The sequence below is a fragment of the Hyperoodon ampullatus genome (assembly GCF_949752795.1).
Source record: "Hyperoodon ampullatus genome assembly, chromosome: 16".
NCBI classification, from domain to species: domain Eukaryota; kingdom Metazoa; phylum Chordata; class Mammalia; order Artiodactyla; family Ziphiidae; genus Hyperoodon; species Hyperoodon ampullatus.
In genome coordinates, this window is record NC_136929.1 from 69,273,769 (window position 1) to 69,533,396 (window position 259,628).

General features: G+C 36.5%; 1 protein-coding gene and 1 pseudogene across 5 annotated transcripts; one reads left to right on the top strand and one right to left on the bottom strand.

The window, feature by feature from the left end:
* Positions 1-29,616: 29,616 nt before the first annotated feature.
* Positions 29,617-151,316, bottom strand: PDS5B (PDS5 cohesin associated factor B; the record flags this gene model as incomplete). 4 transcript variants are annotated; one of them, XM_079721590.1, is made up of 34 exons in its annotated part: positions 29,617-29,652; positions 31,333-31,468; positions 34,022-34,132; positions 34,223-34,662; positions 39,823-39,928; positions 41,923-42,068; positions 42,648-42,710; positions 44,168-44,287; positions 44,629-44,761; positions 46,550-46,664; positions 48,998-49,202; positions 57,326-57,449; positions 66,467-66,603; positions 68,018-68,086; positions 78,492-78,650; positions 81,433-81,556; positions 95,380-95,540; positions 98,331-98,436; positions 104,554-104,669; positions 106,219-106,358; positions 108,631-108,679; positions 112,001-112,082; positions 118,102-118,215; positions 119,500-119,651; positions 122,120-122,265; positions 126,748-126,842; positions 129,856-129,971; positions 132,158-132,298; positions 136,794-136,874; positions 143,209-143,335; positions 144,736-144,833; positions 144,942-145,028; positions 147,979-148,182; positions 151,194-151,316. In XM_079721590.1, the coding sequence occupies 34 exons, from the start codon at positions 151,299-151,301 to the stop codon at positions 29,617-29,619; spliced, it is 4,347 nt and encodes a 1,448-aa protein (XP_079577716.1). The 4 variants fall into 4 exon arrangements, with proteins under 4 accessions (XP_079577716.1, XP_079577717.1, XP_079577715.1 ...); XM_079721591.1 differs by having other exon boundaries at positions 39,829-39,928; positions 151,194-151,304; XM_079721589.1 differs by having other exon boundaries at positions 34,022-34,129; positions 39,829-39,928; positions 151,194-151,301.
* A 46,252-nt stretch (positions 151,317-197,568) lies between these two features.
* On the top strand, positions 197,569-198,309 carry LOC307065063 (small ribosomal subunit protein eS6-like; annotated as a pseudogene). The gene has a single exon. The product of its transcript is annotated as a small ribosomal subunit protein eS6-like (transcript).
* Positions 198,310-259,628: the final 61,319 nt, after the last annotated feature.

Below are 259,628 nucleotides of genomic sequence, written 5' to 3' on the forward strand. Positions count from 1 at the left end.
ATACTATGTTCCAAGAAACAAAAATACAGCAGCTTATAAATCTCATTCTCTTAAAGAGAAAGATCATCCGGGTTGTGGATACAGATGAGGTCAGAGGAATAACCGTCACCAGGCAGGTATTGCAAGGCATTTCCAAGGCTCTCTTCTTGCTCTTGTGGACACACAGGTCTGTTCTCACGTGGGCTCCCGGGGCACCGAGCTTCCATTCACTGGCACCTTAAGGGTCCAAGGGGCACCGCCTCGTGGAAGAGGCACCAAGCCGCCTCCCCAGACCTGCGCCCTTCTGTCTGCCATCGCCTCGGAGCCCTCGCGGGGCACTCGGGGCTCTGCAAAGACGGGGAAATGGCTTCCTTCCCTTTCTAAGTGACATTCAGTCAGAGGTGTTCCTAATCAGGGCAGCTTTTCTCCCAGGGACTTGTAGGGTTTGGGTCACAGAGCCGTTGCTGTTTACTTTCCAGGCCTCTCTTTAGCACACAGACTTGGGCCAAGAGCTGATCAAGTGAGAGAAACTACAAGCCCTGCTTAGAAGGCCTCGCCTTCTGGAAACCAAGGCTCCAGGGAGAGAGGGGGCTGCTGCCTTCTTCTTCCCTGGGTTGAACGGCCTTGACTCCAACACACTGGGTTCTTGTACTGCCCCCCACCCCACCCCAATCCACCAGATACACACAGAGACATCAGAGTCCAGAATTAGGACAAGCATCTGTCGTGTGTTTCTCCTCTATATCTCATTTTAATGTCCTTACTGCATAAACAAGAATAGATGTAATGTGTCACACAGCATAATAATAAATGAAATGCCTGTTATAAAACCACCCGACTTAAGAAGTAGAATAGACCCACTACTACTGTGTGTGTTCCTTTCCTATCCCAGCCTTGTGCCCCCAGCAGGTGAAACCTTTCTTGAATGTCAGGTTTCTCATTTCCTTGCTTTTTTACATATACGTATATGGTTTTATCACATATGCATATGTGTCTTATTCCTAATTTTAAAGCAAAATGCTTCTAATAATTCCTTATGGAAAATCATATTTGTGATTGGTAGATATTCTTTATCAGATTAAGGGAGTTCTCTTCTGAGTTTTTATTTAGAATAAGTGTTTAGTTTTACCAAATGCTTTTTCTGAATCTATTGAAATGATCATGTTTTCTTTTTCTTTTAATCTATTAAAAAGAATTCCTGGAATAAACCCAGGAATTAAAGAAACCCCATTAGTTTTTTCTTCTTTTTTTTTTTTTTTTTTTTTGCGGTACGCGGGCCTCTCACTGTTGTGGCCTCTCCCGTTGCGGAGCACAGGCTCCGGATGCGCAGGCTCAGCGGCCATGGCTCACGGGCCCAGCCGCTCCGCGGCATATGGGATCCTCCCAGACCGGGGCACGAACCCGTATCCCCTGCATCGGCAGGCGGACTCTCAACCACTGCGCCACCAGGGAGGCCCAGTTTTTTCTTCTTTTTAAAAATATATGGCTAGATTCAGTTGTTAATGCTTACGATTTTTAATCTACGTTCATAAATGTAATTGGCCTGGGGTTTTTCCCATGCTATCTTTGTGTTGTTTTGATATCTAACTTATAACAGTGTCATAGCTTATGTCATGATTTAGGGAGTAAACTCTTTTTCTGTTCTCTACAGAGTCTCCTGAAACTTTGATAGAACTTGCCTATAAATAATCGGGGCCTAGAGAGCCGGAGGAAGATGGCGGAAGAGTAAGACGCGGAGATCACCTTCCTCCCCACAGATACATCAGAAATTCATCTACACGTGGAACAACTCCAACAGAACACCTACTGAACGCTGACAGAAGACCTCAGACCCCCCAAAAGGCAAGAAACTCCCCACATACCTGGGTAGGTCAAAAGAAAAAAAGAATAAACAGAGACAATAGGATATGGACGGGACCTGCACCAGTGGGAGGGAGCCGTGAAGGAGGGAAGGTTTCTACACACTACAAGCCCCTTCGAGGGCGGAGACTGCAGGTGGCGGAGGGGGAAAGCTTCGGAGTAGCGGAGGAGAGCACAGCAACAGGGGTGTGGAGGGCAAAGCAGAGAGATTTTGGCACAGAGGATCGGTGCCCTCAGGCACACACCAGCCCGAGAGACTTGTCTGCTCGGCCGCCAGGGCGGGCGGGGCTGGGAGCTGAGGCTCGGGTATCGGCTTTCAGTCGGAGCGCAGGGAGAGGTCTGGGGCTGGCGGCAGGAAGAGACCCTGAAGGGGTTAGTGCTAGCCCGGAGGGAGTCCGGGGAAAGGGTCTGGAGCTACCGGAGAGGCAAGAGACTTTTTTCCCTTTTGTTGCCTGGTGCGCGAGGAGAGGGCATTCCCCTCCCTCCCCTCTGCCTGAGTGAGCCAGAGCCCCCGAATCAGCGGCTCCTTTAAACCCGTCCTGTCTGAGCGAAGAACGGACGCCCTCCGGCGACCTACGCGCAGAGGCGGGGCCAGGTCCAAGGCTGAGACCCGGGAGCTGTGAGAGCAGAGACAGGGAAATCTCTCTGTGCAGCCTCCGAGGCAGCGGATTAAAGCTCCACGGTCCATTTGATGTGCCCTGCGTCTGTGGAGTGCATGAATGGACAGCGAATCATCCCAAATTGAGGAAGTGGACCTTGAGGACAAGATTTAAGACTTTCCCCCCCTTTTTTTCCCTCTTTTTACAACGAATTATCTCAAATTAAGGAGGTGGACTTAGCAAGATTTCAGACTTTTCGCCCTTTTCCTCTTTTTACAACGAATTATCCCAAATCGAGGAGGTGGACTTGGAGAGCAAGATTTTTGATTTTTCCCCCTGCTCTCTTTTTGTGAATGTGTATGTGTAATCTTCTGTGTAAGATTCTCTCTGTATAGCTTTGCTTCCACCATATGTCCCAGGGTTCTTTCGGTCCGTGTTTTTTTTCAATAATTACTTTTTAATTTTAATAACGCTACTATATTTCATACTGTATTCTATTTTACTTTACCTGCTCTTTCTTTTTTTCCTCCCTTCCCTTCCTCCCTCCCTCCCTCCGCTCCTCCTTTCCTTCTTTCTTTTTCTTTCCTCCATCCCTCCCTCCCTCCCACCCTTCTTCTTTCCACTTTCTTTTTCTTTCCTTCCTCCCTCCCTCCCTCCCTCCTTTCTTTCTTTCTTTCTTTCCTTCCTCCCTCCCTCCCTCTCTTCTTCCATTCACTCTTCCTTTTGCTTTCATTCCTCCCTCCCTCCCTCCTTTCTTTCCTTTCTTTCCATCCTTCCTCCCTCCCTCCTTTCTTTCTTTCTTCCTTCCTTCCTTCCTTACTTCCCTTCTTCCTTTCTTTCAATCTCTCTTTCTTTCTTCTACGAATTATTTCTTTCTACTTTTTCTCACTGTTATTCTGAGCCGGGTGGATGAAAGGCTCTTGGTGCTGCAGCCAGGAGTTAGTGCTGTGCCTCTGAAGTGGGAGAGCCAACTTCAGGACACGGGTCCACAAGAGACCTCCCAGCTCCACATAATATCAAGCAGCGAAAATCTCCCAGGGATCTCCATCTCAACACCAGCACCCAGCTTCAGTCAACGACCAGCAAGCTACAGTGCTGGTCACCCTATGCCAAGCAACTAGCAAGGCAGGAACACAACCCCACCCATTAGCAGAGAGGATACCTAAAAACATAATAAGGCCACAGGCACCCCAAAACACACCACCAGACGTGGACCTGTCCACCAGAAAGACAAGATCGAGCTTCAACCACCAGAACACAGGCATTAGTCCCCCCCACCAGGAAGCCTACACAACCTACTGTAACAACCTTAGCCACGGGGGACAGACACCAAAAACAACGGGAACTACGAATCTGCAGCCTGCAAAAAGGAGACCCCAAACACAGTAACATAAGCAAAATGAGAAAGCAGAAAAACACACAGCAGGGGAAGGAGCAAGATAAAAACCTACCAGACCTAACAAATGAAGAGGTAATAGGCAGTCTACCTGAAAAAGAATTCAGAATAATGATAGTAAAGCTGATCCAAGATTCTATTTCCCAGATCCAAAATCTTGGAAATAGAATAGACAATATGCAAGAAACAGTTAACAAGGACCTAGAAGAACTAAAGATGAATCAAGCATCGATTAAAAACACAATAAATGAAATGAAAAATACTCTAGATGGGATCAATAGCAGAATAACTGAGGCAGAAGAACGGATAAGTGAGGTGGAAGATAAAATAGTGGAAATAACTGATGCAGAGAAAAATAAAGAAAAAAGAATGAAAAGAACAGAGGACAGTCTCAGAGACCTCTGGGACAACATTAAACGCACCAACATTCGAATTATAGGGGTTCCAGAAGAAGAAGAGAAAAAGAAAGGGACTGAGAAAATATTTGAAGAGATTATAGTTGAAAACTTCCCTAATATGGGAAAGGAAATAGTTAATCAAGTCCAGGAGGCACAGAGAGTCCCATACAGAATAAATCCAAGAAGAAATACGCCAACACACATATTAATCAAACTGTCAAAAATTAAACACAAAGAAATCATATTAAAAGCAGCAAGGGAAAAACAACAAATAACACACAAGGGAATCCCCATCAGGTTAACAGCTGATCTCTCAGCAGAAACTCTACAAGCCAGAAGGGAGTGGCAGGACATAATTAAAGTGATGAAGGAGAGAAACCTGCAACCAAGATTACTCTACCCAGCAAGGATCTCATTCAGATTTGATGGAGAAATTAAAACCTTTACAGACAAGCAAAAGCTGAGAGAGTTCAGCACCACCAAACCAGCTTTACAACAAATGCTAAAGGAACTTCTCTAGGCAAGAAACACAACAGAAGGACTATACCTACAATAACGAACCCAAAGCCATTAAGGAAATGGGAATAGGAACATACATATCAATAATTACCTTAAATGTAAATGGACTAAATGCTCCCACCAAAAGACACAGAGTGGCTGAATGGATACAAAAACAAGACCCATATATATGCTGTCTACAAGAGACCCACTTCAGACCTAGAGACACATACAGATTGAAAGTAAGGGGATGGAAAAAGATATTCCATGCAAATGGAAATCAAAAGAAAGCTGGAGTAGCAATTCTTATATCAGACAAAATAGACTTTAAAATAAAGACTATTAGAAGAGACAAAGAAGGACACTACATAACGATAAAGGGATCGATCCAAGAAGAAGATATAACAATTGTAAATATTTATGCACCCAACATAGGAGCACCTCAATACATAAGGCAAATACTAACAGCCATAAAAGGGGAAATCGACAGTAACACAATCATAGTAGGGGACTTTAACACCCCACTTTCACCAATGGACAGATCATCCAAAATGAAAATAAATAAGGAAACACAAGCTTTAAATGATACATTAAACAAGATGGACTTAATTGATATTTATAGGACATTCCACCCAAAAACGACAGAATACACATTTTTCTCAAGTGCTCATGGAACATTCTCCAGGATAGATCATATCTTGGGTCACAAATCAAGCCTTGGTAAATTTAAGAAAATTGAAATTGTATCAAGTATCTTTTCCGACCACAATGCTATGAGACTAGACATCAATTACAGGAAAAGATCTGTAAAAAATACAAACACATGGAGGCTAAACAATACAGTACTCAATAATGAAGTGATCACTGAAGAAATCAAAGAGGAAATTAAGAAATACTTAGAAACAAATGACAATGGAGACACGACGACCCAAAACCTATGGGACGCAGCAAAAGCAGTTCTAAGGGGGAAGTTTATAGCAATACAATCCCACCTTAAGAAACAGGAAACATTTCGAGTAAACAACCTGACCCTGCACCTAAAGCAATTAGAGAAAGAAGAACAAAAAACCCCCAAAGTTAGCAGAAGGAAAGAAATCATAAAGATCAGATCAGAAATAAATGAAAAAGAAATGAAGGAAACGATAGCAAAGATCAACCAAACTAAAAGCTGGTTCTTTGAGAAGATAAACAAAATTGACAAACCATTAGCCAGACTCATCAAGAAAAGAAGGGAGAAGACTCAAATCAGTAGAATTAGAAATGAAAAAGGAGAAGTAACAACTGACACTGCAGAAATACAAAAGATCATGAGAGATTACTATAAGCAACTCTATGCCAATAAAATGGACAACCTGGAAGAAATGGACAAATTCTTAGAAATGCACAACCTACCAAGACTGACTCAGGAAGAAATAGAAAATATGAATAGACCAATCACAAGCACTGAAATTGAAACTGTGATTAAAAATCTTCCATCAAACAAAAGCCCAGGACCAGATGGCTTCACAGGCGAATTCTATCAAACATTTAGAGAAGAGCTAACACCCATCCTTCTCAAACTCTTCCAAACAATATCAGAGGAAGGAACACTCCCAAACTCATTCTACGAGGCCACCATCACCTTGATACCAAAACCAGGCAAGGATGTCACAAAGAAAGAAAACTACAGGCCAATATCACTGATGAACATAGATGCAAAAATCCTCAACAAAATACTAGCAAACAGAATCCAACAGCACATTAAAAGGATCATACACCATGATCAAGTGGGGTTTATTCCAGGAATGCAAGGATTCTTCAATATACGCAAATCAATCAATGTGATACACCATATTAACAAGTTGAAGGAGAAAAACCATATGATCATCTCAATAGATGCAGAGAAAGCTTTCGACAAAATTCAACACCCATTTATGATAAAAACCCTGCAGAAAGTAGGCATAGAGGGAACTTTCCTCAACATAATAAAGGCCATATATGACAAACCCACAGCCAACATTGTCCTCAATGGTGAAAAACTGAAACCATTTCCACTAAGATCAGGAACAAGACAAGGCTGCCCACTCTCACCACTCTTATTCAACATAGTTTTGGAAGTTTTAGCCACAGCAATCAGAGAAGAAAAGGAAATAAAAGGAATCCAAATTGGAAAAGAAGAAGTAAAGCTGTCACTGTTTGCAGATGACATGATACTATACATAGAGAATCCTAAAGATGCTACCGAAAAACTACTAGAGCTAATCAATGAATTTGGTAAAGTAGCAGGATACAAAATTAATGCACAGAAATCTCTGGCATTCCTGTACACTAATGATGAAAAATCTGAAAATGAAATCAAGAAAACACTCCCATTTACCATTGCAACAAAAAGAATAAAATATCTAGGAATAAACCTACCTAAGGAGACAAAAGACCTGTATGCAGAAAATTATAAGACACTGATGAAAGAAATTAAAGATGATACAAATAGATGGAGAGATATACCATGCTCCTGGATTGGAAGAATCAATATTGTGAAAATGACTCTACTACCCAAAGCAATCTACAGATTCAATGCAATCCCTATCAAACTACCACTGGCATTTTTCACAGAAGTAGAACAAAAAATTTCAAAATTTGTTTGGAAAAACAAAAGACCCCGAATAGCCAAAGCAATCTTGAGAACGAAAAACGGAGCTGGAGGAATCAGGCTCCCTGACTTCAGACTATACTACAAAGCTACAGTAATTAAGACAGTGTGGTACTGGCATAAAAACAGAAAGATAGATCAGTGGATCAGGATAGAAAGCCCAGAGATAAACCCACGCACATATGGCCAACTTATCTTTGATAAAGGAGGCAGGAATGTACAGTGGAGAAAGGACAGCCTCTTCAATAAGTGGTGCTGGGAAAACTGGACAGGGACATGTAAAAGTATGAGATTAGATCATTCCCTAACACCATACACAAAAATAAGCTCAAAATGGATTAAAGACCTAAATGTAAGGCCAGAAACTATCAAACTCTTAGAGGAAAACATAGGTAGAACACTCTATGACATAAATCACAGCAAGATCCTTTTGGACCCACCTCCTAGAGAAATGGAAATAAAAACAATGATAAACAAATGGGACCTAATGAAACTTCAAAGCTTTTGCACAGCAAAGGAAACCATAAACAAGACCAAAAGACAACCCTCAGAATGGGAGAAAATATTTGCAAATGAAGCAACTGACAAAGGATTAATCTCCAAAATTTATAAACAGCTCATGCAGCTCAATAGCAAAAAAACAAACAACCCAATCCAAAAATGGGCAGAAGACTTAAATAGGCATTTCTCCAAAGAAGATATACAGACTGCCAACAAACACATGAAAGCATGCTCAACATCATTAATCATTAGAGAAATGCAAATCAAAACTACAATGAGATATCATCTCACACCAGTCAGAATGGCCATCATCAAGAAATCTAGAAACAATAAATGCTGGAGAGGGTGTGGAGAAAAGGGAACCCTCTTGCACTGCTGGTGGGAATGTGAATTGGTACAGCCACTATGGAGAACAGTATGGAGGTTCCTTAAAAAACTAAAAATAGAACTACCATATGACCCAGCAATCCCACTACTAGGCATATACCCTGAGAAAACCATAATTCAAAAAGAGACATGTACCAAAATGTTCATTGCAGCTCTATTCACAATAGCCCGGAGCTGGAAACAACCTAAGTGTCCATCATCGGATGAATGGATAAAGAAGATGTGGCACATATATACAATGGAATATTACTCAGCCATAAAAAGAAACGAAACTGAGCTATTTGTAATGAGGTGGATAGACCTAGAGTCTGTCATACAGAGTGAAGTAAGTCAGAAAGAGAAAGACAAATACCGTATGCTAACACATATATATGGAATTTAAAAAAAAAAAAAATGTCATGAAGAACCTAGGGGTAAAACGGGAATAAAGACACAGACCTACTTGAGAATGGACTTGAGGATATGGGGAAGGGGAAGGGTAAGCTGTGACAAAGGGAAAGAGAGGCATGGACATATATACACTACCAAACGTAAGGTAGATAGATAGTGGGAAGCAGCCGCAGAGCACAGGGAGATCAGCTCGGTGCTTTGTGACCGCCTGGAGGGGTGGGATGGGGAGGGTGGGAGGGAGGGAGATGCATGAGGGAGGGGATGTGGGAACAGATGTATACGTATGACTGATTCACTTTGTTATAAAGCAGAAACTAATAAAAAAAAAAATAATAATAATCGGGGCCTGGTTGTCTCCTTTTAGGGATATCTTTACTGATTCTCTATAATTCAAACTTTACTTTCTTCTTTCCTCAGTTTTTTTTTTTAATTTGTCAATTTTATCTAGAATATCAATTTAACTGGCATAAAGTTGTGCATAGTATTCTTATCTTTAAATCTTTCTGTGTCTATACATATGTCCCCCTTTTCATTCCTAACCTTATTTGTGACTTTTCCATTACATGTATCTAATAAAATCAATAGATTCTTTATAAAGAATCAATTGTTGGCTTTGTTAAGTCTGTCATATGTTTGTTTTCTATTTCTTTGATTTCTGCTCTTCCTTCTACTTTTTTTTGTTTTAAGAAGACGTTGGGGGTAGGAGTTTATTAATTAATTTATTTTTGTTGTGTTGGGTCTTCGTTTCTGTGTGAGGGCTTTCTCTAGTTGTGGCAAGCGGGGGCCACTCTTCATCGCGGTGCGCGGGCCTCTCACTATCGCAGCCTCTCTTGTTGCGGAGAGACACACAGGCTCCAGACGCGCAGGCTCAGTAGTTGTGGCTCACGGGCCTAGCTGCTCCGCGGCATGTGGGATCCTCCCAGACCAGGGTACGAACCCGTGTCCCCTGCATTAGCAGGCAGATTCTCAACCACTGCGCCACCAGGGAAGCCCTCCTTCTACTTTTTAAAGAATTATTTTATTTTTATTTTCTAATATCTTAAGTTAGGTGTTTCACTTACCAATTTTCAGACTTCTTTTCTAATGTAACATTTAATGCTATAAATCTCTAAGTACTGCTTTTGCTCCATCTCATAATGGTTGATATGTATTATCATCATGGATGATACTAAAATTTTAAATTTCCCTTATGATATATTCTCTCGGTCTTCAGATGTATGGAAATTTTAATCTTTATGGAATTGCAGTCAGAAAACAAAATGTGGTTCACATAATATCAGTTCTTTGAAATTTGTTGAGAATTGCTTTATTGGCTAATACATGGTCAATCTTTGTAAAGTATCCATGTGCGCTTGAGAAAAATGTGTACTATCAAAGTTTATGGCCCATCACGCTAATTGACCAACATATTGTTTTGTTCAAGTATTCTGTATCTTTACTGATTTTTTGTTTAACTTAATAATTGAATGAACTGACCTATTAAAATGGATTTGTCCCTTAGTCTTTATATTTTTTATGCTATTTTATTAGTGCACAAATTTAGAATATATATTCCCAGTAAAATGATCCTTTTATTATTATGTAGTGATAATGCTTTTGTTTTTTTTTTTATGTAGTGATAATGCTTTTGTGTCTTAAGGTATCTCTTCCTCATACCTTTCTCAGCTTTCATTTTGTTATTATTTGCCGGGTATATTTTTCCACCCTTTAATTTTCAACGCAGTATTTTTTAAAGCATGGGTTTCACTCTGATATCAGGGAAGAAATGAACTTTTTTAGCATTTAAATCAATCAAAATTTTAGTTTGTGGGTTTTTTTTTTTAAGAAAACATTTCCAATTATTTTTTTCTTTATCTAACATAAAGGAGTTCCTTATGGTTTTACATGTCAAATGAAGTCAAAGCTACATGGAAATTGATCCAGGACAACAGGTCCATAGCTCACTCAGCATAACACTCTTGTCTGAAAACACCTGACACTGTCTTCCAAAGTCAGTTACTCCCATCATCTCCACCTTTGCTTTGATCATTTTCCACAGACTCTTCATGTATCAGTTTTATCAATTAAAAAACTTTGTGACTTTTCTGCTCAATTATTTTTAAAACCACCAATAGTAATATCTATCCCCCAAGGTTAAGATGTCGAATTTCCTTTTGACCTTTATTCCATGCATACACATATATGTACAGACAATATATGTATCTCTGTAGAAACAGAGAGAGACAGATCAGATTAGGGACCCAGACAGACCTAAATTTAGATCCAGCCTTGTCATTTTCTGTGTGGCACTTCCAAGATTAATGGGTTGTTAAATGCCTCTCTTACAGTTGTCCTGGAATTTTGTCTAGGGCTCCGCAAAAGAACAAAACAATCCGTGACACCCGCGCAGAGTACAAGATGAAAAGCACCCACTCAGGAGGCACCCAGACGGTGATTTCACCCGCGGTTCTGCGCGCGCCCCCTGCCGGGCGGGGAAGGAACACTCAGCTCTGCAAGTCAAGTGGGGAGAGGGAAGCAGGGAGGTCGGGGGACCATGGTGTGACCCGGCGGTACCTGGAATCCGGTATCCGGGGTCCAAGGCACGGGAACTGGGCCTGCAAGGTGAAAAGGAGCCTGTCTGTGATCACCCTTAAAGGGATCCTTCCCGAAGGGCCCTTGAGGGAGGAGTGAAGTCTGGAGCCCAGGGCGTCGGGTCACCTTCTTCTGTGGTCAGGGTCCCCCATGTCCCGGGGGGCCAACACCAGAGGCCATCTGAACCAGATTATAAATTTGGTACATTTGTTATCAGAATCTCTGAGTCTCGGTGGGTTACCTCATTTGTAAATGTTGATAATAATAGTAGCGATACCACAGTTTCCAGGAGGACTCAAGAGGTAATAATAAAGTACTCCTTCTGGGTGCTCTCCGGAGTCCCCTCCTCACCTCTGGCTCTTGGAATCCCCCAAAACTCTGACTGATGAGCAGGCCTTACCCTGGCAGGCCACTTTCTTGGACAAAATCTCTTTTTAAAAAATGACCCCAAGCTATTCCCTTACCCAAGTTCCACATCTGGTGCCCAGGATTCTGTGCTGTGGACCAGCCAGGCCAGCAGAGCAGAGGGTATCACTTCTCAGGCACTGCTCAGGCGCAGCCTCTGTCCAGCTGTCTTGGGCCTCTTCAGCTCCCTAGCCTGGGCTAGGACACCCAGCAAGCCCCTCACGACGGTGTGATGGGGTGGCGCTCGAAGCATGGCTTTTGATCCGAGAAAATCAATCCTCTCTCCCTCCCCACACAGCTATTTTACATCTTCCCTTATATGTAAGATCGCTTATATCTTTTCTGACCAATTCTCAAACCGCACGTTCTATTCACAGCAACACCACTTCTGGGCGGGGGCGGGGAGGGCGGGGAGTCTGTCTTTTATTTTGTCTTCCTCTGGTCGTGGCTCCACATCCTTGAGCTCTAAACAGCTCTGCACCTTACTCACTGATGTCTAAACACATCAATCTATGAAGGAAGCTCCACATTTTTTTTTTTGCGGTACGCGGGCCTCTCACTGTTGTGGCCTCTCCCGCTGCGGAGCACAGGCTCCGGACGTGCAGGCTCAGCGGCCATGGCTCACGGGCCCAGCTGCTCCGCGGCATGTGGGATCCTCCCGGACCGGGGCACGAACCCGTGTCCCCTGCATCGGCAGGCGGACTCTCAACCACTGTGCCACCAGGGAAGCCCGAATCTCCACATTTGAAATCCTTCTGCCAAGAAAATAAGCCCCTTCAAATGCAAAACATTTTCTTTTAAATTAGTCACTCTGCATTTGAATGCTCTAGCTTTAGTGAGTTTTGTTTTTGTTGTGCAGCAGAAAATTGTGTAGACTGGAGTGGAGAAGAGGGGAAATATAAAACTTTACAGGCAAAGAGGGATAATTACTTCTGTTGTATTTGGCTTTTGGATTGGATTACGGTAACTGCAAGCATTATTTCTCCTTCTTAAGCTCTACAGGCATATCAAAGTGTCAGGGATATGTGGACCAAAGGTAGCAGTGAAGTACAAAAAGAAAGCCAAGGGGAGGAAAACTGACACGCATGGAATAGGAGCTAAGGATCAGCGGTTGGAAAGGTCAACATTTCCAAAAGCTCTAGAGCTCACAGGAAAAATGGAACTGACAACCAATGCCAAGAAATGAAGGAGGAACCAGAAACTAAAAGAGGCAAGCACACCTGTTGCTAAGTCACTCACTGTGGCAAGTGGAATTTCCTGGAGAGCCACACCAATACATATCCCTTTCCCAGGCTCATCTTACAGTGCCACTGACACTTCTCCAACGAGAGGTGGGAGCTGTATTCAGAACAAATGACAAATGTGAATGTGGAATAAATATATTTTCAGACATTCAAATACTCACAAAGTTTCCTTCCCATAACCCTTTCTTTCTTAGGAGTTTACTTGAAGGTGAATTCCAGCAAAGTAAGGAAATAATCTAAGAGGATGACATGAGATCTAGGAAACAGATTCTAAGAGAAGGGAAGTCCAGAATGAGAGCTGCACAGAAAGACAAAGCTCCGAGAGAGAGGTTCAGGGGAAAGCACGGGGGTGGGGCTGGGGCTGGGATTCAGGAGATTTATTATTCTGAGAGTTTGGGACATTTTATTGAAGGCCACTCCATAACACTAGATTTTCCCAACTATGTACATTATTTATAAAAATTAAAAATTATTTTAATATAAAATAACACTGATATTCTTTGTAATTTGTGGTATACACTTATGGCTGCTTCTTTGCTTAACTCAATATGAGGTTTTCTTGTTTTCTACTTATTTTAATTCTTTTCTTTTCAATGGTTGCACTGGTATGGAAAGAAAAAAAAGTCTTCTGGTTTTAAACAGTGGGATAAATAAGATTCCATGAAGGTCTCAAGTTGGGCCATTTAAAAGGAAAAGCTAAAGTTTAACAAGTCATAAGCAGAAGGCACAGGGCTTAGTCTCAGATTCAGGTTTGGTTTGGATTACAGCAGAGATATAATAAATAGGAATCAAAACAGAATCAGTGGTGTGGAGAAACCAGAACCCTGTGCACTGTTGGGAATGTAAGATGGCACAGCCATTGTGGAAAACAGTATGCAGGCTCCTCAAAAAATTTTAAACAGAATTACTACATGACTCAGAGATTCCAGCTTCTGGGTATATACCCAAAAGAGCAGAAAGCAGGGTCTTGAAGAGATAATTGTAACACCCACGTTCACAGCAGCATTACTCACAATAGCTAAAATGTGGAAGCAACTCAAGTGTCCATTGATAGATGAATGGTGGTTGCCAGGGGCTGGGAGGAGGGGGAAATGGGGAATTGTTGTTTAATGGGTATAGAGTTTCCGTTTTTCAAAAAAAAATGTTTTGGAAATTGATGGTGGTGCTGGCTGCACACTATGAATGTAATTAATACCAGTGAACTATGCCCTTAAAAAATGGTTAAGATGGTAAATTTTGTTAAGTGAATTTTTCCACAATTTTTAAATATTGGAAAAAAAATCCAACAAGATCAGTGGGCAGTATGAACTATAATTTGGACAATGAGCAATGGTCAGGATTTGAGAAACCACCGAAGGTGGACAGAAGACGGCAACATAGTTTGTATATTCCCTACCTCTGTTCCAAAGCAGTAAATATAATATAGATACCCTAACATACACACACCCACCCACATGTAACTCTCAGTTCCCCATGACTGTATCTTGCTTTTTCAGTTAAACATATTTTCTTTAAGGACCAACAATTACCCTTGTGTCCAAAAGTGGGTAAAGATCCCAATAACTGAATTACTGATAACTGAGGACTTTATCATCCACAGATTTTTCTTTTTTACACACACTATTTTAAATAATTTGATTGACTACACTTTGAGGTTTTTTTTTTTTAAGCTATTTACTCCCGTTTTACAGATGAGGAAACTGCAGTGCAGACATGTAAGATAACTTGCCTAAGATCATACATCTGTTACATCTGCAGAGCCAGTAAAACGAAAGCTCTATTATAGCTATTTGTCTACACTTTCCTTTACACCTGGAGTATCACATGGAATGAACAGACCTACATCTACATAAAGTTTCAATAAATGTATTTTCCATATATGTAGTAATATCATTCAAATGTATGTAGATAGGGCTTCCCTGGTGGCGCGGTGGTTGAGAGTCCACCTGCCGATGCAGGGGACACGGGTTCGTGCACCGGTCCGGGAGGATCCCACGTGCCACGGGGCGGCTGGGCTCGTGAGCCATGGCCGCTGAGCTTGCGCGTCCGGAGCCTGTGCTCCGCAGCGGGAGAGGCCGCAGCGGTGAGAGGCCCGCGTGCCGCAAAGAAAAAATATTTCTTTTTAATTAAAATGTATGTAGATAGGAATAAAAACTTACTGACTGTGGCAAATCTAAAGTTGCCATATAAACTTGCGTATAGCTGAAAGTACCCTTAAAAATCACTTACATCTCCCATGATTTTATATACTTAACCCCAAGCAGTGATTTCCATGCACACTAAAATTTAAGAATCAATGCCCTAAACCTATGAAAGGCACAAAAGGATGTCAGGGTATCCAAAAACCTGTGCCTTTAAGATAGCTATGAAAACACTGGTGAATGGAAAATAGGTAGATATTGCTTCTTGCAATATTTACTTCATCTTATTTAAATATTTGCATTTTATACTCTTATTCAATCTTTTTTTTTGGCCACACCACTTGGCTTGTGGGATCTTAGCTCCCCGAACAGGGATTAAACCCGTGCCCTTGGCAGTGAAAGCGTGGAGTCCTAACCACTGGACCACCGGGGAATTCCACTTATTCAACCTTATTATATTATATGCTGCTGAGGAGATTAAAGAAGCTAGTAGAGTCATATCTTTCAGGGGGAGTATGTTTTAAAATTAGTGTGTAAGTTAAATATATTTGTGATATGGCTCTACTTATGACTTCATATAAATTTTCTCAATGGATACTAAAAGTACAATTTCTACTGTGCAGAATTCAGCAAAACTGTTTTTTGCCTTTAGAAAGAGGACAGAAAGTTCATAACTCTTACATTAAGTTACAATGCCAATTAAGGAGTGGGTGAAAAGAAAAACCACTAGTGAAAATAACAGACATTCAGAAGGGTAGGAAGAAAATCCTATTCTAACAGTGTCACAAGGGCCAGTCAAAAAGCAAGTGATATAGAGAAGTCCTGGAGAAAGAGGATTGAGAAGAAAGGACTGGATTTGGTCACTGGTGATCTACAATAACAATTCTGTAAAATTGGACAGCAGAAGCCCCCAAGGAACTCAAGTGATGCCAACTTACAGTGATAAGCAGCAGTAGCATAACCAGACTTGCTAAATTAAAGATAGTTTTTGTTCTGTTTTCTTTAAAGCAGCCCTGGAAGGCTCAGTCAGAGATGATGCATTAAGTATAAGCTTAAGAAACTTTCATTTCCCCAGCAAACAAAAAGAAAATGGGTAGGGACACAACATAAGTGCTGGAATGAAGATGGGATTCCACTGGATCCAGACAGAAGATTAAGTGCTGGCAACTATCTTCCCTCATAAAATGAAAGCGGATAAGAACACACACACACACACACACATGCACACACACTCCAGATAAAGTCACAAGAGAAAGATACATAAAATTTTGACAAATTCTGGAAAGAAAAACAAATCTTTTAAGAAGAACCATAGCCCAAAACACATGCTAGAGTATAGCGTTGCAAAGGTAAAGTTTAGATGTGGAAGACAATTCTAAAAACTCTAAATATCTAAAAAGAATTCCAGGAACAGAACAGAGAAAATGAAGGGGAAAAAAACAAACAGTAAATATAGCTATATGCTGTTTTAAAATCAAAATGACAGAGGGAAGCTTGAAAAAAGGGGTATCAAATATTTATATCAGTCACAGAACTTCTAAGACCCGAACTCTGAAACATAAGAAGTTAAAAAAAAAAAAAAAAACTACCTCCTAAACTAACAGGCTTGACAGATGATAAAACCAAGATATATAAATTTAAATAACCCAATAAACAAGCTCAATCTAAAACATACACACAAGCTGGTACACAAAACACCATGAATAAACCTAAATAAACCTTCTTTTCAGGCACATATGGAAACACACAACAAAAATCTCTCAATACAGACCAAGAAGTAAAATTACACAAGTGACATTCTTAGCCTACATTCAGTTAAATTAGAAATTAATCACAAAAAGATAACAAAATCACCACCACCATGCCCAACCCTATCTACCCAAAATTTTTTAAAAGTCTGCTGGGAGAAAAAGTCCCACTAAGCTTAAGACTCAAAAGAAAAATTATAAGCTATTTAGAAATTGAATAATATTGGGGAACACTACAAAACAAAACCTTTGGAATGTAATCAAGCTGTAGTAAGAAGAGAAATATATGTATTATTAAAGACAGACTACAGGTAAATGAACTGAGTATATACCCCAAGACACTAAAAGAAGAATTAATAAATTCAAATAAATTTGAAAAAATGAAGATTATTGCAGAAATTACAGAAATAACATGCAACAACAACAAAATGCTCAATCAGTAAAAACTAAAGCTGGTTCTTAGTCAAGGAAATTCAAGGATAGAGGGGAAAAAAAGATAAAAAAAATTTTTTTTGAACCAAGAAAATATAAATATGTAAGAGATGCTACAGAGGAGATTTACGAAATAAAGTAGCCTACTTGAACCTTTTACCAACAAATTTTTAAATCTAGACATGCACAACTGCTAGGGAAAACATGAGTTACCAAAATTTCACTTCAGGAAGACTGAAAAACTTGGATTAACTAACCATAAAGAAGCTAAAGAGATAATAAAAGTTTCAACTCCTAAAAAAGCTTTTAGGCCCCAAAGGAGTAAGGGAAAAGGAGTGAGGATAGACTGAGCCAGTGTTCCTTATCCAACAGCAACAATGAGAAAAAGTAATTTTAAAGAAAAATAGAGTTTGCAAGATTGTTGTGAAGTAAATTTTCACTTATGGATATAAAAGACACCAACCAACCCAATTCATGGATGGAAAGATTTCAATATCATAAAAATGACCATTCTCTCGAAAAAAAAATTTTCTTTAATTCAATGCCATTCTAGTAAAAATCCTAAGGACTTCTCCCAGAATTTGGCAACCTGATTTTAAAATTCTAGTTGCAGGAGTATATAAATAAACTAATGGAACACAAAAGAGAGCCTAGAAACATTATAAACATAAATATTATATTATTTTAAATATATTCTCAACATATAAAGGCACTTGGTATATGACAGCTATGGCATTTAAATCAAAGTAGAAAGAATGAACTATTTAATAAGTAATAGTGCTGAGGTGAATGGCTATGCATTGGAAAAAGATACAGTAAGACCCTAACTCACACCACACACGAAGTTAATTTCAAAGGGATTCAAATCTAAAAATTAGAAGCAAATAACAGCTCTTATACACTGCTGGTGGGAATATAAAGTAAGACAACCACTTTGGAATGTAATTTGGCAATACCTAGAAAGTAGAATACCCATATTCATTAAACTCAACATTCGCATTCAAAATAATCATTTATGAGACAGGAAGGATGCTCACTTTGGCCCTGGTTGTAATAATGAAAGTGTAAACAATCTGATAATAAGAATAAAAATAAAAATAGGAAAAATGATTAACTGCTATAAGAATGGATTAACTGTGGTACAGTCAAACAATAGAATACTTTACAAAAGCAATTAAGAGGAATTTACAGAACTTCATCAAATTTAATATGACATGATGATTTAAGAAGCATCCTAATTTCAGAGTTGTTAAATCGTGAAAATATAGAACAACATGTAACAAACATGGCTATACCTATACCTCAAAGACACAGTACTGAGTAAAAATAGGTTTCAAAATTATAGATACAATGGATATTTTCCCATAAAATTTAAAAATATACAAAATACTCCTATGCACTTTTAAAAATACACATATGTAAAAGAAGGATGAAAACATGCATGGGAATGATACACGTTAATATCAGGATATTTACCGCTTAGTGAGGAAGGGGGAAAGAATGAAAAAAGGTTATAAGTTTTAACTGTATCTTTTAGTATTTTATATCTTCTTAAAAAAAAAAACAGGAATGTAGTTTTTACATAAAGTGAGTTTCTCCTCCCCATGAAAGGACAGACACAAATGCAATCACTCCACATCATCTATGACACAATTATGGAACGCTTATCCTTAAAACACAATAAAGAAACACTGCCTCCTAAACATTCCTGAGAGATTTTACTGCTCACTGGCAGAGGGAGCAAAGTGTGTGTGTGTGCGCATGCGTGCTTGTGCACGCACGTGCATGTGTGTGCATGCATGTGTGCGTGTATACACGCATGTTGGGGGTGGGGGGAGTTATCGAGAATTTAAACAAATATGGTGAAGTATTAACACCTTTTTTTTTTTGTGGTACGTGGGCCTCTCACTGCTGTGGCCTTTCCCATCGCGGAGCACAGGCTCCGGACGCACAGGCTCAGCGGCCATGGCTCACGGGCCCAGCCGCTCTGCGGCATGCGGGATCCTCCTGGACCAGGGCACGAACCCGTGTCCCTTGCATTGGCAGGCGGACTCTCAACCACTGCGCCACCAGGGAAGCCCTTAACATCTTCTAAACTTGGAGAATGAGATCATGATGGTCTGCTACATTATTTCCCGGATGCTGGAAATATTTTTTACTTGAAAATTGAAAAAATAAAACTAAAAAAAAAGGCACCATGTATAATGTAAAATGTGAGCTCTATCAAGATTTCAGAAAGTAACTAATTCCTACATTATATAAACTGTTTCATAGACAAATAGAGAGACCTTTCCAACTTATCCTAAAGGCTGGAAAAACCCTTCATACCAATACTGGAGTAAAGAGAACACAACAAAGAAAATCACAAACCAATCTCAATACTCGACATGAATATAAGGATAATGAGTAAAATGTTACCACGCTGAATCTAATGGCATGACCAAGCTGGGTTAATCCTACCAAAGCAAGCAAGGATGATTCTATTTATGAAATCTATTTATATAATTAATTACACTGACAATTATATATTTTTTAAAACATAAACTGCCATGCAAACATGGAATTCAACACACATTCCAGATTTTATTTTTTAATAACTCTGATTAGACAGTCATAGAAATTTTCTTAAACTGAAAAAAGACAGGCTGCTTTCTATTTAACAATGCTCTGGAAGTGCCAACCAACACAATTAGACCAGAAAAACATGATAAATAAGTATCAGAACATCTGAAATACTGACAAAACTCTTTGCAGAGAGTGTTATCCATCTAACAAATCCAAGACAATTAAATGAAAAAGTCTTACAACTAATAAAAAGTTCAGCAAAGTGGCTGAAAACATAACACAGTAGGTATAACCAGTTAGAAAATAGAATAACAACGTTAGCAATAACAATAAAATTCATAAAATATATTTTTAAAGATGCAAAGCCTATTCTTATGAAGAAAATAGTAAAACTATATTGAAAGGAAGGACTTTAAAAAAAATCTCAGCGGGCAGGCTCAATATTGTAAAGATGTTGATATTTTGAGTAAGAGAAAATGACAAGAATAGCCAAGAACAACAAATAAGACATTGTTAAAATTAAAATTTAGGAAAATTTCTCAGGCCAAATATAAAAACTTATTATATAGGTATAGTACTTACATTATATATTGGTTATAGGCAGAGACAAAGAGATCAATGAAACATGAGTCCAAAACCAGGTCCAGGTAGATAAAGATATTTACATCATGATACCTGTAGCATTTCAAACCAGTGGAGATAAAAGAAACTACACAATAAACTGTGTTAAGAAAAGTAACTATACACTTAGGAGAAAATTAAGTTAGACCATAATTACACACAATATACAAAAGTAGTCCCCAGATAGAGTAAATGATTTAATGTTAAAAAAAAAGTGTACATATTAGAAAAGAGGAAAATAATTTCAAAATCTTGTAGTAAGCACAAAACTCAGAGGCCATAATGAAAAATACTGACAGATTTGAGCTCACAAAGAGGAAAAACTCTCACATTATATGACAGAAGACACCACTAAAAAAACCTTAAAGATGGGAATTCCCTGGTGGTCCAGTAGTTAGGACTTGGTGCTTTCACAGCCTTGGCCTGGGTTCAATCCCCTGTGGGGAACTAAGATCCCCCGCAAGCTGTGCGGTGTGTGGCCAAAAATAAAAAAAAAAAAGCTCACTGATAAGTGACTCACTAGAAGATATCTTCCACGGACTTAACAAGCAAGTGAATAATGTGAGAATATGTAAAGAGCTCATGGAAAGATCGTAAGCTCACTTTTAGCATATATGCTAGCCAAAAACTACAGTATATTTTTGTAACAAAATGTAACTTGGTGTGGCTAAAGTCCATAACCCATCCCTACCTCCTTCCTTTTTACCCAGAGATAAACAACAACAACGATAAAAAGACAAACAGCTAAATAGAAAAATGCACAAAGAATATGAACAAGGAAATCTGGCACTTCAGCACAAAGACATTAACAGGAAAGATCATTTACTGCATCATTTGTAACAGTGAAAAATGTAAATAACCCAAATGCCCATCAACAGAACAGTGATTAAATAAAGCATGGCATACGTATACAATGAACCTTATGCAGCTGTTAAAAGGGTGCAATAAACTCATAAGTGCTGATAGCTTTATAAAAACATTTAGTAGAGGAAAAAGTTGTAGAAGGATATAGTATGGTCCCACTTACATAAAAACAAGATATACAGGTATATATACGCAAGTGAGACTGAAATCCTGATCAGGTGAAACAAAGGGTGATTTTCATATTTTGCTCTGAATGCCTGTGTTGTTTCTACCTCCTTTCTATGGGAAAGGATTTAGGAAGTACCTGTGTAAGGTTTTAAATCAAAAAAGATGTTCAGCTGGCTGTTACTTACTGTGAACTTTGTCTGTTTATTTGAATAATGGAACTACAGAACTCAGGTCTAACAATTACTAGTTATGAACAGTTTGAGGCTTAAAGACAAGGTAATTGCTTCTTCAGAGCACACTACTAAGCTAATCTTACAGTGAACTAACTGGACTAGTTTAGTAGTCCCTTAAACTATATTATAGTCCCTTAAACTATATTACACACCCTTCTAAAGCTGTCATGTGAAAAGTCCTAATAATTTCCTAGCTTCCTTCTTTTGCTCTAAAAATCCATCGGTAGCTCCCTTAACTGGCTTTGTAACTCAAAGCCCTAAACTATGTTCTCCCAAAATACTTCTGCAAGAGCATCTCCCCACTACCCCACCACAACGCAGATAAAGTTCTCCCCTTCAGCCAAGTTGATCTCAACTCCCAAATGAACATGTGTGGTATGCACCCAAGCTCCAAATATCCACATACTATCTATAAGGGGCTAACAGTATTATCACCTCTCCAGGATTTTTTTTCATGATAACTAGGGGCATCCAAGGGGCATAACGCAGAAGACTACCTAGTGAACCAGTTAAACCCATCCACCAAAGAATGTAAATTATGTAAATAAATTTACATTTTTATCCATCACCATCTAAGATTTGTCTGAAGCATTTTATATGCTTTCAATAAATAGAAAGCAGTCTGGGTTTAAATAAGTTATTTAAATTCTAGTCCAAACCAATGGCATAAGTATTACTTCAGACCATCAACTCTGGCTCTACTCTGTGACCTTTGGGCAAGTCTAGGTTTCTTTGTAAAATGTTGATAATACACATTTCTCACAATGGGAGAAAATGTAGGGAAACAGGTAACAAGAGTATCCAATAAAATGTGGCCAATGCTATGTTATCACCTTGACTGGGAAATTCCAACATAATTTGAGAATTATGTCACTACTTCTTTAAGACTTATTAATATTTATTCAATCAATGTTGGTTTGATGATTAATATTTGAGGTAGTACCGAAAGGGCATAGCTTTGGAGTAAAACACATGTGATCGACCCCTCAGTCATCACTTTAGAGATGAGGAATCTTGAGTAAACCATTACAATCTCTGACCCTCAGTTCCCACATCTGTTAAAGGGCATACCATCAATGACCACAGAGCTACAGTGAGGACTACATGAGATGACAGTGTATGTAAAGCTTTTAATAAGGTTATCTGGCACAATAAATTAACAGACTTCTTTGTCTTAAATCGAACAATTTTTAATGTCTTATTTATCTACATTTTAATAAAGTAAAGTAAATTTATTCAACAAACGTTTTTTAGTACTATGTACACTAGGCACTGTGCTGTGTGCTAGAGATAAACTAGTAAAAACAAAAAAAAACCCACCACCTCTGTCTTCATGTAGTTTACAATGTTGGAGGCAGTAGGACAAGCGTTAATCAAACAATTCAAATGCCAACTGTGCTAATAAGCTCTATAAAGAGGTAAACTAAGGGGGCGGATAACAGTGGGGTTTGTCCTGATCACAGAAATCTAGAAAGGTTTCCTAGGGAAAATTCTTACTTGTAGTGTGAGTACGAAACAACTAGACGCAGCAGAAAAAGGAAGAGTGCTCCAGGCATAATGAATAGACTATATACCTTTATATGCACCCTAATAACTTGTACCTCTGGCAGCTAGGTATAAGGGGACTGAAAGAATAGCCTAGCTGACAGAGACTAAGAAGAAAAGACTGGCTAGATAGGACTGACCAAAGATGCAGAGCTTTGTAGGGCACATTATCCTAAATGCAATGGTGTAGTGTTATGGGATTGTAGGGTTTATACTGTAGGGTTTGTTGTTGTTGTTGCTGCTGCTGACGGGATCACTGTATTTCACAATATAGTCTGGCTACACTGTGAAAATAAATTTGAGGTCAGGCAAGAGCAAATGTGAGCAGACAAGTTTGGAGGCAAAGAAATGAGAACTACTTTTTTTAAATACACTGATGAAAAAAAGAAGAAAAATTCCAGGAATAATCAGAAGGTAAAATCAACAGGACTTGATGACAGACTGCATATGAGCATAAGGAAGAGGAGGAGTTGGGAGGTAATTTCTAGATTTCTGATCTGCATTGCTAGCTGAATGCTAGTTCTATTTTCAGATATATAAAGACGACCAGATCCAGGAAGGAAAGGTTATGCACTCAGTTTTAGACATGTTGAGTCCAAAGTATTTTTTTTTAATTAAAAAATAAGAAAGAAAAACAGGTCCAGATCTTGCCACTCTCCTACTCATCAAAGCCCTGCAGTGGGTTCCCATCAAACTCTGAACAAAAGTCCCAAGAGGCATACAGGTATGATCTGATTCTTTGCTATCTTCTGAATTTCTCTCCTACCCTTTTATCCCTTGGTCACTTTCACTCCAGAAACACTGCCTTCTTGAAATCCTTGATGTACTTTTCTTCCCTAAGGACTTTTGTACGTACTCTTCCCTCTGCCCGTAATACTTTTCCCCCCCATATGGCTTGATTCCCTCACTTAATGGAAGTCCATGATCAGATGTCACCTTCTCAAATAACCTTCTTTGCCTGTCCTATGTAAAACAGTCTTCCTGCTGAGAGGCTGGGCTGGAGAGAAAAACTGAATGAAATCTCTGGTAGTCTTGCAAGGCCTGTCACATAATACAAGTCTTACTCCCAAGACTTTTGAAACAAGTTTGAGTCTAACAAAAGCTGCAGCCCAAGCCCAACTCCATGGATTGAGGTAATCAAGCCCTAAAATGCCTAATAGAAAACAAGGCAAATTCTCTCCTGGTGGAAAATGACATCAACTTCAATCTTTCAGTTCTTTTATAAACATTCTCCTGCAGAAGGGGAAAAAATTAAAAGCCCTATAAAGTGAGAGAAGGAAGTGTGACCAGGAAAAATGTGACTGGTAATAAAGAAAAAAAAGAACTAGGCAATGGGATCAGATCCACAGATGATGCAGATGTTAGACTTAGTTATATAATTCAAATGTTTGCCAGCTGTATTCTTTTTAAATGGGAGGAAAGAGTAAAAAGACAGAGACATTGAAAAGAAAAATGAAATCTATAAAATATAACTGGACATTCTAAAACTAAAAAATACAATATATGAAGTCAACTAATTGGGTTGGTTAAATGGAAGACTGCACAGTGCAGAAGGCAGGCTTGATAAATCTGAAAGATGGGTCAACAGAAAACATCCAAACTGATGCACAGAGAGAAAAAAAAAAAGCAGAAAGATCAGGGAAGAAAATAAAAAGCACATGGGACACAAACAGTAAAGTATATTTATAACTGTAGTGCCAGAAAGAGAGAAGTGATAATAGAGTAGAAGCAATATGTGAATGGATAATTTTTCACAACTGATGGAATACATCAACCCACAGATTCAAGAGCTCAGTAAACCCCAAGCATGATAAATAAAATGAAAAACATAAGTATGCTCAGCACAGTCAAACTGCTAAAAACAAAGAGAAGATCCTAAAAGCAGCCAGAAAAAAAAACACACATTACCTACAGAGAGCAAAAAGGTTTTAAGCTGACTTACAAAAAAAATATGAAAATCAGAGGACAACAGAATGCTAACTTTTAAGTTGCCAAATAAATAAAACTGCCAATCTAGAATTCCATATCCAAGGAAAATACCCTTCAAAAATGAAGGTGTGATTAAGACCTTTCAAACAAACAAACACTGAATGAGTTAACTGCCCCCAGGCCTGAACCATAAGCAATATTAAAAGCTCTTCAGGCTTAAGAAAAATGAATTAAGATCGAAGCACAGAACTACCAAAAAAAAAAAATAAAAATGAAAAAAGTGCAAAGAAAAGAGAAAATGTATGTATAAACAAGTAAGAACACTGACTATTGAAAGCATAGATATTTCCAACATTTATAACCACAAAATATATAACTATAGCACAAAGAGTAGAGGCACAGCAAATGGAATTGAACTGTTTTCAAATCCTTGCATTGTTCAGAAGGTGGCAAAAACATTAATACAGCACAGACTATAATAAGTGAAATACAGATATTATAATCTGTAGGGTAACCACTGAAATAATAATACAATCGGGTGTAACTAAAAAGCTAATAAAAGAGATAAAACAGAATAGTAAGAAGTATTTTACCTAGCCAAAGGAAGGTAGGAAAAGGAGAAAATAAAGGAATAAAGAAAAAATTGGCAAAAAAAATAGCAATAAAAGCTACTGTATCAGTGATTATACCAAAAATAAATAGTCTAAACACTCTAATTAAAGAACAAAGATTCTAAGATTGGATAAAAGAATAAGACCAAAGTATAAAATGTTTACATGACATGCGCTTTTAAACATCAGGACATAAACAGGTTGAAAATAATGGAACAGAAGAAGTTTTGTCATGCGAACAATAGTTAAAACAAAAGTGGTATGGCTATATCAATTATCAGACAAAGTAGGCATGAAGTATTCATACAGCTAACAAATGATGTTTTATAATTATAAAAGTGTCACTTCATCATAAAGACATGAACAATCCTAAATTTTACTGAATAACGCAGCTTCAAAGTACATAAAATAGCTTCTCCTCCAATCATCTCTACTCTCTATCCTGCTTTCCTTTTCTAATCTCCATACTTTTCACAGTATGACATTATATATTACTTATTGTTTTCCTTAGTCCGCCACCTCTTTGTGGAGAATGTAAGCTCCACAAGGGCAGAGACTTATTCTATCCTGATCACACTATATCCCCTGTAACTAGCCTAGCACATGGTAGGTACTCAATAAATATTCATTGAACAAATTAATAAAACTGTCACTACAGTAACTTATTTTCTTAGTGTTTACTTTTAAAGTTTATATGATCCATTTCTTTTCTTCAGTTATGCAACCTTTTAACTTAAATAATACTTAGTAAGTCTCTGCCAGCCAAGATGTTGCATGAGAAGTTTAAATAAGAAGTCTGAAAAATGTTACTAGGAAATATATTTCCTCTTTATGAAACAAAGCCTCCAAAATTAAAAATCACTAAAATGTGCCTTCCTCCATTTAGTAAACATATTTAAATATATATAGATAGATTCACATAAATAAAATAATACAGTTATATATTAGCTTTCATGTTTATTCAACTTCACAGAAAATCCAAAACTGTGTCTGAAAATTGGTTATCTATCTAAATACCAACTGTTCATTACGGTGACATAATACTATGTGGTAGGGGAGATATGCCTAAGTTAAACAAATTCTTAAATTCCTGACATTCTTTAAGTGGGCAAAAGGAAAATCAAAAATCAAACTTACAAGTTATAAGAAAATACAGAAAGTAATGTAACCTTTAATACCTGGAACAAGTTTTACAGCCACATTTGTAATTTACATATACAGTGGAGATCACTGAAAAAGCTTCCTGTTGCACTGCAGCAAGAAATTTTATTATAGTCTAGATTAAACGGATTTGCTACAGAGTGCAGCAAAGACAACCTCACTGAAGAATCATAAGATCTTCATAATGGAACTTGTTACAGTGAGTTAAATATTTTCTTAATTTTTTTATACAGTATATATTTTCAAAATGAACATTATCACTGAAGAGTCTGCTAACCACTGTTAGCAATTAACGTTTTACACATACTTAATTTTACTTTAGTTACAGTATGTGGTTCTCCAAATGTTAGTACATGAAATGTTAAGTTTCAACATAATGAGATAATCCCCTAAGATGACTCAGGACATCAAAACTTTGATCATTATTGCACCTATTTTTTCTACAGAAAAATGGAAACTTTACATCATAATCCTCCCAAAAAGTGAACAGACAAGTTATAAAATCACAGACTCATTGTCATTGAACAAAATCTACAATGAACATTTTTTGTGAACTGATGTACAGAATTAAATGTGCAATGAAATTTGGTTAACTATGATCATGCAAATAAAAATCCTCCACAATCATTTTTTCACTGTTTTATAAAATGGTCTTAAAGATATACTCCCATAAACATTTCCGGTGCAATTTAGTCAACGACAAAAATACAAAGCTATCCCTTATTCTTTATTTTATAGATTTAAAAACATGCCTTTGTACTGCTGAAATAGAAATAGCGTGTTTGGGAGAACTGAGCTAATGACACATTTAAAAACCAACTGTATCTTGGTCCAACATTAGCTGCCTTGATATACAGCAGCCTCCCATAATCACTGGTGTCAGTACTGTTGTAGATGAAGAATTGTTAAATATTGAGAGATTAAGACACAATTCAAAACTTTTTTTTAAAAAATAAAAGGCCGTTTCATAAACATGAAGAAATCTTCAAAAGAAAAATAATCACATCAATTGTGATATACACTGGAAAATAGTAAAATGTCACTTTCCAAAATAGTAGTTTCTTTATTATATCCCCCATCTATTATAACCAACTTGGAAATATACCTTAAACATAATGGCATATTAAATGAAAATGCTCCATTATCCATTGTGATAAATTTAATAAGTTAGAATATGATTTTCTTTTCTGATGGTAACCATGAAAAAAATGAAAGAACAGCACCTGAAATACTAAAATGAATTTAGGAAAGCATTAAGTTGTAACCTATATGTTTTGGTTGAAAATACAGTTCATAAAACTGTATAAAGGATGCTGCCTTTGTTTCTATATTTTGTAGATTACAACAAAGAAAAGAAAAAAGATATGCTCTAAACCCAAATATATTTCCACTTCTCCCAATCTGGACAAAGTGGAATTCCATTCAAAGTTCATAAGATTGTGATACCTACAGTAGCTCATATAGTTGGATATATCACTCCCACCCTGTCCCTCCCCCGCTGAAACAATTTTTGGCTCCAAAATAAAGTACAATAATAAACTCTTGATGAAAAACTATGTTATGGGGCAATCTATCATATACTATGGCTAAATACGAATTTACAGAAAAGAGCACATCCCATTTTCAGCACTTTTTTTCATAAACATGCAACTCACTATAAAATACAAAACACTTGCTTTCAAGAACAGCTTTATAAAGACACACTGCATCAATAAAATTTTTTTCTTTCTGATTAACTTTACACTGTTATGGAGAACTGAAACACTTCTAATGTGTATATATCAGATTTTATATTATAGTGTAATAATTTGCATTTTCTGAACATAATGTTCAAGAGGAAATATCTATACACAATAACATTCTAGACTATTAAAAACTAATTCAAACTGCAGAATTTTATTGATACAGTAGATTAATAAAAACTGAAAAGGGATGATAAAATGGGATAAAGAATTCAGTACATTATTTTATAACACACTCTTTAAAATTATAATATTTTAAATCTCTTTTTAAAATTTTCCTTGCCATGAAAGGCCAGAAAATTCTGGGACCAATACTGAGGTGTAAAATAATCAAACAACTTCAGGACTATTCCACAGTTTGCGTGGTGTCCTCCCATCAGAGGCATTGTTCAGGTGTAATGGCAGACAGTTTAGCACCTCTGAAGATTAAGGGTGCCCAGGAGTAAACACTAGGTAAGATACACAAGGGAAAGAGATCATTTTAACTCTCCAACAAATTGTGACATCAAGAAACTGACACCATTTGTTGAAAAAAAAATTTCACAGTAAAACTGCAGAGAATACAAATACAAACACTGACAGATTACTGCTTAAGATCTATCCTAACAAACTCTTTTCAAATCAATAGATCCAATAAACAGCTGGGTACTGTCAGTTTAAAGCCGCAGATAAAAGCTATACAAGCACTTTAGAAGTCAGAAACATTAAAAAAAAAAAAAAAGAAGAAGAAGAAGAAGAAAAAATATATTTACAAGTTTCTTCTTTATGTCTACATAGCCATCACACATTAGACTTTTTCACAAGACTCCATAGGAAATGTTATCACCGTGCGCGTGGCTAAAGCATGTGACCACAAATACATGAGGTCATCAGAGTAAGGTCCAACTGTCCACTCTTCAGCAGTCCCATTTTGTGCATCAAAGGCTTTACTCAGCCTGAAGCTTGACAAAAAATTATTTTTTCAAAGCTTTCACATAGAAAGTTATTAATGACATTTGTTCATCGCCTTTCTCTTTTAGAACTTCGCCGCCGTACCTTGAAAGAAATATCACCAGATGCTTAATTAAAATGGGTACATATTAATTAGACACAGCAGTAATTATTATTATTTTTTAACCAATCATTATTCTTACATGTTCTTGATTTTCTTTGCTTTTCTTTCCTCAAAACCTTTCTCCTGTGTTAACTTTCTGCCTTGACATCACATATTTAGATGTACATAATACATGAATGCCCATAAACAGCCTTTCCCAGGATAGCAAAAGAGAGAACTATCTTACTTTTCTATTTAATAATTTTAAAGAGAAATGAACAGAAGTCAATGCCAACAGCAAGAAAAACAATTGCAAATATCACCTTTTTACTTATGTTTCTGTAGTAAAAGAAAACATTTGATATTTATGAATTTAGGCTTACAGCTGTCTTTCTCAGAAAACAGCTATTGAGTTTGGATCATAACAACTATCAAATACATATAAATCTGAAATTCAGACATATTACCACTTACTGGCAAGTACTAATGAAAACATAAAACTTTAGTTCAAAAAAGATCAGTATTAACAAGAGGAATACAAATAGAACAGGATTTTAATTTAATTAATTTACAGTATAGTATTTCTTTGATGAAGACATCAGTCACTATGTACAACTCTTCAGCCTTATTTTTACATCCCCCTAAAACCCTTTACAAACAAGCCCAACTAGTTTGAGACCATAATTCAACATATTTTTCTGTGGTCTTAATTCATTCACATAAATGCATCCTGATGCAGATAGAAGTGCTGATTATATTAAATAGAACAGAGGGGCAGGGATCAACCCTGGGACCTGATCAAAGAACACAGGTTTCTCAAACAAAGATGGCTGGCTGAGCTGACCCAAAGATTCAGCATTAATGTTAGGAAGATGACAGCTCTTACTTAAATGTGTTAATTATATTTCTTCCAAAGGGAAAAAATCTGAGATGTAACCAACAAAACCATTCATTTCTTTTAAAAAAAAGTATCTCAGGAAGCATCACATTCCTACTTCTGTAAAAGAAGTGTCTATTACCAATTTTATGAATTCCAAAAGCTAATTTTAGTTAAAGACATGATTTTATTCTATATGACTAACTACTAGTAGCTAGTGGGAAACTCCAACAAATACTTATGAAACATAAACAAGAGTATATATAACAGATACAGGGAGAACTTAAATGCGTAAGGTGTTGACATCAGACTGCCACTTGTTCCTCTCTGCATTCAGTTTTTTTTTTTTTTTGCGTTATGTGGGCCTCTCACTGTTGTGGCCTCTCCCGCCGCGGAGCACAGGCTCCGGACGCACAGGCCCAGCGGCCATGGCTCACGGGCCCAGCCGCTCCGCGGCACGTGGGATCCTCCCAGACCGGGGCACGAACCCGTGTCCCCTGCATCGGCAGGCGGACCCTCAACCACTGCGCCACCAGGGAAGCCCTGCATTCAGTTTTAAACTGGGCATTTACCCATTCACTAGGCTACATCTATTATTCTCACTTGGTTTCAGGTTTTCACAAAGGATATAGTCTCCACTATCTAAGCCAGTAGATGAAACAACACTATAAACTAATGAAGAAAAATATATAAATATTTAGAATTATTAAGTAACAGCAAGTGCTAAATGGATCTGACCAAATATTTACCAACTCTAAGTCTATATTCCATACTATTTACACATGGCACTTTCATAAACACATACATTTACTGCAGAAACTTCTTCTTCCTCTGTTTCTTCCTGTGGATTATCATCGACAGGAGAGCTACCCTGAAACACATCTACTTCTTCACTTGAATCATTTTCTTTAGTAGCAGCTTGTTTGGAGCGTCCTACACGGCTAGAGTAAAACACATGTAAAATAAAATGAACATTCTGATCCTTAAGTGGTAGGTTACTTCATAACAGGAAATGCTTTAAATATTTCACAGGCTTTCATTTATTATCATTCTTATTCTCAATTACCTTGTAAGCCAAGAAATATTTTTCTTACATTCTGAACCCTAAACAAGCACTTAATCCTAGAATCTTATAAAAAGATCTACCAAATAATAAGTCAGTGTGACTGAGACCAATACCATAAAGGATTTTAAAACATAACCCAAAGTCTACTCCTCCTTTTACCTTTCTCAACTCAGTAAAAGGTTGAGTTGCTCAAAGCAGAAATTTTAAGAGTCTTTCGTCATAGTCTACAACTCTTTATCTGGCCCTAAGATTCTACTTATAAAGAAATCTCAAATCCATTCACTTCTCTCCATCTTCATTGTTACTACGTATTTCTAAACCATTCTCATCTCTTGCCTCTTCTCTCTACAAGTAATCTTTCAAAAATGTAAAAACAGCTGATGCCACGCCCCCTAGAGAGCCCTCTATGTACTGAGAGTAACTGCATAAACCTCCTTAATACAGTATATAAAGCCCTGCAGACGGGCCTTGCCTACCTGTCCATTCTCATCTCTTTCCACTCCCCAGTTCCCCACAACTACAATTCAGCAATATCCTTGCCTTCCTTCAGCTCTCTGAATTTGCCAGGATTTTTCCCACTTCAGAACCTTCCAAAACAGTGTTCCCTCCACCTGAAATGTTCCTCTCCCTACTCTCTATCAGTCTAACTCCTACTACCCTCAAGGAATCAACTGGTCACCTTCCAAAGAGAAAACTTCCCCAATTCCCCAGCCCTGTCCTTACATTCTCTTACAGCACCCTAACTTTATCCTTCAGGGCACATATCACAATTTAGTATTCCATATTTATGTGTGATTATTTAATGACTACATGCCCATTTAGATGGTAACTCCTATAAGGATAAGAATCGTGCCCGTTTCGTGCCACTATATTCCCTAGCACCTAGTACTCTCTGAAACAGGAGACACTCAAAAATATGTAATAGATGCCACCATTTAATTAAATGTATCTCTCTTGATAAATATTTTTTTAATTAAGAACATAGCCTATCATTTCTATAAGCAATCGAAAATAGATATTGTTTAATCCATACTCAAACCAATTACTCAAACGTACTTGATTCAGTTTTTCAGAATTAATAGAAGAAAATACAAGGAAAATAACACAATCTTTCTCAATTCCACTGAGGTCAGAACAAGAAAACAGACAAATCATAACATATGTTATTACATTACCTCTAAAAAGGGGCTTCCCAGTGAAAGGAAGTTAGGCCGTTAAGACAGAATACAGAATCTCTTTCTGTATTGATTTTTTAACAGAAATGCTTGTTTGATTTAGAACACTCATGTGAGGAACTTGTGTAATTTTAGGAGGTAACATGATAATCATCTAAGCCCTTAATTTTATGAGGCCCAAACAGAAACAAATTAAAGTTACAAGCATGAAAGATATTCACCCCGTTATATTCTTGTTATAAAATTAACCATGGGAATTTAAGATGCCTTAAGAATATCTTTTTATCAGAAAAACAATGATTTTCCATGGTTGAATACAAACACATTTATGAAGCTGCCACAAAAATGTACTTACCTTACTTTTTATCTGAGGGAAAAATTATATGGAAAAAGGCAGGAAGTACTGGCTAGACACTCAGGTAACTTTTCCTCTTCCTATGGAATACACAGGAACAGGAAAAACTTTGAAGGTAACTGAGTATTTAACCAAGGTCTGTTGGCAACTCTGAAAAGTCAAGCTACTCAAGTATGGGATTACTTTCAGAAAAACTGCAAAATTTCTAGTAGAAGACACGCTATTCTATTTCCACTTTGAGGAGAAAAAAGTGCCAATTTACAGATTACAACACTGATGCCCCCATCAGTTTAATAAGTTTGGACACAGATTTGTTACTGTAACTCTCCTATAAACATGTACTTGTGTGAACATCCAAAACTATCTATAGATACAGATGTGTTAATGTGATTAGAAAACAAACAAAATCAAGACATCAAAAACTTGAGATCACCATGTGATCATTTCCACAGACGTAATTTAAGAAAAATGATGCCTGTTACTTTCCGACATGGTTCAAAGAATCAAAGCAAAAGTGTAAAAGCTATTTTTTAAAGCTGTTGAGGAAAGACATGAAGAAAAATTGTAGCATGGAATGACAAGGTAACGTGGTCTATACTGTAATTATTTAAAAATACTTCATCATCTCTTCAGGTACCATAAAGTATGTATTGGAAATAATAAACTATTTGGTATTCATTTACAAAGTTTTGTCTAAAACCTGTAAAAATGGACAAATGTCACCAAAGGTTGACTGGGTATCAATCACCTAGGTAAGTTTACAAAAATGTTATCTTACCTAGTGTAATGGGGCTAAATATATGGGATTTCAATGCAGCCCTACGTATATTTAGAAATTTATGAACCCCTGCAAAATAATTTGAAACTGGTTTGAAATTTAATATTATTTACAACTTACACATTTTTGGGGGGTTGTGATGGTGATGGCGTTTTTGATGGTCTTCCTCGTCCTTTCTGTGGTGTGGATTGTGTGGATTCAACTGCGCTAGTTTCAGGAGATTCTGCTCTGCTTTGGGGAAGACCCAAATGTGGATAGCATCAACTTGTGATTTATAATATAGTAACTAAATGCATGCAGTTTAGAGTTACACATACTTACCTCTGCTGTGCTCTCCTTGAAGTTCGGTGCTGTTTACTCTTTGACTTCTGCTCTGTGCTTCCGCTCTGTCTTTCTTCTTCTTCCTCTGCTTCTGCTGTTGAAGGTCCAGGTTTTTTTTTGCTTCCTTTTTTACAAGTTTTCATGGCTGGCTCTTCTTTGGGTGTACTTCCACCAGGAGGTTTTGGTGGTCGGCCTCTTTTACCTTTTTTTGGTGGACTATTCTGTTCATCCTCATTTTCTAATATATCTTCTTTGAGCCTCTTTTCCTCAGGCCACTGCTGTTCGTCTGATTCTGAAGCCGTATGGCCTCTCTTCCTTCCACGCTGACTGCCTTTAGGTTTCTGTTCCTGTACCAACTTAGTCAGGTCATCCATCCCTAATTTCTCCTCTGAATCTGTTACAGGTGTTTTTTTCCGGCTTCTAGGTTTGTCCAATTCAGACTAGGAATAAAAGCCACAATTTCAAATATAAAACTTAGTATGCATTGTTAGTATATGTATTTTTAAGAATCAAAAAAAAAATCTGTTATCCACTTCAGTCATAAAAATGTACCTAAATAAGGTATAGAGTTCTGAAGTACATCAGAACCATAACTACTTACTTGCTTTTATTAATAATTTTCTAATTTAAAACACTATCTGGGGGTAAGAGAGTAAGTTTTTATTCTTACTCAAGCTAGAGAGCCTCAAATGAAACCCCTCAAGATCAGTATTTGATTAGATTATAAATTTTGGGTGAAGAGCTATTTCATAAAAAAGAACATTCTAAATTGAATGCTTAAATAGTGGACAAGTATACTAAAGTATAATGGATCTGTTTTGATAGTCAATTTAAGTAATCCTAATTTTACCACACAATGTATAATAAGACATAAAATATCAACTATATTATATATATATCATGCATACACATCATAAAAGAACTATTTTTATTTTATAAAATGGAGGTTGCAAGATACAAAAGTTTAAACATATTCATCATTTATTAAAAATTCTGAAAACACTTCTGAATCAAAGATACCACTTCATCCCAGATGCAACTAACAAAAAAAATAATTTAAAAATCAGTGACTTTCAAATTTAAAATAAAATACCAGTCTACATTCACAGAATTTAATCACTGACCAGCAGATGGAGACTGAGGAAATTCTTCAAAGAAACCAAGAATAGTGGTATGAATTTATAATGCTCTCCACAGGTATACACATGTACATAAAACACATAATATTTATAGTACTAAGTTAATTTCCAAAAGGTTTGTTCCAGTTTACATTCTTAAAAAATCAGTGAAAAGAAAAATTATCTAATTACTTATAATTTTTTTAATATGTTTAATTAGTCATTTGTGTTTCCTGCCTGTGAACTGCCTAGTTATATCCTTGGTATTATGCCCTTTGTCCATCTGTTTATTAAAGTCTGAGTTTTAATCTAAATATTCTACACTTTTGTGTATATTTAAATTTTATTTCCTATTTGTTATGAACTGAATTGTGTCCCCCCAAAATTCATATGCTGAAGTGTTATGATACGATACTACTTGGAGATGTGGCCTTTGGGAGGTAATTCAGTTGAGATAAGGTCACGAGGGTGGGGCCTTCATGATGGGATTAGTGTCCTTATGAAAAGAGACATCAGAGAGATCTTGCTGTCTCTCTCTCCACCATGTTAAGAACACTGTAAGAAGGTGGCCATCTGCAAACCAGGAATAGAGCTCCCACCAGGAACTGGATTGGCCCACACTTGATCCCGGACTTCCCAACATCCAGAAATGTGAGAAAATTAATTTGTGTTGTTTAAGCCTCCCAGTCTATGATATTTTGTTATGGCAGACTGAGCAGACTAAGACATTATTGTATCTTGTTTTAGAATAGGATGCTGAGTTGAGGTTCTAAACTTTTTCCTACTTCCACTGCCAAACGGACATCTAATCAATTTCAAAATCACCGATTTGTAATGCTTCCTTTATTTTGCATTATTTTTCAAAAAATAATAATGTGGGCTTCCCTGGTGGTGCAGTGGTTGAGAGTCTGGGTTCGTGCCCCGGTCTGGGAATATCTCACATGCCGCAGAGCGGCTAGGCCCGTGAGCCATGGCCGCTGAGCCTGCGTGTCCGGAGCCTGCGCTCCGCAATGGGAGAGGCCACAATAGTGAGAGGCCCGCATACCGCAAAAAAAAATAATAAAAAGGGCTTCCCTGGTGGCGCAGTGGTTGGGGGTCCGCCTGCCGGTGCGGGGGGCGCGGGTTCGTGCCCCGGTCTGGGAGGATCCCGCGTGCCGCGGAGCGGCTGGGCCCGTGAGCCATGGCCGCTGGGCCTGCGCGTCCGGAGCCTGTGCTCCGCAATGGGAGAGGCCGCAGCAGTGAGAGGCCCGCGTACCGCAAAAAAAAAAAAAAAAAAAAAAAATAAAAAATAATAAAAAAAAATAATAATAATGTTTCTGGGCTAATGTAACAACAGCGCAATATTTGACTAATTATAACTAAGTATGTTTGTGTTTGGTTGGCCTGATCTTATTACTCTTCTTTTTTGCATCCATTTTATTCTTCCACATGGACTTAAAATCACACTGGAATTTTACAATGATATCTTCATTTAGAAAGAACTGTCATCTTTTTAACTCATTTTTTCCATGAAGGAATATGGCATGTCTTCTCTCCCTTCTGTTTCTCAGTTTTGGTATTTTCTCCACATAGGTTCCCCCCACCTCTTTTTAAGGTTATGTTTAGATCCATCTATCTCATTTCGTTGTTGTAATGGTCAGTGTTGTAAAGTAAATCCCCTTTCCCCCAGGTGTACATCTGATATAAAGTAAAATTACCAGAGTAAAATTATAGTTACATATATACATACATACATACGCCTACACTCTTAGTTTTTCAACTGCTTCCCTTATTTTTTTTAAGAGTACAAAAATAAAAATAAATTTGTCTCTTCTTTTTCATTGTCATACTTTTGGCTCCTATTTAATGTCTTTCAGAGCCGGTCAAATATTCTAGAACAATTTTAAATAACAGGTTGTTTTGTTCCTGATTTTTTTTTTTTTGCAGTACGTGGGCCTCTCACTGTTGTGGCCTCTCCCGTTGTGGAGCACGGGCTCCGGATGTGCAGGCTCAGCAGCCATGGCTCACGGGCCTAGCCGCTCTGCGGCATGTGGGATCCTCCCGGACCAGGGCATGAACCCGTGTCCCCTGCATCGGCAGGCAGACTCTCAACCACTGCGCCACCAGGGAAGCCCTGTTCCTGATTTTTAATAAGAATGTTTCAAGTATTTTGCCTTTAAGAATAATAATTTTGACTAAATCACTGACTACTGATTTAAACAGATAAAACTTTTAGCATGTTAATGAAGTATCTTTCTAGTATTAATTTACAAAGAGTTCATATTTGTCAAGAATGAATTCTAAATTTTATTTATGTCTGCTTGGCATGATCTGAGATTATCTTGTTAGTATTCTTATTTGGGATGTTGATTTGCTTTTTATTCTTTTTAGCGTTTAAATTATCCTTGAAATCTAGGGGAAAATAAAGCCCTATAAATAATTGGTTTTAATTTGTTAGTATTTATGTAGTTTTGTACACAAATTAAAAATTAACTGTCATTACTTACAGATGGGAAGAGAAATATTAAATTAAAACTAAACCCTCCAATTTTAAATGCTACAATTCATTCTGACATCCAAAGATCTGAAAAAGTGGCTGAATTCATTTATGCTCTGGAAAAGGTTGCTGGCAAACCCAAAATTCAATGCCTGTTTTCTTGAGAATATCATAAAATAATCTAAGCTTCCTAAAGCACTATATATTCTCTAATTTTTCATTTTGTACCGTATTGTTTTCAGAACAGAGGGGGTATAAAATTGAGGTTAGAAGCAGGAAATGGGGAAAGTATGTTATTTGTAAAACTAAATATTACCGTACAAATGTATATGAAGAATAATCCCTTTGCAGTGAAATTTCAATGTGAAGCTCGTAGTATATAAAAAAGACGATACTCTTTCACCATAATCTATTGGTCTTTAAATTGAACTTCTGTCTCATAATGCTCACCTCTTTGAGAATATTTCAGTTGAAACGAGCTTATTAATAAGGTTCTTCTGAAAATGGATGCAATGTTACACAAAAGACAGCCAAAGGCCTTCATTAATTATATAAATAAATCTCAAAAGCTCAGAAATTCAAAACTGTTCTATAAAAAATAGACTTCATTCTGCATTGCTCCAAAAGGTAGAACTAGATATGGAATTTATAGGCTAGCAAAATATTAACCATGCTTCCTAATTAAGGGGGTAGTGGGGAGGGAAAGGAGGCAGTATATGTAGGTATGGGTAGCCTAGTTGAGGTTTCCAACAAATGAGAGAAATTATAAGCTCTCCACTTAAGGCATTTTCAAGCACCAACTCTCATAAATGATAATGAAGGAATTTCTGCACTAAGTGAGAAGCAGGACTAGAAGACATAAATACCTTTTCCAACTCAAGGATTCTTCCATAAATCAGGATAACAGGATTCCTTTCTGGCTAAGCAATCAATTTTTAATTCTGTTTGGGTGAAAATTTTAAACAGCCAATAAAAATCCGAATTTATAGTATAGTTAGGATTTAGTAAGAATTTTAGAATTTTAATTTTTTTAAGTGGAAAGAGAAACAATCTGCTAAAATAAATTACTGGAGAAATCTGAAAAAAACTGAAAATAATTTAAACTTTTTGGGATATGTAAGCTTGGGCCAGTGGAAGGCAGGAGGGCAAGTTCTATGTCAGAGAAAGCAAATGTTTTTATTAATAACCTTTTGTCTCTATTAATCGAGTAGATTAAAACACATTAACTTTCATTATTATGATAATCATTAATCAAAAATATTAATCTTTATAACAAAACAGCAGCAATAACCATTCATTTGGGTTAATTCTTTAATCTGATAAACCTTACCAGCTAAGTATCCACACTTCAGTGATAAAGGAACTCATTCAGGGAACCTAATGGGTTATTCAAGAAATGTTTAGAGCTAACCTCGAAAGTCAAAATATGCTCAATTAATGCCATCAGGTTGTGTTGCAATACATAACTGTATTCTGTATCTGTACTAAAAGTACCAAATTTGTCTTCAAATGACATTTATAAATTATGCCTATCACACACACATCAATATCATTGCTATTAAGATTTTAAAACTAAACAAGGACTTTATGAAAACAGTAGCATTTCCTACATTTACTAGAAACTTATTTAGTAATTAAAGGCTCAAGAAATCAACTAAAATGAAGGAAACTTTAAGGACCCTCATTCTAGCCTCCTTCTCTAAGGCTAAGCCTAAATTTACTGTGTTTAAAAAAAACACAAAAGCCAAGCAGTTCTGAGTATGGAACTGGCATGTTTGATTCCAAAGCTCTAAAGAATAAAGATTGCTTACTATAATGACAAGAAACACAAGAGGTTCAATATACTTAAATTACATGGTAGAGGATAATTATGAACTCAAATTTGTGAGTAAAATCAGATGTCAAACTTGAGAGTAAAATTAACTGGTTTCAGTGTAAAAATGACTATTTACATAGTAAAAATTATTATTATTGTACTTATTATAAAATCAAACCAAATATCTCACCCTTACAAGATCAGAGTCGTCTCTCTTGTCACTTTTTTTCCCCGGCAAAGGTGAAGACATTGTGTAATCTTCATTTTCACTGTGATCCATTTCAGAACTATCAAGCCTTTTAATATAGACATTTGTAATTGTTATTACAATCAAATAACCTTAAAAGTTTTTCCTTTTCCCTAGTATAGCTTTATAACTTTATGAGGAGAAGTTTCATTCTTTTCAAAAGAAATCCGTTTTAGTATATTTAACACCATTTGGCTATTTTCCATCATCTTCCCTTTTCATCCCTTCCCTAGATTACTATTAGCTGACTCCAAAGTGGCATTCCCTACCTCAATTCTAGTGCCTCTATTCTCCACCAATAATCTGGGCAATCTTTTAAAAGCACAAATTAGACCACTAGACTCCAGAACATCTTCCAGTTTTACTTAAAATCAAACCCAAATTCCTTACATTACCCACAAAGTCCAAACATAATCTGGGTATCTCACACCTTCATCCCTGACCATTATTCTCTCATTCCTACTCTCCAACCAAATTGATCTCTCAAACACACCTAGCTCATTCCCTTAGAAAGAATCTTAGTGAACCGATGGGATTTGGAGAAAAAAAGCAACAAAGGCTGAAAGAAAGTTTAACTAAAAGTAAAGTAGGGAAACTACGAGTCATTTGTTGTGAATAACAATGGGAGATGAGGACTGGGTAAAACTATATAATGGTCTTGAAAACAAACAAGGGAAGCCAATTAAGATTTCCAAGCAATGGAATAACCTGAAAACGTAGCATTTAAAAAAGATTATCTAGCAGTGATATGATATACAATACATAGAGGAATAAGAAAGGGAAATAGCCAAATACTACAGTAATTAAAGAAAGGGAATGAATGATATGATGATAGCAGAAAAGAGGAGTATTAAATAAACACTGTAGAGAAAAATAACTGGCAAAACTTATTAGCACAGGGGAAAAATCAAAGACAATTTTGAGGTTCTTAGCCTAGATGGGTGAATTAGATCATCTTTGATTATAACCAGGAATTCAAGGAGAAAAGCCAGTAATTTAGGAAATGAGTTGGTGGAAATGTTTTTGGTCATGTTAAATATGAGGCCATCCAGTAGAAAAATGTCTAAATGACATAGGTGAAGAAGGGTCACTTAGGTATCAGCCACTAATATGCATTAAAACAGGAATCTAGAAAAAACAAGAACTTTAGATGTAATTTTTGTTTTAATTCGATTATACTATATATCATTTAATAATTTATTCATTACAAGGAAATTGATAAGACATTTTAGAATGTCTCCTCCCTTCTTTACTGATTGGTTATGAATAGTGCAAAAGACAACGTAATCTTTCATAATAACTTAGCAAAATGAATAAATGGTGGCAGTTTAGCCTTGTACAAGGCTCTGCTGCTGACAAAGGGTACGCTAAGTCCCATGCTAAAACCAGTTAAAGTGTGAATTATTTTCCTTTTTTCTTTCTTAAGAAGAAAAAAAAAATCTCCTGCAAAGCATAATTCAAAAGTACGTTTTTAAAATATTTTTTTAAACAGAAAGTTTATATGTGTACATGGTAAAAGAAATTCAAACCGTATCAGAAAATCATCTCCCTCCTACACTAGATTATTGTAAACACTATTAAGACGTTGTGTACTCTTTCCAAAATTTTCTATGCGTATACAAGCGAATGAAAATACAAACCCTTCTTAAAAATTCAAAAATACTTTACACTGTTCTATTCTTTGCCTTTTTCACTCAATAATATATTGTGGAAAGTCTTCATATGACCTCATACCTCATCATTTTTTTAATGACTATGTATTCCATTGTATGGATGAACTAGGCATTTAGTTTGGAAACTAGCTTATGTCTACCAACAATGATTGCCCCAACAACCTAAAATATGAAAGGCTGAGATGGAGTACATACCTAAGTGAGTAAGCAAATACATTTAACTTGTAAATGGCTACCAGTATTAAAATAGGAATGTTCAGATATGCACTGATTTTCATTCACTGACATTAAATGTAAATAATGTTATTTTAGGTCTCATAGCCTTGATGGAGTCCTTAAATGTTAAGTATGGTATTTCTTATGTACTTACCTTCCTTTTATTCTTCCAGGAGAGCTTGGATTTGAGCTGCTGCTTGCATTGCTTACAGTTTCCATTCGTGATGATTTTGTCTGAGATTGTTTGCCTGCTGATGAAAGCGGCTTATTAACAGCTCCTAGAACATTGGTTGTTTTAGGCTGAAATGAAAAATGCATATCTATTTGATTAAAACCATAAGAAGTTTAGATGTAAAGAATCATAAATAACACCTGTCAAAGTATTTACATATACAAATCATGAAAAACTTGCCTATCCTTAAGCAAAATAAGAATAAGAATTATAAATTGAATATCATTGAACAAATATAAAACTATATAAACAGAATAATAGTTAAGTTTCTTAGTTACCTGCAGTAAAAGGCTTACATAGGAAGTGAAAGCACATAAAATGTATAGTCAAAAATGAAAATTGATAATTAGACTCTTGCCAGGGAAGGACATAAGAAGACGTCTTTTTACTTTAATATTTTTATCTTAATATTACAAGACAAGATATTTGAAAGAAGGTCTCCAGGGTTTTACCATAAGCTAAAAAACAAGTTCTATATCTCAGCTTGCATCTATATAGTAAATATAACTATTCCTTACTAGTAAATGGAAGATATCTAATACTTTTGATGCATCAATTTTTGAAGAAATACTAAATAATATAATTATGCCAACAGTCACACTAAAATAAAGTACCACATAAAAATTAAAACAATTTTCAAAACATACTTTTCCAGGAGTGAAAAACGATTTCATTTCTGGAGGCAGATAATTTTTGGTGTTACTGAAGTTCTACAAGCAAGGGAAAAAAATAATAGTCAATGACTACTGAAGCACTGTATCTACAAGGTGATTCAAAAGCCAACAAAGCATAGAGCAGCTTTTGTTTTAAAGTACATTATAAAATACATATTTGTTTAAACTAAATAGTCAGTTGAAACACAAAATTTTAGTCACTGATCTTAAATGCTGTAATAAGCTTAAACTAACCTCGTACTAATTCTAGTACTAACACAACATATTTGAGCTCTAACATGCTAGAACTCTAAGAGCTCATCAGCAAACACATGCTTATGTAATAATACTCTCCAGGGAAGAGACCTCATATACTCCTATTATCTTTTTTTTTTTTTTTTTTGCGTTACGCGGGCCTCTCACTGTTGTGGCTCTCCCGTTGCGGAGCACAGGCTCCGGACGCGCAGGCTCAGCGGCCATGGCTCACGGGCCCAGCCGCTCCGCGGCATGTGGGATCTTCCCAGACCGGGGCACAAACCCGTGTTCCCTGCATCGGCAGGCGGACTCTCAACCACTGCACCACCAGGGAAGCCCACTCCTATTATCTTAATCACAAAAAGGTGAATGCTTAAAAGCAGACAGTCCCTTTTATTGGGTGAACTTACAGGACTGTTCTGATCTCTGTACACTGGGTAAGACGTTAACCGGTATTTTGCTTTAAAAAAAAAGAAAAAGGGGGCCTCCCTGGTGGCGCAGTGGTTGAGAGTCCGCCTGCCGATGCAGGGGACACGGGTTCGTGCCCCGGTCCGGGAAGATCCCACATGCCGCAGAGCGGCTGGGCCCGTGAGCCATGGCCGCTGAGCCTGCGCGTCCGGAGCCTGTGCTCCGCAACGGGAGAGGCCACGACAGTGAGAGGCCTGCATACCGCAAAAAAAAAAAAAAAAAAAAAGAAAAAGGTAGTGGCTGTTTCCCCTCAGTTACTTTAACAGGCTTAGATGCACTATAAAACTCCAAGAGAGATTCTAAAAAACACCTTTTTTAGTATCATACAATACTTGAGTTTTCTGAGAGTGGTTTGGGAACATCCCTGTAGTGTTCCCAGGGTCTTGGGCCTGTTTAGTGTCAGTTCTCTGCTTGTTTCCTCATACCAGTTAGAAACCTCAAGGGCTTATAACTTCAGACTATCTCTATCAGCATTCTCCTTCCCATTTTGGATCAATGGCCATTATCTCATAGATTTACAAGCTTTGATCACATTTTTGCCTGTGCTCTTAGACTAGCATAAAACTTGGAATACAAACTCTACATCATCCTAACTCATCTCGGAACCTATTTGTGTCCTCCAGTTTGGCCCATATTCTGGTCTTGAACCACACTGTTAAGACTCACGGCAACCTTTTCATGACATTAGTAGTGGGTCACTTCTTGATACTGATTCTTTGTGATCTTCCCACAACCTAGTGCTGAGAATATATTTTATTTCAACTTATACAAACAAATCCTAAAATAACTACCTTGTCAGGTTGGGTGAAAAAACGAGCTGGTAGTACTGGGTCTTTAGGAGATTCCAAACTATATGTGGTGCTTTTTGACATGATGATATTCATGGCAACATCACACACAGTATACAGTTTCTGCAATGGTATTAAAAGAAAATTAGGTACTTAAATCAGTATCCTAGACTCTGAGAATTAGGAGTAATTCTAGAGCATGCATTTAGTATGTAGTTTTCAGGACAAAGGTGTAAGTTAAAAGCCTTACTCTATTATTTTCATTAGTTTACTAGTAACAGCATTACTACTAATTCTATATTAATTCGATGTTAGTAAGTCTAATTACTACTAATATGAATACTACTAACTATTTATTATACTACTAACAGAAAAGACTGAGGTTGTCTACAGAAGTTTCATACCCTATATTCAAATGCTAGAAATCAACATGGAATCATAACTATTTACAAAGAATTACATACTTCATTCATTTTTGCATCATCTGGTCCTTGAGCATCTTTTGTTTGTTTAATATTTTCTACCATCTTTCTGATAAATGCATGACTGTTATTTTCATTTTTAGCCATTAATATTTCCAGAACAAACCAAAGACACCTAAAAAATACCAAGAAAAAAAGAAAAAATTCACTGTTAAATATAGATATAATTCTAAATATAAATACAATGAACTCCAGGAGCAGGAAAAATTAAAAAGAAACAGCTGTACATCAATAGAGAAAAAAAAATATGTCACATACATATCACAACTTATCGGCAACGTACGTGCGAGTTCGTAATACCCCATCTCAAAGTCTCACTAACTTTCCTAGGGAGGCAGGTTAAAAAGAAACAGAAATGGTGCAAAGAATGAAGTGATCTTAATCCCTGGCTATGACAGGAAGGGAAGACTGCCTAAAGGAATAACTGGGCCATAGATAAAGTGAAGCCTCAAATATTCAAGACTGACTGTAGTCCTGAATGGAAGTCTTCAAGAAAATCTAACCACCTTACTCAATGGTAAGAATCTTCATGAATAAATCTGAGGAAAAAGTCATGGCTGACAACTCTACATACTGTTTTTGCTTAAATAAAGAAAAAAATAAAAGAAAGTTTCAGTACCTCAGTTTTAAAGTTAACTACATTAAATTCTACTCAAGAAAAACCTGAAAGTACTTTGTCTCTGTGTTATGTAGACAGAATGGGACAGAGGGAGAGCACAGAGGAGAAAATGGGAGAAGAGAGAAATGTGAAACAAGGTATCATTCTAGAAGGGAAAAAAGTAACCTTTGAGACCTCAGGCACAGGATAAGTTCTTCTGGTGTGGCTCTCTGCTGGAATGGAGATCACTCATTGCTGTACTAGGGCAATTTACAAATACCGCCCAAAATGTTTAGTAAATTCCAAAGAATATTTTATCTATTTCAAAAACTAATGTGTTCTGAGAGGAGGAGTGGCTAAAAGTTGTCATTAGTTATATAATCACTCTAACACAGAATTCATTTTGGGAAAACTAACTGGTTATTTTTTAAAAATAGAAACTGTGGCAAAAAGAGGGTAAAATCTTTTTCTCTTGTCATGAGAAAATTATCAATAATTTAATTTTATTCTCTTGAAGCACCTCAAATATTTAACTATAAAATATTTCTATGAATCAAGAAACCAAGAGTTATTTTCTTTTAATAAGAAGCTAAAGGCATAAGAAATTAATTTATTCAAAACCACAAAGGTCATTCTTTATTGTAACAGAAACAGGGTCTCATCCATATTTTAAAGAACTCTGGTAGTCTTACAAAGACTTCTCTAAATACCGTTATATTCCCCTATCCCACACCCAGGCATATACAGTCTTCTGGCCTCTCAACAAGAATCTTTGAAAGAACTGTTAACTGTCATAAACTTTAATTAGAGAATCACCAATGAAGTAGTAAGTGGGATCAGTTGCCTGGTTATCAACTTGGCCCATTATTAAATTAGACTATTCTCTATTCCTTATAGAGGAAGATAGTAACTGCAAAGAAAATGTGCTTACTATGTGAATAAAAGAGAATATTAATTCTCCCCACATGAAAATCTATACAGTGTTTCAGATGAAAGTAGGAAAAGATAAGAACTGGAATGGAAACTCTTAATGGGTTGCTTCAATAAAAAAGAAATGCCAGACTGGTAGAGAAATATGTCAGTAATACAGTAATTATGCAAAGTTGTTTAGAGAAATTATATAAGAAATGAAACATGAAGAGATGGTATGAAAAAAGAAAAATAAGAGAACAAATAAGGTAAAGAACCTTAAACTCCTAAGAAATGAAATAAATTTAATATACTAATTATAACTGAGATTCCATTATCAGCAAGAAAGGGAAAAAACTTTCAGAAAATATGAAAATGGGATGGAAAAAGTCTTACTCTTTAACATCTTTAAGTTGTTCAATATCCTGTACTTTGACATAATCTGGGTCATGTGCCAAAAGGTGAATTGTATATGGAACAACATACTCGGGTAGAAGAGACAATAATTTTTCTGAAAAAGAAAAAGAAAAAGAAAAAACAAAACAAAACAAAACAAAAACAGCCAGGTTAGAAAACCAAATCTTACTCATTCTCTTTCTCTCTCTCTCTGATACTATGCTTCCTGCATCCCAATAGTTTACCACAATATGACTGGAAGAAAAATATACTGAAATGTCCAGTGTTGAGGTACATCATAAATTAAAGTTTATTCATTCATCCATCATGGCCAATATTGATTTGCCTACTAAATGCACCATGTGCTGAGGCTACAAAGACAAATATTTCAATTTTCAATAGATATGGGAAAAAGTGACCCAAACTATATTCAAGACAAAGGAACATACGATCTATTTTTCTTATTATTAGTAACTCTATGTTCAACACTCCCTTGTAAGCTGCATAGCAAAATGAAAAAAACTAGTAAATTTTTCAGTTAGTATGACACAAAAACAGGAAGTAACGGTTGATACTATTTGATATTATTTGTAACATAAGAACAGATATAAAGGAATAGACATTGTTTCTAGGGCATTTTAAATAACAAACATCTTTTTAGTTTAAATTCAAATATGTTAATATTTTGACTGAGATCAGCATATTCCATTAGAGGTAGAATGGAAGTCCTAACTAGTTTTAATAAAGGTTACTCAAAAGACCAGGATTCATACTCTGAACAATTCTTTTTATATTTCCTACTCTCAAAATTTTAAATCAGATGTTCAATCTAGAGTATAATAATGCATGTGTCAATAAGGCACCAAGTTTTCTTTATTTCTATTGCTGAACTCAAAGAGAATAAGTTTGTGTGTAATATCATTCATTTCAAGGTAGGTATAGAAGAAAAAAGTAACAAGGTTCAAAAGTCAGTGAAAAAGTCTGTCAAACATTTATTGAGTGCTTACTCTTTTCCAGGCCTTCTATTTTTATTGGGGCTTACTATTTTAAATATAAAGATGCATAAGACTAGATAAAAACCTCACACTAAAGCATGGACAGGACAGAAGCTATACTTCAATGTGGAGAGTGCCCTAAAATAAGAATAGCTAACTACTGAGTACTTCTTTGGACCATGCATTATGCCAGGTGCTTTATACACATAACTTTTTCATCATAATCATAACCACCATAAGCTATGAGTAAAACTATACCAGTCTTACAAGAAGGAAACTAAAGCTCAGATTGCGCAAGTAACCCGCCCAAACACAACCAGTAAACGGCAGTGGTGGGATTTGACTCCAGAGCCCTCATTTTTTCTAAGGTGAGGTAGGAACAGAAAGAAAGAGGGTCCTAGTGATGAGGCAACACCAAAACTGTATTTTAAAGGATTCAAAAGGGGCAAACCCCTCTCCTTGGTTTTGTTTGTTTATTTGTTTGGACAGAAGGGGGACGCAGTTTCCAGACAGAGTTGACAACAGAGAAAACAGATGGCTGTACAAATTTCAAATAATCCAGAGTACAATGAGCACAGAATTTATAGTCAGGAGTAGCTAGAGAGAAAGCGTAAAACTCAGGCTGAGAGTGAACTATAAAGGGCCATGCTAATGAGCTTCAACCTGATCCTATGAGCAGTAAGGAATCGACAAGGGTTTCAAGCAAGGAAGTGATGTGATCTGATCTGTTTTAGAAAGATAATTTTGACAGTGGTGTGGCACAGCTGGAGGTGGGTCAGAGGCAGGGGAACATTTACAACAGGGAGTTAGTTAGGAGTATATAAAATAATCCAAGTGAAATATAGCAGTGTAGGAGAGTTGAGGAGAAATATTCAAGATATCCAGAAGAAGAATTAAGAGGATTTAGTGACCAATGAGAGGAAAAAAGAAGGCGTGAAGAATGCCTCTGATTTCTGACTTGCATAACTGGATGGATTTTAATGCTGTTGATCAAGTCACAGAAGTCAGAGGGGCACAAAAACTAATAGTGTGGATGGGGTAAAGTAAGCAGATTTTAAAAAGGCACACAGGAACCTGCTATTAATGTCAGCTACAGGTGAGGGCAACCAATAAAGATCAAAGACCTGTACTTTCTTAAACTAAAAGATAGTGCTTAGACAATCTACATAAATGTACCGCTTACTGTTTTATTTACCTCCAAAGTCACTGATTTTTTTCCCTTGGCCTTTTAGTCAGTTGCATAAAGAGCTATGGGTTGATATTTAAATACCCATGCATTTATATTTTAAAATGACCTATGAAAAGGAAAAGCTGCTACTGAAAAACAGTAACAACTTCTTATTTAATGAGGGCAAATTAGAATATAATAAATAACAGTAACATCATTTTGTGTTCTATAAAACTGAAACTGGCAGGATGGGAATGTACACTTTTCATTTTCATATACGCTTACCACTAACAGCTGCATGCTGTTTCAGATACTCGCGTCTCACATTGATATTTTTTACCAGACACTGCCTGGCATGAGCTCTTCTTTCTTTTACAGGATCTTTTGCACAAAGTGCACAAATTGCCATATACTCAAGTGGAAGCCGTAATCGGGAAAGACCTTTGTGCAGTTTCTGAGCAAACACTTGTCTTACTTGATAGCATTCATCCTGAAAGACACAATTATTCAACGTATTATCCACATGGTACCAAAGAATAACAACTTTAGATATGAAATTCACTAGATCAAGTAACCAGAAGGGTAAACATAGCAAGTTTACCCACAATCACTGCTTCTGTTCACAAGACTGAGATGTGATAAGTTAATATCAAGGCTGGAGTGATCACCTGGACCCTAATAACTACCAGCTACCTGGTGTTAGAACATATTTGAATGTAATCTTAAAACAGATAACACTAGTAAATATTAATCCATCCTAACTTAAATAAATGAGATATGTAAAAAAAAAGTTTGAACACTATCTAATATTTAGCTTTTTCATTTGCTGAGCAAGATAAAACTGTCCAATTTATATATTTTAGTCCTATCATTTAAAAAACTATTCAGATTAAAATGGACAACTCTGAAGGCAGGAGTTACTAATTTCAGAAACATCACATTACTTTTAGTTCTATAAATGAACCAATCTGTTCATTGCCACTGTGCCGGCTTTCTTCACACTACTCACTCTCCTAGACCACCCACCTCCACTCTCCTAGTCCTCATCTTTAACGACAGCTCCTGTATCTTTCAGAAATCACTGTGGAATCTGTATCCTGCATCCACTTCTGGCTCCCTTAGCACTCTGCATATTTCCACCATAGCCTTTAGTATACAGTATGAAAACGACTGGTTTATCTGTCTTACCCAGTGCTGTTCCTTGAAGATGAGAACGACACCTTTATTTTTCTTTGTGCCTCTAAACCTAGCACAATATCTGGTACACAGATTATGGGAATTTTTTCTAAACTACAGGGAAAAGCTCATATGACTTTTGAGCCATATATGAGACATACAAAGACCTTCTATGACATAAAAAGACTTTCATTATTACACCTAACACTCCACCAATGAACATAACATGTAGTATGTTTCATATTATTGCAACTTTATGTTTATTTCTTCTATTGAGAATAGAAATTTTGTTTTTCTTTGAAACCTAGGTCATAACATCTTGCCCTTATCATTAAATCCCTATTTTGGGTATCTTCTTTCATTTAACTTAAACTTCAGTTTATTACAATACCAAATACCCACTTTTAAAAAAGTAGTCAAGTGCAGCCACTATGGAAAACAGTATAGAGGTTCCTCAAAAAAACTAAAAACATAGTTGCCATATGATCCAGCAATCCCACTCCTGGGAATATACCTGGACAAAACTATAATTCAAAAAGAACAGGCACTCCTTTATTCATAACAGCACTATACACAATAGCCAAGATATGGAAACAACTTAAATGTCCATCAACAGATGAATGGATAAAGATGTGGTACATATATACAATGGAATACTACTCAGCCATAAAAAGAATGATACAATAATAATTTCATTCTTTTTTATGGCTAATATTCCACTGTACATATATATATATAAAACATATCTTCTATCAGAGTTTTTATCTTTTCAGGACATATGCCCAGGAAAAAGTGGGGTGGGGGAGGGATGGAGTGGGAGCTTGGGGTTAGCAGACGTAAACTATTATATATATAATGGAAAAACAACAAGGTCCTACTGTAGAGCACAGGGAACTATATTCAACATCCTGTGATAAACCATCATGGAAAAGAATATAAAAAAGAACATACAGACAGACACACACACACCTGAATCACTTTGCTGTACAGCATACATTACCACAACACTGTAAATCAACTATACTTCAATTAGAAAAAAGAAGTAGTCAAGCTTTCACAGAAATATTGTCTATTATCTACCCTCATAATCCACAAAAGGAAGTTAAACTTATCTCATTACTTCCTCAGTATTACTCCTATAGGGAGAGGAATTTTCATTATTCAATTATTTATTATAAAAATACCCAATTACAAACTGTGTAAGTAAAAGTCAATATATCACAAATATATTCACAAATGAACAGACCATTCATTAAAATATTAAACAAGAGGGAGAGGAACAAATTAGGAGTATGGGATTAATAGATACAAAGTACTATACATAAAATAGAAAAGCAATAAGGATTTACTGTATAGCACAGGGAATTATACCTAATATCTTGTAATAATCTATATAGTGGAATATAATCTGCAAAAGTCAACCTGAATCACTAAGCTGGTTACACCTGAAACTAACACAATATTATAAATCAAATATACTTCAATAAAGCAAACAACAAAAACACTGAATAGCACTCAAACATCCCTCCCCCTATCCCTATCCCCTAGTTAGATACACTAGGGGGATAGACCATGTCATTCTCTCATTAATCATTGAGGATCCAACAGTACAATGCAAATTCATTACAAAGTCAATTGTGAATCATAGCAAAGGTAGGAGAGTTTCAAAAAGTGATGTTAGAAAAGAACTGTCAAATCATGCCAGGCAACTGACACATTTAACAACAAAAGATTAGAAAATTGACCACGATGATGATACAATATGTACATCAAAAAAGAATCATGTGAATAAAGATGAAAAGACGTGCTCCTGGGAACTGAGGAAGTCTTCCAATGTTTGTTTTTTGTTTTTTGCAAAGATTTACCCTTTTCGTTAGGTTATAAAAAAAATATGAAGGACAGATTTATCCTTTTGACTAGGTTATTTAAAAATGTGAAGTAAAGATTTACCCTTTTGACTAGGTTATAAAAGCATGTGAAGTAAAGGATAGAGTGATACAATTTTTATCAGGAAAAATACACTCTCAAAAAAGCACACTTCATACTATCATGGTTATACTTATAACCAATAATTGGTTCAACATAAAGAAGATGGTGTCTAAAGAAGATGGTGTCTAATACTACAAAATATTTTTTGCAAGGATAAAGTTCTGATCAAAGTTTTTATTCACTACTAAGAAATTAATTTTAGCCTGCATCTTAAATTAAATTTTAATGTCCTTTTTCAAACTGAAATATAGTTGATTTACAATGTTGCGTTAATTTCTGCTGTACAGCAAAGTGTACTTTTTAAGTATAAATTATCCTCAGAGCTACTTCTAGTATCTTGCAAATAGTTCAATTACTCTGTGTACTGCACTGTGTTATCAACGCTTATTTATATTTTCTGTTCTCCTAAGAGGTTATCTTCTTGAGGGCTGTAGCCATGACTCATCTTTGCATTTACAGAACCTAGAACAATGCATAGCACATAGCAGTACACAGCAAATTTTCATGAATTGCATTCAAATTCTAAAATACCTAAGTAATTATTAAATGATTTTATTATTATTGAATTTCTATTCCTCTTTATTTACTTTCTATTCAAATACATGACAAAGGTCACTGAGACACAATATTGCCTTTAAAGATCTCAACTCAAGCAAAGAGAAATAAACCATAGGTACATAACTAAGCACAATGCATGTATGTACCGGAGGACTATATATAAAATCTGTAGCTGTAAGAATAAGAGCAAGTTGTGTGGAGAAGGCTGTGCCTGAGCCTTGATTTGCAGAAAGGGTTGAATTTGGATGTGCAGAAATGAGAGGGTGAAAACAAAATTAGAGGCAGCAAACCACAGGTACATAAAAGAAAAAAATGTTCGGCTTCATTGAAATAAGCATGGGTAAAGGGCAGTGTGCTAAACAGAATTTTTAAATGTATATTTGGGTCCAAATATTAGAAGGGCTTGAATGGCAATGTAAAATATATGCAATTTTTTCTTTCTTACGAGTGTAAGCGCCTAAATATTTTTGACCAGGGGAATAACATGATCAGAACCGTGACAGGGAAATTTAACCAACTACAGAGAATAGCATAGTTGAGAGCTAATGATGGGTACAGCAGTAAGAATGGTTAAGAAGATATGAATGGGGGCTTCCCTGGTGGCGCAGTGGTTGAGAGTCCGCCTGCCGATGCAGGGGACGTGGGTTCATGCCCCGGTCTGGGAAGATCCCACATGCCTTGGAGCGGCTAGGCCCGTGAGCCATGGCCGCTGAGCAAGCGCATCCGGAGCCTGTGCTCCGCAATGGGAGAGGCCACAACAGCGAGAAGCCCGCGTACCGCAAAAAAAAAAAAAAAAAAAAAAAGATATGAATGAAAAGAGATATAATAGATATCAAAGGACAGAATTATCTGTACTTTTGCAACAAGGTGTAACTACAAGCAAATAGTCAAATATAAATCATGATTTTAGGTCTAAGAAATGCCAACCAGTTTTATTTAATGCTTATTGAGGCTCTCTGCATGTCAGGAAAGAATAGATTTGGGAAAGATTCAGGCTTACGTTCACAGACATGAAAGTTTGAAATTTCTGTTTAGCACTGGAAGTGGGACCAGAAACTTGAGAAGGGCCAGAAAACATAGTCGAAAAGCATGACAAAGATCAGGAGACAAAAAACAAAGAAGAGCGTTTCAAGAATAAAGGTGCAATGAGCTGTGTCAAATGATGCAAAAAGGACATGTATAATAAAAATTAAGATCATTGGGGCTTCCCTGGTGGCGCAGTGGTTGAGAGTCCGCCTGCCAATGCAGGGGACACGGGTTCGTGCCCCAGTCCGGGAAGATCCCACATGCCGCTGAGTGGCTGGGCCCGTGAGCCATGGCCACTGAGCCTGCACGTCTGGAGCCTGTGCTCCGCAACGGGAGAGGCCACAGCAGTGAGAGGCCCGCGTACAGGTAAAAAAAAAAAAAAATTACGATCATTGGATTGGGGGACTTAATTAGACCATTTTTGGAAAACAGTGAAGGCAAATGGCAAAATATGAGTAGTGAGGAGTGAGAGGATCAGAGAGACAAAGATACAGATTACTCTTTCTTGAGATTTGGAGGTTTAAAAAGAAGATACAAGCATGTGGTTTAAAGGAAAAGCAGAATTAGTTAAAAGTTTTGCATAGGATAGGGTAATTTCATGTTTGTAAGTTGTGAAAATGTGCTAATAATTAACTCTGAACCATTAACACATGTTCCACAGTCAGAATTTCAAAACAATCTTTATTTATTATTTTTTTCTTGCAGTAGCGGGCCTCTCACTGTTGTGGCCTCTCCCATTGTGGACCACAGGCTCTGGACGTGCAGGCTCAGCGGCCATGGCTCACGGGCCCAGCCGCTCCGCGGCATGTGGGATCCTCCCAGACCGTGGCACGAACCTGGGTCCCCTGCATTGGCAGGCGGACTCTCAACCACTGCGCCACCAGGGAAGCCCCAAAACAATCTTTAAACTTAGGTAATCTGAACTTTGACCTACTAGGAATCTGGTGATTGAGATAGTAACATAAAACAAATAGTGTGCTAGAAAAGAAAGTCTCTAGAAAGAAAGACGCAAGTGTGGATGCTTTTTGCACGTAGTAGACATTTAACTAATGATCTGCACATACTTACTACACACAGCGAGTTTCAAACAAAGCCCACTCTTTGAACATATTTTCATACATCCCTTTAAAAAAAAAAATTTCTACTTCACAACTGACAACACCAATACCCTAAGAAATACCAGACCAAGAATCCAACAACTCAATGGACTGCAAGTACTACCAATTTGAAAAAATAATTACATAGTTTGTTTTCTAAGTAATTTAATATATACTTTTAAACAATTTTCATTTTATTGAAAAATAAGATTATCTCCAAATTAAAGGGGGAAAACTAAACCAGGAAATTATGGGCTCCGCAAAATCTCATTTCTGCTATTGTTTAGTCTAATATCTGAATAACAACAGCAAAAACTAAAACAAATCATAACAAACAGAATTTGGAATAGCTGTTTTAAACACTGAAGTACTATAAAGTGATAAAATAATTACAATTAAAAAAACAGATGACTGTTTATGTCTAAGGGTTATACATAAGCAGCAATTTTTTAAAAAGCAGTAGAAGGAAGCAGAGAATGGAGAGAAAAATTGCAAGTATCCCTAAAAAGTACCAAATTCTTATACATAAGACTGCTTGGAAAAGAACAGGAAAATCAAGTGTAAAATAACCAAATTATGAAAAACTCATATTGGAATATCATATTTATTACTATAGAAGTCCTTTTTCTTTAATTTTCTCAATGATGCTGAAAACTTGTAAAGTTATAGAGTTCAAATATTATGGTACTCTAATATGAAATCTGCAAGACTGGAATATGAATTCATTAGTATCACTGTTAATAACTTGAAATTCTAATTCACTGAGTAATAAGAAATGCTTCTGCCCTAATATTAACCTCTACCACGTCTTCATAAAACTATACGTTTCTATATATTTTCCTTCCTTTTAAGAACTAAATCCATTCAATCCTTATTATTCACACATTACAAATTTGTGAATTCACCTACTCACTAAAATTTATTTGTAAACCCAAATCAATACTTGCAGCACTTTTTCTTTCTCAAGATTGCTTTGGCTATTCGGGGTCTTTTGTGTTTCCATACGAGAAATGGAAATAAACACAAAAATAAACAAATGGAACCTAATGAAACTTGAAAGCTTTTGCACAGCAAAAGAAACCATAAACAAGACGAGAAGACAACCCTCAGAATGGGAGAAAATATTTGCAAATGAAGCAACTGACAAAGGATTAATCTCCAAAATTTACAAGCAGCTCATGCAGTTCAATATCAAAAAAACAAACAGCCCAATCCAAAAATGGGCAGAAGACCTAAATAGATATTTCTCCAAAGAAGACATACAGATTGCCAACAAACACATGAAAGGATGCTCAACATCACTAATCATTAGAGAAATGCAAATCAAAACTACAATGAGGTATCACCTCATACCAGTCAGAACGGCCATCATTAAAAAATCTACAAACAATAAATGCTGGAGAGGGTGTGGAGAAAAGGGAACCCTCTTGCACTGTTGGTGGGAGTGTAAATTGATACAGCCACTATGGAGAACAGTATGGAGGTTCCTTAAAAAACTAAAAATAGAACTACCATACGACCCAGCAATCCCACTACTGGGCATATACCCTGAGAAAACCATAATACCAAGAGTCAGGTACCACAATGTTCATTGCAGCTCTATTTACAATAGCCGGGACATGGAAAAAACCTAATTGTCCACTGACAGATGAATGGATAAAGAAGATGTGGCACATATATACAATGGAATATTACTCAGCCATAAAAAGAAATGAAATTGAGTTATTTGTAGTAAGGTGGATGGACCTAGAGTCTGTAATACAAAAAAAAAAAAAAAAATGTCCTGAAGAACCTAGGGGCAGGACAGGAATAAAGACATAGACGTACTAGAGAATGGACTTGAGGACATGGGGAGGGGGAAGGGTAAGCTGGGACAAAGTGAGAGAGTGACATGTACATATATACACTACCAAATGTAAAACCAATAGCTAGTGGGAAGCAGCCGCATAGCACAGGGAGATCAGCTCGCATAGCACAGGGAGATCAGCTTGGTGCTTTGTGACCACCTAGTGGGGTGGGATAGGGAAGGTGGGAGGGAGGGAGACGCAAGAGGGAATTGATATGGGGATATATGTATATGTACAGCTGATTCACTTTGTTATAAAGCAGAAAATAACACATCATCGTAAAGCAATTATACTCCAATAAAGATGTTAAAAAAATAAAAAAGAGTAAATGAACAGAGATGCGAAAAGTTTGAGTCGCCTGACACACGTCCCAGCAGAAGTCAAACAAAGCAACGTTCTGCCTCCCTGCTTCAGCTCTCATTATCATAAACAAATGTCTGTTTGGTGGTCTCTGTAGTGCCACATTTTTTGCATTTTTATACTTTTTATTGGTGATTTTGTTTAAAATAGCTCCCATGCATACTGCTGAAGTGCTGTTTCGTGTTCCTAAGAGCAAGAAGGCTCTATGTGTCTTATGGAGAAAATCTGTGTCACATAAGCTTCACAAGCATGAGTTACAGTGCTGTTGGCCATGAGTTCAATGTTAATTAAACAACTATACACTAAAAAAGGTGCCATTAAGCAGAACCAGACAAAAAACAAAGTTGTGTTCTAGTGCAAATAACAAGAATCAACTGTACTATGTCAGCAACCCATAATTCAAATGACAGTTTTAGAACTCTGAAATGTTTCACATACATAAATTTTCCAAGAGGAGACACAAACATTCAAGATTTTTATCTCTTTATCATGGTGGACTTTCTCCTTCCTAAAAGTCAAAGACCATAGAAAGTCATGTTCTATATAGCCATTTTCCTTACATTGATAGCTAAAGCACATAGCTGATATTGTTCTAATGTGATAATTTCATGATAACAGGGTTCCTGTGCCAGCTTCACAATAGCACTCCCAGCAGCAAGTCTCAGACGTGACATATCTGGTTTACTGAAAAATAAGCAAGAAAGAATGTGAATTAGATTTCTAAATGTCTGCACAAAAACATTCCTACTTTGAATATTTAATTTTATAAAAATTCCTCTGGCCAAGAAAAAAAAAGGGCAGAAAACAATTTAGTGATACTGAACACCATATTATGTTTCCTTAACTTCTCTAAGATGGTGTGTAATGCCACAAAATTCTTCTCTTGAACATAAGTCTATGCTAGTCATTGAATTTTCTTATCCCACACAAAACAGCTTTCAGCCAAGCCTAGAACAAATATATTTGTATGTTTGGTTGTTAGGTCTTAAGTCTTCCATTACAGATTTTTTTTTAATATGTGTTTACTTATATATTAGGCATAAAATATCCTAACTTCCTAATCAGTCAACTAAAACGATGGAGCTAAGTACAAAAGAAGTGGAATGAAAGCAGGTGTAGTGGTAAAACATTACTACTTTTAGCTAGTATTCAATCTTTGAAATATCCCCAAGAGCCTATATTTAAGTTTAAGGAAAGAAAATTTTTGCTAAATGGGACATACTTAAACAATTAGGAAATTCCTGACTAGTAAATATATTTAAACAATCCTTCCTAATACAGTGACATGTTAGATGAATTACTAATGTAACTGGACTAATGTAAGGAGGGAAGCTGTAACTCCTTAATTAGGATCCCCTATGTAGTTCCATAGTAAAAGATTATTATTTAATATTCATACTGCTTTTCAGTTCATCAACAGCAATATTCCAAGTAGTTATTATAAGGTAAATCACCCAACCAGTGCTAAGAAAAGTCTGATTTTTCTTGTTGGAGTTTTTTTAGTATAAATAAAAAATAAATAATTACAATACTTTACAACTACGTTTTTGAAGACCCGGTTTAAAAACGGAGACCCGGTGAGTGCTCCCGCAGCGGGGACACATCAGGTCTTAGCAGCTGCAGGCTCTGTGGGCACGTACACACGGGGGCTGGGCCGGGCTAGGGTCTGAGCTGCCTCCATAGCTCCCACAGCGGGTCCAGGTGCATGACTACTTCAGTCCTGAGACCTGACTTCAGTGGATCTGCACTGGTGGCCTTGTGGAAAGAACTCCTGAGAGACACCAGGGATGACTGCTGGCATACCCACAGTTGAGGTGGGGCCAAGGGCAGTACCAACAACAGTGTATTTTGTGAGTCTGCACAACAGGTGAAAGGTGACACAAAAGAGCACACTCAGTTGAACAGCTCCAGTGGAAGAACACTCAGTGGCTCCTCTCCCAGTGGGAGCATTCCAATCCCGCCTACCTTGCACCACAGCTTTAGAAACATTATCTGGGGCTTCTACTCCAACAACTAGGGAGCAGACCCTGCCCCGACAAAGCAATGACAACCACAGAGCAAAGAGAAGGCCCTGGTCAATATCCTGTGCAGACTCTGGTCACTACAACATCAGTCACACCTCCTATCAAGGGGATAATGGCCAGCATACACTGAGGAAAGGGGTGGCAGGCATCCATACTAAAAACAGCCCTCACACCAAAAAATACTAAACCCACGCAGGCTACACAGGGACATTCCCACATAAAAATACCCTCCAAGTTTCTCCTAAACTCATAGAGCAAGAGAAATATACGTAAAATGAAGAAGCAGAGGAACCATTCCCAATTAAAAGATGGAGAGAATTCCCCTGAAAGAACAAACAATGAAACAGACTGCTTCAATCTAATAGACACCAAGTTCAAAAGGAGATAATGAAAATACTGAAGGAATCAAGAACGGCTATAGACAGAGATGCAGACTACTGTAAGAAGGACCTAGAAACTATAAGGAGGAGCCAAGAAAAAATAGAGAATTCATTGGAAGAGACGAAAACTGAACTAAAGGCTATGAAGAGCAAAATGAATACTGCAGAAGAAGGAATAAGTGATGTGGAAGATAGAATAATGGAAATCACCCAGTTAGAACAGCAGACAGAAACCCAAATGAAAAAAAATGAACAATATAAAGCGTGTCAATCTACGCATCATAGGGATTCCAGAACAAGAGGAAAGAGAAAAAGGGATTGAAAATGTATTTGAAGAACTTAAGGCTGAAAACTTCCCAAGCCTAAAGAAAGAAACAGATATCTAGATACAGGAAGCAAAGAGGGTCCCGAACAAGATAAACCCAAACAGACTTACACCAAGACATATTATAATAAAAATGGCAAATGTTAAAGATAAAGAGAGGACTCTACAGGCAGCAAGAGAAAAACAAAGTGTTAATTACAGGGAAACCCCCATAAGGCTATCAGCTGATTTCTCTACAGAAACGTTGCAGGCCGGAAGGGAATGGCAAGATATATTCAAAGTCCTGAAAGGGAAAAATCTGCAACCTAGGATACTCTACCCAGCAAGATTATCACTTAGAATAGAAGGAAAGATAAAGAATTTCTCAGACAAACAAAAACTAAAAGAATACAGCAATACTAAACCTATCCTAAAGGAAATACTGAAAGGTCTTCTCTAAGTAGAAAAGATGTAAAAATCTATAGGAAAGAGAAAGTCATAATTGGAAAGTAAATCACTTAAATAAGCAAGTACACAGATTAAAAAAACATCAAAAAATTTCTGTGAAAGCAATGATTACCACAATGAACAGCAAAAGTGTGAACATGAAGATGTAAGAGGACATCAAAATCATAAAATGTGGCAGAGGAGAGTAAGAAAACATACATTTTTTTTTTTAATTTGTTTGAGCCTGTATGACTACCAGTCTAAAGCAAGGAAATATAGGAAAAGTGTTAACGTATTTGAAAAACAGGGCAACCACAAATCAAAAACATACAATAGATTCACAAAAACAAAAAGGAAGAGAACATAAGAATAACACAAAAGAAAATCATCAAACCACAAAAGGAAAAAGGAAAAGAAAGGGACAAAGAAGAAATATAAAATCAATGGGAAAACAAGGTTTAAAATGGCAATAAATACATATCTATCAAAAATTACCTTAAATGTCGATGGACTAAATGCTCCAATCAAAAGACATAGAGTGGCAGATTGGATAAAAAAAAAAACAAACAAGAGCCTACAATATGCTGCCTACAAGAGACCTACTTTAGGGCAAAGGACACACACAGATTGAAGTGAGGGGACGGAAAAAGATATTTCATGCAAACAGAAATGACAAGAGACTGGGGGTCAAAATACTCATATCAGACAAAACAGACTTTAAAACAAAGGCTATAAAGAAAGATAAAAAAGGACACTATATAATGATAAAAGGATCAGTACAAGGAGAGAATATTACACTTGCCAACGTATATGCACCCAATATAGGAGCACCCAAACACATAAAACAAATACTAACACACATAAAGAGAGAAACTGACAGGAATACAATAATAGTAGGAGACTTTAACACCCCATTCACATCAATGGACAGATCTTCAAGACAGAAAATCAATAAGGCAAGAGAGATCCTAAATGATACAACAGAACAGTTAGACTTAATTGATATCTTCAGTATATTACATCCAAAAAAAGCAGAATACACATTCTTTTTAAGGGCACATGGAACATTCCCTAGGAGAGACCACATACTAGGGCACAAAACAAGCCTCAACAAATTTAAGAGTACAGAAATTATTTCAAGCATCTTTTCTGACCACAACGGCATGAGACTAGAAATCAACCACAGAAAAAGAATGAGAAAAAAACAATTACATGGAGACTAAACAATATGCTACTAAAAAACCAACGGGGCAACAATGAAATCAAAGAAGAAATTTAAAAACGCTTTGAGGCAAATGACAATGAAAACACAACCATAGAAAATCTACGGGATACAGCAAAAGCAGTTCTTAGAGGGAAGTTCATAGCAATACAGGTCTTCTTTAAGAAACAAGAAAAATCTCAAATAAACAACCTAACCCACCACCTAAAAGAATTAGAAAAAGAAGAACAAACAAAACCTAAAGTCAGCAGGCTGAAGGAGATAATAAAGATCAGAGAGGAAATAACTAAAATAGAGATTAAAAAAACAATAGAAAAAAAATCAATAAAACCAAGAGCTAGTTCTTTGAAAGGGTAAACAAAATTGACAAACCTCTGGCCAGGCTCACCAAGAAGAAAAGAGAGAAGACATAAATAAACAAAATAAGAAATGAAAGATGAGAAGTCCCAACTGATACCACATAAATACAAAAAATAAAAATAAAAAAAAGAGAATACTATGAACAATACTGTGAACCTAGAAGCAGCAGACAACTTTCGAGAAACATACAGTCCATCAAAACTGAATCAAGAAGAAACAGATAACTTGAACAGGCCAACCACTAGAATGATATAGAATCTGAGAAAAAAAACAAATTCCTACAAACAGAAGCCCAGGACCAGATGGCTTCACTGGGGAATTCTACGAAACATACAAAAAAGAACTTATACTGATCCTTCTCAAACTCTTACAAAAGACTAAAGAGGAAGGAACACTCCCAAAGACATTTTATGAAGCCACCATCACCCTGATACCAAAACCAGACAAACACACCACCATAAAGCAAATTATAGGCCAATATTTTTGATGAATAGACACAAAAATTATCAACAAAGTATCAGCAACCTGAACCCAACAACAAATAAAAAAGGTCATACACCATGATCAAGTTGGATTCATCCCAGGGTCACAAGGACGGTTCAACATACGCAAATCAATCAATGTGATACACCACATCAACAAAAGAAAGGACAAAAACCACATGATCATCTCAGTAGATGCAGAAAAAGCATTTGATAAAATTAAACATCCATTCATGATAAAAACCCTTATGAAAGTGAGTATAGAGGGAGCACAGCTCAACGTAATAAAAGCTATTTATGACAAACACACAGCCAATATAATACTCAACAGTGAAAAGCTGAAAGCCTTCCTGATAAAATCTGGAACAAGATAAGGATGCCCACTCTCACCACTTCTCTTCAACACAGTATTGGAAGTCCTAGCCAAAGCAATCAGAGAAGGAAAAGAAATTAAAGCTATTCAAATTGGTAGGGAAGAGGTAAAATTACTGTTATACACACATAATGATAATTATCAGAGAGCCCAGAAATAAATACACACACCTATGGACAATTAATCTTCAACAAAGGAGACATGATATTATTACATGTAGAAAACTCTAAGGACTCCACACAAGAAGTACTAGAACTGATACATGAATTCAGCAAAGTAGCAGGATACAACATTAACATACAGAAATCAGTTGCATTTCTTTACACTAACAATGAAATATTAGAAAGGAAATGTGAACAAACAATCCCTTTTAAAACTGTACCCCCCAAAATAAAATACTTAGAAATAAACCTGACCAAGGAGGTGAAAGACTTATATGCTGAGTACTACTAAACATTAACAAAGGAAACAGAAGATGATTCAAAGAAATGGAAAAACATCCCATGCTCTTGGATTGAAAAGAATTAATATTGTTAAAATGGCCATACCACCCAAGGCAGTCTACGGATTTAATGTGATCCCTATCAAATTACCCATGATATTTTTCACAGAACGAAAATAAATAATCCTAAAATGTATATGGAACCATAAAAGACCCAGAATTACCAACACAATCCTGAGGAAAAAGAACAAAGCAGGAAACCCTCCCAGGCTTCAGATAATACTACAAGGCTACAGTAATCAAAACAGCATGATACTGGCACAAAAAGAGACATATGGATCAATAGAACAGAACAAAGAGCCCAGAAATAAACCCACACACTTAATCTTCAAGAAAGGAGGCAAGACTATACAATGGGGAAAAAGCAGTCTCTTCAGCAAGTGGTGCTGGGAAAGCTGGACAGCTGCATGTGAATCAATGAAGTTAGAACACACCCTCACACCATACACAAAAATAAACTCAAAATGGCTTAAAGACTTAAAGACAAGATACCATAAAACTCCTAGAAGAGAACAAAGGTGAAACATTCTCTGACATAAATCGTACCAATGTTTTCTTAGGTCAGGCTCCCAAGGCAATAGAAACAAAAGCAAAAATAAACAAATAGGACTTAATTAAACTTAAAAGCTTTTGAACAGCAAAGGAAACCACAAACAAAATGAAAAGACAACCCAGAGGCTGGGAGAAAATATTTGCAAATAACGCAACTGACAAGGGCTTAATCTCCAAAATATACAAACAGCTCATAAAACTCCACAACAGAAAAACAAACAACCCAATCAAAAAATGTGCAGAGGACCTAAATACACATTTCTCCAAAGAAGACATACAGATGGCCAATAGGCACATGAAAAGATGCTCAACATTGCTAATTATTAGAGAAATGCAAATCAAAACTACAATGAGGTACCACCCCACACTGGTCAGAACGGCCATCATTAAAAAGTCTACAAATAACAAATGCTGGAGAGGTGTGGGGTGGTACCCTCTTATGCTATTGGTGGGAATGTAAATCGGTAAAGCCATTATGGAAAACAATATGGAGTTTCCTCAAAAAACTAAAAACAGAGTTGCCATATGATCCAGCAATCCCACTCCTGGGCATATACCCAGACAAAACTATAATTTGAAAAGATACATGCACCCCTATCTTCACAGCAGCACTATTTACAATAGCCAAGACATGGAAACAAGCTAAATGTCCACCGATAGATGAATGGATAAAGAAGATGTGGTGTATATAATGGAATATTAATGGAATATTACTTGGCCATCAAAAAGAATGAAATAATGCCATTTGCAGCAACACAAATGGACCTAGAGGTTATCATACTAAGCAAAGTAACTCAGAAAGAGAAAGACAAATACCATATGATATCACTTACATGTGGAATCTAAAATATGACATGAATCAACATTATGTATGAATCAAAAACAGACTCACAGATATAGAAAATAAACTTGTGGTTGCCAAAGGGGAGGAGGTGTAGGGGAGGGAAGGATTGGGAGTTTGGGATTAGTAGAGGCAAACTTTTATATACAGGATGGATAAACAAGGCCCTACTGTATAGCACAGGGAACTATATTCAATATCCTGTGACGAAATACAATGGAAAAGAATATGAAAAGATATATATATATATATATATATATATATAAATGTTTACCGGAGTCACTCTGCTGTACAGCAGAAATTGACACACCCCTGTAAATGAACTATACTTCAATAAAATTTAAAAAAAAGCAGACCCAATGTAATTCAAATACATGTGCAGAATTCAAGTACACACGTGATTTTATTTAAGAATACCATGGATAAAAACAGGTGAGGGACTTCCCTGGTGGCACAGTGGTTAAGAATCCACCTGCCAATGCAGGGGACATGGTTTCAAGCCCTAGTCCAGGAAGATATCACATGCCACACAGCAACTAAGCCTGTGCACCACAACTACTGAGCCTGCACCCTAGAACCCACGAGCCACGACTACTGAGCCCACGTGCCACAGCTACTGAAGCCCACGCACCTAGAGCCTGTGCTCCACAACAAGAGAAGCCATTGCAATGAGAAGCTCACGCACCGCAACGAAGAGTAGCCCCTGCTCGCCGCAACTAGAGAAAGCCCGCACGCAGCAACGAAGACCCAACGCAACCAAAAATAGATTAAAAGAAAAAAACAGGTGAGATCTAAATATGCACATAAACAATGTAATTAATAAATTTAAGACAAAACGTATTAATACTAAGGAAATTTTTCTCTAATTATTATGTAAATCTTGAACACTAGCATGTCATTATAAGAGTAGAAGGTGAAGACAACTAATTAGACTGAAGGAAGGTAAATAAATGAGTTATACATGTGGAATGTTTTACAGTTTTCTTATTATTTGATTTGTTTGAGAAGAATGTGCTACTGTTAATATTCTATGCAAAAAGTACAGCATGAGCAAAACATATAAGAAGAAAAGAAACAAAGATGGAAAAGTATTAAGCAGCTGGCAATCACCATTTATATTTTGTCCTAAAGACTTGAAGCTAGATACATATGTCAAGGTGGGGGAAATTATTCTCACATGCTTTATTACCAATAAGAGACAATAAATGGCACTTGTGCTTTCACAGAGGACAAACTTCTAAATTTTAGCTAACCTTGACATAATAACCACTACCACCATCAATACTTCTAATTACTATGTGCTGGGCAGTGTTTTTTTTTTGTTTTTTGTTTGTTTGTTTGTTTGTTTGTTTTTTGCGGTACGCGGGCCTCTCACTATTGTGGCCTCTCCCGTTGCGGAGCACAGGCTCCGGAAGCGCAGGCTCAGCGGCCATGGCTCACGGGCCCAGCCGCTCCACGGCATGCAGGATCCTCCCGGACCGGGGCACGAACCCGTGTCCCCTGCATCGGCAGGCGGACTCTCAACCACTGTGTCACCAGGGAAGCCCTGGGCAGTGTTTTAAATACATTAAATATACTAACTTATTTGATTATCATAACAGCTAGATGAGATAGGCGTAATCATTATCTCCGTTTTATAGATGAGGAAACTGAGGTACAGAGAGGTTAAAGTAACTTGCTGAAAGGCACCTCGCTGCTAAGAGGTGGTGCCAGGATTTGAATCTGGGCTCCAGAGCTCATGTTTTCCGTCTCTATACTATACATCTTTCAAACAAAACAAAATAAAACAAACAAAAGGGTATGCATATTTTTAAAAATTTGCATCAAGTGCATTTTTCACATTTGCATATATTTATACTTCTGGAAACAGATTCAGTAAGTTGCCTTCTATCCAGTCTGTTCTTTTAGCTTTAGACATTAACAAGAATGTAAAACATCAGTTATTGATTGGTACACTAACATTTTCACATTAGATATTCAAAAAAGTAAACATCTATTGTTTAAAATACTTAAGATTGTACAGCAGTACCTTGCACTAGACATGAGACTGTCATTTTGAAATAACCATTATAGAAAAGCCTATTACAATAAAAATATATGCATACCTACAAAGCAATATTAATTACCTTTTAAAAAAGAAACCATCATTCAACAATTACACCAGACATTAAAATAGTGTGTAATCCAAAGAACTCTGAAGTTGTAATTACATACCTAATTTTCCCCTGTTCCGTCAAGTCTCCATCACTATGCAGTATTGTTGTGAGCAATCTTAAAGTAGAAGTTCCTGATTTACTGTGATTATTTTTCATTCCAAGTAGCCATCGAACCATCATTTTAATAGCCTGAATCTATTTAAAATACAAGTTGACAAATAAAACATTGCTACCATTTAAAGAAATTCTAGATCAGCCCTGAAAAAGAATGAAGAAATGTTTTTAACAGATATTTTTTAAGAAAAGGAAAGAAAAAAATTATTTTTTTCTGCATGTGTGAAGATAACTTTGAATGTTTTAAATTAAAGATGTCTCACCCCCAGGTAGTTGACAGATGAATGATTTATCTAAAAACTGGTTCTTTTTGCTTTTTTAAAAATGTTTCCCCAACAAACACTTTACCCTTTAGAACCCACAGTAAAATCGTGCTAACTTCCCTAGTCCAGAAAGATCCCGACTGAAAATTATATTCGATCTTTTGTGTCTAAGAGTTGATACCACCTTACATTTGTACTGCATTTGACAATTATGAAGTACTTAGTACTTTAAAACCTGTTACTGCCTCTAAGGCTTGCAACAGTCCTTTCAAAGGGGTGCATATTATCTCTTTTGCACATATTATCTTAATTTTTACAGATCTGAGGCTCCGGAGCTAAATGGGTTTTGAACAGTGGCATGTGGCTAACAGTCTTAAGATCCTCTTCCTGGGCCACTCTGTAACCATGAACTTAAGCACAGGCAGCCCGCCTTCTAGTGCAGTGCTGCCCAATTATACAAAACTGCTGCTTGAGACCAATGCTGAGAAAACAGGTTTATACTGGAACTCAAAAGTTTCAAGCATCATTCAATGACGCTAAAGGAAAGACTGCCCTACAGGTCTGGAGAAATAGTATCAGAATCTGAAGCTGCAATAATGTGACAAAGTAGTTCACAATATGAAACATAAACAAATACACAATGAAATGATTTGCAAGAAATTATAATTAGAAAAACAATATTTAATATATTTGTTCCTGGCCTTTACACCTTGGGCAGTGGCTTGATATGAGGTCTACATTACAGAGTACAGACAGTTTTAGTAAAGCAATACTTTACAGCTGTGATGAGCAATCCTTTACCCATAACTCCTAATTCAAGAAATTACAGGTTGAATATTTTTTAGTAAAAATAAAAAAGTATATCAAATCCCATGGAAAAGATGAATAGTCTTAAAACCTGGACGACCATCTTTGCTGAATAGGAGAATGTACATAAGAAAACCAGCACTGCCTTTTCCCATTAAAAGGTGGATATCTAAGAAGCAGCAACATGGAGAAAGTTTTCAAACTGTTTTCCAGACTAGATTATGTGCAGCTGCCCACAGGCCTCAAATTTCTCATTATTGCCCTGCACTCTCACAGCACAGAGGATAATGTCATACAATAAATATAAAAACCTGAATGATTTTAATAGCCATATCTTTATAAGAGGAACAGACATTTTAACACCTGTAATAATAATACAGTATATTAAATATATTAAAATCAACAGATCTATGCATATCACTCACTTTGACCATTGTCTCAGGTGAAACTTCTTCATCTGGAACCCAAAGCTTAGTTGTCTTTTTTCCTGGAAGCTAAACAAAAATTAAGGACTTTAAAACACAAATACACATTCTCATGTGTAATTAATATTTAGTGAATGAATGAAATTTTTATCTTCTGCAACAAGTCATTATACATGACTATGTTTTCTGCTACTTACTCAAAAAGGTTGAATAGACCTGTCTTCACTAGCACCACAAATGAACCTTATACATCCATCATCAGCTGGTTCTTTGTAGGTGTGAGATAGGACCAACTTTAACCACTTATATATATACTTCCTTACTCAATCCCCTTTAAGTCTACCGTTTCAATTATTTAAAGCAGTTGGCAAAGACTAAGATAAAAATCAATGGAGCCAAAAAGTGTACAGATGACCCTTGAACAAGACAAGTTTCAACTGCACAGGTCCACTTATATGTAGATTTTTAAATGAACACCTGCTACAGTAATACACAATCCACAGTTGATTGAATCAGAAATGCCCTGTGGATAGGGAGGAACCACATACAGAGAGCTGACTACAGATTACATTAGGATTTTCCACGACACAAAGGGTTGGCACCTTTAACCTCCATGTTGCTCAAGGGTCAGCTATAGTTCATAAATGATGAAGGAAAAGGTATCTGCAAAAAATCTCGAGCAAGGAACAATTATAAAGGTTTGCAGAAGTAACAGAAAACATACATTAGTGTCTTCCTATTTAAATTCCACCAAAATGGCAACACACACACACACACACACACACACACGTGCACGTAAACACACACCAGTTAGCTGGGCCAGAAAACAAAAGGGGCCTCCCAAAAAACCAAAACCAAAGAAAAATTTCGAAAAACAAAATATACAGTAAAAAAAATTAACAGAGGTAAGAGGGCTTACAACTCCAGAAAAGCACAGAAGGAAACACCCTCCAAAAAGCCATTTTTTTTTTCCAGCACAATCATAGTATAACCCTGAGATGATAAGCTGAAGGTATTAAGAAATGTGAATTTACAGTAGCAGCCAGGAAATTAAATAAGGTGACAAAAGAGCTGAACCCAATCTTGGAACACTGGAGATCCCATTTTTACCTCGACCTGACACGAGTAATTTCCAGTTGGAAACAGAAATCAAAGAGCAACTCAGGTAACCCTTTGGCAACAGGATAGGTAGCTCAAACATCCAGAAGGCAAACTCCCCAAACACACAGAGCTATTTACAAACAGCTTAAGAATTAATTCTTCAGCTGAGAAATGCCTTCAAAGTGTGAAGTGAAAATAATGAAATAAGGATCTCATTAGAAACATACTGATGAAATTTCTGAACTAAGAATATCCAAAAAATCTCAAAGCTTGCATGGAGGAACCTACCAAAAAAGAAACAAGAACCATATCAACTTCAGATTTCTTTACACGCCAAAAAACAATATTCTGAATTTTCTGTTAGCCAAGTGACTTGAAAAATAGAATTCTAATCTTCAAAAATGAGGAGGAAAATATTTTCAGAAATCAGAGAGAAAGCTTCCAGATTACGAGCCATTCTGAACAAATTATTCAAAGATGCACTCCACTAAAATATTTAATTCACAAGAAAATTCAATCAGCATAAATTATTACAAATAGAAAATAAACAAAAAAGTTATCATAAGTAAGACCAATAGACAGGTTCAAAAATAATAAATGAAACCACAACAGATGCAACACAACCAAAGACAGAAAAAATCTAAAACTAATGGACAAATACACTAGTCAAGATCTAAAAGCATTTAAACAGGATATGGATTTCTATGGGATACTAATATAAAAAGGATATTGATGTACTTTTCTTTAATCTTACATAAGATATAAAATTCATGAACATCTGTAAAACTAGCAGTATAATATCAAAACAAACCAAAACAAAAATGATTTTTTAAATAAAGAACATCGAAAACTTCATCATCACAGCAGTAGACTTGAATATACCTCTTTCAAAAACTGACAGATGAAGCTGAGATGAAAAAAGGTAAGTACAGGAAATACATATAGAAATATAAGGAAATACATAGAGATAAAATATTTAAGGATAAAAAAAATCAAAACTGGCTTTTCTCATAATTATGATGAAAAGTAAAGAGAGAAGAGTTTAGCAAGACAAGATGATATGAGATTAAAAACTACAAAATAATTCCCCAAATCCACCACAAAACAATTTTAAAAACTGAAATACCTAACAAAGTTGTGTAAGAGAAATATTTAAATTTTCTTTACAGAGAAAATTATAAAACTTTAATGAAAGACAAATTGTAGATGAGCAAACAAATGGGAAAGAATAGAGGCTGTGTATGATATGAATGTTAGCACTGCAGATGACTGGAAGAAGGAGAGATCATTCCATAAATTCTGCTGGGAAAGTTGGTTACCCTAATGGAGAGTAGAAAGAAATGGAATCCTTAAGTCACAGCATACAAGAAAAAGCAAACAAATCAATTCCAGATGGATTAAAATTTTTATGTGTGAAAAGAAAACTTTAAAACTTTTAGAACATATGGGAGACTATTTTTATGACAATGGCATAGGAAATGATTTCTTAAACAAGATATAAAAGCATTAACTACAAGAGAAAAGAATGATAAATGTAGTTAAATTAAAATTAATAACTTTTGTTCAGAGGACACAATGAAGGGAGTAAAAAGACACACCATAAATGAGATTTTATGCATTTTACGAACATACTTCAACATGTACCTGAAAAAATATTAGTGTGTGTAAAGATTATCTATGAGAAAAAGACAAACAACCCAAGAAAAAAAAGCAAAAGACATGAAAAGGAATTTCAGAAAGGAGGCAACATGCATGATGAGTAGACATATAAACTTTTTTAAACCAGGGAAATGCAAATTAAGACTATACTGAGACACTGTTTTATATCTAATTAGACGGGCAAAAATTAAGAAATCTGATGATAATGTGTGTTATACACTGCTGAGAGGAAAATAAGTTTTAACAACCATCTTCAAAAATAATTCAGCAATAAAGTGAAAAGTTAAATATGTGTATAAACTGATGTTCATCATTATATCGCTCTTGTGAATGTAACCTGGAGAAATTTGTGCTCATATGCATCAGAAGGCCTCTATAAGAAATTCACAGGAGCACTGTTCAAAAGAGGAAAGAAATGGAAATACTCCAAATGTCCATTAGAAGAATAAGAGACATTTCACACAGTGATGTAATACAGAGTAATGAATGAATGAACTACAGCTAGACTTGACAACAACGGTTATTCTAAGAAACATATCCATAATGATAATATCAAGTCACCCAAGAATATATACAGTATAACTCTTATAAACTTCAAGAACAAACAAAATTAAACAAGTACATGTTTAGAGATACATATATGGTAAAATGGTGTTTTGTTTTAGCTAGGGAATAATAAACCAAAATTCAACAAAGTGGTTACCTGGGGCAGGAAAGAAACAGGAAGAAAAGTTTGGAGAATAATAAAACCAGGTGCTAAGAATTCATGGGTGTTGAATCTTTGCAGGCAAAGTTTCAAAAGAGGAGAATAATCAAGAGATTTGAGTCTGGCATTAAAATTGCTTTTCTTACATAAATGATGGCTGATTCTGAAAGTGAAAAAGGTTAAAAGGTTGAGCAATGTTTTCATCACTGTCACAGAGGTAGAAGGAAAAAAAAGTGGAATTCTGAGTTCAATGAAGAGTAGAGTCCTTGTTCAACACCCTAGACTTGTGGGGGGATCCCAAATAAAAACATCCTAGACATAAAAGTGACCAGAAGAAGAATGAGCCTGTCAAAAACTGAAGCCTAGCCTCCAATCACTGCAGTCTTGACTGAATGAATGTGATCTCACAGTAGCTCAACTGCCTGTCAGAAGCAAAAATAAATCCTCTTTGGAAGAACTATAAAATCATCCAGAGCCTCAAATTATCTCTACAATTTTTTGTTCACAAAGTCTACAGCTCAATCAAAAATAACATGTGTGCAAGGTAAGACTTGACCAAAAATCAAGCGAAAAACAGACAAGAGAAAAAGAGCCCCTGGAGATCCAGATATTGAGGCTAACACACATAAACTTTAACATAATTAAAGATGTTCGAGGATTAAATGATAAGAAAAAGGATTTCGGCAGGGAACTAAAAACTATATTTAAAAACTAAAGGAAATTACAGAATAAAAATATATTAAAACTGCAATTAAGAATTCATATTTATAGGTTTAACATAAGAGTAGACATATCTGGAGAGAGTGAGTAAACTCAAAGATGGGTCAGAAGAGAACAAAACGGAAGCATGAGCAGGCTGAAACAGGTATACCTCTGAGATACTGCACGTATGGTTCCCAACAACCACAAGAAAGCAAGTATTGCAATGAAATGAGTTACACACATTTTTTCGTTTCCCAGTGCATAGAAAAGTTATGTTTACACTATAACATGGTCTATTAAATGTGCAATAGCATCATGTCTAAAAAAACAATGAACATACCTTATCAAAATACAAAACAATACAAAAATATAATAAGAAAAAGCTATTACAATAGCAACTATTAATAGTAATGACTATCTGGGTCTTTTGACCATCTAAAAAAATTGGGTTGTCTTTTTGTTGAGTTGTAATCATTCTTTTATAGAGTCTAGATAAAAGTCTCTTATCAGATATATGATTCGCAAATATTTTCTCCCATTCTGTAGGTTCACTTTTCACTTTTTTTTAAATTGATAATTCTTTTTTTAAAAAAGGAGACATAATTGGCATATAACATACTAGTTCCAGATGTACAATGATTCAATATTTCCATATACTATGAAATGATCACCATAATAAGTCTAGTTTTCACCCATCACCACACAGTTACAATTTCTTTTTCTTGTGATGAGAACTTTTCAAATCTACTCTCTCAGCAGAAACTTTCAAATATACCATACAGTATTAATAGCTATAGTCACCATGCTGTACATTACATTCCTTGACTTATTATAACTGGAAGTTTGTACCTTTAGAAGACTCCCTTTACCCATTTGCACATCAGCCATCCCCTGCCCCTGACAACTACCAATCTGTTCTGCGTATCTATGAGTTTGGGGGGTTTTGTTGTTGTTATTTGGTGTTTTTTAGATTTGATTCCATGTGTAAGAAAGATCACACAGTATTTATCTTTCTCTATTTCACTTAGCATAATGCCCTCAAGGTCCATCAGTGTTGTCACAAACGGCAAGATTTTTTCTTCTTTTTTATGACTGAATAATATTACATTGTATATATACACCACTTTTTCTTTATCCATTCATCCAATACATGGACATTTAGGTTGCTTCTACGTCTTGGTTATTGTAAATAATGATACAATGAACGTGGGGGTGCAGGTATCTTTTTGAGTTAGTATTCACATTTTCTTCAGATAAATACTCAGAAGTGAAATTACTAGATCACATGGTACTTCTATTTATAACTTCTTTGTCCTATTTTTAATTTTTGGAAGATCCTCCATACTGTTTTGCATGGTGGCTACATCAATTTACATTCCCACCACCAGCAATTTATATTCCCACATCCTTACCAACACATGTTATTTGTCTTTTTTATATTAGCCAATCTAACAGGAGTGAGGTCCTATCTTACTGTGGTTTTGATTTGCATTTCCCTGATGATTACTGATGTTGAGCACCTTTTATATAATTGTTGATGATTTGTTTATCTTCTTTGGAAAAATGTCTCTGCCTATTTTTTAATCAAATTGTTTTTTTTGCTATTGAGTTATATGTGTCATTTATATAATACGGATATTAACCCCTTATCAGATACATGATTTGCAAATATTTTCTCTCAGTAGGTTTCCTCTTCATTTTGTTGATGGTTTCACTTTCTTGATAATGCCCTTTGATGCACAAGAGTTCTACATTTTGATAAAGTGCAATTTATCTGGTTTTGGTTTTTATTTTTTTGGTGTTTGTGCTTTTGATTTCTCATGCAGGGATACACTGCCAAATCCAATATTAGGAAATTCTCCAGGATTTTACTGTTACTTTTGTTCTAAATCATATGTATATAATCTATTATGTTTCATACTTTCTTAATTATTGTAACAAGGTATGATATCTAGTAGCTTAAGTCCTCCAAATGTCTTTAATGATGACTTCTGCTGCTGCTGTTCCTCCTCCTACTACAACTACTTCATCATCATCACCATGTTCTTCTTCTTCTTCAAGATGATTTTGGCTATGCCTTTTGCATATCTATTGAAATTTTACAATCAGCTTGTCTCTTCTCCCTATACCACTCTACCCCAACATATACACACACATCTGGCTAGAATTTTGATACATATTGTATTGAACTGTAAATCTGCAGATAATTTTCATCATTATAGTAGCACCATCCCACTCCATGGTATTATAATCCTGACCTTTTCATTTCATGAAGACAGTACATACCTTAGGTGGCCTTGAACTTCACTGAGGAATGTTTCTTAAACATCTGTGTAGAGGTATTGCTTACCTTTCTTAAGTATATTCCTAGGCATTTAATGCTTTCTGATGTTACTGTAAATGTAATTTTTAATATTTATTTTCTAATTTTTTATTATTGGCATAGAAATATAGTTACTTCTTTTTTACACTGACTTTGAATCCGGGGACCTTGTTAAAGACAATTTTTAATTCTATTAACTTTTGCATTCTTTTAGGTTTTCTCTGTTCATAGTAATAACACCTTTTTTCCCCCTTCATTCTTAATGGTTTTTATTTCTCTTTCTTCCTCCTAGAATGGCCAGAACCTTCAAAACAACACAAGTGGTGATGGTGGATATTTTTATCCCATTCCCAATCTCAGGGGGAAAAGACAGAGTAACAGTAACAAATAGAAGACTTGAAGACTTCTAAATGTCACATATAGAACTGTACACAACCCAGTTCTAACACACTTTCTGTCAACTTTGTATTTAATTAGCATATTCTGCTTACATGTTATGTAAATAGTGATTAGGATTAATTGCCACCTGAGGAACTTCCCTGGTGGTCCAGTGGTTAAGAATACACCTGCCAATGCAGGGGACACGGGTTCGAGCCCTGGTCCAGGACAATCCCACATGCCGCAGAGCAACTAAGCCCGTGTGCAACAACTACTAAGCCTGCACTCTAGAGCCTGCGAGCCACAACTACTGAGTCACGTGCCACAACTACGGAAGCCCGCATGCCTAGAGCCCGTGCTCCGCAACTAGAGAAGCCACCACAATGAGAAGCCCACGCACCGCAATGAAGAGTGCCCCCGCTCGCCACAACTAGAGAGAGCCCGCACGCAGCAACAGACCCAAGGCAGCCAAAAATAAATATTTTTTTTAAAAACTGGCCAAAAAATAAAATAAAATAAAAATTTGCCACCTGATGTTTTTTCAGTTTGTTCTATCAGTTGTGTTCATTTTCATCTTCTTCTTGCCTTATTTTTGGTTAAATATTTTTATTCTATTCTCCTCTTTACTGGCTTATTCATTTTATATTTTCCTATTCTTTTAGTAGTTGTCCTAGAGAGTAGTGGTCTTAACTTATTGAAGGCCAATTTCAATTATTCTGTCTTAAACTTTCAGAACAGTAGTAGGTTCAGTATTCTAAGAAAACTTAAAATACGTCAACTCCCTTTATACTCTGATGCTTACTGTGCTCTTGTTCACAGAGGACCATTACTGTTCTAATTTTATGCAGTTAATATTTATTTAGATTTACCAACATATTTTCCTCTTTCTCTTGTTTTTCACTCTGTTTTGTCTCTGTGATAATTTGCTTTCTACCCAAAGAATTAAAGTAGAAATTCTTTTAGCTGGGATAACTGCTAATGAACTCTTTCAGTTTTTGTCTGTCTGAAAATGTCTTTATTTTGCCTTCCCTTTTTTTTTTTTTTTTGCGGTACATGGGCCTCTCACCTCTGTGGCCTCTCCCGCTGCGGAGCACAGGCTCCCAACACGCAGGCTCAGCAGCCATGGCTCATGGGCCCAGCTGCTCTGCAGCATGTGGGATCTTCCCAGACCGGGGCACGAACCCGTGTCCCCTGAATCGGCAGGCGGACTCTCAACCACTGCACCACCAGGGAAGCCCTTGCTTTCCCTTTTTAAAGGATACTTGCTTCAGGTTTAGAATTCTAGATTGGTACATTTCTTCCACTCGATAATTTGAAGATATTATTCCATTATCTTCCATTTTCTTATCTTTTCTTTTGAAGTCAGGTGACAGTCTTGTCCCTTTGAAGATTTTCTGTCTTTTTGCTGTGAATGCTTTTAATCTTTTCTATTTTGATTGGTTCCAGTTTTACTATGATGTATCTGGGTGTGCTTTGTGTTATATTTATCCTACTTGGGGCTTCTACCTGATCTTGAATGTATACCTTTGACGTCTTTCATAAATTTTGAAAAATTTGGGCTTCCCTGGTGGCGCAGTGGTTGAGAGTCCACCTGCCGATGCAGGGGACAAGGGTTCATGCCCCGGTCCGGGAAGATCCCACATGCCACAGAGCAGCTAGGCCCGTGAGCCATGGCCGCTGAGCCTGCGCGTCCAGAGCCTGTGCACCGCAATGGGAGAGGCCACAACAGTGAGAGGCCCGCATACCGCAAAAAAAAAAAAAAAAAAAAAAGTTTGAAAAATTTTCTGGCATTATCACTTCAAATACTATTTCTGTTTCATATTCTCTTTCCTCTTTTGCTGTAGTTCTAATTACACTCTAAATATACAATTTTTTTTTTTACTGTGACCCAGCTGTCTGACATACTTTTTGTATACATACAAAAATTGTTTCATTAGGCTTCACAGATACTGCATTTTTTTACAAATTGAAGGTTTGTGTCAAGCAAGTCCATCAGTGCTATTTTTCCAACAGCATTTGCTCACTTCATGTCTGTGTCACATTTTCATAATTCTTGCAATATTCCAAATGATTTCACTATTATTACATTTGTTATGGTGGTAAGTGATCAGCAATCTTTAATGATACTATTGTAATTGTTCTGAGGTGCCATGAATCACTCCCACATAACACAGCAAACTTAATTAGTAAATGTGTGTGTTCTGACTGCTCTACAGACTGGCCATTCCCCCATCTCTCTCCCTCTCCCTCAGGCCGCCCTATTCCCTGAGACACAACAACGCTGAAATTAGGCCAATTAATAACCCTACAATGGCCTCTATAAAGTGTTCAAGTGAAAGGAAGCATTGCACATCTCTCACTTTAAATCAAAAGCTAGAAATGATCAAGCTTAGTGACGAAGGCATGTCAAAAGCTGCAATCAGCTGAAAGTTGCACCACTTGTGCCAGTTAGCCAAGTTGTGAATACAAAGGAAAAGTTCTTGAAAGAAATTAAAAGTGCTACTCCAGTGAACACGTAATGATAAGAAAGCAAAACACCCTTATTGCTGATATGGAGGAAGTTTTAGTGAACTGGAGAAGAGATCAAACCAGCCCAACATTCCCTTAAGGCAAAGCCTAATCCAGAGCAAGGTCCTAACTCTCTTCAATTCTGTGAAGACTTGGTGAGGTGAGGAGGCTGCAGAGGAAAATCTGAGGCTAGCAGAGGTTGGTTCATAATATTTAAGGAAAGAAGCCATCTCTATGACATAGAAAGTACAAGGTGAAGCAGCAAGTACTGATGCAGAAGCTGCAGCAAGTTATCCAGAACATCTAGCTAAGATCGTTAATTAAGATGGCTATGCTAAACAACAGATTTTCAACGCAGAAAACAATCTTCTATGGGAAGAAGATGCCGTCTAGAACTTTCATAGCCAGAGAGAAGTCAATGCTTGGCTTCAAAGCTTCAAAAGGACAGGCCTACTCTCTTGTTAGGGGGCTAATGCAGCTGGTGACTTCAAACTGAAGCCAATGCCCATTGACCATTCTGAAAATCCTAGTTTTAAGGTTTTCTTTTCACACATATGTGTATATATCTAAAAACACAAAGACGTGCATAAAACTCCACGTAACTGTAAGGGGTCAATTCTCCAAGACCCAAACATGCCATGCCCTACCCCAAATACTCACATACTGGAGACAGAGAAAATCACTATTTCTTTCCCAGTGTTTTCTCCCAAGGCTCTTTTAATTCTCTCTTGTATGTATGAAATGCAACAACTACTATCATAACAACCATACTATAAACTAACCTGTCAGTCTTCACATTTTTAAAAAAAGATGTCATTATAAAAATTAAACCCCTACAAAGTTGAAATAGACAGAATCAGGTGATATTCTGTATTTATGAAGGAAAGTATTCCAGGTCATAGTCCTATGCTCAACTAAAGAGATGTTACAATGTTGTTTCACTTACAATGCAGGTACAGCCTATTAAAAAGATAGGAAAACCTAAAATAAGTCAGCCAAACTGAAGTATTATTTACATCATTTCACTTCTCTCTTTGATGCATAAAATTTTAGAAGATAGCATTATGAAGAACACACAACTAAAAAATAAAAATTACCCGATCATTCATGAGAAGATCTTTCACAATGAAAGTGGCTACCAAAGACTTCAAGGGAGCAGCAAACTGATCCGGTGCAAGGAGAGCAATATGACCAATAGTAACCAGCGGTGTTATGAGATGTTCCAGGTTGCTTGGATCCAGGCTCTTATGCAGAGGCTGAAAGTGAGGAAAGGAAAATGATCAACTCCATAAACATGCAAATAAGCTGTTCACATATTTCACCTTCAAATTTTAAAAACTACAGAAGTTCCAATACATGGTTTAAGTAGTAGCTCAAGCTTACATTTAAACTTTTATAGGTTATTTATGTAGAAGGCATCATATTTAAATATTTTCAGTTTTGCCCAAGTTATATTTTAGAGGTTAGGTAAAGAACATTTCAGCGTGAAGAATCATATTATGTGTCACATATTTTATGACCACATATATAAGTATGTTAGAGACTGCTAAGGCTCACCAATATCCACTTCCATTCAAGGATGCCTACATGTGCAGTTAGGTGAGGATGTGAGTAAGTTCTGGTTACCAGAATGGGAATGAAAGTGAGGTAGGCCATGCCTGTACTGAGGCAGATATGAGCAATGTATCTTCTCCACATTCTCTCTCTTTACTCACTGGCTGTCTTAATATCAAGGATCCAGTGGGACTCAAAAAGAAGCCACTAGTCAAAAAGGGTCTGTGTGCCTAAGCCACTGATTAGAATACAATCAAAGCACCCAATTAGGCTTTTTTCAGGACCAAGAAATAAGTTTTATTATGTATAGTCACATGGATTTTTGTGGATTTTTATAGCATCAAATATTAAGTACCATAACTAATAAAATTATTTTTATTATTCTAATAGGAAACCCAGCCATTAATATTCATTTTGCCATGAAAAAAGAATGAGGCTCCTTATATACTCACATAAATTGGTATCTAAAATATATTGTTAAACTTTTTAAACAGGAAAATCAGAAGAGTGACTACAGTATACTATCATTGGCATAAGGAGAGGGGGAAGGGACAAAATATGTGTGTATTTTGTGTATTTATATTACTTGCATATGAATAAAATCTCTCCAGAAAAGTACATTAGAAACTGATAACATTGGCTGCCTCTAAGAAACTGGGTGGCTGGGGATACGGGGGTGAAGCAAAAAAAGAAAACTCTTTACTCTTTAGTATTTACTACTGGATATTTGTTTTGTATCTTTTGATTTTGAAGCAAGTGAATATATTATCTATTAAAAATTTTAATGACACATTTTAATGAAGAATTGATGCTCTATCCTCCTACACTGAACACCAAGAGTTCTAGGCTTGAAAAACAACACAAAACTGTTTTTCCCAACACACTGGGGCAATATGAGAGGCTTCGTTTAGTCAAAAGTATATTTAAATGAGTTTACTTCTTGCTATTCTCAATGACCTCCCTCAGTACCTCCATTGCACATCTAAGTGATAACTTGTTGTTTACATTATAAACAAATACCTGATAGTGTACTTTTTTCAATTCATTTATTATAGTGTGTGACAATTTTCCACAGTAAGATAATAAAATCATTTCTGAAAAAGCAAAATAAATGGCCAGTCCCTGGATTAACAGTAACCTCATAAAGGCCATATGTCTCTACGAAACCTTTTCTCAGAAAGCCAGCCAATCCTGTATGTCATAGTAGAAGGATTACCAGTTAGGTTCTCGTAAAGATAAGTAACAGATATCAAAAATGAAAATAAAAGTACCCTAAAAATTCAAGTTATTATCAGCATTATCCTCCTCATCATCATCATTGGAGGGAACAAAAAGGAGATTATTCAAGAAAAACAAAAGCTTTCTAGAAATCAACATTGAGTTCACTGAAGTCATCCTCTTATTAAAAAAAAAGACTATAGAAAGTATTTCCACCCCCAAATTTAAAATATATTACTATTTGCTATCTATAGCAAAGATGCTGTTTAATAAAGAAAACTTTTTTTCCTCCTTTAGGTCTTTAACATAATATATGACAAAATTAGCATAAATATTTCTAAAAGAGAGATAACAAGTCTAAGTATTTATGGTGGGTTAGTTTCAGCATAATTTCCAAATTGTTTTGACTTCATTCAAAGCTCCTAAACTAAAATTATAAGTTAGGATTTTATAGATTTTCTGCTTAGCTTCTATTTGCAGGAAGAATGCTAAAGACAGCCCCTGATCATAACAGCTTGTAATGAAATTGCAATGCTTAGAAAGGGTAATAGTAAATCCAAGTAGAGAAAAAATAATATAAAATACATATTGAAAAGATGGTCAGTAGACATTTGGTCCTATCCAATACATCCATAAGACACTTGGTCTACACACAAAGGTCCTCGATATTTGTTCATATTTGGTCCTGTCCAAAACCATTTGGCATGGACCAAATATGCCCACAGACATTTTGGAGAGCACCAAAATATCAAGGACCTTTTGGTGTGGACCAAATGCTCTGCAAGGGAAAAGGCACATTTTAATCTGACATAAAATTATGTCAGTCATTGAAGTACAAACTTATACTTATTTACCTTACATTACAAATTAGTATGGATTTATAGAACTCCACACTTCAGTAGTATCTCATATATAGAAATCTAACTTTCAAATCTGTAAACTGATAATCATCTACTACCTACTATCAGTAAGTAGGATTTTATATGTAATTACTTACTAATGAAAAATAGTTTACTAATACTAAATGTATAAAGTAATGTCAAAAAATATTATACAACTGTTTGATTTCTGAATCTGAGTTAGCATTAAACATCTGAATAATCAGATATTTTCTGATTTTAACTGCCCATCAATACTGATTATACTAATTCAAATTCTGAAAATAAAATATAAAATGATACATCTCCAAATGTGAACATCCTATAAAATCATTCATATTTGTTTTTTAACTACAACATGAAACAAACAAAAAACTTTTCTCTTTACCTCAAATATCTGTGCAAACTGTGTCTCTTTACTAGAAAATATTGCATGGATACAATGAATGGCATATTTGGCTTGACGGGGGGGTCCTTTTTTAGATTTGTGATGTAAAACAGGAAGCAAAGCTCTAAGAAAAAAATTAAAGAAAAACAATTAACCAGAAAACACAACATGACTTCCACTAGATACTTTAATGCTTGTATTTTTTAAGTAATGTTTTGTAAGAACAAAAAAAGTCTTAACATCTACTCAGACATTTTCAATCTATAATTTCACTTTATAAATATCTATATTAAAAATATAATCCAAATACAAGTATTTTTTACTTAATAATTATAAAAACAAACAAGGATGGTGACCCATTTCTTCTTTTTAATGTCATTCCTTTAGCCTTTTCTATTTCATTCTCACTGGTACCACTTCAGCTAAGCTTCTGCCACCTTACACCTTCTTTCTCCAGGCTCTTCCTCTTCCAATTCACCTTTTACTTTGTGCCAAAACAACCTACATGAACAGAAATTTGATCATTTAATCAATGCAAATTGAGCACTTACTATAGTGCCAAGCACTATTAAAAGTCCCAAATCCTTGCCTTCATGCTACCAGCATATTAGGGATAAGACACATGATTATACGTAAATTAGCAAAACATATGTTATGTCAAATTGTGGTAACTCCTGTAAAGGGAAAAAAAGAAGCAGAAGAAGAAAAAGAGGACAGGAATAGGGAATGGGGCTAAGTGTGTGACAGTGTTACAATTTTAAACAGGGTGCTTATAGATGTGCTTATAAAGTAACATTGGAGCAGAGGTAGGGAATGGGTCATATAGCTACCTGGAAGAACATTTATGTATCATATCATTCCACTATATAAAAGCTTAAAATCCTGAATAAAGCAGAATCTCTTAGCTCAACTATTATGAATACATCTCACAGTGAAAGCAACTTCTGAATCCTCTTCCTTCCCCAATAACAACCCAGTGTTCCAGTAGAAAAAAAAATTAGAGATGAAATAATTCATTATAATAATCTCAGAGTCTCAGAAAAGATACCAACAGCAAAATATAAAAAATAAATAAATGACAAACTGAAGGGAAACTTTGCATTTCATGTTACAGAGAAAGGGTGAATATCTCTAAAATGTAAACACCTAAAATAGAGAATGAAAAGACCAACAATATCACAGAAAAATGGGTTGGATTTAACAGAGTAGAACGCTCTTCAAAAGAAGATAAACAAATTACCCCATTACGTGTGAACAGATATTCATCTTCACTCCTTTAAAAACAGATATAAATACAAATTAAAACTATACTCAGAGGACTTCTGCTTCAGATTAGGACAGTACATCTGCGACTGGGTTTACTCTTTTACCTTAAACAAGTAGAAAACAAGATAATATGTTAATGGTTTCAGACAGTGGACAGTAGGAAGCGCAGTGCGAAAATCTGTAAAAGATGGGAAACAAACTAGAAGAGCCCTACATCTGCCCCCAGTTACTGCAAGGAGGTAGTTTCCAGACTGCAGTACAAGGAGGAGGAGAGACCCACATAGAGCCTGGTGGTTGCATGCAGTTGAGGGAGACAGGAATGAGAATTCAGGGAGGCCAAGGGAGCTATACTTTCTACAGCAAAGCACCACAGAGGAGGGAGCTACAAAGAGAGAAAGAGAGCTTGAGTTCCGTAGACCTGAAGAGGGGTATCCCTGAGTCTTTGGCTGAATAATGATCAGCGTCATGCAAGAGCAAAAACTACCTAAGACCAGGAAAAGAATGTCAGAAAGAAGCAGGCCAAAAAACTCCCTACCACACACAGGGCTGGGAGCAATTCATGTTTCCACCAGCCACAGCAGAAAGACCTTCTAATATATAATCAGGACAAAATTAATCAACAGACACAGTCCCAGAAATGGCACAGGTGACAGAATTAGCAAAGACATAAAAACAGTTGTTATAAATATGCTCCATATGCTCATGACGGTAAGAAGAAAACATGAACATGAGGAGGACAGAAGTGAAATATATATATTAAAAAGACCCAAATGGAACTACTAAATATGAAAAATATAATACCTCAAATTAAAAATATATACATAGAATAAAAGCATATTATATATATTATAGAAGAAAAGATCAGTGAACTTGAAGACATAGCAATAGAAACTATGCAAAATAAAATAAAAGGGGGGGGACAGGAAAAAAATAAGAATGCACATCAGTGACCTCCAAGACAATATTAAGTAGTCAAAAATACATGCAATTGGAGTCCCAGAAACCAAGGGGGTGAGAAGGGGAGAACATTAAAAAAAAAAAAAAAAAAGAAAAGAAAGAAAGAATTACCAAAAAAACACTCCAAATATGATGAAAATAAACCCACAGTCCCAAGAATCTCAATAAACCTCAAGCAGAAGAAACATTAAGTATATACCATTCCAAGGCACATCATTATCAATTTGGTGAAAACAGCAATTTAAAAAAAAACCTCAAAACCAGTCAGAGAAGACGTATTATGTATAGAGGAACAAAGAATGAAAGATCACTTTTCATCAGAAACCATGCAGAGTCCAGAAAATAAAGAGAGTGACGTCTTTCAGGTACTAAAAACCAAAAGAACTCTCAACCTAGAATTCTAGTCCGAGCAAATTTAAGAATGAAGATAAAATAAAGACTTTTTCAGACAAAGAAAAGCTAAGATAATTAATTATAAGCAGAATTATACTCTAAGGAACATTAAAGTTATTCAGGAACAAAAATGATACCAGATGAAAATATGGATAGATATCCAAAACATGAAGAATGGCACAAAAAAAGGTAAATATATGTGTACAAATCAAAGAAATATGCTATTGTTAACCTGAGATATATCAAAGTGTTTAGGGCAAAAATATCAGTAACATATTGTAGCATTTATAACATATATAGAAACAAAATGTACAACAACAAAAGCACAAAAGCCTGGAGGGGGAAGGCATGGAAGTACACTGCTGCAAGATTTTTACAATACACATTAAGGGGTATAATTTTATTTGAACACAGATAAGCCAATAAAATAAAATCATTAAAAATAGTCAACCTCAAAGAGGGCAGAAATAGAAAGAAGTGGGAACATATATTAAGATGGCAGCTTTAAACCCAACTGTATCAACAGTTACATTAAATGGTAAATGGTATAAACATTCCAATTGAAAGAAAGAGTGTGTCAAATTGGATTAAAACAACCAAAATCAAAACAAACCAACAAAAACAAAACAAAGACCAAACTCAAACTATAGGATATTTAAAAGGTATTTATTTTACATATTAAGTCCCAGGAACATTTACAGGGAAGGAACGAAGGGAGGGAGGGAAGAATGAAAGAATGAGAGAACTGGGACTTCCCTGGTGGCACAGTGGTTAAGAATCCGCCTGCCAATGCAGGGGACACGGGTTCGAGCCCTGGTCCAGGAAGATTCCACATGCTGCAGAGCAACTAAGCACGTGTGTCACAAATACTGAGCCTGTGCTCCAGAGCCCGCAAGCCACAACTACTGAGCTCGCACGCCACAACTACTGAAGCCTGCGCGCCTACAGCCCGTGCTCTGCAACAAGAGAAGCCACCGCAGTGAGAAGCCCACGCACCGCAAAGAAGAGTAGCCCCCGCTCGCCACAACTAGAGAAAGCCTGCGCGCAGCAACGAAGACCCAACACAGCCATAAATAAATAAATAAATAAAATTTTAATGTTAATTAAAAAAAAAAAAGAATGAGAGAATAAAAGACCACAAGAAAGAGATATGCCTTGCAAACACGAATACAAATGAAAGTAGATGCTGCTCTCAAAGACTGCAGAACAAGGAAGATAACCAGGGACAAGGAGGAACATTTCATTAACAACATAGTCTGTTGACAAGGCTATGGGGAACCAAGTACATTCATACACTGCTGGAGAGAATGCAAAATGGTATAACCACTACAGAGGGAACTGTAACAATATCTAGTAAAATTATGTATGTATTTATTTTATGATATATCCACAAAATAAATATTTAAATGTGGAATAACTGCTAGTATATGTAAAGAGAAAAAAAGCAAGGTGGAGAAAGGCATGTATAGTGTACTTTATCATTCTTCTATCAAAGAGGTCATGTGAACACACATACATGTACACATATGCACTGAAACACAACTAGACCGACATGCATGAAAAGACTTCTTTTACGTTTATCTGTAGGTAAGAAGGAACAGGGGAGAGTGCTGAGGAGTACATGCTAGACTGCTTAGAATATATCTTGCTTTTTCAGCTTGTCTTTAAAACCTGTGAATACTTCATATAATTAAGAAATAAAAATTTTTAAAGTAACCTCAAAAAATAAAAAGAAACAAATGAACAAAAGTATGCATCCATTTGGTGGCATAACCACACAAAGAATCATTCCAAGTAACTTTAAAACACAAGCATTTGACTGTAAATCCCTAATGTGATACACCCTAAATACAAAAGAGAACTACATAAGGCAAACAAACAGCTGTTTTTAGGAATCACACTGGTGGTGCTACTACTATTCTGAGACCGTTCTGTATTTATTATGGGATAATTCAAATGAGTTATTATGTAATATCATAGCTTTATCATCCTGTATTATCTCAGCATAGGGGAAAAGATAAAAATGTAAAATTGAAGAGGCTCAATAAAAACCCAATTTGAACTGGAATAATCAATATAAACATACAATGCATTTTATCTTCCAAAACCCCCCTTTTTTTTTTTTAAGCTGTATCCACAGAATTGTCCTAGAAAAGTGACCCACACATTAGTAATTAGTACACACAAGATTGACATTCTGATTTCTTAATACTATTCCCATTAAAAGGAACCAGGGCTCCTCAGAGAAATGGCTGAATCCAGGTCGGGGGCAGGACATGTACAAGATGGGTCTGGAACATTTTGTCATACCAGGTTGCAAAGACATTACAAAGATTAGTGGAGTTATTCAAAAGAATTCAGAAGTCAATCTGAATAGCCTAGAGATGGGACAATGTGAGCATCGAGTGATCACTGTAATTGACTGAAACACAAATATGAGTAAATCCATCAGTTTATAATGATATTTTTAAAAGACGACAACAGAGGATACTAGTAAACTCCTCACTCTTTATTTTGAACTCTGTTCAATACATAAAAGAATCACCCATTACTTACAGATATGGAAAACAAACTTATGGTTACCAAAGGGGAAGTGTGGCGGGGAGGGATAAATGAGGCGCTTAGGATGAACATATACACACGACTACATATGTATAAGACAGATAACCAACAAGGACCTACTGTAGACACAGGGAACTCTACTCAATATTCTGTGATAACCTATATGAGAAAAGAATCTAAAAAAAAAAGAATATATGTATATGTATAACTGAATCACTTTGCTGTACACCTGAAACTAACACAACATTGCAAAGCAACTATACTTCAATAAAAAAAAGATTATTCATGATGTTTTAAATAAACTGATAAATAAATTAAATGAAAAAAAGCATTTTAATTTTTCTTTATGTGCTCTAAAGTAATGCTTATGTTTCTGCAAGTTAATTGACTTAGAGCAAAATGAATAATATTAGGTACAGAAAAAAAGCCTGAATAAATAACTTCTGATGCTAAAAAAATTAAAAAAGGAAAAAAAAAAGTATCAAGCACTTATCCTGCCGAAGAATAGATGAGAAGCTCCTCTTTATAAAAGTATTCAGCTAACAAGTGATAAAGGAATGACAGAGTATCATTACTGATTACTAAATATGATCAGCTGCTAACATCATAAAAGAGAAACAGCCAGGTATTACATTCCTCCTGACAGAAGAGCATACCACCACCTACAAAGTGGTCCTGTGACGACAAAATTGCTGAAGCAGAATCCAATCAGGCCTCTGGATTCAACTATCACTTTACAGAAAACACAGGAAAATGTTAAAGCATGCCAAAGGCATACAATTAACAAAAATAAAAAATCAGTTTATGTGAAACTCTTCAAGATAAACAACCTGGTTTCTTCATCAAACACAAAGAGAAGAGCTAACTGGAGGGGTAACCGACGGGGAAAAAAGGGACTTCAGAGACCTATCAAGCAATAACAATGTAGAAACCTCACTTGGATCCCGATTCAAAAAAAAAAAACAAACTATTAAAAAAATTACTATATTTTTGAGAAAATTAATTGGATATTATTATTAACTGTGTTTACAATAAAAGCATTGTGATCATTTTTTTAGAGTTCTTATCTTTTGGAGATACTGAGATGTATAGATGAAAATATAGAGTCTGGGATTTGTTTTCAAATATAAGGGGAATGCGGGGAGTGGGTAGAATTATAAATTAAACAAAGTGGCTTTTAGTTATTTATATATAAACGGGTTGGTGGATACATGGGAGTTCACTATAATATTCTACCTCTTCTTTATATGTTTGAAAACTTCAATAATAAACTATGTAAAAAAACAATTCGAGCCTCACCAAAATGCCCTCTTTTTAGTCTGTGGTTTGTGGCTTCTTTGTGAAATGAAAAATTATTATTTTCTGGTTACTTCAGTAACTGAAGTCCCCAGAGAAGACCTATCTTCTCATAAATCAGTCTTTACAATACAAACATCTATAATCTCTTTTCTTAGTAATCAAGAGAAAAATTACAGGTCACACACAAGTAAAAAGCAACTATGGTGGAAACTTTCAAAGATAGCAGGAGAAATTTTAAGTTCATCCAGTATTCTGCATACTCATTTAAACAGAAAACAGAAATAAACCAAAACAATAAGGAAGGAAAAAAAAACAATTTCAAGAATTCTAAAGCCCTAGGCAGACCGAGAAGTTAATGAACGTAAATGAAGCAACTACCTTCTGACTGCTTTTTATATTAATAAGTTTCTATTAAAGGAAATCCTTTATTCCCTCATTAAATTGATTTTTCCCCTTAAAATTCAAGGGGAAACCCCCCTGCCGCCCCAGTTGCGAACAAAACTGAAAAACACATTAAAAACACTAAAGAAAAAAACTCCAAATCCTACTACCCTGAAATAATTAGTGTTAACATTTTTTAGAACTACTTCTAAAATTTCTCTGTACATACATACACATATTAAATAAGTGAGAATACAAAATATATATTATTTGGAAACTTTTTTTTTTTAAAGGTCACACAGGTCTTCAGTGGCTGGCTATACCACAATGAATCTAACCAATCTCCTACCACTGAGCATTTAGATGTTTTTGTTTTTTTAAATCTTGACAACAAAACAATGAACATCCCTGTGCTAGATCTTTATCTAGCTCTTTATCTGAGCTATATATCCTATAATCTGCTCTGAGATCCTGCAGCTGTAAATCTGCAAATTACATTTCCTAGACTCCCACAAGAGCTGGTAGGTTCTTCCAACAAGAGACACCACAGCTTCTTTAAGGCCTTCTCTGCAGTAGCTGTGCTGCCCTGCAGCAAGAGCCAGGCCACCCCTACTCTGATAGTTAGTTGGCACGATGTGGACAGGCTCTTCCACCCATTGGGCAGTCCTTAACACTGCTTATTCCCAGTTGTCCCACCAGCCCTAAGGGTGGTAACTGCTTCCAGCAAATCATAATCTCTGAGCTGCCAAAGCAACTTTTTGCTCTTTCAAGCTTCAAACATCTGTATTAATTAATTTATTTATGTTTAAAATACCTGGAATGGTTTCTGTTTCTGACTGGACCTTGAACCATATACCCACTATGTAGACATATTTTCTAATTATCTCTGGGATAAATACCTCAAAGTGAAACTACAGTATTAAACACCACACACATTTTAAGTTGGTATGTATTGCCACATTACCAACTCAGAAAAGCTGCATCAGTTTATATTCCAACTGAGAGCAGCACTGGCATGCTAGCTAAAACTGGTTATACAGCATGTGGGTATTGTATTTGCCTCCAGTACTCTTAGCAGGCATAAATGTCCTTTCCTAATGTGATGAAGGACTTCCTGTTTGTAAATTTCTTATTTATTCCCTATGTTAGTATTCTACTGTGAGACATGTCTGTTATTCCTTTGTTAAGAATCTTAATACATTACAAATATTAACCTTTTCTAAAGTCATATATATTGAAAATAGCTTCCCAGCATACCAGTTCTGTTTCCAATTTATTTCATGATTTTTGCTTTTGTCTAAATAGTATTCTCCCTCACTAAAATATAAGGGCAGAGACTTAACCTGTCCTTTTCATTTTAACATCCTCAAGTACCTCATACGCAATGAAGGCTCTACAAATATTTTTTCAATAAATGAATTTTTAAAAATCCAATCCATCAATATTTCAATTGTGACTTGGCATCAGTGTCCCTTTCACCACAAAGTAAGAAGTTACAAAAAATGTACTGGTTACTAATACGTTTATTAATTAATTTTATATATATTTAAAATCTTAGATATATGAATAATCTTTGACTCATCTGGAATATATGTAAAAGCAAGTAAGCAGTCTACATTAATTTTTCTTTTTAAAACAGCTTGCCAATTATTTACTCAATAATCTAAGTTTTCCTAATTTCTTTGTCAAATATTATACCCCTCACTATTACAGGGTTGTACAGGGTTACAAATTTCTTATACACTTTACTTTTAAATCTTCTGATTTCTACTCGTATAATATTTTCTAAATGATTGTTAATGGTATTATAAAGAAAGCTTTGGATTTTTACATACTTATTTTGCCCATCTTATTTTTTAGTATTTTACTAGTTCTGCAGTTCATTCTCGTGAATTTTTCTTAGAATATGATAACTTTGCTTCCTCCTTTCCAACGCCTGCACCTCTTATTTTCTTATGTAATTATATTGGTTAATGCTTCCAAAGCAATGTTAAATCATAGCAGAGCTAGTGTATTTTCTCACCTTGCTCCTGATTTTACTGGGAATGCTTCTAATGTTTTACCATATGATGGTGCATACTGGTTTGAGAAGTATGAAGGCATTAAATCGTATTTTATTGGGTTTAATTATAAATAGTTTATTTTTTTATCAGAAACCCTTTCAGCATCTGTCAAAATGATCTATTGTGTGCCCTTTCCTTTTTACTCATTTATATAATGAATTATAACATGAATATTAGGCTTTTTAGTAGTAACCCTTTTTGTATTCCTGGAATTAACCACATTTAGCCATAGGATATTCTTGTTTTACTGTAGTAAACTCTCTTTTTGATAATATTTTATGTACAATTTTTGCATCAATATTAGTAAGATTTGTCTTAGTTTTCTTTTGGAGGGATATCTTTTATCAGGTTTTAGCATTCCTGTAGTTACACCTTGGCTTCATAAGAAGTAATCTAAATGCTTTCTTTTTTCCCCCTATGCTCTGAACAATTTTAAAAAATTAGAATTCCTGTGTGGTTTTTTTTATATATAGAGAGAGAGAGATTTGAAATACCTCCTTTAACACACACCTTTTATTGGCCCTTGTTATTATTATTAGAAGGTAATTTTCTCTAATTCTTTTATAGTTATAGTCTATTAGGTTTTCTTCTTCCCTCTACTTGACCCAATTTTATTTATTTACATGACCCTTAAAAAAAATTCAGGTTTTCAAATATCTAAGACATAGATATAGCCACATCTAAAATTTAAATGATGAAAGTAAAATGATGAGAAAAGACAAATCAAAGATATGCAAACAAGAAGAAAACAAAAGTTTGATTTAGGGGCATAAGCTAAACTGAATGCAAAGAGAAAAAATCACACAACTTGGTAGACAGAGTGACCTCACAATAAAAAGGGGCTAGGACGTCCCTGGTGGTGCAGTGGTTGAGAGTCCACCTGCTGATGCAGGGGACACGGGTTCGTGCCCCAGTCCGGGAAGATCCCACATGCCACAACGGGAGAGGCCACAACAGTGAGAGGCCCACGTTAAGGGGCTAATACATTCCTTAAGTCCTTGAATCCTAAATAATATCCTTCATTTCCCCTTATTTAAGCACAACTTGGCTAGTTAGGAAATGCTTTAGATACATTCTTTTTGTCCATCAAAACTCTCTAGGTGTTGAATCATTAACTTTGGAAATCTTTTGTGGTTGAAAAGAAATAAGTCAGCCTCATCACCTTTCCGTTGTACACGATCTACCTTTTTTTTCCCCTTGATGTTTATGAAATCACTTCTGTAATCTCTGAAAATCCAGTAAATTCCATCACAATATTTTCCTAAAACATGAGCCCTTTTGATCTCCAGATGCATGTTTTCATTCGTTCCAAACAAGTTTACTACTATTTTTTAAAAATGTTTTCCATTTCCCATTATTCTGTTGTCTTCTCCACAGAAACTAATCATGGCTTTTCACTGTCTGCAATTCTCTTTAACTGCCTCCATTTCTTTGCTCACTATATCTACATTCTATGCAGTTTCCTCAAGTTCAACAGAACCCTTCCTGGTTACATTTTCAATATTGTTTACTCTGCACCTTGCTGTTTATAATAAATTACTTTCTATAATACAAATATGTTCCTGCTCTTCTTTATCCTTAGTTCTGCCATTTCTCTTTTTATGTTATCTTATTTTTGTTCTTGTTTTCCAGATGTCATTTGCTGTTTAATTTTCTTGGCAGTTTAGAACAACTGTCTAAAATTTTCTTTTTTACTAGAAAAATACAATTCTTCCAAAGTACTGATCAGCTATCTTTTGAACGCTAAATTATCCCCATAGGATTCATGTCTGTTAATTTATTTGTATTCTGTTAATTCATCTTTGAATAAGAGAAGTTCTCTCTGGCTCCACCATTTAAACAAAAATGTAGATAGTGTTTCCCTGATGACTGGACATTGGGCACTGGTTTTAAAAAATTAACATCAGAACTCCCAACTCAAACTACACTTGCTTAATTAGTTGGATAAACAGCATGGAGGAAGAAGTTGGGACTAAAGGAATCAAGTCCATTTTTTCTGTGTAATTTCTAAGTCTGCTTAAGCTCCTCCAATTGAGAACCAGCTCCACTTGGACTATGACCATACCTTATGCTATAGGGGACTCTCAGTTTTGGCACATCTGCCTACTTTGGGATGAGCCAGATTCCTGAGAGACTTACTGAGTCATAATGGAACCCATAATTCACCATCATTTTAGTTTAGTGGGTCAGCACATAATTTTTTCTGTTCCTGTAAAGTTGGTGAGACATTTGCTTCACAATTCTACTCTAAGCCTTACCTCACCTATAAGCTTTGCTCCTCCTGTTAAGCCCAGAGAAAAATGGTTTGACCACAAAGTCTCTCCTTTAGCTCTATTCCAGCTGAAATTAGATTTTCCCTATTTCTCTCAAAGCTGCCCATAGCTCAAACTCCTCCCTCTAAATGAGCAAATGAAAGAACACTCATTATACATTCCCTTAAACATCTGATTCAGGGATACATTTATCAACTGTCAATGTTCTCACACTCAATTCAGTCTAAATGGCTTATCTAGCACCAATTCTGTCCAGCTCGTGGTAGCTTCTACTTAGATACATTTTTCTTTTAAATTATTTTAGGGAACTCAAGGGAAGATAATTTAATAAATATTCATTTAACTCTATCGTTTTTCCTCAACATCAACTCACCCAATTTAATAATTTAAAATATAAAGTCTGCATACATATTTTATCTCCTGGAAGACATATACTATGAATTACTTCATCAAGAACAGTGTGTACACACAGTAGGTATCCAATATCAGCTGAATTAATTCTCCTCATGAGAGCTATCCGAAATATACTCAGCATACATATCAAATAACTCTAAGTACTTCAGTTCCAAATTAAAGCAGAGTATGTTTTAAAATGCCCTCGTGTGTTCTAAAATGTCCACCTTTCGACCTTGCTCTCATAGTTCTCCTACAAATATATCAAACAATGTTTCTTTAAAATATAAAGGGTACTAGGAAAGACAGTCTAGAATGAAAACTAAAACCTCCACTGAATAAATCAAACTAAAACTTGTTTAAAGCTCTAATTAAGAAAGGAACTGTGCCATAATGGATATGGTACCATAAGCACTGCAAACAAACAGGCCTATATTCAAATCTTCACTCTGCTATTTACTAGCTATGTGACCTAGACCCATTTACCTCAAGTAAACATTAGATTCCCCATTTGGAAGATTAGGATAATTCCTACAAATCACACTGAATTGTTACAAGGTTTAAATGAGATAATACAAAAAGTGGGCATTCAGTATATGGTAGAGTTATATACAGTTTATACATATAGTGTGTGTGTATACATATATCTCCAAACTCTGATCTCTGATCTGGATAGGAGAGTCGCAGATCCATTCCAAAGGGAAGTTTATGTTCTAGGCTCCCTTAAAAATTAAGAAGCCAGTTCTAAACAATAAAGTTTCTTACCCTTGCCAAAAAGTATACTGTTACAAAATTCTTTTATGTTTCAATTATCACTTAAATAATGCTTTTGTCCCATATATCAATAGTTTCTAGAATTAAGTTCATGCAAATAGAAAGTAATAACAGAAAGTATACCTGAGCCTCTAAAAGCTAGCTTTGTCCAAATCTCTTTCTAAGGAAAAGAGCCGCAGGCAATTCTTTAACATGAAGAAGCACAGTACCCCAACCACAACTAACTAGACCAAAAGTAATGAGCTGGATGTAAAACCAATCACCATGGACTATGGCAATATCAAGACCAACTATCAGCTATGCTCTTCAGGAACAGGGAGGAGAGATGCATACAGAGAAGTAAGCAGGGATTCATAAAGAATGAAGACTTATTCTTTTTGAGCTATTAGAGAATTTTGAACAATAATCAACCACTATTAGAGATCACCAGGATAACAGCACAGTTTCCAATTCTTGGAAATACTAGAACACACAAACACACACACATAACACACTGCTGTTAGGATGCTTATACCGTGCTTCTCTATTTCCCTGTGCCAAATAAAGCAATACTTCTGAAAATTTCCGAGTCAATACTCAAAATCACAGAAGAAAGTAAAGAGTGCTATGGACAATCCTGTTGAAATGCCTTTGGAATTTCCCATCGGACCTTAAATTTTCATGAATTACTTATCCTATGCCATAATATGTCAAGGAACTGTTTTACTGTAAAACTGCTTTCATTAAAATCTTTAAGGGTGGGCTTCCCTGGTGGCGCAGTGGTTGAGAGTCTGCCTGCCGATGCAGGGGACACAGGTTCGTGCCCCAGTCCGGGAAGATCCCACATGCCGCGGAGCGGCTAGGTCCGTGAGCCATGGCCACTGAGCCTGCGTGTCTGGAGCCTGTGCTCCACAGTGAGAGAGCCCACAACAGTGAAAGGCCTGCGTACTGCAAAAAAACCAAAAACAAACAAACAAACAAAAACTTTAAGGGCTTCCCTGGTGGCGCAGTGGTTAAGAATCCGCCTGCCAATGCAGGGGACAAGGGTTCGAGCCCTGGTCCGGGAAGATCCCACATGCCGCCAGGCAACTAAGCCCGTGCGCCACAACTACTGAACATGCGCTCTAGAGCCTGCGAGCCGCAACTACTGAGCCCACGTGGCACAACTACTAAAGCCTGCGTGCCTAGAGTCCGTGCTCCACAACAAGAGAAGCCACCGCAATGAGAAGCCTGTGCACCGCAACGAAGAGTAGCACCCACTCACCACAACTACGGAAAGCCCAAGTGCATCAACGAATACCCAACGCAGCCAAAAATAAATAAATTAAATTAAAAAAAAAAGTATATATACAATTCAAAAAAAAACCTTTAAGCAAAACTGATGCTTCAGAAAGAAACGCCATGCTCACCCTACATTTTCATGAATCTTCTAAAACCAATCAATGCTTTCTCCCAGGAAATGAGAATCTAAACTGAATATTTTAGACTTAAGATAACCCAGACATTATTTCCTCAGAACTTAAAAGATTCCAACTATTACATAAATCAAGAAACAGTAAGTTATTTTTCTGTCTTCCAGAATATTTATCAGAAAAATCTCAACTCACGATCTGATGTGTGGGAAATCCTCTTCAATTTTGCTTCCTGTGTTTTTGAAAATTTGGAGTGCAGCTTCTGCTACTTTTTCATCATCCATTTTCAGACAAGCCAGGAGAGATTCAAATGTTTCAGCAGAATGAAATGAGATGGGATGTGTAAATGAGAGTACCTAAAAAATGATCATAAAAAATGATCTGTAATCCTTTTCACCTTTATAAACCTGAAATGTTACATATTAGAAATACTACAAATCCAAGTAAATACAAAAATAATTATGCTAAAAAATCAGTAAGAGCACTATAAATAAAATTTAAAACTTACTCAAATATATAACAGACATGTTCTTGTGTAGGAAGACTGTACTAAAGAAACAATTACCTTCAAAATTAAATTACATGTTAACATAATTCTACTCAGAATAATCTGGATTTGGTTAATGTTTGGGAAGGGGGGTGGAGGAGAATGAAGGTTGGAGAAAAGGAAAATGAGAAGAGAGAATTTTTTTTAAAACCTCTATGATTCTAAACAAAGATCATTAGAAGAGACCAGCTAATAACATTTTTGGAAAAGAGTAATCTAAGGAAGGGGGTAAAACACCAGACAATAAAAGATATTGTAAGGTTACAATAATCAAATCAACATGGTACTAACATTAGAAGCAACAACAAAAAAAGAAAAAAGCAATAAATAGAGCTTACCGTATATAAGCACTTAAGATAGGGTGTAATAGATTATAAAGATGGTAACAGAAAATAAATGAGAATGGATGGAATTTTATCTTTAATAAATAGTCCTGGTAAAGGTGGATAGTTATTTGGAGGAAATCAAATTAGACCCTCCCCTACAATACACAATTTCAAAATAAATTTTAGCTGCGTTGTTTCAAATTTAAAAATCACAAACAATAAAAATCCCTCTGAACATGACAGGACTTTTAAGCTTAAAATAAATTAGACTCAAATGTCGAATGTAAAATCAAGCAAGTAGTAGAAAAACATATTAGCATAATGCCATATTTATAAGACTGAGAAACAAGCAAAATAAGTGATGTTATTTAGAGATATACACATAGACATAAATGGAAAATCTATACAGAATAGTTAAGAGAATAATAAACTCCAAATTCAGGACAATCAGACCTGGGAGATGTGGGGTAAAAAGCCACTCAGTGAACTTCAACAGTATTAATATTCTATTTAATTTGAGTTAGCAATCCTTTTACTTTCTATTAGTATTCATTTTATTACTATACTTTATAACTTACATATAACAGAATACATTTTATTTTTTTATGTATCAAATATGTCCTATAGGGGCTTCCCTGGTGGCGCAGTGGTTGAGAGTCCACCTGCTGATGCAGGGGACACGGGTTCGTGCCCTGGTCCAGGAGGATCCCACATGCCGCGGAGCGGCTGGGCCCGTGAGCCATGGCCACTGAGCCTGCGCGTCTGGAGCCTGTGCTCCACAACAGAAGAGACCACAACAGTGAGAGGTCCACGTACCGCCAAAAAAAAAAAAAAAAAAAAAGTCCTATAAAAAAGCCAAGGAAGTTAAAAGCTCACTTAAGTCAGTTAAAAAAACAAAAGATTGAGATGTCAGTAGAAAATGAACATAGGATAAAAGTAATGAATTCACCATAGAGAAGACACTAATGATCAACATATAAAAGGTGGATCTCACTAGCAATAATTATATAAATTAAAACATTATTTTTCACTTATCAGATTAGTAAAACTCTTAAAATTTTATACTATTCCAAATTTGTGAAGATAGGAGATAGGCACCTTCATACACTGTTGACTGAATTATATATACTGTATGAGTACGATTTCTCTGTAAAGGAATTTGAATACACATATATCCAAGAATTTTGAAAGTGGTCATTCTCTTTGACCTAGTAATGTCCTTCTAGTATTTAAAAAAAAAAAAAAAGAAAGACATTAGCAGGAGATCTTAGATATATTTACCTTAGCAGTAATAAAATGAGAAAAATCTAAATATCCAACAATATAAAAATAGTTGGGAACACTATGATATCCCCAAAATGAACTAATCACCATTTCAAAAAATAATGTTTATTATTATTTTTAGTATGAGCCAGACACTCTGCTAAGACATTAAGTACATGATTTAATTTAGCCCCTGTGAGAGAAGTACTGTTACTAACTCCATTATAGATGAGGAAACAGAGGCAATTAACTTAAAGCATACATCTAAAATCAGATCTGTTTTTTTTTTTTTTTTTTTTGCGGTACGCGGGCCTCTCACTGCTGTGGCCTCTCCTGTTGCGGAGCACAGGCTCCAGACACGCAGGCCCAGCGACCACGGCCCACGGGCCCAGCCACTCCGCGGCACAGATCTGTTTTTTGACACTCTTAAAAATACTGTCTTAAAAAACATTGAGAAAAATGTTTATAATTTATTATGGGAAAACAGTCAAGATACGAAATTGTATTTTCAGTTTGATCTCAACTATATAAAAGTGTACATTCTTCTAAAGATTAAAAGGAAACAAAAGATATTTATGAATGATAGGCTTCTCAAAGTTTTCTTCTTTATTAGTTTATATTTTCAATGTTATCAACAATTAACTGATATTTTTGTAATCAGTAAAAGGTAGTAGTATATTTTAGCTAACAAAATAACACATAAAACGGACTTTAAAATTTTGGTTCTTCCTGTGGTAGGAGTAAGCAAATTCTTTGTTTACTAATGAAAGCTTCAAATTATAATCCTTAATATAATTAATACTAGGTTATATTATATAATTTAAACCTGAGAATATTTAGCTTACATGTTAGAATAAACATGCAATTTCAAAATACCTAAAAATGATTAAGAAAATTTTACTTCAGGTTCTATAAACCTAAAGAAGCAAATCTCAAGTCTAAAAAATCCAAACTATATATGTTTAACAATTGTCTAATTAGGCACTTAATTTCACCTTAAGCATATTTACCTTAAGCAGTTCAAGACCTGCCCTGATGGCTTGATCAGTTGGAACACCCTCATCTTCATCATCTGCTGTTCCATCTATTGATTTGTTCACTTGCTTTATAAGAGCACTAAAGTATGAAAAAAAAAGTTTTTTCATTTTTTTAACTCTTCTATTAGCAATGTCTAAGAAAAATAATCCTGAATATTTTCTATACAGACCACAACTAAACCACATAAAATTTGATACAGCTGTTGCCCAACCAGTATGGCAAAACAGAAAGCTATAGTAAATATAGCTTCTTTTTGAAATGATATTTTCCTTTGTCCATTCAAATGAGGTCAAAATGTTATCTGATTTTCTGTTTATTAATGCTATATTTTTATTCTTGTATTTTCCGTGTAAAGTTTATGCCTAAACATGTGAATGATAACAGATGTTTTCTAACTATCTAAAGTTCATTATTACTCCAGTAAGTAGAAACACGTATACTGAAATAAAGGATAAATGGCAACATTAAGCACTTTCAAACCATCTAGCAAATATTACTGTGTCTGGCACTGTTATAAAAGCCAGAAAGACTTCCTCCTGAAAGGTGTAAAAATGCCACATAACAGACACACAATAAATCCTCACTAGAACATTCAGAATAGATCAAAAAGGAAACACAATGTTTTGAAATTTTCTTCTAAAAACAAGCTTATGTGATTTTAAAATAATTATTTGTAATGCACTATTATCGAAAATAATCATTCACTCTGGTAGGTATTTGATCTTTTTACAAAAACACAAGTAACAGACACCAGGTTAGAGACATAATACATATCAAAATATAAGAAAATTCAATTATTCAATGTTCCTTAAAATGTTTAGTAGATCTACATTTCTACAAAAATATTATGTACTCAAGTCTAAGGTCAAGCTACAAGTCAAGTATACCTGTCTTCCTTGCAGCGTCCTCTTAAATTTATCATTCCCTTAACAATTAGTATCTTTGAGGATGTTTTGTCCTTTTATGCCCATTTTCCCTGATTAACTGATTCTCATAGCTCCAACCACCCCAAATAAAAATCTTCAGCCTGAATCCTCTTCCCATATTTTCATCAGTCCCAAGGTTTTTTTTTTTTTTACCTAGATGTACCATAGGAATGAAAAATAACATACATCCAAAATTAAATTCATTATTTTCTTCCATGAGTAAGAGCATGAAGCTCTCAGTCTAGCAAGGGAAGGCCAAAGGCCAAAAATAAGCAAGCAAATAACATTAAAATCAGGGAACAACAGGACTAGAAAGCAGACTAAGACAAGAAGACAAGACCCTTGGTTAGCCAGGGCAGTCAGGAAAGGCATTCTTGAAGAGGTACAATTGAGCTAGTAACCAAAGAATAAGAGCCAGTGATATAAAAAAATCTATGAGAAAAAGCATTAACCTGGAAAACCAAAGAGAATCAACTGAAAAACTATTACAAAATACTAAGAGTTCAGTGAGGTGACACCAATAAAACACTAAAAATCGACTGTGCTGTTCTGTATTAGCCAAAGCCACCTAAAAAATACAGCCGGGTGAGAGGTAGAAGAAATCTATTTATAATGACAAGCCGAAATATACAAAATAACTAGGAATAAAAAGTTTTAGGGGCTTCTCTGATGGCACAGTGGTTAAGAATCCGCCTGCCGGGCTTCCCTGGTGGCGCAGTGGTTAAGAATCCGCCTGCCAATGCAGGGGACACAGGTTCGAGACCTAGTCTGGGAAGATCCCACATGCCGCGGAGCAAGTAAGCCCGTGAGCCACAACTACTGAGCCTGCGCGTCTGGAGCCTGTGCTCCGCAACAAGAGAGGCCGCGAGAGTGAGAGGCCCGCGCACCGCGATGAAGAGTGGCCCCTGCTTGCCGCAACTAGAGAAAGCCCTCGCACAGAAACGAAGACCCAACACAGCCAAAAATAAATAAAATTTAAAAAAATAAAAATAAAAAAAAATAATAATAAAATAAAAGTTAGTTAAATTGGTTTAAAAAAAAAAAAAAAAAAGAATCCGCCTGCCAATGCAGGGGACACAGGTTCGAGCCCTGGTCCGGGAAGATCCCACATGCCGCTGAGCAACTAAGCCCGTGCGCCACAACTAATGAGCCTGTGCTCTAGAGCCTGCGAGCCACAACTACTGAGTCCTCGTGCCACAACTACTGAAGCCTGCACGCCTAGAGCCGGTGCTCCACAACAACAGAAGCCACCGCAATGAGAAGCCCGCGCACGGCAACAAAGCGTAGTCCCCGCTCACCACAACTAAAGAAAGTCCACGTGCAGCAATGAAGACCCAACACAGCCAATAAATAAATAAATGAATGAATAAACTTATTTTTAAAAGTTTTAAATGCACAGAATCTGTACATAACTTCTGAAATTATATTAAGGGAGCATAAAGATTTGAAAAAATCAAGATAAGCATGGAAACACAGTATTACACAAATGGTGTTTTTCACTACATCTCAGAGGAACACAACTTGGTGTGAGACAAGATTCAACAGACACATTCTATAGCTCATCTGGAAAAATTAATTAATGTTTGGGAACATCTAGTGCATTTTAGGGGAGGAGGGATGAAAGAACTTTCTCAATGAGATAAAAATGTATCATAAAAGCCTCAAAAGACAAAGAAACCAAGGCAAAAATCCAGTAAGACCCCAAATATAAGAATTTATGCTATAATGAAGGAACATCTCAAATCAAATGGGAAGGAATCAATTTTTCAATAAATGGAGCTGATACAACTAGCTATCAGGATTTTAAAAAGGATGGATCTCTATCTCCACCTTACAACAGAATGAATTCCAGACAAATTAAAGACTAAATGTAAAAAACATAACCACCTGATATGATACCAAAGGCAGAAAGAAATCATAAAGGAAACAAATAATAGATTATATAATTTAGTATTTATTAATGTCAAGCACAAATTTAAAAGGCAATCAAACTGTGTTACTAGCCTTACTTTATAAAGCATTCATATAATCAATAAGAAAAAGACAATTCCTCTAAGCCACTCACAGAAAAATAAAAAGAAACACAATTAGCCAAGAAACACATAGGGAAAAAATGTTCAACTTTATTCACAATTTTTTGGGTTTTTTTTAAATAGTACCATCATTCACCTATAAAAAGGCAAAGACTGAAAAGGTTAAGTCATTATCAGGAAGAGTTAGGTGAATTGGACACCCATTGACTACGGGTAGAGAACAAGAGTGGAATCTTTCTGCAGCATGGTGGCTAAAGCAAGAGGGCGCTGGAGTCAGACTTTCTCAGTTTAAATGCCCCTAGCTATTTCCCAGCAGTGGAAAGTTACTCAAACATCTGTGTAGCTCACTGTTCCTTACCTGTAAAATGGGAATAAAAATATTTCTTGCCTTATAAAGTTAAGAAGTGAGTTAAAACACGTAAAACACAGAGAATCAGCCCAGGCACGTTATAAGCACTAATGGCTACTACCTGTTACTATTATTTATGTTTGAACATTTCTTCTGTAACCCCATGACTTACTAACTGCTAAAGTCAAAGACCTGTTTTGGTCCTCAGTCTTTCTGTTCATCACACATATTACTGCTGGAAACTTTTTTTATCTTAAGTTTCAAAATACTGCAATAACCTGGTTTTCTTACCTTTCTGTAATTTTTCTACTGTTAAAAAAAATTCCAAGGTTCTGTCCATGATCTTTTTAACTTTTTCTACATAATCTTGCTCAGGGAACTATCTATTCTCACAGTTTCACTTTAAATTCAATTTGCCTTGATTAAAAAAAAATTGCGTCCAAATAAGCAGCACATCCTTTCTTACCAGCTCCTTTCATTCTTTTCATGGTAATACTATTCATCATCTGGACTTGACCCCGTATACTTGTGACTCCTCCCTTTTATTCCCCATTTCCAGTAAGATGACCCTTTTTTTTTTTTTTTTTTTTTTTTTTTTTTGCTTTATCACAAATTTAATCAGTTATATGTATACATATGTTCCCATATCCCCTCCCTTTTGTGTCTCCCTCCCACCCTCCCTATCCCACCCCTCCAGGCGGTCACAAAGCACCGAGCTGATCTCCCTGTGCTATGCGGCTGCTTCCCACTAGCTATCTACCTTACGTTTGGTAGTGTATATATGTCCATGCCGCTCTTTCACTTTGTCACAGCTTACCCTTCCCCCTCCCCATATCCTCAAGTCCATTCTCTAGTAGGAAGATGACCCATTTTTTACGTTGTTCTTTTAAAACCTTCCTCAAATATGTTCTTTCCCTTCCATCCCACTACCACCATCCACAGACAATTATAACAACACCTTAGCAGTCTATCTCTTTGACTTCCCTTCCTCCTATCCATCATCAATCATTCCTGGTTCTCAACAGAGCAAAGAACAAAGTAAAAGCTCTAAAGTTAGATCTTAAAGGCTTTCCACAATCTGATCCCAAATGCTTTTTTTAGAATCACCTCATAACACTTTTACACTTCTCCATATTGTACTTTAAATAGATGGCAATCATTTTCTAAATATCCTTGTTCTTTCCTATCCCAGTTAGCTTGGCTTATATTAATCTCAATACCTAGAATACTCCTCCCATTTCTGTAGAAATACAATCTTACCCCATTCTTCCTCTTAGGTGAAATACTACCCCCTTTGAGAAATCTTCTTTCAGTCCTCTGAACACTATCTGCACCAATTTTATAGAACTATAATATAACTTCCTGATTAAACCTCTTTATTCCCTTACTCAACAGAAGGTTGATGAAAAGCAGAAAATATGCTTTGCCAATACCTAACTAGCATCACTTCAAATATACTGTAGCAGGCATGGGATTGATTATTTAATTAATGAATTTCAGTCTGATTCAGATTCTTCCTTGTACTAATATAGAAGGTTCTGGTTTTTTGTTCTGTTTCCTTTTGTTTTTCAAACTGAAGAACCCTATCTTCAAATGAAAAATGATGCAAGAGGAGTCCAAAGTGACAAATGGGCATCCAAAGTAGGGTCTGTCTCCCTACTCTATGGAGGGTCACAAGTGAAAAGCTACACCCTATGCCCTCCTCAAAAAAAAAAAAAAAAAAAAAAACAAACCCCAAAGGGGCTTTACTGAGTACAGAGTGTACCATCAGAATTATTTATTTTTAGATTCCAATATACCTCTGAAAGGCAGTACTGATCACTAATAAATCAGTATGCTCTATATATATTTTATAAGTACTTTCTTTTTTCAACCAGTTGAGAGATTTTAGGAAAAGCTATTAAAAAAAAAAAAGAAAAGGGGACTTCGCTGGTGGTCCAGTGGTTAAGACTCTGTACTCCCAATGCAAGGGGCACAGGTTTGATCCCTGGACAGGGAACTAAGATCCCGCATGCCACGTGGTGCAGCCAAAAATAAATAAATAAATTAATTAAAATAAAATAAAAACTAAAAATAAATAAATAAATAGAAAAGAAAAGAGCTCTTCCCATATTTTACAAAACTAAGTACAGATATAAAAAGAAAGTATTTTCCAAGATATCACAGTCAGGTGATAAAGTTTCAAACCTGAAACTGTAAATGAAGGTTGTTTTAAAAATAACATTTTCAGGGCTTCCCTGGTGGCGCCGATGCAGGGGACTCGGGTTCATGCCCCGGTCTGGGAAGATCCCACATGCCGCGGAACGGCTGGGCCCGTGAGCCATGGCCGCTGAGCCTGCGCATCCGGAGCCTGTGCCCCGCAACGGGAGAGACCACAACAGTGAGAGGCCCACGTACCACAAAAAAAAAAAAAAAAAAAAAAAATTTTCAGTTCTCAGATATCTGTGAAAATGCATCGTATGTTGTTTTACAACATATTCACTTAGTTTTCTTTTCCTGAGAACAGAACTGCAATTTGTTTCTATTAGTTAACCTATGCAAGCTAACTAACTAGTTTACTAGTAACAGACAAAAACTAGGCTTGGATTGACAAATTCTCATCCAAATTGAAAGAGTACCTAAATTAAAATAAATAACAAGATAAACTAAATACATACACATATATATATACACAGAGGAGTGTATGTATATATACAAACATATACATATATATGAATAGATCTATTTACAGATACCTACAGATTAGGGTATAGCCATTATGTATATATATAAACCTATACTATGAGTGCCTTACTCAATAATGAGCACAGGTACCCAATAATGATTGACTACTAAAGCATGAATGAATTAATAGTAATGAAAATTCAATATTTTAATATACAAATACCTGATAGATTCAGTATCTATGTGCACAGGTGCTATCCTCTCCAAGAGAAACTTGATCATTTCCAGAAAAGGATTTGTAGGCTGTTTGGGGTTGCCCAACTTCTTAGTTATTTCACGCTGTAATGTAGATTTTTAAAATATTAAAAAAGTATTTTTAAATAATTCATTACATTAAAACGTTAAGAACCTATAATAATTAAAACCACGTAGTATTGGTGCTGGAATAAACAAATCAATAGGAATAGACTAAGAATTTATCATAGGAGAAAGGTAATATTTCAAGTAAGTAGGAAAAAGGTAGATTATTCAATATATTGTTATATTGAAACACCCGAACAGACATTTAGAATAAAAGCAGAGTTATATCCCTATCTCACACCTTACACCAAAAATATTCCAAAATGATGAAAACAAATACGAAAGAATAAAACCAAGGGTCAGTGGATACACAAACTTCAACAAGCAAAATTATTACAGAAGCTCATTAAAACTACAGATTCCTGGGTCTCGTTGTGAAGGTTCTCATTTAGTCAACCTGGCGTAGAGCCAAAAATCATCTTTTTTAAAAAAGAATTTAGGATGATACATGGGCAACAGATTAAGAAATACTGACATGAGGGACTTCCCTGGTGGCGCAGTGATTAAGACTTCATGCTCCCAATGCAGGGGGCCCGGGTTCAATCCCTGGTCAGGGAACTAGATCCTACATGCATGCCACAACTAAAAGTTCTCATGCCACATCTAAGGAGCCTTCAAGCCGCAACTAAGGAGCCCACTGCTGCAACTAAGACTGAGCACAACGTAAATAAATAAATAAATAAATAAATAATTTTTTTAAAAATCTGACATCAGTAAACATTTTCATTGACCTGCAGTAGAATGGGATTTCATAAGCAGGACTCCAAAGGCAAAAACCTTAAGGAGACTGCTGACAGACTTAGCGAGATAACAAAACTATAGTATGTAAAGGACATCATAAACAAAATGAAAAGGGAAAACTACAACAGATAGAAAACTATATCTGCAGCTTAATTAACATACTGTGCCATGACATACTAACAAATCAGTGAGATGAAGACAAATATTCCAGAAAAATAGGCAAAGACTAAAAAACACACAATTTACAAAAGAAATAAGAATAGCTAATATACTGAAGGAGAAAAAATGGTCAGATGACTAGCAACCAATTTTACAAATCCTATCAAAATAATGATGTTTTTGTTTGAGTTTTGCTTGTTCCCAACAGTGATAACTGGCCAATAATGAATTTATCCTAAAGAAATGAAATCAAGACTGTGTAAAATTACTTAGCTATAAAGATTAAGAATTCTTTACATTAATCAAAAACTGGGAACAAATTTAAATGTGTAACACAAGTGGGCTGTTCAATAAATTATGGTACACATATTCAGTGGTGTGCTATGTTTATGTTGCTACTAAATATAATACTGCAAAAGACTAATTAACGAGAAAGTAAAATGTACAAAGATACATGTATAATATAAACATACACCATAATATTAACAACTGTCTCTATAGAGGAATTACAGTATTGTATTGTTATTTTTGTGATATTTTCTAAATTTTGTGACGAATTACAAAAGGGGACAAAAAAAGATTTGGAGGTTTCTCCAAACGTGAGCTCTTTTTAAATCTCTCTCCTTACCACACAACCTTCAGCCTGTTTGCAGGAGCACGTTGGACTAACAAGTACTTCTAACTGTTTTCTTATTTTCTCATCATCTTCTAACACCTGTGTGAATTTCTTCATGAAATCCTGAGCCTTACCAGGATCTGGCAAATTTCCTTAAATTAAATTAAAATTCAATTAAAATACAATTTTAGAAATTTCTCGAAATAATAAATGAGATCAACATTTTTCATTCTTTTTATTACTTTGATGAATAATCTTAACTTACAAATTCATTTAATTTAATGTGATAAAAATCGTAGAACACCTTCAATAATAAATTTTCACAAATAAAAATCTGTTTCCTAGAAACATAAAATAAGACCATTGTGAAGGACCATCTATGCAGAGAAAGACCAAACTGGCTATATCTAAATAACTCCTTATAATACTTAAAGGCATTACATGTCTACCTGAGTAATACCATTTTATTACTATCCCTTGAGCTTGTTGTATACCTTGTTCTTTTGCAATTCAGAGCAAGAGATGAAGATCAATCAGTTTTACCTAGAAGAAACCATTTTCCTGTACTGCACTGTTTACTGTTCAATCATCCAGAGATAATGCACACACACACGCATGCTACTTGGCATCAACACATGCTGAGCAACACGTTCCAGGTGTTACTGCTGGGTAGGCCATTATCGCATGAGAAAGGATGAGTTCTTGTAGAATCACAGATGAGTTTTATACTACTCTCTTAATACATCATGTATCAAAACACTTATGAAAGCTAATAAAATATTCATCCTAGAATCTTTTTTTTCTGGCTACTCACAACTGTGAGGGAGAACAAGACTAGGTAGGATCCTTTTAATAACAGAAATTATAATACAAAACTATGGACTCTAATAAAAGTAGTAGAAATGTGTTGAATCTTCAAATATGAATACAGTAAATGCAGTCTTCAAGTTCATATACAACTCTGAAATTCCATTTTAAGTCTTGGCTAGATGACTGAATATAGTAAGAACAAATTTTCCTCCTAACTACTTGACTGTATGACATTTCCATATTTCTAGAATAGAAAAATTCTACTGTACTGTTTGTCAACAGTTTTGGAAAATGTCACTTTACAGCCCCTCCATAACATATAGGCATCATATTAAAGGCTACAATAAAGCATACCATTTAAGAAACAAAACAAAAAGAAAGTGAAATGGGGATAGAGGGAGGAGGAGGGAGAGAGAGGAGGGAAGGACAGAGATAGAGGGAGCGAGGGAGGCAGGGAAAAGCAACAACAGAAAGCCCCTTTAATTCAGGATTCTACAAACATACTAGACCATGGAACCCTTTTTTCTGATGATACTATTAACACCTGCAGCATACTGGCATTCCTCACAACAGAATTTGGGAAATACTGTACTTGTTGGAAGAAAATGGATAGGGGGTTAAAAAAAGAAAGAATATAGGAGACGATCTCCTTTAGGGGACAGTGTCTGCAGCCAAACAACTAGGGAAAGTTGTTAAAAAGCAATAGCACAAAATCACTTGCTTTAAGTTATCCAAAGGGACTGAAAACTAATTTATGTTTAACTGCTCAGGACTAAAAGATATTTTGGTCTTTTTGGGAAATTTCTACTCATGCTAAAACTTCTATCACTTAGTCTAATACCCAATGAATTAGGTTACTGTTCTCTTTGGTGTCTTAGCATTACTTCCACACACATCTTGGAATATTTGTTAACATCTCAAAAATCCGTCTAAGAACTCTTCATTACTACCACATGGAAGCTCAGTAGAAGCATTCCTCCAGGTGTTCCTGATTTTCCCTCCATCCATATGCTATACACAGTGATCTCTGAGGTGAAAGGAAAAGCAAATGACCTACAAAAACCGCTACTTTTTCCTACCCCTGCCCTGAACAAAGGTGATGTGCTACACAATCCTTTAGTATTTACTGTTAAAGGCAATTAAATAACATTTTATTTAAAATCACCGAAAGCAAAAAAGCAAATTAACTTTTTTTTTCAAAGAAGCTCTTTTGTAGTTATTAGGTATATCTTTCATTGTAAATTTCGGTTCAGGATGAAATTAGCTTCAGATAGATTCACATTAGACCAAGCAATACCAAAGCACAGATGCAGTTTTTAACAGCAAGGTTATGCAGTAATTTGAATGTATTCTTAAAAATAAATTTATGTAATAAAACCCAGCTTTTGCTCATATCAACACACAAAATAATCCTGTGTAGTATGCAAAATAAATGAAAATCAGAAAAAAAAGGAAAGATGAGCGTGTTGGGGGAAAAAAAATCAATCAAAAAACTTTAATATTTTCCTTTATTATCATAGCCTAAAATGGAACTCCAAGAAACACTTTCTATTATCCGAAAGAAATGTTTCAAATAAACCTTAAATTTTACATATAATATTTGAAATAACTTACTTGTAATAACCATCACTTTTGAAAATATGGCCTTGACACTGGCATCTGTCTGTAAATCACACAAAAAAATGCAAAATTAAAATCTCCTGTACCAAATGTACCACACTAAAACAAGATGTAAATAATAGGGGAAATGGGGAGAGGGTAGGGGTATATGTAAACTCTGTACTTTATGCTCATTTTTCTGTAAACCCAAAGCTACTCTTTTAAAAAAGTCTTTTAATTTTAAACAATTAGTAAACAGCAAAAAAAAAAAAATTTCCTAACAATAATCTTCATTGTATTCTTCAGAAAGTTAAGTAAACATAACCCACTCATGCTCTTGGCCCACACCCTGACCACCACTATATGCTCCTTCTTTAGCCATGTCTAAACTCCAGATGAACCGAATGAAAGAAGTGAAGTCATACTCCACTGTCGTCGCCTCTTCCCTTGTCCTGTTTTGTCAGCCTCCAAAACAAAAACAGATGACTGCTACATCAACCTTTTGGGACACAGAGACATTTTGTTTTTCTTAAGTACTCAAAGAACAGGACAACTACGTTTAAAAAAGGAAAATAATCTGGAAATGTTGTTTTTCACATTTTTAGCCTATCTCAAACAAAAAGTTGACAATTAAGTATATAATTCTGATTGAACTGAGGTATTCCTAAAATTGTTAAGCCTGAGGATTATAAGGCATAGTCATGAAGCCACTGGGAAGACACTGGATGAAGACAATGAAGATGCCACTGACAGGTACAAAAGTTTTCCAAGAGTGCTAGTTATTTGTTGCATCAGGGAAGTATTTCAGTGAATGAATCTGTTCATCACATCGTGCTGCATGTAATACACTCTGTAAAGTCACATGTATAAAAAATGTTTCTAAGAATACTAGTTATTCATTCCATCAGGTTAGTGTTATTAAAAAAAAAAGTCACTGAGCAACTTTGCATAAAATACTGAGCTTGAAAAACACTGGGGTGAAAGCAACAAATCAAAAAATAAATAAACAAACAAACCGTCCCTATTGAGAAGGAGCTTTCTAAAAGGAAGGAGAGGGCCTCTCTGGTGGCGCAGTGGTTGAGAGTCCGCCTGCCAGTGCAGGGGACACGGGTTCATGCCCCGGTCCGGGAAGATCCCACATGCCGCGGGGCGGCTGGGCCCGTGAGCCATGGCCGCTGAGCCTGCACGTCCAGAGCCTGTGCTCCGCAACGGGAGAGGCCACAACAGTGAGAGGCCCGCGTACAGCAAAAAAAAAATAATAATAAATAAAAGGAAGGAGAGACAAAGAATAATAGAATAGTGTACAAGAGCTAATTCCCAAATATTTGGAACTTAATAGATCTGACTAGAAACATAAGATTTCTATTGTTGTTCAATTTTGGGGGAAAGAGGTGGTGCTGGCCTTACTAAAAGTTGATCCACATGAAAAAGAAACATCACCAACAAAGTACAATACTGCAAACTACAGAGTCACTTTGAGTGACACTGAGCAAATCAATTTAGTTACATGACGTAGAAGGGCTACATTACTAAGAAAGAATAAAAACTATCTTAATCAGAAGGAATAATGAGGAAGCCAATGAAACATGTACTGATTATTATATCTAAGAGTCTTCCTGGTAACATAGGCAGAATTATAAACAGCCAAAAGTTAAACACAGCTTTGTATTTTTTTTTCTAACTTTATAATATCTACTACAATTCTCAGTATAAAGTGAACATTAAGTAATGAGACTATTAATTCTCCTTTCACTAGAATTCCACTTTAGAGTACTGTCCTCCTCCATTCTGTTCCTTCTTCATCCCCACCACACATGAATGGGAATTCCCTCTTTGATTTGGATAACTTGTTAATTATTTTAAGATTATTAAAGGAAAATACCACGAAGTGGAAGGGAATAAAACACTGTAATTGAATTGAGATTGTATTTTATTTCATGTAGACTGAACAGGAATGTCATGAGACCCTCCCAAGTTTTTATGAACAGGCAAAGGGAAGAAGCCCCCACTAAATAAAATTTAAAGGGACAGTGAGAGTCAAAAGCAAAGTTATTTTTGGTTACCGTCTCATACATCACACTGTTCAACATATGATCTACACACTTATGCTATTCGGCTGCTAATGAATTCAATAATGCCTAAAATCAGGAATAATTTTATACACATGCAAATAAGAACATCTCACATTCTCACAACTTTACCTAGAGGAAGTAAATTAACAAGTCTCTAGGTGGCAAAAAAGGGTACTTTATCCAGAGCTTATTACCTGAAACACACCAACACTGCATTATAACACTGACTAACACACGTTTATTTGGCTGAAACACACTAACTTAACTGGGATTTTCCAATTTTCCTCCTTCGCACAGAAAGTACTGAAATAGCAGAATCTCTAAAATTAGTTTTAAGTCATTGACTATAAGGAAAAACTTTTTCTAGCAGGTTCAATATACTCAGGAATCAGAGAAGGTTAAATTATGTTCAATGAACCATAAACAAAGAGGTCATTGTTAGCCTATAAAACAAAAATACTACTCAGTTGTAAGCTTCAATCAGGCAAACAAGTGGTATGAAATGCCTTATTACTAGTGATCTAGAGGTTAAGAAAAAAGTGAGGTCACTATAAACCACTCAAACAACTACTGTTAGTTCACTGATTTTTAGGGCAAGCGGCAAGATTTACACCTAGGAAAACTGGAAATTTTCTCCCCTTAGATGAAACAACTCCATTCTGTTGACCTCTGTCCTATGAACATGAGGTGTATGTTGTAGGGGAAGGGGGGACGGTCCACTGTGCTTGGAAAGGAAACAAAAAATAACACTACACTGTTTTCCCTGGACGCAATGCAAAATGACCAGGCACACTGATCTTTAGATGAATTGTACTTTTTATAGGCCTACATACAACATTCTCAAACATCAACTGGATGAATAACCACCATTAAATTATAATTATGAAGACCAGGTAATACATTAAAATTACCATATTAACTGTAAAAATATCATGATACTAAACTATAATTACATGATATTAAAACTTTCTATAACCACAAGACTATATAAAGATGATGGGAGCATTTTAGTGTAGCAACATTAAGTGTAATTTTACTCTGTTTTCTATGCTTTCAATAATGCTGAGTTATTGTTTTGGTTTTATTTTTTTAATTTTAAAGCTACCAAAAAAGGCTTCATTCTGTGTACACAGAAGCACATTCCCCTTCTTGTTGGGTATCACCTTTTGCAGATACAGTAAATTTAAATTTTTCTAAGCAATAAGTTTCTTAAAAATTTCAGTGTTCTAAGTTAGAGATCATAGGTTCCAGAGTCAGAAGTGTTCCACACAGAAATAGTTGTTCAACACATAGCAAAAATGGTGATAACTTACTTTGGGTTGCTTAATTAAGTCAAGCAAATCCTTTACTTGATGTCGGAGCAGATTTTGACATTTCCACATTTCATTCAGTGCTCTGAAAAACACATACATAAATTTAAATAACAAAACAGGATAAACATCCTTCCAGAATATCCCAACCATGTTAATTTTTTCTAAAAGTTCAAATTACAAATGGAGATGACAGAGAAGGGTAAAATTTACAGGACTAAGCAACTGATGATACATGAAGAGAAACAGAGAAGTCAAATATAAGAGATAATAACATTTGAGGAGATGGCTATATCAAAAGAAAGGGATTAGTGGTAGTTGTTTTTTCTTTTGTATAAAAATAGTGAAAATCTATCATTAACTGGAACATATTTGTAGGCAAGGGCAGAGCAATGAACTGCAGAGATTTCAAGCTTAAGAAATAAAGCAATATTTAATGGAGTAAGGTCTTGTATTCAATAGCAGGCTGGATGAAAAGGAATAAAAGATACAAACGGAAAAGACTGAGCCCTGAGAGAATGGAGATACTTTTTCCTGAAACAAAAATATTATAATTTTACATAATATATATTATGTACTTTTATTTATAAGTAATATTTATAAATTACATTATATGTATATAAGTGAACATTCATTTTATATGGCAAAAATTTTGATATTACCGTAACACTTTTATTGTTCTCAGGCAGAAATTTAAATCTAAAAAAAATTATATAGGTACTCAAGAAAATATACATAAATCATAGACAGCAGTTAATGTTATTTAAATATTAAGTTATAGAATATCAGAACCACTCATTTAAAATTTTAAAAAGGAAATTTTCCAAAACCAAATAATACTTCTCATTGTTTTCAATTATCTATATTTCTATTAACCTCCATTATCACACATATGAAGCACTGCCATAAGAGTAATTTAATATAGAAGCATATAAAACCATATAAAAACACACTTTTTCTTTCTTTCTTTTTGCATTACACGGGCCTCTCACTGCCGTGGCCCCTCCCGCTGCGGAGCACAGGCTCTGGACGCGCAGGCTCAGCGGTCATGGCTCACGGGCCCAGCCGCTCTGCGGCACGCGGGATCCTCCCAGATCGGGGCACGAACCCGCGTCCCCCGCATCGGCAGGCGGACTCTCAACCACTGCGCCACCAGGGAAGGCCCCCCCCAAAAAAACACTTTTTCTTTTGATAGACAAGGCAATTGTTTAATATTTTCACCCTTCTCAGCAGTATGTTTTTAAAATACCTTTGCATTTTTTAAAGGAGGCAAATTATCTTAAATTTGGACAATTCCTTTATAGTAGTCCCTTCAACATGGTACTGGCAAAACAACAGTACTGGGGCATTTTCATCTTAAAATAGCTAAACTTTACTGTCTTCAAGTTACTAAAGTTCCATAGAGTTTAACTGGCACACTTTAAGAATGTAAACATTAAAACAAAAATGACCATTATCCAGAGGACTGTAAATAATTTTCAAAGAAACAGAGTAGTCATCTGTGAAATTACTTGTGAACTCCAAAGTCAATGAATTCTCTCCTTACCTATACATTTTATCACTACTTAAAACTTCTGAAGGCCTTGGATTTTGAAACTTGCTTTCACTTAAAGCAGAAAAATAAAGCAGAAATTATCTTATTTATTAACTTAAAGATGAAATCTTAAGCAATTCTAAAGCTTATTATAAACTATTATGGCTACAGCTTAAATCAAAAAGTGACCATCACTGACTAAGAATTTGTATTATAACATTCAGGGGGAGCATCCTCTTGAGCATTTCAATTAGATTATATTAAGCAGCAAAGACAATCTGTCCTTGTGCTTTGCCTTTCTAAACAGTACTTAAGGAAAAAAAGCTGTACTAGTAGAAGCAGTATTACTACAATAGGAAGACAAATATCCATTTATTTAATATTAGCCTGAATTCCAGCTCTGTCACTAAATAAACGTGAAAAATCTGGTTAGAGCCTGGATACTCTTACATTTGTTAAGTGACATTTTAAGTAGACAACTAGTTCCCTCACTATGGCTTTTCCGTGTTTGCACCAACATACCACAAGTTTGCGTCAGTTCAAAGAAAAAGACAACTACCATTGGGCTGCAGTCAGAAACCTGTCCAAATGTTGAAGAGAACCTCTCCTCCAACCTTCCGCTCCCAATTGGCAAATTACCATCAGACTCCACAGTTCAAAACTGTCTAGATGAGAGCCTGATCAATGAAAGAGAAGATCACAACCATGATCACACCTGATACTACCACTTACTCTTGTCACTGACAGTTGTTCTGGGGAACTTGGGGGAGGTGGAAATACACACCATGATCAGACAGTACCCAAGCTTGCCTCTATTCTCCCTTCCAGTAATCAGTATACTTATAGTTAACCTAGGGACTTACCCAAAAGTGGGTACACATCAAAAAGTCTAAAATATAGGAAGTATTTGGTCTTCCCCCAAAGAACACAGATACAGAATAAAACATATGCCTCTTTCAGTAAATGAGAAAAATCCTTACCAAACAAGTTCTTAGCAGGAACCCACCTGCCAAGCAGCTATTTTAAAATATTTTTCAAACTAATTGGAGGTCACAAAAATTCAAATGACTTTCTGGGCTAGAATGGTAATGTAAATGAATGAAGTAGGACAGGTGTTATAATACAGAGTATTATATACAGAGGACTGTGGTGAAATTAGAAACATTAAGTAAAACATCAATATTATTAGTATTCAGGACAATGAAAAAAATGAGAAAAAATTTGATACCCAAAAGACTGGCAAAAAATAAGATGCCTGATAATGTTTTGGAGTAAGAGTATAAATTAGTATAATCATATTGGGAAATAATTTGACTAGTTTATAATGCTGAAAACGTGCATTCTCAGCAATTCCACTCATAGCTGTATACCAGTGATCCTAAACCCTGGTTGCCCATTACAATCTCCAGAAATGCTTTCCTAAAAACCCCAATGCCCACACTACACTGCAGACAAATTAAATGACAATCTCTGAGGATGAGATACATGTGTCAGTATTTTTAAACCTCTCCATGTGATTCCAATATGCAGCCAAATTTGAGAACCATTCATAACCATACATTAGAGAAACCCTTGCATGTGTATACTAAATTGAAAAATGTTCACAGTAGTACTATTTGTATTATTAAAAAAATGGAAACACACAAATGTCCATTCTTTCCACTGACTCAGATTTGCAATGCCAAGATGATGGAATACAACTGTGGTTTAATGACAAAGTAATTCAGTACCACAGTGAAAATGAATGACCCACAAGCTATATATATAGAGTAGATGAAGCTTAGGAACATAATAGAGTGGCATGAAAAAACAAGTCACAGAAGACTATCTATACCCACAATTATTCCGTTTTCATAAAGTTCAAAAACAAGCAAAAATTAAAAGTATATTATTAAGGGATACATACATACACACGATAAAACTTTTTTAAAAGGAAATGAGAAACACAAAATTAAGGCTAGTGGTTTCCTCTGGGAGGAAGGTAGGAGGATGAAAGAGAGGAGTGTTCACAAGTTGGGTGGTAGATTCATATAGTTTTATTTTATTACTATGCTTCAAAACTCATGATTTGTGTGCATTAAATACTTCACGATAATAAGTGTAAAGACTTTTGGAGAAAATAATCACAGATAAATGTAAAGTTAAAGTGTAAGTAATAAAATGTTAAGAAGCATTAGGTGTATAGTTGGTCACTTAATTCCAAGAAGTTGATTAAAATAAAAAATAATTTTAAAACCATTCTAAGTATTTTAACTTAAAAGAGATAAATACTCATTCACCCACCAACCATTTCTGTAGAATCAATTGATCCACAGGTTGGAAATTACTTTCAACTTTTCCATGACATTATTTTCCAGTATATCTCCTATGTCACCATTTTTACTTTTTAATTCAATCTTGTCATTTAAGTGATGAATGATATCTGATAAAAATATTTAGTTTTGAAACTGCTATTTATGTTTTGTGTATTCTATTTTCAATTATTTTTTATTTTCTTTTCCACTTCTGGTATTAAAGTTTTCATTAATTTTTTGCTCCTATGGGTTTAGAAGTTATACATTCGAATTCTATTTTTTTAGGGGTGACTCAAAGTTTTAATATGCACACTTGATTCATGGTCTAATTAATCAACATGTCTGTCCTCACTCTTATATGACAAAAGAACATTAGAACACTTTACCTGCCATCTTAACATGTTGTTATCTGATAGGGTCCACCCAGGCATGGGGCGGGATATCCCAGGGACTCTCAAGAGAGTTCACATATCACTGCAGTGGTGTACACTGGCACAATATCAGCCTAGATGATAACCTACTTTTTAATCCAGACCCCAACCCCTTGTAAAGAAAACTTTATCCTATTCCTTCCTTCTGGATTCAATTTCCTTTTTTATTCTTTAGTAATTTTTTCAAGTAGGATTTATGAGTGGTGAACTCTCATTTTTTGCTTGCAAGTGTCTTTAATTCATTTTTACTCCTGAATGACAGTTGAACTGAGTCAAGGCGTCCAGAGTGGGTGTGATTTAAATAGGTTGTTTCAAATGGGATATATACATATCCTATCTCATCGATTCTAAGAGGCCATCAACTAAACCATGAAGAAAAGGATGCATTCCAATTCCACAGATGCTAGCATATGAAAATTTTATGTTTTACAATTAATTATAGAGGTAACATATTTTACTATATGCAGTGGAAAAAGAATGAGCTTTGGAACCAGGAAGAACTGAGTTCAAATTCTGGCTTTGGGGCTTCCCTGGTGGCGCAGTGGTTGAGAGTCCGCCTGCCGATGCAGGGGACACAGGTTCGTGCCCCGGTCTGGGAAGATCCCACATGCCACGGAGCAGCTGGGCCCGTGAGCCATGGCCACTGAGCCTGCGTGTCCGGAGCCTGTGCTACACGACGGGAGAGGCCACAACAGTGAGAGGCCCACGTACCGCGAAAAAAAAAAAATTCTGGCTTTGTCTCTTATTACTTGTGTAATTCTGTGCAAGTTCATTGATCTCTGTAGGATTCAGCTCATCATGTGTAAAACAGAAAAAAAAATCATTTATACTGGGAGTTGCCAAGCTTTTTCTATAAAAGGCCAGAAAGTAAATATTATAAGCTTTGTGGGTCATAAGGTCCCTGTTGAAACTACTCAACTCTGCCAATTATAGCAGAAAAGCAGCCACAGTTAACACATATTCCTGTGCCTGAAGTACAGTGGGTATCAAGAAATGTACATTTCTCCCCCTACAACCCTTTTTCTCAACATTCCTATGAAAGATATAAATAGCATATATAATAATTTCTATGTGGGAAGTGCAGTTAAAAGTCCCATTAAGCTGCGGGAAGAATGAAAATTATATACAGCTCCTTAGACTTCTAATTTCTGAATATTTAATCCCCATTAGCTGGGGATTAAGTTACACATTCACTGGAATACTGATGATCTAAACTTTCTGAAACCTAGAGCATATCCATCTCTAGGCCTCAATTTCCTAAGCCTCAGTACGATTCAATTAGCAATGCCCCTCCCATGTCCAAAATGCCAATTCCCTACAAAGCCATACAAAAGCAGCTTTTGAATGAAGCATGGTCATAAAAATGTATTTGTGCTTACCTTTATATCAAACTATAACACTATGTTGAGGCTATACAGCACAAAAATATGTATCCTACTACCCTACACTATAATTCAAATCAGTATCAGGTGAAAATAAGAAAGTACTAATTTCACAATATGGACCTTTCTAATGCCTTAAGGAATACAAACAAAAACAAAAGGTACATCAGCATTGCTTGAGACAACAATATGAAAATCTGGAGAGAGAAAAACTAAATCCTAAAAGATTCCATGTCAATCAGCTCTGTTTTTTAATTAGTTACAAAAATCCTTGTTAATCTCATGTTAATAGCAGTACTTTCTGAAAAAATATCCTATCCAAGTATTTTATTGTGTCTGACCATTTAAACAATGTTTGCATTACATAAATTGTTGACATTTAAAAATACAGTTGTTTTCTTTTCCATAAAATCCAACATACTGCAAAAGATGGAAAGAACAGAGTTTAACATTTGAAACATACTTCACAGCATTTAAATCCAGTGTGGCATACAAATAATATAAGCATTTCATCCGTTCTGTAGTTTCCAAATTGTGGGGGACCATGTATTGAGCAAAGATCCGTTCAACAAGCAATCTACGAAAAAACATAAAGTACTGTATTAATTTCTTTAAATGTAGGTATTAAATATAGGTAAATATAGGTAAATTAAATGTAGGTAAATTTCCAAAACACATAAAGAACACATATAAAAGAGCTTCTTCTTTCTGAGTAGAGATGAGATTTCCAAATCAAAGATTTCTTTCTATAAGAAGAAGAGCCAAAGAAAAAATTTTAGCTGGATGTACTGTAAACATCCTATACCTAACTAAGATTAACTACTTCTGCATGACCTTGGGCAAGTTATATACCAGGGACTCAATTTCATTGGCTAAATAATAAAGGGTTAAAAAACTACACCAGAACCTTCCAAGTGACAAATTCTAAACATCTATAAGTTAACCATAAAGAAATGTTTAAGATTCTTGACTTTTTGTAGTGATCATCATGAAAAGAGACCTAGATAAAAGTAAAAAAAGAAAAAAAGAAAAGGAAAAAAAGAAAAATTAAACGGTGGGGGGTGGGCTATGAAACCATAACGCACATCTCTGTGCACTGATGCCACACACTCAAAAAGCTTAAAAATGTCAATTTTCTAAAAATAATAACTATAACGTCTCTTAGATAATATCAACCTAAGATACTCAGTTTCTACTTCCCATACCTCTTAAAACTGTAAGATGTCCTACTGGTTCTTAATTTTCTCATTCTCACCTGTTAATAAGCAAGATCATTTGGACCCCACTAAAAATTCATCAAATCAATGCAGACTGCAAGCAGAATTTACAGCTCTACTAACTACTAAATCGCTAGGTTCCATACAAGATCTAACCTTACACACTGGAATAGAAAAATACAAAGATTATATTCAGGTAATGTGTTTTTATATAAATTTATAGACTATTTTTTTAGCCTTGAGTAGGAATTGTTTTTATTTAAAATGTCTAAATCCAAAGGGTGTATATTTATTTTAATTTTATTTGAAAAAATGAATGTGTATCCTTGTAACACAATTACCTATGAAACAAAATTTAAATCATAATTACATACACTCCTACTTGCAAATATTACTCTGTTAAAACATAGTATACGAAAATGACCATAAAAGACGTATCCATCCCTAAAGTTATATGTACATTACTACTTCATTTATGGCTTTGGTGGGAAAGCAACTAGTCACTCACTACCTTTAATTTGCAGTAAAAACTGAGGAGGGAGTTTAAAGTTATAAAGAAAATAGTTAGCCTAAAACAACAGTTCAACAACAGTTATATAATACCAACAGCACCAAACATTTTACGTGTGGTGTCTTTAACTTACCTATCATCAATACTATTTTGGTAATATATATGTAGCAATTTGTCTTTGATCCATGAAATCTGTTTTGCAGCATCTTTCCCAGCTGCTGATTGTAAAGCGTATTTCTTATAGATCTGGGCAAGTCCCATCATGGCTTCTTTGCGCACTCTCCACTTAAAAAAAAAAAAAGAAAATTTTTCTCGTAATTTAAAAATGCCTCCGTTATATTAATTCAGTAAAATCTAGTTTCCCAGTTTTTAAATTTACTTTACACAATTTATTTTCATCATACCTCAGTTCCTGGATGTCAATCTGTAACGACTGTATGAAAAAACACAACTATCATTTTAATATATCTACTATGTCAAGCACAGACATCTATTAACATGTATAAAGAAGTTTAATGCTTTGATATTTTATACCCATTACCAATCCCTAGAAAACAAAACTCAATCACAATCTACATAATGTCACTTAGAATGAGTGAGGGAAAGCATGCTACCAAATTGTAAAAGGCAAAGACAGTTAAATGGATAAACTGTGAGCTATTCCTTATAGATTGTTTTCCAAATTATGGTCTATATTAAGCATACCTGTATTAAAGGTATACATGACAATGGCTTTATCAGATGCTGAATGCAAAGACACATCAGTGGTTCATTTTGTATATCTGGCAAAGACGTTCAGGTATAAATGTATTCAAATGTATTTTCTAAAATAAATACATATCTGTTATAGTATACCTACCATTAATTATCTTGGTATGAGTTTAATCTTAAATTTTACATAAACACAGCACTATAATCAGTAGGATGTAAGTAATATTTAGAACTTCATGAATCTGCGAAGATTATTAATTTTTCCTTTGCAGTCTGTCACTCACAGCAACATTTTTCTCTTGGTTTCTCTTTCAATTAATTACAGTAAATAATAGTTCTTATTTCATCCATCCACTGCATACATATTGAAATAAAAGACTTCAAAAGCTTTACTCATAAAATAAGAATTCAATATGTTTGTAAAAATTTTATCTCCAATTCCCTATCTTATCTCTAATTCCCGAAAGTGCTACTTTAGGGAAAATTTAAAGATATAGAGCATATTCTAATACTGACAGTAACATAAATATATTTAATTATTTTTTGGTACTCAATTAATATTTATATGAATGAACCAAGCAGTCATATGATGAACACAACATGATGATCAAAACCATACATGAATTATGATCCCAATAATACACAAATACTTAGCTTAAATTCTAAGTGTAACTATGAGAAAGTTTACTTGAACAATTAGAAGGCTGTTATCCTACCATGATGCAAACCTCCTTCTCCTTCTTTATAGCTTTTGGCCTTTTCATTGTTTAATACCCTACTGAAATATTCAATAACAACAAGTCTAAATTTATCAACTAAAATAAGTTGCTCTGAATACCTATAGATTCAGAGGGAAAACCATGCAATTCCTGTCCATGTATTCTTCATCCACAACCCACATGATCAAAGAGAGAATTAAATGATGGAGATAGCACAATCGACCATACAAGTGACTTTCAAAATGTTATGAAGTTTTTACCTAGTTAGAGCTATTCATATCTACCAAGAGGCCTCCCACTTTCTTTGCTTATTAACCCCTAAATACACCAAAGGTTTTCATCCTTCACCAAAATTACTCTTAAGTCTAAGTCTGTAAAATCCATGCCATCAAGGAAAGGCAATGGGGAGGAGGGGAGAATAAATATTCACTGAAACACTTACTGAGTGCCTAATACATTCCAGGCAACATGGAATACAAATGTAAGACACAGGGCCCTCTTCAGAAGCCACTAACTAAAGAGTGGAGCTGTTCAGTGCTCTAGAAGGAAGGTTTGGGGTCATAGGAGATAGGCTCGAAGCATGCTGCTCTGCTGGGGTTAGCTTTGCCATGTTGAAAACATTTTTGGGACTTCCCTGGTGATGCAGTGGTTAAGAATCCGCCTACCAATGCAGGGGACACAGGTTCGATCCCTGGTCCAGGAAGATCCCACATGCAACTGAGCAACTGAGCCCACGTGCCACAACTACTGAAGCCCAAGCTCCTAGAGCCCGTGCTCCACAACAAGAGAAGCCGCTGCAATGAGAAGCCTGCACACCACAACAAAGAGTAGCCCCCATTCACCACAACCAGAGAAAGCCTGCATGTAGCAACAAAGACCCAACACAGCCATTAATTAATTAATTAACTAAAAGAAAAAAGAAAACATCTTGTATTTTCTATTCCATAGAAATTATAATACAATCAGCTAGAGGACTATGAACTGATACCCATATGAAAGGAAAAAGAGAAAAGAGAAGTTGTGTTCAGAGGTCTTTTCAAAAGTCACTTACTAAAATTAGTGTACAGGTTAACTACCTGATTACTCTACCATTTAGAGCTGGCCCATTCTGAGGATGAGAACAAATAATCCTAATAAAGAAAAACTAATAAAATTTAATGTAACAAAAAGTAAAATCTTCTCATAAACATTATTTTAGATATTAAAATGCCTCCCCCTAAAAAAGGGCTAATTACATTTAAATCTCAATATTTTCAAATGAAATACTATTAAACTTCAAGTATTCAAAATGCAAACCTACTAATAATTATTAACCCTACTTACCCGTTTGTCTAATGTTCTCTCTCTGACAAAATTAAGTAAGTGATCATTGACCAGAAGAATATCTTTTTTAGCAGCTGTAACTATAGACACAATAACATCATGTCTAATAGCTTCCTCAGGGTCATGTGACCTCACTTTAAGATACTCTGAAAGATAAAATTTTATTTGATTAAAATGAAACTTTGACAACTAAAATGTTTTAAAAGATTGCATAAGACCTTTGAAAGTAAACCACAACAAAAACAAAACCTAAGGAGAAGGTTCAATATTTCAAAAACATTAGGAGTAGGTAAGAGAGAAAGGGAGAAAGAGAAGGAACAAGGAAAGGTCAGTCCTTCAGGCAGAATACAGTAGTTTACATGCAACTGAGTAGTAAATCCCCTTCCCATTTGTGGGACAGGGTAGTTAACTAAGGAGTTCCTAAACTCATTAATTCAACAAACCATATAAATGAACCAAGAAGTATATCAATGTTAAATATTTCACTTTTGTTTTTTAAATGGTTAAAATATTCAAGTCAAGTGGTTCTAATCAGAAAAGGCTAGAGAATTCAAGTTTCTATCCCTTAACTAGGTAAACCCTTAGTGAGGTTATTGAAAGAGTAAAATTAAGGTAATGGCAGCCAAGAAATAGGATTACAGGAAAGACTGTAAGGCAATTCTGTTTAACTGAACTAAAAGGAAGGCCAAAGGGAAGACAGAAGAAATGAAACATTTAACAATTATGAGTGACTAGAGGAGAATCTTAAAGTCAAAAACATTGAAGTTCAGATCTGGCACTGAGAAAGCTGAAAGAAAAAATTAACAATCTTCAGTAATGATATATTAGGTTTAAAGAAGAGGTACCACAAGTGAACATAAATTATTATTCAGCTTTTTAATTATATGACGAATAAGATAAAATTTCGTTGTTTGGATCTGGAGTAACATACATAGCCATGTCTATAAACAACAAACAGAGCTTATGATTGTGAATGGATTTACTTCTCAATAAATTAACAGTTAACAATATAATGCAAAAGCTCATAAAATCAATGCCTAGGTCCTAAGCCCCTCCACCTTGAGCATTCTCTACTAATAGGAACTATTTCAAAAAGTGTTTAAGACAATATGTCGCTAAAAAACTTCTGAAGAAATGGAAATATTATTTTATGTATCACAGAAAACAAGGTTATTTTTAGTATTGATTTCAAATGCCCCATGCTAAATATATCTCAAATTCATTTACCCATCAAGATAAAGACAGGAGTTTTATCTTTCACTGTACTTCTCAAATGAAATATGTATTATTATTTCAGGTGTCACTAAAAAATGGAAAAACCAATGACACACCATCAATTTTCAGATACATCCTCATTTCACTAAAACAAATCATTCATATTAAACAGGTATACACAAGAGCTATTAACTTATAGATATTAACTGTGCAGAGGAAGAGAAAGCAGGACAAAGAAGAAATTCTCAACAGTTAGCATGATGCAGCATCTAACAATACTCTTCCCAATATGGCTACGTCCCTCAGAACTTGGCTGAAGGCACAGGATGAGGCTCACAAATACACTATGGAGAAAAGAAGATAAATGTATGTTTTTAACATATTTATTTCAGCTCACTCCTGAAACCCTAAGAAAATGTCTTTTAAAAGGGACAAGTAACAAGAGAAGAGATCACAGCAGAAGAGATTTCTCACCAAAATTTTGGCAGATGGATGACTGGTAAATGCCCAGGGACAAAGGAGAAGGATGAAACCTAAAAGGGAAAGAAAAGCCATAGACAAGCTCATTTCCAGGGTAGAAGAACCCTGAAATTCAAGGCACCAAGCAATGAGAAAGGCAGAGATGAAGACAGCAGCTGAAAACATGGAGTGGAGTGGTTGAAAATCTGCATTAATAGTTAGACCCCTAGATTTTTCAAATCTGTCTTTTAGCCAACTCTAAAAATTAAAATGTGCCAGGAGGCTAGAGACTAGGAAATACATAACATAACAAGATAAATGTTTCATAAAAAATGAAACTGTACACTATCCTTTGATAAAGCAAAACATTCAAAACAATGATAAGGACTAAAAAGGTTATTGGTGAAATTATTCACATCTAAAGTATATTTCAGACAGCTATAAAAAAACAAAATATCTATTATTTAGCCAAGAGTAAACAATGCATTGAAGTTCTGACTATGGAAAAAATACTTTAAAAAGATACAGACTATGCACAGAACTACTACAAATCAACAAGAAAAAAAAAAAAACAACGAACAAGCCAATTAAAAAAGGATGGGTTTAAACAGGTACTTCATAAAAGAACACATGTATCAATATGCACATAAAAAGATGGCTAATCTCATTAGTCATCAGGAGAGTGCAAATTAAAATCACAACAAACATCAAGACCTATGAGAACGGCTAAAACCAAAAAGACTGACAATACAAAATGTTGACAAGGATGCTGAACAACTGCACCCTCAAACATTTCTGGTGCAAGTGGGAAATAGTATAACTACTATGAAGAACTTGGTCATTTCTTATAAAGTTAAACATACATTTACCCTATGACCAGCAATTTTACTCCTAAGTAGTTCTAAAGAGAAAGAAAAACATAAATCCACAGAAACACTTACACAAGAATACTCACTGTAATCTTAATCATAATCGCCCCAGACCAAAAACAACCCAGATATCCATCAAAAGAAAAAAAAATGGATATAAGCAAATTATGGTGTATTCATACAATGAAATACTACTCTATAATAAAAAATAAAGTAATAATACTTGGTGTCCCAAAGACACAAGCAATTAAAACTAAACTCCTGGTAGGATACTCTTTTCTGGGGAATCTGAATAGCCAAAGAGAAAGTATCTAAACTAAAGGTTTTCCAACAAACAACCCACCCTGATCACCCTACAGTGAAGTTCAGAGTCAACAATCCCATCCATACGCTCAGGGCTTTCTGAACAGCTTTTAATTTAGTCCCCCACTCTTAATAAAAGCCAACAGCCATAGATTGCCAAGCATTTGAGGAAAGCCTCTAACATGGAAAATACAGACAAAAGCAAATAAAAAGTGGGAAAAACAAGTGGGTGAAACAGACATTTTTAAGAAAAAGAAAACTCTAAAATACTATCATTAATATTCTCAGAGAATACTGCACCCATAACACAAGAAAAGGATGCTCCAGAGTAAAAGAAACATCCAGGATAAAAGAGAAGGAGGAAGAGAAAAGGAAGAAACAGACAGACATACACAGACACTCCCATGCATGCACGCGTGTGTGTGCGCGCGCGCACACACACACACACACATTCAGGGTCACACAGAAGAAAACGGGGGAGAAAAGAAGGGAAGGAGAGGGGGAAGGCAAAAGAGAGAGGAAGAACGGATCATCTTAAGATGAATGCTATAAAGCAGAAGCTCACATACAGCGAGCAGTCCAAGTTCAGGTGTCAGTAGGTAGACAGAGGGTTCTCCAAGCAGGATATCTCCCAGAAAAAGCAGTTTAAAATGTACTACAGGTTGGTAAAATTTTAAAAAGAGTAAATAACTAAATAATAGCAAGCAATAATATGAAAGATGGGAAGGTAGTGCTCAGAGGTAAACCATTCAAGGGTCCTGGATTGCTCAGAAAGAAGCTAGTGTTCTGATTAACTTCAGACTTTATTAATCAACTATGCAGTAAAAGCATGAAGGAGAATGTAACTTCCAAGCCCATATGGATAAAAAAGGAAAAATGAGAAGAAAAGTAATCAGTTGAGCAGAAGAGAAGAAAAATAGAAATAAAAGAAGCAAAGAATAGGCATGCAAAATAGAAAACACAAAATAAGACAGTAGGAATAAGTTCAACAATATCAAATTCAAATTATTTCAATAAAATTTTCAAATCACATAAGAATACTATATATAACTTATGTACAGATACACATGTGACATAGATAGAAAAACATGAACAGAATGCAGAACAAATAGAGAGGTTACCCTCTACAGAAGTAGGAATGAGAGGAGTTTGTGAACAGCATTTCAACTGTATCTACAATTTACTGTTTTTTTAACCTCCTAAGCTAATACAGCAAAATGCTAACATTTCTGAGGAAGACAGTGGCTGCCGTATTCATCCGTATTCTCTGAACTATTTCATAACTTTAAAAACCTTAACAGAGCAGCAACAGTCAGATACACAGTATTCTCATTACTGTAAAAATGCACAGTTCTGAAATACCTCATCAATATACAGATTTCAGAAAAGTTACCTCCATTAAGCATGGTTAAATTAGTTCATAAATTAATGACTCTCACCTAAGTTCTCAAAATATTAAAGACGACTGAAGTCCCATAATCTATTCAAAGTCAAGACCTGTTCAAATCCAAGTGCCTGAAATACTTTTAGAATTGTTCTTAAATTAAGAAACCAATATTATCTCTGATAACGCTACTTTTTATGTAAGTGCTTCTAGCCTATGTAGGTACTAGGAGGTAGAAACTGTAGCTTCACCATGATGATGAACTGAAACAAGAAGACTTCACCGACAATAATCATAAAAAAAAACCAAAAATAAAAAGGTTTTTTTTCCTATATATAAAACCAATTTTTTTCACCAAAGAGCATCCAGGAATATTTGTCATTATGGGTATACAGTACCTGTTAAGTCCTTTGCTAAATCAGGATGGTTCATGAGACAATGGCTAGCAAATTTCACACATTCCAGGCGGATCGGTACATGGATATCATTAAACCTGATAAAATATAAAGTCACGGAGTAATCTTTAAGAGAGACAGATAAGTGTTTAACCTGCGCTTAGTTTATATTTATTTCTTTAATTAAAAGAAAAAACAATTTATACAGGATAATTCAAAGCAGAACCAGACTATTTTAACAAAGTTTTTGATATATTATATATGTAAGAATGCTTTGGAACCTCTATATTAAACTAGGTCAATCTCCTGTGAGAACTATGTACTTTTAAGGAGGATGTTTGAACAGTATACATTTGGCTCAAATACAAGAACTGGAATGACAAAATTTTTCCTATAAATAGTATACTTTCTTTTTTGTTATATATAAATTTATTTATTTTATTTTAATTATTATTATTTTTGGCTGCGTTGGGTCTTTGTTGCTGCGCGCGGACTTTCTCTAGATCAGGCGAGCGGGGGCTACTCCTTCATTGTGGCACGCAGGCTTCTCATTGCAGTGCCTTCTCTTGTTGTGGAGCATGGGCTCTAGGCATGCGGGCTTCCGTAACTGTGGCATGCAAGCTCAGCAGTTGTGGCTCGCAGGCTCTAGAGCACAGGCTCAGTAGCTGTGGCGTATGGCTTAGTTTCTCCGCGGCATGTGGGATCTTCCCGGACCCGGGCTCAAACCTGTGTCCCCTGCATTGGCAGGCGGATTCTTAACCACTGCGCCACCAGGGAAGCCCTATAATTTCAAATATATCTGTTTATGCAAGTATATGTGTATACATAATGCACATATACATTATTAAATCCCACACTGAAAAGAAAGTTTTTCCTCAAATTATTCTTTCTTAAATACAGAACATTCACAAATGTTTGGTAGATCTTGCACTAAACCCTGTATTACTTTATATGACTCTAAAATTGTGCCGAAATTACTCCTATCTATCATAATTATTTCCACTAATATCAAAGCCAATTTTTACATGTATATGTAAATACCTTAGTATGTATCTCTAAAAAGTTAAAACTCTTTGGTTGATAAGTCATTTAAGTATCTTTTACTCATATTTCCCCTCTCTATCTTTTTCTTTTCCTTTGTAATCTGGTGAAGCAACTGTTTTGTGTTTGTGTGTGTGTGTAGTGTTTTTCCACAGTGTACATTTTGATAATTTTATCATTCTGATGTCAATTAACAGGTTCCTCTCTCTCCTAAATCCTGCACATTAGGAATCAGGTCTAGAGACTTGATCATATTCAGGTTCATTTTTTAGCAAGACTACTGATAATGGCATTGTGTTCCTCCATCAGGAAGCACATGATGTCTAGTTGTCTCTAAACCATTGATGTTCAAAGCCTATATACATAAGTTCATTGTGGACTACAAAGCAGTGGGTTTGTTTTTAAATCTTAAGTAACAACAAGAACGTTAAAGTGAAGCAAGAATTTTCCATTTGACATTTTCATAAGTCTTAATTCTCGAAGATCAAAAAGTCTCCAAATCTTGTATCACCTAATACCACAAGAAACAAAATTTAGCATCAAAAAGAAAAAAAGTCTTCTGAAGGAGCAACAAATTACTCATAAAAGATTATTATTAGGAAACAAACTGCTTTATGAAGTACACTCAAAAAAAATCTAGTCTATAAAATCTAGTCTCTGGTCTCATATAGTTTCCTGAGTGTTCTGTATCCAAGTACTCAATCCCTGTACACTTTAACCTTTCTGAAATAAACATGTACCAAATAACCATTAAAAGACATCTTTAAAAAAATACTCTAGCTCCCTAAAACTGGTAATAATGTGCAAGTTTTATGTCATTAATAAAAAAAGGAAAAATTACAATGTAATCAAAAGGTAAAAAATTTAAATTAGAATTTTTCCTCCTAAAATCCTATAAAGTCTGGCTAATCCAAGTCCTGATTTAAAGATATATTAAATGTCTATATGTAAAACTGTATTTGTTTTAGCACATTAAATAAAACAGATTTTGATTTTAGTTGCACAGTTTAATTAAACAAACTATTTTGCCCTCTTGCTCATTGTATTTAAGGGGAAAGTCTAGAAATCAAACTCAAAATGACAATGGGCTAATATTTATTAGTTTAACACACCTTGTTAAATATTATTATTGAGCTACATAAGAGATAAGAAAACAGAGTAAGAATTTAGGGCTTAACATATAAAGGCTTATATGATTTGACAAATTAGAAAAACAAGACCAGAAGAGATTATCTTTATCATAATCATTGATAGTTCTGGTAACAAAATGGAAGGAAAAGTGGTGATGACAATGCAAATATTTCAATACAAAGAAAATAACAGTAAGAATCTCAATCCTATTTACTTGTTTATTTACGACTTAATTGCATTATTTGTTATAAGCATAATTATAAAAGGGGGAAAAAAATCCTCCTCTATCCTCAGGGTCAAAGTAGGTTTCAGCCAGGGCACTTGGAAGTGGTTTTAACATATTCAAGGTCGGGATATCTTTAGAAAAGTAATAAAATAAACCCCTCTCACAGAAAAAATATAGAAACACATTCAAAATTTTGCAACCGATTTCAGGAGGTTTTTGGATCATTAAAAGCATACAAGAAGCCCAGGTTATCATTTCCTCATTATCTATCATAAGAAATGTAGAAAGGAGGTCAGTAGGAGGAATATACATAATCATTTATTTATTCATTCTATGGATACCCTTTTATCTTTACAATGACTCCAAATAATCTAATTAAATATAATTTCTTTGTGGAGAGGCTATATCTCACCATGATGTACTTCTGGTTGGAATTAATCAATCACTGCTATGTAATAATACACTTCAATTTCATGATTATAATACTTTGTGAGATAGTTTTTTAAATGTATCATCTTTTAAAAATTACTGAAGACAAAATAAGAAGGGGAAACTGTAAATATGGCCAATCGCCATCAGCATTCAAGAATTTCAAAATATAAAACCCATCTTTTTATGATTTCAGAAAACAATCTTAAATGTGGGTGCTGTTTTAAAATAGTAAGTAGATATAAACACATATTACTTTTAAACAGGACACCAAAATCATATACCTGCCCAAGTAACACTGCCAAAGTGGTTTGTTTTGAGAAGCCAATTCTGAATCCTTTGCCCCAAACATTTTTGCCAGTAGTTTAACAACTTGAAGGCGTTCCTCATTATCATTGCTCTAAAACAAAACACAACCACAGTTTTAAAACCATGAGGTAGATATACTGAGAATAATTTCCCCCATGATTTCCCTTAATCTAATTCCACAGAAAATCTTTTATGAACTTCAGCTGAAAAATTATACATAAAAATGTTTAATATATTTTTCATAAAATTAAATGTTACCTTAAATATTCTAATCATCTCAAATTACATTAAAGGAGTACACTCCTACATGAAAATTCATCCCAAAGTCTGATTAAAATTTAGTGGCCCCTCCTACAATTGAGGTTTGTTTCCATTCAAAATCAAAATCAAAAACTAACTTGCATCAAACCTACTTGGGACCCTTGAAAAACTATTTGTGGTCTTTAAGAATAGACACTGATAGAGGCCAATCCTACAGTAAACAGAGACTTAATGTATGAAGGTACTTGTTAAGCCCTTTGTAGAAACAAATATGCACTAAATCTCCCAACAGGAGAGTCAGTTCATCTACATACACCAGATTCATAATGGAGTTCAACGACGTGATGAAGCCTTACACATGCAAAAACTAAAGTTTCCACTTTATATAGAAAATGGGTACTCTGGGGATAAGAACTCAAATTTTATTACTGCTTTTGGTACCTCCAACAAATGACAATATTTAAATGAATGAGCCAGCCACAATACTAGACCTGAACACAAAATGAGACAGAGATTGTTAAAAGCACTAATATTCAAGGTACTTGGATGGCACTGTACAGATTTCTTTTCAATTTTAAACCAATGCCAAAGCCCAGCATTTAAAGCCCCCATGATATGACCCGACTCATCTCTATTATTTGATTATTCCTCTAAAAAAGTACGTTTTAACCCTGGCTGCACATTAGAATGACCTATAAGGCTTTTAAGAAACAAACAAACAAACAAAAGCTCATGTCTGGACTCCACTGCCAGAAATTCTGATCTGGGTTAATGCCTGGACATCTGCTTGTTTATTAAGGCTCCACAGGAGAAGATTCTAATGGGCAGCCAGGAATGATTTACACTTACTTTATGCTACCATGCAACTGTAATTCTTTGTGTTCTGCAAATTCACCCAGCACCTTCCTACCTCTATATGATTCTGCATGCTGTTTCCTTTGCTTCAATTGTATGCTGTCTGTATCTTTTATGATACTTATAATATTTGGCCTCTTATTAGATATGGATTTTTTCCTCTTCCTCCCATAATAGATGTTAAATTTGCTGAAAGCAGGGATGATAATTCTTATTTTTGTATTTCTTACAGTATTCAATATTTTTATTAGAGAAAATCAAAGCAACAAATAATTAAAGGTATAACTGCCTTTTGCCTCATCAAAATTGCTAACTACATGAAAAAAGGGGGTAGAGGAAGGCCAGTGAATCAAATGTCTCACTTGAGAAATACACCAAAAATATGCCTCAGAATAAAATGAGAATAATTATTTGCTGCATTTTGGGGGTATTTATACTACCGACATAAACTGTTTATTTTGTAGTTTTCAAAGAGACAAATTCAAATTTTTAGAAACAAGAAATACAACACAGAAATCATTTAAAAACTTTTCTGGGTGGTACAGTGGGGTTCATCAAAGAGTATTAATTATAACCAGATTTATTTAATCTTTATGTAATAACTTGAAAGAGAAAATATGCCCCAAATCTGCAAGTGAAACTCAATTTTATGGCATAATTTAATGCCAAGGCAATAGGGACGTTACCGAAAGAGTCCAGAAAAGCTGTGTGGAAAGCAAAGGAGCTTTCAAGACAGGCTAGACAAGTACAGGATAATGTTCATAAAGGGAAAATATTTCACCCTATGTAGATAATAGATCCTAAACTATTTTTATGGCACATCAAGGGGTCTTGGGAACCACTATAAACCATGCCTTAAAAACGTAAAAGTTTGATGTATAGCTATGACCTCAAAAGTTAGTCACAACCCAGAATTTATCTGGAAAACATGTGAAGGAAAATATCATCCTGCTAATCATTAATTCATCAGATTTTATCTGCTAGGCACCATGCCAGGCACTGGAGATACACAAATATGCAAGGCACAAACATGTAAATAAATAACTAATACACTACCACATGTGTAACATTCAGTTAAAACCACTATAAGGATTAAAAAGCCACAAATAATGCGCTTTGCTAATCTGGTTGATAAAACCATATTATTTTTAGAATAGTTACCTTCAATTTAAATTCAAGCTGGGGTAAAACTGACAGCAGCAAATGACTATCAATATTATAGAGCTCCAAAATTAAGTCAAAGACATGCTCTGACAAATCGCTGATAGATGTTTTCCCAAGCATCAGAACCTGATTAAAAAACTTTTGAGAAAGAAAATTTATCATTAATAGAAACACCATAGATAAAGTGAATTTTCTGAAATTTTATTATTCAATTAAGTTCATTATCATTCTATACAAAGTCAAAACAGGCATACCAAAACATTTTCTAAGAAGGTGGGAAATCACTACTGGCTACATAAAAACATAAAACATGGAATTCACCTCGTACATAATAAAAGACAAGTAATTTGTACTGACTCATCTATTAGCATATCAATAAATACCCTACCTACCAAATACACTTTATTCCACATTATGGTATTTACCATATTTTATCCTATATTACACTTATTTGTACACATGTCTTAGTTTCTCTACTAGATAAATTTCTTAAGGGCAAGGGATCACATTTTGCTCACCACAGCAGTATGGGAGACAACAGTATGGAAGACAAAGTCTTACACCTTCATAGTAGAAACCAATTCCATTTTTAAAATACGTAATTTTATATTTACAAGGCAAAACAATATCTTTCTAATACTTTCTGTTTTCTTTTATATTCTGATAAACAATGTATACATACATACAAAGTTTATAGCACTAATTAAAGTCCAATTAAAAGCACATACAAACACAAGGAAAATCCAAATGTGAACAGTTTTTTTCTATAAGCAGCCAGCACTAACTAGTTTCTGCACTCAGATCATTCATCATGTTACTACTGAAAATGGTAAAAATACGTGGCATAATGATCAAGTTCCTTTCTATTTAAAGTCTTCCAAATATGTAAAAAATTAACCCAGAGCATATCCCACATATTCTCCACAGTATCTTTTATCTCCTTGAAGAAGGAATTAAGGATTCTTTACACCGCACAAGCTGCCGTGATCTCTTCTACTCTTCTCTCACAGTTAACAAACAACTTGGCTTAATCAGTTTTTCTATCTGGAAAGTACAGTCAGGACTTTACATTTCAATGTCTCCTCTGCTTACTTTTAGCTCCTGTGTTGTTCTTAAGTTTTTTAGATCTATGAACCTGTACCAACCACCTAGCCATGAAGGGAAAAAAAGAAAAAAATTCTATTCTACTATTCTCTCTTTATTGGTTTTAAAAATAACTCGTCTGTCCTCCATGTTCATCAATTTTGTGGGAAAAGAATTTCATGACATCAAAGGTTAAATTCTCATTCAAGTTGAAGATGAAGTGCCTTCGTTGTTTCCATTCGAAAATTTTATCCTGTTTCAAAATGATAAATCTACCTTTCTTAACAGAAAATAATCCTTTCCAATCTGGCCATCTTGGTAATCAAACCATCCTCTTCTTCTATCAGTCTGGGGAAAACTCATTTGAAAATGGGAAAAAAACAAAACAACAACAAAAAAAACCCAGTGTAACTTCCTACAAATTCCATCAAAAACATTTATTGGACACTTATAATCTCCATCTATCTCCAAGTCAGTCTTCACTGTATAACAAGAACCGGGTACACTGCCTGACAGAGGGGTATCCAAAATAGATTCAATAAATGAATGAATGATGTGTAACAGGTACTATAATACAACTATAGGTGAAACAACCTTCCTGAGGGTATACAATTCAGTGAAGAAGCAGATATAGATTTGAATAAAGTATTTTCTACCAAAAAACATTAGTCTTTTACTTACAAATGGTAACTAATTTTCACATAACAAATTAAATTATAACAACTGCCTCCTAATGAAAGGAGTAAGAGGAGTAAGTTAAAGGTCGATAAATTCTGTCTTAGATTTAAATGATCAATTTTAATTACAAAAGTGTTTTCACATCAGTTAACACATTCTCTACCATCACCCCAAGCATTATTAACTCCAATAACTAAGGCTAAGTGAGATTAAGCAAATTAACCAAATTTTACCTACATCAAGACAAGCTTGATACATTTTTTCAATCCAACAAAATACTTCTGTGCTATCCCCTAAAACTTGTGATTTAAAAGATCTGGTAAAAAATAACAACGTTACCAAGAAGTGATCCATGTAGGAAATTTTTTAAATTATCACTACATACTTTTTGTTTTTGATACTGTTGTACCTTTTATATATATATATATATATATATATATATATATATATATATACACACACACACACACACACACGCACATACACACACACACACTTTTTAGTTTCATGAGTTGTCAAGTTACAAAAAATTTTATTTTAAAAAGTAATCTATAACGCCACAGTGACTTAAGTTCTATATATGTAAACAACACTGTATATAAAGAGGAAACTTGAATGTGTCTATAGGCATGAGTGAAAAAAGACACAAGTAAAAAATAGACAGAAGTGGGGTTATTATTACCTTGACATCCTACCTCTATTTTTCCTTGCTAATTCTCTACTAGGAAGATATATGAATAATGGCTATTACATGTACAAATCCAAAAAGACTGAGAATGATTTTTACACTGTACTAAAATCCCACAGGGAATTAAGCTCACCAGAAGGTATTTTACATGTAACTGTAGATTTACAAGGGAGAAGAGGAGAAAAAAAAAAGCAATTCTTAATGACTTCTTAGCTAACTCTCAAATAAGTCAAGGGACAAGAAAATAGGGAAAACAGAGAGAGAGAAGAAAATAATGACCAAGTACTGGGAATACATGAATATATAACTGAAAGTGTGCTCAGACTATTCTACTAATCCTGTGCCTCTTGCCCCCAGCCCCAGCTTCTGATAAAGACATAACCAAGTATGGATGGGGCTGTCTATTTCTGTAGGTAAGAACTAAGAGCAGGAAATTAACATGAGGTTTAAGTGACAGGGAAATGTTTTTACCTTGATTTACCTGGGATTGCTAAAAGTATTTCCTTCGTCCTTCTATCTTTCTTTTAACTTTTATTATAAATATTTTCAGACATACACAGATGTTGAGAGAATAGTATAATGAACCTAATCACCTCACTCTATCTTGAATTTTTTTTTCTTTTATTACCCAATCAAATATTTATTTTCCAAATCCTAGAAAATATATCAACGTAGTATAGTGTTAATTTCTTATTTTTATGCCAGAAAAAGGCATCAGAAAAAGGTAAGTGTTCCCCTAAAAAACATCTGGCTCAGCAACATCAACTTAAATAAATGACCACCAGGAGGAGCTCACCTAAGTGTATCTAATGGCCACAGAAAGTCATTCACAGGCACTTGAAGCAAAGGAAAAGGGAAGGGGCACTTAATAACAGAATGCTTAAATCTGGTTCTACAGATTTCAAGTGCCATTACGTCATAACAGAAAGAACTCAATCCACTCAGTCTAACCAATTTACTGCAGCCAATACCCAAGACTCACAAAACTTGCAGAAATCAATATTTAGAATCCCCTGGCAATCTGACTGGAGCTATTAAGATAGGTTACACAATTTAATTCTCCAGATTCTGAAAGTCCACCCTCCAAAACAATTTCTTTACAAATTAAATACATTTTTCCAAATCATCATGTGCTCACAACTATTTAAGGTCATAAGCCAGTAACAAAAACTGGAATTTACCATAGTACTGTTCCATAAAGTATGTTAATTTTCAAAGTACATCTTTTCATGATGTATTTTTATATACTAAATTAAATTTTGTATTACTTCAAGAAAAATTCTCCTTCAATAAACTTCAGGAAAATTAAGTACATAAGTAATTATAAAAGGCTTTCTTTCTCACTTTTTTCAAGAAGACAGATTTACATGTTTAGATGTGGGTAAAAGTGGAAAGCAGGTGGAGAGACAGACCTGCTACACAATTCCAGAGGCCAACATCAAGACTGCACTCTAGATTTGTTCCAGTAGGTACCATTCACATGGAAAACAATGTGAATGGTGCCACCTAGAGTTGTGCAACTCAACAGAACTATGGGGGAAAAATTAAAACTTATAATAAGCTTCTATCAGTGAACCTATCAGAAAAAATACATTTCTTCTGAAAATAAATAGAAGATTGTTAACCATAAATAAGTAGATTTGAGATGACAATGAAAGGGCTCACTTCATTGCAATTCTTCCCCTTCTCAGAAAAGGTAGATTTATATGGAATCTACCCCAGGGAGAGCAAGACAGGCAACTTTCACCACACCACTGTCATTCACACTTGCCTTCAATTTTTATATCTTGATATTAGTTCATATCTTCTTCTTGTACAAATCAATTTAATTTCCAAAAAGCTGTAAGCAACTTCTCTGAATAATGATAAGTTCCATATGATTTATCTAATTACATTTAACTCGATTTCCAAGAATAGAAACAGTATATCTTGCTAACCAAAATAAAAACTGTTTTGGTTCCTAGGCAATTTGAAAGAGAGAAATGAATGAACAAAGAATATGAGAGCTAATTTTCTAGAAAATATTAACCAATAATAGTTTTAAATAAGGAGAAAGAAAATACACTTAATTATTAAAACAATACGAAATGTTAAAGTATGTACCACTTGCTGAAATTCTGCTTCTAGCTGTCTTTAAAATTTTGGCTAATCTTTCTGACAACCAATTGGACAAGTAAAACTTACATTGGTAATATATGGTTCAATAGCTTGAGCTGTCCTCTTCAGTAAAGCCTTTGCCAAATCATATGCTTGCTTGTTTAAATTCTGAAGAAAAAAAAAAGTATCTATATTATACACCACTAAATATGAAAAAGGAAATATTACCTGTATTCAAAAAGCTACTGTTAAGCCAATGAATGAGAAAACTGTTTAAGATTCAATTTGAATAAAAGGGCCAACGGCAAAGCCACTTTTCTCCTCAGACTAACTGGTCTAGTATATCTTAAGATCCCTTCCAAGCAAGGATAATTATATTCTCTTCATATCTTATTCATAGCATAAGGTAAATCACATAGAAAAGGTCAATAAATGTTTATTAGACAAAAAAGGAGATACTGAGTCACTGTAAAGCTAGTTGCAAAGTCAAATCAGTTCAGCTGAGTACAAATACAGGCTATTTCACTCCAAGACCAGAAGAACCAAAACATCATAAGAGAATGAACTGGGTCCTAGTGCGCGCAGAAATGGGGAATCCACAGGTGGCGAACCACAAAAGAGTTTGGGGCAGCTATGGGCAAGTAGATTTTCCTGAACCACATCTCAGAGCATAGGGAAGTCCAAGGATAGAAACATAACAAGGGAATCCCCTGGCCGTCCAGTGATTAGGACTCAGCGCTCTCACTGCCGGGGCCCCGGGTTTGAGCCCTGGTCAAGGAACTAAGAAACCACAAGCCATGCAGCACTGCCAAAAAAAAAAAAAAAAAAGAAACATAAATAGTCAGGTATGAAAAGGAAAGAAGTACAAGAAACAATACCTTAAGAAAATATGTTTCTAAGAGATTCTGATGATGGCAAGAATCATGACCAAAGATCTAAAATGGAATCACTATTCCAGTTTAAACATATTACAGAGAGCAGGAAAATTGTACATATCCTGAAACTCACATTCAGAGTATTTTTTTAGATTTATCTGCATTGATGCTTTGTATTGTATCACTTCATTAATATCTAACTGCTGTTTAGTATTTTCATATATAATATGCTACAGCTTATTTACTCATTCTCCTATTGATAAACATTAAATGTCTTGTATTGATACATGCCTCCTCGTGCATAGAAGAAATAATTTTCTATAAATACCTTTGCCATTTTTCAAATGAGCTGTTTTGTCTTGTTCTTATTTGTAGAGTTTCTCTGTACACTAAACATTTGCCAATTACATGCACAACATATCTTAGAGCCTATACCTATGTTTTTACAATGCTTATGGTATCTTAGGACATACAAAAGTTTTCATTTTAATATAACCAAATATATCAATCTTTTCCTATTTGGCTTGTGCTCTCTCTATATTTTTTAAATTCTTTTCCATATTGAGGTTAATTTGTTGTTTTATATTTTCAAATAAAATTTCAAAGATTTGCTTTTCAGATTTAGATCTTTATTCTGCCCGTAATTTATTTTCATGCATGGTGTGAAATAAGAATCTTATATTATTTTCCATATGGATATTCAAGTCCATTATTCCCTCCAATGACTTCCCTGTAATACTCACAGCTCTCAAGTTTCTATACAACCATGTACCGATTTGTAAATTTTCCATTACTTCCATATGTCCCTTTGTCTATTACTGCCTCATTACAGTCAAAGGGACATATGGAAATAATGTCTTAACACTAGGTAAGATAAGTACCCGCTTGCTTATTCTTCTTCAAAAACCAATTTGTCAAACTACACACACATGCACGTATACACACGCAATACACATTCACAATTTCTATTTTGATTACGTTATCTATTAGTATATAGAGGAATGAATTTATTGTGATACTGAGTTTCCCATCACATAAACAATTATAACAAATCATGCAACATATTTAAGTCGTCTCTTACACTTCTCCAACAACTGTAATAACTTTGAATATTAAGGTCATGCACATTGTTAATAAATTTCTAAGTAGCTCAAGTCTTTGTTAAAGCTACAAATAAAAATTTTTTGAAATTATACCAACAGATTTTTATATATTGATCTTATATCTAGCGACTTTGCAGAATTTTCTTATTTTTTCTAGAAACTAATCTGTACACTGTTTTGTGTTTTCTGCACAGGCACTCATAACATCTGCAAATAATTTCAGTTTTGTTTCTTCTTTCTAATCCTTTTATCTTTTGTCTTGTTTTACTCCACTAACTTAAGGCTTGTAGTTTAATGCCGATTCGAAATAGCATACTTGACTTTTTCCTGAGTAGAAGTGACCTCTTGACAATGTTCCTAACTTCAAAGAAAATCCTTCAGCATTTCACCATTAAGTGCAGTATCATACATAACCTTATCAATTTAAGGAAGTTCCTTTCTATTTCAAATATGCTAATAATATTTTTTATCGTAAGTTATACTGAATTTTATCAAGTGGTTTTCTTATACATCTATTGATTATTTTTTCTCTTTGTTCTGATAATTTCCACAAATATTTTTTAATGTTAATCCATCTTTGAATTCCTAAAATTTAGCCAATTTGCTCATTACCAATATTACTTCATATCATTCTGGATAGTGTCCACTATTATTTTATATTGGATTTACATAAATGTATTATAAATTAAATTAGCCTATTAACCTCCTTTCTTGAACTTGGTTTTCTCTAGTTTTCCCTATGAAAACTATATTCTGCTCATAATGTGAATTGTGGAGCATGCCTTCCCCTTCTATAATCTTAAAAAGGTTGCTGAATACCAGGATTATATGGCACTTAAATGATTAATAGAAATCTCCTGGTGATGTGTTTAAATTCCTTCATGCTTGGTTTGAGTTCTGCTGCTGTTGCTATTATTACTGTCATCGTTGTTTAGGAGGAAAGATTTTTGTTTGTTTTATAGATATAGTTTTTAAAACCAATTAAATTTCTTTTATTGGTTAAAGGTTATTCAAGGTTTTCTCTCTTGAGAAAAATTGGCAAGTTTTATTTTCTAGAAATTTGTTTTGTCCAACTCCAAATATGTTAGCATAAAATACTGTTCACAGGGCTTCCCTGGTGGCGCAGTGGTTGGGAGTCCACCTGCCGATGCAGGGGACGTGGGTTCGTGCCCCGGTCTGGGGGGATCCCACGTGCTGCGGAGTGGCTGGGCCCGTGGGCCATGGCTGCTGGGCCTGCGCGTCCGGAGCCTGTGCTCCGCGGCGGGAGAGGCCCGCGTATTGCAAAAAAAAAAAAAAAAAAAAAATACCGTTCATGGAATTGTTTTTTGATCTTTTTAATGCCTGCTGTTCCTCATTTCATTCTAAAACTATATATTAATACCATCTCCCTTTTTCTGATTCAAACTGCCAAGGGCACGCCTATTTAATATACTTTTCGAATTACCAACTTTAGGTTTTTCTGAAATGTCACTGTGTTTTCTATTTCATTCATTTCTGTTCTTCATCGTTTACTTTCTTGTACAGACTATATATTCTAATGATACTTTTATAATTTCTTGAACTGGACACTTTAACTATAAAGTTAGATTAAAACATTTAAGTTGAATCCCACAGGTTTTAATATGTATCATTTTAATTATCATTTCTAAATTTCTTGTAACTGCCATCATGATTTACTCTTTTGACAGATTAATTATGAGTGCTAGAGGCTTGTTAGTTTTGTGTTTTAAAATCCTCAAGAACTGTTGGTCTATTTGACTTATAATCAAATGGAAATGTATTAAAATGGCCCACCAAATTGTGAGTTTGTTTCTCCTTATAATTCTTTCAATGTATGCTTTATATATTTTGAGCCTATGTGAATACAAGTTTAGGTATCTTCCTGAGAACTAAAACTTATCATTGTATAACTCCCTTCTTTACCTGGTAAAGACTATAACATCTAAAATCAATACAAGTTACTTCAGTTTTCCTTCAGTTAGTATGTGCCTGGCATGGCAAATCTTTTTTCCATCCTTTTAGTGACAACCTTTTTGTGACAGTATTTTTGTTATCTCTTATTAACAATGACCAGTTGGATTATTTTTAATCTAATCTGACAACCTGAAGTAGTAAATTTGGGCTATTTACATTTATTGTAATTCTTCCTTGTATTGTAATCCTTAAAATTTTAACATGAATATTTCATTTAAAGTTCAAAGTAGGGCTTCCCTGGTGGCATAGCGGTTAATAACCCACCTGTCGGGGACTTGCTTGGTGGCGCAGTGGTTAAGAATCCGCCTGCCAATGCAGGGGACATGGGTTCGAGCCCTGGTCTGGGAAGCTCCCACGTGCCGCGGAGCAACTAAGCCCATGTGCCACAACTGCTGAGCCTGCGCTCTAGAGCCCGTGAGCCACAACTACTGAGCCTGCATGCTACAACTACTGAAGACCGCGCACCTAGAGCCCGTGCTCCACAACAAGAGAAGCCACCACAATGAGAAGCCCACGCACTGCAATGAAGAGTAGCCCCCATTCACTGCAACTAGAGAAAGGCTGCACACAGCAATGAAGACCCAATGCAGCCAAAAATAAATTAATTTTAAAAAAATAATAAAGTTCAAAGTAAATCAATAGCTCTATACTCCTGATCATCAGCAAGATCATATCACTCCTTGACTCTATTAGGCCATATAATCTTACATGTTATTTTTATCCAGTGGTTTAGGACCATTTTGTTAAAATCCCTTTAATTAATCATTATAATTATTATTGTTACTGTTTTTGTTTTATATGTCAGTTCTTATTTAGAGCATTTCATTGTTCACCAATACTTCTTACATTTCACTTCTTTCAAGTTCAATTTCCATTATTCTAAAGTACTCAAATAGTAGTTCTTTCAGGAAGGATCTATTGACAAGTTGTATATTTAATGTCTTAATTTCACTCAAATTGGATAGCAACTGTGTGCGTGCATATACAGTTATTTTATCTCAGTACTTTGGAAATATAGGTCCATTATGTTCTGGCATCTATCCTTGCTACTGAGAAGTCAGCAATCAGTTTAATGTTTATTCCTTGTTAGGGCTATGTCTTTTCCCTCTGGATGCTTTATAGATTATTTCTATTTTGTCATTCTACAAATTCCCCAGGATACGCCTACACTGGGATTTATTTTTATTTATTCTGTTCATGACACTTCTGTTACCTAACTCATAAATTTACGCTTTTCATCAGTTCCAAAAAATTTTAAGCAAATATCTACTTGAATATCATCTCTTCTCCATTCTTACTCGGTGTTCTGCATCACTTTTAAATATACTGGACCTTTTCATTCTATCGTTTATGTTTTCCTTAACTTTATCTCACTGTATCTGTACAATTTCCTCAGATCTCCTAGTTCTCTAAATGTCTTTTATACCAAAAAATATTTTGATTTCTATGAACATTTTTCATTTCTACATTTCTTTCCTAACCGTACCTTCTTCTCCTTTCATATGTCTAGCTATCATACTTTTTAACTCTTATGCTTCTAGAGATTAAAACATAAAATTGTTATCTTTAATCCTTTTAAAGGTATTTAATATTTTTATCTAATAAATATATTATCTGAATTTTTACTTAGTGTCTGATTTTCAGTATTGATGGACTTCTTAAAAGTTTGGAAATTTTAGATTATGAGGTCATTTTTAATGAAGCATTATTTCTGTGAATGCTGTGTAGCTATAAATTTAAGTTATATCTTTCCAGAAAGGTCTTAATTTTGCAGAGACCTTTATACTGGTGAATCACAGAACCATACTTCCAACTGCTTACTAGAGTGTTACTCATTTTCAAAGAATGAAACACACAAAAACACACACAACACACACACAGCTTGATTAATATCACCCAGGCAAGAAATACTTGTGTCATCACTATATCCTTTTCTCCAAGTTAGTAAAGACTTCCATTTTTTTTTTTTTTGCGGTACGTGGGCCTCTCACTGTTGTGGCCTCTCCCGCTGCAGAGCACAGGCTCTGGACGTGCAGGCTCAGCGGCCATGGCTCACGGGCCTAGCCGCTCTGCGGCATGTGGGATCTTCCCAGACCAGGGCACGAACCCGTGTCCCCTGCATCAGCAGGCGGACTCTCAACCACTGTGCCACCAGGGAAGCCCAAGACTTCCCTTTTAATTTCACCCCTCCCCACCATCTACACTATCACTGTCTTTTACCTAAGGCCTTATTTGGTTGTGTATCTCCCAACATATAAAGTTAGATAATAGCATCAAAGTAGCTATTAATGTGTTCCTTGAAACATAATCCTATACAAAACTGAGTTATTACAGATACTTTATCACATGTACTAAATCTGTTATCTCTTCATTTAATTAGTGACTAATAAGTGTATCATGTTTTATTAAACACAAGTGATGTTCATTAATATTAATCAATAAAAGTCTCCAAAACTATAAAGCAGGATAAATTGCATTTTAAACGTAAGCAAATTCTGGACCTTAATATTAACAGGCTTTTGATATATTTCAATATATATTGTTACTTACCTTATGGGCAGGTACCAGATTTACCAAAACTGTATCCAAAAGCTCCTGAGATACTGTATCACCTTCACAAATAATAGAACTCATGAGATCCACCATATGCATATGAACTTTCTGATTGTGGCCATTGCTGAAATTCAAAATTGATATTTCATTTAAAGTATATCTGAAATTTATAAGATTTAATCACAACATAGAACATTGCACTGTATTTTAAAGTGATACTCAGGCATTAATTAAATCAAATTCTACATATTCATTTAAAGCTTCCCTCTCTTCCAAATCTTACAATAGCATCCAAAATATTTTTTAAATTACATTTCCAGGATTACTTTTTCCTAATTTTTACCAGTCTCACAATCAAAAGTAATTAAATCAAATGTAACTTTAGTTTTGCCTTAAATTCAGAAAATCAAACTACTTTGCGGAGGTTAATTCTAGTAAATTTAAGGAATACACAAAGAACTCAACTATTCACATGAATTAAGGAGTCAGTAGTATGTGATTTAAATAAAAGAAAATAACAAAATCCAAAAAATATTTTTATATTGGCTATAGATTACCTTATGCCACTCTTATATTATTCTCTACAGTACAGAATTAAATTGTATTCATTGTCAAAACATCTATAAAAATCATGTTAATGAGTTCTTAACTTATAACTCTTAGCCTTCCAATATTCATCATAGTAAACACAGTTTATGCAGATTCACCTGTAAGTTAAAGATTCTTTTTTTTTTAAAATAGATCTTTATCGGAGTATAATTGCTTCACGATACTGTGTTAGTTTCTGTTGTACAACAGAGCGAATCAGCCATATGCATATACATGTCCCCATATCCCCTCCCTCTTGAGCCTCCCTCCCACCCTCCCTATCCCACCCCTCTAGGTCATCACAAAGCACCGAGCTGATCTCCCTGTGCTATGTGGCTGCTTCCTACTAGCTATCTATTTTACATTTGGTAGTGTATATATGTCGATGTTACTCTCATTTCGCCCCAGCTTCGTCCTCCCACCCCTGTCCTCGAGTCCATTCTGTGTCTACCTCTTTAATCCTGCCCTGCAGCTAGGTTCCTCAGTACCATTTATATTTATTTATTTTAGATTCCATATATATGTGTTAGCATACAGTATTTGTTTTTCTCTTTCTGACTTACTTCACTCTGTATGACAGACTCTAGGTCCATTCGCCTCACTACAAATATTTCAACTTCATTTCTTTTTTTTTTTTAAGTGGTTTTTTTTTTAAATTAGTTTCTGCTTTATAACAAAGTGAATCAGTCATACATATACATCTGTTCCCACATCCCTTCCCTCTTGCGTCTCCCTCCCTCCCACCCCTCCAGGCGGTCACAAAGCACCGAGCTGATCTCCCTGTGCTATGCGGCTGCTTCCCACTATCTATCTACCTTACGTTTGGTACTGTATATATGTCCATGCCTCTCTTTCGCTGTAAGTTAAAAATTAACCTGTAAGTTAAAAATTCTTTACATTTAAAAAAAGATTATATTCTTTGTAAAGTAAACTTACTTTATAACTGAAAATAATGTTCTGTATAATTGGGTAAAAATTTCATTGCTGTCTTCCAACTCAAAGCATATGTTATATGACTTGACCCAAGCAATGTTCTAAAAATAAGACATAAAAAAGGAAAAGGGTAAAATTTTAATCAGTAAAAATATACAAGCACAAAACTCAGTTTAAAATGTCATCTCAAGATAGAATATATTGCTTACCTCAAGTAAATAAAAATACCTATTGAACTGTGGGCTCTTTGTATCCTCTAGCCCCTTCAACTGCCTTGTTATAAACATAAATATATCCTTAAAAAAAAAAAAGACAGTTTTGTTTAGATTATGAAAATATCCACTAAATTCCTAAAGATAATTCAGCACTCATGTGTATCTATCATGATAAATTGTAAAGAACCAGTTTAAAAAAATTCTACTTGGCTGGAATTTTTTAAATGTGCATCATCATGAAAACACCAAATATCTTACTGCCTTTTAAAGGAAAATGGTAAATCATTTACTATGATCTTAAAGTAGAGAAAGAAAAACACCTTACTGTAGGTTAAAAAAAACAGACCTGAAAATGGAGTAAACTAAAATTTATGCTGTCATTAAAACAAACAGCTTGCAATGACTGAGAGCTGAACTGATCAGGTTTGCTGCAACAGCACTATATACGGTAATTATATAGCAGGAACATGGTTTAGAAAACTTGAAATTCCAAAGTAAAATCACCAAGTGAGAAGACAATAGATTGCAGAAGCTCCGAAATTTTCAAAAGACCCACAGAAGTTAACTCGTCAAGCTTCCTACCTTGTCATTGTTAACTACTTGTTTTTCCCTACCATTTATCAATCAATCCCCATCTCTTGCTTTTGGTTTTTTACTGCACACCCCTTTATACCTGGGTAAAGATAAGTTCAATATCACTTTGAGTCAAATTTTTATGACAATAGTTTTTGAAAAATTTGGAAAAGGTTAAAATTATTAAAGCTAATTCTACAAAGGAAGCATGCTAATCAATCAAAAAGAAAAAAGAAAAAAATGTTTCCCTTACAAGTAAAATGATAAACAAGCATTTCTTAAAAGGGAAGAAACAGAATATGCAGATCACTGAGTAGCTTTTCAAGAAAAATACTATCACAAGTACATCCTTCAAAAATGGTTACTTTAAAAAAAGAAACAGTTACTTTGTTAGTAGTACTGTATAAAATATGTCCTACATGAAGGAACCCTTTCTAGTTTGACTAAGAGAGAACAACTGCTGTACTGACTCTACCTGGAGATGGAAAGACAATATTCATTGATCATCTCTCTAACAAGCACTGACCTAAACATGAAGCTGGGTATATAAAAAGGGTTTTCTGATGACAATAACTGACAGTAGAAAGGTAAGGATCAAAGTGTCACAATTTTCTATTATTACTACTGTAGACAAAGAAAAATACAAACTTGATACTAACCAAAAGAGAGTGAAAACTATTCTATAAGTATTCAGAAACACCCTCATAATTTTTAATACTACCCCAATAAAAGGAAAAAGTGGCATTTAAAATATGAGCCAAAAAAATTGACCAGAGGGAGAAAGCGGGTGGGGGGAAGAGGGGTGGTGGGATGAATTGGAAAATTGAGATTGACATATATACACTGATATGTATAAAATGGTAACTAATGAGAATCTGCTGTATACAAATAAATAAATTTAATTTAATTTAAAAAAAACTGACCAGAAAAAATAAAATACTTAAAAATTTTAGGCTAGATTCTAAAAACTCTAATTTAATCATATCTCTTCAATATTCTTCTCAAAAACTGTCCTATTATTAATAGAAAAGATTTGTAGCTATTCTTTTGGGAGGACTTTCATTACCCCAAAGCCTTGAGACAGATCACTGATAACGCAAACTGAGAAATCCACAAGAGAGGTAGAAGAAATCATGTAGCAGCACTCTTAAGTTAGACTTCCCTCTTCATGAGAATGCCAACAAAACACCTAGTGAGGAAGAGCCACAGCCCACAGTCAACCAAATACAATTACTCCTTAAACCAATTAAGTACCTCAAATTAAAGGTTCACAATTAGAAATCAAGATATACACCTGGGTACACAACGCCACAGGCCAGCTCATATTATCTACTTTAACTCTCTAACCATTCTCAAACCTTACAATTCAATTTTACTTTTAAATGACAAATATTATCCCCTACCTCCCCCATCCTAAGATATATGAAACAAGCACGTCCACAGCAGTTTTGGGCATTCCTTACTGGAATCTTGGCTGACTTGATCAAATGAGCAGGTTCCTCACTCTAGTTTTTAAGAAGCAACTCCCTAAGTTCAAGAACCAAGTCTGGGTTGTTTTTCACCAAGGTAAACCCAGTTCCTGACATATAACTAACATCAATATTTGTTAAATGAAATAAACATAAATTGCCTTTTGTTCCATACTGGGTAATCTTCCTAAGGACTCATTTCCTAACCAACAGTTTCCACAATTATCTTTTATTATTCTTTGCTTTTCTAATTTTCTTCTAACTTGCCTCATTCAATAAATTTTTGCACAGCTCTACTTATTTTCATGCTTTCTACCCACTGGATTAATCATGCTATTCTTCTTTTCTCATCTTTTAAAAATTATTTCATTCACATGCCTTTACTTACAACTACAATAACCAAGTACTAAGTGTGCTTTCTACCTTTCATTAAAATTTTGTTAATTGTATTTTCTTCAAAACAATTCACATCACACCTTACATTAAGTGAATTAGGATTCATATATTATGAATTCAGACTTACACTAGATACTGTGTTTTAAATAATGAACATGGTCTTCAATATGAATTTTTAAAAAGGAAAAGCAAGTGTCCCCAACTGATAGTGAAATACCACTAATGATGACATAATATAAAAAGTATAGGGAATTCCCTAGCAGGCCAGTGGTTAAGAACTGTAGCTGAGGTTCAGTCCCTGGTCAGGGAACTCAGATCCCATAAGCTGTGTGGCGTGGCCAAAAAAAAAAAAAAGTATAGAAAACACTTTACTAATCAACTTCTTATTCTGAAGATCAGAAATTGTTTTACAAAATTAAATACCAATGGGGGGGAGGAAATTCTACAGAAAACAGAAGTACAATAGTTTAACAAAAGACTGCTGCAGCTAATGTCAAAGAATCTAAAGAAATAATCTAAATACTTTAATTCCCATTTTAGTCAGAAAGATAAAGTATCAGTCAATCTTGGCAGTTCTTTTAATCAGTACTTGCCTTTAATTTATCAGGGGATGTGTAAGGAGCTTCAGGAGCATAAATCCTAAAAATATCAGCAAGGCAGCAGGCTACCAGTAATCGAACATCTTTATCAGGATGCTTGAGGAAAAAATCTGAAGCAAGATGTAAAGCTAGGTTTAAATAGAGCTCCTTTTCTTCTTCAGAGTCCTGGTCCATATCCATGAAAGTTTTCACAACCATCTATATAAAAACAAAATAATCAAATAATGAAATCCTCCATGTAAAAATATATTCATTTGAAATAAAAACCATATTAATTACAAAGGTTAACTTCCAATAAATACACTTTCATGTTTCCCCTAAAAGTATCTATCTGAAAGAACAAGACCTTTCTGAACTATAGGGTAAATACAACTTTTCTTTAAAAGACTAAATAAAATACTTTTCATTTACCCATCACACCTGCTAACCAGATTTTAAACGTTTAAAAGTAGCTTAACATAGCACTTCTAGTCTCACTTTTACAACACTGAGCTAAAAAAGAATATATAAACAGATTCAAAAAAGGATGACAAAGATGAATCCCTAAACATTAAAAAGCTACCAACTACTGTAACATCCAATTAAATATTTCTTGTACCATAGTTAAAGAGAATATGACATGGACAATTCATTAGCAGGACTCAATGGCATGTATGGAGTGAGCAGAAGAAAGCAAACATTTACATAAAAGAAGTGGGATGGAAACAATAATGGTGAAAAATCATATAGTTTGAATTCTGTAAAGAGCTTTCTCTAATATTAGTATCAGCAGTCACAAGGAAGCCTCAGTCTGTACTATTCCTACTTCACACAAGACTTGACAAAATTGCTGAACTCATCAGGGACATTTAAACACAACTCTAATGCAAAGGTGACCATCTGGCATCCACTAGGTGGCGCTACAAATACTAATCAACAAGTAGGGCTGGACTTGGTCTTTGAGACATAACTGCATGGATTTCCACTCTGCTGTAGAGTTAAGACTTCTGAGTAATGAATTGTCCAATGTATTACTGAATTCTCAGAGCAGCTGTGGGTAACAGTGTTCCTCACAGAGCAGACCCTCAGTTCTACTACACCAGAGGCCAGAACCATCAGTAGACTAATCTTTCCAGTCTGACACTACAATTAGTTTAAGGGTACAATGTCCAGGGCTACTCTCCTAACTTTTTAATTTTATTACTTTTAAGATATATGCTTTGATGGCTTTGATGTATTATGAAAAAAGACCAAAAAAAGAGCTATATGCAAGGAACTCTTTCTTGCCCTGGAATCGCTTCACAAGAGTGAGAGGTTCAATATATTTTGAATAAAATGTTATAAGAAATTCTAGAAATTACATAAACAATGACACTTTACATATTAACAAGTTTTTATAACTTATAAAACTTATACCTGTACTTGTACATATCAAAAATTACCATCATCCCACATTAAATCCTTCCTATATTTCTCCAAGACGGTTGCTAAAAACAGTGGGAAGTGTAAATCGGGGAAAAAAAAAAGAAGAAGAAAAGTAACCAGATTATTGCTGAGCAGAAATGTCTACAAAATAATGAAAGCTTACTACAAGAAATAAATGTGAGCACTGTGGAAATCATTCCACCAAAACTATCAATAAAGTTTATTCAAGGGCTAGATAATGGGAATTCCTCAATACTGTGACCAACGCAAATGGTGTTATAAAACTCACGAATAACTCATATATGAGTCCTCTAAATTAAAAAAGATGTCTGAGAAAATAACATCCATAAAAGACACTAAATGCTAAAAGCCTGTAAGTATAGTCTCTGTCTGTGTTTAATGTTCATTTCTTAGCAAACAATAAGGATGATATCATTGCTGAAATATAAACAAATCTGAGGAAATAAATGTATTCTTTCTCTAAAAACTTAATAGGTCAAGAAAATCTAAATACACAGAAATGAAAAATGTCATATCTAAAGTTTGTAGCTTAACCATTTTTTTTTTTTTTTGCGGTACGCGGGCCTCTCACTGCTGTGGCCTCTCCCATTGCGGAGCACAGGCTCCGGACGTGCAGGCTCAGCGGCCATGGCTCACAGGTCCAGCCGCTCCACGGCATGTGGGACCTTTCCGGACCAGGGCACAAACCCGTGTCCCCTGCATCGGCAGGCAGACTCTCAACCACTGCACCACCAGGGAAGCCCTGTAGCTTAACCGTTTTTAATAAAATATACACAATTCCCAACTAGATAAAATATCCACATATTGGTAAATTTAATCTGCTCAAAGATGTCTTTTGCTTTGAATAATAAACACCTTATATCTGACATTCTAATACTTTATGCACAGGATATAATACTAAGACTTTATGTGAAACTTATAATAGTATTAGGGTCTTTTTACTCTAATAAATAAACCATGCAACAATAAAGTAGTATTTCAAGGCTCCTGGGCCTTCAATGATTAATTAAGGCAAATCTTTTACACTTGAAATACAGGTAAATATTGATACTAATATAACAAGCAACATGTCTAGGTAGATACAACATTGAACTGAAAAAAATGCTCAAAAATAAAGACCATCTGAACTAATCAGCTTAACAATCTTCTTGGCCACTCTGCTCTTTTAACCATTTTAATCACGGAGACTATCACTATCTTGAAGCCAAAGATGAAATATTATTCAAACAAATATGAAGAGAGTCTAACCATACAGTGACTGCCTCACGAATGGAAGTTCACCATCAGTCTTGACTCACTGCTGCACATCAGAAGCAGAGAGCTAAAAGTAAAGCTCTTTAACCTACTTTCAAAATACAAGAAAGTAAAATACAGCCTTACTATTCAGTAGAATTAAAATTTCTTTTCTCAAATTAAAACGGCTGCTTTTATAAAATAAATGAGATATAGGAGAAGGAGACAACTTTCTACAGATAATAATGAGTATAAGCGTATTGTGGATTTGTTCTTTATACCCAAGTATAGACACCCTAGAAAATCTAAGCTTCACCTTTCTAATTGCGCTCCCGTTAACAATAGCTAAGGAATCCCTAAAGTTCTTTATCTACTCCACTCTCTTAGCTCCTAATTAGAGCTAATTAGTTTTGGCCATGAGACATTTTCTGCTTTGATTTGCTTGAAGTTGCCCTAACAAGATACAGCTCTATGTGATTTCCACAGGTGTCCTCCCCCAACTCTGCTTATCCTAAACGGATGTCCAAAGGACATAACCCAATTTTACTCACCTTTAACCGTCTCACCATTTCCTCTTTAGATATTTTATCTGAGATTTCCTTGACACCAGGAGGATAGGTAATTTTTCCATCATTGGTCCTTGTCTTTGAATGAGCCATGATGGAAATATCTTTACCCCTAAAACGAGAAAACTATTAGATGCAAACCAAAAAATAAGTATCAACAACATTCATAATAAACATTAAAAGGAACCTCTCCCTACAAAAAATTATAACTACTTCCTAATTTATAATAATTCACTTATCTAATTAATGAAAATCATTTTACTGAATATTTCCCCAATTTTTAAAATTTTATTTTTACTTTCATTTCCATTAGCGGCAAGCTAGGTTATTTGCACTGACCTTCCAACAAAAAAACTGTAAGTGACTTTATTTATTTACTTATTTACATATATATAAAATACACACAGCATTTTAATAGCACCACAAATTACTTGGGCCAAAATCTAAGGGAATTCAGGAACCCAGAGAACTAAATGGAACTTTATATCCACTTACACCCTGAAGGCATCTGCCAACCCTGACAAATCTAGAGTTCAGTTTTGGTGATCTTACGGAAAAAGAAGGACAGAGCCCTGTCAAGGAAGAACATCAGAGACCCTCCTGACATTAATGTAGAATACTACCCCAACCCAAAAAAGATAATACCTGCAAAGGAGAGAATTAAACCAAGTCAACATGTGCCCATGCTGCCATTACCACCCACAAGGGACAGCAGAGAAGGCTGCCTTGGTATTAAGCAGAGCAAAGTAATAGCAGATACAAGGGAGGAACAGCTAATTAGTTTTGGCCATAAGCCTACACATTTGCTGAGGTTCACACTGCCTACGTAGTCCAGAGAACCTCAACACAAGAACTCAGTGACCCCCAACTGGTAGCACCCCCAAGCACCTGATATAAGTACATTCAAGCCCTCCTAAAGGAGGGCACCTTCATGCTACACTTCAAATAATCCCCATATGGGGCTTCCCTGGTGGCGCAGTGGTTGGGAGTCCGCCTGCCGATGCAGGGGATACGGGTTCGTGCCCCGGTCTGGGAAGATCCCACATGCCGTGGAGCGGCTGGGCCCGTGAGCCATGGCCGCTGAGCCTGCGCGTCCGGAGCCTGTGCTCTGCAGCGGGAGTGGCCACAACAGTGAGAGGCCCGCATACCGCAAAAAAAAAAAAAAAAAAAAAAAAAAAAAAAAAATAATCCCCATATGATGTTTCTAGGACAATAAGCATTATCAAGTCAAAAATAACCAAGCATCTAAGCAAGCAAGGCACAATGAGCAAGAACCAGCAGAAATACCAGACCCCCCAAAACTTCAAATATTACAATCATCAAATGGATTATAAAACTACTGTACAACTGTATAGTAGCCCTTGAACAACATCGGTTTGAACTGCATGGGTCCACTTATACACAGAGCTTTTTCAATAAATACTACAATACTACACAGTCTATGGTTGGTTGAATCGTGGATGTTTGTAACAGTGAATACAAAGGGTCAAGTATAAAGTTATACATGGATTTTGAACTGCGGTTGCGGGGCGGGGGTCAGCACTCCTAACCTCCATTTGTTCAAGGGTTAAATGCATTTATAATTTTAAAGAAATAAAAGATAAGTTTAAAAATCTACAAGGAATAAAAAAATTATACAGTAAATTAAAAGATATGAACAAAAAAGACCTACTCAAAATGAAAAAATACAAAAATTGAAAGTAAAAACTTAATGGATGAGTTTATTAGCAGATTAAGAAAAGCTATGAGACTTAATGAACTACAAAAGATGTCCGAAGAAATTATCCAAAAATACAGAACTGAGAAACATAAAAATGCAATACACAAAAGAAAAAGTAAAATAGTTTAACTTATGATTCATGGGAGTACCAGAAGAAGAGGAATAAGGCAGAGGCCTCTCTAAGAGGTGAATATCATAAATACCAATTCACAAATTCAAGAAGCCAAACAGAATTAAGTTCAAAATAATAATTCCAAAAAAACAAACAAAACCTTATAGCAGACATATTACCTTCAAAGGAACAGTATTTAAACTAATAGTGACTTCTCACTAGCAACAATATAAACCAGAAGACAGCAAAATGTCACCCGCAATGTGGTTAAAGAATATAATTGCAAAGCTGAAGTTTACATCCAAGGAATATAAGTTTTAGGAATACAGTGAAATAAGGACAAAGAGCCAGACAAAACTTGAAATGTATAATAAGTTACTATATATAGTACTTAGAACAATATTTAACATATATCAGTATATTATAATATGGTATATATGGTATACATGACCACATTAAAAGATCAAGATTTTTAAACTTCAATATAGAGAGGTTACAAAAAATTTTTTAAATAATGATGTGAGGTACTGAAAGTAAAAGGATGGGAAAAAAGGATGCAAACACTAAACAAAATAAAGCACTTAAGCTAAACATAAATTAACAAGCATAAATAAGTAGGCCCCAAGATACACTCCTTGGTATTTACTCAACAGAAACACATACCTGTGTCCACTACAAGACATAAAAATGTTCATAGCAATACCATTCATACTAGTCAAAACAGAAAACAAAAATACCTATCAACAGCGGAATGAAGATATATTGTAGTATAGTCATACAATGAAATACAACACAGTTATGAGAGTGAATAAGCTACTGCTTCACACAATATGGATTAACATTACAAAGAAAGTTAGGTGAAAGAAGCCAGATATAAAACACTATATATAAAATATGACTACATTTCCAGAAGAATTCAAAAATAAGGAAACCTAGCCGATGATGTTAAAAGTCAGAAGAGTGAATTCCTTTGGTGGGAGATGTAACTGAAAGAGGAGTAAGAGAATATTTCTTGGGTACAGGTAATGTTCTACTTATATATCTGGATGTGGGTCACACTATTGTTTTCACTTTGTATAAAGTTACAGAGCTAGCCATTTATAACTTTTACACTTTTCTGAATTATGCTATACTTCAACAACAAAAAAGAAAATCTCCAAACATTTAAAAATTTAAAGTGCTTTCTAAGAATCAACGAATCAGGGGTAAAGAAAAAAAAATAAGCATAACATCAACAAAGTAAAAAATCACAGGCCCGTCTTACAATTTTTGACATAAAAACATTTAAAAATTTAGACAAACTGGAGAAAATCTATACCTTACCAAAATTTACTCAAGAAGAAAAAATGCCACTAAGAAAGAAAATCAATAATCAATAAATCTTTCCACAAGGACAAATACCCAAGGCTACATGACTTTACTAATGAGTTCTACCAAATAACTGAGGAAGAAATAATTCCAATGTCATATAAATATTTCCAAGGACTAGAAAACAAGGGAATCCTTCCCAACTAATTTTATGTAACTAACTGATACTAAAACCCAATGAAAAAAATAAGAGAAAGGAAAACAAATCCCAGACCAATCTTTTCTGTGTTTACAGATACAGTATTTTTAAATAAAATATGGAGAAACCAAATGTAGCTATATATAAAAGACTGGGTTTAATCCAAGGAATGCAACGTTGAATTCACCATATTAACAGATTAAAAAAGAAAAACCATGTGATAATGTCAAAAATGAAGAGACAATGATAAAAATTCAACATCAATTCTTGACTATAGAACAAAATAGAAGAAAAAGCTCAACAAACTAAAATTTATATGAAAGTTTCCTTTATCTGAGAAATGTAGGGTGCTATAAACACCCTACAGGATAAATCACATTTATTGATGACCTTTTGAAAGTGTTTTACTTGTTTTCAGGACCCGTAAAAACATATCTGCTATCATGACTTCTATTTCACACTGTAATAGAGATGCTAGTCAACACAGGAAGAAAAAGGTAGCAAGTATAAAGATACAAAGTAAGGAACAAAACAGTCATTACTTGCAGATTACATGATTATGTACTCAGAAACTCCGAAGATTTATAGATAAAACATCAGAATTAATAAAATTGAGTTTAACAAGGTTGTAGAGTAGAAAAATCAATATGCAAACGTCAATGACCTATAGCTAACAAAATACTTCACGGCAAAAGACCGAATAATTCCTCTCAAAATCAGAAACAAGACAAGGATGTCTGCTGTCACCACTCTTATTCAACATAATACTGGAAGCCCTAGCCAGCACAACATGGCAAGGAAAAGAAAATAAAGGCATACAGATTGTAAAGGGAGAACTAAAATCATCCTTACTTCCAAATGACATGACTGTCTATACAGACGATTCCAGGGGAATCTTAAAAAAACAAAAACTAGTTCATCAAGATTACAGGATATATTGGACTTCCCTGGCGGCACAGTGGTTAAGAATCCACCTGTCAATGCAGGGGACACGGGTTCAAGCCCTGGTCTGGGAAGATCCCACATGTTGCAGAGTAACTAAGCCTGTGCGCCACAACTACTGAGCCTGCGCTCTAGAGCCTGCAAGCCACAACTACTGAGCCCATGAGCCACAACTACTGAAGCCCGCGCACCTAGAGCCTGTGCTCTGCAACAAGAGAAGCCACCGCAATGAGAAGCCCACGCATCGCAACGAAGAGTAGCCCCCGCTCCCTGCAACTAGAGAAAGCCCATGCACAGCAACGAAGACCCAACACAGTCAAAAATAAATAAATAAAATTTTAAAAAAAGATTACAGGGTATAAAGATCAACATAAAAAATCAATTTTATTTCTATATACTCCCAAGAAACAGAAACCAAAGTTAAAAGCACAATACTACTTTCAATCACTACCCCCCCATTAATAAAACATTTTAGTGCAAACCTAACAAAACATATACAGAAAAAAAACATATACAGGACTGGTATGCTGAAAATTACAAACCACTGATGAAAAAAAACCACAGAAGATCTAAATCAATGGGGATATATACTATGTTCATGGACTGCAAGACTCAAGATTCTTCCCCAGATTGATCTATAGATTTAGGGATTCTAACAACATCCCAGCAAGATTTTTCATAGAGACAAGCTTATTCTAAAGTTTACCTAGAAAGACAAAGGAACCAGAGGAGGTGAGCTAATTTTAAAATGAAGTGGGAGGAACTCATTCCACCAAACTTTAAAATTTCCTATATAGCCAGAGTAAACAAGACAATGTGAATTTGGCAGAAGAACAGACACACAGATCAATGGAACAGAACAGACAACCCAGAAAGAGATCCACACAAGCACGTCCAACTGATTTTTTTTTTACAAAGATGCAAAAACAACTGAATGGAGCAATAATAGACTTTTCCACATATAATGCTGGAGCAACTGAATGTAAAGACTAAAAAACCAAAATAAAAAAACGACCTAAATACCTCATACTTTTTTTTTTTTTTTTTTTTTTTTTTTGCAGTACACGGGCCTCTCACTGTTGTGGCCTCTCCCGTTGCGGAGCACAGGCTCCGGATGTGGAGGCTCAGTGGCCATGGCTCACGGGCCCAGCCACTCCGTGGCATGTGGGATCTTCCCGGACCGGGGCACGAACCCGCGTTCCCTGCATCAGCAGGTGGACTCTCAACCACTGCGCCACCAGGGAAGTCCCCTCATACTTTTATACAAAAATTTTAAATAGATCATGAACTTAAATATAAACTGTAAAGCAAACAAAAAACTTTTAGAAAAAAAAACAGAGAAGAAAATCTTCAGTACTGAAGCCAGGCAAAGAGTTTTTAGAAATGACACCAAAAGCAAGATCCATAAAATTAAAAACTGATATATTGAACTTCAAAAATTAAAATCTTTTACTCTGTGAAAAACTGTTGAGAATGAAAAGATAAACTACGGAATGGGAAAAAATATTGAAAATACATATATGACAAAGGACTTCTATCTAGAACTCTCAAAAGGATACTACAAAAAACCAAACAACCCAATTACAGGATGGGCAAAAGACATGAACAGACATCTGAATAGGATATACAGATAGCAAATAAGCACATGAAAAGATATTCAACATCATTAATCATTAGGGAAATGCAAATTAAAACCACAATGAAATATCATTATATACTACTAGAATGGCTAAAATTAAAAATAGTGATAATATCAAACATAGGCAAGGAAGCAAAGAAAACGGATCTATCACACTTTGCTGGTAGAAATGTAAAACAGTACAGCCATACTTAAAAACAATCTGGCAGGGCTTCCCTGGTGGCGCAGTGGTTGAGAGTCCGCCTGCCGATGCAGGGGACACGGGTTCGTGCCCCGTTTCGGGAAGATCCCACATGCTGCGGAGCGGCTGGGCCCGTGAATCATGGCCGCTGAGCCTGCGCGTCCAGAGCCTGTGCTCTGCAACGGGAGAGGCCACAGCAGTGAGAGGCCCGCATACCGCAAAAAAAAAAAAAAAAAAAAAAAAAATCTGGCAGTTTTTCATAAAACTAAACATGTATTTACCATACAAACCAGAAAATGTACTCTTAGGCATTTATACCAGAGAAATGAAAGCTTCTATTCAAACAAATCTGTACAAGAATGTTTATAGCAGCTTTGCTCATATACCTTAAAACTAGAAGTAATCAAAATGCCCATCAATGGGTGAATGGTTAAACAAACTGATAGATCTGCATAATGAAATACTACTTGGCAATAAAAAAAACTGTTTTATTGATAAATGCAATAACTTATTACTGAAAGAGCCAATCTCAAAAGGTTATATACTGCTATGCTCCCATTTATTTAACATCCTCAAAAATGACAAAACTATGGACATTGAGGACAGATTAGTGGTTGCCAGGGAGCATGGATGAGCATGACAAGTAGCACAAGGGAATTCCTTTACAGTTCTGTATGTTGACTGTAGTGGTGGTGAAATGAATCTATACACGGGATCAAACTACACAGAACTACACATACACATACAGGGAGAGAGAAATAGCAAGAGCAAGAGCAAGAGCAAGAGCAAGAGCGAGCGAGCATGCAAAAAAGTGAGAAAACTAAGGTCTGGAATCTAATCAACAATACCATGCTAATGTTAATTTCCTAATTTGATATTGTGCTACAAGTTACATAAGATGTCACCACTGGCAGAAGATGGATGATGGGTTCACGAGACTCTAGGTAGTATTTTTGCAACTTTATGTCCATAATTATTTCAAAATAAAAAGATTTTAAATGCAAAACAATCAATTATATTTATATAATAGCAACCAAAAACTTTAAAAACACAATTCACATTAAAATGCATAAACTACACAGGAATTAATCTAACAAAAGATGTGTTTTACAGAGAAAAATCATAAAGCTTTATTGGTAGAAGTTAAAGAAAATTTAAATAAATAAAGAGATATCTTGTTCACAGAAGTCTCAAATATTATAAAGACAGCAAATCTTCCCACACTGATTATGGAGTCACTACAGTCCCAATCAAGCCCAGGTTTTGATATTTAAAGAAAGATGACAAGTTTAATTTTTTAAACTCGTAAATTTACATGACATGTAAATTCAAAAGGCCAAGAATAGCAAGATATTGAATACTTAAGAAAAACACAGTGAATGGACTTTTCTACCAGATATCAAATCCCTTTAGAAAGCTAAAGTAATTTAGATGGTGTGCTATTGGAGCAGAAAAAGATCAATGGGAAATATTAGCCCAGAAACAGACCCACACAACGTGAAATGTAATATATGAATACGGTGGCATGGCACATCAGTGAGAATAGGAGAAAACAAAATTAGAAGTTCTAAATATTGCTTAATATTTTAACAATATTAAGTCTTCCAATCCATAAACACTGGATGTCTTTCCATTTATCTGTCTTCTTTTATTTCTTTCACCAATGTACTGTAGTTTCCAGTATGTAAGTCTTTTACCTCCTTGTAATTTCTAAGTAATTTGTTCTTTTTGATGCTATTATGAAGGGACTGCTTTGTAAATTTCTTTTTCATATAGTTCATTGTTAGCACATAGAAATGTAACTGATTTGTTCATTTTGTATCCTGCAACTTTACTGAATTTGTTTATTAGTTCTAAGAGTTGTAATAGGGTCTTTAGAATTTTCTACATATAAGATCATATTATCTGCAAACAGATTAAATTTTACTTCCTCCTTTCCAACATGCATGCCCTTTATGGTCAGCCCTTCATACACGAGTTCCACATCCTCACAGTCAACCAACCTCATATTTAAAATATTGCCAAAAACATTCCAGAAAGTTCCAAATGGCAAAATTTGAATTTGCCACATACAGGCAACTATTTATGTTGAATTTATGCTGTATTAGGTATTATAAGTAATCTAGAGAAGATTTAAAACATATGGGAAAATCTGGTTATATGCAAATACTACACCATTTTATACAAGGGAATTAAGCATCCTTGGATTTTGGCATCCAAGGGGGATCCTGGAACCAATCCCTGACGGATACCGAGGGATGACTGTATTTCTTTTTCTTGCCTACTTGCTCTGGCTAGGGCTGCTAGTACTATAGTGAATACAAGTGGCAAGAGTGGATACCCTTGTCCTGTTCCTGATCTAAGAGGAAAAGTTTTCCATTTTTCACCACTGAGAAATGCAAATCAAAACCACAATGAGGTATCACTTCACACCTGTTAGGATAGCCAAAAAAAACCACGAACAAAAGATAAAAAAAGTTTTGGCAAGGATGTGGAGAAATGGGAACCCTTGTACATTGTTGGTGGGAATGTAAAATGATGCAACCACCATGGAAAAATAGTATGGAGGTTCCCTGAAAACTTAAAAATAGAACTATTATATGATCCAGCAATCCTAATCCTGGTTATATATCCAAAAGAATAGAAATCAGGATCTCTAAGAGATAACTGCACACCCATGTTCACTGCAGCATTATTCACAATAGCCAAAATATGGAAACAACCTAAATGTTCAACAGATGAATGAATAAAGAAAAAGTGGTGTATACATACAATAGAATATTATTCAGCCTTTAAAAACAAAGAAAATCCTACTATTTGCAACAACATGGATGGACCTGGAAGACATGCTGAGTGAATTAAGTCAGACACAGGACAAATACTGCATGATTCCATTTACATGAAGTATCTAAAATAGGCAAGCTTATACAAGCAGAAAATAGAATAGTGGTTGCCAGGGGATGCGAAGAGGGGGAAATGGGAAGTTGTTATTCAACAGATATAAAGTTACAGTTATGCAAGATGATTCAGATCTAGAGGTGTGCTGTACAACACAGCACCTAGAGTTAACAAGACGGTATTATGCACTTAAAAATTTGTTAAGAGGGTAGATCTCACGTTAAGTCTTCTTACCCCTTCCCCACCCCCAAAAAAAGGCAAAAGGACACAAGGAAACTTTTAGAAGTGATGGCTGTGTTTATTACCTTGACTGTGGTAACAGTACCATAGGCGTATACATATTATGCATACGGCTGTACGGCCAAATTATGTGTATGTCCAAGTTGCATACATTAACTATGTGCAGGTTTTTCTGTGTATCAATTTTACTTCAATAAAGCTGAAGAAAGACGGGAGGGGAAAAATGGAGAAAGGAGGAGGGGGGAGAGGAGGAAGAAGAAGAAGAAAAGAAAAGAAAGAAAGAAATGGCCAGTGGGCAGTTAGATCTCCAGAGAAATGTCTGAGCTAGAGACAGATTTGGAAATCCTCACTGATAGATAAAACCAGGGGCACATGACAGCATTCAGGAACGTTTTTATAAAATGACAAGAGTGATAGGCCAAGGAAGAGATGAGAGAAGACCCATCTTTGAAATGGGAAGAGGAAAAAGAGCTTGCAAAACAATCTGAGAATGATCAAAGAGGTGGGGTGAGGACCCAGAAGGAAGCCCTGTCAGAAAGGAAGGAGCACACCAAGTTTCAAAAAAGGAAGTGGCCAGAAGTACTGGATACTGCAGAGAGCTCAAGATGAAAGCTTAAAAAGAATCCAAAAACAAAAAACAAACAAACAAAAAGAATCCAGTGACAGATGAATTATAAATTGGCATGAGAGATCTTACTGGACTGATAAAAATGTTCTAAAATTCGATTATGGTGATGATTGCACATCTCAGTAAATTTTATGGTATGTAAATTACTCCTCAATAAAGTTGTTTAAAATTTTTTAAGTTCTGAGACACTTTCATATCTCTATGGGAAAAAAATGACATTGTACCCATTATCTCACACCATATACAAAATGAATTCCAGGTCGATTAATGACCTAAATGTTGAAGCAAATGTAAAAGCTTTTAGAATATAATGTAGGAGAACAACTTCATGACCTCAGATTAGGAAAAGCAAGAATCAACCCCACAGCCGTGTTCCTTCAACCAAAGAAGATATTCAGCAAATGCAACAAATCATTCCACAGGAAGGTAAATATAAACGTGACAGGATTCCCAGTTTTCCACAGAACCTGGAATAGAAGAAAGTCTCTCTGCCTTACCTCAACAGAAGCAAAAGCTGTTCATCTTCCATAACAACAGATATACGACTGTGACCACAGACCGCAGCTAAATAATGTAGACATGGTGCCTTTGTAGAATACACTGATCCATATAGTCAAAACTTTATCAAGTGCCTATTACTTGCATGACTTCTTAGCAGTGACTAGAGAGCAAAATGAGTTAAGATAGATCTCAAAATCTACAAAGGAAATAGACATCCCCCCTAAATAATTAAATCACAATAAATTCTGAAGTTATCAACAGAAATAACAAAAAATGAGATTGGAAAAAAAAGATTGAAAGAAAACCCACTTCCATACGTAGATGGGGATGAAATAATAATATACAGAACAAAACGACAGAGAAAACAATTTGAATAAATCCCAGAGAAGTTCAGAATTTGTTACTGGTCTAAAACCATGACAGAAGGAAAAAGTGGAAGGAAGTAAAGAGAGCTAAGAAGGAAAAGATAGAGCCAACAGAGAAGCAGGTTACTCAGTTTGTACTTCAGTTTTATAAGCAATAGTATTGTAAGCAGAGGTTTGAAATACATCTGTGAATATACACAGGCTGTTTCCTCAGAGTAAGGAGGAAAGAGTAAGATATACTAACTGGCCTCTCTCTACTAAGCAAACTCCATGTACATTAAATTCTCAAGTCTATGTTTAAACTTCCCCTGACCTCTCCAGGCAAAGCTAGGCTCCTTTCCCTACAGCTAAGCAAACTAAGACCATATCATAATTAGCATTTATCACATCATATTTAGTAAACTTATTTCTATGTCTGTTTCTCCTACTAGACTGTAAGCTCCTTAAGACAGAGAGAGTATATATCATTTTAGGCATCCTTACAGAGCCTAGAACAAAGTAGGTGCTCAGGAAATACTTGCTGAATCAATGACCAGAACTATTTTAAGAGATGGTGGCTCCAATAGGAAGTACAGACTAGACAGAGGAGAAATCAAATACACTAAAACCAGTTAGGAAATTGCTATGAAGTTCCAGGTAAGAACTAATAACGTACAGAGTGCAGGCAATGACCGGAAAATAAGAAAACTGATGCAAAGACCGTGAATGATTATTTGAGAGAAGTAGAAGATGATTACAAGCTTCAAAGCCTTTGTTCCTGGAAAGTCAATTACTTAAATATTTACCGAGATTTTACTTGGTGTGATATAGCACTCTAGGCACTAGGAATACAATGGTAAGCAAAACACATACAATATATGCCCTCATTATAGCACAGGTAGGGAAAACCAGAGAGAGATCAAGCCTTTGGAAAACTTAAGTTTGGAATACAAGGCAACTGGAGATGTAGCACTGAAGTTCTAGAGAAAAGTCAATTACAAGATCAATAAAAAAAAAAATGTGTAGGGTGAGCTGAGATACCAAGACTGAACTTTGAACTCTGAGAAATATCTATATTGACGGGGGGGGGAAGGGAATCAGGAAAGAAAAGAGGGTCAAGAAAGATAGAAAAATATTGGGTTTTTTTTAAACTAGAAAAAAAATGAAGATGAAGAGGCGGTATATAGGGCTAGTTACTTTAGAAATACACATCACTGGCACAAAATAACCTCAGCAAATACTCCCTTGGACTTGATAAGTTGATCTCTTTAAGAACTTTCTGGAGAATAACAGGAATGAACACCAAATTATAAGGTAAGAGAAAAAAGGAAAGGAGAAAGAGAGAGAAGAAGGGGAGCAATGCAGAAGAACGGAAGGTTACAGGAAAGAAATAGCATCTTCAATTGTTATCTGAAGTCAAAGGGAAAAGATACATTAATATATAGCTGCTCCTCTGAGGTTAAATAGTGTCAAAGAAATTTTGTGACATTCATCTTTGTGGAATTTCAATAATATATATTATGGTAGAGCAGATACATTGAAAATGAGAAAATGATAACTTAAAAAATTATTTATATAAAACGGATCTGTGTCAGAATCCATTTATACATAGCATATAAATGTATATAGTATATATGTATATATTAATTTCAAATATCATTATATGCACATTGTTATAAATATTTATATTTTGGGGTCTGGAATGAATAAGTAAAACACAAAATATTCTAATACTAAACAGTTTACACAACCACTGAATAAGTTCAAAGAAAGGGATCATTAATTAAAAGAAACATCAGTAATTTTAAAAAGCATACTAACAATCCTAGAAAGGAAAAAAAAAAAACAATGAAATCATCATTCTTCCCTCTGATACTACCAGATGTAAATAAATGTTCACAAGATGAAACTAATAAAGACTGCAGTAAAAATATTTAAGATCCTTTCAATGAATGGAAAAAAAGAACAAAGCATTCACTGGATTAAAGAGCAAGGGTAAGAGCAATAGCAATAGTCATTTTTTAATTGATCTGGGAATAAAGACAGGTATCTGCCATTTTCATGATGATTTTTCTTAAAAATCCAATATGTGACATGTTCAGAGACACAGAAATCAAATCAAGCCAATACTAGAATCTCTACTTGGCCACGTTTATGAAAAGATGTTTTTCCTCCTGGGACTTTACTGCAGGTTTAAGGTGGAATTAGAAGGAAGGTGGAATTAGAAGGAAAACAAGATTTTGTGAAGAGTCTGACAATTGCAAAAGGCAGGCTTCTTAGAACTGGTACCTCTTATAACCAGCAGATGGTGCCCTCCATAAATACAACGCTTCCAGTACACAGTCATTACATAGTATAAGAAGTTGGGTTTATTCTTGGCCACAGACAACTAAAAAACTAATGAGAATGTGTTCTAAGAAAAAAGAGACAAAATAAATTACGTTATTCTCCCCTAAATATATAACCTTAAGACTACATTTACATATTTTCCAACTATTATAACAAAAAGCTTTTTTCCATATAAATGGAAACTCACCATTCAGCTTGAATTATCTTTATTAATTCAAATTAAGTATATTTAATAGTTATTACTATATGTTCTGGTAATACAAAGTAATTTTTAATGCTTTAGGAAGTCCTTTTAGAAAGCAGGCCCATTTTGTTCATATTTTTAGTAATGTTTATTTATAAAAGGTTAAACATATGGTTACTTTCTTGCCTACATTCTTTTTAAGGACCATCAATATTACAGACAGGAGTAGTATTAAACTAACTGGTTCAGACAGAAAAAGAGCCTCAGGCCCTAGAACTCCTCAACTAGCACCAGTTTCTAACTAATAACACAAAGTGTTGTGTCAAACCCCTTTAAAGTAGTATTTTTATATAAATAATGATAATATCTCTCATTTACTGAAAGATTGGTATTTTGGAGTTAGTAGTCAGCTCAATGTCCCATTCATTGACAGGATAAAATTTTGTACTTTCTCTATGCACATCAAACCCCAAGCACACATTCTTGTACAACCCCCCACTATCAGCAGACTGCCTCTACTTCACTGAGGAGACAGAAGCTCTGGCAAACAGAAACTTCCCCAGTCTCCCATTACTAAATCTTCTTGCCTATCTACTACATTTGTACCTATTCCCTCCTTCCTTTATGTTACCAGAGTTCGTAAGCCTCCTCACATCAAAAACTAATCCCTTCACAAGTGCACAGAATCCCATCCTCTACAGGTCTCTCAAAGACTTTCACTTCATTAGTTATCTCCTCTTTCCTCAGCATCAGCATCCTCCTTCCCTCAGTATTCAGTATAAGTACTCTGTTCTTGAGTGGACGGAAGGCATTCAGGCAGGAAGGGAGAGAAAGTACAACATGCCTGCTTAGACTACAAATACCTTCCAGCTACTGTCTTCTCTCTCAAATTACCTTCATAGCCAAGCTTCTCAAAAAGTAATCTGCACTTCTTCAGTTCCCATTAGCTTTTCATACTAATCCAATCTTGTTTCCAGGATCCTCCATCACCAGCAATAATGCTTTTGCCATAATCAGTGTGACCGACTTCAGAAACGACGCAAGATTTTTCTCTTCCCTGTATCTACACCCTTGCAATGTGATTTTGTGGCTACTCCCATCAAGAAGACTGTTCTTCCAGCCCTTGAATCTGAGATGGTCTTATGACTTGCTTTGGTCACTGGGACACTGGCAAGCTTAAAAAGTGCTTGTGCTTTGGAGTTTATTGACTTACTGTTCTTGGAACTCTGCTCCTACCAAGTGCACAAGCACAGAAGTTATCCCACTAGAAAATGAGAGGTATAAAGAGAGTCCCCAGTTATCCCAGCCATGATCATCATGAACGAACCCAGCCCCAGACAAACCATCAGGTGACCACAGACACTTACCTGTAGATATATGAGCAAGCACAGGTGAATCAGCTAAGGCTAACCCAGATCAGTAGAACTACCCAGCTAAACCAAACTCAAGCTGCCACCCTGCAGAACTGGGAGCTTAATAAATGATGGTTGTTTTAAGCCATTAAGTTTTGGGGTGATTTGTTATGCAGTAATAACCAACTAAAAGTCATCACTGCCCTCCATGTTGCCAAATCAAACGAACACTTTTCTAATCCTAATTTTATTGATCTGAGCAGTATGACACACAGTTGACAGCAGCCTCCTTCTTGAAACACTCGTTTTCCTTTGATTTCTACTACACTTTACCTTTTCCTGATTTTTCTCCTACCTTACTGGCCACTGTCTCCTTTCTTTCTCCTGTATCCAACCTCTACATATTAGCAATTCATCAGAGCTCAATTCTGTCCCCTCGATTCACTTTTTGGTCTATGTGTTTTTCTTCCAAGGCTTAAGCCCTAAGCTTTCTTAAAGCTACTCCAAAGACTTTACCCCACCAAGAGCTCTCTTCTGAACTCCAGTCCACATATACAACTGCCAACTTAACATTTCCACTGAGGTATTCTTAAAGGCATCTTGAACTTAAAAAAACTCAAAACCAAACAACAAATCATCTCCCAATTTCTTCCCCCTCCAAAAAACACTTCTTCGATCTTCTCTCTGTGTATGGTGTCTTAGTGTATCCAATTTGTTACCCCCAGAAAACTGGCAGTGACCCTTGAAAATTCTCTTTCAACACTTAAGAGCAATTATCAAGTTCTGTAAATGCTACCTGAAAACATAAATGGAATTCACCTTCACTTGTCCATTACTTCACCACAACCTAATCGAAGCCACCTCCAATTCATTCTTCATACAGCAGCCAGAATGATCTTAATATGCTAATCTCTTCATATCACTGCCTTACCTAAAACTCTTAAATAGGTTCCCACTGACCTAAAAATAAGTTCAACATATACTAATCTGACCACTTTCTCACTACACTCGAGTCATACCTCTATTCCTTAAAGGCTTCAAACCAAAATCCTTCTAAGTGTGTGCTATTGTTTTCCTCCTCCTCCCTGTCACTCTTTCCCCTCATGCCTGACTAATTTTCCAAGTCTCATATGTCAATTCCTCAGGGACACTTTCCCAAATCCGCCCAAGCTAAATTAAATCTCTACTACATGATCTCACACCACCCCTGTACTTTTCCTTCAAAGAATTTAATCATTAACTGTAAATATTTATCCTCTAATGTCTGTTTCCCCTTCTAAACTACAAACTGTAAGAGAACAAATATCCTATTTTGTTCACTGCTCTATACCTAATGCATAACACGATGGGCAAAAAGCACTCAACAAATATTTTTTCCCCAAATATTCTTAATAATAAGATGAATTATATATTATGCCCATTTTATAAATGAGGAAACTGAGGATCAGAGAGATCAACTATGCTGAAGTTATCCAGCAACTAAACTGGAAATAATATGTATCTGATTCCCAACACCTATTCCCTTAACCTAATAATTTCCAATCTTTGGAGCACACTGAATCCCCTAGTACTCAGGCCCAAACCCCTACATTTGAAAAAGTTCCATGGCGATTTTTACTAAGTTTAGCAACAAGCACCCTAATAACCAAAAAGTGTAAACAATCCAAATATTTATTAACTGGTAAATGGATAAACAAAATGTGATATATCCATACAATGGAATACTAATCAGGTGTAAAAAGAAACAAATTACTGATATAGAAGACAACGAAGACAAACCTCAAAAACATTATTCAAGTAAAAGAAGCCAGACACAGAAGACTATACATATACGATTACATTCACATGAAACATCCATAAAGGGCAAGTCTGTAGAAACAGAAAATTAGTCGTCGGCTAGGGGTGAGAAATGAGTGACTACAAATGGACATGAATGATGTTTGGAGGGCAATGACTAAAAATCACTGACTTGTACATATAAAATCAATGTTTTAAAGGAAACACAAATGAGGGAACAATTCATTCTATCAAAGACAGTAGAGAAAGTTGTCAGCAGCACATCACAGAGAGTTGGAATTTAATCTAAGCTATGGAAGACAATAAGGTGTCTAAGTGAGGATTCAGGGCAGAGGAAACTCTGAGCCATGAGCAAAGGCACAAAGACATGCTAGGTCTGAGAAAAAGACAAGCACGGGTATCTGTTACAACATAAGTGTGTTCCTAGAAAAACCTCACATTCTGCAAAATCAACACTTAAAAATAACGGTTATAACAGAACATTAGCAAAACAACAACAATCCTAGTAAAATACTAGCATGGTCAGTATCCACTGGCAATTGTTCCCAGCATCATAATCAAACTCCTCAGTCTTAAACCTTGGAGCTCAGGCTTTCCCCTTCCAATGTAGGCTCTTGAAGGTACTTACTTCTAACAGGAAAAAATTTAGCAAAATTAAAAATGCAATCCAGTGACAACCTTCAATTTTTTGTTAAAAGTGAGGAAAATAGCCTCACAGATATTTCACCTACATTTGCAGCTGTAGCAGACAGCGTAACAGAAAGATTAGGGATTCCTGGTACTGTTAAATCTTCTGCTTATAACAAACAGAGGCAATTTTTCATCTGGATTTTCAGCTTTTTTCTTTTTGCACTCCACCTATGGATCACTTACAGAACATTTTCCTTCATAGCACAAAAAATTTAAACAATCTTTTTATCAAACATCTAGATCTAATATAACTTCAAACATAACATCAACCCACATTTGAAGATTTTTTTTTTAATTTTCACTGAGATATAATTGACATATTATATTAGTTTCAGGTGTGTGATATAATGACTCAATATATGTATAAACTGCAAAATGATCACAATAAACCTAGTAAACATCCATCACCACACAGTTATAAATTTTTTCTTGTGAAGAAAACTTTTAAGATCTACTCTTAGAAACTTTCAAATATACAATATGATATAAGCTACAGTCACCATACTGGGCATTGCATCCCATGACTTATTTTTTAACTGGAAGTTTGTACCTTTTGATCTCCTTAATCCACTTCGTCCCCCTCCCCATCCCCTGCCTCTGGAAACTATCAATCTGTTTCTTGAATCTATGAGTTCGAGGTTTTGGTTTGTTTTCAGATTCCACATGTAAGTGCGTTCATACAGTATTTGTCTTTCTCTGACTTATCCATCCATCTTGTTGCAATGGGAGGACTTCCTTGTTTTTTATGGCTGAATAGTATTTCTGTGTGTGTGTGTGTCTCACATTTTCTTTAATCATTCACCCGTCAGTGGACATTCAGACTGTTTCCACATCTTGGCTATTGTAAATAATGCTGCAAGGAACATGGGAGTGCATGTATCTTTTCAAGTTAGTGTTTTCATTTTCTTGGGATAAATATCTAGAAGTGGAGTTGCTGAACCACAGAGCAGTTCTAGCTTCAATTTTTTGAGGAATCTCCATACTGTCCTCCAAAGTGGCTGCACCAATATACATTCCCATCAACAGTGTACAAGGGGTTGCTTTTCTCCACATCCTCACCAAGACTTATTTCTTGTCTTTTTGATAATAGCCATTCTAACAAGTGTGATCTGATCTCACTGTGGTTTTGATGTGCACTGAGGATTTTCAGCTCTTATCTGCATACAATGTTAAAATACTATCTTTGGAGAAAGATTGCCCTTGAATGCTTCAAAACACTAATGTGCTAGAAAAAAAGACATTTATGACCAATGATACTTCCACATTATACTTAAAATCATTCCTCTATTTATCACAGAACTAATTTATGTTACAGAAACATGTACTGCAACAGTGATGTTAACAGAGTGATTTAACTGGAATGTGCATGTGTGTATGGACATATGTGCACATATAGGTGAAGAGAATTATAAAAGAAATTGAGACCAGTTAATCTCAGGTTCTTCTATATCCCTGATAAGGAGTTTGGTCTTTATCACATAAGGCAGTTATTGTCTGTTTTTCTTTGTTCTCTAAAGAACACAGAGAACAATCAGATTTGTATTTTAGAATTTCCAAAAACAGAGACATACCGTTTAGAACATAAGAAGACTGCTAGGGCTTTCCTGGTGGCAAAGTGGTTAAGAGTCCGCCTGCCAATGCAGGGGACATGGGTTCAAGCCCTAGTCCAGGAGGATCCCACATGCCGTGGAGCAACTGGGCCCGTGTGCCACAGCTGCTGAGACTGCACCCTAGAGCCCGCACGCCTGGAGCCTGTGCTCCGCAACAAGAGGCCACCACAATGAGAAGCCCACTCACAGAAACGAGGAGTAGCCCCCTCTCACCTCAACTAGAGAAAAGCCTGCACACAGCAACAAAGACCCAACACAGCCAAAAACAAAATAAATAAATTAAAAAAAAAAGAAGACTGCTGGAATATATGAGAGGCTCATAGACACAATACAGGAAGAGAACAAAACATTCAAGGGAAGGATATGATAGAAAACAGGAGAGAAGTACGGTTTAGTGGGAGAAACTGGTTAAGACAACAGCAGACAAGCTTTACCCCTGAATAGACAGCATCCTGATCCTTTCTCAGACCAAGACAGGTATGGTCATTTATCTCCATGGCATCCCTGTTACTGTCCCTAAACCTTCCCTCACCTAGAGAACTCAGATGGAAAAACTGTTTACAAAGAGTCCCTGTGTTCAGTAATAAGGTGCTCAGTGTAAGTAAATTAAACAGTGCCAACTCAGAGAGACCTACGCTTTCAATCCAAAACCCAATATATCGTGCATAATGCTACACTTGTATCTCTTTGTGACTACAATGAAATGGGCATAAATGTACCATCCATACTGATACCTATGGACCATACCATTGTGTATGCATAATGAAGTATAATTATTAATTCTATTTAATTAAAAGTAATAGGACATCCAGAATAATAATTAACAAATTTGCTTCAAAAGTTATGTACTTCCTGTACTGTAAACTTAAAATTTTAAGAAGATAAATTTCATGTTAACTGTTCTTACCATGATAAAATTTTTTAAAATGTTAAGTTATGTATTTTGTAGATAAAACATAATGAATAAGTTGGGCAGGGGTGGGGGAAATTGGAAGATAAGTCTGGATGTAAAGTCCACCAAAAAGTTCAACTTGATAAATTGCTCAGTAAATTTCTCTTAATGGTAAGACATACCAAAACCATCATAGTACATAAGCATTTGAAGATATTCCTGAAGATACTAATTTTGAAGGTATGCACAAGCGTTTTAATCTAGTCTCATTAATACTTTTTCAGTGATTAACTGAATTATGTCTTATAATTCCAGATTTCCACATTTCTTTGCCTATTTAGGATATTTTCCAACTGCACCATCCTAACTGGGAAGCTGCTTCTCATTCCATGGGAGAATTACAAAGATTTTTCTATGATTATGATATGTAACTGCCAACATCTATCTTATATTCTTCCTGGCTAAAATCAACCCAACTCTGTTCTGTGGCAGTGCTGTCCAAACAAGGATGCTTGTTTTGTTTTGTGTTTATTTGTTTTTGTTTTCCTAAAACAGCTTTACTGAGATATAATTCACATACCATACAATTCACTTTCCATTTAAACGCTTTCTGGTTGAAACAATTTTTGTTTAAATTCAACAGTTTTAATACATTATTTTTTATTGTGGTAAAATATATATAACACAAAGTTTTCCATTTTAGCCATTTTTATTACATTCACAATGTCGTACAACCATCACCATAAATCCATTTCTAAAAATTTTTCATCACCCCAAACAGAAACTCATTAACCATTAAGCGATAACCCTCCATTTTCTCCTCTCCCCAGCCCCTGATAACCTCTAATTTCCTTTCTGTCTCCATGAATTTGCCGATTTTAAGTATCTCATATAAGTGTAATCACACAGTATTTCTCCTTTTGTGTCAGGCTTATTTCATTCAGCATAATGTTTTCAAGATCCATCCATGTCTTATCATGTATCAGAACTTCATTATCTTTTTTGATTGAATATATTCTACTGTATGTATATATACCACATTTTGTGTACTCATTCATCTGTTGATGGACACTTGGGTTGTTTCCACTTGCAGCTATTGTGAAAAACATTGCTATGAACAGGGTGTACAAATATCTCTTCAAGACCCTGGTTTCAATTCTTTTTGGTATATACTTAGGATCTTGTAGATACTTTACAATCTATAGATTCTAGAGAAATGTCTGTTCAAGTCCTTTTCCCATTTTTAAATTAGGTTGTTTGTTCTTTTATTGTTGAGCTGCAGGAGTTCTTTAAATATTCAGGATATTAAGTCCTAATCAGATATCACCTGCAAATTTTTCTCCCATTCTGTACGTTGTCTTCCACTTTCTTGATAATGTCCCTTGAGGCATAAAACTTTTAAATTTTTATGTAGTCAAATTTATCCATTTTTTCTTTTATTGCTCATGCTGCTGTTACCATTTCTAAAAATTTATTATCACACCTCCAAAGTCATGAAATTTTACCCGTATTTGCTTCTAAGCATTTATGTTTTTAGCTGCTTAGGTCATTGATCCACTTTGAGCTAATTTTTACATGTTGTTTGAGATGGGGTCCAACTTCATTCTTTTACATGTGGAAATCCAGTTGCTCCAGTATCATCTGTTAAAGACTATCCTTTTCCTGTTTATTTGGTGTTTTTTTTTAATTGAAGTATACTTGATTTACAATGTTGTGTTAGTTTCAGGTGTACAGCAAATGATTCAGATATATATATCCATACACCCATACACACACACACACACACACACACACATTCTTTTTCAGATTCTTTTCCATTACAGATTATTACAACATATTGAATAGAGTTCCCTGTGCTATACAGAAGGTCCTTGTTGTTTATCTATTTTATATATAGTAGTGTTTATCTGTTAACCCTAAACTCCTAATTTATCCCTCCTCCCCCATGCTTTCCCCTTTGGTAACCATAAATTTGTTTTCTATGTCTATGAGCCTGTTTCTGTTTTGTAAATAAGTTCATTTGTATCATTTCTATAGATTTCACATACAAGTGATAACATGATATCTGTGTTTCTCTGTCTGACTTACTTCACTTAGTATGCTAATCTCTAGGTCCATTCATGTTGCTGCAAATGGCACTGCTTTGTTCTCTTTTATGGCTGAGTAATATTCCATTGTATCTTGTAATATTCCATTGTTTACTTGTTTCTAATAAAGATGTCCTGATCTATCCTCTAGAAATTTTGAGTCAGTAGGTTTGGGGAGGAACTTCAGATTCTACATTTTTAAGGAGCGTCTTAGATAATTGCCATGGTCAAACAAGTCTGGAGAGCAATACAGAATACAACTTCAGGTACTTGATTCATATTCTAGAGCAGCTAAAAAACAAATTTATTTATATTTTTAATCCTGGCTTAGCCAGCAGATACACTCATAGCTTATGCTACCATCCAGGTAAGGACTTAGGTAAAAGCCTTAATTTTCACAAGAGGTGGTCAACTCTACCATCTACACATCTGATCTCTGAAACATAGGGCTTTACCAAAATAAACACAAATTGCCACAACACAGGCTCATGCCATTCGCTCTTTCAGCAACAAACATCTGAGCATCTGTTATCATACCCCAGCACTGTTCTAGCCACTGGGGATACAAAAGTAAAGAAAAACAAAGATTCTTGTGCTCATGAAACTTATTTAAAGTTGGAGGGAGACAGACAACTAAGTATGTGTGTGTGTTAGGCAATGTGAATTGTTAAGAAATAAAGGGTAAGTGGGAGGTGACAATTTGAGCAGAAACCTGGAAAAGAGTAAGAGAATAGGGCTTCCCTGGTGGCACAGTGGTTGGGAGTCCGCCTGCCGATGCAGGGGACATGGGTTCGCGCCCCGGTCTGGGAGGATCCCACATGCCGCGGAGCGGCGGGGCCCGTGAGCCATGGCCGCTGAGCCTGTGCGTCCAGAGTCCCTGCTCCGCAACGGGAGAGGCCCCAGCAGTGAGAGGCCTGCGTACCGCAAAAAGAATAAGAGGATAGGGCTTCCCTGGTGGCACAGTGGTTGGGGGTCCGCCTGCCGATGCAGGGGACGCGGGTTTGTGCCCCGGTCCGGGAGGATCCCACGTGCCGCGGAGCGGCTGGGCCCGTGGGCCATGACCGCTGGGCCTGCGCGTCCGGAGCCTGCGCTCCGCAGCGGGAGAGGCCACGGCAGTGAGAGGCCCGCGTACCGAAAAAAAAAAAAAAAAAAAGAATAAGAGAATAAACTATGCAAACACCTGAGGGGAGAATATTCAATACAAAGTGAGGCCCAGAGACTACAACGTTGAACTATCTACTACCCAACCATCAACAAAGAAACCCAAAGAACAGTTACATTTTTGAAAGAGATCCAATCTATCTCTTCCTCTGATGAGGGTTTCTCAACCTCACCATTATTGACGTTTTTGCTCAGAATTCTTTTTTGTGGGAATAAGGGCATTCCTATGCAAGATGTTTAGCAGCATCCCTGACCTCTGCCTATTAGACACCAGTAAGCACACACATGATGCCACCACCACCCCTAGTGTGACAACCAAAACTTTCTCCAGACATTGCCAAATGTCCCTGCAGGACAAAATCACCCCAGATTGAGAACCACTACTCCAGACCAGTTCTACTCAAGTTCCATGTAGGAAACCCATAAACAGGCCTCAAGAGGTCTATGAAGCATCTACTCATCTGAAACAGTACATAAAATTTGCATACGTGTGAAAATGTGCAATTTTTTGAGGTGAAGGTTCAGAGGTTTTAATTCCTAAAAAGGTTCATGACTCGAAAATGAAAGTTAAGGAACACTTCGTTTAATATTTTAAGTGGGTTTGGAACTTCCCTGGTGGCACAGTGGTTAAGAACCCGCATGCCGGGCTTCCCTGGTGGCGCAGTGGTTGAGAGTCCGCCTGCCGATGCAGGGGACACGGGTTCATGCCCCGGTCCGGGAGGATCCCACATGCCACAGAGCGGCTGGGGCCGTAAGCCATGGCCGCTGAGCCTGCGCGTCCGGAGCCTGTGCTCCGCAACAAGAGAAGCCACCACAATGAGAAGACCGTACACCACAACAAAGAGTAGCCCCCGCTGGCCCCAACTAGAGAAAGCCCACGCACAGGAAGGATGGAAGGAAGGAAGGAAAGAAGGAAGGAATATTTCAAGTGGGTTAAACAACATCTGAAGCTCCAATTCTGAGCCACATTTGTCTTAGCCCCACATATTCGCCTTTCGTGGGTTGCATTTTGGCTTCTTCTTTTTTGAGGCTTCCATCAAGAAACCCATTAAAAGCCTATAAAAACCAGTCACTGAATTTACTAGAAAATGTTTTGGAGAAATCGTCAACTCCCATTCTATTATCATGCCTATTTAATGAATGAAGAAACCAATGTCAGTAGAAGTTCATTTATCTGCCCAGGATCAGAAAGCTCCTGAATGACAGAATTGGAGCTACACCACAGCTACTTACATGGTTATGTGACTGGAAACAGTCACAAGAGCACAGCGAACTTCTTGGTTTTACTTAAGACTAAAATATAGAGCACTGTAATTATGGTACATAACAAATAACCACTAACAAACTATCTTCAAAGAACATCAGATGAATAAAACAAACAGAAATAGCAACTATAAGATGAATAACGTGCAAGAGTTGCTCAAGAGGAAATGAACCATTTTCTGAGTCTTCACTGAACCCTCACTAGGTCAATGAGTGATATAAAGGATAACCCAGTAACGTTACCTAGAATAAGCACAAAAGTGAATTATAGTTACTTATTTTTATCCCTCAGTGCAAGCCAAAGTACAATTCAAACTACTTAAAGTATGATTCAGTAAAAACACTCTACAGGAATGGGGAGCCAAAATATAAGGGACCCAAAAAATCAGTGATCTCCATGTCTAATTTAATCTAGGAAAAAATCTAACTACACAGAGCAATGATTCTTCAGGCTTATTTTAATCACAAAACTCATTCTTCTAACCAATACTTTATAACAATGTCCAATATACTGAACAGATCAAAAGAGAACTGCTCTGGTTGAATTTGGGGGATGGGTACCCCAATGCCCCTGACTCTTCTTCTTGTCAAGAAAGTCCCCAGGGAACAATTTGAAAACCACTGATTTGTCAGATGCTGTTGGAAATGTGAATTATTACAGCCTGTCTGAAAAGAAATGTAGTAATTATATCTATTAAATTTTAATGACATATTCCCTTCAACTCAGCAATCCCTCTCTTCCAACTCTATTCCACATAGAGTTGAATGAAAATGTGATATAAATGTGTAAGAATTTAAATTCAGCGCTGTTTATAGTGAAAAAACATGGGAAAAAAACTAATGAAATCGACAAGGAAACAGCTAAAAGAAATGTAGTAAACCTTTACCATGGAATATTATGCAGTCATTACATAGAACAAGTTGTATCAACTCATCTATACTAACACTGAGGAGTGAGAAAAGCATTATTTTCAAATGTGTATGTGCATGTAGATATGGGTGTAATAATGACACTTTTGTAAAACAAGAACCACTACAACATACACCAAAATTAAAAGCACCTCTGGGAAGAAGTGAAATAAAATGGAAATAATATGTACAGATCTAAATTAATGGGAAATAGAGAATTCATAATTATTCCTACTGTACATAAAGATGAAATATAGACATGATTTGAACTTAGGATTGAAGACAGTACTCTTACAGATGTGTTATTTCAAAGTACTGGTAATAGTTTTAAAAACCAATCCTTGGGCTTCCCTGGTGGCGCAGTGGTTGAGAGTCTGCCTGCCGACGCAGGGGACACAGGTTCGTGCCCCGGTCCGGGAAGATCCCACACGCCGCGGAGCGGCTGGGCCCGTGAGCCATGGCCGCTGAGCCTGCACGTCCGGAGCCTGTGCTCCGCAACGGGAGAGGCCACACCAGTGAGAGGCCGCGTACCGCAAAAACAAACAAACAAACAAACAAAAACTGAACTTTCAAATGAAGAGTAGGCAAAGATATTCAATGTTTTATACTGTGGCAGGAGCCAAGAATGCAAACATTCTTAACTGTCAAAGACACCTCTGCCTGTAAGAAGAATAAAATCACAATCTCTCTCTCACAAAGCATTCCTCTTCCTTCCTCCCTCGCTCCCAACCAATCTCCCTCCACCTCCCACTGCAAGATCCTAAAAGGAAGTGAACTGAATTCAAGTCAATTAGATGCAATGAATTCCATCAGATGACCCAGTTCTCATCTCCATCCTCATTGCACCTCTCTTCCGATCTAAAACTCTCCAATTCTATTAACCTACTGTATCACATACTCCTAGTTATCTGCAATTCTTACTATTCAGCTCTCCAACAATATCAGTTAAATATGACCTGTTCTTCACAGATCCATTAATGCAGTTACTCACTTACTTACTTGAAAATTAATTTTTGATCTTTCTTTTAAATTTTCTCAGGAAAACAAGCTTTCAACAGAAAAAATGTCAATACAGAAAATGGTTTTATTATCTTTCACTTTGAAAGAAGATACTTCTTTCCAATCCCCTGGCAAACCAATTCTCTTCCACTAAAAGGATAAAAACTCACAGAAAATGAACTACATTTTAAAAATACCAATCAGAAATAAACTTTAAAATACAGACTGTCTTATGAGATGCAAATAGCCAGCTCAGTAGATTAGCCTTGTGCAAAATATCTATAGTTTATCCTACAAAGAGGGCTCCATTTTCTCTTATAGAAAATGTAGATAGTAACTATTTGCTTAAACACTATATAAACTGTAAAGCACTACACCTATAGTTACCAAACTGTGCACCAAGACATCTCAAACACCCTAGACTTCATAGCAAACTCACAGGTACTGTGGGATATTTTTAATTACCAAGGAAAACAAAACTATTCTCAAGAGCTGTCAGACACCATGTGAACTACTAGCTCGAAGGAGTTCTATTTCAACATGAGATCATTCTAAATGTATTTTGATGGTTACCATATATTTGAGAAACTGGGTTTAGGGCAGTGGATGTGATAAAAAGTACTGCACAGAAATCAGTGTAAAACAGGAAATGCAGGTGGCAGTGTCTAATCTAATTCTAAGACTTCAGAACTTGCACATGCCCAACAGACACACATAATCCATCAATAAGTAACTGTCGTTATTTAATAATAAAAAGGAAATGTTTTTTCTTTCAATTAAAAAATGAATTCTTAGGCCATAAATACTTATTAAACTATCGGTACCTATTAGATATTATTTTTTGCCTCTATGAAAAAATAATGAAATGCTAAGGGCACCGTGAACCAAGAACTTCTGGGAACCTCTCACTGTATGTTTACAGGGGATTTTCACAGACGTTTGTAGTTGCACCAAGGTGCAATATCTTTATCCTATCTTCACTGGTGTCAGGGTGAAGAAAATAAACTGTGAAGACTGAAAACACGGCAAAAACGACTAGGATGATGACAGGTTGCTCAGTGTCACATTTCATTCTAGAAAAGCAGGAGACAAAACTAAAGGTTGAATACAATGATTAAATAAGAAAAAAATATCCAAATGTTGCCTGTATTATGTTGGTTTATTTAAAGACAAGTGCTAATTTAGTTTCAAAACCTTGGTTATCTATCAATGGTTTTCAAACACTCTTTAGCAGCTGAGCTCTATTTTCAAACAAAATCTCCCACCGTATATTCTAAGTTACAAAATATCTGAAAAGCAGAAGTCTCTGTTTGTAGCTGATGAGTAGCCTAGGACCACAGTCTGGCCTACCTCCTCCATACCTGTAACAGTATTCACTGGAACCACTAGGCTTCAACAAATAGTTTTAGGTTGCTGCAGGGAAGAGGGAAAGGCCTTTCCTGACCTTCAACCTCCTTACTGAAGATCTCATTTAAATAATGGATTCAAGGATGCACAGGGTACAATCCATAGCCTAAAGCTAGGACAATGACTTTCAAACTTTTTTTTAATTGCAATACAACCCAGTACATAAATACACTTTCTTAAAAAAAATCTCATTAAATAATATTCTTCTTATGTGTAATTCATTCTGAGATTTTCTATACAAATTGAAACTTGGTTTACAAAACTCTGACCTAAGAAATTACCTCAATGACTTCTCAACCTGCAATAAATAAATAGATAGATATTTTAAAGTGAGTTAAGAGAGAAGGAGAAAGGAAAGAACAAATTTCTTACTCGGAAATAATACAACAAACAAACAAAACCCATTAAGATTTCCACCTCACAGTGCACGCTGGAAACCCAACAAAAACAACAGAAAAGACATGGGGAGAAAGGAGGAAATAGGAAGGAGTGAATCTGCATGAATAAGAGCTGAATGTAAAAAAATAAAATCATCAAAATCTTATCTCTAGTTAAGAAAGAACTTTTCAACCTGAAAATAAGAGTAAACCTTTAAATATTTTTTAGTAGTTTCTGATTTTACAGTGGTCAACTTCATAATAACATTTCTCTCTCCTCTTCCCCGAATCCATTAAAATGGCCAAAGAAATGAAAACTAAGGGGAAAAAATGACAGCAGTGTTAGAAATCAGAAGATCACTGACAACACTGATAGTCAACACAAGCAAAACCAGGACTCAGTAAACCACTCCAACTCAGAATTAGGGGGTGGGGGAATGAATGAAGACAAGAAGATAAAAGTTCCCTAGGTTTGGGCCACAGTAATTAACAAACAGGCAAACAGAATCTTCCAACAGCATATTCTTACCTCTACAGCAACTCCTTTCCTAATTCCTGTTAATAACCTCAGCTCAAAGAACACAGAAAACAATGGGATTTTTTTAAAAAGTAAATTTATTTATTTATTTATTATCTTAGGCTGCGTTGGGTCTTTGTTGCTGAGCACAGGCTTTCTCTAGTTGCGGCGAGCAGGGGCTACTCTTCATTGCAGTGCGTGAGCTTCTCATTGCAGTGGCTTCTCTTGTCACGGAGCACGGGCTCTAGGTGCGCGGGCTTCAGTAGTTGTGGCACGCAGGCTTCAGTAGTTGTGGCTCGTGGGCTCTAGAGCGCAGGCTCAGCCGTTGTGGCACACGGGCTTAGCTGCTCCGCGGCATGTGGGTCTTCCCAGACCAGGGCTCGAGCCCGTACCCCCTGCGTTGGCAGGTGGATTCTTAACCACTGTGCCACCAGGGAAGCCCCAAACGATAGGATTTTGAAAGTCCACCAGAAACCAAAACAAAATTAAGATAGGTAAAGACTTTGCACCTGAGCTTTTCCTGACTTGGCATAGACTACGAGATAAATCAAGTTGGGATTTTGTGACCCAAATGCTCTCACAGCCATCTGTCTTGTTCACAGGAGACACAAGCCCTACCAATGTGCTCCCAGCCCACATACCCTAAAAATAACCCTATTTTTAAAGCCTGTCTCAATTCAATTACAATACTAGGGATAACCCACAGAGAAAGAACTACGGCTACCCATTCCCTTGGAAGGACCCATCCAGACAAAATAATCCTAATTTGTACAACTGCTAAAGAAGCCCACACCTGCTACCAATAATGACTAATTTAGAATTCCATTTACAAATATAACTGCATAAAGAAAAATCAACAAGCACATCAGGAGACTCAGAGTCCAAAAGAGGTACACGAAATGAGAATCAGAGCAAAAAGGCCAAAGTTAATATAAATACACAACAGAAATACATTTTAAATTTTTAATTAGTACTGCCAATGAAATGTGGATACGTATGTATAATAAACAAAGTAAGCTTGTATGAAAAGTAGCAACAATAAAACAAGAGAATTCTAGTGACTTGAGAGTGTGATAGTCCAAACTGGAAGGGATGAGGGGAGAGAGAACTAAATATCACCAGAAGCAGTGAAGAGCCCAAAAAGCACAACTGAAAAAATTGAACATCCATATCAATATAGTCTATATATTATGAAGGACCCAACTGATCCAGTAGAAAACTGTTATCATATTGCTGAACTCATACAAAGAAAAATATACAAGGATATTTCCATGCTCCATCACTTCCATGCTCCCCACCTCTCCATCCCCATAAAAATGGAATGAGTTGAAACTTGGGCAGTGGGCAGTAGGCAGTATGCACATGGAGATGCAAGAGGGTAAATGTCCATACCAGCACTATGCCAGTTATAAGGAGGAAAGCTGAACCTGAGAGTCATCCTTTAAGCATGAACCCTAGAAAGTTCCCAGAATACAATAAATCCTGTATCTTAGCAGATACAAAAGCAAATCCTCTGTGGGCTTAAAAAAAACCTTCTCAATGTAGTCTCCCAAATTTCCCAAGTATTAAGCTCAACAAAACTTGAGTCCTACTCAAGGATCACCAAACACATAAGCAAATGAACACCACATGTGAGATGCATGCACCACTGAATTCAGATATTAAAATTTAATCACCAAAAGGTAAGACATGGATGAAATGTTGAAGAAGTTTTTTTAAATGAAATGACAAAATATGCTAGCAAGAAGAGGCTGCTGAGAGTAACCAGAAAGACTGGGGCAGGGGGAGGAAACCACAAAACTGTAATGAAAAGTAATGGCTGATTTCAAAATCTCACTGGACCAGTTAAACAGATTAAAGATGGATAGAGTTATAAAAATTAGCAATTTGAAGAAACTACCTAAAATGCAGGGCTAAGAGACAAACAGAAAAGAAATTTAAATGGAAATTAAGAGATACTGAAAGATACAAAGAGAACTGTGAAATCCTGGTAGGAGAAATTTTTTAAAAAAAAGAAATTGTAGGGGAATTCCCTGGCAATCCAGTGGTTAGGACTCTGAGCTTCCAATGCAGGGGGCACAGGTTCAATCCCTGGTCGGAGAACTAAGATCCCACAAGCCGTGCGGCACGGCCTAAATAAATAAATAGAATCTTAAAATCACCTTTAACAAAAAAGGAAAAGAAAGAAGAAACTGTAAACATGAAAGCAGAATACAAACAAGCACTGTACACAGTAACAAGTCTCATTTGCCTAAAATGCTGGGCAACATTATCATGAAAGTTGGGGGGGGGTGTTGATCAGAGTAAAAGAGACTTTTTGTGTCATCTTTGAAAAAGGCTAAGGTATTCATCTTAAAATTAACTTTAAGTATGCAAGATAGAATTTCCAGGGTACCAATTTTTTATAAAAAGAGACTTCCATACCAAAAAGAAATAAGAAATGGAGGGTGACATCAGCATCGTGGTGGCATGAGTCATTCCTCTTATCACTCCCCTTCTATTTACAACTAATCAGAACATCCATAACCCAAAAAAAGCACCTCTGCACAGCACAGCAGGACATCCAAGAGATCCAAACATCCGTTCACCCAACAGTGAGTGGACAGGACCTTGCAGGAGGCTGGGAAGCAAGGGGAGTGGCAGCAGGTCCAACAGAAGGTCAGCAAGACCTTTCTGGCAGAGAAGGTAAAGGTCTGCCCAGCCTCTGCAGCTGGAGGAACCCATTGTTCTGAGGGGAGACCACAGTGACTGGGGGTAGGGACACAAAAGGGAAGATGGCAAAGAAAACTGAGGGAAAGTGTATCCTGCTATCTGCCCTGAAATTCTGGCAAGATATGTGGACCCATGGACCTCTGAGCACCCCCCCAACCCCTGCTACCCCAACTCCAGGATCACCCTACTGGGCTGTGGGCACCCTCAAAGCCCCAAGTGCTGAGCACACACCTCTTCCCACTCTGCTGCCACTCCTTTTTCTCCGCCAGCTTTTTTTATGCACAGGCTCCCAACCTTAGCCAAGAATCAGTGGTGGTAAGAAAAAACAAAAACTTGTGCTATATAGCACCACCTAGAAAACAAAAGACTCCTAATTACCAACCTACTGAACTGTCAGACTCAAAATAAACAAAGCCTTGCCTAAATAAGGTGTTCACTACTTCAAATGCAACGACAGAAACACTTGTCATCAAACAATATGAAAAAAAAAAGGAACTCTGTATCACAAAAAGAATGACAATTTTCCAGCAACAAACACAAATACATGCAATAGTGTGATCTGACTGATAAAGAATTCAAAACAGCTATTATGGAGAAATTTGACAAGCTATAAAAAAACGCAAAAAAAAAGCAATATTAACAACTTGATGAATAAAATTGATGAACAGTAGTACGTTACCAAAAAAGACTGAAATTCTAAAAAAGAACCAAACAACTTCTGGAGCTGAAGAACTCAATAAATGAGATGAAGAATGCATTAGAAAGCAATGGAAATAAAGCAGATCAGATGAAGAGAGAGTAAGTGACGTTGAGGATAGGAACAGAGACAATTCAGGTGAAGAGGAGAAGGAACTAAGATTTTTAAAAACTGAAGAAACCCTATGAGAAATATCAGACTCGATTAGGAGAAGCAATGTAAGATTAACAGATATACCAAAAAAACAGAGGGAAAAGGTAATAGAAATTATATTTGAAGAAATAATAGCTGAGAACTTCCCAAGCCTGGGGAAAGAACTGGATAAAACAAGTCCATGAAGCTAATACAACACCTTATTATCTCAATGCAAAAAGACCTTCTCCAGACACATTATGTTAAAATTCTCAAGTCAATGATAAAAAACTTTAAGGGCAGCCAGGCAAAAAAAAAGATGGGAACCCCCTCTCTGACCCCAATTAAGCTATCAGCAGATTTTTCAACAGAAACTACACAGGCCAGGAGAGAATGGAATGACAAAGTATTGAAACATTAAAACTGCCAGCTAAGAATACTCTATCCAGCAAAATTATCTTTCAGATATGAAGAAGACATAAAAGCTTTCCCAGACAAACAAAAGTGAGGTCACCACCATTAGACCTGCCTTACGAGAAATGTTGGGATGAGCAATTTAAACTGAAACAAAAAGACAAAAGTACACAAAACCCTAAGGTGATAAACAGAATTAGAAAACTTTTACTTTTTTTACAAAAATATATAAAAGTCTTGATTATAGCATCAAGGTTAAAGGAAAAGAACATTAAAAATAACTATAGCTACTACAACTTGGTAATGAAATCACAATATGAAAAGATAATTTGTGACATCAAAATTATAAAGAAAGAGTAAAAGGCTGAAACCTTTATAGGTGAGTGAAAATAAGTTGCTATCCACAGAAAAAGGACCATTTACTTAAGCCGTGGGTTACGTAAACCTTATGGTAACCACCAAGCAAAAATCTAGAGCAGAGACACAAATCATTAAAAAGGGGGGGGGGGGGCCTCCCTGGTGGCGCAGTGGTTGAGAGTCCGCCTGCCGATGCAGGGGATACGGGTTCGTGCCCCGGTCTGGGAGGATCCCATATGCCGCGGAGCGGCTGGGCCCGTGAGCCATGGCTGCTGAGCCTGCGCGTCCGGAGCCTGTGCTCCGCAACGGGAGAGGCCACAACAGTGAGAGGCCCGCATACCACAAAAAAAAAAAAAAAAAAAAAAAAAAAAAAAAAGGGGGGGGGGGAGGGGTGACTGAGCAAATCGCCATGGAAAACCACTACATACAAAGGTAGACAAAAACAGAAAGACAGGAAATGGAAAGACAAAATAACCAGAAGGCAAAACATAAAATGGAGGTAGTAAATCTTTACATATCAATAATCACCCTAAACGTAAATGGACCGACCTCACCAACCAAAAGACATATAATAGCTGGATGGATTAAAAAACAAGACCCAGGGCTTCCCTGGCGGTGCAGTGGTTGAGAGTCCGCCTGCCGATGCAGGGGACACAGGTTCGTGCCCTGGTCCGGGAGGATCCCACATGCCGCGGAGCGGCTGGTCCCGTGAGCCATGGCCACTGAGCCTGCGCATCCGGAGCCTGTGCTCCGCAACGGGAGAGGCCACAACAGTGAGAGGCCTGCGTACCGCAAAAAAAAAAAAAAAAAAACAAGACCCAACTATACTCCGCCTACTGGAGATTCATTTCAGCTTTAAAGACACATGTTGACTCAGAGTGAAAGGACAGAATATGATATTCCAAGCACATAGAAACCAAAAGAAGGTAGGTGTAGCCATACTTATGTCAGACAAAGTAGACTTCAAGCCAAAAGTGTAACAAGAGACGACAAAGGTCATTACATAATGACAAAGGGATCAGTATTTCAAGAAAGCATAACAAAAGTAAATATATACAACCCCAACATTTAAGCACAGGACACGTTAAACAAATACTAATAAATACTAATAAATCTTAAGGGAGAAAGGGACAATACAGTAACGAACTTCAGTAGCCCCCCAACAGTAATGGATAGATGATCCAGACAGAAAATCAGCTAGGTAACACTAGAATTGAACCACTGTCTAGAACAAATGGACTTAAAAGACATATAGAGAACAATCCATCCAATAGCAGCAGAATGCACATTCTTTTTAAATGCACATGGAACATTCTCCACAACAGATCCTACCTTAGGCCACAAAACAAATATCGACAAATTTAAGAAGACTAAGACCACACCAACTGTCTTTTCTGACCACAATGATATAAAATTAGAAATAAACAAGAAAAAATTGAGAAGACCTACAAATATGTAGCTACTAAACAATACACTTCTAAAAAACCACTGGGTCAACAAAGAAATCAAAAGGGAAATAAAAATTCTCAACACAAATGAAAATGCAAAAAAGACACATCAAATATTGTGGGATGCAGCAAAAGCAGTTCTGAGAGAAAAATTTATAGCAATAAATGCAAATCCTAAGAAATTAGAAAGATCTCAAATAAATAACCTAGCTTTACACTTCAAGGAACTAGAAAAAGAACAAATTAAGTCCAAAGTTAGCATAAGGAAGGAAATAATATAAAATGGAGACCAGAAAAACAATAGGATCAATGAAACTAAGACCTGGTTCTTCAAAAAGATAAACAAAATTGACAAACCTTTAGCTAGACTAAGAAAAAAAAAAGAGGACTCAAAATTAGAAACAAAAAAGGAAATACTACAACTGATGTTACAGAAGTACATAAAACTGTGACTACTATGAACAATTTTATGCCAACATAACCTAGAAGAAATGGATACATTTCTAGAAACATACAACCTGCCAAGACTGAATCCAGAAGAAACAGGAAATCTGAACAGACCAACAATGAGGAAAGAGATTGAATCAGTAATCAAAAATCTCCCAATACAGGGCTTCCCTGGTGGCGCAGTGGTTGAGAGTCTGCCTGCCGATGCAGGGGACACGGGTTCGTGCCCCGGTCCAGGAAGATCCCACATGCCACGGAGTGGCTAGGCCCGTGAGCCATGGCTGCTGAGCCTGCACATCTGGAGCCTGTGCTCTGCAACGGGAGAGGCCACAAAAGTGAGAGGCCCACGTACCGCAAAAAACAAAACAAAACAAAACAAAAAACCTCCCAATACAGAAAACTCCAGAACCAGACATCTTCACTGAAGAATTAACACCAATCCTCCTCAAACTCTTCCAAAATACTGAGGAAGGAAAATGTCCTAACTCATTCTATGAAGCCAGCATTACCTTGATACCAAAACCAGATAAGGATACCACAGGAAAAAAATATATAGACCAATATTCCTGATTAATATAGAGAAGCAAAAATTCTCAACAATATATTAACAATCAAATTCAAGAATACATGCAAAGGCGTACTACACCATCAGCGAGTGGGATTTATCCCTGGTATGCAAAGGATGACTTAATGTATGTACATCAATAAGTGTAATACATCACATCAATAAAATAAAGGGCAAAAATCACATATCATCTCAATATTTGCAGAAAAATTACTGACAAAATGCAAAATTCTTTCATGAGGAAAACCCCCAACATATTGGGTATGGAGGACTATACCTCAACATAAAGGCCATATAGTCAATGGAGAGAAATTGAAAGTGTTTCCCCTAAGATCCAAAACAAGACAAGGATGCCCACTCTCACCACTCCTAATCAGTATATTACCAGAAGTACTAGATAAAATAGCTGCACAAGACCAGCAAATAAAAGGCATCCAAATTAGAAACAAAGTAAAACTGTTGCTATTTACTGATATGATGTTACACATAGAATCCAAAAATAAATAAATAAATAAACTGTTGGAATTAGTCAACAATTTCAGTAAAGTGCAGAATACAAAATCAACATACAGAAATCAGTTGCAGTCCTTTATGCTAATGATGGAGCATTTGAAAAAGAAAGAAAACTATCTAGGTTACCATAGCATCAAAAATAATAAAATATTTACAAATAAATTAAACCAAGGAAGTGAAAGATCTGTATAATGAAAACCGCAAGACTGCTAAAAGAAATTAAAGACATAGATAAATGGAAAGATATCCCACACTCATGAAACAAAAGAACATTGTTAAAATGGCCACACTAACCAAAGCTATCTACAGTTTCAACACAATCCCCATCAAATAAAAGGCCATTCTTCATAGGAATAGAGGAAGTAATCCTAAAATTTGTGGGACCCACAGAAGATCCCAAACAGCCAAAGCAATTCTGAGAAAAAAAGAGCAAAGCCAGAGAGATCACACTTCCAGATTTCAAACTATACCACAAGCCATAGTAATAAAGACAGTATGATACAAGCACAAAAATAGACACATCAGCCAACGAATAAGGAGCCCAGAATTAAATCCCAGCATATAAGCTCAACAGATATTCACCAAGGGACCTGAAAATACCCAACAGGGAAAGAACAGTCTCTTCAACAAATGATGGTGGTAAAACTGGAGAAATACATGCAGAACAAAGAAACTGGACCTCAGTCTAACTCCACTCACAAAAATTAACTCAAAGTGGATCAAAGACAAACACAAGACCTGATACCATTAAACTTCTAGAAGAAAATGTAGGGAGGAAGCTCACCAATAATGGTTTTGGCAATGAATTTTTAGACTTCACCAAAAACACAAACAGCAAAACCAAAAAATCAGCAAATGGGACTACATCAAACTCAAAAGCTTCTGCACAGCAAAAGAAACAGCAAAATCAAAAAACGTACAGAGAGAAAATTTACCCAAACCATATATTGGATACTGAGTTAACATACAAAATGTAAAGAACTTAATAACAAAAATAAATGCAATTAAAAAATGGGCAGAAGAAATAGATATTTTCCCAAAAAGAACATCAAAATGGTCAACAGGCATATGAAGAGATGCTTGACATCACACTAATCATCAGGGAAATACAAATCAATACCACAATGAGATATCCCCTCACACATGTTAGAATGGCCATCACCAAGAAGACGAGACAACAAGTGCTGGCAAAGATGTGGTGAAAAGGGAACTCTTATAAATTGTTGGTGGGAATGTAAATTGGTCCAAGCACTATGGAAAACAACATGGTTGTTCAATAAAAACAACATGGCTGTTCCTCAAAAAAAAAAAAAATAGATCTACCATACAATCCAGCAATTACACTTCTGAGTATATACTCAAAGGAAACGAAAACAGGATTTTGACGAAATTCATGCACTTTCATGCTTATCACAGTATTATTCACAATAGCCAGGATACTAAAAAACCCCAAAGGCCATCAATGGATAAATGGATAAAATAGAGGTGGTATATATACACAAAGGAATATTACTCAACCATGAGAAAGGAGGTTATCCCGCCATTGCAACAACATGGATGGAACTTGTGCACATTATGTTAAGTGAGGTAAATCAGAGAAAGACATGTTACCACTTATAAGTGGAATCCAAAAAGTTAAACCTATAAAAAACACAGTAACATGGTGGTTGCCAGGGGATGCATGGGGTAGAAAGAATGGGGGATAAGACTAATGGTGTTCAGGGGTACAAACTTGTAACAAGTAGTAAATAAGCCATATAGATCTACGCACAGAATAATACAGACAATAATGCTGTACTATAATTACGCAATGTGATTAGTACCACTACTTCAACAATCATATTACAGTATATGAATGTATCAAAGTAATATGCTGTACACCTCGGACTTACACAATGTTACATATCAAATTTATTCAATTAAAAGAAACCTTAATAAAAAAGAAAAAAAAAGAAATGGATTGTAGTAAAATAAAAATAAATCTTTAAAAATAAATAAAAGCAAGCAGGGGCTTCCCTGGTGGCACAGTGGTTGAGAATCCGCCTGCCGATGCAGGGGACATGGGTTCGTGCCCCGGTCTGGGAAGATCCCACATGCCGCAGAGCGGCTAGGCCCGTGAGCCATGGCCGCTGAGCCTGCGCGTCCAGAGCCTGTGCTCCGCAACGGGAGAGGCCACAACAGTGAGAGGCCCGCGTACCGCAAAAAAAAAAAAAAAGCAAGCAAAGAAAAGGGAAAGGTTGGGCAAACAGAAAACGGAAAACACAAGAAAAAGAAAAGTGGGTACCTACATTATTAACAGACCAAACAGATTCTAAAACATAAAGAGTTATAAGACATCATCATAAAGAAGTCATCACAAAATAATTAAAATAGTGAAATCACCAGGAAGGTAATTTTAAATTTATATGGACTATTAAATGACTTTAAAATACAGCAAAAATTGATAAAACCACAGGGATAAACGGACATATCTATGAACAGAGTACAAAGAGTTTTAACACCTTTTCCACTACTGATACATTATACACTAGAAAAATTAACAAAGATATAGAAAACTTAAATAAGATAATTAACAAGCTTGACTTGTTGGTCATTTATAGAACCCTGCACCCTTACACATTCTTCTCAAGCACAATATATAACACTTAGAAAAATCAAGCACAATCTGGCATACAACAAATTCAAAAGAATCCAAATCTCACCGACCACATCATTCTGACTAAAATGTCATCCATCAGTAGAAAACAAAAAGATAAATATGTCCATGTGTTAGGAAATGTAAAAACACACAAGTAATAATTATAACAGAGATGTAAGAAAAAATAGATATAAAACTTGCAGTAATTAGGGAAAGTAGTATAGAAAGGAAAATTGAGAGCCTTTTATGTTTATACTGAAAAGAAAAATAGGGTTAAAATAAAGAAGTTAAGCATGAAACCTAAGGAGCCAGGAAAAGAAAATAAGAATAAAACAAAAATGAACCCAAAGAATAGAGAAAAATAATAATAAAGAGCAGAAGTTAATTAGGAGAATACATCTAAACAGCCAAAAATTGATAAGGCTGATCCAGAATAGAAACTTGTAAAATTAACATTAGGAATAAAAAAAGAATGTAACTACAGACATTAGTATGGGTATTAAAAGCATGATAAGAATACTTTAAGCCAAGGATTGGCAAACATTTTCTTAAAAGACTAGACAATAAATGCTTTTGGATTATGGCTCATACCTTCTTTCCTAACTCTGCACTTACAGCACTAAAGCAATCACAGACAATATGAATGGGTGTGGCTGTATTCCAATAAAACTTTATTTACAAAAAGAGGCAGGCAGTCCGTGGGCAATAGTTTGCTGACCCCTGCTTTATGCCAATAAATCTGGCAACTCAGGTGACATAATTTCCTAGAAAAACAACATAAATAACAAAACCTTATTCTAGAAGAAATTTTAAAATCTAAATATACCAGTAATCATTAAAGAAACTGAAAATTGAAATCTTCCCACAAACGAAACATCAGGCTTAATGAGCTGTTTCAAATTTTCAAAGAACAGAGTGGTTCCATCTTACACAAAAGCTTCCAGAAAACAGACACAAAGAGAATATTTTCCATCTTTCTGTGAAACTAATAAAACTCTGACATGAAAATCAAAAAATACTACAAAGACTCATAAGCAAACATACATACATGGATTAACCACATAACTCCAGCAACATATCTTAAAAGACAGCTATATCACAGCACTGCTCAACAGAACTTCCTGCAATGGAAACGTTCTATAATTTGCACTGTCCAATATCATAGCCGCTAGCTACAATTAACACTTGAAATGTGGCTGGTATGCCTAAGAAACTGGATTTTAATTTTGCTTAATTCTCATTAAAATTAAACTGCCACATGGGGCTAGTGGCTTCTATAGTGGACAGTGTAGCTATCTTATGACCAACTTGGGTTTATCCTAATTATGCAAGGTTGGTTTATAACCAGAAGAATCTATCAACATCATCTACCACATCAACACACTCTAGGAAGAAAGAAAACTATCTCAACACATGCAGAAATCAATGCCCATTTGCTAAATATACAAAAAAAGAAAATAAGCTTACCTAAATAAAGGTTATCTACCAAAAACCAACAACAAACATCATTCTTAATGGTGAAACGTATCAAGTGTTCCCTCTAAAGCCAAAAAATAAGAATAATTCCACTAACACTACTGCTCTGTAATATTTACCAGAAGATTCTAGCTAGTACACTAAGAAAAGGAAATCAGTGTATAAGGATTAGAAAGAAACTAGTCTCATTATATGCAGGTGATATAATTTGCTATGTAGAAACTCATAAACAGCAAAATATTGGAAAACAAAAAGCTTAATAAGGTAGGCAGATTAGTATGCAAAAATCTACTGCATTTCCATACACCAGCCAAAGCAACTGAAAATGTAAAATAAAAAAAATATTTCAAGGTACATTTTAAAGATCTAACCAAACATGTTTAAGACCTATATGATGAAAAACTGTAACACCTTACTAAAAAACATAATATAAAATCTAAATGCTTACAAAGATATACTATGTTCATATCATAAAGACAGCAATTCTCCCCCAAAGTATCTTATAGATAAATAAGTCAACAGAGCACCTGAAAGACCTTAGCACCAGATTTTAAAATTATTCAGATGTGCAAAAAGCTAAAACGCACATGAAAAATGAAGTGGGGAGGAATTTGCCGTAACAGAAAGCATAAGTTATTACAGTGAGGACAGACATATAGATCATGGAACAGAAATGAGTCTAAAAATAGACCTACACACATATGGTAACTTGATTGTGATAGAGTTAGTTTTGCAGATCAATGCAGAAAAGGTGGACTCTTTAACAAAGGAATCTGAATATTCATAAAGGAAAAAATGGATTTCAATCCCTATCTCACTACTGATGAAAAAAAAACAAAAGCATCCCCAGTGAAATGAAATGAAATGAAAGACAAAGGTTTAAAACAAGAGACATTTTTTATTACCCAAGTCTGGAAAGATTTCTTAAACCAAACTAAATATAAATTTAAAAAAAATAAACCATGAAATAAAAGATAAATAACCTTTACTACATTAAAATTAATACCTCAATATGGGAGAAGGTATTTTTACAACTCAACTTTTTTTTAAAGTTAGTAACCAGAATATACAAAGAACACGTACAAATAGGGAAGAAAAGCACAACCAAACAGAAAAAAGTGTCACTATCAGGTGCATTACAAAAGACGAATAAATATCCATTAAACATTTGACAAGGTGTCCCCTCTCTCCTTTGTAATGAGAAAAATAAAAATTAAGACCACAATAAGGAAGGATTTTACACACAATGAACTAGCAAAAATTGAAACAGGTAATAACACCATTAGTAAACCAGATGCCAGCAAGGGAAATGAAACTGACACAGTTGGTTTAAACTACTCTTATTTAACCCTTGTGGTTCACTAGGGACCAGCCTCCTCCCAAGCACATGTAACAAACCTGAGCTCCATTTGCAAGAAAGAAACTAACCACAGTTTGCCACATTGGTCCCTTCCTTTCAGATATTTGTATCTCTTATCTCATATTTTCACACTGTCAAGATACCCAAAACAATGTGGGTATGTGCCTGCCTCCCCTACAACCATTACACCCCTCTTTGATAATGTAGCTGCAATGAATTTAGGGTAGCAGTAATATCTAACTCCATTAAATAGGCCCTAACTGCCCTTATCAGAGTAACTCCATCTCCCTAAAGAGTAAATACATGGTTTACAGTAAAACAGATTTAAGCTGATGGGGATATGGCAATTCTCCAAGCCAGAGGTACTGTACTGATACACAGGTGGTTCAACCATAAATCAGGAATTTGTTTTAGCTGAGACAAATAATAAATATGCACATGAGGGCTTCCCTGGTGGCGCAGTGGTTGAGAGTCCACCTGCCGATGCAGGGGACACGGGTTCGTGCCCCGGTCCGGGAAAATCCCACATGCCGCGGAGCGGCTAGGCCCATGAGCCATGGTCACTGAGCCTGCGTGTCCGGAGCCTGTGCTCCGCAATGGGAGAGGCCACAGCAGTGAGAGGCCCGCGTACCGCAAAAAAAAAAAAAAAAAAAAAAAGGCACATGATTTCACTTCTCACTAATGTACAATCTCTTTCTTGCAAACGAGTTCTCTCTGCAAAGACTGTCAACATCAGAGAATCTATTAATGAATGAATTATATTGACAGGCAAAAGAAAAAAAAAACACAAGATCATCTAAATTAAACTACTCCCTATTCCTGATTTATATAAATCTCTCTTAGAACAAACAGGAAAAGAGGAGAGATTCTTTAATATAATGAACAGTACCTTTCAGAAGTAAAGAGCAAATAATTAAACTTAGTTAACAAAACACGAGAGCATTTTCACTTAGACAAGTGCAAGATAAGAGTGCTCACAGGGACTTCCCTGGTGGTTCAGTGGTTAAGAATCCATCTGCCAATGCAGGCGACACGGGTTCAAGCCCTGGTCCGGGAAGATCCCTCATGCTGTGGAGCAACTAAGCCCTTGGGCGCCACTACTGCTGAGTCCTCGCGCCACAACCACTGGAGCCCGCGTGCCTAGAGCCCGTGCTCCGCAACAAAAGAAGCCACCGCAATGAGAAGCCCACACACCACAACCAAGAGTAGCCCCCGCTTGCCGCAACTAGAGAAAGCCCACATGAAGCACAAAGACCCAACGCAGCCAAAAATAAATAAATTAATAAATTTTAAAAAAAAAAGAGTGCTCACAGTATCCATTTGGATTCATGAAGTGTCAAGGAACAAAATTTCCTAGTCCAACTACATTCAACAACAAAAAAGAGTTTATTGTCTTGGGGAAATAAATAGTAGTCCCAAAGTAGAGAAGGCTTTCGGTATGGTTCCATTACTGCTCTTGACTCTAATTCTATCCCAGTTCCTTGACTGTGTCTTCTCCACATGCCAGTGTGAACCCCAAGACACCAGGAAATGGCAACATGGGCTACATTTTTTTAAAATATATTTACATTCAGAGATCAGTGTGACAGAAAAGTATGTAAAATTACATGTCCTACAACAGTAAAGTTAAGCAATTTTTGGTATAAACATACAAAACTAAAAGTGATGATGCAATTTATGTGCTGACCCAGATCAAAGTCCAAAATACATCATTAAATTGAAAAGGCAAAACAATACATACAGCATGATCTCCATCTGTCCTTTTCAGGACAAATTTTAAATAAAAAATGTAATTGCCAGTTCTAGCTTAGCATTTTGAAATATTTCTAGAACTCAAGATGTAACTACAAAGGAAGTCTTTGGCTGCAGGCAAGTACATTATGAAAATAGTATTTTGAAAACAAAAGTCTACTTCTAGATTGCCAAATTATTGTATTTACTACATAGTAAATGAAAGAATAAAACTAACATTCATTGAGCATCTAGCTGCCAGGAACTACATAAATTACTTTTACGTATTCAGTACTTGGTGTTACTCATCTTTCTAGCAACCCTGAAATATATGAGGTTCATGCTTATAAAGGATTAACAGAAGCAACATGTCCACAGCCCACAGGTCATAACTCTTGTAATTGACAAAGCTGGAATTCAATTCCAAATTTAATTCCAATAGAATATTATTCAGCCACTAAATGAAAGAAGGAAATCCTGCCATTTGCAACACCACAGTGGAACTGGAGGGCATTATGCTAAGTAGAGAGAGAAAGACAAATACTGTATGATCTCACTTATATGTGGAACCTAAACAAAACAAAAAACTGAATTCACAGATAGAGGGAACAAATTACACTGGTGGCTGCCAGAGCTGGAGGGTGAGGTGGACAAAATGGGTGAACATGGTCAAAAAGTACAAACTCCCAGTTACAAAATAAGTCATGGGGATGTAAGTGCAGCATGGTGACTATAATTAATAATACTGCATTGTATATTTGAAATTTGCTAAGAGAGTAAATCTTAAAAAGTTCTTTCCATAAAAAAAAAAATGTGTAGGTGTGGTGATGGATGTTAACTATAACTAGACTTATTGTGGTGATCATTTCACAATATATACAAATACCAAATCATTATGTTGTACACCTGAAACTAATATGGTATATATCAATCATATCTCAATTTTTTAAACATTTTTAAAAGATTTTTTTGATGTGGACCATTTTTAAAGTCTGTATTGAATCTGTTACAATATTGCTTCTGTTTTATGTTTTGCTTTTTTGGCCGTTAGGCATGTGGGATCTTAGTTCCCTGACCAGGGATTGGACCTGCACCCCCTGCACTGTAAGGCGAAGTCCCAACCACTGGACCGCCAGGGAAGTCTCAATTTTTTAAACATTTTAACTTTACTAAGCAGCCCTTATCTTCCATTAATTCCCCATATATTGAACTTTCCACAGTTTGCCACCGTTAGAAGCTCAATGTCCTTTTCCTTCACCTTGTCGGTTCTCTAAAAATGCATTGTTCTTTTGTCAGTCTAATTTGTAGGGTCCCAGCCAATGAATTTAGGATGGATAGAGGAAACAGATTTTTTCCTCCCATACAAGAAATTAGCAAAAGACAGATTTTTATTCATGTATGGATGTACAGGAGTTCACAGAAAAATGTGACTCAAGGAGACATTTAAAATCTGAGGCTTATATAGCATCTTAATAGGAGCAGGGCATTGATAGGAAAACAAATGACTTTTTGAAAAGATAAATGGGCCCTGACAAGAACAAATGGGAGACAGGGAAGTTTTGTGACAATGTCTGTTTAGGTGTGGTGTGGAGACTTCTCATCTCCAGTGATAAGAGTCAATCTTCCCTGGCTGCTCCAGGAAGGGTATTTATGACAATTGAGTTCTTTGGGGAAGCTATGCTTTTAGGCAGATAGGAGATTTCAGGAACTCAAATGCCTTCTTCTCAAAATAATTTTTAGGCCATGATAGCTTATTCTGGACCCCTTTAAGTGTCAAGACTATAGCAATAGAGGAGAGAGACTGGGCTCAACTCTGAATACAACAAGGGTAAGTGGGGATTTATAACAAAAACAAAAAACGTTCGCGCTTCAAAGGGTAACATCAAGAAAGTGTAACAGCTACCAACAGAATGGGAGAAAATTTATGTAAATCATATACGTATCTGCTAAGGGGCTTGTATCTAGAATATACAAAGAACTATCACAACTCAATTTTAAAATGGACAAAGGATCTGAATAGTTTTCCAAAGATACACAAGCGGTTAATACATACATGAAAAGTTGCTCAACATCATTAACCATCAGGAAATGCAAATCAAAACCACAATGAGATACCAGCTCACACCCACTAGGATGGCTATAATCAAAAAGACAGACAATAACAAGTGTAGGCAAGGATGTAGAGAAATTAAAACCTTCATACACCAATGGAAGGAATGTAAAATGGTGCTGTAGCTTTGGCTTTTCCTCAAACAGTTAAACCAAGTTAACATATGATCCAGCAGAAATAAAAACATGTCTGCACATAAACTTTTACACGAATGCTCATTATAGTATTACTTATAATAGCTAAAGTGAAGACAACCCAAATACCCATCAACTAATGAATGGATAAAATATAGTCTAGCCATATAATGGAATATTTGGCAATAATAAGAAATGAAGTACTGACACATACCGCAACACAGATGAACTTTGACAACATTAAGTTAAAGACACCAATTACAGGGCTTCCCTGGTGGCGCAGTGGTTGAGAGTCCACCTGCCGATGCAGGGGACACGGGTTCGTGCCCCGGTCCGGGAAGATCCCACATGCCATGGAGCGGCTGGGCCCGTGAGCCATGGCCGCTGAGCCTGCGCGTCCGGAGCCTGCGCTCCGCAATGGGAGAGGCCACAACAGTGAGAGGCCCGCGTACCGCAAAAAAAAAAAAAAAAAAGACACCTATTACAAGGGACCAAATATTAAATGGTTCCACTAATATGAAATGTACAGAATAGGCAGATCTATAGAGACAGAAAGCAGATTCGTGGTTGCAGAGGGGAGGGGAAGGGAGATGAGACGTTAGGGGGTGTTGGCTAAAAGGTGTGGGTTTCTTTGCGGGGTAATGAAATGCTCTAAAATTGACTGTGGTAACAGATGCACGACTCTAAATATACTAAACCACTGAGCTGTACACTAAAGTAGTGAACTGTATTGTATGTGAATTATATCCAAAAAAAGGATGTTTAAAAACACCAATGGGATAAAAGCTATAATAAATCATATACCAATCCAGGCAAAGAATCAGAAGTCTGAAAGTATGTAGTAAGGATAAGGAAACCTTCCCTGAAAAATCACACGAGCTAAATTTTTAAAAAGATGTGCAGTGTGCCAACAGAACAAACATACGCAGAGGATTTCACATGAAATTAAAAGCACACGCAGATGCACAGACATGCAAGAGAATATAACAGTCCTGGATAATTTCACACAGCAGAAGTCAGAAATTCTGTTGCAAAGTAACTAAAGATTCTGATGGAGAGGGAAGCAGAGACAGATTCATCAAGAGCCCTGAACGCTCAACTTTATTTTTTCTTGCAAGCAATGTGAAGTTAACATTTTAACCAAACAAATAAAATGATCAAATGTTTTTTACATAAACTATTTTGACAGTCCCTGGAGAATGGATTGGGAAAAGTTAAGAATGGAGTTAAGAGACTGATTAGGAGGCTTCTAAACTAATTTAAGAAAAAAATGATGAGCTCTTCTTTTGCAGAACCTCGGAACTGGTCAGCTGCTTCAGGATGAAACTGAACATCTCTTTCCCAGCCACTAGATGCCAGAAACTCACTGAAGTGGACAATGAATGCAAACTTTGTACCTTTTATGAGAAGCGTATGGCCACAGAAGTTGCTGCTAATGCTCTGGGTAAAGAATGGAAGTGTTATGTGGTCGAAATCATTGGTGGGAATGACAAACAAGGTCTCCCATGAATCAGGGTGTCTTCACCCATGGCCGTGTCCATCTGCTACTAAGAGGCAGTCCTGTTACAGACCAAGGAAGACTGGAGAAACAAAGTGCAAATCTGTTCAGGGTTGCATTGTGGACACCAGTCTAAGTGTTTTCAACTTGGTCATTATTTAAAAAAAAAAAGGGAGAGAAGGATATTCCTGAAGTCACTGATACTACTGTGCCTCGTCGACTCGGGACCAAAATAGCTAAAATTCACAAACTTTTCAATCTCTCTAGAGAAGATCATGTCCACCAGTGTGTTGTGAGAAAGCCCATAAACAAAGAGGGTAAGTAACCTAGGACCAAGGCACACAAGATTCAGTGTTTGTTATTCCACGTGTTCTACAACACAAACATCAGCATATTGCTCTGAAGGAACAGTGTGCCAAGAAAAATAAAGAAAGGCTGCAGAATATGCTAAACTTTTGGCCAAGAGAATGAAGGAGGCCAAAGAAAAATGCCAGGAAGAGACTACCAAGAGAGGGAGGCTGTCCTCTCTGAAAGCTTCTACCTCTGAGTCCAGTCAAAAATAAGATGTCTAAGAGTAACAAATAAGGTCAGATATCACAAAAAAAAGAGAGAAGAATCTACACTAAACCAAAAGCAATAAGCATAAAGGAGAAGAGTGTGAGAGATAACAGAAATAGTAAATTTAATAACTAACTGGAGAGAGAAGAAAGAAAAACCAATTAAGGAATGAAACTCAGGAGTGAGGTCAATGTTGATTTGAGAGTAACCAACATTAAACAGAAGCCACAGAAATGAATGACATTGTGCAAGAAAAGCTCAGAAAGGAGATGGAGAAAAAAAACAGACAAAGTACCGTGGAATAGTTTTTCCTCAAATTGAAATGTCCCCATATAACCAATTCACATCAGTAAAATCCATAATTACTATATTAGGAAACTAACCATAAAGATTAATACTACTTCATGAAAAAATTAGATGGCTCTAAAAAGAAAAGGGTCATAACTTCAGCCTCATTTAATATTTTCAATAAGAAAGGCTTTTAAAGGTTTGGACTAAAGGCAGCATAGTGTAATAAGAACAAGAAAAGGAATAACATACAGAGTACCTACCTAGCCTGTGCTTGTAGTTCTAAACAATGTATATTAATTCATTTAATCCTCACCAACAATGGTGGGAGGTAAGCAATCTCCTTTCCTAGAAAGTGAGGCACAAAGAGGTTAAGTAATGTGCCCAAGGCTGAAAGGCTAATAAAGTCTGGGACAAGGACTCTAACAGTTCCAGAGCCCCCATGTTTTACCACTGTACTGGCTCTCAAAGGCCAGTATTAGGTTTTCAAAGCAAAAACAAAAAACCTTGGTTCAACGTTGGGTCTACCACCAACCTTGGCATATTGGTAAGTTAAGCAATTCAGTCTGTCTCCTCAGCTATAAGAAGGAAATAATGACAGCATCACAGGACTATTATGAGTATTTTAGTCATGAATATAGAACAGCTAATCATTACAAGTAATAATAATAAACATTTACTGAGCACATATTGCCATATATTAAGGCACTACCATAGACACTTTACACAGTTTATTTTACCTAATCTTCAAAATTGTCTCAAAAAGAATTGTTCCTCTCCTAGCCATTTTTACAGGTTAGGAAACAGATTCAAAGGGATGGAGAGACTTGTGCATCATCATGTTGTATGGTAAACAGCTTATACAATGGCCCCAATTCTCCACCCCTCCGAGTATCCATTCCCCTAGCAATGTGACACTGCTGCTCCTCCCATCAAGATAGAGCTCATTTCCCCACATCTTGAATCTTGTCTGGCCTCATGACTTGCCTTGAACCAACAGAACATGGCAGAAGTGATGTTGTGCCAGTTCCAAGTGTAGACCTCAAGAGGCCTTGCTTGTTTCTACTACCTCTCTAAGAATCCTGCCACCACCATGTGAAGAAGTCCAGACTTGCCTGATAAGTGATGAGACATGTGCCTCAGTCACCCTCCATCATCCAGCAGAGAGTCAGCCAACAGCCAGAAATGTGAGAAGCCACCATAGACCAGCCAGCTTCCCGACAATCTGCCAGGTGACCACTGATGTTATGAGCTATCCTAGATGAAATCTGCCAAATCTAGCCCAGGTGATCAGAACCATCCACGTGATCTACAGATTCATGAGTAATAACGCATACTCATTTTAAGCCACTGAAATTGCGGGGGCAGCGGGGAGGCTGTTACAGAGCCATAGTTAATAGAAATTCATGGTAAGCAGAAGAGCTGGAATTTAAAGCCAGGTGGTCTGACTCCAGGCTCACCCTTCTTCCAGTTTCAGAGTGGATATGACAAGCAATGCTACTGTAGTATTTTCATTTGTGAAAATGAAGTCATTTATGTTCACTCTTCTATATTCTTTAAAATTAACTTATAAAAACTCAAAATAGTAAATGTAATTCTTATTTCCTCCTTTAGGTAAACAAAAAACCCAAGAAGTATATCAGGTCTAGATTCAAAACTTGGGACTTTCCTGGCAGTCCAGTGGTTAAGACTCCATGCTTCCAACGCAGGGGGTGTAGGTTCGATCCCTGGTCGGGGAACTAAGATCCCACATGCCGTGTGGCCAAAAAACAAACAAAAAAACACATAGATTCAAACTCAACTGCTACCAACCATCTGCCCATTATTAAATATGGGATAATAAAAAAGAAAAAACTATATGCACTTTCTGAATATATTTACACTTCTTTCAAAGTAAATATTTCATATAGGGTACCCTACTAACTCCACAAGTATTGTGAAATGTACTATATTAATTTGTATTAACTCATTCTCACTCTAAACAGATTTACTTTGCTTCCCAATTTACTGACACATACAACACACCACATCACTTACCCACCTATATCCATCTATGCCCATATAGTTCCTTTGGAAGATCTTAGTTTCCACCAAGGGATGCAGAAACGATTCCATGAAACTGGAAGTTGAGACTGCCACCCAGCCACTTTGGGTTATTCGTGCCAATGAATCAACAGACAAAGAAGGGGGTTACAGAACCACCTAGGGTTCTGATCTCACAATCAAGGGGAAGTCAGGTTGCTACCACACAAGAGGGGCTAACAGAAAGTATGTCTGGAATGCAGGAGTTCCTCTGGGAGGCCACTTAGTATTTCCATGTACTGTGATTAAAGTCAGTGGAAACAATCCAGGCAGGACTGCTAATGACCCAGACCCTTAAGGAATGAAGATTTAGGTCACCCCATCAGGCAAGAAACCACAACCAGCTGAGGTATTGCCAAGAACAGAGGGACTGTGGAATGACAGCAGAAGATAATTATAGACAGCAACTACAACCACATGACTAGTTGCAGAAATGAAAATTCTAATGAGTATTTCTTCCTTTTATGATATAAAAAATTTGTATATATATTAACCAACTTATTTCTTAGCTCCCTTTCTACAACCATCTGATAGTAGCTAATCTCATATCTCCATATTTAAGTTACAGGATGTTAAGGAGAAAATGTGACATAGGTAGAAAAAAAATTAACCCACCTATGGATAAAGGGATTTTGTATCCTCTCTTAAGGAGAGCGTTTGTATGTTATCAGGTGAACAAAGAATAGGTGCATTATTTTCACCAAAAGTATACTTTTGTAATTGTCTTTATTTATAAGGTAAATATGATAAAAAGAGGTGTGCATTGGTGCCATGGTGACAAGTGATGGTCTGTGATGGCTTTTTACCTTAGCCGGGTTGCAACTACATTTTCCCAAATATGATTCATTCCCTGCATGGTTGTGGGTTAGGGTTGGCCTCAAAAAGAAAAAAAAAAAAATTCCCATGAGATTAGAAGACAAAAGTGAAGCAGCCACCAGGTTCAGAATGTCAACCTAAGGCAAGGTGTTACCGCAGTAATCACACAGTGTCATGGAACTCTGGGCTCACTGGCATGGGGCAGCAATTGAGCCTACAGCTCTTCCAGCTCCTGTCAGATCTCCACCTTTGCTTTTCCAAATAACACTGGGGCAGTTTGTGTGCAGCTCCATGGGGAGGTGTGCCACACCTACTGCAGATTACCTACATCATCAAGGTTGAAGGTTACCTACATCATCAAGGTTGAAGGTGTGGAAGCAGTGAGAGCCATGAAAGATCAAATTTGGGCTCATAGGTTCTAACTCATTGCTAAAAGTTCCAAGTATTCTTTGCAGATTCCAGTCTAACTTTCCTCTCACCCCTTCATGTCCATGTTCACTTCCCAACTACCAGCCCTGCTAACTTCAAGCCTAGCAGCAGATTCAGGTGCATATAACTAGTTCCTACAATTGGTAAAAACCAATCACAACAATAATCTTACTTCTCTAATCAAACACTAACTGACAAAGATAGAAATGTTATTTAGAGTTAGACTATTGTAGAAAGGTCTAAAGGTATCCACATGCTTATTATCTACTTCTTATAACACTGAATTAAAGATAAAAACTCAGGGGCTTCCCTGGGGGCGCAGTGGTTAAGAATCCGCCTGTCAATGCAGCAGACATGGGTTCGAGCCCTAGTCTGGGAAGATCCCAGATGCTGCAGAGCAACTAAGCCCATATGCCACAACTACTGAGTCTGCACTCTAGAGCCTTCGAGCCACAGCTACTGAAGCCCATGCGCCTAGAGCCTGTGCTCCACAACAAGAGAAGCCACTGCAATGAGAAGTCTGTGCACTGCAACGAAAAGTAGCCTCCGCTCGCCGCAACTAGAGAAAGCCTGCACACAGCAACGAAGACCCAATGCAGCCAAAAATAAATAAGTTTATACAAGGAAAAAAAAAAGTCAAATACCACATATTCGCGTTATAATATACCTCATTTACCTTCCATCAGCAAAAATATTTAAGGATTTACCCGAAGTATGTTAGGTTTAAACGCACTTACTTTCTAAATTAATTATTTTTATTTATTTGTTTTTAGCTGCATTGGGTCTTTGTTGCTGTGCCCAGGCTTTCTCTGGTTGCTGTGAGTGGGGGCTACGTTGCAGTGCGCAGGCTTCTCATTGCGGTGGCTTCTCTTGTTGCAGAGCAGGGGCTCTAGGTGCACAGGTTTCAGTACTTGTGGCATGTGGGCTAAGTAGTTGTGGCTCGCGGGTTCTAGAGCACAGGCTCAGTAGTGTGGCACACGGGCTTAGTTGCTCCGCGGCATGTGGGATCTTCCCGGACCAGGGCTCGAACCCGTGTTCCCTGCACTGGCAGGCGGATTCTTAACCACTGCACCACCAGGGAAGCCCTGCACTTACCTTCTACAGAAGCCAGCACAAATTTTAAAATCTATCTCTTACTAAATTATATTTACATTAAGTCAACAAAATAACCTTGTTCAATTTCAAGAGAACAATTAAAAATCAACACATCTTAAAATATGTACTTAGGGCTTCCCTGGTGGCGCAGTGGTTGGGAGTCCGCCTGCCGATGCAGGGGACACGGGTTCGTGCCCCGGTCCGGGAAGATCCCACATGCCGCGGAGCGGCTGGGCCCGTGAGCCATGGCCGCTGAGCCTGTGCATCCGGAGCCTGTGCTCCGCAACGGGAGAGGCCACAACAGTGAGAGGCCCAAGTACCGCAAAAAAAAAAAAAAAAAAAAAATCTCCAATAAATAATCTAACCTTACACCTAAAGGAACTAGAGAAAGAAGAACAAACAAAACCCAAAGTTAGCAGAAGAAAAGAAATCATAAAGACCAGGGCAGAAATAAATGAAATAGAAACAAAGAAAACAATAGCAAAGATCAATAAAACTAAAAGCTGGTTCTTTGAGAAAATAAACAAAATGGATAAATCATTAGACTCATCAAAAAAAAAAACAGAGAGAGGACTCAAATCAATAAAATTTGAAATGAAAAAGGAGAAGTTACAACACACATCACAGAAATACAAAGCATCCTAAGAGACTACTACAAGCAACTCTATGCCAATAAAATGGACAACCTGGAAGAAATGGATTTCATAGAAAGGTATAACCTTCCAAGACTGAACCAGGAAGAAATAGAAAATATGAACAGACCAATCACAAGTAATGAAATTGGAACTGTGATTAAAAATCTTCCAACAAACAAAAGTCCAGGACGAGAAGGCATCAGAGGTGAATTCTATCAAACATTTAGAGAAGAGCTAACACCCATTCTTCTCAAACTCTTTCAAAAAACTGTGGAGGAAGGAACACTCCCATATGCATTCTATGAGGCCACTATCACCCTGATACCAAAACCAGACAAATATACTACAAAAAAAGAAAATTACAGACCAATATCACTGATAAATATAGATGCAAAAATCCTCAACAAAATACTAGCTAACAGAATCCAGCCACATATTAAAAGGATCATACACCATGATCAAGTGGGATTTATCCCAGGGATGCAAGGATTCCTCAATATATGCAAATCAATGTGATATACCATATTGACAAACCAAAGAATAAAAACCATATGATCTCAACAGATGCAGAAAAAGCTTTTGACAAAATTCAACACGCATTTATGATAACAACTCTACAGAAAGTGGGCACAGAGGGAACCTACCTCAACATAATAAAGGCCATATACGACAAACTCACAGAAAACATCATTCTCAATGGTGAAAAACTGAAAGCATTTCCTCTAAGATCAGGAACAAAACAAGGATGTCCACTCTCACCATTATTCAACATAGTTTTGGAAGTCCTAGCCATGGCAATCAGAGAAGAAAAAGAAATAAAAGGAATACAAATTGCAAGAAGTGAAACTGTCACTGTTTGCAGATGACACGATACTACACATAGAGAATCCTAAAGAAGCCACCAGAAAACTACTAGAGTTAATCAATTTGGTAAAGTTGCAGGATACAAAACTAACGCACAGAAATCTCTTGCATTCCTATACACTAATGATGAAAACTCTGAAAGAGAAACTAAGGAAACACTCCCATTTACCACTGCAACAAAAAGAATAAAATACCTAGGAATAAACCTAACTAAGGAGACAAAAGACCTGTATGCAGAAAACTATAAGACACTGATGAAAGAAATTAAAGATGATACCAGCAGATAGAGAGATATACCATGTTCTTGGATTGGAAAAATCAATACTGTGAAAATGACTATACTACCCAAAGTAATCTACAGATTCAATGCAATCCTCATCAAATTACCAATGGCATTTTTTACAGAACCAGAACAAAAAATCTCAAAATTTGTATGGAGGCACTGAAGACCCTGAATAGCCCAAGCAGTCTTGGAAAAAAATGGAGCTGGAGGAATCAGCCTCCCTGACTTCAGACTATACTACAAAGCTACAGTAATCAAGACAATATGGTACTGGCACAAAAACAGAAACATAGATCAATGGAACAAGATAGAAAGCCCAGATATAAACCCACGCACCTAAGGTCAACTAATCCATGACAAAGAAGGCAAGGATATACAATGAAGAAAAGACAGTCTCTTCAATAAGTGGTACTGGAAAAACTGGACAGCTACAGGTAAAAGAATGGAATTAGAACACTCCCTAACACCATACACAAAAAACAACTCAAAATGGATTTGAGACCTATATGTAAGACTGGACACTATAAAACTCTTAGAGGAAAACATAGGAGGAACACTCTGACATACATCACAACAAGATCTTTTTTGATCCACTTCCTAGAGTAATGGAAATAAAAACAAAAATAAACAAATGGGACCTAATAAAACTTCAAAGCTTTTGCACAGCAAAGGAAACCATAATCAAGACGAAAAGACAACCCTCAGAATGGGGGAAAATATTTGCTAACAAATCAACGGACAAAGGATTAATCTCCAAAATATATAAAGACCTCATGCAGCCCAATATTAAAGAAACAAATAACGCAATCCAAAAATGGGCAGAAGACCTAAATAGATATTTCTCCAAAGAAGACATACAGATAGCCAAGAAGCACATGAAAAGCTGCTCAACATCACTAATTATTAGAGAAATGCAAATCAAAACTACAATGAGGTATCACCGCACACCAGTTAGAATGGGCATCATCAGAAAATCTACAAACAACAAATGCTGGAGAGGGTGTGGAGAAAAGGGAACCCTCTTGCACTGTTGGTGGGAATGTAAACTGATACAGCCACTATGGAGAACAGTATGGTGATTCCTTAAAAAACTAAAAATAGAATTACCATATGATCCAGCAATCCTATTACTGGGCATATACCCAGAGAAAACCGTAATTCAAAAAGACACATGCACCCCAATGTTCACTGCAGCACTATTTACAATAACCAGGTCATGGAAGCAACCTAAACGCCCATCGACAGATGAATGGATAAAAAAGTTGTGGTACATATATACAATGGAAAATTACTCAGCCATAAAAAGTAAAGAAATTGGGTCATTTGTTGAGACGTGGATGGATTTAGGGACTGTCATACAGAGTGAAGTCAGAAAGAGAAAAACAAATATCGTATGTTAACGCATATATGTGGAACCTAGAGAAATGGTACAGATGAACCAGTTTGCAGGGCAGAAATTGAGACACAGATGTAGAGAACAAACGTATGGACACCAAGGGGGGAAAGCCACGGGTGGTGGTGGTGGTGGTGTTGTGATGAATTGGGAGATTGGGATTGACCTGTATACACTGATGTGTACAATACTGATGTCTAGGGCTTCCCTGGTGGCGCAGTGGTTGAGAGTCCGCCTGCCGATGCAGGGGACACGGGTTCGTGCCCCGGTCCGGGAAGATCCCACATGCCGCGGAGCGGCTGGGCCCGTGAGCCATGGCCACTGAGCCTGCGCATCCAGAGCCTGTGCTCCGCAATGGGAGAGGCCACAACAGTGAGAGGCCCGCATACCGCAAAACTGATGGCTAACAAGAAACTGCTGTAAAAGAAAAGAAAATAAAATTCAAAAATTTTTTAAAAGAAAAAATAGTGAGTTCTGTCTTATTCTAAATATGTGTAAGCCTGACACAAGGTGTGCATTAAGTCAGCAACTGTACTTCAAGGGCCAGTTTGAAATGAATGAAAATCAGTCTGAAGAGTTCTAATAATGGTGGAGTCGTTTTTGTCAACTCATTAAATTAATGCTTCCACATATAGCAATTACAAAAAAACAAATAAAACCTGTGGATAAAACACTTTTAAGAATGACTCGAAGGCAGAGCAAACCATCAAGAGCAGGAAGAAATTGGAAATTTGACCACTGAAAGAAGGGAAGTACAGTGGAAAAGGTTCAAATTTACACAGCTTTTCCCATGAAGGCACTCCTAGTCTGCAATAGCACGGGGCTACTAGAACTCAAGCAGAAAGTTTCAGTTTTATTAAGTTCATGGCCACAAAGTGGCTAGAAACAGAGAACAAATTCAGGAAAGGAGTGAGTCAAAGCAGCAGAAGCCTCAAAAACTAATATAAATTCCTTCAAATTCTTCACTGAACCCTGAGGTGAGTATGCTCAGGGAAGATTTCAAGGAGCTCAATGGAAAACAAGAACTGGAAATCTACAAGAACTCATAAGCAATCTCAGCTGCTCCCCACTGCAGAGGAGACATGAGCCTGTCCAAGTTACAAGGGCTTAATAAACACCTCGGGCTTTCTACAGACCCATCTTAAAGTATAAGACCAAGCCTCCACAAGTTCAAGGTGATCAACCAGTTATTTAACTATGCTCATCAAAAGAAGATAAAGAGAATTTAGAGATATATTGCCAACAATGTCCACTCTACAATTAAAATTTTCTAGACATGAAAAGCAGCAGGGAAGTGTGACCTACTGTCAAGGATGGAAAAAAACAATGAAATAATTCAAAGGAAGAAATTAACAAGCAAAGACTTTAAAGAAGCTACTATAAATTTGTTCAAGGACTTAATGGGAAACATGGTCACAATGGGGAATCTCAGCAGATAAATGGAAATAGTTAAAAAATGAAATACTAGAACTGAAGAGTATGTTATTTCAAAGTGGGCTTAGAGATATCTGCAGCACCACCATGTTCACCGCAACATTACTCACAACAGCCAAGACATGAAAACAACCTAAATATCCATCAATGGATGAATGAATAAACAAGATATGATGTACATATTCAAGAGAATATTAGCCACGATATAGAAGGAGATACTGTCATTTGCAACAACATGGATGAACCTTGAGGACGTTATGCGAAGTGAAATAAATCAGAGAAAGATAAATGCTGTATGATCTCACTTATATGTGGAATCTAAAAAGTTGAACTCATATAAACAGAGAGTGGACAAGGGCTGAGGGGGGTGGGGGGAATGGGGAGATTTTTGTTAAAGAGCATAAACTTTCAGTTATAAGATAAATTAAGTTCTGGGACTCTAGTGTACAGCATGGTAACTATAGTTAACAATACTGTATTGTGTACTTAAAAGCTGCTAAGAGAGTAAATCTTAAATATTCTCACCACACACACAAAGTAATGTTAACTGTGTGAGATGACAGATGTGTTAACGCACCTTATTGCAGTAATCATTTAACAGTACATACATGTATCAAATCATCACACTATACACCTTAAACTTATACAATGTTGCTTATCAATTATATCTCAATGAAACTGGAAACTAAGTAAATAAATAAATGGGGGGTGGGGAATGGGCTTGACAGCATACTAGAAGCAAAATAAAAAAGAATCAGTGACCTTGAAGACAAATCAGTAGAAATTATTCAATCTGAAGAACTGAGGGCAAAAGATTGAGAAAAAAAATTAAAAATAACAAACTCACAGAGCTATATTACATTTTTAAGCAAAAGAACAAGAATCTCAGAAGGAGAAGAGAGAATGGAGCAGAAAAAGTATTTTTAAAAATGGCTAAAAATTGGTGAAAAAACCAATCTGCAAATCCAATGAGCTCAACTCTAAGCAGAATAACAAAAAAAAAAAGAAAAAAAGAACACATCAAATTGTTGAAAATTAAAGACACAAAGGAGACCAGAGACAATTAAGAAGAACCTTTAAGTCAACCAGAATCTATGTCCAACAAAAATATTCTTGAAAAATAAGAGTAAGCATATATATATATATATATATATATATATATATATATATATGTATACACTTACTCTTTATCTGGGGGTGTGTGTGTGTGTGTGTGTGTGTGTGTGTGTACACATACACACGTAAGCTGAAGACTTTAATCACTAGACCTGGACATCACGCAACGTTAAAGGAAATTCAAGCTGAAGGGAAATGACATCAGGCGAAACTTAGATCTACACAAATAAAGAAAATCCAAAACAACTATGTAGTTATATACAAAACACTCTCTTGTTTCTCTCCTTAAATTCTTTAAAAGGCAACTGAATATTTAAAGCAAAAACAGCATTGTGTTGAAGCAAAAATTAACACACCAATAGCAAAAAGGTTAAATGTAATTATGCTTTTTAAGGTTCTTTCATTTTACATCAGGTGTCATAATGTTAATGCTAAATGAACTGTAAAAGTTAATCATGAATACTGTAATCCCTAGAGCAGCCACTTATACAAAGCAGTACAGTTTAAAAAGCCCATTAAAGATCTAAAATATTTTTCAAAATTTGACCGACATAAAAGAAGGCAATAAGAGAAGGAAGAGAGGAGACAAACTGACAAAACACAGAGCAAAATGGGAGAATTAAACTTATCCGTACAAATAACATTAAATGTAAAGTTAACAAATCCTCCACTCAGAGACAGAGTTTATTAGATATGTTTACTATTAAAAGAAGGGAGGGAGGAAGGCAGGGAAGGAGAGAAGGAAACCCATTAAATACATGCTGTCTATAAGAGACACACTTTAAAAACAAAGACACAATCACATTAAACATATAATAAAAAATTATACACCATAAATATAAATAGTAAACATAAGGGAACTGGTATAAGTAAACTAAAGTCAGAAAAAATTTACTTCAGTAAGAGAATTATCAAAGGTAAAAAGGTCAACTCATCCAGAAGGCATAACAATCCTAAATGAGAATGCATCTAATATCAGAGCTTGAGGGGAAAACTACATGGAGGAAATACATGAAGCAAAAGCTGAAAAAGTTACAGGAAGAAACGAACAAATGCACAGGTGTATTTGAAAACTTTAATACCCCTCTCTCAGCAACTGAAATGGATAAAAAGCAATCCACAGGCATATAAAACAGGGGTCAGCAAACTGCAGGACCTCTGCCCATCTTTCTAAATGAAGTTTTATTATAATACTGCCATGCCCATTCATTTACATATTGCCACGGCTGCTTTTTGCACTACAAGGGCAAAGTAGTTAAAACAGAAACGGTATAATTCACAAAACCTGAACTACTGTCTATACAGCCCTTTGCAGGACATTTTCTGACCTCAGATATAGGTGATTTAAAGAACACTACTAACCAACTTAATTGTATGAGACTATATACTACACCATACAATATGTCTCACATTTCAAAAGACAGAAATCTTACAGAGTATATTCTGTGACTATAACAGAATTACATAAAAAATCAATTTCAATAAGCTATCCAGGAAAACCCAAAATATTTGAAAATTAAGCAACACACTTCTAAAAAAATCCATGAGTCAAAGAAGAAATCACAAAGGACATTAGAAAATATTTTGAACTGAAAATGAAAATACAACATATAAAAATGTGGGGGAAATTATAAATTTAAGTGCTTATATTTAAAAACAAAGTCTTAAATTTAAATATCTAAATTCCCTAATTAAATACCTAAATTTCCAGCTTAAGAAGCCAGGGAATAAAAAGGACAAATTAAACCAACTGAAAATAAGAGTGAAGGAAATTATCAAGATAAGCATAAAAGTCAATTAAATTACTGAAACCAAAAGCTGTGGAAAGAAAATTGCTAAACCTGTAGCAAGAATGACCAAGGAAAGAAGAGTGTAAAGAGGGGTCACTACAGATCCTACAGACATAAAAAGAATCACAAGGGAAAATTACAGTCTTTCTGCCAAAAGGCTTGATAACTTAAATGAGACAGGTATACTGCTTGGGGGGAAAAGACAAAACAGAAAATCCATGTAACCATATATTTACCAAAGAAACAAAACCTGTTACCAAAAATCTTCCCACACGCACAAAAAAACCTCCATGCCTAGATGGTTACCAAACATTAAAGAAATTATATCAATCATATACAAACTATTTCTGAAAACAGAAGAGGAAACATTTCCTAGTTTCAGAAGGCTAGTCTAACCATGCTATTAGAAGGCATTACAAGAAATGGCAATCATAGACCAATATTCCCCTTGAACACAGACACTTAAATCCTCAACAAAATATTAGCTGACCAAATTCAGAAACAGATAAAAGGACAATACATCATGACCAAATGAGATTAACCCAAGAATGCAAAATTGGTTTAACTTTCAAAAATCAATAAATATAATACACAATAACAGAATAAAGCACAAAAGCCATAGTCATCTCAATAAATACAAAAAGGGGGGGACACCTGACAAAATTCAACACCTATCCATAATTTAAAAATTAAAATCTCACTAAACTGGGAATAGAAGGGAACACACTCCATCTGATTTCTTTTAATCTACAAAACAATCACTGCTGACATTCTACTTAACGTTAAAAGACAATGTTTTCCCCTTAGGATGTGGAATAAAACAAGAATGTCCATTCCCACCATCTCTTCAACATTAAATTGAAAATGCTAGACAGTGCAATAAAGTAACACAAAGAAATAAAAAGCTTATAAAGATGGGAGAAAAAAGAATAAAACCATCATTCACAGATATGATTGTTTTTTGTAGAGAAAATCCTAAATCTACAAAAAAACTACTGGAACTAAATGAATTTCAGCAAGGTCAAAGAATACACACACAATTTTTAAGACAACTACTGTATCTGGATATATTATCAGAAAAAAATTAAAAAATAAAATTTAGTAAATAGCATCAAAAAGAAAAATCTTTAGGAATAAATTTAACTGCAAGATCTCTACGAAGAACATTAAAATGTTACTTTACATTGTATGTACATATGTTAGTATGTTAACAAAATCATATTACATAATTGACATAGTAACATAACATTAATATGGAAAAACCTATTTCATTGAGCTGACGTAAAGATCTTGCATAGATACGTAGATATGTAAATATAAATTTGTTTATAGTACATATCAAAAAAAAGATGACCTAAATAAAAGGAGAGGTAAACAACTGTACTAATAATCTACTGCTGTGTAATAAACTACTCCAAAACTTCAGCAGTTGAAAATAACATTTATTTTCTCACACAGTTTCTAAGGGTCAGGAATCCAGGAGCAGCTTAGCTGGTGGGTCTGGCTCAAGGGTCTCTCATGAGGTTGCAAATTGTAGTTAGGTCTACACTCAAGTGAAGGCCAGAGGATCTGCTTCCAAGTTCACTCAAGGCTACTAGCAGAGGGCCTCAATTCTTTGTCATGTGGATGTCAGGAGACAATATTCCATTGGTCTCTTGCATTTCTGCACATCTTGCAGCTGAGGATCTCACTGCCCTTTGTTCCAGACTAACTTCCCAAAGGTGTTTATAAAGTGAACTGATGTGGAAGATAATGTCTCCTCCAGAGCAAAGAACAGGTATGCTTACTGCCCATTAAAAAATATCCAGGTTCCCTATGTTCGGAATTCCTCTCTTGTAATGCAAGCACTGCATGTGCAGTTGTCATTTGACCCTCTTCACATCAAGTGTGATTTGGAGCTTGAGGAACTGGTGCAAAAATGCTGACAGTACCCCGGCTACTACTATAGCTGTGACAATAACCTGTCTTTTGACGCAGACCCAAGAGTCTCATGTCTTCTATCAGCATCCATGAAACTGCAGTAGGCTAACTTGTTAGCTTGCAAGCAGGGTAAAATCTCAGCTCCTGCACAGGCTTGACAATGGGCCTCTCTACAACGTGGCAGCTGTTTTCTCCTAGAGTGACTGATGAGAGAGAGAAAGAGACTAATACACAAGCCACTGTGCCTTTTATAACCTAATTTCAGAAGTGACTTCAACCATATTATATTGGTTACACAGACCAACCCTAATATAATGTGCAAGGTGACTATAAAAGGATACAAATACAGCGAGGCAGAGATCAATGGGAACCATGTTAAAGGCTGACTACCAAATTCAATATTGTTATAGGTCAGTTCTCCCTAAATGTTTTATAGAGCAACACAATCCCAATCAAAATCCCAAAAGGTTCTTTTTTTTTTTTGATAGAAATTGACAAACTGATTTTAAAACTTATATGGAAACACAAAGGAACTAGACTGGCCAAACAATATTAGAGGATTCACACTATTTGATTCCAACACTTAAGGTAATAGAGACAGTATGATACTAGCATAGGAGAAACAATTAGATCAAAGAAACAAGAGAGTCCAGAAACAGATCCATACATATGTGTTCAAACATTCCTGGACAGGACTTCCCTGGTGGCGCAGTGGGTGAGAATCTGCCTGCCAATGCAGGGGACACGGGTTCGAGCCCTCTTCTGGGAAGAACCCACATGCCTCGGAGCAACTAAACCCGTGAGCCACAACTACTGAGCCTGCGCGTCTGGAGCTTGTGCTCCGCAACGAGAGGCCGCAACAGTGAGAGGCCCACGCACCGCGATGAAGAGTGGCCCCCACTCGCCGCAACTAGAGAAAGCCCACACACAGAAACGAAGACCCAACACAGCCATAAATACATACATACATACATACATACATACATTAAAAAAAAAAAACATTCCTGGACAAAAACACAAAGGCAGTTCAGTGCAGGAAAGAAAACAAAATTTTTCAAACAATGGTGTTGGGATTGGATAAATGCATTTGTAAAAATGAACCTCAATACCTATGAAACTTGTAAAAGAAAACAAGAGAAATTATTTTCAAGACTTGGGAGTAGGCAAAAGCTTCTTAAAACTCAACTCTATTAAAGAAAACAATTGATTAATTAAACCTGGTCAAAATTAAAAACTTTAGCTTATCGAAATACACTGTTAAGGAAAACAAAAACTTACAAACTGGAAGAAAATACTCTCAATACATTGATGTGACAAAAAACATATCCAGACTATATTAAGAATTCTTACACATCACTAATAAAATGATAACCAATTTTTTTAATGCGCAAAAAACAGGGATATTCCACAAAAGAAAATACACTAATTAGTGACAATTGTCAATAACCATATGAAACATCATTAGGTCGCAAGGAAATCCAAAATAACACAAGATACCATTTCACGTCCACTAAATAGCTAAAATTTAAAAAATGATTATCCAAATGCTGGCAAGGACGTAGAGCAACTAGAACACAGAGTCACAGTGAGAGTATATAAGAGAAAACTGAAAAACTACACAGCCGTTTTTTATATAGTAAAACACACATCTGCCTGTGAACCAGCAATTCCAATCCTAGGCATTTACTCAAGAGAAATGAAAACACATGTTTGCAAGAAGATCCCTTCAGGCCTTATTCTTAACAATAAGAAACTGGAAACAACTCAAGTATCCATCAACAGAAGAAAAGATAAACTCTGGTATATTCATCTAACAAAATACTACTCAGCAATAAAAAGAAGAACTCTGACACATCCAACCTCATAGATGCATCTGGAAATATATGTTAAGCAAAAGAAGCTAGATGCAAAAAAGCACACACTGTATGAAGACCAAACAAAATAATCTACATTGTTAGAAATCACAGTGCTTAGGAGAGAGGAGAACGGAATGGAAAGGGCAACCACTAAACTTTCTGGGGTGATGAGAATGTTCTTTATCATCTTTTGGTTATCAGTTACACAGGTATAACTGTCACAACTAAAAGTGAACAGCTAAAATCTGTACATTTTATTGTATTTAATTTACATCTCAATATAAATAAATAAAAACAAATTTTAAAAATAAACTTGAGCTCATAGTATTAATTTTCCATTTTTTCTTTGTCCTGGGTTGTCCACATATATACTTAGTGTATATATATACACATTTATGGGTTATCGGTAATTGTTACTCGTCTACTATGTGCCAAACATGATGCTAGCTTTCAAAATAACTGTTAAGTCCATGCCTCAAGAGGATAACAATCTAAAGCAAGGAAATACACAATAACAATACACAATGTAAGGGTTTCCATTATAAAGATATACACAGGGGGGACTTCCCTGGTGGCGCAGTGGTTAAGAATCCGCCTGCGAATGCAGGGGCCACAGGTTCGAGCCCTGGTCCGGGAAGATCCCACATGCTGCGGAGCAACTAAGCCCTCGAGCCACAACTACTGAACCTGTGCTCTAGAGCCCTCGAGCCACAATTACTGAGCCTGCGCGCCTAAAGCCCGTGCTCCGCAACAAAGAGAAGCCACCACAGTGAGAAGCCCGTGCACCCCAATGAAGACCCAACACAGCCAAAAATAAAAATTAATTAAAAAAAAAAAAAGATATACACAGGGACTTGTGAGAAGGAGAAAAGGGCACCATACACTGCCTGAAAGAAGAGTTAGGTAACAGAAAAGGCTTTTCGTTAGGTGAAGGATGAAAAGCAGGACTTCGGACATGCAGACAAGCAGGAATGGATCATTATAAGCAGAGAAATACCACGTGCAAAGACACAGAGGCAAAGGGTCTAACACAACAGGGAGCTAGGAGCAGTTCAGTGTTTTTGCAGTTTGGAGAACCTATGGATAAAAAGGAAATGCAAGGAAGGTAGGTAGGTACCATTCTAATGTTAAGGCATTTGCATTATAGAGGCAGTGAAAAGCCACTGAACAGCTTTAAGCAAGGGAAGGACACATACAAATGTGCAACTAGAAGTATCACTCTGCTAACACTGTGAGAGAAAGCCTAAAAGAAAGTGAAAAATGAAAGCAGAGCTACCTGTAAGAAGGTACCTGCAACAAGCAAGTCATGTTTCCTTTTAGTAAACCAACCACTGCACATGGACTGAAGAGAAATTCAAGAACCCTCAAAATGGACAGAAAAATGAGTAAAGATTAAGATCAGACTGTTTACAGAAAAAAAAAAAAAAAAAAAAAAAAGGATCAAAATGGCCCAAACATATGAAAGGACACTCATCTTCACTCATAGAGAAATGTAATGACATAAATCACAGCAAGATCCTTTTTGACCCACCTCTTAGAGAAATGGAAATAAAAATAAACAAATGGGACCTAATGAAACTTAAAAGCTTTTGCACAGCCAAGGAAACAATAAACAAGACAAAAAGACAACCCTCAGAATGGGAGAAAATATTTGCAAATGAGGCAACTGACAAAGGACTAATCTCCAAAATTTACAAGCAGCTCATGCAGCTCAATGTCAAAAAACAAAAACACAATCCAAAAATGGGCAGAAGACCTAAAAAGACATTTCTCCAAAGAAGATTTACAAACAGGCAACAAACACATGAAAGAACGCTCAGCATCACTCATCATTAGAGAAATGCAAATCAAAACTATGAGGTATCACCTCACACCAGTCAGAATGACCATCATCAAAAAAATCTACAAACAATAAATGCTGGAGAGGGTGTGGAGAAACGGGAACCCTCTTGCACTGTTGGTGGGAATGTAAATTGATACAACCACTATGGAGAGCAGTATGGAGGTTCCTTAAAAAACTAAAAATAGAACTACAATATGACCCAGCAATCCCACTTCTGGGCATGTACCCTAAGAAAACCATAATTCAAAAAGAGACATGTACCACAATGTTCATTGCAGCTCTATTTACAATACCCAGAACATGGAAGAAACCTAAGTGTCCATCAACAGATGAATGGATAAAGAAGATGTGGCACATATATACAATGGAATATTACTCAGCCATAAAAAGAAACGAAACTGAGTTATTTGTAGTGAAGTGGATGGACATGGAAGAAACCTAAGTGTCCATCAACAGATGAATGGATAAAGAAGATGTGGCACATATATACAATGGAATATTACTCAGCCATAAAAAGAAACGAAACAGTTATTTGTAGTGAAGTGGATGGACGTAGAGTCTGTCACACAGACTGAAGTAAGTCAGAAAGAGAAAAACAAATACCGTATGCTAAAATATATATATGGAATCTAAAAAAAAAAAAGATTCTGAAGAACCTAGGGACAGGACAGGGATAATGACGCAGATGTAGAGAATGGACTTGAGGACACGGGGAGGGGGAAGGGTAAGCTGGGACGAAGTGAGAGAGTGGCACTGAAATATATACACAACCAAATGTAAAACAGCTAGCTAGTGGGAAGCAGTCGCATAGCACAGGGAGATCAGCTCAGTGCTCTGTGACCACCTAGAGGGGTGGGATAGGGAGGGTGGGAGGGAGACGCAAGAGGGAGGGGATATGGGGATATATGTATACGTATAACTGATTCACTTTGCTAAACAGCAGAAACTAACACACCATTGTAAAGCAATTATACTCCAATAAAGATTTTTTTAAAAAAAAAAGAGAAATGTAAATTAAAACTACACTGAGGTACCATTTTTCACCTATCATATTGGGAAAAATCCAAAAAGTGTCATTGTATGCTGTGGTGGCAAGGCTATAGGAAAACAAGTACTCTCGTGTATACATTACTGTACCACCCTCATGAAGGACAACAGAACAATATCCATCAAAATTATATCCTACAACCCTCATGAAGGACAACTTAACAGTATCTATCAAAATTGTATCCGCTTTATTCTTTGACCCAACAATCCCACTTCTAGGAAGTTAATCTACAGACACACCTGCATGTGTACAAAATGATATATGTGCAAGATTGTTCATGCAGTATTTTTATAATAGCAAGAACTGGAAACAATTTAACTGTCCATCAGTGGGCTAGTTAAATTACGGTCCATAAATGAACACTCTGCAGCTGTTGAGAAAGAGAGCACACATACTAGCACTTTATATACTAATACAGAAAGATCTCCAGGGTATACTGTTAAGTGACATAAATAAATAAATAAAAGGCAAAGCAGTTAAAGTTTCCAACATTAGTGTAAAACATGTGTTGAGGTGAGGGGAGGCATGGGGTGGGATACATATACTTGTACAGGGTTGTATTGTTTAAATCCCCAGAAGGATATATAAAAAACCCAGTAATACGAGTAAACTATTGTAGGAGTCTGGGAACTATACAGGTGAGGAAGGGTATGGAAAAGAGACTTTTTTTCTCTTTTTGGTTTTTTACTTTTGAAGTATTACTGTGCAGATAGTGTTAAAAAAAAAAAAAAAACTTCGAACTACTGTACCAGAATCAACAGGATTTGATAACTCATTTGATTTGAGAAGTAAGGGAGACAGAGAGATCAAGATGACACCCAAGTTGCTGACTTGATTCAACTTAAAAACATTCAACTTAAAAAAAAATGTGTATTAACCAATGCAGATGTTAAAGGATAAAGGAAGGCAGCTCAGTTCTGGACATGTACTGGAAGTGTCGTGTCTGACGGCATATGAGAAAAAGATGATAGGAAACTGAGAAGACACGTTAGGGACGTGGCTGTTAGCAGAAGCCCTGGAGAAAAATAAAGGAAAACATTTTATATGAGCCTAATTTACCTAGGAATTATTTATTCTGTAAACCCAATTAACCCAGAGAATAAAACTAAAAAGGCAACTAACTCAAAGTGACAGCATAAGGCCACATAATCATACCCTTTTCTCACAGACACCAGGCTCTCACTAAAAGCTTATTTATTTCTTACATTTAGATAACTTCCCAAGTTCTCAACAGATTAGAAACATCAAAAAAGGGTGCGGGTGAGAATTCCCCAGCTGTCCAGTGGTTAGGACTTGGTGCTTTCACTGCCGAGGGCCCGGGTTGGATCCCTGGTCCAGGAACTAAGGTCCCTCAAGCCTCGAGGTGTGCCAAAAAGTAAATAAATATTTTTTTTTAAAAAAAGGGTGCAGGTGTAGCTACCAGAGGCAACCATTTGGCAGCAGCATGAGGCAGCAAAAAAAAAAAAAAAAAAAGATGGGAATACCACCAATACCTCAAAAACGCACAGCATTCTTCAAGTGCTCTTCACAGAGCCAGAGTACCATATTTTATCATCTAAGACTTGGCCAAAATGGTCCCTCCTTTAAGAAGTCTTTCATGGTTCCTGCACTCTTAACCTAAGTAATTAATCTCCCTTTAACAAATTTCCAGTTTCAAATATGTTGTTTACATCTTCCCGAAAGCACTTTATTCTGCCTCGTTTTATAATTATTTTACAATTATAACTGGTATAACTGGTATTTTGTGATACCAGTTCTCCTTCTTCCCACCTGAATATAGATCTCTTAAATAAAGGTGTATCTTTCATCTTTGTACCTCTGAGCACAATTTCCTTACATAGTATAGCATGCAAATATCCATTCAACAAATATCCACCTTTGCCTTCTCTAAATGTTGTGAATGGACCTGCCACAAATAGAGTCTCCCTGCCCCAAGTTATAATAGTTTTCTATTAAGTACTTACATACTTGTCACCAAGGGAAGCATTTGGCCTGGCTTATATCAAAAACTAATTTAAGGGGTGACTGGAAGTGACCGCTAATGGGTTTAGGGTTTCTTTTATAAGAGACAAAAATATTCTAAGAGCAGATTGTGGTGATGGTTGCACACACCTGCGAATGTACTAGAAGTTGATGAACTGCACAGTTTCAATAGGTGAACTGTATGGAATGTGAATTATATCTCAATAAAGCTGATTTTAAAAATGAGATCCCTGCTATTATTCCCCACTTCACAGATTTAAGAAACTGAGGCTTGGCAATTAGGTATTTATCCATAATGACACAACTAGATAGTGATGGAGGCAGGATAAAAACTCAAGCAGTCTTGACTCTATGTCTATATGCTTGGGCTTCCCTGGTGGCGCAGTGGTTGAGAGTCTGCCTGCCGATGCAGGGGACACGGGTTCGAGCCCTGGTCTGGGAAGATCCCACATGCTGCAGAGCAACTGGGCCCATGAGCCACAACTACTGAGCCTGCGCGTCTGGAGCTTGTGCTCTGCAACAAGAGAGGCCGCGACAGTGAGAGGCCCGCGCACCGCGATGAAGAGTGGCCCCCGCTTGCCACAACTAGAGAAAGCCCTCGCAAAGAAACGAAGACCCAACACAGCAAAAATAAATAAATTAATATGTCTGTATGCTTAACCGCCACGCTCTTCTGCTTTCCTCAGCAAAGGACTTCACTTATCAAGCATCATATTAAATGCCTAAATATGTTGCTATTGCTGTTCAAGTCTTCAAGGCTAGTGACCTTCCAAACTCCAGGTAAGACTGCAAAGCCTTGACCTAATTATGTTACACAATGAAGGTAGAGGAGAAGGAAAGCAAAACGCTGAAAAGAAAGGGACCAAAGAGACAGAGGAGGGGAAAAAAGTACTCAAGATCTATATTTCAAAGCTTTCCATTCTGAGCATAAGACTACATGAAACATTACTACTGCTTGACTGCTATCATCAAAGTTGGTGGGCAGGTCTAATTCACCTGAGCTGGGGGCTTCCTGGACTAGGTCTGCTGAATCCAGGGTTTCTTGGCAAAAGAGACATTTTAGGCCAGATAATTTTTTGTTGTGGAGGGCTGCCCTACACACTGTGGGATGTTTAGCAGCATCCCTGCCTCTACTCACTAGATACCAGTAGCACCACTCTTCCCACCCCCCTTACCCCGCCCCCAGTTGTGACAACCAAAATGTCTCCAGGCATTGCCAAAGGTCCTTGGGCGAGGAGCTGGGGAAGGAAGGGGTGTTCAAAATCACCCCCATCTGAGAGCCACTGGCCTAGACTAAAGGTAAAGTTGAAAAAGGGCCAGCCATTTGATATTAACTCGTGTATATAATAACTGGAGACAAACAAAAACTTTCTTTTAACCAGGTTTACTGAGACATCTTTGACACATAAAAATGTAGATATTTAAGGTATACAGCTTGTCTTTTGATATATGTATGCATTGTGAAAAGATCACCACAATCAAGCTAAATAACACGTCTCTACATACTTACCATTTGGGAGGGGTTGGGATAGGGGGTAACAGACAAGAGCCTTTTAAACCAATTGCCTCCCAAGCCTACTAAGAAAAAAAACTTATTTCATTAAAAAAAAAAAAATGTGAAGCTGGGGTGGGGGCAGCATGTAGGGATTAAATAGGAACAAAGCTCATGTAGTCACGCCAACTTCTGCACAGGTCAGCATGTAAGGCCCTGACACTAGCAGAATATCAACTATAAAGAGGGACTACTAAAGATCAGAAAATAGATCTAAAGAATGTTAGAAATGAGAACTGCTCCCTTTGGTTTGAAGAAAAATCAGTTTCCCTTATAATAAAAACTAAGTGGCCCTCATCTCTGGAAGAACTGAAATATCAAAGTCAACGTTGCCACCCCACCAGGGAAGAGGAGCAAGTCAAATGACAGTATAAATAAAAATGAAATGACAGTTGGGGCACAAGGGGGGAGTGGTGAGACAGGACAAGCAGACAGTAGGAGATAGAGCTTACCCTATATGAAATTACTTGCCCTGACTCTCAAATCTCCCTTCCTGCCTTTACATAATCTTCCATTAAGACCAAGTTAAGGGCTTTCAATACTTAACCTCTGGTTATTGTTCAGAGTCCAGCACTGCAGCCTCTCCATGCGGAGCACTGCTCCCCCTCAAGGTGCCACGGGCTCTGAAACCTTATTTCTCTCTAAAAGTTCCATCTCCCTCAAACCATTTTAGATGGGGGGAGGGGTGCACAGAAAACCTAACCTACTCAATCTGAAGTGTGTGCTGCAAGTAACCTCTGCCCAATAAGCATACAAAACTGTCTTCCCCTCCTCATAATCAACAAAATGCAAACCCAAAACAAGATACAAAACTTCACATATCAAATCAGCAAAAGGCATAAAGTTTTATAAAGCCCAATGCTGGCGAACATGTAACAGTCATAGTCATATACTGTCGGTTTGTGTAAGTAGTTACAACCTACATACCACTCAAAAGGAGTCAGAATAAATTGTGGTGGCACATGCATATAATACTCTGATCATTGTTTAAATGATGTTGATCTATATCTGCCATTATGAGAAGAGCTACATGACATCAACTACAGAAAAAAGTAAATTTCAGAAAAAAAGTAAACAATATAGCTTTTAATAACAACAAAAAAAGCAGTAACTATAATACTATTTGCATAAATTTTCTGAAAAGTAAATTTTCTGAAAACTGTTAACAGTGGATTACCTTTTAGGGGGAAGAGATAAAGTAGCTTTTATTTTTATTTTCTGTACCACAAGAATTTCCTTATCATATACATGTATAACTTTTAACTTAAAATATATGATTCTTTAAAGTACTCTGTTCCCGCCAACCTTAACAACTACTCTCACTACCAACTCTCCATACACACCCCAACCCCCATCCCCAAATCTGAAGGCTAACTGAATTGCCTGACGGAATTTCAACTATTTAGGGATGCATTTTGTAAATACACTTGGATATATATCTGGGACTTTTCTTTAAAAATCTCTTCCCTTACTTCTCTAAAACCACCTCTGAGATGAAAGGGAAAAAGAATCCCTACACTGCCCAGGGAACCACAAACTCTTGTTTCCTTTTGGGCCCCCTAACCATTCTCTCCAAGAGAAAGACAATGCTTGTGGTCATAATGTCCCCCTCCTTCGCTCTCCCACATAAAGAGCACCCTCAACTGTCACTGAAGAGGGAGGAAGGCCTGGCCCTTGTAGAATCACTTAACAGCAGGGATCCTACTCTGGTTTTTCTCACCTCTCATCACCTTGGTGTAAGTGGCAAACCACCACTCGAAACTTCTATAGGGTAGAGTCTCAGTCCTGTTTATTACATCATCCATGGTACAGTATATATATGAAGCTTAGAATTTGTTCATTTTAACTGAATCAGGTCAGAGCAATCTCTGTCAAAGGGAAGCAAGTTAGTGGAGTACTTCTAGATCATGGTTCTTTAAAGATGCCTCAAATTAGCTTCCTGCTTATCAGTCTTTCCTCCACTCCCCTTAGCTGACTTGTAAGTTTTACACAGCTAAACCAAGTATTTCTAATTACTGCTTATTACTGATGTCTAATCATTAGAACACAATAACTATCATGGATATTTTTAAACATCTCAGAGTAATGGCTTTAAGATTTACTTTAAACAACTAAATTTAACTAATGTGAGTTTAATCTTCACGATTTTCTCACTGAGCACGATCACCCCTATCAACTAAAACAATTACAGCAAACTTATCCTTAATTTTGAACTAATTAGTGAGAAAGAGTTATAAAACCTTTTTCAAGTATTGGGGAAAATGGTTATAATCAGGTGGTTCATGACAGTATAGTGTGAGGAAGAGCTGACCTCTACACTCCAAGGAAGCACAATTTTGAACCATTTGGCAACTTTTTAAATAAGCTTAAAAAGTAAATATGTTCTCAGAGAAATTACTGGGTTTATTGTTAGACTAAGTATTTTTGGAATTTTTAACATTTCCAAACAGGAATACCCAAACCAAATACAATTTTCTCCAAACACCTACTGTAACTGGAAGCAAATGACTTGTGTAGCAAATTGAGTTTATAAGTAAAAAAAAAAAAAAAGTAAAAAAAAAAATAATAACACACTCATGCACACATGCATCTTATAACAAAATAAAGTTCAACACTAACTTCCAAATTACTCTGGCTTACAAGTTTAACAAAGAATAAATAAATGCCTTGTCAAGTATTATTACACAATGAAAGATCAAGCAACTCCAGGAGACAGAGACATGCAAGAGGTTATCTTCTGAGACAATTTAAGTGGACCGAATCCTGGATAGAAATTATTAAAACCAGACTCTGAAACAGAAGGTTAACCTCGAAACTTTATTTCTTGGTTGAATGAAAAAAAAAGGGGGGGGGGAGGAGAAAGAGAATAATGTGCTACCTGGCAATAATTTTAAATATTGCTTAAGTCCTGAATAAAACAATACAGACCACGTGGATACTTCTAAGCCTCCAGGAGATCTAAGGGCTGCCTCAATTCCACCACAAGAATATGACTGTGACTTTGAATAAATCAATCAAGTTACAATCTGAACCTAATTTCTCATGCATATAATGAGTGAGCTGGAGATCATCTAAGTTTCCTTATAGCTCTCTAACACTAACAAAGGAAATACAAATTTATTCTTTTCTAACATAGATTATATACAGTACTTTTCATCCAAGCGAAATCACAGTGAGCTCTCCTGTTAGTTCTAGGCACACATGATCAAAAAAAGTAGCACTGGAAGCCACAGGACAATCCTAATCTCCAAGAGGGAGAAGCAGAAAGAACACAATCTCCCAAAATATTCCCCTCTACACAAAGTTTTGGGTACCATTCAGTCTTCACCAGGGTAAGCCCTGTCTAATACAGCATATCACTTTATTTTAGGCTTAACAAATTATTGACAGAGCCTGGTCCTCAAAACATGACTCTCTGTATCCGTCAAAGTTGCAAACCATTTTAAAATAAATTTAAAAATTAAAACTTTTATCCAACAGGCAACTCAGTGGAACTACTTGTCAAATACGCTTAGTACAAAACATTCCACGACAACAAGGATCACTACCTTCACCACGTTATCTCCTCTAATTCTTGGGAAAAGTGAGGAAAAAGGCATAACCAGACAAGAATGAAAGTGACAGGAAGAGTGCAAAAGCTACTGTAAAAAAAACAAAGTTAATACAAGGAGAATCAACCTCAACAAAAAGGGAGAAAATAAGAAAGGGCACAAAAGTTCTTTAAGAAAAAATAAAGGCCAATACAAACACTACCTTGTCATTTAAAATACTCACACATTCAAGTAAAACCCAGAGTATAATTTTTTAAACCATCAAAAAAGCACACACAAAAAATTACTATTTCAGTAATCAAAGAATATCTAACGTGCATCTTTTCTATATACATTCGTACATTTATTTTGAAAGAATAATGTTCTCATTTAAGGTTTTTTTTGAAAGAATAATGTTCTCACTTAATATTTTTTTTTACAGTTAAGGTTTTCAAAATAAATCTACCTTTCTATAAGAAGTTCCATGTTGAAACTGTCACCTACATATTCATCACTATAAATTTTAATTAGGTTTTCTGCTATCACCAGACGATACCAGATTAATCGTTCCACAAACTGACCTGCACACACCACAGGAATGCTCATCTTATTGTCTAAAACTGCTAACATCTCCGACGTATGTACTGCATAAATAAGTGTCCTTTCTAGCCCATATTTTGCTTAATATCATTTTTGTGCTTTTAACTATTTTACTTGACTACTGCTTACGTAAGTATAAAAAATTCTCTATCTTGTAACTTCATCTACATGTGGTGAGAACAATGATTATACTGCCATTCAAGTTTTAAATAATTATGACTTACTTACAGCTTGCCTCATATATAAACACACTTGAATTTTTAGAAGTTATTAGGAAGACAGCAGAAGACCTCCAAAACTCACTCAAGACCGCAGACCAACCTTCGAAAGTAAAGGCTACATCCACAGTCTCCCAAACGGTTTAACAAACAGGGTTGGGTAGGGTCGTTCAGGACAGTACTGCCCATCCATCATTTCATAACAGAAGTGTGAGAAGAGCGTTCAAAGCACGTCCTTCAAAATCAAATAAAGGGTTCCCTTTCGGGGGTTGGTTAGGATGCCTAAACATGTGTCAAGTAGGCAGGGACCTGCTCTTTCAAACCCTACCCCGAGTTTACACGGGCCGCGAAGGAACGCAGGAACAGGCAACTCTGAAGCCGACGAGGTGCAGCGTTTCAGGGTTCAGACTCATTCCCTCGAATAACTGTACCGCGGCTTAGCGTAGCTTTAACGTATATACCAAAAGGCAACAGCAGCAAGAAACCACAAACAAGCGTTTCCTCTCGACCAGAAACTTTTCAGGTGTCACTAAGATAAGAGACTGCAAAAATGTCAACTGTACAGCTGCACACCGTTTGCATGGTCGCTCCGACTCCGAGGCTTCCGAAAGGAAAGCTAGAACTCAGTGGTGGCCCGGGAGAAGCCACTCCAGCCCGTGCTGGACTCTTCCTCAACTAGGTCCTCGGGTGCTTCCAAGCACCAGCTCCAAGAGGCGCGGTAGGCGCGCTTTATCTCCCGCGACTGGCAAGTAACAGGATAAAAATGTCACTCGGTCGGCCCGTTGTCGTCGCCCGGAGCGGAGGCTGCGCGGCGCGGGCGACCCAGCGGCGGGGGCAAGGGCGCCGAGGCCCGCACACCGCCCCGAGGTCAGCCCCGACCCGCGCTCCCCGCCCCTCGCCCGGAAAGGGGAAAACCCGCCCGCGGGAGGATTCAACAGGAGCGCCGCGCCGCCCGCCTGCCGCCCGGGAAACAGCCGCCGGGCGGCCGGGCGCGGGGGGAGGGGCGGCGGGGCGCGGGCGGCGGGGCGGCGGGCAGCCGGCGCGGACCCCCGGCCGCGCGCAAGGTCACCGCCCGCCGCCCGCCGCCCTCGACGCCGCGGGCGCCCCAGCCCTGCCAGGGCGGCAAGTTTAATTTCCAGAGACTGCGGCTGAGCCCGCGGCGTGGAGGGAGCGCGCCGGCCGCGGGGCCCTCCCCACCCCCACCGCAGAACCCGGCCCACGCCCCCGGCCCGCGCCCTACTCCTCCCGGCCCCGCCGCCGCCAGGCAGCCAGCGGCTGCAGCCCCCGATGCCGGGAGGCGAGTCTCGGCTGGCAGGCGGGCGGCGCTTGAGCCCCGCCACAGACTCAGCCGCGGTGGCGGGCGCTGAAAAATGGAGCGCGGCGACCAGAGGGAAGAGACATTTTCTTCCCGTTAACTGAATTGCTTCCTACCTCCGGGTGGCCGACTCGCTACTCCTCTCACTCCGCTGCTCTCCGGGATCCGCCGCCGCCGCCGCATCCAATCGCCTCCTCCCCCCCTCCCCTTCCGCAGCCAGCCCGGCCGTTCCTCCTCCTCTCCGCTTCAAAATGGCGCCAAGCGCTATTCGGCGGCTGCTCCAATCGAACCGCCGCGGACAGCACCCGGGGGCAGGCAGAGCGCCGCGTGGGTGCGCAGCGCCCCCTGCCGACCGGACAGCTGCGCGCGCGCGCGCCCGCCGGCCCCTCCGCCCGACTCCCTTCCGCCCCGCCCCGTGCGCGCGCGCGTGCCCGCCTCCGCTCCGCCCCGCCCCGCCCGTCGCGCGCGCACGCAGCCACACGGGCACGCAGCCACACGGGCACGCCGCCGCTGTAGCCGCGGTGGCGGCGAGACCGGCAGCTGTCAATGCTTTTTCGCTTCCTTGACTTTTGCCGAAAACCACATAAATTGTTATATATCTCTAGCCTTACGGATAAAAGTTGGGAATTTTTTAAAACAGTGAAATTGAGTACTAATGTTGTGCGAAGTAAATAAAATTGGTGTTTACTTTGCTCCTTACTTGGGAACTCTGACCTAGTCACCTCAAAATGCCATAAAATAGCTTTTTTCTGCACTGTGTGTGTAATGTCTTTACTTAATCCCACAGCTTTCCCGTTTTCAGGTATTGTTTAGGTAGCGGGTTGGGGGACGTAGTAATTCCATCTGTAACAAAGCATTCCATTCATTCGTTTTATCACAGTTGTCCTTATCGGAGGAGAAACAATCTAAAGACCACAAGGACGCTTTCCAGAAGGTGGGTTTCTAACCCTCTTCACCTCCAGGAGGTGCCACTCCTCCCTGCTGCAGCTGTGAGGGAATATGTTAAAAGTTGATCTGGCGATTACTATTAGGATGGAGAAAGGCAAAAATCTTTAAGGCCTCAGTGAAGTATAGCTGCTAACAAAAGAAACTATGCTTCATGCAACAGCAAATGGATTTACAGAAACTAGTAATCTAAACCTTCCTTTAAAGCAACAGTTTAGGAAAACTGGAACCTGAAGTTGTTAATAAAAGAAAAATAAATTTCTGTGTTTAGGGCTTTAAAAAAAACAACCAAATGTGGGGGCAGGGTGTACATGGGAAATCTCTGTACCTTCCTCTCAATTTTGCTGTAAACGTAAAGCTGATCTAATGAAAGTAAAGTCCAAAAAATAACCAAGTTGTAATTCATCAGGAGCAGTATGTGGCACCCATCAGCCCACACTTCTACTGGCTTTACACTAACAAAGGATTATTTTCCTTTCCGTAGAGAGAGGCAGATGAAAGAGACAGGAATGAGAAAGGCACTGGGATTTCCAAACAGGGAGAATAGCAAGAAGGGAAAGGATGCCACAAAGGGAAATTAGGGTAAGGGTTCTGAGATGACCTTTGCCTACAACACAGCTCAATGCCAGAGCCAGCAAATGTAAGCCAAGGCAGTTTCCTGCTGACTTTCTTTCTTTTTAAACATTGTTTTAGAGGTCTCATCTTGTTCAGCATATTTAGTTCCTTAAAGAGTTCTTGGACCATCTTCTTACCTACCTAATAACTAATGGTACTCCCGATCTTCTATGCAGACACTAGATTGAAATTCTTAACTTTTTTTATTCTGAAGAACTCTCTGGGATCTTTGGGGATATGTGTGTATGTGTGTTATCGAAGATCATTTGGGTAAATATACAGACTTGTTAAAGTCTTCTTGGTTTCCTTGGAGTTATAACAAATAGCATAGGTCACCATTGTGATTGAGGTTCTGAACTGCTGGATGAGAATTCCTGAATGCACTGGGCAGAACAGCCAAAGCAAAGACTGTTCACTCTTATCCATGGTCAGCACTCAACAGTGTGTGCAGTCCATGGGTCTGATCTTGGTTAACGGGAGGAAATTGCATTTAGTTACACTGTAAATCCACACTGTCCAAAAGAAATATGATGTGAAACAGGTATGCAACATAAAATCTTCCAATTTTAAAAAGTGAAAAGAAACCAGTGAAATTAATTTTAATAACATGTTATTAAACAGTATATCCAAAATATTGTCATTTGCACATATCAATATAAAATTTTATTAATGAGATAATTTACATTCTTTTGTTCATCTTGTGAATTTTACACTTAAAGCACATTTCAATTCCCATTAGTTATGTTTCAAGTGCTCAATAAGTACATGTGGCTAGGGGCTTCCTATGGTGAACAGCACAGCCAGTAGACTCTGGAATCAAAATGCTATTTTTTAACAACTTATAATAAATATCCAACATTGTTTCATAGTGTCTTCTTGGCAACTGTTGAAGTTTGTTAAGAATTATGCCAGTACCAGTCGAAGTGCATGTATTTAAATATATATGAAAAGAAATTAGGACAATTTGAGACCCCTGGGACAACATCAAGTGCACTAATACTCTCATTATATGGGTCCCAGAAGGGGAAGAGAAAGAGAAAGGGCCTGAGAATATATTTGAAGACATAATAGCTGAAAAATTCCCTAACCTGTGAAAGGAAACAGTCACCCAAGTCCAGGAAGCACAGAGTCCCATACAGAATTAACCCAAGGAGGAACACACCAAAACATATTGTAATTAAAATGACAAAAATCAAATATATATGTATATACATATACTCATATAGTATTTTATATATATATAGTATAGTATATATATTGTTATTTTATGCTCATGTTTTTATTTTGATATAGAACAATGACTTATTCTAAATTTCATATTTATATCAAGTATATCATTGGCTCAGATATGTAAGAAAGCAAATGAGAACTGATTTAAAGAGCATTATGGGGACTTCCCTGGTGGTCCAGTGGTTGAGATTCCACACTCCCAATCTGTGTTCGATCCCTGGTCAGGGAACTAGATCCCACATGCGTGCCGCAACTAAGAGTTTGCACACCACAACTTGAAGCCTGCATGTCGCAACTAAGGATCCCACATGCTGCAACTAAGGATCCCGCACGCCGCAGCTAGGACCTGGTGCAGCCAAATAAATAAATATTTTTAAATAAATAAATAAATAAAGAGCATTATGATTAGCCATTAGAGTGAGCCATAATTCTCAGCAAGCAGTTTAACTTAATACCAGAAGCATACTTATAGTAATACATGAGTTCCTTTAAACACAGTTTCATCTAGAATAAAATATCTTTATATGGTGTTAGAAGTCATGAGTAATAGAACAATCTGGCCAGATGACTGAATGGAATAAAAGTGAGGACTCTCTCCCTAACAGCCTATTTACGTTCTGATTTTAATGAACTGTCTGGTATCCAGGGCAGATCCTGCTACTGTTGATTAGGTAGATCTGAGGCTATGCAGCGGCCTACCCCAACTTATTCAACCAGACTCATTTACTTAACTTAGCCACTTTAATTTACTTCTCATTACTCCATACTTCCCCACTTCCCACAACCATGCTGCTTTGGTCCATGACTTCCTATGCCTGTAGACTTAACCTTCATCTTAATCTTCTTTTCCTCTCCATAGTCTTACTGCCTATTTACAACTGTAGAAAATGTTTGCCTCACTATTTTTAAAAAGGGCAAAAAAGGAAACACTCTATATTCTTTTTTTTTTTTTTTTTTTTTTTTTTTGTACAGGCTCCGGACGCACAGGCTCAGCTGCCATGGCTCACAGGCCCAGCCGCTCTGCAGCATGTGGGATCTGCCCGGACCGGGGCATGAACCCGTGTCCCCTGCATCAGCAGGTGGACTCTCAACCACTGCGCCACCAGGGAAGCCCCACTCTACATTCTTTTCCAAAGATTTCAAACTTCTCCCCAAGCAGGGTATGGATACTATATTAATTCCATATGTATATGCATATTTTAAAAGTCTGCTCTTTGTAAGTTCATATCACATCTATCCATTGAAGAGGGGAGACTTCCTTTATATAGGATCAAACTAGGTGTGATTTCTTATACAAAATATACCTAAGAGTCCTTTAATTACTTGATAGTTGCTTTTTAAATTTTATTATCTGTTTGCTTATATATATATTATTGCATTAGAGCTGGTTAGGAAAGGGTGTCAGAAAGCTGCCATGAAAAGATTTTGAGAATTTTAGGGTTCATAGAGCATAGAAATGATCACCTCTTTCAATTCATTTTACATTAAAAAACTGAGACAAATAGCTAAGTGATTTGTCCAGTGATCCATAGTCAGGGGAAATTTTTTAGTGAATCTCATCATCTTCCAATTAATTTAGAAAGTATGTAATTTTAAAATCGTATTTCATCTTACAATCATGTTTGAATCTCTTTTTAAATTAAGTCCCATGTAAATCACAAACAAATATGATAAATTTGTAGAAATACTAATTGACTTATGAGGAGACCAGAAAAATGGATCAGCTCGATGCTATGTGATGACCTAGAGGAGTGGGATAGGGAGGGTGGGAGGGAAGCTCAAGAGGGAGGGGATATGGGGATATATGTATACGTATAACTGATTCACTTTGCTAAACAGCAGAAACTAACACACCATTGTAAAGCAATTATACTCCAATAAAGATATTTTTTAAAAAGTATAGTACATGGTTGCTTCAATATGTTCTCTCAAACTTGTTATACATATAAATATATAAAAAATATATATATATAAATATCACTATATATATATATATATTTTAGACTTTACTTTTTATCGTGGTAAAAAAAATCATAAAATTTACCATTCTAACATTTTTAGGTGCCCAGTTCAGTAGTATTAAGCATATTTACATTGTTGTGAAACAGATCTCCAGAATTTCTTCATCTTGCAAAACTGAGACTCTATACCCATTAAGCAACAACTCCTTTTCTCCCCAACCCGTGGTAACTCCCATTCTACTTTCAGCTTCTATGATTCTGACTACTTTAGACACCTCATATAAGTGGGATCCTACAGTACTTGTCTTTTCATGAATGACTTATTTCGCTCAGCATAATGACAGATTTTACTTTTTAAGAGTTCCAAAGCTAGATGATTGAGAGATTTTTAAACAAAATATAATACCTACTGTTACCATAAAAAGAGAAATTCATGTTTAGGAAAGCATTTATCATCAATTCAACTACAGGAAATAATAAAGAGATATGGAAACAAGAGCAGTTTCACTTCAAAATAATGAGAATGACATAGGAGAGTTTAGACTGCAGCTCTGAATATGAGTGCAAAAGTATATGAATTCCTACAATATGATATATTTCATACATATCAATATTCAACCACTAATCAATGTTTTTATTTTAAACAGTCAACAAAATCAGCATGCCAATGTAAGATAGCCAAAAACACCAAACCGATTTTTCAATGCAGTGTTTCTGTTCTAGGCAAACAGTCTATTTTTGTGTATGGGGTAATAGCCTACTCTGTATCCAACCAAATGTGTATCAGGTGAATTAATGTGACTGCAGATACTTCTCTTCATAGATATATAAGAAGCATCCTTTGTTTTAATAGAGGAATTCTATTTCTTGTCCTGGCTACAGTAAAAACAAATACAGTAATATTTGAAAATTAACGTTATTCAGCAGCCAGCAGATGGAGCTGTTGAAAAATATTGCCGTTACTAAAAAAAAAAAAAAATTAATTTACTGAAATAAAACCAGCTTAGGTATATTGTTTTTTTTAATGTGTAAATAATGTGTTTATTGTAGAGAAATCTGAAATACAGTTAAGATTAAAAGGGAAAAGAAACCATTTATAATCATGCCACCAGAGAAAATTACCTTTAATGCTTTAGTATATATCAGTCCAGAATATATTCTATTCATATATTTACACTTATATATTATAAAAATGTAATTTTATATGTATTTTAATATAAATTTAATACATTAAATATATATTTATAATGTTTTATAATCTGCTTTCTCTCCTTGAAAACATCAGATGTATTTGCTTATATAGAAATCTCCACAAGCCTCTTAGATAGCCTCATCCACCAGAGGGCAGACAGCAGAAGCAACAAGAACTACAATCCTGCAGCCTGTGGAACAAAAACCACATTCACAGAAAGACAGACAAGATGAAAAGGCAGAGGGCTACGTACCAGATGAAGGAACAGGATAAAACCACAGAAAAACAACTAAATGAAGTGGAGATAGGCAACCTTCCAGAAAAAGAATTCAGAATAATGATAGTGAAGATGATCCAGGACCTTGGAAAAAGAATGGAGACAAAGATTGAGAAGATGCAAGAAATGTTTAACAAAGACCTAGAAGAATTAAAGAACAAACAAACAGAGATGACCAATACAATAACTGAAATGAAAACTACACAAAAGGAATCAATAGCAGAATAACTGAGGCAGAAGAACAGATAAGTGACCTGGAAGACAGAATGGTGGAATTCACTGCTGCAGAACAGAATAAAGAAAAAAGAATGAAAAGAAAGGAAGACAGCCTAAGAGACCACTGGGACAACATTAAACGCAACAACATTCGCATTATAGGGATCCCAGAAGGAGAACAGAGAGAGAAAGGCCCAGAGAAAATATTTGAAGAGATTATAGTCAAAAACTTCCCTAACATGGGAAAGGAAATAGCCACCTAAGTCCAGGAAGCGCAGCGAGTCTCAAACAGGATAAACCCAATGAGAAACATGCCAAGACACATAGTAATCAAATTGGCAAAAATTAAAGACAAAGAAAAATTATTGAAAGCAGCAAGGGAAAAATGACAAATAACATACAAGGGAACTCCCATATGGTTAACAGCTGATTTCTCAGCAGAAACTCTACAAGCCAGAAGGGAGTGGCATGATATACTTAAACTGATGAAAGGGAAGAACCAATAACCAAGATTACTCTACCCAGCAAGGATCTCATTCAGATTCGATGGAGAAATCAGAAGTTTACAGACAAGCAAAAGCTAAAAGAATTCAGCACCACCAAACCAGCTCTACAACAAATGCTAAAGGAACTTCTCTAAGTGGGAAACACAAGACAAGAAAAGGACCTACAAAAACAAATGCAGAACATTTAAGAAAATGGTCATAGGAACACACATATTGATAATTACCTTAAACGTGAATGGATTAAATGTTCCAACCAAAAGACACAGGCTTGCTGAATGGATACAAAAACAAGACCCATAGATATGCTGTCTACAAGAGACCCACTTCAGACCTAGGGACACATACAGACTGAAAGCGAGGGGATGGAAAAAGATATTCCATGCAAATGGAAATCAAAAGAAAGCTGGAGTAGCGATACTCATATCAGATAAAATAGACTTTAAAATAAAGAATGTTACAAGAGAAAAGGAAGGACACTACATAATGATCAAGGGATCAATCCAAGAAGAAGATAAAACAATTATACATATATATGCACCCACCGTAGGAGCACCTCAATACATAAGGCAACTGCTAACAGCTATAAAAGAGGAAATCGACAGTAACACAGTAATAGTGGGGGACTTTAACAGCTCACTTACACCAATGTACAGATCATCCAAAATGAAAATAAATAAGGAAACAGAAGCTTTAAATGACACAATAGACCAGATAGATTTAATTGATATTCATAGGACATTCCACCCAAAAACAGCAGATTACACTTTCTTCTCAAGGGCACATGGAACATTCTCCAGGATAGATCACATCTTGGGTCACAAATCAAGCCTCAGTAAATTTAAGAAAATTGAAATCATATCAAGCATCTTTTCTGACCACAACACTATGAGATTAGAAATGAATTACAGGGAAAAAAACGTAAAAAACACAAACACATGGAGGCTAAACAATACGTTACCAAAAAACCAAGAGATCACTGAAGAAATCAAAGAGGAAATCAAAACATAGCTAGAGACAAATAACAATGAAAACACAATGATCCAAAACCTATGGGATGCAGCAAAAGCAGTTCTAAGAGGGAAGTTTATACCTATACAAGCCTACCTCGAGAAACAAGAAAATTCTCCAATAAACAATCTAAACTTATGCCTAAAGGAACTAGAGAAAGAAGAACAAACAAAACCCAAAGTTAGCAGAAGAAAATCATAAAGGTCAGAGCATAAATAATGAAATAGAAACAAAGAAAACAATAGCAAAGATCAATAAAACTAAAAGCTGGTTCTCTGAGAAGGTAAACAAAATTGATAAACCATTAGCCAGACTCATCAAGAAAAAGAGGGAGAGGACTCAAATCAATAAAATTTGAAATGAAAAAGGAGAAGTTACAACAGACATCGCAGAAATACAAAGCATCCTAAGAGACTACTACAAGCAACTCTATACCAAAAAATTGGACAACCTGGAAGAAATGGACAAATTCCTAGAAAGGTATAACCTTCCAGGACTGAACCAGGAAGAAATAGAAAGTATGAACAGACCAATCACAAGTAATGAAATTGAAACTGTGATTAAAAATCTTCCAACAAGCAAAAGTCCAGGACCAGAGGGCTTCACAGATGAAGTCTATCAAACATTTAGAGAAGAGCTAACACCCATCCTTCTCAAACTCTTCCAAAAAACTGCAGAAGAAGAAACACTCCCAAACTCATTCTATGAGGCCACCATCACCCTGATACCAAAACCAGACAAAGATACTACAAAAAAAGAAAATTACAGACCAATATAACTGATGAATATAGATGCAAAAATCCTCAAGAAAAATACTAGCAAACAGAATCCAGCAACACATTAAAAGGATCATACACCATGATCAAGTGGGATTTATCCCAGGGATGCCAGGATTCTTCAATATATGCAAGTCAATCAATGTGATACACCATATTAACAAATTGAAGAATAAAAAACATATGATCATATAAGTAGATGCAGAAAAAGCTTTTGACAAAATTCAACACCCATTTATGATAAAAACTCTACAGAAAGTGGGCATAGAGGGAACCTACCTCAACATAATAAAGGCCATAATGACAAACCCACAGCAAGCATCAGTCTCAATGGTAAAAAACTGAAAGCATTTCCTCTAAGATCAGGAACAAGACAAGGATGTCCACTCTCACCACTATTATTCAACACAGTTTTGGAAGTCCTAGCCACGGCAATCAGAGAGAAAAAGAAAAGGAAGACAAATTGGAAAAGAAGAAGTAAAACTGTCACTGTTTGCAGATGACATGATACTATACATAGAGAATCCTAAAAATGCCACCAGAAAACTACTAGAGCTAATCAATGAATTTGGTAAAGTTGCAGGATACAAAATTAATGCACAGAAATCTCTTGCATTCCTATACACTAATGATGAAAAATCTGAAAGAGAAATTAAGGAAACACTCTCATTTACCATTGCAATAAAAAGAATAAAATACCTAGGAATAAACCTACCTACAGACACAAAAGACCTGTATGCAGAAAACTATAAGACACTGATGAAAGAAATTAAGGATGATACCAACTGATGGAGAGATATACCATGTTCTTGTATTAGAAGAATCAATATTGTGAAAATGACTACACTACCCAAAGCAATAGACAGATTCAATGCAATCCCTATCAAATTACCAATGGCATTTTTTACAGAACTAGAACAAAAAATCTTAAAATTTGTGTGGAGACACAAAAGACCCCGAATAGCCAAAACAGTCTTGAGGGAAAAGAACGGAGCTGGAGGAATCAGCCTCCCTGACTTCACACTATACTACAAAGCCACAGTAATCAAGACAATATAGTACTGGCAGAAAAACTGAAACATAGATCAATGGAACAAGATAGAAAGCCCAGAGATAAACCCACACATCTATGGTCAACTAATCTATGACAAAGGAGGCTAGGATATACATTGGAGAAAAGACAGTCTCTTCAGTAAGTGGTGCTGGGAAAACTGGACAGCTACATGTAAAAGAATGAAATTAGAACACTCCCTAACACTATACACAAAAATAAACTCAAAATGGATTCAAGACCTAAATGTAAGACTGGACACTATAAAACTCTTAGAGGAAAACATAGGAAGAACACTCTTTGACATACATCACAGCAAGATCTTTTTTGATCCACCTCCTAGAGTAATGGAAATAAAAACAAAAACAAATGGGACCAAATGAAACTTCAAAGCTTTTGCACAGCAAAGGAAACCATAAACAAGATGAAAAGACAACCCTCAGAATGGGGGAGAATATTTGCTAACAAATCAATGGACAAAGGATTGATCTCCAAAATATATAAACAGCTCATGCAGCTCAATATTAAAGAAACAAACAACGCAATCCAAAAATGGGTAGAAGACCTAAATAGACATTTCTCTAAAGAAGACATACAGATGGCCAAGAAGCACATGAAAAGCTGCTCAACATCACTAATTATTAGAGAAGTGCAAATCAAAACTACAGTGACTTATCACCTCACACCAGTTAGAATGGCCATCATCAGAAAATGTACAAACAACAAATGCTGGAGAGGGTGTGGAGAAAAGGGAACCCTCTTGCACTGTTGGTGGGAACGTAAATTGATACAGCCACTATGGAGAACAGTATGGAGGTTCCTTAAAAAACTAAAATAGAATTACCATATGATCCAGCAATCCCACTCCTGGGCATATACCCAGAGAAAACCATAATTCAAAAAGACACATGCAAAAAAAAAAACACATGCACCCCAATGTTCACTGCAGCACTATTTACAATAGCCAGGTCATGGAAGCAACCTAAATGCCCATCAACAGATGAATGGATAAAGAAATTGTGGTATATATATACAATGGAATATTACCCAGCCATAAAAGGGAACAAAATTGGGTCATTTGTTGAGACGTGGATGTATTTAGGGACTGTCATACAGAGTGACGTAAGTCAGAAAGAGAAAAACAAATATCATATATTAACGCATGTATGTGGAACCTAGAAAAATGGTACAGATGAACCCGTTTGCAGGGCAGAAGTTGAGATACAGATGTAGAGAACAAACGTATGGACACCAAAGGGGGAAAGCCGCGGGGGTGTGGGGATGGTGGTGTGATGAATTGGGCGATTGGGATTGTCATGTATACACTGATTTGTATAAAATTGATGACTAATAAGAACCTGCTGTATAAAAAAAAATTAAATTAAAAATTAAAAAAAATAGGGAGAGTGAGAATGAGAGAGAGATTACATTAATTATGCTTATTTGGTACATTAAAAAAAATAAAAAGGAAATCTCCAGGGTTAATATATAAAATATTTGCCACTGTACAGGACAGGCAAGGACCTATCAGAATGGCTACAGCCTGTAACTTGAGCAGGATGCTGTATTCTCCCTGCTGTGCCAGGCATTCACCCTTAAGTTGATGGATAGTGGGCAAGGTCTGCAGGGTGACAGGGAGGGGCTGGAGTGCCCAAGAAGGAAGAAGAGTACTCAAGGGGTCAGGAAAGCGACCATGTAACAGCCTTATAGAAGTATTTTATTATTTTAATAACTGATACAGCCACAGCAATGCACAGCAGCTGAACTATCAGCTCTAAAATATTTGGAAGAAAATACAGACAGTCCCTGACTTAAGATGGTTCAACTTATGATTCTGAGTTTGCATCTTTTCCCAGGCTAGTGATATGAGGTACAACACTCTCTCTAGGGATGCTGGGCAGTGGAAGCAAGCCAGAGCCATACGATCATGTGGGTAAATAACGAGTATACTTACAGCCATTCTGGACCCATACAACCATTCTGTTTTTCATTTTCAGTACAGTATTCAATAAATTACATGAGATAGTCAACATTTTGTTATCAAATAACCCTTGCGTTACATTATTTTGCTCAACTGTAGGCTAACATTAGGTGTTCTGAGCACATTTAAGGTAGACTAAGCTAAGCTGTGATGTTGGGTAGGTTAGGTGTATTAAATGCATTTTTGACTTACAATATTTTCAACTTATGATGGGTTTATCAGGATGTAACCCCACTGTAAGTCGAGGAAGATCTGTACAAGGATACGCAAACTTAGTGGACCTCTAGGAGGGAATCTGAGTGGCTTGGGAACCATGGTGGAAGAGCAATATTTCACCGTGTTCCCTTTGGTACCATGATTATGTATTTAACACTAAAAATGACTTAAATAAAATATCATGAATAACTTTTAGGTGAATAACTACACATATATCATTATTTTTAGGACTATATACTACTATTTCCTGTGTAGCTATACCATAATTTTATTTATTTATTTATTTTATTTATTTATTTTTGGCTGCGTTGGGTCTTCATTGCTGCGCACAGGCTTTCTCTAGTTGTGGTGAGCAGGGGCTACTCTTCCTTGCGGTGCGTGGGCTTCTCATTGCAGTGGCTTCTCTTGTTGCAGAGCACGGGCTGTAGAGCGCAGGCTCGGTAGTTGTGGTGCACGGGTTTAGTTGCTCTGCAGCATGTGGGATCTTCCCGGACCAGGGCTCGAACCTGTGTCCCCTGCATTGGCAGGTGGATTCTTAACCACTGCACAACCAGGGAAGCCCCCATAATTTATTTAATGAACCTCTATTGTTGAACAGTTCAATAATGAATCCTAACATAAAATATGTTTAAATCCATGCGTTCATATATTTTTTTAAATTTATGTTTTAAATTAATTTTTATTGGAGTATAGTTGCTTTACAGTGTTGTATTAATTATATATATATATATATATTTTTTTTTTTTTTTTTTTTGCAGTACGCGGGCCTCTCACCGCCGCGGCCTCTCCCATCGCGGAGCACAGGTCCGGACGCGCAGGCCCAGCGGCCACGGCCCACGGGCCCAGCCACCCCGCGGCATGCGGGACCCCCCCAGACCGGGGCACGAACCCGCGTCCCCCGCATCGGCAGGCAGACTCTCAACCACTGCGCCACCAGGGAGGCCCAAAATAATATATTTTTTAAATAGAAACACTTAGTCACTGTTGGAGAGATCTATTTTGAGATCCGGCAAATAAAGAGAAAGAATCCATCCTTGTTCTACACAAACTATAGCAGTAAATAATCAAATAGTTTTCTGTGAACAGAAGTAGTCCAGCTAATAAATGAAGAAGGAATGATAGAATTAGAATATCATCTTTTTTTTAAAACCTGAATGAAAATAATAGATCCAGACATTGAACATAAATACCTGTTAATATTACACAGAAAGACAACTGAACATTAGATGCTCCCTGATGGAAGAACAAAGCAGCACCAATGCAGTAATATTTCCGTAATAATCCAACCTGAATCTGATCAAGTCTCTAGATGCAAGTACCAATTTACAAGAAAAATGGAGGGACATGACATGGTTTCTTAAATAAATTCCAAGGGTCACACCAAAACCAAAGGAAACAAAAGCAAAAATAAACAAATGGGACTACAACAAACCAAAAAGTTTCTGCACAGCAAAGAAAACCATTAACAAAACGAAAAGGCAACCTACTGAATGGGAAAAAATATTTGCAAATCATATATCTGATAAGGGATTAATATCCAAAATATGTAAAGAACTCAGACATCTCAATAGTAAAAAATTTTTAAATCTGATTTTAAAATGGGCAGAAATTCTGAATAGACATTTTTCCAAAGAAGACATACAGATAGGCAACGGGTACATGAAAAGATGCCTAACATCCCAAATGATCAAGGAACTGCAAACCAAAAACACAATGAGAGGGCTTCCCTGGTGGTGCAGTGGTTGAGAATCTGCCTGCTAATGCAGGGGACACGGGTTCGAGCCCTGGTCTGGGAAGATCCCACATGCCACGGAGCAACTAGGCCTGAGAGCCACAACTACTGAGCCTGCGCATCTGAAGCTTGTGCTCCACAACAAGAGAGGCCGCGACAGTGAGAGGCCCACGCACCGCGATGAAGAGTGGCCCCCGCTCGCCACAACTAGAGAAAGCCCTCGCAAAGAAAGGAAGACCCAACACAGCCAAAAATAAACAACAACAACAAAAAAAAAACCACAATGAGATATCACCTCACACTTGTTAGAATGGATATAAGAAATATTAAAAATAACATGTTGGCAGGGATGTGGAGAAAAGGGAATCCTTTTGCACTGTTGGTAGGAATGTAAATTGGTGCAGCTGCTATGGAAAAAAGTGTGGAGCTTCCTCAAAAAATTAAAAGCAGAACTACCATATGATCCACCAATTCAATTCCTGAGTATTTATCCAAAGAAAACAAAACCACTAACTTGAAAGGATATCTGCACCCCAATGTTCACAGCAGCACTATTTACAACAGCCAAGATATGGAAGCAACCTCAGTGCCCATTGACAGAGGAATGGGTAAACAAAATGTGGTTCATATATATACAATGGAATATTATTCTGACAAAAAAATAATGAAATCTTGCCACTTGCAACAACATAGATGGACCTTGAGAGCATTATGCTAAGTGAAATAAGTCAGAGAGAAAAAGACAAATACCACATGGTCTCACTTTTACATGGAATCTAAAAAAACAAAACAAAACAGACAAACAAAAAACCAAGCTCCTAAACACAAAGAACAGATTGGTGGCTGCCAGTGGTAGGGGTTGAGGGGGTGGGTGAAATGGTAAAGGGGGTAAAGGGGTACAAACTCCCAGTTGTAAAATAAGTCACACATATGTAATGTATAGTTGGTAATACTGTATTGCATATTTGAAAGTTGCTGAGAGTAAATCTTAAAAGTTCTCATCACAAGAAAAAAAATTCTGTGATTATGCATGGTGACAGATGCTAACTAAATTTATCGTGGTGGTCATCTTGCAATTTATACAAATATAGAATCATTATGTTGTTCACCTGAAACTAATATAATGATGTATGACAATTACACTTCAATAAAAATACAAATAAAATAAATTCCAGACTTCCCTGGTGGTGCAGTGGTTAAGAATCCACCTGCCGTCTACTGTATTTCTGGCCCTATGTAGGGACTGAATAAACAGAAATGACTAAGACATGGTCCCTGTGCTCAAAGAAGATAACCTAATGGTGCACTTTCTTCTGAAATATGCTGATATTGTTACCATACCAGAATCATGATTATGGTTGGTTAAACACATTGGTTAAATGTAGTCATTCTTTTGGTTGAAGCAACAAAAGTTGAGCCTCTTTAGTCAGAGGATAATTTTTAAATGAGGTGGGACCTGAAGGAAGGATCTGAATACATCAAAGGGAGAAAGAGCATTTCACATGGATAGAAATATGGAAGCGAGAAAGAATCTAGTTTTTAGAAGACAGCATGGCATCTGCCTGACCTGACCAAGGAGTCAACGTCATTCACTGAAATCAAGTGGGAGAAAAGGGGATATCTGCAATGCTTAAAGTGTAAATAAAGTCTTTGGAAAGAGATTTGGCCAGGAAGTCAGGAGACCTGGATTTAGTTTTGTAGTGTTGAGCCAATCAGCCTTAATCTAGCAAGTATTAACTCTCCTATTCATAGAATGAGGGCAAAAATACATATTTGTCTATCATGTAATGCATATCTTCGTCACAGAAGGGTTTCTAGACTGAATAAGAACATAAAGCAAATTGCTTTAAGCTCCTGGAAGAAAGATGCTCTTCAAATCTAGGGAATTATATTAAGATTTTATATTCATTCACTTTTATATGTGGTTTTGCTAAAAGAGAAAGATTAGTTTGAAGTTTAACCTGCTGTTTGGGTAAAATGGTAAAAATGTCTTCCTGATTATTTTCTGAGCATAAAGTAAAACTTATTGTCCTCGGCTAAGTAGATTACCAGCCATTTTCTTTGAACATCCAGAGCTCAAAAGTAGCATCTGTCTTATTCATATATAATCTAAAAAATAACATGTAAACTTTTTAATTTAAAGATAAGTTAAATGCATGAAACAGATTTTAGTTCCAAATTTGTTTTTTCCTTTCTGTGTAATATAAACTAAATCTTTCTTAATGTTAATTTTAGCAGTTTCCAAAAAGGTTAATACAAAGAAGTTTCTTTCAAGTATAAAAAAAAAAAAAAAAAGAATCCATCTGCCAATGCAGGGGACACGGGTTTGAGCCCTGGTCCGGAAAGATCCCACATGGCGCGGAGCAACTAAGCCCGTACACCACAACTACTGAGCCTGTGCTCTAGAGCCCGTGAACCACAACTACTGAAGCCTGTGTGCCACAACTTCTGAAGCCTGCACGCCTAGAGCCCATGCTCCACAACAAGAAAGGCCACTGCAATGAGAAGCCTGTGCACTGCAACGAAGAGTAGCCCCTGCTCACTGCAACTAGAGAAAGCCCGCGCACAGCAACAAAGACCCAACACAGCCATAAATAAATAAATAAATAAATAAATAAATAAATAAATAACTCACTCCAAGGGGGAATAAATGAGAGATGGAAAGGGAACCTAAACACTAGAAGAGGTTAACCAATCAAACAATTGCAATATGTGGACCAACTTGCATTCTGATTCAAGAAAATAAACTATAAAAAAAAATTATGACATTTATGAGACATTTGGAAATTAGAACACTGGATATTTAACATTATTGCTTAATTTTTCGGTATAATGGTTATGTTAAAATTTTTAACTGATATGAAGTATTCTGTTTCTTGATCTACGTATTAATTACCCAGTATGTTTAATTTGTGAAAATTTGGTGAGCAGCACCTGACTAAAAAATTGGCCAAAGAATTTAACAGACACTCCACCAAATAAGGTATACAGATGGCAAATAAGCATATGAAAAGATACTCTACATCATATGTCATTAAGGAAGTGCAAATTAAAACAATGAGATACCACTACACACTTATTACAAAAGCCAAAATCCAAAATACTGACAATACCAAATGCTGACGAGGTTGCAGAGCAATGGGAACTCTCACTTATTGCTGGTAGGAGTGCTAAAATGGTATGGCTACTTCGGAAGACAGTTTGGTAGTCCCTTACAAGACTAAACATATTCTTGCCATATGATCTAGCAATCACACTCCTTGGATTTACCCAAGGGAGCTGAAAACTTAGGACCACGTGAAAACCTGAACACAAACATTTATAGCAGTTTTATTCATAATTGCCAAAACTAGGAAGCAATCGAGATGTCCATCAGTAGCTAAATGGATAAATGAACTGTGGTACATCCAGATGATGGATTATTATCCAATGCTAAAAAGAAACCATCTATCAACTCATGAAAAGATATTGTGGAAGCTTAAGTGCGTATTACTAAGTGAAAGAAGCCATTCTGAAAATGCTACATACTATATGATTCCAACTACATGACATTCTGGAAAAGGCAGAACTATGGTGACAGTGAAAAGATCAGTGGTTACCAGTGGTTGGGGTGAGTAGGGAGGAGGAACAGGTGGAGCATAGAGGATTTTTAGGGCAGTGAAAATACTCTTACAATACTGTAAGAATGCATATATGTCAACATTCATTTGTCCAAATCCAGAGTGTACAACACCATGAGTGAACCCTAATGTAAACTACAGACTTTGGGTGATTATCATGTGTCAATGTAAGCTCATCAATTGTAATCAATGCACCACTCTGGTGGGGGATGCTGATAACTGGGGAAGCTATGCATGTGTAAGGGCAAAGATCATATGGGAAATCTCTATAACTTCTCTCAATTTTGCTGTGAAGCTAAAACTTCTCTAAAAATGATCTTTATTAAAAAATTTGATGAGCAGCCATGTGTATGTATATTACACTTCAATATAAAAATATAACTACAAATAAATAACAATGACATCAAACGATTTTCTTTAGAAAAAAGAAATAATATGATATCTAGGATTTGCTTCAACATAATACAGACACGGGGAAAGTGGATGGAGTATATATGTAACAAGATTGACCCCAAGTTGATAATTGTTGAAGTTGGATGATGAACACGATACTTCATTATGCTCTTCTGTCCACTTTTGTATATATTTAAAATAGTCTAGAAAAGTATGTTTTTAAATGTATAGATTTAAATTTTTTGATACATATTGCCAAACTGCCCTCCAGAAAGATTGTTCCAATTTTTACTTTACTAGTCACGTAAATCAACACGCACACATAGCAGTATTAATGCAATTTTATAAAAACAAAATTAGAGATAATGACATCACTGGTATCTTAATTCATACACCAGTTAGCTTGGGTTTTTGCTTAGTACAATGTTATAAAGTACCATAAGTATTTTAAATGATCATATTATTTCTTTTCATTAAAGAGTGGCTAGTGAATTAAGTCTAATGTCTAGAGATAGCCTGAAATAAATTAGAAAGAAGCCTAATTAAAAAGATGAGTTAGCACCTCAAAGTGAAAAGACCTACTTAAAGTACATGAGGACATACACATCTACATACAAAGGCATGATAGGGTTGTGTAAAGAGAGTGGATTTTGATATCCCATGAACCTAAGTTAGATCCCAACCCCACACTGTGAACTTTGGGCAAGTTACTTAACCTTTCAAGTACTCGATTTAATCATCTGTAAAATCTAAATAATATTATCAGCCATCTTTCAGAGATGTTGTGATAATACAAAATATTACATGTGAAGCCCCAGATACTATTTTTGGGGTGTTGTAGTCACCTAATAAATTGAAAATATTATTAAATTCTATCGGTAAGTAATTTTATGTTCTATAAGAAACCTCTTAAAATAAGCTAAGATTCACATATTGTTATCATTATTTACAATATTTTGTAAACACGGCAAAGAACAGGAGTTGGTAACCTTTCAAAGATGGTATGGAAAGTCTTCGTTCATTCAACTCCTTGGCAAAGACGCTGCAGTTCTTTTTTATGACTTGACCAGGCTGCTGAAGGCACTGCTAGCATTTCAAAGGCATTTCCTTTGAAAATGCAGAGCTTGAAGTAGAGAGGATGCTGGGGATGCGGAGGCTAAGTTTAAGTCAGCAAACAGCTTATCAGTTGCTGAAAAAAGAGAGATAAACTGACTGCCAGTGGAAAGGAGACAAGAGTGAGTCAGAGGCTAGGCACCAGGGGGAGAGTCAAATATATAAATTATTTTACCCAAGATCCGCATTTCTATGTCTTTACCTCCTACCATCATCAATGCAACAGCCTCCCCTTTCCAGCCCCATCTCCTTTATAATCAAATCCTCACAAAGTTAAAAAAAGCAGTACTAATCTTGCCCATTTCCCTGCTTCCTTCCCCTACCGGTCAAAGCCCAAACTCCTCTGTATGTTTTTTGTTTGTTTGTTTGTTTTTGAGGTACGCAGGCCTCTCACTGCTGTGGCCTCTCCCATTGTGGAGCACAGGCTCCGAACGCACAGGCTCAGCGGCCATGGCTCACGGGCCCAGCCGTTCCGCGGCATGCGGGATCTTCCCGGACCGGGGCACGAACCCGTGTCCCCTGCATCAGCAGGCGGACTCTCAACCACTGCGCCACCAGGGAAGCCCCCCCTCTGTATGTTTTATCGAGTTTTCTGTGATTCTTACCCTGGCTTACTGTTCTAATACAATACACAGTCTATACTATGCGGCTCTGGCCATATAGAATTACATGCAAGGTCCTTTCTCTTGCCTTCACTACTTTGAATGTTTTGTGCTTTTCTCCTCTAGAAAAACTCCCAGACATTCTTTAAGACTCAACTCAACTGCCCCCTTCTCTGAGAAGCCCATCATAATGCCCAGGGAGAGTTAGGTGGTCCTTTAACTATGCTCTCCACAATCCCTGCCTAGTACAACTTTATTCTCACTCTAATTACCCTGCATTTTGTTATTTATTAATTATATATTTATATCCATTACTAGAACATGAGTTCCTTGAAGATAACCATAATTTATATTCGCATTCTCAACTGTTAACCCAAAGAGCACTTCATATATATTACACAAATGAATGAATGTGAATGACTATGGAATATCAAAGATGACTGTGGTAATATTTGTGTACTATATTTGTGAACAACAGACTAGACAAAGCTGGGTTAGAAACTGGACTCCAGGCTTAGTAGCTATATGATCTTGGGAAATATATTCAACCTTTTTGACTTTCATGTTTCCTCATTTGTGAAACGTTTTATAACTTTCACAACAGAACTTTATCATTTTTCTCTACATTGAGTACATTCCAAAATGAAAATCTGACTGAATGACTTCCTGGCAATAGTAATATCTGACTGCCTTCAGGATAAAGTCCCACTTAGAATCATTACAAGATCCTTAATGATCCAGTGCCTGCTAACCAGATCAGCCTCATATTTTCCCCTAAGCCTTGATGTGGCTTGGAGTCCTTTGAAAGACCAGCACACTAAACAGCCACTACCGACTAATTCCAGTAGTCCCTTGAGATGAAGTCTATTCAACAACCTCGGTTGAGATATTGCCTTCTCCAACCGCTCATATCTCAGTTAAGTGTCCCTTGTACAGGCTTCCATAACACCCTAAACTCCCTGCATCACAGTACATATGTATTTGTCAGGGTTCTCCAAAGAAACAAACTCAGTAGGGAATATATATATATATATGTACATGTAGTGTCATTAAATTTGAGTAGCAATACTAGCAAGAGGAATGGGCCCTGTCATGGAGGATAGATCATGGTGAATTCAATTTTGTACATGGCGCATACGATTTGCCTGGAAGATCTCCAAATGGTAGTGCTGAATAGATATATTTGGCTGCATTCACAAGAGGGGCAGAGATGAAGATACTGGAGGTTTTCAGTAAGGAAGAAAACTAGGGGAAGCATTAGACTTGGAGGAACTCGGTCAAAGAGAATATGTGGACTAACAGAAAAGTCAAAGGCTGAGGTCAAAATCTTCAAGATCACTGATAATGGACAAGCGGGAAGGAAGAGGAGTCTGCAAAAAAGGAACAGAGAGAGGCGGGGAAAGTATCAAAAATAAGGTCGAGGTCAACGATGTTGAATGCCACAGGGAGAGAAAGACAAAACAGAATCCATGGAGCTGGGGATGAAGAGCTTACAGGAGATATTAGAGAAGGTTTTCATGGCACAGTGGGAGGTGGAAGCCGGATCACAGCAGGGTTCAATGTGAGTAAGAAGTGAGGATGTTTCCTTAAAGCACGGCTATGAGATTGTTATGATGCCTGTCATTTACTTTAAAATAGTTCACACAGACACTGTGATATAAATGTGTTCAAGTAACATTCTAGGTCCAGCTAGCAATCTGATCATTCATATGACAACGGGGAGGGAGTCAAATAGCTTTACACCAAAAAGGGTGGTTCCCACCACACTGCTGGCTCTTCATACCTCCATCAATACTACTTTGCTAACTAATGAGAGAAATGAGTTTTCATAGTTAGTGGCTTGTAAATATCATGAAGGATGTTAGCAATGGATTCTTACTGGTGGGATTAAAAATATTCAAACAAGTATCTTGGAAACACTCCCCACATTTACATGCACTAGCAATGAGAGTAAAGTGAGACCTGGAGTGTGCACCCTCTGGGATGGTATTCAGTCATAGGTCACGAGGATTTCTTGTTGTCTAATGCCAACTATAAAGAGCAACAGAATTTTGCCTCTGAAACACTATTGTATCTGCTTCAAAGGAACCTTTCATGCAAGGTGGTGGTCAGAGTACTAAAAGAACAAAGAACAAAATTACAGAAAAAGCTCTATGAATTCTTCTGTGACCACTGTCTAAACAAAAATATTTGTTAGCAAATGTCTGTAAGCGAGACAGAAACTTGCTTTCAAGGTTATGGGGGAGCAGGTAACCCTTTATCGACTGACCACTGAAGACAACTGTTACCTATGAAAAAAGAAGCTAAGAGTCAGGTATTACTAAATTTGCTTAGGTCAGCTCGCAATAAAAATAAAAAGAGGGCTTCCCTGGTGGCGCAGTGGTTGAAAGTCCGCTTGCAGATGCAGGGGACACAGGTTCGTGCTCCGGTCCGGGAAGATCCCACATGCCGCGGAGCGGCTGGGCCCGTGAGCCATGGTCACTGAGCCTGCGCGTCCGGAGCCTGTGCTCCGCAACGGGAGAGGCCACAACAGTGAGAGGCCTGCGTACTGCAAAAAAAAAAATTAATTAATTTAAAAATAAATAAAAAGAAAGATGGGGGGCCCAGTAGTAGGGATTTTAGGGCTTTGAGAAGGCTCCATCTCTATGGTACCAGCTGCTTTGCCTCACCTGACTGTCATGGCCTTACCATTCTCAAAGGCATAACCTGTTCCACATGAGACAGACGATTGATTTTATCATTGCCTGGATGGCAGACTTAATCAAAATTCTGTGACTTATTCCCCCAGGAAGAGATCCCAAGACTTAAAAAGTGATGGGTTAGCTAACTTGTACTTATAAATGACAAAATGATCAGTATTACCATTTTATTTTATCACAATAAAAAAGTGATAGTGACTGGGAGATCTAGTAACAGAAGAAATAGACATTTTCAGGTTCTTGGATAGAAAGAAAATTCCTTGAAAGAAATTAGATGAAAACAAATGGGACTAAACTTGAAGATAATTTCATGAAAAAGTGCCAGCAGAGATGATAGACAACACTTTTCTGCTTCTAATTTGTTCTGGTCCTCCATTAACTTTTCTGAATAAGGGAACCAAGGAGGTTGCCCAATCTTGGAAATCTTGGGATTTCACTGTACTCAAATCAATGGCACGATCTCTCTTCTGATGTTTCACCGTACTTGATGTTCACAGAGTGTAGTCCCCTCCAACCTCCGGCGATGACATAATGCTTCAGAGGGGGCTTTACCTTCATGCATGTGTTATAAATTACACTTAAGTGTAAAAATTTCACATCTTCCCTTCAGTGTCATTAGAATGAGAATTTTAAAAGCAAGAAAAAAATAATCTTTAGTGAAAATGAAAAATAAAGTATTATTATTTGACCAAAAGGCAAGCTAATGAAAGTTTCCTTCCTCCCACTGTTGGACCCCATAAACAGGGCTGGCTTCATGGACATGGGGCCTGCACAGGAGCACAGGGACCTGTGCTCAGAAGGGCCGGCGCCTGATTTAATGCTCTGTTGTCACCACCTTGAAATGCTTAATGATTCTTTAACAAGGGGCCCTGCATTTTCATTTTGTGCTGGGCCCCACAAACTATGTAACCAGTCCTGCCCATGAGCTTTCTGCTTCTGCAGTTAAATCTCTGACTGGCTTGGCTGCCACTGGTCTGTCCCAGGCTCCCTTTGGGCCCTGCCAAGGACAGTCGTGTCAGCCAGTGCCAACCGTCCCACTCTATCCCTTGGCATCAGAAAGGGAGACACCCCAGTTTCCCCTTCCTCCCAGACAAATACAAAAGTGCCTTTGGTTTTATGGATTTTCCTATTCATAATTATATGGGAAACAGAATTACCAAAGGGACCACTCCGGAGGTTTCAGTTACACAGCACCACAGTGACATCCCTTGATATGTGCTGTTACAGTGTCCCTTCTGCAATGGCCACAGGATTATCTCAGCCCTGTCCTATTTCCACTCGCAGACCCAGACTGTTAGGTGGGCAGGATTCATTTCTCTCCACAGGTCCTCTGCCCAACACAGGTATCAGAAGAGGGAATTTCCAGAGAGCAACTGGTTCACTACCAAAGTGAAATGTTTCCCACCAAAGGACTGGAAAAAAGCAAGCTGCAAGAGCATGTGTACGGGACGATCCCATTTTGTGAAAAGGAGCAGAAAGGAAAGAAGAATCAAGGAGGAAACCCCATATATGTGTGTATACATTTGTACAAACACAATGAATGATGTGGAAGGAGACATTGCACGACGTTAACATTGGTTACCTCAGAGGATTCGGGTGGAATGAGGGCTGGTGGGGAATGATTTAGCTTTTCCTTTATATACCTCTGTATTTCTGTCCTGTTACAGTGAATGTATATTATGTACATTTTTTGCAAGCTCAAGTACATTTTATAGCATCGTTTTATAGTGATCAAACAAAAATTTTATAATAATTTTGACATGAACACAGTGAAATCCTCCTAAAGTTAAATTTCCATATTCTCTACAAGACATACTTCTGGGCTTCCCTGGTGGCGCAGTGGTTGAGCGTCTGCCTGCTAATGCAGGGGACGCGGGTTTGAGCCCTGGTCTGGGAGGATCCCACATGCCACGGAGCAACTGGACCCGTGAGCCATAACTACTGAGCCTGCGCGTCTGGAGCCTGTGCTCCGCAACAGGAGAGGCCACAACAGTGAGAGGCCTGCGCACTGCGATGAAGAGTGGACCCCACTCGCCACAACTAGAGAAAGCCCTCACACAGAAACGAAGACCCAACACAGCCAAAGATAATAAATAAATAAATAAAATGTGACACCTTTAAAAAAAAAAAAAGACATACTTCTGCTTTAAGTTTAGGGCCAACATAGTTATGTGGGCCCTGAAGGCAGGTTGCACAGTTTCAAATTCTGGCTCTACCTCTTACTAGCTCTATGACCTTGAGCAAGTTATAGCTACAAAACCCTACAGAAGCTCAGTTCCTTGGCTTGTAAAAATAATATCATCTACTTCATAGGACTGCTCAAAAGATTCAATGAATCAATTAAGTAATGTATTTAGAATAGTATCTGGTACAGAGTAAGCACTAGTACTATGTTGGTTATTTTTAAGCTCTCTGGGTTGAGAACCTATCATTTATGAATGAAGATCACTGCACAAAAGCTGAGGGTTTTGAAATAAAGTATTATTTATTGCCACAGCACTAAAAATCTCCATAGTAATACATCTGGGCAAATGCACATAAGACTGCTGGGCACTATGAATTTTAGGTAATATGCTATCTGTAACAATTTTACTAAAAGCTTGACTATTTACTAGGATGTTTAAATTATTATAAAAGGAAGGTTCTCGGGTTATAGTGTATGAATAATGAACATGGAATAAAGGAGGCAGCAAGAACACTTTCACATGAAAATCAGATCTGTCACAAGAAAACGTCACTTGGTGTTAAAGGATTATAAAATGGTCCAGCACTGTGGGATGGGCTGGGGGAAGACCCTGGTGGATGCAGAGATGTGGATGTGCTGAGGAGGTAACAGTATGTAGGCTTGGTGCTGCTTTCTAGAACACTTCACCAGATTCTTCACAAGCAGAAGGGTGGAAACAGGTCCTGACACAGCCAGGCAAAAGACCTTGCCTGTAGACTGTCATCTGATATCTGATATCGTTCCCATAAATTCCCTTCTGCTTAATCTAGTCAGAGTTGGTGTCTATGGGTAGCTCCAAGCAATGTAACTTCTCTATCCTTTCTATATTTCCATATTTTTGTGATAAAAATCACTTTAATAAGATGGAAAAAATTTAAATAGGAAAAACACTACTGAAACATCCATCAATCACTCTCCTCTCAGCAATCTTAGACAATGATTGAGCTAAAAATAAATTCAGCTTCTGCATTTCTAGGTTCTAAAAAAAATCATCTTTATGCAATGAAATGTCATCATTTTTTAAAATAAGTTTTTCTGCACGATAACTACAAATATTTATAATGGAAAAATCAATAGATCGTATCACTGACGGGAAATTAGTAAAACCATAAAAGTCACATACGAGGTTTTATTGAAGCTGCATATTTTTTAAAAAGCAAATATATTGACTAGTTCTTCTGAAAGATTGCCTACAAGGTATAATTTCCAATGACTTTGGCACTAAACAGTCAAGAAAGATGTTATTTCTGCAGCTCAATTACTAGCATAAAAGGCTTCATGTAGAGAATCAATAAAAATTGTGCAAATTAATTATATTCCATGAAGTAAAACTATAAAGTATTTTACTGCACAAATTAATTCTTTCACCCAAAACCCTGAAATTTCTTGTTCTAGATATACAAATTACCAAATGCAGATTTTCTTTATGAATAGGATAAAAACTCATGTGGCTTTGTAGCAAGATTGTTTTAAGAGAAGCTTCCTTAGGGTTCATTGAAAATAACTGCTTATTTCTTCTTCCAATTTTTAGTATCATTTTATTTGTGTGAAGTCTGGAATGCCATATCCATTGTAAGTTCTGGTTTTTCTGTGAAGACTGACAGAAAGTGGGGATAATAACAACCACTGCTGGAGACCGTACTGGTTAGAAGATGTAATGGTGGGTGGATCAAGTCCTGGCCCAACTGGAGAAACTAGCTGGCCCCTGCCTTGGCCTCATTACCTGTGTCCTTACCAGCTTCCTTGCTATCACCCCTGCTAGGGAAAAACTTTCTCCCTTGCTTCTCTGTTTAGGATTTACTCACACTGTTGTTACCTTCAGGGACAAGTGCATTAAGCACTATAAGAAACAAATATATTATTTTCTTATTTACAAAATGCCTCCTAGTGTCATCATTTTGGGAGCAGCACAGTACAAGTCAGACAGGCAGGACAAATGAACATGGGGCTTGGCTTGTGACCTGCTGTAAATGATCTATAGTTTATTTTCAAATACTTCAGCATAAATAATGTGGTATCATTGTGTGTGTGCTAGTTTAAATCTACACCATAAGGGTGCCCTGTACCCTATTCAGGAATATATATCTTAGAGATGGTTAGCTAACATTTAATACCAAGGTTACATTCTAGAGATGACTCCTATATCCACTTTAGCTCTATTCACCTCTGATCAATGCCAGAGTTTTGCGAATTAGCATACTTGATGCTAGAAATGGATTTTTGTTGATGAAATTAGTGGTGTTTAAGATGTATATGTAAATATAGAGAGACATAGGTATGTTGAAATATAGAAACAATCCTCACCCTTGCATTAGCAGGGTATCCTTTGAACTGGTATAAAGTTTTATTCTGAAAAAGTTTGTGTTCAGTCACTAATTTGGAGGATTCCTATTATCTTTCATCTATAAAGTAACAATTTACCTCTATCATTGTTGTTTTCAATGAACTCTTCATGCAAGTTGTGTTGGCACATTTAAAGGACAAAGTTGGGACTTCACTGAATTTACAAAATAGGTTTATAATTGTTGTTACTTTGTTTTGTGGCAGTTTGCTAATAAATATCTGTATATGTGTCAGAAGTTAGTCTGGGATTTTCTTTCTTTACAACTTGGTAGAAAAGTTGTGGCAAAGAGACACATTATAACCCTTTTCTATCTCTAGAAATTGGTGGCTACTTTTGGCAAAAAAGAGCTTAGTAATTGTGAATGGCTAAACTGGCATGGGTCCATTCCTAAGATCTATCTATCAGGATGGAACAGAGGCTGGAAAAAATGATATGCACCGAAGGCATGGGCCTAACTATAAAGGTACAGCCAAGTTAACCAGTGTAAATATCACCAGAAAGTGTTGAGAAACCAGGAGAAAATGATCCTATCAATTTTCAGTTTGTAACAGCCAGGGATGGAAAGGTTAAACATAGTAACATGAACAAAAAATGTGAGAAGAGAAAAATATGACTTGTTAAGGATGTTTAGAGAAAGAAGATTGGAGGAGACTGGCAAAGCGGGACTCAACTATTTTGTTTCTAATTTCTCCATCAGTGACTGATCTTCGACACATAAACCTGATTAAGATATGACCAAAAAATTACAAACCAACATCACTAACAAAAACCAATGAAAGGGCCTTCCCTGGTGGCGCAGTGGTTGAGAGTCTGCCTGCCAATGCAGGGGACACGGGTTCGTGCCCTGGTCTGGGAAGATCCCATATGCCACGGAGCGGCTGGGCCCGTGAGCCATGGCCACTGGGCCTGCGCATCCGGGGCATGCGCATCCAGAGCCTGTGCTCTGCAATGGGAGAGGCCACAACAGTGAGAGGCCTGCGTACTGCAAAAAAAAAAAAAAAAAAAAAAAAACCAATGAAAAAATCCTAAATAAAATATAGTGAACAATCTCCAGTACTACACTAAGGAAAAAATGTATTATAACCAAGTGGGATTTATACCAAGTTTGAAAGTATGGTTCAACATTAGGAAATATTAATATAATTCCCCATATTAATACGTCTAGTTGCTGAAAAACACTTTAACAGAATTCAACGCTCATTCCTAATAAAAATTCCTGAGAAAATGGGAAAGGATGGATACTTTCTAACTTGAATATATATGATGCAGGCATACCTTATTTTATTGCACTTCACACAGATACTGTGTTTTTTACAAATTGATGGTTTATGGCAACCCTGCATCTAGCAAGTCTATTGGTGCCATTTTTCCAACAGTGTTTGCTCACTTTGTGTCTCTGTGTCACATTTTGGTAATTCTCACAATAATTCAAACTTTTTTGTAATTATTATATTTGTTATGGTGATCTGTAATCAGTGATCTTTGATGTTACCATTGTAACTGTTTCGGGGTGCCCACGAACTGCACCCATATAAGATGGCTAACTTAATCGATAAATGTTGTGCCTGTCCTGACTGCTCCACCAGCAGGCTGCTCCTCCATCTCCCCCCCTCCTGGGGCAGCCCTATTCTCTGAGACACAACAATGTTGAAATTAGGCCAATTAACAACCCTGCATTGGCCTCGAAGTGTTCAAATGAAAGGAAGAGTCGCACGTCTCTCACTTTAAATCTAAAGCTAGAAATGATTAAGCTTAGTGAGGAAGGCATGTTGAAAGCTGGGAAGGCCAAAAAGAATGTCTCTATGTGTATAACTGAGACACTCTGCTGTACAGCAGAGATTGGCACAGCATAGTAAATCAACTATACTTCAATTTTAAAAACATTTTTTTGGGGGCTTCCCTGGTGGCGCTGTGGTTAAGAATCTGCCTGCCAATGCAGGGGACATAGGTTCGAGCCCTGGTCCAGGAAGATCCCACATGCCGCAGAGCAGCTAAGCCCGTGCGCCACAACTACTGAGCCTGCGCTCTGGAGCCCGTGAGCCACAACTATCGAAGACTGTGCACCTAGAGCCCGTGCTCTGCAACGAGAAGACACTGCAATGAGAAGCCCGGGCGCAGCAACGAAGACAAAATGCAGCCAGAAATAAATAAATAAATTTATTTTAAAAAAACATTTTTTTAATTTTTAAAAAATTTAAAAGGAAAGCCTAGGGACTTCCCTGGCAGCCCAGTGGTAAAGAATCCTCCTTGCAATGCAGGGTACGCGGGTTCCATCCCTGGTGAGGGAACTAAGATCCCACATGCCGTGGGGCAACTAAGCCTGCATGCCACAACCCTGAGCTCACGTGCCTCAACTAGAGAGCCTGCGTGCCACCGACTACAGAGCCCACGTACCCTGGAGCCTGCACACCACAACTAGAGAAGAGAAAACCTGCACACCACAACTAGAGAAAAGCCTGTGCACCACAACGAAAGATCCCGCATGCCTCAACAAAGATATCACCTGCCGCAACTAAGACCCGATGCAGCCGAAATTTAAAAAATGAATGAATAAATAAATCTTTAAAAAAGAAAGAAAGAGGGCTTCCCTGGTGGCGCAGTGGTTGAGAGTCCGCCTGCCGATGCAGGGGGCACGGGTTCATGCCCCGGTCCAGGAAGAGCCCACGTGCCGCGGAGCGGCTGGGCCCGTGAGCCATGGCCGCTGAGCCTGCACGTCCGGAGCCTGTGCTCCACAACGGGAGAGGCCACAACAGTGAGAGGCCTGCATACCGCAAAAAAAAAAAAAAAAAAAAAAAGAAAGAAAGAAAGCCAGGATAGGCCAAAAGCTAGGCCTCTTGAGACAGTTAGCCAAGTTGTGAACGCACAGGCGAAGTATGGAAGGAAATTAAAAGTGCTACTCTAGTAAACACACGAATGATAAGAAAGTGAAACATCCTTATTGCTGATACGGAGAAAGTTTTAGTGGTCTGGATAGAAGATCAAACCAGCCACAGCATTCCCTTAAGCCAAAGCCTACTCCAGAGCAAGGCCCTAACTCTTCAATTCTCTAGAGCGTGGGCTCTAGAGGGCTGAGAGAGGTGAGGAAGCTGCAGAAGAAAAGTTTGAAGCGAGCAGAAGTTGGTTCAGGAGGTTTAAGGAAAGAAGCTGTCTCCGTAACATAAGAGAGCAAGGTGAAACAGTAAATGCTGATGTGTAAGTTACAGAAAGTTATCTAGACGATCTAGCTAAGATCATTCATGAAGGTGACTACACTAAACAACAGATTTTCAATGTAGATGAAACAGCCTTATACTAGAAGATGCCATCCAGGACTTTCACAGCTAGAGAGGAGAAGTTAATGCCTGGCTTCAAAGCTTCAAAGGACAGGCTAACTTTGTTAGGGACTAATGCAGCTGGTGACTTTAAATTGAAGCCAATGTTCATTTGCCATTCCAAAAATCCTACCCCTTAAGAATTATGCTAAATCGACTCTACCTATGCTCTATAAATGGAACAAAAAAAAAAGCCTGAATGGCAACACATCTGCTGACAACATGATTTAATCAATATTTTAAGCCTACTGCTGAGACTTACTGCTCAGAAAAAAAGGTTACTTTGAAAATATTACTGCTCATTGACAATGCACCTGGTCACCCAAGTGCTCTGATGGAGATGTACACGAGATTGTTTTTGCCTGCTAACACAACATCCATTCTGCATCCCGTGAATGAAGGAGTAATTTTGACTTTCAAGTCTTATTATTTAAGAAATTCATTTTGTAAGGCTACAGGTGCTGTAGACAGTGATTACTCTGATGGATCCGAGTAAAGTAAATGGAAAACCTTCTGGAAAAGATGCATCATTTTATGTATCATTAGAGCATTCATGATTCACTGGAAGAGGTCAAAATAACATTAACAGGCGTTTGGAGGAAGATGATTCCATCCCCTCATGGATGATTTCAAGACTTCAGTGGAGGAAGTAACTGCAGATGTGGTGGAAATAGTAAGGGAACTAAAACTAGAAATGGAACCTGAAGATGTGACTGAATTGCTACAATCTCTTGATAAAACTTGAAATGATGAGGACTTGCTTCTTATGGATGAGCAAAGAAAGTGATTTCTTGGGATGGAATCTACTCCTGGTGAAGATGCTGTGAAGATTGTTGAAATGACAACAAGAGATTTAGAATATTACATAAATTTAGTTGATAAAGCTGTGGTAGGGTTTGCGAGGATTAACTCCAATTTTGTAAAAAGTTCTACTATGGGTAAAATGCTATCAAATGATTACAGAAAAATCGTTTGTGAAAGGAAGGGCCAATCCCTGTGGCAAACTTCATTGCTGTCTTACTTTAAGAAATTGCCACAGAGGCTCCAACCTTCAGCAACTATAAACCTGATCAGTCAGCAGCCATCAACAGTGAGACAAGAATCCACTCCACTAGTAAAAAGATTACTACTCACTAAAGGCTCACATGATGGTTAGCATTTTTTAGCAATAAAGCATTTTTAAAAATAAGGTATGTACATTAGTTTTTAAACATATGCTATTGTGCACAATAGATGGCATTATAGTATAAACATAACTTTAAAAAAATAAATTTATTTATTTTTATTTATTTATTTTTGGCTGTATTGGGTCTTTGTTGCCGCGCACAGTTTTTCTCTAGTTGCGGTGAGTGGGGGCTACTCTTCGTTGCAGTGTGCAGGCTTCTCACTGCAGTGGCTTCTCTTGTTGCGGAGCACGGATTCTACGCATGCGGGCTTCAGTAGTTGTGGCACGCAGGCTTAGTAGTTGTGGCTTGCGGGCTCTAGAGCACAGACTCACTAGTTGTGGCGCACAGGCTTAGTTGCTCCATGGCACATGGGATCTTCCCGGACCAGGGCTCGAACCCGTGTCCCCTGCATTGGCAGGCAGATTCTTTTTTTTTTTCTTTTAATTAATTAATTAATTAATTTTTGTCTGTGTTGGGTCTTCGTTGCATGTGCAGGCATTCTGTAGTTGTCGCGAGCATGGGCTACTCTTCCCTGCGGTGCAGGGGCTTCTCATTGCAGGGGCTTCTCTTTGTTGCGGAGCGTGGGCTCTAGGCACGTGGGCTTCAGTAGTTGTGGTGCATGGGCTTAGCTGCTCCACAGCATGTGGGATCTTCCTGGACCAGGGCTTAAACCCGTGTCCCCTGCATTGACAGGTGGATTCTTAACCACTGCGTCACCAGAGAAGCCCTAAACAGAACTTTTATATGCAGTGGGAAACCAAAAAATTTGTGTGACTTGCCTTATTGTGATATTCACTTTACTGCAGTGGTCTAGAACCATATCCATAATATCTCCAATGTATGCTTATGTGTGTATATATCCTAACATCTAATATGAATATATATATTTATCTAATATGAATATATGGATATATATTAGACTATATATATATTAGAAAATACATATGAGAATATATATTAATATATATATTAATCTAAGAATATATATTAATTTAAGATATATATATATTAGGACATATATGTGTGTATAAATGTATGTGTGTATATATATATATATATATATATATATCCTAAAGCCAGGCTATTATTTAATGGAGAAACACTAAGATATTTCCACCAAAGTCAGGAACAAGGCAAGGATTATCACTATCTGCATAACTATATTGTGCTGGAAGTATTAGTCAGTGCAGTTAGGCAAGAGAAATCAATTAAAGGTATAAGAGTTGAAAAAGAAAAAGAAAAAAATGACCTCTCTTTTCAGATGACATGATAGTACACTTGTTAAATTCTAGACAAGCAATGCTAAAACTAAAACAACAAAATAATTCAGTAAGATAGCAGGATACTAAGTTAATATGAAAAACAACAGCCTTAGCTTATACAAATAATAACCAGTTAGAAGAGCTCATGAAAGAGAAAAATCTCATTGATAATTGTAATAAAAAAGATAAAAATACTTAGAAATAAATTTAACAATAAATGTTCAAAACCTATGTGAAGGAAACTATAAAATATTCCTGACGCAAAACTTGATTTGAACAAATTGAAAGATATCCTTTCTCAGTTATGATGTGTCAACATTACCTATATATCAGTTCTCCTTTAAGTTAATTTATGAATATAGTGCAATCCCAGTTTTAAAAACACCCAAAAGTTTTTTTTAGAGCTAGGTAAGTTGATACTAAAGTTTACATGAAAAAACAGAGACTTAAGAATATCTAGGATATTACTAAAAAGAGCTATTTGAGAGGGGGGTGGATGAGCATAGAAAGATACAATTTAAATAGAGTAGTTCTGGTATGTGAATAGACAGAAAGACCAGTTGAATAAAACAGAAAACCTAGGCTCATGTGTACATTTAATATACTATAAAAGTGATATCGCAAACCACTGGAGCAAAGATGGACTGTTTAATAAATCATGTTGGAGAAAAAAATGGAAATTAATTTCTTATACCATATATACGAATAAACTCCAAATTGATCAGAGATGTTTGAATGAATTCCTCTTAACCCTGTGTTATGCTTTGTGGCTATGACTTAAAGTCCAGGTGCAA